The following is a 263,483-nucleotide window of genomic DNA, read 5'->3' on the forward strand; positions in this document are numbered from 1 at the left end:
GGGGCAGGAACCTCCCATGAGGCCGAGGCGCAGCAGCCACTGGGGCGAGGGGAGCCCAGCGGCGTCTGGAGGCCGTGCAAAAAAGGCGCTTCCAGCAGGAGGGACCACCCTGCCCAAGATGGGCCGAATCAGGGGAGAGCTGAGGAAGGACTACCCCATGCAGCGACTCAGGGCTCTGGTGACTTCGTTAGAGCACCCAGATCTAATGAACACCTGTGAAAGAGGCAGCGCCTCCGGGAAGCCGAGAGCGGGTAGCTGCCCAGGCTTCGGAGATGCCCCCAAACCACCCAACCTCAGATCAGAAAAACTTCCTGACTTCATCATCAGCTTTGAAACAACTTTATTAGAAGGCTGTTTTAAATGACAACTTCCAATTATTTCTTAATTTGCTTTTTGACAAATTCCAGTTATAACTATATATATTTATATATAACAGTAATTTTTGCATTGATCTTTGCATCCTATTTAAACTTTCCTCATCAGACCATTCTGTTGCAATGCAGGTGCAGCTGGTAAGGTGCCAGCTGACCAGCAGCACTGAATGAGGGCAGGAGGGCTGGGAGGGTGGGAGCCCGCTTCACAGATGGGGGTGGGGAGCTGGCCCCTCTCTCCTCCAGCCCCCCTCCCCCTCACTATAAATTCACAGTGAGAGGTACCACACCACCCTGTCATTCAAAAGGGGTGAAATAAAGAAATCCTCCCAGTCCAGGAAATGATTAGGACTTATTTCCAACATTGTTGAGGTTTCTCCTACTCTCCCCCCATACCCCAATCAAACTGGGAGATCCCAAGATTTCCTGGGGCCAAGCCCATCCCACTGCCAAAGGACCCGCCTCTCCATGGTCAGGGGCCGCCCCCTTCTCGCCTCTCTTCTGTCTCCAGTGCCGAGAGGAATTTCTTTGGACAGACATGACGTTGGTGTGGGCAGCAGGAAGGGTCCCTTCCACGACTCCCACCTCTCCTCTCCCCATCCCCACCAGGCGGTGTTGGGAAGGTACAATCAACCATGAACATAAATATGAATAAAAAATGAACTTGGAAATGACAGGCTATTAATTAAACAAATCTATAAAAATAGTTAGGACATAACTCTGTTCAAATAAATACAAAATAAATAGGCTCAAGCAGTGTGATACGTTGCATCAGTGGAATGTGAGGCTGGTCCCACTTGCCCCAGCTGGGATTGGACAGAAATCCCCAGGGGCGTCAGAAACAGACTTTAATGCTGTCAGCCAAACTGCCCCCTACCTTTGCCTCTCCTCCAGAAGCATGGAACTTGCACATTTGTCCAGCTCGTCTTTCTGAACAAAACCCTTTTCCCAACGAGATGTAATTAAGGCCTTCAACACCTTTTCCTTCTCTCACCAGGGCACGTGAGCACGGGCAGAAACTCTGCCCTCCGCCCTAAAACCTCATCCTCCACTGCCCTTGTGCCACGGAGTGGGGACAGTGAGTGTGGTTGAGCTGGTGCCAGTCCTGATAGAGTCTGGGGCCAGCTCAGAGCACCATGGGGCCCCAAGCAGGGCACAGAGGCCCTCTGGGCTCCAGGACCCAGCACCAGCCTTCCGTGAAGCCATGCACCCTGAGGCCAGGCAGCCTGCACCCCGCATGCGCAGGCACATCCAAGTGCCCATCTGTTGGTGAGCTCAGAGGCCACAGCAGGGCTCAGGTGAGGGGAGTGCAAAAGCTACACCCCTTCTTCTTCCCTGCACCACCAAGGCGGCATCAAGGCTGGAGGTTGGGCACTTGGATTTGTGAGGCCACACGGAATCCCCTTTCACCACACACTAAGGGGAGAGAAATGAGGTGGGGCGGGGAGCAGGCTGGGAGTCCTCCTCCTCCCATAACAAATCAGCAGAGAGGAAGGAAGCAGAGCACAGGGCAGATGCTCCGCAGGCCAGGGGCAGTGGCCTGCAGGATGAGATGAAAGAGCTAAGCTGGCCTCCAAGCTTGCTATTTGGCAGGCACTGCAGGAAACGTCCTGTCCCTACAGGCGTGAACCTGGGTTCTGCTGACCACTGGATCCTGAGGAATGCCCACAGGTCTTCCCCGGGACAGACACAAAGGTCGGCTGGGGTCAGCAGGACCAGCCTCATGGGCCTGCAGCCCTCCCCAGCCTCCCTTGCGGGTGTGTCCAGGGTTTTCACAGCATGGCTGAAGTCATCTTAGTGTTGGCACATTCACAGAATGAGATGGCTACACATCCCGGGGCTGCAGCCCGGGATCAGCGAGTCTGCTGGAGGGGGCGGGGGGGCTGCCCTCCCTCCCGTCACCGCGACTGCACGCCCAGGGTGATCTTCAGGTTCTCGTACACCACGTAGCTTATGCTCACGGCTGGGATCACCTTCATGAAGTTGGGGGCCAGCCCCCGATACAGCCCGAAGGCCCCCTCAGTCCGCAGGATCTGTCTGAAGAGGCTGCTCATGGTCACCTCCGGAGCACCCTCGATGGAGGCTGCACGAGAGGCCACAGTCAGATGCCTTCTGTCTGCACCTCCCGGCCTCCCAAACTGACCAGGAGATGGCCCCTGGGGACTGGCCCAGGACCCTACTTACCTTGTGCCTGCATCCGGGTCCTGACCAAGGCCAGGGGGTAGCTGGCCAGCTGGCCACAGGTACTGGATATGGTGCCACAGGCCAGGAGCACAAACACACCGGGGTCTGCGCTGTTCACAGCATAGCGCTGCAGCCAGGCATTCTTGAGCGTCTGGACGGGGGAACAGGTGGGGAGTGAGTGCCAGGAAGAGCTGGTGAGGCAGGAAGACTAGGGGAAAGGGGGGCAGTTACTGGATCCACACCAGAGGCATTTCTTGGTCACATGGGATCTGCAAGGCCACTGTAACCTGATTGCTTGGCTTGGGTCTTGATGACCTTTTGGCCAGCCTACCCTTTGTTTCTGCTGTCACTGGGGATTCCTGGATAGGATAAGCAGTGGGGGAGAGCACCCCCTTTCCCCCAGGAAACTTCTGTGGTCTGGGGTCTACTGGGGGCCTGTGAGCCCTGGGGACCATCATGCTCTGAGGATCTGCCTGCTGAGCGCCTGGGGGTGCAGAACCTGGGGGCCAGGCTCACAGGAACCGTGCTGGGGACTGCCAGGGGCAGGCAGGGTGACAGGAGACCCTTACAATAAACAGATGAGTCTGGAAGGAAAAGCAGTCTCTGGTGCTGGTTCTTGTTCTATCCATCCCTGGTGGTCCATCAGGGAGAGGGACAATGGGTGGGGGCGTGGGGAGGAGAGGGTTTCTGAATCTATCCTGCTCATCCCAGGGACCTGAGCCCTCAGGGACCTCACCTCATAGACAGCTAGGTCGATGCCGGCATAGGGGATGATCCCCAGCATGTTGGGGACATAGCCTTTGTAGAAGGCGGCCACCCCCTCTCTGGCCAGGATCCTCCTGGCACAGTCCAGCATGCCCGAATACTGGCCTGTCTTCCGCAGGGCCATCCGGGTCTTCAAAACCTGCAGATCAGGAGCAGCGCGCAGTGTGAGCACGGTGCACTCTTCACCCCAGTACCATGTGCACGGCCAGCCCCCAGGACCCAAGTGGCGCCTCACCTCCATCGGGTAGATGCTGCTCTGGGCAATGGCCCCTGCCAAGGACCCTGCCACAAGCCTCTCGTGAATCCTCAGAGTCTCCTGGTCACTACCAACAAGACGCTTGATCTGGAACAGAAAGCGAACTGATACACCCAGAGCCCAGAGCACCTGCTCCAGCCCCGCCCCTCCTTGTGGAGTCTGTTGGTTTCAGTTGAGGCCTGGTGTCCCTGGCACATTTTACTCTGCCCACAAATGGAAGGAGCCAACTTAAAGTGGAACTGGCGTAAGAGCCGGGGTCACACCTAGGCCTCCTGCCTCCCCCTGGTGTCCCTTGGGTATAATGACTGGCTCTAGGTTTCAGGGACCTCAGTCTAGAGGAAGCTCCGGAAGCAGCTGCCGATTGGGGATTCTCTGGGGAGCTGGATCCTCACCTGCTCATACGCCATGAATTTGATGGCCGACTCGGGGGCAATTTTGAGGACATTGATGCCGTTGCCCCGCCAGAGTGATTTGGTCCCTCCCTCTCGAATCATCTGTGTGAATCCACCAACAATGCACATGTTGTTGCTGCGGGAGGCATGGACCTGAGGAGGGGAAAACAGTCAGATACCGCCCGGCGGGGCCCCCAGGACTGCCACCGTCCAGCAAAGGGCCTCTTCACACTGCCCAGCAAATGGAGGGTGGCGGGAAGGCTCTTCCCTCTCTGTAGTTTGAAGACTAACCCAGCACCGCAACAACCAAAAGTGGCTAACTGGGGTTCCATTAGATTTCACTGTGCATCTGCTGTGTGCCAACAGTGTACTAAACACCTTTACAAGAATACTTATAAAATCTTTAAAAAATTGAGCATTTTATTATGGAAAATTTTCAAACATATACAAAAGTAGAGAAAATTATGCCATGAGCCTCCATGAACCCATCCTCAGCTTTCGTAAAACGGCCAATCTATGTCCTCGCTGGCCCACCTCTACTGGGTTACTTTAAAGCACATCCTAGGCATTTCACCTAAGGACTGCTTTTAATCTCAATATTCCTAGGAATTCTGTTCAGAAAACAGACTAATAAGGCATTGTCCAAGCGCCTTCCTTTCATGGAGGAAAGCAGGCACTGGGAGGCAAAGACTTGCCAAGGTCACATGCAAGGGGCCGAGCCCGTGGCGCACTTGGGAGGGTGCGGCGCTGGGAGCGCGGCGCTCCCGCCGCTGGTTCGGATCCTATATAGGAATGGCCGGTGCACTCACTGGCTGAGTGCCGGTCACGAAAAAGACAAAAAAAAAAAAAAAAAAAAAAAGGAAGGTCACATGCAGGGAGGGAGGGGCTGGGTGACTCCTGGGGCAGAGTCTAGGCCCAGAGCTCTTCTCCCTGAACCACGTGTAAGACACAGGGAGTTCACATGCATCCACGCAAACCCAGGGAGGCCCAGTAGGGCAGAGGGGCAAGGAAAGGATGATGTCTTTTCTCAGCAGGACTCCTGGCATAGAAAGTGCTCTAAGAAAGCAAGGGAACAAGGGTGACTGGACATCAAAGTCCAGCAGGGCATCCTCATGAAGGTCAGTGTTGCAATTCTGCCCCTGACATCAGTTGAGCTTATCTCTGCCCTGTAGATGTGGCTTTCCGTGCCAGGCCAAGGTAATGGTGCCATTTCCACTGGCATCTGGGACAGGTGAGGATCTGCTTGCCTCACCCACCATAGGGTGCCCCACATAAGATTTGCTTAAGTAAATCAGCTCCTGCCACACCCCTCATCTCTCTGGCTTCACCTGTCCACGTTAAGCCCCTGTAATGTGATGCCTGGCTTAAATGCCTTGGGTAAAATTAGCTCAGCCATGTGCATGAGGTCACCTAGGGTGGATGGAACTCTCTCCTTATCTGAGCAATCATTCCAATCTGATTTACTGGGCTAGAAAAGACTGGGCCCAAGGCAAGGCCCCAGCCATGAGAGAGGGAAACCAACCAACCAGTGAAGCCCAAGGTGAAAATCAGTCGGTTTGGGGCCTCTTCTCCTGCATACCTGCATGAGCACCTTGAGTCTGTCCAGGGGGGCTGTGCAGGTTCTGGATACGGCCCCTGCCCCTCCTCCTGCCACAAGGTGTCTCCACCACATCCCCGTCTGCCGCTCCTCCACTGTGAACTCATCAGGGACTGTCAGATTCTCACCCACATCAAAGATCTATGAAGAAGACAGTAAAGATAAAACAAGCCCTCCTCAGGATATTCACAGCAAAGCGGCTGCCAGACTGGCGTCATCGCCCACCTTCCACCCTGCAGGATGGCTCCATCCTAAGGGGCCCCGTGCACGGGCGAATGCCGAGGATTCTGGGCAGGAAGCTGCCTGGGGCCCTTCCCCTCCACTCTGTGAAGTGGAAAAGCTCTCAACCCTGTTTTTGGCCTTGGAGAGGCCCAGGTATAAGTGGTGAGTGAGCACAGCTGGAAGAAGCCAGTTACAAAACTACTCGGACAGTCCTTTCAAATGCTGCCAGTGGCTCCTGCAAGAACAGCTTACAAGGCATTTCAGGGAGGATCGCTGGCTGGCTGTACTGAAAGGATCAAGTCAGGGGTAAAAATCCTTCTGAAATCTGATGTGTAACCAGATCATGCTGGCGGAATGTTATGCAAGGCCTCAACAAATATGATGGCTGTGCTGCCTGCGTGCCAGTCTCTCTCTGGGTGGCATCTAGGCCAGTCAGAGCCAGCTCTGCTCAGACCCCAGGGGCTGTCCACTTAATTTCACTCAACAAGCTGCGGCCTGGCACCGCAGGAGACAGAGGAGGAGCACCTCTGGCTTCTCCTCCCGGAGTGGACAGTCCAGGCTGGATAAGACTGCACATCAGGGGCTCAGCAAGGACCAGGAGAAAGGGACAAACCAAACATGAAGGGGCTCACTGGCAGGGAGGTCAACATAGACCTGTATTTCTGAATGTGGAACCGCAGCTGACGGGGGTGAAAGAGCAGCATGTGTGTGGCCATGGGGACATCCTCTTTTGCCACAGAGAGAAACAGCACCAAGAAATAGGGTAGTGGGGGACTCCTAACAGCTCTACATCTGTGGTCTGCATAGAGTAGCCACTAGCCCCCAGGAAGGACCACACTGGCTTTGGGTGAACAGGAAGCATTAAGGGGAAGGGATATTTGAAATGGACCGTGAGGAACAGGTAGCATATAGGGACAGGAGGGCACACTGGCAGAGGGACCTTGTGTCCAGGGAACATCGGGCCACTCAGGTTGGCCAGCGAGTGAGAAATGGAGGGAGCATGTGACAGCTCTGCTGGGCCGGCCGAGGAGGGGACAGACTTGCTATTGAGGAGGTAGCCAGGAACCCCCAGCCCTACTCCTGGCATGGGGATGCCAGATGCTGGGTGAAGGGGACCCTGTGAAGGGATGAGGGAGGAAGCGTGTTCAGGACGGGGATGTGGGCCTCACCGTGGAATGTTTCCAGTAGAGGATGATCTCGGGGATGTTCTCCACGGGATGCAGAAGGTGGTAGTCTCGCCACTCATTCCAGTCAATGGTCATCGTGCCATTTTTATCCATGCTGCAAGACAGAGGCACGGTCACCCACGTGCACACACACCCCATCCACCAGCTGCACTTCCCACCTCCAGGTGAGCCCAGGGCAGGTGACCTGGCCATCAAGGAAACACAGAAGCTGCCTCTGCCCACAACGGGAATGGGCAAAGTGGCTCCACACCCCACCTTCCACAAAAATGCAAATATAATGGCCTGCAAGAACCCCGCTCTAATCAGGCACAGATGTTGAGGAGGGAGGCAGTCACAGGGCGACACGAATACTTACTAGGTGACAGGGCCCCAGAAGTGGCCCGTTCGTATTCTGACAGACAGACAGAGGAGGATGCAGAGGAGAAAGGAGAAACAACACAAATAAGTGCTCTGAGCAGGTGCTAGTGAAGCAGACACACCAGAACATGGGGCACAGCGCGGCACAAGGACGGCCCCAGGGACTGAGGCCAGAGGCTGCTGTCCCTGAGACCCAGCCAGTCTTTGGGCTCAGCCAGGAAGAGAGCAGCTCCTAGGGCTATTCCATCCTATTTCCCAGCAGTCACCCCCCACCAGCAAGCTGTCTTTTGGAGCGGCACATCTGACTACAGTGTTAAGAGCAAGTTACCAGCCTGGGGGGAAAAATTCACCTCAAAATGAGGGCCGTGGAGAGCCCCTTCTCCCTTCCTGACCCTGGAGGGGGTGTTCGTTGCTGGCCTTTCACCTACTTGAAATCCCCCCAGCTAGTCTTTTTCTCTACATGGGCCACTGGTGAACGGGCATGATACCAGGTGATTTGTGGTTCTTCCAACATGAGGGGCCTAATACCTGGGGAGATGCGGGCCACTGGGCAGGTAACTTATTCATCCTTTCAACCCACGAGAGGGCCAAGTTCCGAGGAACGGGGTCAGTAGGGTGAAGGGCACCACAGTCAGTCCGACAGGATTTCTTCTGTCACACTTTCGTTAAACCAAACACAGAGGCTGGCTAAGTGCTCACCTCTTGAGGATCTTTTCTGCCTGATGTTCAGATATCTTGACTCCCAGATCCCGCAGGGACTGCACGATCTCCTGAGCATCGATCCGTCCTGCCACAACACAGGCCATGAGTAGGAGCGGGCACCTGGGGCTGGGGGGTTGAGGAAGCTCTGGGCAACACTCACCATCATTCTTTTTGTCTAGACTCTTAAACACCAGCCTCAGCTTCTTCTCATGATCTTGGAGATAATGGACGAACTCTTCAAAGTCGAGCTGCCCATCGAGGTCCTTGTCTCCAGCTTGTACGATTTTCTAGAAAACAAAAGTGAGGTTTTGTGTTTTAGCTCATGCACCAGCCATTCCGTGTGCCTTGTGTGGCCCCTTCCCCAGGAAACAGCTGTGCTAATCCATGAACGCAGGGGGGCCTGATGAGCTAAGACACTTCTGTCCTACTCCCAAAGCCTCCATGTCAATTTAGCCCCACGCCAAAGCCACCGCTTGGATCCCCGAGTACTGCCTGGCACCAAAGCAACTTGCTTCCCTCACAAGCAAAGAGGAGAAAGGAGCCCCTGGGAGGAGCCCTTCAGATAGGGCAAACGGGGTGGCTCAGCGCTTGCACATTCCATGTGTGCTGGAGACTGGCTTGGTGCACAGCCAGGGTCAGCTGCTTGCTCCACTGCTGCGCTGTCCCTGGACAGACCTCAGCCCCATGTGCTCCCCGCCGAGATGTGGGGATGGCTTTGGAAGCCAGATTCCATCAGAAACTCTGCAGCTTGCTCTTTTTATCCCTAAAAGTAGCACTGGCCCATGAATGATTCGGTGGCCAGGGTGAAGGTAGAGGCAGAGCACTCTGGAGGCTGGAGGAGGGGTAGGAGCCAAGGGCGACTATTCTTGTGCATGTGCTTGAAGGCACTGCCAGTTCCTGATCTCAGGGAAGCCAGATGATATAACCAACTCGAGCTCTCTGAACCAGGCATGGGAAATGAGGGCAGCTCTGAGTAATAGGTTAGTGACCTAAGAAGGCCTTATGAGACCCTGTTCCTTGGCCATGAGGTTCCAAAACTCTGCACCTCCCCTTAGGAGGTGATCTTTGCTTAGCACTGTAATTGGTTTTGGATGCTCAGCAACTGGAATTTCTCCACAAAAGAGCCAACACTTCCTGCGCACTTAGCATGTGCCACAGGTCACGCTAAATGCTTTTCCTCTAGCAACCCACTGAATCCTCTCAGACAGCTCCAAGAGGTAGGTACTATCACTCCCCCCATTTTGCAGAGAAGAAAACAGGAGTTCAGAGAAGCTAAGTATTCATGCAAGGTCACACAGCTAGGGAAGTGGTGGGCGGGATTCAAGCCGGGCCTGTTGGACTCCTGAGCCACCTCCCTACAGATCCTGCTGCCTCCCTAAAGGTTAATCTCAAGAATATGGAGACAACTGTGAGTCACTCCAACTCAGCATCACTCTGAATCTAGAACCCAAAACTAGAACTGAGAATCTACTGAGGAAAATGGTTACAGGCCTCCTGTGATCCCCGATTCTCTCACCAGGAAATCCATTCCCTTTCTACAAAGCAACCTGGGCCTCAGAGTCTCTCAAGCCATTTGGGGGTGGGAAATTGATGGACCATGGGCATATCGTGCTCTCAAAGGATTCCAGTCGCGGTCTCTCAGACTATACCCTGAACCACTTGAGAGCTCTTTGTGACTCCTCAGCTACTAAAGGCACTGGGAGGAGGGAGGCCTGGACAGATACCCTGTGACCTGACATGATCAGAAGAATAACACGTGGGGTGTGGCTGGAATGTGGGACAGATGCTGGCACATATTTTTTCTGCTATCTGAGGTTATGTTAAATTCCTGCAGACATTTGCACCAGCCAATAGTGATACAATAAGGTGATCACTCCAGATTTCTGACAGGAGTGGAAATAGAGTCTACACGCCACTTAGGGAGGAGGCGGACATTATGCACAGAGCTCTTTGATACCCATTTCCTGTCACCGAGGCGATCCATGCACCTTTTTGGGGCGGGTGCTGTGATACAGACAAGCCAAGGATGTACTCATTGCAGCCGATTTCAAAATATTCTCAAAGTGCTTGCTTCACTAGGCCTACTTTCTGTCTCCTTCCTAGGATATGCAAATCACCCTTCAGTGCACACGGTCTGACCTCCACTGCCATCATGAGCACTGGGGACAGCACAGAATCCCTGCTACCTTCCCACTCCACAGGGACGACTGAGGGTCTAGAAGGTGGGAAGGTCCCCTCCTTTCCCACCCAGGACACACTGCTGCCAGCTCCAGCCTCACCAGGCATGCTCAGCTCTACTTTGCAGCAATGATCCTAGCTCCTGGGCCCCCAAAGAGAAGCCTCTTGGTCTTTCCCTCCTACGTGCTCCTGGCCTCTGTCCTCCCACCTCAGAGAAACAGCCCCATGGAGCCGGACTGCCCCCAGGCCTCCTGGCCCTGTATTTCTCAGGAAACCCCCACTTAGCAAAAGGAGATTACTTTCCAAGATCTATCTCCCACAAGTGCCTTTTCTAGAATTCCAGCCTTCCTTGGAGATCACATGAAAACCAGTCATTCCCATGACGTAGACCTTTTGCCGGTTACAGCCATAAGACAGCTGGGAAAAAACCTCCCACATTTCAGAAATTCTTTTCTCCTGGAAGGGGACCCTCTGACATCACTCAATGCCTGCTGTCCCTCCCTTCCCATGGTCACCCATACAGACCTGCTTCCACTGGCGGTAGGTGGAGAACTCCTGGGAGGGGATAAAGACACTGAGCTTGAAGATGGACTTCAGCTCGGCGGGAAGCCCCTTGGACTCAAAGTACTGGAACTCGGTCTGGGCCTCTCCGATGAGTGGCATATACAGGCACAGGCAGAGCATGCTGACGGGCGCTGCTCAGCTGCCACTGGAGCAGGTTCTGGCAGCGTCAAGAATGGAAATGCTGCCTGGCCTGGAACTGTGCGCAAGATATGCTGGGCCTCAGCTGTCATTGGCTGCTTAAGCCGTGCCTTTTTACTTAATTGAAAAAGAAACACACCCACTGTTAAGTCCTGCCAGCAGCCAACGAGCATAGACCCTGGACTAGAAGGCGGCACCAGATTGCTCAAGGGGAGAGGTGCAAAGATCAGGACTGACGTCATCTGCTCCCTGCAGTTAACTCTTCGGGGAAGGAGTTCTGTCCTGCGTCGGTACCGCTCTGCCCCGTATTGGTACCATGCCCAAACAAACCTTCACCCACTGGCTGCCAGCCCCTCCAAATAAACAAACAGCCTACAGCCTGTTTTCATACAAGGTCCTCAAATACAATACAGCGTCACACACTACAAAGGTTTTCTCCCCTTAGTAAATCATTCCCAACAGGAAAAGCAGTGGATGTACAGAGAATGAATCAATGCCTGCTGGAAAGGAGCCCAGTTTAATGGTGACGGTGGGACTCTGAGAGCTGGGTCCCCAGCTACTCAGGAAAGTGGACCCCACCATGGGCCTGTTCGTCCCGCTGGGGAGCTGCCCCAGCTGGCTGAGCCTGGATGTGGCTGGTTTGGCCACGACTGGCCTCCCAGGATTGGTCTGGCTGGCTCCTGCTCCAGAGGACCCTGAGCCCTCCACAGCCCACGTGTATCTAGCTCATTGAAACTTCTCCCAGGCCACTCTGCAATGTGAACACCTAGGGACCAACCTATTTCCCTGTAGGCTTCATCTGGGGATCCCAGAAGCACCAAGGAGCTGCCATGATGGAGGTGGGAGAGGACACTATCGAGTCTAAAGGTCTCTATGCCAAGGGACTCCTGAGATGCATCCATTGGGTCGGCCAGGCCTCACAGGGGACCCAGTCTTCAAAGCCCACTTCCGCTCAGACACTTAAAAGCTCAGGGAAGTTGTAGCTCTCTAGCCCAGAACTTTGCTATTCAATACAGAAGCTTTTGTTTTTGTTTTTGTTTTTTATCTTAAACTACTTTAAATTAAATGAAACTAAAAACTCAGTTCCTCAGTCATATGGCCACACTGCAAGTACTCGATAGCCAGACGCAGTCACTGGGCATGCCAAGATCACAGGCACCTCTACTGTGCAACACAGCTCTAAACAACCCTTTTGGGTGAGCACGAACGAGAGGAAATCTCAGGTCCTGGGAAGATGTGATCATTACTTGAGGATGACCCTCTCCAGGCCAGCCTGCATTCTCTCCACCTCTTTCCTCCCCACAGATCCGTGCTGTGGAGGAAGAGACCATGTCACCAAGATGAGAACCAGATCCATCTCCCACTTGTTCCTTCTATAGTGAACCACTTCCTAATATAGACTACATCTTCTCACTGCCGGCATGGATAAAAATGGATGGCTGTCATTTGGGGTCAACAAAATTAAAAGGACATCTTAATTCACTAAAAAGCTTTTTGTTAAGAACTTGTAAAGAGGATTTTAGAATGAGATATTGATACTTATGTACAACAGCATGAAACACAGATTACAAGTGATATGACATGTTGGCCCTTCTAAAGGGATCTGATGGTGAGTGTGTAAAAAAAGGTCTTGGACTACCACTGCAGGCAGATCCGATGAGGCAGCTCTGGATAATCCAGGCAGATTCCTGTTGAGCCACCTCATGATACTCAGCTGCCTCTTAAGCTGCCCAATCCAGAATGTTCTGCTTTGGAGCTATTTTTTTGTTGTTGTTTTTTAAAAAGATGACCGGTAAGGGGATCACGACCCGTGACTTGGTGTTGTCAGCACCACACTCCCCCAAGCAAGCCAACCAGCCATCCCTATAAAGGGATCCGAACCTGTGGCCCTGGTGCCATCAGCACCACTCTCCCAAGTGAGCCATGGGCCGGCCCTTTGGAGCTATTTTAACACACATCTTATCTCTAGTATTAGGGTCTTTGAAGGCAGAAGACTATTGCTTCAAACCTTTGTACTTCCTTGCCTGAAACTAACGTCTTGCCTTGATCATAAAAGGTGCTTCCTGAGCAGCTTCTAAATGAGTGAATCAGTTCGGCCACCCTCTAAGACCCCAACACACAGACAAGACACAGACGACCCCAAGACACATTTATACATAAAAGCTAAATCTTAAAATGCTGGTCTCCCTTTGTTAAATGATTCATGTTTGCTTCTGAAACTAAATTAAGTTACAGAGATCTGCTGAAGTATCTCATTTTAGTTATGGCTGAAGTCATTCCAATAAAAAATATCAAATATATATATATAAATATACTTTTAAAGATGACCGGTAAGGGGGTCTTAACCCTTGACTTGGTGTTGTCAGCACCATACTCTCCCAAGTGAGCCATGGGCCAGCCCCTAAAAATATCAAATATTTTGACAGAGGAAATAAGTCGTTCAATTGGAGATATTTCTTTCTTTCTTTCTTTTTTTTTTTTAAAAGATAACTGGTAAGGGGATCTTAACCCTTGACTTGGTGTTATCAGCACCATGCTCTCCCAAGTGAGCTAACCGGCCATCCCTATATGGGATCCGAACCCATGGCCTTGGTGTTATCAGCACCACACTCTCCCGAGTGAGCCACGGGCCGGCCCGAGATGTTCACTTCTTAATAAAATATTTTTCAGAGAATTTTGGTTAACATAACTGTACCATTGAGTTTTATATGTTTATAAAACAAATCTGGGAAGAGATTTGAAAACAATATCAAGTAAAAATGAAAACTATATTCTATATTACAAGGAGACATTATTAAAATATTATCAAATAAGTGCAATTGTTTTCTAGAAAATAAAAAGGTTATAATCTCCTTGATTATAACAAAGTTTGTAACTCCATACAGACCAGCAGTATTGTGGGGTCAGGAAATGTTCTGCATGTGCTTGTCAAGACATTATTTTACAATGCTAACATCAACTCTATTTCAATATTAGTTTTATTTTTTTTTTAATTTTTATTTATTTATTTATTTATTTTTGTCTTTTTCGTGACCAGCACTCAGCCAGTGAGTGCACTGGCCATTCCTATATGGGATCCGAACCCGCGGTGGGAGAGTCGCCACGCTCCCAGCGCAGCACTCTCCCAAGTGCGCCACGGGCTCGGCCCTCAATATTAGTTTTAAAAAAAGGTTTCTAACTTATTTTTATTTTGCTACTGTGATTTTTTTTTTTTTTTTTCTTTTTTAAACCCAGTCAGATTTAGCAAGGGTGGTGGGTAGTGGCTGACCAGGTAACTCAGTCACAGCATGGTGTTATAACACCAAGGCCAAGGGTTTGGATCCCTGTACTGGCCAGCTGCCAAATAAATAAATAAACTAATCTATTGGGTTTCATGGATAATTCAGAAGTCCATTTTCACACAGAAACTGGGAATTCTTTGCAAATGAACCAATCTCTAGGTGCCTAGTGTCTAAGGCAATTATTCTGTCCCTGGAATTGTAGGCTGTGGGGCCCAGAGGGGCCTGGGAGTATCCCCTTAATCTGAGTTGAGCAAACAGGCCTAGAGAAATGACCCAGTTTGCCCAAGTCCCAAAGCCTATTGGTGGAGGGCTGAGCATTGCACCTGGGGTTGGGCTCTTGTTACAACATCCACTTAAAACAGCACTCAAAACCAACACTGACAAAAGGAGATTCTAGAATTCAGTTCCCAAAGAATATCTAATCCTGACACTGAGAATTACAGTAAGCAATGCCTCAGATTGCAAGGTGGCAGGCATGCTGGAAAAGTGTAACTTGAGCAAGTGTAGTCTTAGCTAAAAACAACAAAAACCTGTCTCTTTGTCACAGCTTCTGAAATACAGTAAGGAAGAAATACGGCAGGCCTCCTGTTTCATTCCTGACAACGACACCAGCTCACGGCTAAGATCTGGGCATAATGTGCTGCCTTGTACACGATTCTTCTCTGCTCTTTGTATTTATTCTAATTTTGTGACATAGTTCTGTTTCCTCTTCTCCAATGTCCATTCCTACAACTAGTATTCAGAAACAATGACAGCACCGCTCGGTCCCTTAGAATTTAGTGGCATCAGATTTCATTTAATCTGTAAAGTACCTCTCTCAAGCACTTCTCACCTGCAAATCTGCCAGTGCCACCATAAGCTTTCCTCATCCTACCACTCTGTCACGTGCCAAAAAAACCAGGTGTTTCCTGTAAGAGCCAGAATACCGCGAGTAAGAACAGGATAGGTACAGTGGCTTTGGGAGTGGAGGATTACACCAGAAAGTATCTCCCCATCCTCTGCAATGACTCAGACCAAGCCAGAAATATGAATATGTTTAGGAGCCTCCCAGCATCCGGCTCTACAAGCCCCACCCACCCTTAAGGCTCTCAAACCTCATTGGCTTCTGTGGCTGCAGTGTCATTTGATGATCAGGTTGTCGTGACAGCCTAGTATAGCCAGTTTCCAATGAAACCTGCCTATACTTGGCAATTACACAGACAATGACCAAAATTCTCTGAGCTTCTGAGAAGACAGCCCCTCAGGATTTGAAAGCTTGAATGCCACTGAGGGCACCTCCCACTCCAGAGTAATGGCTTTCTTCTCCAACTACAGATTAACTGAAAGACAAAGATAGAGGGGAAAACTGGGACAGTTCCTAGAATAAAAGCTTGCAGCAACCCGACTCACTAGTAGAAATATTTAAACAGGGGAAGGGAAAGTAAAACAAAGTAGTGCTTCTGGGACACTGGGAAGCCTGAGGACCAACATGAACTTCTCTGTACGGTTTCCAAAATATTCTAGAGGCTTCTTCCTGAGAGAAATGGCCAGGCCAGGCCCGATCAACCCTAAACACCTTCAGAGCACATGCGCCAGTAAAGGACACATGCTGCGTAAATGCTCCTACTATTCCAATTCTTTGCTTATCTGCTTTAAGAGAATCTACGCTGCCCAGATACGCTTTCTTTCTTGCTTCAAACCAACCCAGCTGCTCCGTCTCCCTCCTGGGGCTCCCCTTACACGCAGCCAGCTGATCCACCTCACTTTTGGGAAACAGAGCTAGCAAAAGATGTGGGTCTCTGGATTCTGCAGGCCAAGAACTGAGCTGTTCCAAACAGAAAGTCCTACCTCTAGGCAACCCCTGGGGGGACAGCTGGCAAAGGGTGCCGGTGTGAGGCAGGGAAATGGAGCAGTTAATTATTACAGTCAAAAATAGATGATTTTAAAAGGCAACCAGCTAATCCAGGCCACAAGGCAAACAGGTCTGTAGATAAAAGTTCCTCACAAAAGCTAGCACCACCACCATTTCTGATCTTGCCTAAAACCATCAAAAGGTAGAAAGTGACACCCTTTTGAAGCACATTAAGCACGCACATCTCAGGCATAACACAGATTGTGAGACCCCGATGAGTGGAAAGAGCCCTTCACAGGCTAAGGACTCTCCTCAATGCCCACACGACTGCAAAAGTTGTTGCATCCAAAGTCCCTCTCTATTAGCAAAGGCAAAATGAACATTTATTTCTTAAATGTAGTAATTCAATTCAACAAACATTTTTGGGTATCTACAATGTGCCAAACATAGGACAGAATCCCCTTCCCTACTCTGATCGATTTTCTCCTGAGGAAGGAGAAAAGAGAAAAGCTCAGGAGGGAACAAGGTCACTCCTACCACAGGCAGGAGAAATCTCAGCCACACACAATTTCCTTTCTACTCCAGACCACTCACTCAATCCCATTAAAAACTGTGTTCTTAAGGGAAAGCAAGGCAGTGCAGGGCAAAATTCCAGACAGATTTGGGGATAAATCTCAGTTCTACCTCTCCTTAATTGTTTAACCCTAAGCAATCAAGGCAAATTATTTAACCTTTCTGTACTTCAGTTTCCTTATCTGTGAAATGGGGGTACTGCCACTTACCTTGGCTCTGGTGAGGACCTGGTGCTATAACCCCTCGTCGAGGATCGGGAGGGATGGAAGGCCCTGGCACTCGGCAGACCTGCAGTGGCCATGGTCATTCCCAGAGGGACACCTGCCTCTGCACCTTGTGACTCCAGCCGCTCCTCGGACCCAGCCCCAGCCCTCCGCTCTCTTCCTCCCAGACCCAAAGGTAAGGCAGGTCTGACCAAGGCAAGGGGAGTGTGACCTTCACGATGACCTCTAAAGACTTGCTGCCCCAGCTCCAGGCAATTGGGTTCATCTTTCAAGGCATGCTCGCTTGCCCTTTTGGCTTCGTCCTCCCTGCGTTGTTCAGATCAGCTAAGACACAGTCTAATAGTTTGTCCCTTACTTTGAAATGGCTTTCTGCAGCCAAACTGACAAATCCTAAGGCAAATCTACTGAATCCAACATTTCTCCTCTCAATGGCCATACCAAGGTGATCATGATGAGCCATAAAGCTTTTACAGTGGCCACAGAAAGATTCTGAATTGAATCTATGAGCCTCTTCATTGCCTAACACTTCTTCCTGACCCCCAATACCAAACTGATTTTTTAAATAAGTCCTCCCTTTCTTCCCACACCCCAGGTTTTTTCAGGAAAATGACATCAGACCAGCCCCTAAACTGGGAGGTCCTCCTGAGGTTGCATTACCTTAGGAAACTGCTCTGCTGGTCCAACCACCAGCAATATGGTGGGTCTCTTTTCCGTGGCCTCAGCCCTTCCGTCCTGTTTCCCCAAAAAGCTTGGCATCTGGTCTCCCCGAGCAGAAGCTTGGGTGCCTCTGACTTCATGATCGTTCCCCTCTCTGGAGCCTTGGCACCCAGCCCTGGGGAAAAAGCTAGACAGAAAATGCCACAGCATCTGCAACATCTTCGTCCAAACGGTGCCGATGGTTGACTGTTCACTTCTGAGGGACGTGACCACAATACCAAGGGTCTCTGGCTACACGGCTGCTTGGAAGACTAGCCTGGGGAGTTCTCAGGCTGGAAGCTTTGCATGCAGGGGCTGTTTCCTGCTTTTTCAAATTTGCTAGCACTGCTGTCGTGCCTGGCCTGAGAAGCAGCTCACTCTAAGGGAGCCTCTCCGGATGCTGGCAATAAAGAGAGAGGAGCTGGAGCATCCTCAATAAAAACTCACTTCTGCAGGTGGATGGTGATCAGATGTTTGACTTTTTTTAAGAAAAGGAAAAAGCAACAGCCAAACAGACCTCTCCCGGAGGCAGAAGCAACTTGGAGCTCTCGGTTATTCAGCAGTCCTCGCTCTTCACCCAAGCCCAGGACCCGAGCATCCAGTCTGCATTCTCACTGCAGCAGGACCCGGCCAATCACCTCTGCCGACACTACCAAGTTCATTATCCCAACCAGCACCAGCCCTCCAATCGCAGGCGGCTGATTTCCTGCATGCAGCCCAGCAATTCTGCGGGGAGGTGCAGATGCAGGCTCCAGATGAGGCTCTTCTTACAGAATCCACTCTGAGCTGGCTCATCAGCAGGAGCAACTAACTACTCACCACCTGGGTTGCTTCTGGGATGCCATTCACCTTTAAGTTTAACATGATCAAGAGTCCTGGGCAACATTTTCTAAGGCATCTAGCAACACTTTCCCTTGTTTCATCATCCAGTTTTCTCCTACCTGTGCATAATATAAGGCACACCATATCACAGCTACTTCTTCTCTGTATCTCCCTCTAGCTGATGAGCTGCTTGAGGGCAGGAACCGAGTCCCAGACCCTCCTGCCCCTAGCACCCAGAACCAGGCACAGATTAAGTCTGTAGACTGAACTGAGTAAATGATGATGAATAAAAAGGAATGAATGTTTGGTCATTTGTTTCTTAGTTTACCAGCAGATAAATGCAGTGACCAACTACTGTCAACCCTCACAGAGGTGACCCTTTGATATGGTGTTCATAACCATTATTTTTAAAATTCAAGCATGAAAAGAGTTGGTAAACTCTGCTGGGGAGAGGTGGGGACACATACACCCTCATACACTGCCATGAGGGTGAAAATCAGTACAGACTCTCTGAACAGCAACTTAGTCCTTAGGCACAGCTACCAATGCTTCAAAAGCATGACCCCTTTGACACAACAATTCTACTTTCAGGAATTTATCCTGTAGATATATTTGCACATGTGGTAAATCATATGTATATAAAATGAGAATTTTTTTGCAGCCTCATTTATAACAGTACAAGTCTGAAAACACCTTAAAGTCTTTTAAAAGGGGAATGGGTACTTAAATGATGGTATCCCATAAAATGGTATGCTATGCAACTGTTAAAAATAATAAGACAGCTCTAATAGTATACCTACTATTATAGAACGACCTGAAAATAATTTGTTAAATGAAAAAAGCAAGGCGCAGAAGAAAAGGACTAGAGAGGGCTAGCCCGTGGCTCACTTGGGAGAGTGTGGTGCTGATAACACCAGGGCCACGGGTTTGGATCCCTATGTAGGGATGGCCAGTTGGCTCACTTGGGAGAGCATGGTGCTGACAACACCGTCAGGGGTTAAGATCCCCTTACCGGTCATCTAATTTAAAAAAAAAAGAAAGAAAAAAGAAAAAGGAAGAAAGGGACTAGCATGCTGCCATTTATTTCTGATATTTTATACATGAAGATGACCTCTGGATAGATACTAAAACTGAAGAGAGGGTTGCACTTGGAGGTTTGAGGGGAGAAAGGCAGGTGGGAGATTTATTTTCACTACATATTCTCTTATACCTTGTGAAACTGAACCATGAGCATGTATGGCCCAGGAATAGACATACACATGTTAATAAAACAATTATTTAAAAAGAAGACACGGGCCGGCCCAGTGGCTCACTCGGGTGAGTGCGGTTCTGGTAGTGCTGAGGCCGCGGGTTCGGATCCTATATGGGGATGGCCGGTGCGCTCACTGGCTGAGCGTGGTGCAGACAACACCGTGCTGAGGGTTGCAATCCCCTTACCGGTCAGAAAAAAAAAAAAAAAAAAAAAAAAAAAGAAAAGAAAAAGAAGACACAAAGGGCTAGCCAGTTAGCTCAGTTGGTTAGAGTGGAGTGTTGTAACACCAAGGTCAAGGGTTCAGATCCCCTTACTGGCCAGCCAACAAAAACAACGAAAAAAGAAGACACGAGAAGAGAAAGCAAGACGGCTGAGATAATGCTTCCTAATGCTTGCTGTGACAGCTGAAGGAGCCTACATGAGCTGCTCTCTAACTGGATACACAGAACAAACTTATCTGGCAGCAGTTCTGTGTGCTGATTAAATGTAGGGTCTTTGGAGCCAGGCTTCAGGTTCAAATCCTGGCTATGGCATACTAGCTGTCTGAGCTTGGTTAAGTTGCTTTTGCCCTCTGTGCTTCAATATACTTAAATGGGGACAGTAACAATTGTTTTGTTACTTCTTAGAGTTGGTTAAAGACTAACTTATATAATATATAAAGCTCTTAGTAGTACATGGAGCACTCAATAACTATTAGCTATTTTATTATCATTATCTAGAAAATGATTGTGAGTTCATGCAACTAAGTGCTTTAATGTTAAAGAGCCAGTCCAGTGCCAAAACCCCTAAGTAAATAAGTATCCTTTAATAAATAATCCTTTAATGAAAATGAATCCTGTTTTTAGACACTGAAAATCTCATCAATAGTTGATTGAACGAGTAGACAGAAAATCAGTAAGGACACAGAAAACTTGAACACTATCAACCACCCTGACCTAAATGACATGTGTAAAACCCTCCATTGAGCAATAACAGAACACACATTCTTTTCAAGTGCACTCAGAACATATTCTGGCCCATAAAACAAGTCTCAATAACTTTAAAAGGATTCAGCTCATGAAAGTATGTTTTTTGACCACAGTGGAATTAAATTAGAAATCAATAATAGAATGATATCTGAAAAATACCTAAATATTTGGAAACACAATTCTAAAGAATCCATGTGTCAAAGAAGAAATCAAAAGGGAAATTAGAAAGGATTCTGAATGGTGAGAAAATGCAATATATCCAAATCTGAGGAATGTAGCCAGAGCTATCTAGAAGGAAATACCTATGTTAGAAAAGAATGGTCTCAAATCAGTGACCTAAGCTTCCACCTTAAGAGATCAGAAAAGAACAAATTAAAGCCAAAGTAAGCAGAAGGAAGGAAATAATAAACTAGGTGAGGGAAGAGACCACACCTTATTTATCCTAAAATCTCCCTTGCTCAGCCCCTAAGACAAGGATCTATGGAAATGTGTTCAATTACATATCTTGCCAATATTTTTATTTTATTTTGCGGCTGGCCTCTGCAGGGATTGAACCCTGGACCTTGGTGTTACCAGCACCATGCTCTAATCAACTGAGCTAACCAGCCGGCCTATTTTAAAACACTTTCTTATGTGTTTGATTTCCTCGTAGGTTAATACAATACATTCCTTTCCTTAAACCACAGCATCACCTAAACCAGCAGTATCTGGTAGACCTTTAGTTTCTTTTGGGTTACATGCCAATTATTACAATACAATCCTAATCACATCTAGCTTCCTTAGGCATAAGGGACCACCCATATCCAGGAACAGAGCTGGCAAGTGTAATCCTCCTGTACTTGTAGCTTATAAACATCAACAGAACCGGTTAAGATGAAGCTAATCACCTACTGAAGTAACCTACTCTTCTAAGAATCTAGAAAATAGAGACTTGATGGATAAAAGTGTGTCACGGGATATCTGGTATGTTTAGAGAAAATTCTAATGGACCTCTAGTGGGAAGCAGTCAGTCAAGCAACTGGCACTTTACTTATTCCAAACTATCCTGATGAATTGCCCAGGGTATAAAAGCCCCTGGAGCATCACACAGAAAGACAACTGGAGATTCCTGAGGGAGTCTTATAACAACACAGAGTCACCTCCCCCTATGACCAATTCCACGACAATCTCACAGTCTCATCGTCTACCTGTTTAACTACCTACCACCCATCTTAGAATTATTATTAACATTCAGAAGAGATGTTGTCAGAGGGAAGACTCTTAACAGTTTTCATTAAATGAAAAATGAAGCCATTTGACAGGCATTATTTGACAGAAAGCCAGACTGAATGGGCCAATTGATTTGATAATGAGGACTGTCTCTGCCAATTAGGTTATACAGAGGGACTTTTCCGTAAATTGAATGAGTCAAATTCGCAGCTCTAAGGTTTTGATCAAAACCAAAAACAACAAACAAAAATGTTCAAAGCAGATGTACACAATGTGCAAGGGGGATACATGGTTTTTTTTTTTTTTTTTTGTCGTTTTTTTCGTGACCGGCACTCAGCCAGTGAGTGCACTGGTCATCCTTATATAGGATCCGAACCCGCGGCGGGAGCGTCGCCGCGCTCCCAGCGCAGCACTCTACCGAGTGCGCCACGGGCCCGGCCCGGATACATGGTTTTTAAAATTCTTTTAGGGTGGTACAGGTGGCTTTCAAAAGAGTTTGAAGACTTTCTTTTATAAGCTGATATATGGTAGTGACTTGCTATTTCAGAGACACAACTGAAGCAGGTGAATACTTATCAGTTTCCACTGAAATGAATCAACCGGCTGATTTAAATGCTCAGCTTCTGTGTGCTGCCCTGTGCCACCCTACGGGTACTGGAGTTTCCGGATAAGGCAGGACTATCACACACCCTTCTGCCCGTGACTCAGCCCACAATTAGAGAATGAAGAGGCACCTGGCACTCGCCTCACTTGGCACCAATGAAACTAAAGTCTAGAGGGGCCGGCCCCATGGCTCGCTCGGGAGAGTGCGGCACTGGGAGCGCCAAGGCCACGGGTTCGGATCCTATATAGGGATGGCCGGTGCACTCACTGGCTGAGCGCAGTGTGGGAGACATCAAGCCAAGGGTTGCGATCCCCTTATCAGTCACAGAAAAAAAAAAACCCCAAAAAACTAAGGTCTTGAAAATGGCAAAACCACAGTGAAGAAAAAGGTAAAACCCCCTAATCTATTTCCATTTTAGGAAGTAAAACCGGAAAAATCTTGCATTGGCAAAAACTCTGTCACTGAGGAAGAGAAAGAGAAATCTACAGAGCACACTCAGTCTCTTGGATGGCTTATGTTTATGCCTGGCAAAAAGCCAGTCCCCACTGAGATCCCAAGTTCAAGGTGAATGCCTCGTAACAAAGATGTCTTTTTCTTTTCTCTAAAAGAAAGTTAGAGGTGTACAAAATTAATCCAATTTTAAGTGTAAGATTTTGAGATGCATCAGGTAAACTGAAATTCTGCAGAAGCAAGAGTCTGCATAGAAATATGGCATAATTTCTTTTCTTTTTCTGCTCTTAAAAGAGCATGGGCCGGTTAGCTCAGCTTAGTTGGTTAGAGCATGGTGCTGATAACACCAAGGTCCAGGGTTTGATCCTGGTACTGGCTAGCTGACTGAAAAAAAGAAAAGCATGATTCTCCTTCAGATAGATGTGTGCCAAGTGTAAGGAGGAGAGGGTTAATAAAGTACTGAGGCCAATCACCTAAAATGAAAAATTTCTCATGCAATCCAACTTTGGTCAGTGGGAGCCACTCACTTCATACATGTTGAGCCTACTTGTTACAGTCTCTTCTTTTTTTTTTTTTTTTTGTCTTTTTGTGACCGGTAAGGGGATCGCAACCCTTGGTGTGGTGTCTCCCGCACTGCGCTCAGCCAGTGAGCGCATCGTCCATTCCTATATAGGATCCGAACCCGCGGCGGGAGCGCCGCTGCGCTCCCAAGCGCTGCACTCTCCCGAGCGCCACGGGGGCCGGGCCCACAGTCTCTTAATCCTAACCCTCTCCTTTCCTTCTCCCATGTGAAAAGGCAAAACAGCTAACTTATTATCAAAGCAACACTAAAGGTTTTCAGTTTCTTAAAACTGATTTCAGGACAGCACTCTAAAACTGAGATTGTCTGAATCAGTGCAAACTTACCTCTCACCAGCTGCTTGCCCTGCCTTGTGCAAGGGCCCCAGGGAGGAGAGAGGACAGGGGTGTGAAGCCCACCCAGCAGCTGCCTTCACCAGAACACAGCTGTGCAGGGTATGAGGGTGGTTGGGAGAATTCTGTGTAAGAATAACTGGATTAAAAACAAACAAACAAACAAACATAAAAACTGACTTAAACCAAGCCAGCTCTTCAAAACAATTCAGAAAATAAATTCTTTAGCCATAGAACTATCTACCCTCAGATCCCATTTTTTCTTCTATAGGTTAGAAAGGAAGAGACTCGAAGAGACTGGAGCAAACAAAAAAATGCACCCAAGATGTGAACGAAAAAATGAAAAAAATTAACTGTATCAGGCTGGCCGGTTAGCTCACTCGGTTAGAGCCTGGTGCTTATAACACTAAGGTCAAAGGTCTGGATCCTGGCCAGCCACCAAAAAAAAAAAAAAAGGATCCCAAAGCCTTTGTAGGACCCTGGACAAGTCTTTAATCTCTCTGGCCTGCAAAACACAGGGACTGAACTGGACAAACCTTGAAAACATTACAGTTCCAACATTCTAGGGATTCAAACTTAATCTAAAGGCATTAATCGAAAGCAACAACAGGGTTTTAGGCATGTGGGATGGGGAAATGGCCAACAAGGTGGATTAAGGGCACTGTAGCTGGTTTTAACCACCAGGACTATACAATTGCGTCACAACTACAGACAAGAATTTAGCGGACAGTTTGTCTTTATTCTTGGTGATCTAAACTACTCTCTCCCCACTTTTTTTTTTCCCCCTATTATTGGCATTTCAGTGGTTTTTGAGAGTTTTCTCACACAATGAAGGCAGTTTTCTTTGTGTTTTAGTAAGAAAAGTCACATTAGACTCCAGCAAAGGGGAAGGGAGGACTGAGGAGAGGCATGAGGCCGGGGCTTGACGGGTCAACGTGGAAAACTTCAGACACCAGTAGGAGCAGAGACAGCTGCCATTTCCAGTGTCCCCATGACCTTGCCGAAACTGAGCCATGACTCACCTCCTTTTCAAGCTTCCTGGAAAACCGAGCCAAGAGGTGAAAGCAGATAAGAAGCTCACTATGCCCTGCCTTTGCTATTCATTTATTTACTTTTTTTTTTTTTTTTTTTGTCATTTTTGTGACCGGCACTCAGTGAGTGCACCGGTCATTCCCATACAGGATCCGAACACGCAGCGGGAGCGTCGCCGCGCTCCCAGCGCCGCACGCTACCAAGTGCGCCACGGGCTCGGCCCTTCATTTATTTACTTTAAAGGAAGATGCATCATTAAGACAACTTCTTCTTAGGTATTGTGTTGGGTCACTTATATACCATATTTAGGACACGATACCTATGGTTTTAGTTACTGCTTCCTGAGCACCCTCAGGGGCCTTAAAATGCTGTGCTGGAGTTATGCACAGATACATCAGTCACAAACTGTACAAATTAATGTTGTAGAGTTTTCAGGGCAAATTAAGTATCTACAGCCACGGAAGGAAGGAGGCAGTGTGCGTTAAGCTAAATCGGGCAGAGTCAAAATCTGGGTTTTGGTATAGCTTGAGTATCCCTTATCCAAAATGCTTGGGACCAGAAGTGTTTCAGATTTTACATTTTTTCTGATTTTGGAATATTTGCAGACTACATATCAGTTGAGCATCCCTAATCCAAAAATCTAAAATCAAAAATGTGAGCTGGCCAGTTAGTTCAGTTGGTTAGAGCATGGTGCTGATAACACCAAGGTCCAGGGTTCCCTGTACTAACCAGCAGCCAAAAAAAAAAAAAAGAGCTCTAATGAGAATTTCCTCTGAGCATCATGTCCATGTCCAAAAAGTTTCAGATTTTGGAGCATTTCGGCTTTCAGATTAGGGATGCTCAACCGGTACTGGATTAGCCTTCAAACAACTCAACCTCTGAGCCTCAGTTCCACTTCCATAAAATAATGCTGACTTAGTGAGATAATCTCAACCCAACTTCAAGTTTTCATTTTTACAATTTCAACGTCAACTGTGAGCTGGCTGGTTAGCTCATTTGGTTAGATAGCAGCTTTGTAACACCAAGGCAAGGTTGAGGGTTCAGTTCCTCGTACCAGCCAAATTTTAAAAAAAAGCCAACTCTGTATTTGAGGAAAGACCACCCACGGCTTATACGACAGGCAACAGGCTTGCAAGATCAGTGAGGCTCATTTCTGTGCAGGCAAACATGTGGGCCAAAGACAACTTTGTGTGTAGAATGACTCTATTACTTTATCAACTTTTTAGGTTTTTTTTTTCTTGTTTTAATCTTCCCAATGTCCACAGGGCCCAGGCTTCCCACAACCTACATCCCCACTCCAAAATCACCAGAGGTCTCCGATCTAGGTTGTTGATGGGAGACTGTGCCCTCCCTGCACGCCACACACCCCTTCTTTATCACCAACGTCCCCAGCCTCTGCTCTCCCCTGCCTTCCACTTCTCATCTGAGCAAACTGGGGGACAAATGTAGATGATTCTGACCAATGGTGGGCATTTTACTTTCAGAGAAACAATGGAGGAAAGGTCACCTGGCAGCGAACACCTATATGTCAGACACTGTACTAGGCTTTTTATTATATAGTTTATCTAATTTAATCCATACAACCACCATATAAAGCAGGTATTCGTACTGCCATGTTTCTGATAAGGAGATGAGTCTTGGAGAAGGTGAGTCATTTGCTCAAGGTCGCAGAGCTGGCCAGCAAGTGGCAGAAACATTTGAACCCAGGTCGCTTATCATACAAATCACATGGTTTTTAAAGCATACAATTCAATGATTTTCAGTATCTTCACAGATATGTGTAGCCATTGCCACAGTCAATTTGAGAACATTTTCATCACCTCAAAAAGAAACTCCATCCCCCTTTGTTATCACCTTCCTATCTGTTCACCTCCCAGCCCCCCTTCCCTGCCTAACTCTGTCTATAGATTTCCCTGTTCTGGACTCTCATATAAATGGGTCATATAATGCACAGTCCTTTGTGACTGGCTTCTTTTGAGCAAAGTCTGCACTATGAACTCCCATGGAATACTGCCTCTGCTGCAGGTACCATGAGAGGTGTGGCCGGCATGTCATGCTTTTGGCAGCAGAAGAGATTATAGAAAGACAGAGGTTTTCAAATACTTAGAGGACCCTTGGATCACTTTTCAGTATTGCTCCTGAGGTATGCTTGGGGCAAATGGGTGGCAGACACAAGAAGACAGATTTCAGTCTGACATAACAAAGAACTAGGAATGACGGTGATTACGTCAACAATGGATTGGGCTGGATGACATTCTATGAAGAATGCCACATGAGGAAAGACCCCAACCTTGGGTGGAAGGCTGACTAATGACCCTTCCAAGACTAAATTGTATAGTTCTGCCAAATTCACATTAGTATCATAAGAAATAGTCAAAAATAAAAAGTCTGTGCACACTTAGTCTAATGAGACTGGTCCAATATATGTACAGTTTCTTTTTTTTGGTGGCTGGCCAGTACGGGGATCTGAACCCTTGACCTTGGTGATACCAGCACCACACTCTCCCAAATGAGCTAAGCTACCAGCCCTATATGTACAGTTTTGTTCGCTGAACTCAGCTGGACTGGAAATGAATACCAGCAATATATTTGTTTTCCTCATTCCCCTGTGATTTCTAAGAGACCAACAATGACTCTTTGAACATCAAAGGAATTCATCCAACTGAAGCTCCAGATCAGACGGACTCTGGTATATTCTTATTTATTACTTGGTCTTAGGATCAGGATACCTGATACCACCTTTCCAAATATCAACTCATTTAAAAAAATATCTTCCAGCTGACTTCATGATAATGACTTTGATCCAGGAACCCATCTTGCAACAATATAACACAATCAGTTTAATATATGAACTCAATTCACTGTGCAAATAGCATTTTTCTTTTCCTAGTTGGCCATTATATTATAACAAATAACGTCTATCCCCTTCTATGAAAAAAGGCCCTTTCTCTTGTAGACTATCTTATATAAGTCTGGATATTTTGGTAAACATCCTCCCCCACAAATGGCCAGACATACATTTATTTCTTTTTGGCAGCTAGCCAGTACAAGGATCAAACCCTGGACCTTGGTTTTATCAGCATCACATTCTAACCAACTGAGCTAACCGGTCAGCCCTGGCCAGACATTTAAAAGGTATAGAGTTCAACAGTACTGTCTGGTTAAGCAATACCAACGTGACATTAATTGCTCAGGTCAAGGAGAGAAACAGGGCAGGATGAATTCTTCTTCTTGGACAGGGTAAACTCTGGATAATTTTGAAATTTATACTTTGGGAATAAAAGCTGTGGCTCTAAATGGATATCTCCTCCTCTTTTTCAAGTTCTCCCCAAAGCCCAGGTTTGGAACTCTCTTCACATTCCTCAGAAACAACTGGCAGAGTTAGAGAGGAGCAGGAACCAGATGGTTCCAATTCCTTTTCCAGTCCAAGTCCCTAACAAATGATTTGTGAGGTTGTTTCATCATCTTTTTGAACCTCTGTTCCTTCCCCTGTAAAATGGGGTAAAATCATTTTACCTCCTTGCCTACTTTACAAAGTTGTTGTGGGGCTCAAACTAGATGGTGTGCATGCCAGCCTCTAAATCAGCAAACTCAATCCTCACCTGCATTCAACCAGCCCCTTCAGAGAGCCCAAAGCCTCAGCTAAGCAGACAACTGTTTACATGTAACGCAGCCTGCCTTCTTCCTCTAATTTGCTGCCTGAGTTCTAACCTATGTTTTAAATTTGTTTTAAGACCAAGATTTTGTTTGGTCACATGAAAATGCCTTAAATAGGCAATGCTATAATTAGCTCTGGCTGAATCTCAACTCCCAAAGTCACTACTGTTGTCGTCATCTTTTTTCTTTCTTTAATAAGCCCTTCCCTCTTTTGTCCCAGTACCATTTTCTTGCTCACATGCCCTTTAGAAAGAAAATCTCCCTGGCTGGCTGCCATGGGTTTCTCTGCCCAGTTCCATTTTAAATAATTTTTCTCTGAGCATCCCCGTCTCTTCTGAAACAAAGGCAGATGGCAAAACCTACAGAAAACTTGACCCTGGCTGTTATAAGCTAGCAAGAAGCTTTGCGGAGTCACATGGCCTAGGTGATCCAGTGACAAGCACTCACGGCTGATTCCTGTGCAAACCCTAGCATCTCAGACTGGTTTCATAGGGGTCATATGAAGTAGTTTCCAAAGTCTGACGTATTTTTCAACACTTACTCCCATGGCAGATGACACATTTTGAACCAAAGGGTCCCCAAGTTCTATTTTGGCTCCAGCTAGTTCTGCAAAACTGCAGCAGCACTCCTTTTTCTGTAGGCAGCTAATACTGATGCGAATTCAACAGGAAGTGGTACGGGGATACACGAAGCAGGGTGTCTTCCTGTTGCCCAGTTATTTACAAAAACACAAAATTTCTCTTTATACTTCAAACATGCCCTACAGGACTAACTTGTGCTCCTTGACAGGTAATGAATTAATAAAATGAATCATTTCCAATCTCTCTCAAGGCTGTATAACAATTTAACTTGTTCAAAAGCTGGAAGAGTTGAAGAAATAGAGTCCATACTAAACCCATACACCAAAAGAATAAAAAAGAATTGTTTCATATCATAGAACTTAGATTAGTCACAGAGTCAAAGATTTTAGAGCCCGGGCTAGGCTCCCTTTGGTTAATAAAAAAGGTTTTCTTTCAGCACTGTAAAGAAAAATGATCACTTTCTCCTTATTTGCCCTTAGAAATTCACTACCAAAAAAATGGATTAGGATCAATATCAGATGTGCCATGACTTGCGAGCACACTGTGACTCCTCACAAAGCATGGTGTAAACATTTAATACACTCCTGCAGCCAGATGTCCTCAATGTGCCTGGCAGCACATGCCAAGTGGGTAGTTTCATGAAAGCAGAAAGGTTCACCTGGGCTCACACCTCCCTGAACCCTGAGGCACAGATCCTCTGAGTTACCCATCCTACCTTTTAAAGTCACTTCTTCCTCAGATATGTACAGGAAAATCTCCTGTTCACAACACTATTTTGTGTAAAACTGACTTAAAAAATATTAAAAAAAAAAAAAAAAACTTGTCTCTAAATCTCTTGGACTTTACGGCCGGCCCGTGGCTTACTCGGGAGAGTGTGTTGCTGATAACAACCACGGGTTCAGATCCCTATATAGGGATGGCTAGTTAGCTCACTTGGGAGAGCGTGGTGCTAACAACACCAAAGGTTAAGATCCCCTTACCGATCATCTTTAAAAAAAATAAATAAATAAAAATAAATAAATCTCTTGGACTTCATCCCATGATTCTATGTTGCATAGTGTTACCCTTGGTTTTCCTAGGGTGATCCTAAGTAGGTTAAATACCTAGGATGTTGATCCAAGAAATCTTGGACATGAGTTAAAAACTCCTTACATACACCCACCCAACCAACAAATTGGTTTAATTCACTGGCATTTTACCAGATTTTTTTCAAACTTGGCTATGAGATTCTCCAATTGTATGTACAAATGGACCAAACAAAACTTAGAAGAGAAACAGGTTACTAGATAAAGTACTTGGTAGACCTACTTAAGGTTGTAAATCAGGCTAAGGCACAATAAATGAAATACTTGGGAAAGGGTAGCTACAGTTACAAAGTCAAACTGAAAAACAAACCAAAACCATGAGAGACAGAAGGGGGAAGAAACAGCCACTACTCTAAGCTTCATATACAGAAAGGACAGCACTTCTTCTGGCAGGCCAAGAGAGAGGTGGCCATTTCTCTGCCCCTCCTCTCCCCCAACCTTGGCCAAGAGCCCACGCCAGGACAATTGCCCCTCCTAGGTGTAACACTTTCACTTTTAGAAAGAATTTCCCCCCAGATTCTTTCACTCTATCCACACTCCAACCCTGCAAGGGATCGTGACCCCATTTTCTGGATAAGCACAGCAACAGGGATGAGCTTAAACCGTGAGAACTGTGAGCCCTCACCACCCACCTCCACACAGATCTGCCTGAAACCCCAGTTCCCATTTTTGTTCGACTCCCACATGCTTGAGAAGAACCAGATCAGGGCCCACGGGTGGCATGGAAACGAGAGGAAAAATGGGGTGGGGGTGGGGGGCGGGGAAGGATGCTGCTGGAGATGGATGGATGAAACCATTAATAGGGGGTGAGCATCAAACTTGGCCTTGAGGTCAGGAGATGACAAAGGCACATTCCTGATACTTGGCCTTTTACTTTGGGGAAAGCCCGGGCAGGACGGGGCTTTTCGCCCACCTGGAGGCCCAGAGGGTGCCCACCTGTGCCCACAATTTAAGCCTTTCTCCCTAGCCCAAGCACTCACAGAAGTCAGGAAGGAGCCCCACTCCCACCAGGGCATAATTGGGCTGTCCATCTGTCACTCAGGGGACACTATCCTCTCAAAACTAGGGGTCCTGCCCAGCCCAAAGAGCTATCCACCAGGGCCCGCCAAGCTCCAAGGGACTTCCCGAGAAGCCGGGACGTCCGGGACCTGTCATCCGGACCTCCAGGGGGCTTCCTCCCGCCCGCGCGGACGGCGCGCGCCGCCTACCCGGAGCTCGCCTTCGGTGCGGTGCAGTCCCAGACGCCGCAGACCCACGGCCAGGTCGTTGACACACAGGCCACCGTCGCGGTTGACGTCGAGAGTCTGGAAGAGGCTCCACAGGCGCAGCCGGTGGTCCGGGCCCCCGCAGACGGCGCCGCCGCACGGGTCCTCCACAGACGCCGGCGACGAGGCTGACGACGAGGCGGCGGCGGCGGCGGCGTCCGGCGGCGGGGAAGCCAAGCAGCGGCACAACACACTGCTCACCATCGGGCGCGAGGCGGAGGTGCCGGGCGGCGGAGCCAGGCGGGGGCGGGAGCGGCGAGCCGGCAGAGACCGCGCGGAAGGAACGCCGGTGTCTTCCGACAGCGAGCGCGGGCAGCGAAGAGCCGGCAAGCTGGAGGGAGGGGCCGCTTCCGGGAGCCCCGCCCCGCCGCGTGCCGCCTCGCTGGCCACGCCCCCAGGCGCGCCGCCGGCCAGTCACAGGCCCGCACGGCCGCACAGTCGGGGAGGGGCGAGGGGCGGAGCCTTCCGGAGAACTGCCCACACCGCCCAGTACTACACGGATCAATGGAGAGGGCAGGGCCACCCCGCTCAGCCTGGGGCCGATTTAAACTGAGGGAGGCGGGGATTGGCTGAGCCGGGCCAGAGAGGGTAAACCACGCAGTGATAGGCAGGAGTCACGTGATTGGCAGGAGGAAGGTCCTGTGTCCAACTTCCATTGAGAAACGCAGTTTAGACTGCCAGATCGTAAGGGTGGAAGGAGCAGTAGTGTACGGAGAGATCGTAGCTTCTGGTGGGAAATAGGACTTCTGGAAGAGCAATTGTGAACTGCAGTTGCAAGGCAGAGTTTGGGCCCATGGGTGGAATTAGAAATTAAGTGGCCAGCGGTTCAAGGCTGAAAGCACAAATTATTCTTAGAAGGCGGTTTTGGTAGTCTAATTCCCTAAACCATCAATTAAGTAGATGAATTTAAGGGCGTGAAAGTCGTAATACTGATAATTGAACGACAGGATGATTTTCCAATGAAAGTGAATAAAGGCTAGGTGGGCGGAGCGCTCTGGAGCGACAGACACTCCTTTAGACCAATGAACAGGCTAATGTCCGTAAATAGGCGTGCTCTTTAGCTGAGCGACAGATCGAAGGAGCCAGTGATCGACGTGATGTTTGAGCCGCGGCGAACCGGGAGGGCGGATTCCCCTGGAGAAGCGCTAGGAGGCGGGAAGAGGGAAAGTGGGCGGATCTCCGCACACCCCGGCGGAAGAGGCAGATTCAGGAAGCCATTACGCAGCTGGCTGGCAGCGGCCGGACCGGTCGGGGCTGGGCCCTACGCACTTTGCGTAGCGAGGGGGGTTACCAAAGGCCTGGTGCTTGGCCTTGAGCAAGCCCAGCCTATCCCCTATAGGGGGTTGGGTGAGGGGTGAGGCTCAGGAAGAAGAGAAGGGGAATTGGGGCGGTTGATGGGATTATAATTTCTTTAAAAGGAGGGGAGGTGAGATGCCATGGCTGTCCCAGCCAAGAAGAGGAAGATGAACTTCTCTGAGCGGGAGGTGGAGATCATCGTGGAGGAGCTGGAGCTCAAGAAGCACCTGCTGGTGAACCACTTCAACGCCGGAGTCCCTCTGGCTGCCAAGAGCGCGGCCTGGCAAGGCATCCTGAGAAGGGTCAACGCCGTGGCCACCTGCCGCAGGGAGCTGCCCGAGGTCAAGAAGAAGTGGTCGGACCTCAAGACCGAGGTCCGTCGCAAGGTTGCCCAGGTCCGGGCTGCCGTGGAGGGTGGCGAGGCCCCGGGGCCCACTGAGGAGGATGGAACCGGTGGGTCTGCGATAGGTGGTGGCAGCGGCAGCGGTGGCCCAGCTGTAGCTCCTGTGCTGCTGACCCCCATGCAGCAACGCATCTGCAACCTGCTAGGTGAGGCCACCATCATCAGCCTGCCCACTGCCACAGAGATCCACCCCGTGACCCTCGGACCTACGGCCACTGCAGCCGCAGCCACGGTCACCCTGACACAGAGTGAGTGACCTCTCCTGCCCAGTCAGCTTGCATAAATGGGAAGGGCCAACAAGCGATGGGGCGGCCTGGGGAAGGTTGGCTGCCAAGGGTCAAAGGTCAGATGGGGGTCTTGGAAGACCATGAGGCCTTCCAAGAGCTCTCCAGACAGAAGTAATCTTGTTCTCTTTGGGACTTCTGATGCGCTGGATAGCTCTCTGCTGTGTTCTCCCACCATTTCTGTCCATGACTTAACTCCACTTACTAAACTGCGTGGTCCTTGAAGACAGAGACCATGTCTGTATCCCCACAGAGCCTGGCACATAGTAGACAGCCAGGACATATTTGTTGAATGAATAGATGGGAATAATGATAATGCCCAAGTGAGACATCGATTCTGGACTAAGATAGTCTGTGTTTTCTGTGCACCGAACATTCATCAGGCACTGCTCAGGAACCTCATGGCTCCTGGTGTTAGTTCATTCATTCATTCATTATCAAACATTAGCACTTACTCTGTGCTAAACCCTGTGCTGGGCACTGGAATTACCAAGGTGTCTAAAATACAAGCCAGTTATATTCTTTTTTTTTTTTAAAGATAACTCATTTTTTATTTGATTTTTATTTATTTATTTATTTTTTGCCTTTCTTGTGACCGGCACTCAGCCAGGCCGGTCCTATATAGGATCCGAACCCGCGGCGGGAGCGTCCCGTGCTCCCAGCGCCGCACTCTCCCGAGTGCGCCACGGGCTCGGCCCTAAGCCAGTTATATTCTAGTAGGACAGGTAAGACACATATATGACTAGCTTCAATATCAGTTGGAAAAACCTAAGGACTCAGAAGGGGAAGGGGGCTTCATGGTGGGACTGGGGACGCACAGTTGATGTTGGCATGGAAAGGTGGAGAAGATTGACTTCTCCCACACACATGGAGGCCCAGCAGCCCACCTAGGATTCCTTCCAAGGTTCTTAGCTATGAATGACAACAGAACTGACTTTGGTTGGATTTTTTAATTTAGTTAAGGGTTTATGCCAATGACTATTAACTCTGCTTGTTTGTGATGGGCTGTGAAGTGCATAAATCAGTGGTTCTAAGTGGGGCTTGGGGGAACAGGTGTAGGTGTAGGTGCCGAGTGCCATCTCCCTCCAGTGTCGTACTTCTTAAGTATATATTGAGGTGGGAAAAGCAGAACAAACAGTGGTCTAAATCAGATACTGTTCTGGAACAGGAAGGACCGTTTAGTTATCCCCTTGACCAAGGTGATCAAAGAGATGGAGACATTTGTCAGGCATTTTAGCTGCAGTCACCCCATTCCCACCTCCTTTTCTGCTTGGCTCCAAGGAACATGGAAGTCAAGAAAATGTGAATGGTAAAGAGCCACAAACAATGTTTACATTGTGTAATGATAAAATTTTTAAAAAAGGAAAATATCAAGGGAGGTAGGACTAGTGTGGCTGCAAAGTGCTTATGTAGAGTCCACCCAAGAAGCCTGCTGTGTGGGTGGTTATGAGTACACTGGGCTCTGGTGTTGTGGAGACCTGGGTTTGCTTCCTGGCCCTGTTGAATGAGCTCTGTGACCTTAGGCAAGCCACTGCATCTTTCTGAGTCTGTTTCCTCCTCTCTAAAAATGAAGATGATATGACAGTACCTACCTCGTGGTGTCATTATCAGGATTCATCTATCTAATGAGTGCAAAGTGCCTAGCACATAGTAGGTGCTCTAAAATCTTCGTTAGTATTTTTATTAATATCTTTGCTTTCCCAGATCTGGGGCTGACCCTTTGGTTACCAAGTAGATTAAGATTCAGAACCCTTTAGATTCTAGATTTATACATAAACAGCTATAAAACCAGGGGAGGCCTAAATTCCCCTTTATCTCCTTCCAGGGCAGGGCTTAGTGGCCTCCTCCCCACCCCACATGGCCAGCCTCATTCATTCATGAAAGTGACCTGCCTTGGCCTTTGCTCTTTCTTCCCTGCAGTCCCCACAGAGACCACCTATCACACGCTGGAGGAGGGAGTGGTGGAGTACTGCACGGCTGAGGCCCCCCCACCCCTGCCAACCGAGGCCCCTGTGGAGATGATGGCCCAGCCCACAGACACCTCGGTCAAGCCACAGGCGCTCAAGAGCCGCATCGCCCTGAACTCCGCCAAGCTGATACAGGAGCAGCGGGTCACTAATCTGCATGTGAAGGAGATCGCTCAGCACCTGGAACAGCAGAATGACCTGCTGCAGATGATCCGCCGCTCACAGGAGGTGCAGGCCTGTGCCCAGGAGCGCCAGGCCCAGGCCATGGAGGGCACCCAGGCAGCCCTGAGTGTCCTCATCCAGGTTCTCCGGCCCATGATCAAAGATTTCCGCCGCTACCTGCAGAGCAACACACCCACCCCAGCCCCCACCTCTGACCCTGGACAGGTGGCCCAAAATGGGCAGCCAGACAGCATCATCCAGTGAGGGCAGGAGTCAAGCCAACCTTCTGCCATGATTGGATGAAACCTCTATGGTCTTGTAAGTGGGTTCTGTGATTGGCCTTAGGCCGACCAAGTGGACAGCTCCCGCTTTGATAGACATTTAGGGGTCCACTGTTTCTGAGAAATGGAGACTGGGAAGAGGAACTTGTTGGGGTCCTGGGACCCAAACTCTCTTACTCTCACCACTTGAGCTGCCATGTTAAGATCCGGAAGATTGGTTAAGTGGGGGTCGTGTGTACTAGTGACAGGACACATGTAATCATGAGCTGGGGCTTGTGATATGACCCAGACTCTGGAAGGAACTGTAATGAACAACGGGCTCTCACTGGGGCCATCTCACGGCCCGGGATCTGTAGTGAGTTTTCCACCCCAGGTGCCAACCTTTTGAGTAAGAGAACATCAGCACAGTAAGGCAATAATGTCTTCCTCCTTTGAGAGGCAGTGGGATGAGCCTGGGGACGAAGCCCCACCCTTTTCTCCTTCTTGCTGTGCTTCTGCTCTTGGGGGACCCTCATTATTGCTGTGCTCTCCACCCCACCCCAGGCACAGCAGGGGCCCTTGTTAGTGCCCTGAGATGCCTCTGCAATAAACCCAGTATGCAGCCAACCTGGCTCAGGAATGCTCTGTGTGGTGAGGATGGTTTGGTCACTCTCTGGGCTTCCACAGCATCTCTGGGCAGTCCTTTGGTGGTTTGCCCCTAGAGCTTTGGACTCCGGTCAGGCTTTGGGTGCTGTTAATTTTAGAGAAAGCAAACCAGTGTGGAAGCTTGTCCCACTGCAGTGGGCCTAAGGTGACCTGTTGGCTTTTTCCAGAAGGCTTGCTTCAAGCCAGGTGTAGTTATTCTGTATGCGAACCCCTCCAGGAAAGGCCTCCTGCTTAGAGTCACACCCTGGACTCTTCTTGCCGCATTATTTAGTGCCTCGGATTCTTGTGAGACTTCCTCTGACTGGCTAAGTAAATCTGAAGCCATGATTGACCCTGAATGTATGAGGTGGGAGAGGCAAAGCTGGCCGAAGAAGTGGGACCCTTTGAATTCTGTGCTGGGGAAGAGCGGACAGAGCCTTGGAGTACTGAAGGAGGTGCTCTTCCCTGTTCTGTCTTTACGTGTTCTCCCCTGGGACGTTTGTAGGGATTTTACCCAGATGGTATTTGTCTGTTTCATTTCAGACTTGCCATGATGACCGAGGCTCTTGCATCTGTTCAGATCGTTTCCCAAGTTTGCCGTTTTATTGCCGGTGCCTTGGCCACATGTGACCGATGGTTACAACTCGAGGCTCCAGAACTCAGCAAACAAGTGAAGATGCTGCCCTTCTGGCATGTACATTAAAAATTGCTGAGCTCCACTACTGCGATCACAGGAAGATGCCCCCGAAGCTGGTGGGGAAGTGACCACCATACCATCAACATCTTGGTGGAGGAGGCATGTGCACGGTGCCAGCCTCAGATAGGTGGGGAGGGATCAGGCCCAGCAGGGGAGTTGGGTGGTGGAAGGAAAGCAGCAGCCTCTGGCAGCTTGGGCATCCTCACTGTGGAGCCCAAAGGCCCCAGCAGGTAGCTGCAGGGACTCCCTAAGGATTTGCAACTTGGTTTGGTTTGATTTCTCTCTGGGGTTGGAAATCTGAGGCAATATTGTGTCTGTTCCATTTGGTTATAAAGAGGAAGCTGGATCACTTAAACTGACTAGTTCTTACTAGGTCATAATTTTAAATTAAAGAAATATCACTTTTTTATACACACATTTCTGTGTCTTTATTGGTTACATGCAGAAGGAGAGGGGTCTGGCAAGCTGTGGCCCACAGACCAAATCTGGCCCCCTACCTATTTTTATAAATAAAATTTTATTGCAACACAGCCACCCCCATTCATTTATGAATCTATGGCTGTGTGTTGTGCTGTAGTAGCAGAGTTGAGTAGTTGTAACAGACATCTGGCCCACAAAACCAAAAGTATTTACTCTTTGGCCCTTTACAGAAAGAGTCTGCCTATTACTGGTTTAGGGCAGTGTTTCATACTCTGCGTGAGAATGTGAGAATGACCGGGCCTCACCCAAAACCTAGAATAGACTCCTGGAGGAAGAATACTAAGAATGCATTGTAAACAAGCTCTCTGAGTGATTCTAATACTTCCTAAAGGTTAAGAACTTTGGCTCAGAGACTTAAACTCAGCTGGAATGGAGATCCTGCCCCAGGGAGAGCTCGTTCTCAAGAGTTTCTTCTGAACAGTTGAGAAGCCAAGCAGTGATACTCATTTAAATAATTGGCCTGCCTTCTGAAGGGTTCTCAGCCTTCTTGGACATAGTTATCACTCTCACCAGTATTTAGTAATAATTAAAACTGACAATTATTGAACTCCCACTCTGTCTAGGCTTTATAAGCATTATTTCATTGACTCCTTGCAACAGACCCAGGAAGTCGGTGCTAATATTGTTCTCAGTTTGCAGATGAGGACACTGAGGACCAGAGAGGTTAAACAATTTGCCTAAGGTCACACAGCCACCTTATTCCCCAGGGAGAACCATGCTCTTAGCTACTGTTCTTTTTTTTGCGGCACTCAGCCAGTGAGTGCACCAGTCAGTCCTATATAGGATCCGAACCCGCGGCGGGAGCGTCGCCGCGCTGCCAGCGCAGCACTCTACCAAGTGCGCCACGGGCTCGGCCCTTAGCTACTGTTCTTAACTCTTAACTACTCTGATCTCGCTGTCAGTGAAATTTGATGTCACCTAATGTTGATTTGAGCCTGACCTTGGAGAGTTTCAAAGTCAAACAAGGCCTAGAGGCAGCTAGTGATAGTGTTGTCTTTGGCACTTGAAATGCTGTGACCTCTGCTATTCATTACAGGCTTGGGATTTATTCATATTAAAAGGGAAGAGAGGATGGTTTAACAGGATTAAGCCCATTGCACCTTGATGGTGCTGGTGAAGAAATGTCACTTGTAGTGGGATGATTTATTGGGATCCTTCTTGAAGCGTGGAGTTTTACGTGAAGGAATTCTCCAAATCACTGAAGCTTTCTACTTTGTGTACTGGAACTTGTTACATTTTAAGCCACTTTGACAGAAACCTTTTAAAAAGGTATGCTTTTAAACTGTATTATACCCAGCTGTACTTTCTTCAATAGGGTTTTCCTAGCAGGCCCAAGAGGCAGTGCTGCCTGTCAACATAAGAAAGAAATGGAGGCAGAAATATACGAGTCTATAAACAATGAGTGTATTTGGGCCGAGGTTGAGGACTGCAGACTGGGAAACAGAAATCCAGGTTGCTTTGGATATGTGCTCCACCTGGCAGTAGTTGTAATCAGATTTTTCATTTTCATTTATTTATTTATTTATTTATTTTTCTGTAATCAGATTTTTCAAGGGAGAGAAGGAGAAGTTAGGGGAGCACTTCCAAAAGTTATTTGCCAAGAATTTACATTGGTTCACTAAAATAACATGAAGGGGCTGACCATTTAGTTCAGTTGATTAGAATGCAGTGTTATAACACCAAGGTCAAGGATTCAGATCCCCATAGCGGACAGCTGCCACACACACAAAAATAATAAAAATTTAAAAAGAGTAACACGAGGGCCGGCCTGTGGCTCCCTTGGAAGAGTGTGGTGCTGATAACACCAAGGCCAAGGGTTCGGATCCCTATATAGGGATGGCCGGTTAGCTCACGTGGGAGAGCGTGGTGCTGACAACACCAAGTCAAGGGTTAAGATCCCCTTACCGGTCGTCTTTAAAAAAAAAAGAAAGAAAAAAGAATAACATGGGCTACTCATTGGCTATACATTGCTCTTTGCATCATAAATTCCAGGAACATTGCAACAAGAAAGAGTCAGGGTCACATTGTAGACATTAGTGACAATAATTGGGTAATCTAGTGGTGCCAGCTAATCTGGAAACTACCACTAGAATGTGCTTTTTAGAAATTATCTCATAAAGGACCAGCCCGTGGCTCACTTGGGAGAGTGTGGTGCTGATAACACCACGGCCACGGGTTTGGATCCCTATATAGGGATGGCTGATTGGCTCACTTGGGAGAGCGTGGTGCTGACAACACCAAGTCAAGGGTTAAGATCCCCTTACTGGTCATCTTTCAAAAAAAAAAAAAAGAAATTATCCCAGAAAAGGGTGAGGGAGACGTGACCAACATGCTCATCTGTCTGTGGGCTAGATAAGTATAATAGACTGACATTTCTTAAATTGTTCTGAGCTACTTTCTTTCTCACGCCTCATAGAAAGCACCTGGGCTCACAAGTCAGATGTTGGACTTGAGGTCCAGCTCCACCACGTATTCACTCTGTCCCTTAACCTTTGAGGGTCTCAATTTCATCAGTTCTAAAGCTGGCGGATGACAAATAATAGCACCTACTTGATAGGGGTGTTCTGAGGATTCGTGGGAATAGTAGGTACCATTTATTGAGCACTTACTATTTCTAGACACTTTAAAGCCCCACATGTATGAACTCGTTTCATGAGATCATGTATGTAAAACACTTAGTATGTGCCTAGGATGTAAAATACTGACTGCTGTCATCATCATTACAGTGTCCAAAGTGATACTCCAAAGTGGTAAATATTGGGTCTTTTCTTGATGTCACAATGGAGGCTTTTTGTGGTTTGAACCAGGTTACAAAAGATGTGACCCTGGAGCTAGAGGGTGGCGGGGGTACAGGGGCCAAGTAGGATGAACTCAAGGCCAATATGGGGAAGAGCTCAGTGCCAGGAGGCTCTGGCGGCATGTGCCCCGAAACAGGCAGATTTTGCAAGTTGTCAAGCGCCGAGCTCCAGGTGTCCCAGTAGTCCATTAAGACAACAAGCTGAAACCAAAGTATGTCAAGCCTGTAATCGCTGACTGCAATAGTATAAGCAAGAGGAGCAAAGGCCAACTGCCCCAATGTTTCATATTTTCCCCACATGGCAGCCCCAGGTGAGAGACAGATGTATCTGTTCAGATGTATTGCAGATGGCAACATCATCTCCTGCTGAGGAAACCCTCAGGAAGAAAAGGCTCCTGCTGTTTTATGGACTTGGGGGGTGGTGCAGAGGGGACAAGAGGGGGAAGGGCTAGCAGTGAGAAAGTACTGAGAGTAAGGTGTCTTCAAGATTCCCCCATTCCTGCCAGGAGGTCCTGGCAGAGGCACCTGGGAAAGGATTCGGTTGAGGGCTCCCAATAAAGAAGCTTCTGCATGGCAGCCCTTGGGCTGGGCCTGCAGGTATGTGTAAGAGCTTGGCCAACCAAGGGCCTCGCTCCTTGCTGCAGCTTGCTGGCTGTGCACCAAGTCTGGTTATGGGAGGGCAGCTCCATCCCCCCCCCCCCCACTGATGCCTGTGAGATAAAGCCTTTGCAATTGCCTGTGGCTGGGCCTGAGAGATCCCGCACAGGTTTGTGGCCAGGAGCTGGACTGCTCACGAGGAAGTAATGGGTCTTTAGACTCAGCCTGTCCTTTACTTATTGGCTGTGCCCTGGGATGGGATTATTTCATTTCTCCAGGCCTTGGCTTCCTCATCTAAAAATCCTTCTCCAACGAGGTTGTTGTGAGAAGTTAACAAGTGCTTATAGAATGCTTAACACAGTGCTTGGCACATAGCAGGTGCTCAGTAACAGTAGCTTTTTGCTTCAGTTCTCTTTTGCTGTGTGATAAACCTCCCCAAAACTTAGTGGATTAAAACAAAGATAATTTATTAGCTTGTGATTTTGCAGTTTGAGAAGGCCTCGAAGGGAAGAGCTTGTCTCTGTTTCTGAGTGTCAGCTGCAGAGGCTCATCTGGGGCTGGGGGACCCACTTTCAAGGTGGCCCACTCACATGTCTTGTTCAGAAATCTCCCTGAAGAGATTTCATGACCCTTGGAGAAATTCTAAACAATCAGTTCAGGCCCTTGGAGGGTGGGAAGTAGTAGCTACCAGGAGGAACAGGAAGAGACAAACACAGCCCTTTAGGTTAGAGATGATGAAGTACGTATGGGTGTTTGCAGAGGGGGATGTGGCTCTCAGAATGTCCTGTCCAGTGACCGAGGACTCCAGGCTGTGCCGGAATGTGCTGGTTCTCCGCCAGCCCCAGGCCATCACCATCTCTGCCCTGCCTCTTCCCCTGGCCAACTCCCGGGCAGCCTTCAGAGCTCAGCTTGGATGTCAGGCTCTCAAGAAGCCTTTTCCAAGCACCCCCATGCCCCCCAGCTCAGGCTGGCCGTCCCCTGCTGCCCACTCTCATGGCTCCCAGTACATCTTCTCTCTAACTCTCCTCCCACGTGGAGTTGCTTGTTTTCCAACTGATTCCCTCACTGGGAGCCCTTTGCCTCCAGGGACCTCTCTGCCTTGTCCTCCGTTGTAGCCCAACTCTGCAAGAGGCACCTCCATGTCCAGCTGCCCAAGCTGCACACCTGGGTGACATCCTTGACCCATCCCACTGTCTCACCCCTCACCTCCAATCGTTAAGACGACCTCCATCCCTCCACTCCTTCCACACCTTCCTCCCCCTACTCCAATCCCCTGTTCTCTCTCACCCGTGTTACCCACAGCAGCCTCCTCATTGGCCTCCCTGCCTCCAGACCCTTCTGAGGAGGGTCTTCAGAAGCAACTCTAACCAGGCTGCTCCCTGTTCCATCCCTTCGATGACTTCCCTTAATGGGAGCTACAGAGGCCCCTCGTGCTCGGACGCTTGCTTCCCACCTGCACTCCGCATTCCAGCCACGCTGAAGGTTTACTTCCTTTACGAGGCCAGGAGCTTTTCCTAGCCTCCAAGCCCTGGCCTTTGCTGTTCCTCTTGCTCAAAACAACTTTCTTCCTCATCGTCTTCCTAACTCCTATTCATCCTTCACATCCAGTTTGGGCATCACTTCCTCCAGGGAGCCCTCTCGGGTCACACCCTGTATTTCCTTGCTCACATGTTTGTTGCAACCTTGGCATGATTTACATTTGGGGGCTGGGTCATTCTTCATGGTGGGGGGTTGTCCTGTGCATTACAGGATGTTGAGCAGCGTCTCTGGTCTTTTCCCACTAGATGCCAGTAGCACCCCCCCTCTCCAGTTGTGACAATCAGAAGTGTACCGATACATTGCCAAATGTCCCCTGGGGGGGCAAAATCATGCCGGTTAAAAACAACTGTCCTACTGTGACGACATCTGCCTTATTCACAGGTACTTTTCAAGTACACAGCGCAGTCCCTGACTGATATTTTAATACACTTTTTATTGTAGTGTGGATTGAATGAACGCTGACATCATTCCTGTAAGACGGTTTGCGTTTTCCCTCTTCCCTAGGAAGAGACCAAAGCCAAGACTCGCCAGATGGCATGTGGTTTGTAAGTGGCAGAGCTGGGAGTCCACGCCAGGTGTGCCTGGCTGCGTGGCCTCCTCTTCGTGAGTCAGCCTCCCATGAGAGCGTGCATATGAATCAGTCTCCTGGAGCTGTGGCCTGGACCCTAGACCTGTGACAGGTGCATCAAGAGCCACACCCTGTGTGACCCTGCCCCACCTGAGTGCTGTGACCTTGGGCAAGTCCTACCTCCCCTCCCCATTGAGCTGCGAGTTTCCTTCCTGTGCAGCTCCTGCCTCTGAGGGCTGATAAAAGGATTCAGCACCATCAGTGAAGGATGTAAACCATGTGAGGGGCTGCAAGCAAGTGAGGAGGAGGAGCCCCAAGTCCCACCCAGGGCCTGGCCTTGGAAGGTAATGGATGTGGAGAAATGAAGAGGGCAGGAAGGGGCCAGCTGGGGACACTCATGGAACAGTTCTCCAAGGTTCCTCGATAATCCCAGGGTCATAAACTCAATTGCCTGCAGCCTATGGCCATGCTGATAACGATCCCTTGGCTCAGTGTCCCCTGCCTGCCCCTGCAGGAGACCTGACAGAGGCAGAACTTGACTGCCAGGAATGTGGGCCTGTCCCACCTGTTCCTTCTCACAGAAGAAGCCAGAATTCCAGGTTTTAATGTGAAATCTCCCAATTTAAAGGTATCGACTACTAAGTATTTCTAAACATCCTGCGAGGCAAACAAAACACACCTGTGGGCTGGATTAACCCTTGAAAGGGCATTTGCACATTCCACATTTAGCCCTTTGGGGACCAGTGTGTAGCCCTGGGAAGGAGACAGAGAGAGGCAGTGGAAGCAGAGGCTGGCAGGCAGGAAACCTGGGCGCCAGACTCCTTATTCTCTTGTACCACACTCTCCCCATCAATGCAGAGGGGTTGGCCATCGTAGCTGGAATGGTCCCTAGAAAGGATGCCACCCTCCTTTGGCCTGATTCACTGAAGCGGACCTAGGCTGGGCTCTTTGCTTTGTTCTCAGCTGAGTCAGTGTTGATACTGTCAGCGATACTCACAGGCCACTCACCTGTCAAGAATCAAGCACGACTGTTCAATCAAGGAGGACTGGCCGCCACAGGGGACCCCGCTGAGGCAAGGCCAAGGTAGGCCTCCAACAAAGTTCAGGTGGGAGGTTGGGTCAAAAGGCCTCCCTGATCTCTTCTGGCTGTCACCCTCCTCTCATGGTAGCAGGTCCTCAGAGAAAAACCCTGACTTAAACCATTCCTTCTATCAGGAGAGGTCTTGGTGACATGGAGTAGAGGAGTAGAAGGATTCCACTACAACAGTGCTTCTCCAACTTTGGTGTGCATTGCAATTACCTGGAACCAGTTTAAAATGCAGATTCCTGGGCCCTACACATGAAAGCTGTTATATCTGTGAAAACATCAGCACAATTAAGACAAAGAGAATTGTCATAAAAAGCTCCACCACCTCAAGTTTCTTCTTTTTTTTTTTTAAAAAAAAGATGACTGGTAAGGGGATCTTAACCCTTGACTTGGTGTTGTCAGCACCACGCTCTCCCAAGTGAGCCATGGGCTGGCCCTACCCCCAGGTTTCTTGTTGCCCCTTTATGACCATCCCTCCTTCCCCACTCCCTCCATAAACAAGCACTGGTCTGCTTACTGCCCCTATAGATTAGTTTGCATTTTCCAGAATCTTACATAAATGAAATCATGCAACGTGCACTCTTTCTTTGCCTGGCTTTTTTTCACTTAGCCTAATTATTTTGAGGTGCATCTATGTTGTTATGGGTATCAATAGTTTATTCCTTTATTGCTGAATAGAATATACCATGATTGGTTTATCTATTCAGTCACATATTAATGGATATTTTAGTTGTTTCAAATACTGAACTGTCACAAATAAAGCTGCTATATACCTTGGTATAGGAACACATGCTTTTCTTACTCTTGGATAAATACCTGGGAGTGGAATGTCTAAATCATATGGTTGGTGTATGCTTAACTTTTTAAGAAACTGCCAAACTGTTTCCAAAGTGGTTGTATCATTTTGCATTCTCTCCAACAGCATATGAGAGTCACAGTGACCCCACATCCTTGCCAACATTTGGAGTGGTCAGTCTCCTTTATTTTGGCCATTTCTAGTTGAAATGAAGTAATATCTCACTGTGATTTTAATTTGCATTTTCCTAAAATTAATGGTGTGAAGCATCTTTTTATGTGCTTATTTGCCATCTGTATATCTTCTCTGATGAAGTGTCTAATCTATTTAAATTGTTTTGTTCTTATTAAGTGTTAAGAATTCTTTTTATATTTAAAGATTTTTTTTTTGGTGTCTGGCTGGTAATTTTTCCCCCCCTATATAAAGATGACCAGTAAGGGGATCTTAACTCTTGACTTGGTGTTGTCAGCACCACACTCTCCCAAGTGAGCCACGGGCCATCCCTATATAGGGATCCGAACCCGTGGCTTTGGTGTTATCAGCACCACATTCTCCCAAGGGAGCCACACGCCGGCCCTTGGCTGGTAATTTTTATTTATTTATTTATTTGTAATAAAAATATTTATTGAAATAATTGTAAATCCACATGCAGTTGGAAGGAATAATACAGAGAGATTCCTTGTACATCAGTAATGTAAACTTCTATGTTAAGAAAATAGAAAAGGAAGAGAAAACTAAACCAAAAGCAAATATAAGTAGGAAATAACAAAGATTACAACAGAAATACATGAAGTAGGGATTTAAAAAATAATAGAAGGGCTGGCCTGTGGCTCACTTGGGAGAGCGTGGTGCTGACAACACCAAGTCAAGGGTTAAGATCCCCTTACAGGTCATCTTTTAAAAAAAATTAAAAAATAAAAATAAAAAACAATAGAGAATATCAACAAAACCAAAAGTTATTCTTTAAAAAGATCTACAAAATTTGCAAACCTTTATCTAGATTGACTAAGAAAAAAAAGAGAGAAGACTGAAATTACTAAAACCAGAAATAAGGCAGGGCATTATCACATTGTCATTACAGTTTTTTGTGGTGATAAGATTTAGCTTCGGGCCAGCCCGTGGCTCACTCAGGAGAGTGCGGTGTTGATAACACCAAGGCCACGGGTTCGGATCCTATATAGGGATGGCCGGTTAGCTCACTGGCTGAGCGTGGTGCTGACAACACCAAGCCAAAGGTTGAGATTCCCTTACCAGTCATCTTTAAAAAAAAAAAAAGATTTAGCTTCTTTCTCTTTCTTGTTTGCATTTTTGTTCTACCAGTGTGTTTTGTTCTTTCTTGTGTATTCGTGGTAGTGATTATCGTTTTTCGGATTCCAGATACTGGGCTTTGTTGAGGATTTCTTGTAGGGCTGGTCATGTGGTGGTGAACTCCCACAGTTTTTGTTTGTCCGGAGAACACACTATTTTTCCCTCATTTCTGAAAGATAGACTTCCTGGGTATAGTATTCTTGATTGGTAGGTTTTTTTCTTTTAGTATTTTGAATATATCATCCCATTTTCTTCTGGCCTGTAGAGTTTCTGTTGAGAAATCTGCTGTTAGTTTGATAGGGACTCCCTTATAGGTGACTTGATGCTTTTCTTTTGCTTCTTTCAAGATTCTCTCTTTGTCTTTGAGCTTTGCCAGTTTGATTATAATGTGTCCTGGAGAGGATCTTTTGGGGATGAATCTATTTGGGGATCTTTGAGCCTCCTGGTTCTGAAGGTCTGTGTCTCTCCCTATACCCGGGAAGTTTTCCATTATTATTTTGTTGAATAGGTTTTCCATGTCTTTTCTTTTCTCCTCCCCTTCTGAAACACCCATGATTTGTTTGTGTGCTTAAAGTTGCCTCCTAGTTCTCTTAGATTTTCTTCATTTTTTAAAATCCTTTTTTCCTTTTTTTGTCCAGCTGGGTCATTTTGAAAAGACTATCTTGAAGATCAGATATTCTTTCTTCAGCTTGTTCTAGCCTGCTGCTTAAGCTGTTGGTTGTGTTTTTCATTTCACTGAGTGAATCTTTCAGTTCCATGAGTTCTGCTATATTCTTTTTTTTTTAAAAAAAAGTTGACCGGTAAGGGGATCTTAACCCTTGAGTTGGTGTTGTCAGCACCACGCTCTCCCAAGTGAGCCAACCAGCCATCCCTATATAGGGATCCGAACCCGTGGCCTTGGTGTTATCAGCACCACACTCTTCCAAGTGAGCCATGGGCCAGCCCTGTGCTACATTCTTTTTTAAGGTATTAATCTCTTTGTACATTTTCTCCTTCATATCCTGGATTTTTTTTTCTCATTTCATTATGTTGTCTAACTGAGTCTTCTTGTAGTCTCAGTGAGTTTCCTTAAGATTTTTGTTTGGAGTTCCTTTTCAGTTATTTCAAGGTTTTCTGGCTCTATAGGGTCTGGTATTTGAGAAGTACTGTATACTTTTGGTGGTGTCATATTTTCTTGGGTTTTCATATTTCTAGTATTTCTAGATTGATGTCTGGTCATTTGGTAGAGCAGTCGCTTCTTTTATTACTCTAGACGGGGCTTTGAGGAGAGAGATGTCCTGTTCTTTTTCTGGTCTCTTCTGGTGACTCTTCTTATGTCACTGCAGTTGAGTGTCTGGTGGGCTGCCTGCATGGTGGCTGTGGCTACTTCTGTGGTGTCAAGCTGCTTTTGTGGCAGCTGTGGCTGTGGTGGTGGCTTTGATGGGCGACCCATGTGGAGGTGTATTTGGTGTGCTCCTTGCCTGTTTCCAGGGAGTGATGCTGCCCTTGGTTTCTGCCTGGGGCCCCGGGCATGCTGTTTCTTGCCTGCTTCCAGGTAGAGGGGGCTGCTCTCGGTTCCTACCTAGGACCCCAGGTGTGCTTTGTTTCTTGCCTCAGTAATTCTTTTTATATCTAGACACAAGCCATCTGTCAGATATGTTTTTGCACATATTTTCACCCAGGCTGTGCTGACCTTTCCATTTTCCTAACAAACTCCACAGTTTAGTACACACTGATCTGGGAACCTCTCTCAGTGACAAAGTGCAGATGAAAACAGCAATGAGAAGGGCTGACCTATCAGACAGGCAATGAGGGAAAAAGGGCTCCTGGGCATTATTGGTGATGGAGGGTGGGGGGAACACTCCTCACACCCTATTAAAAGGAGTTTATCTTTTTCTTTTTTTTTTTTCTTTTTTAAAGATGACCGGTCAGGGGATCTTAACCCTTGACTTGGTGGTGTCAGCACCATGCTCAGCCAGTGAGCAAACCGGTCATCCCTATATGGGATCCGAACCTGCGGCCTTGGTGTTATCAGCACCACACTCTCCCAAGTGAGCCACGGGCCGGCCCATATTAAAAGGAGTTTAAATGGGTGCAAAATCCAAGGTGGACTAATAAAAAAAATCTTTAAATGTGGGTTCTTTTGAGTCAGCAAGTTCAGTTCTAGACATTTTTCCTTGAAAAATAAACACGTAAGAACAGTAAGTGGTCCGTCCCAGGATCTTTGGTCCTGGGCTTGCACTGAGGGGAGGAGGCCACAGACACACTTGGCTGGCTGTCCTTGGGATCTTGGTACCATGCCCTATGTGGCTTGGAGCCCTTTTGCCATCAAGCATGGGTGGAAGGCTCAGAGGAACTTGACTGGAATTCAACCCGTCCCCAGTGTGGATGGAGGAAGGTGTAGTGCAGGTCTCACCTTACTGCATCAGCAGTTAAGGTCCACTCTGAGCCTTGCCTGGCCTTGGGAGGGCTCCAATATTCAGTCTCTAACCAGCCGCTGCCAGTGCAACTGGGAACGAGGAACACAGGCTGACACAGCTTCCTGGGACCTAAGAAGGGACAACCCTTTGCTCTCCAAACACCAGTAGTTTCCCTGGGACTCAGGAAGGGGCCTTGGCCAGGGCCCATCCAGGTCTCTAGAGCTGGGTGTAAGAGGGCAGCTAGGAGCTTGGAGACCTGGGTTCTAGATTAGCCCCTGCCCTGCCGTGCCACTTAGGGCAAGTCCCTGCCCTTCCTTTCCCCCAGTTTCCTCAGCTGGACAGTGAAGGAGGTGAATCAGAGAGTCAGTCCTCTCTGGTCCATCCAGTGGGGATTGGAAGCACTGGTGCTGGAACTAACCAGACCTGAGTCCCATTTCTATCTCCATCACTTTCTGTGACTTGGCATGCCTTTACCTCAATGTAAAGCCCTGCAATGGTTCCCCAGTGTATTTTGGGAAAAGGCTCTGTCTGATCTTCCCCTTCAACCTCTCCAGCTCCAGTTCCTGCCACGGTTCCCATCATTTATCAAACTCTAGCGACACTGGCGCCTTTCAGTGCAGGGCAACCCCTAAGCTCCTGCTCCACCCCCAGGGCCTTTCCAGATGCTCCTGCCTCTGCCTTGCATGTTCTTCTAGCTCTCTCCCTGGCTAGTTCCTGCTCATTCATTGCAGCTCAGATGATACTTCCTCAGGGTAGCCTCCCCCCCACCCCCGTTGCTCCTGCCACCGACCCCTCTCATAGCACGACCTTCATCATTAAACAATTATGTCTGTGTGATCATTTGTTGGATGTCTGTCTCTCCCAGGGCCCTGTGAACTCCCTGAGGTCAGGGATGAGTCAGTCTTGCTTGGTGCTGTGTCTCCTGTCCCTTGTGTGGTCCTGACGTAGAGTAAGGACCTAGTACTTTTGTTGAACAAGGGAGTGCTAACACCATATTTCATCTATCCTAAGATGTGCTCTCCTGCAGCATCTCTGAAATCAGGATGTATTTTACGATTGTAGTGACCAGGTAGCAACTGTGACATATTTGTTAATGCCTGTGTGTGTATCAAAATTTGCAGCTTGGAAGGAATGCGGCGACAATAGTGGCGTGCTCTGAAGGAAGGCTGCATCATCTGTGCTCTTGATGACATGGAGGACAATATTGTCTGGAAAAACACAGACTTCAATGACTCTAAAAGTGATCCAGAAAGTCAGAATCTTCATGTGTAGAAGTTTTAGAAATACCTTCCCTAAATTATTTTGATCACAGTTACCTTTTTATGTATGTGCAATCATGATATATGATAAAAAATTTTATTTCATACTTATCTTCAGTAATTTTGAAATAAAATTTCTAAGTATAAGGAAGTGCTGTGTCATATTTTAATTGGTATTTTTTTTTCTTTATCAGTGGCACAAAAATGAGTACTGTATCTTTCAGCTGAAGGCCTGTTAGATTTGATTCAATACTGTAATGTACTTCCTGCCTTAAGGGGTTTTAGTGCAGATCCAGGGAGAGGCCCATGCAGGGCGCGGAGCTCTGGCTTGGGCATACTGAGGCGCTATGTAAATAGACGCCTTCCTAGCCAGGAGTTTCTGGAATCTGGGGCTTGGAGAAGCCATGCGGCATGTTGTTCTCAATATGTCCTATAGGTGGTGCTAGATAACCACAGTGAGGCGCAGCCCTGGGCACAGCCCGGAGATTTCCAGGCTGGAGGGTGGGGACTGGTGAGGCTGCAGGGAGATCTCAGGAGTGTTCAGCCCTTGCAGGGAGCAGCCTCTTTCTTCACCCCAGGGAGAGGTTGTGTGTGGTTCGTCTAGCCGGTTTAGACCAGAGGTGGCTCTGGGTGTGGAGAGAGCCCTGCCCTGCCTGGCCAAGCTGTGTGATTCTGGGCCCCCTTCCTTTCCTGGGCGTCAGTCCTGGCACCATGCAGTGAGGGTATGGAAGCCTGCCCAACCTGAGCCCTGACAGTGAAGACTCTGAGGTGGCTGGAAGGCCTCTACCCGCCCTGCCCAGGAGGCAGCCAGGAGCCCTGTGACAGCCTTCTCCCTGTCTGATCTTGCTACCTCCTCCTGGGGTCTTGACATTTCCCTTACTCCTTGGATGGGGAAACTGAGGTCCAAAAAGATTAAGTGACTTTCCCAAGGCTACACAACTGTGAGTGGTTGGAGCCAGGAGAGAAAGCGGGATCTCCTTCCTCCTTCCACCATGTCCACATGACAGAAGGTGACAGCAAAGCAGAGCAAGAGAATTCTCCCCTGAAGAAGATGAGCTAAGAGAAGATCCTTGTTAAGATGAAAGATTAATCACATATGCCAGGGGCTGGCTGGTTAGCTCAGTTGGTTAAAGCAGGATGCTGGTAACACCGGGGTCCAGGGTTGGATCCCTCTACCATCCAACCACAAAAAAAAAAAAAAAAAATCACACATGCCTAATTTGTCTTTTACTAAAACTACAGGAAAGAGAATTTTTTTAAAAAGCTATTAATTTCTTAGGAAAACAGACAAAAAGCACAAGCCGTTTAAGAAAAAAATTGATAGACTCAAATTTTAAGACACTAGCTTTTCAAAAGCCATTGTTAAGGAGATGAATAGACAAGCCACAGACTGGGGAAAAATATTTGCCACATATATTTGTGACAAAGGACTTGTATCCGGAATACAGAACAACTTCTACAACTCAGTAAGACAAACAGCTCAATTTATTTTTTTAATTAATTAATTTTTTGGCAGCTGGCTAGTTCAGGGATCTGAACCCTTGACCTTGGTGTTATAACACTGCCCTCTAACCAAGACAGCTCAATTTATAAATGGGCAAAATATCTTGACTGTTAGTTTACAAAGAAAAAAAAAATGTAGAGCCAATAAGCCCATAAAAAAGATGCTTAACCTCATTAGTCATAAGAAAAGTACACATTAAAACCACAATGAGATACCACTACATGCCTACTAGAATGGCTAAAATTAAAGAGACTGATAATCCCAAGTGTTGATGAGGGTATGGAGCAACTGGAACTCTCATCTATTGCTTGTAGAAAAGTAAAATGGAACAACCACTGTACAAAATAATTTTGCAGTTCTCACAAAGTCAGCAAATCCACACCTAGGTGTTTACCCAAAAGGAATGAAAATAGGTGTCTACGTAAGGCCTTTGTTCAGAAATGTTCATAGCAGCTTTATTCATAGTAGGCAAAAACAACCCAAATGCCCATCAATAAGCAAATGGTTGGACAAATTGTCATGTGTCCATACCACAAGGGATGTCATAATGAAACACTACTCAGCAATGAGAAGAAATGAGTGATGGGGCCGGCCCATGGCTCACTTGGGAGAACCTGGTGCTGACAACACCAAGTCAAGGGTTAAGATCCCCTTACTGGTCATCTTTAAAAAAAAAAAGAAAAAGAAAAAGAAATGAATGATTGATATGCACAACAATACAGATGAATCTCAATGATGCTGAGTGAAAAGGAACCAGACAAAAAAAAGAGTATATACCGTGTGGTTCCATTCATATAAAATTCCAAAAAATGCAAATTAATCTGTCAAGACAGGAAGCAGACCAGTGGTTGCCTGATGGTGTCGGGGGTCAGGGAGGGCCAAAGGAAAGGATTGACAAGGACCATGAGAAACTCACGGGTGTCACATGTGTATTCATGATCTCAATTGTGATGGGTTCCTGGTTGGTCACATATGTCACAACTTATCAAACTGTACATGTTGAATAAGTGCTGCTTATTGTTCATCAATTATAGGTCAATAAAGCTGTAATAAAGAGCAATGATGAAGTTCAGGAAAAACAGAGTAAGAAAGGATATGCTGCACTCAGATGTGAATAATATTCACATAAGAAAAATCATGTAAATACTGGAGTGATTTTTTTTTTGATTGAGGTATAAAACACATACATAAAGAAGTGTACGAATCTGCAACGTGACTAGTGATCTAGCCTCAAGCTGTAACGTGACTTCTGCACTGGAGGATGGAGATCAGATGCAGACGGTGGAGGAGGGTGTCTTTTATCGTACTAGGTGGTTGGGAGATAGCGAAGGGCAGACAGGTAGACGGGGCAGGTGGTAGGTAATGGCTAAAACAAGTGTATCGAAAGATAGCAGATGTGCTTACAATTTAGAAATATGAGAGGTGTAAGCGCTAGAAAAAAACAGCTCCAAGAACCAAAAGTGGTTGCTTCTGGGGAGGTGGTGTGGGAGACAGTGGAGAGGTGGGCGGGAAATGGCTGTGTATTATCTGCCTTTAGTGCAAGTTAATTCCGCTCTCCCTGTATGTACCACATTTCATCAATTCTAATGTGCTCATTTATTCACATTTTAACGTCTTTAAAATCCGGATGCATCTTTCCACAATACTGGCACACCTGGCAACTATACAGGGCAGTGTTTTCTCTTGATGGTGAATGAGGGAGGGTGCATGTTACAATTGGCGGTGTCTTAGATTCATTGAAGGATGGCATTATTTTCATAAAATCAGAATAACTTTAAAGAAAAAAATAAGCTAATTGGAACAGCTGCCTTGTATTGAGCTCCCACTGTGGGTCAAGCACTGTAAATCTTCTCATTTAGTATTCTAAACTCCCTAGATTCTTATTCAACTTTTTGAGACCTAGGAAACAGGCTCAGAGAGGTCAAGTGACTTCCTTTTTTAAAAAATTTTTTTAAAATTTATTTTATTTATTGAATCAAAATCGATTATACATATTTTTGGGGTAGAACATTGAGATATGTTGACTAAATTAGTATTACTAGCATATACATTGTTACAAATCATAATTATTCTTTTTTTTTTAAAGATGACCGGTAAGGGGATCTTAACCCTTGACTTGGTGTTGTCAGCACCACGCTCAGCCAGTGAGCGAACCGGCCATCCCTATATAGGATCCGAACCCATGGCCTTGGTGTTATCAGCACCACACTCTCCCGAGTGAGCCATGAGCCAGCCTACAAATCATAATTATTCTTTATGCCCCTTGTCCAACCTCTCCCCTTCCCCCATTCCCTCCCCCTCCCCCCTCTAATTGCCCTAGGTTTCTTCTCTCCTTCTGAAAGAATAATGGTTACTCTGTTAACTTGTTGCCTAGATGATCTGTCCAATGCTGAGAGATGTGATTGGGTCCCCAAATATTATCACAGAGCAGATGCTTCTTCTGTCACTCTGAAATGGGTTTTGTGGAAAGAGACATCCTCTTCTTTGTCTCTGCTGGTGACTCTCCTTGTGTGAATGCACTCCAGTGGTTGGCGGACCATCTGCATGGTGGCTGTGGCATCTAGCCACTTTTGCAGCAGCCATGGTTATTGTGGTGGCTGTGGTGGGCCACCCACATGGAGGTGCTTTTTTTGGTATGCTCCTTGGCACTGGCAGTACACCTGGTTGTGGGGTGTGTTTGGTCCCCTTCTCCATGCCTCTGGTCCCTGGGCAGGCCCCAAGGTGCTGGTGCCATTTGCCTAGTTGTGGGAGAGGGGTCCAGTCCCCTTATCCCTGTCCTGGGTCCCTGGGCAGGCCCCAAGGTGCTGGAGCAGTGTGCCTGGTTGAGGGAGAGCAGTCTGGTCCCCTTCTCCATGCCCCGGGTCTCTGGTGGGAACCAAGGCGCTGGCGCCATGTGCCTGGTTGTGGGAGGAGAGTCTGGTCCCCTTCTCCATACCTCGGGTACCCAGGTGGGCCCCGAGGTGCTGGCGTTTTGTGCCTGGTGTGGGAAGAGGGTCCAGTCACTGGCTCCATACCTCAGATCACTGGGTGGGACCCGAGGCACTGGCACAGTGTCCCTGGTTGTGAGAGAGAGGTCTGGTCCCCTTCTCCATGCCCTGGGTCTCTGGGTGGGCTCCGAGGTGCTGGCATGTTGTACCTGGTTGTGCGAGAGAGGTCCAGTCCCCTTCTCCTTGCCTTGGGTCCCTGGGTGGGCCCTGAAGCTCTAGCATGGTGTGCCTGGTTGTGGGAGAGAGGACTGTTCCCCTTCTCCTTGCCCCAGTGCCCTGGGTGGGCTCCGAGGTGCTGGCATGTTGTGCCTGGTTGTGGGAGGGTGGTCTGGTCCCCTTCTCCATACCCCAGGTCCCTGGGTGGGCCCCAAGGCACTGGCTCAGTATGCCTGTTTGTGGGAGGGTGGTCCAGTCCCCTTCTCCATGACCTGGGTCCCTGGGTGGGGTGCAAGGTGCTGGCGTGGTGTGCCTGGTTGTGGGAGGGGGGTCCAGTCCCCTTTTCTATGCTTCAGTTCCCCAGGATGGTCCCGAGGCACTGGTGCAGTTTGCCTGAAGGTGGGAGTGGGGTCCAGTCCCCAGATCCAAGCCTCCAGTTCCCAGGCAGGCCCCAAGGTGCTGGTGGTGTGCCTGGGCTGGAACTAATTTTTGTCCTTTGCTTCTAACACAGGGGAACTTCCTGTGGGAACCAGTACTTGAGCTGTGTGGTTGTTTAAATTGCTACTTTGCTGCTGTTTCCCTAGGGAAGGCTTTTTGTGCAGCTCAGGGTTTAATGGTTGACCTTATAGGTACTTCTGGCTCTCCAGAGACCTGGTGGATCTGTGTTCTGCAGAATCTCTGATCTGGGCCTGAGTTTTTTCATCGAACTGCACCCCATGCATTTCTGCATTCCTGACAAGTCTCTTCTGAGTGGTCCTGCACTGATTGGGGGGCAGATCAACTGTCCTTGCTGTGTCCCTGTGTTCTCCTGGTGAGCACATCCCCTGCACCACCTGTGCTGCAAACACTTCCCATGGGAAGGGCCCTGCACCGGTCCCTTGCGATGACTCACTGGCCTCTGAGTGGCTCCCTTTTTTCAGTAGTTCTGGCTCCTCTCTCCTGCGTGGGCCCATGTGAACCCTATTAGTGGTCTTGCTGTCCTGGGGGCCGCTAAGGCCCTCTTCTCTCCTGCTGCCTCCAAGTAACTCCATCTGAAGGGCACAGCTGCAGCTTCTGCTGGCTCCTGCTCTATGTGCTCAGCAGCTCCAGCCTTAAAGCAGTCGTGGCCCAAAATGCTCAGAGCAGCTTTTTCTTTCTCCCATCGTAGTTTCTCCCACCTTTGTGAACTCCATAGGTCTCTCCTACTCTTCCACTGAGCTCCAGTGGCCCCGGCTTGGCTGATGTTACATTTTTATAGTTGTAAATTTGGTTGATTTGTGGGAGAGAGTGATGCTGTGGACCATCTATTCCACCATCTTCAACTTCATCCTTTGTATATTCAATTCTAACTCTGTCTTTGTCTCTCTTGTCCTCACTCAAATGCATTCCTTTTCTTGTCTTCTAATATCATCAGAGAGAGAGAGAGAGAGAGAGAGAGGAGAAGGAAGGAAGGAAGGAAGGAAGGAAGGAAGGAAGGAAGGAAGGAAAGAAGGAAGGAAGGAAGGCAAGTGACTTCCTTAATGTCACCCAGTCAGTAAATGATAGACAGGAGTCAAAAACCAGGGGCTGTGTGACTTCTAAGTGTGTAGCCTCTGTTTTGACTAGTGTGAAAGACCTGCATCTTGGATCGGCCTGTGGCTCACTTGGGAGAGTGTGGTACTGATAACACCAAGGCCACGGGTTCGGATCCTATGTAGCGATGGTTGGTTGGCTCACTGCTGAGCATGGTGCTGAAAACACCAAGCCAAGGGTTGAGATCCCCTTACCAGTTATCTTTTAAAAAAAATAATAAATAAATAAAATAAAATAAAATAAAAGACCTCCATCTATGATTGTAAGGTCCTTTGGTTGTAAGTTCCAGAGAGAAGGAACTGTTTGCTCAAAACCACACAGTGCGACTAAAGCCGAGTTGGGCCTAGACATGGGCCTTTAACACCTAATCCAGTGTCCTTTCCTTGAACCTGGACTCTTCTTTTCTGTCATCCTGACACTCAGGACACCACTGAGAGCGTGGATTGTAGCTCCTAAAAGCAGGTGATACTTGTGGGGCCCAGGCAAAGCCTGTGTGTTCTAGGAGGGCCAGCCAGAGCCCTTGCCTGTCCTGCTCCTCCTGTACCTGGTAGAGGCTCAGCGAACTTGTGCCACGTGAACACAGCTGTGAGTGCCTGGGTGATGCCTCCACAGGAGGAGCTGGGGCCACCACTGTCGGAGGAAATTGTGGGGAGGCTGGGGACCTGTCTAGAAGCCGTACTTGTTTTTTTTTTTTTTTTTTTGGCGGCTGGCCAGTACAGGGATTCGAACCCTTGACCTTGGTGTTATAAGGCTGTGCTTTAACCAGCCAGCCCTGGAAGCTGTACTTGTATAACAAGCTCACTCTTTTCACTTAATGGTCTGTTTGTTTGGGATGGCTGCAGCAGAGGGCTGCCAGTGGACGTTATGGTGGGCAGAAGGACATAGCCAGGACAGCCACTCTGTTGGCTGTGCCTCCTCTTTTTGGCAAAGAATTGCTCCCACCTCCCATCTCACCAGCTCTGTGCAGTAGGTTCTATTCAGAGGCCCAGAGAGGTCAAGTCACACATCCTCAGTCACACAGCCAGGAACCTGTCTGATGCCAGAGCCGATGTGCTAACCACTTACCAGCACTGCCTCTCCCATGATGTTCACGTGTGTCTGATGGTACATGTCAATTTGGAGCACCATCCCCTTAAAGGGAAGCCCACATCCTGTTTTTGTTTCTGCTTGAAAGATATGAATTTGCGATAACAGGACATCAGGAGCTAATCTCTCATATGAGGCCCTGCCTTCTCTTCCTTTCCCTCCCCTCTGCCCTGTCACAGAGCCCCAGCAGCCCCTGGCCTGCACGTGGCTGTAGCACTCACCCGCGTGTGGCATCTGTGGCATGCCACTCCTGTGTCTCGAGCCTCGTTTTCCTCTGCTGTCAAATGGGGGGAGGAATACAGCTCACCTCAGGGTGCTTGTGGGGGCTGGTGGGTGGGTGCGGGTTCCATGCTGGCCCCAGCCTGCTGGGGATCTAGGAGGAGGGTCTGGGAATCAAGTGACATGGCTGTGACTCCTGGTTCTGTCACTGATCAACTGTATGGCCTGAGGCAAGTCTCTGTCCCTCTCTGGACCTTAGTTTCCTCATCTGTGTGATGGGGGTGGTGGCCCTGCCCCACCTTTCATTTACCTGATCTGCTTCATGATCAACTTCACTCCTCAGCTTCGTTGACCCTCTCCTCCCATCGAAAAAGCACATCTAGAAAATTCCTACCAAGATGACTGTGTTCCTGACGGTGCTGAGAACACATGAGGGGCCCCGTGACCATCCTTCATCTGCTAAATGGGCACATTGGTTGTCTCTGCTTTGTTGGAGTGTGGTGAGAATTCAGGGAATTGCTGCTTGTAAATCACACGGTGGAGCTTGTCCAACAGAAATCCTCCCTGCCACAGGTGTGCCAAGGGAAGCCAGCAAGGAAGTCCTCTGCAGCAGGGGAAAAAAGGGGAAATCTCCATGTTCCATCAGTTACTGGCCTCCTAGATAGCCCCAGTGATCCTGACTCCTGGTGTGCGAGGGACGGGGAAGCCCCTCCCTCACTGTGCTAGAGTTGGTCTGAGCAACCAAAGGCAAAGTGGTTTTTCATTTCTGAAACTAGGTTATAGAAAACTGCAGCTTCCATCATGAACTCTCTCGGTACTCACTCTGGGGGATGTGGCTGTCACATCTTGGGGACACTCAGCAAAGAATCGATGCCTATCACAGTCATGGGAGTGAGCTTGGGAGCAGATTCCCAGCCCCCTGGAAGACTGTAGCCCCAGCCATGATTTGATGGCCACCTCAGTAGAGACCCTGAGCCAGACCACTCAGCTTGGCCACTCCCAGAGTCCTGACCCTCAGAGTCTCTAAGATGAGAAACGTATGTTGTTCTAAACTGGTAAGTTTGGAGGCAGTTTATTACAGACTCCATTAAATACATGTGCTGTGGAATGCCAGACCAATATCAGAAAGAATGAGATAGATTCCTGTGCCCAAACATGGAAAGATTTCCAAGGTATGCTGCTAAATGAAAGGAAATCTTGCAGAATAATTTGTATAGTGTGATGCTTTTTGTATAAAAATGTTGTGATACATAGTAGAAAAATCTGGATGAATATATCCAAACTATTAACAGTGGTTATCTCTCATTGCAGAGGGAGGGAGGGATCTCAGGGGCCATCATTCATTTTGTGATGTTTAAACTTGTTATGATGCATGTATCTTCATTTGGTAAAGTGGTGGGAAAATAGGACAATTTTTAAAAGATTCCCCCAAGATGATTCTGGTGGAAAAACATAATAAATTGGTTTCATTTGCCAATAACACTGGACATCTCAATATTTAGCAGATGAGAAGTTATTTCTCACTCTCATGAAGTCCATGAGCAGCAGGAGGGTGGGTGGGCAGCACTTCACTCCTGAAGCCTTCCAGGGGTCCCTGCTGATGGTGGCTCTGCTCTCTTCACATGTCGCCTCCCAGGCAGCCCTGGGCAGAGACATCCAGCTGCCCAATGGGCCGGGCAAGAGGGGAGAGGATGAAGTGTGAGATGTTTCATGGGTTAAGTCTGGAAATGGTGTCCAGTCGTTTCTGCCCACATTCCACTGGCCAGCATAAAGTCACCCTCTGGGCATGGCTACTGTTGGATGACCCAGGACCACCGAGTTGACTCACTTTCATTGCTGCTCTCCTATCCCCAAGCCTCGGCCATAGGAACATTAGGGTAAGGCCCTCCCGCTGTCCCCAGAGGCTGCCGGCCACCCAGAGGAAGGAAGTGCTGATATCGCACATTCTAGAAGAGTTAACTCTTCTCAGAGGGCGGCCCAGCCTGTCCGGTACAGTTGGTGAATCACGAACACGGCCTTCTAGCCTGGTGCCCTTCCTGCCCGCCCCTCCCAGGGGCAGGGCCCATCACCTGGAGGGTTGTTTGAGAATGGACTCTGGGTCACCCTGGAATTGTTTGCAAACTGCCCTGTGAATCTGCGTGTGTCTGCAAGCTGGCGGCGCCAGACTCACCAAGGTGGAGAAGCGTGGTGACTGCTGTTCCCTGCCAGCACGGGTGCTGTGCTGAGGGCCCGCCGCCCTGCGGGAGCATGTGGGACCCTCCCAGCAACTCTCTGAGGAGGCCCCAGATGGGGAAACAGACTCAGAGAGGTGACATCAGTAACGCAAGATCACACAGCTCTTGGGGGTAAGGGTGGGAGGAGAGTGCAAGCTGGTCTGCCTGACTCCAAAACCGGTGTTCCTAATCCTCACTCCTCATTCATTCATTCATCCATTCAGCAAGTGTTTACTGACCCCCTACAATGGGCCAGGATCTGTGCTGTGGATATAGCAGTGAGCAAACCCCAAACTGACCAAGTCCTTTCCCTTACAGAGCTTCTGTTCAGGGGCAAGAAACAGAATAATAATAATAATAACAACAAATAAATATGCAGATCACTTACAACCTGCCAGGCATAGGCCAGGCATTTATATGTTCTCTAATTCTCCCAACAGTCCTGTGACACAGTGTATTACTGTTATGCCTGCCTCACAGATGGGGAAGCTGAGACCCAAAGAGGCCAGATAACGTGTTAGTTTGCAGTAGAGGCAGGATTCGAACCGGCTTCCAAGGCTCTTAACCACCACACTCAACCACCTGTCGGACTAACTACAAAAACAAAAAACACATGAATAAACAAGATAATTTCAATTAGTGATCCAGGCTATGAAGAAAACAAAGTAGGGAGATGTGACTGGGAGTGCCAGGGACACAGGAGGAGATGGGCGATCAGAACCAGCTTCTGGGCCAGCCTGTGGCTCACTTGGGAGAGTGTGGTGCTGATAACACCAAGTCAAGGGTTAAGATCCCCTTACTGGTCATCTTTAAAAAAAAAAAAAAGAAGAACCAGTTTCTCCCAGTTGGTGAGATTTGAACTGAGGCTTGAATGATAAGGAGCCAGCAGCCGTGGGAAGATGTGGGGAAAGACATACCAGGCAGTGAACGCAGGACATGCAAATGCCCTGAGGCAGATGTGGGCAGAGCCGGGGAGCCCGGTGTGATCAGGGTCTAGAACACTAAGGGGAGTGGAAACACAGAAAGTGAGAAAGGAGTGTTGGTGGGAGATACCCTGAAGACCTTGCAAGCCACAGCAAGGGTTTTCTTAAATTTTTTTTTAAAGATGACTGGTAAGGGGATCTCAACCTGTGGCTTGGTGTTGTCAGCACCACGCTCAGCCAGTGAGCTAACCGGCCATCCCTATATAGGATCCGAACCCGTGGCCTTGGTGTTATCAGCACCACACTCTCCCGAGTGAGCCACGGGCCGGCCCTCACTGCAAGGGTTTTGGATGCGACTTGAATAACAGGGAGACACCATTGGAGGACTTAAGCAGGTGAGTGATGATTTTCAAACTGTGGTCCCTGAGTTCTCTTCTGAGAATTTTCAAGTTTTGAATTTTTATTTCAATAATCTTGTAAAATTACCAGCCTCTATGCCGGACCATGTGGAGGCCAACACCCTAGAGCCTGGCCTGTGTTAGCATTTCTGCTCATATCTGAGCCAAATAGGGCTATCAAAGGCTTCAGGCCAACCAGAAAATGACCAAAAAGAGAGGGGAACTGTATTAGTTATCTATTGCTGCAAACATATTACCCCCCATAAGGTAGCAGCTTAAAACAACAGACATTTATTTCACCATTTTGGTGGGTCAGGAATCCAGGTGCAGCTTAGCTGGGTCCTTTGGTTTCAGGTCTCTTAGAAAATCGCAGTCAAGGTATCAGCAGAGGCAGGAGGCTCATCCCAAGGCTCAGGTGGGAGGATTAGCTTCCGTGCTCCTGCACCTGGTGGTTGTCAGGATTCTGCTCCTCATGGCCTGTAGGACTAAGGGTCTTAGTGCCTTGACGGCTGTTGGCCGAGGCCTCACTCAGTTCCTTGCCACGTGGGCCTCTCCATAGGACAGTTCATCACAAGGCAGGTGGCCTCAAGCAACAAAGGAAGAGAGGGCCAGTGAGTCTGAAGCCAGAGTCTTTTGTAACCTGATCTCAGAAGTGACATCTCATCCCTTTTTTTCTTAATCAACTTTTTATTTTGGCATCATGTTAGATTTACAGAAAAGTTGCAAAGATAACTCAGAGTTCTTTCATAGCCCTCACCCAGTTTCCCCAACATTATCATCTTGATATACCATGGAACATTGGTCAAAAGAATCCAAATTGGTACATTACTTTTTTTTTTTTTGGCAGCTGGCCAGTTTGGGATCTGAACTCCGTACATCGCTATTAACTAACCTCAGCCTTTATTCAGATGTCACCCATTTTCACACTAATGTCCTTTTTTCTGTTGCAGGATCCAGTCCGGGATACCACATTGCATTTTTCCTATCTGGTCTGTGACAGTTTCCTACTCTTTCCTCAGACTCTCTCAGTCTTTCTCAAGTCATAACCCTGAGTCTTGAGGAGTACTGGTCCAGCATTTTGTAGAATGTCCTTTGATTTGTGTTTGTCTTTGTTTTCTCATGGTTAGCTTGGGTTATGGATTTGGGGGAAGAATGCCACAGAGGTGAGCGACGTTTCCGCCACATCACATTATTAGGAGGTACTTGATATCCATGTGACATCAGTGGTATTAACCTTTGTCACTTGGTTAACGTGGCGCCTGCCATTTCCTTCACCATAAAGTCATGTTTTTCCCTTTTCTATGCTCTAGTCTTTGGAAGGGAGTCACTAAGTCTAGCCCATACTCAAGGGGTGGGGAATTAAACTCCACCTCTCGGTGAGAGTGTCATAAATGGTTTGGAATTCATCTGCAGGGATGATTTGGCTCTTCTCTCCCATTTGTCCATTTACTTAATTATTTACTTATATCAGATGGAACTCACGTATATTTATTTTATACTTTGAGCTCTAATCCAACACGACATTATTTATATTGCTCACATTATTCTGTCTTTGGCCACTGGGAGCTGCCGGTCCCTTTGACACGCCCATGTCCTTTTGGTTTTTGAGCACTTCCTTGCTTTCTGGCACCACAAGATGCTCCAAGCTCATCTTGTATTTTCCCTGACTTCGCCTTAGAATCAGCCATTTCTGGAAAGAGCTCTGATTACTTTTATTTGAGAATGGTATTTAGAAACCGAAATCTGGGTGCTGGGTTGATTTATTGCTACTAAAGTGTCACTGCTTCCAGGTGTCACTGCTCTCAGCCATCCCATGACTTTTGCTATATTCTGTTAATTAGAAGCTGGTCACTAGAGGGCCAGCCCGTGGCTCACTTGGGAGAGTGCGGTGCTGATAACACCAAGGCCATGGTTTGGATCCCTATATAGGGATGGCCGGTTACCTCACGTGGGAGAGCATGGTGCTGATGACACCAACTCAAGGGTTAAGGTCCCCTTACTGGTCATCTTTAAAAAAAAAGAAGCAGCTGTTCACTAGACCCAGCCCACGCACAAGGGGAGTGGATTACTTGAAGGTATGAGTACCAGGAGGTGGGCATCCTCAGATGCCGTCTTGAAGGCTGTTTACCACAGTGGCTTAAACCACAATCGTGCACTTGTCAAGGTCAGAAACAACCCTCATGTGCTTCAGTGGGGAAGAGGAAGAATAGAGGCCACTGCGGACAGGAATGAGGAAGCTCTTTCCCCACTTGCTGTGGTTTAAATGTCCCTCCCAAGCTCATGTTGGAACTTAACACCCAAAATGTTGGTGGAAGGTGGGGACTTTAAGAGCTGATTGTATCACAGAAGACTGTACCCTTGTGAATGGATTCATCCATTCACAGCGTAATGAGTTGATGGTTTCATGGGTGGTCATGGGTGTCGTTCTGATGGCTTTATAAGGAGAGCAAGTGAAAAGGTCAGCTCTCTCTTGCTCATCCCACTCTCGCCATGTGACACCCTGGTCACCACAGGACCCAGTAGAGAGCTTCCACCCAGAGGAAGGCCTTCACTAGATGTTTCCCCTTACATTTTAAAATGTAAGAAATACATTTAAAAAAAAAGAAATTACCCAGTTTCAGGTATTCTGTTATAAGCAACAGAAACCTGACACGCAATGATCTTCAAGATCCTCTAAGGGGAAAGTGCACAGGGCAGAGCCATGGGTGTCGTATGAGACATTTTTTTTAGTGAGAGGGAAATACAGAATATATGTTTGTGTATGGATAAACTACCTCTGGAAGGAACACCAGAAGCTCATAACACTGATTTCTCAGGGAGAAGGGTGAGATGTGTGTATATAAATAGATATACAAAAAATATATAAATATATATATATGAAAGTGCTGTTGTGCTAAGCAAAGGACAAAAGCTGACCATCTTCCTGTGGTTTAGAAAGTGAAAAGTAGTGGGTAGTGGTCAGGCCAAAGCCCCCGGGGAGCGTGTGGGCTGAACTCAACATGGTGGGGGGGGCAACCTCATTTCTGCAAAACACTATCATCCATTTTGTGCAGCAGTTTGAACACTGTTGCTGTTGTAGTTTGATTTGTGTTCAGTTTGTGGCCGTGTGGCTAGTGCTCAAGAATGCAGGACTCAAGAGCCTGACTCTGTGTGTCCAAGTCCTAGCTCTGATACTTCCCAGGTGGTGACTGTGGGCAAACAAGTCACCTGAGCCTCAGTTTCCTCTTCTGTAAAATGGGCACAATAATAATCTCTACCTCATAGGTGGTTATGAGGACTTTGTGAGTTTATTCATATGAGGTGCACAGAGCAAGGGCTCAATAAATGTAAGTTAGTATCATTATCAAATTCATGCATATGTAGGGAACAGAATAATTGAAATAATCGCTGTCACTCCTGGGGCTCTGAGAGATTTTCCCCTTTAAAATGACGTTATTCAAGCTGGAAGGCTCCCATGGTGCCCATGGCTCATGCCCAGCCCAGTACCGTTCACTTGTGGACTGGCATTGTCTGCTCCCTCCCCGTTTTTCCTCCCTCCCCCAACCCAGACTGCAGTGTAAGCTCTGCAGGGAGGGAGGGTCTGTCCATCCCAGTATCCCTGTGTCCAACCTGGTGCCTGGCACAAGCAAGTGCTCAGTAAATGTTTGGTGAATACATGAATGCAGGCAGGCACGGATGAATGGGAAAGCCAGTGGCACACATATGACCACACGACTGTACCTACCCTTGGGTGACCAGGGAAGGTTTCCAGGACGATTTGTGGGGAAGTTGTGGTGAGGGGGTGTTTTAGGTAGAGGGGACAGTGTGTTGAAAGGCTCAGAGACCAGATGGCATTCTGTTCCTTTGGGGAACTAGAAGCAGGATAATCTGGGTGGAAGTCAGAAGGTGATGGTGGGAGGTGTCAAGGGTGGAGGGGGCAGGCAGGTGAGCAGGGCCCAGATTGCTTGACCATCACAAGGAGGTCAGACTTTGCCCTGAGCAGGAGGGGAGATAGGGTCTGGGATGGGGCATCAGAAGCTAGGCCAGGAGCAAAGGAATCTCCATTGAACTTGAACCCCTCTCCTGGGGCTGCATATTCACTATGCCGGCTGTGAGAGTCGCTTCAGGTTCTTAGGAGGATGGACACCAGACTGGATCGCAACACTCCATCCCCCTAGCCTGCTAGCGGGCTGATAAATCAGTACCATCTTCTGCAGGGCAACCTGACAGAAGCTGTGATAACCTTAAAATGTTCCTCACCTTCAATTCAGCAGTTTCTGTTCTCAGTGCTTTTCCTAAGATAATAGCTTTGGAACTTGTGAAAAGATTAGACTCCAGGGATGTTCATCAGAATGTGGCCTACAATGACAGAAAAATCAGAAACAGTCTAAAGGTCCAGGATTAGGGGAATGGAATGCTGTGCTCTCAAAGTCGTGCTGAAAAATTGTACCTAATGACACGCAGAGGTCTTCCCTGTACTTTATTTTTTAAAAAAATGTATGGCAGTCAGATACCCATAACAGCCAGCCGCCAAAAACAAAACAAAACAAAACATGTATTACAAAAATAATACATCTCACTTTTTGTTTTCCTGGTGGCTGGTTGGTACAGGGATCAAACTCTGGACCTTGGTGTTATCAGCACCACGCTCCAACAAATCGAGCTAACTGGCCAGCCCACTTTTAAAATATTCAAACCGTAAAGAAGCATATACAGTAAAAACAGAAAGGTTCCCTGCTGTGGATTGACTGTCTCCCCAAAACTCATCAGATCTTGACCTCCATTTTAACAGTGCTAAGAGGGTTGGAAATCTGATTATGGGATTTGAAAGGTGGGGCCTTTGAGAGGTGACTGGATCATGAAGACTGTGCCCTCATGAATGGATTTGATTCATTCCATGAATGGAATGAATGGATGATTGATGGCTTTATAAGGAGGGCAAGTGAGAAGGTCAGCTCTCTCTTGCTCAGCCCGTTCTCTCGTCACATGATGCCCTGAGTTGCCATAGAGAGTCACTACCAAGAAGAAGCTCTCATCAGATGTGTTCCCTGGACTTTGGACTTCCCAGCCTCTGAAACTGTAAGAAATAAATTTCATTTCTTTATAAATTACCCAGTTTCAGGTATTATGTTGTAAGCAACAGAAATGGACTGATACCTCTCCCTATACCTACTCATTTCTACTCCTGAAAGTTAACCACTGCTAGCAGTGATCCCATGGAAAACTATGCACTTGTTCAAAAGAATGAGTTGATTTGCATGAACATAAGAAGATGTTTATGATATGAGGGTAGTTCAAAAAGTTTGCGGAAAAATGGAATGAAAAGAGAATACAAATCTTTCCATGAACTTTTTGAAGACCCTTCGTATGTATATACTGGTTTTTATTTTTTATTGTTATTTATTTTTATTTTTTGGCAGCTGGCTAGTAGCAGGGATTGAACCCTGTACCTTAATGTTAGCACCATGCTCTACCCAACAGAGCTAACTGGCAGCCTTGTATATACTGTTAAGATTTTTAAAAGTTGCAGAAGTTGGGATTGTCTTTCAGACATATCAATGCATATGCAACACTATGAACACACATATGTGTATTATACGACATGCATGTAACATGCTACTTTATTAAGAACATGTATGGTGTCTTAATAAAATATAATCTTATTACATATGTTGTGCTAGATTGTTACTGTACTGCATCTTGCCTCTCAGCACCTGTGCCCTGGTGTAGGCCTTCTCATGCTGAATTTGGGCTTGTCTATATGACTAGCCTTGGCCAATGTGACATTAGTAAGCATGATGCAAGCAGAGGCTTGATAAAGGACGGCACTTTGAGGCAAGTCCTCTCGAAACACTCAGTCTTGGGATCCAACCACTTGCAGTCAGGAAGCTCAAGCTGGACTGCAAAGGATGAGTCCAGGGGGAGAGAGGCCCCAGGAGATGAGAGACTAAGGTGGAGGTTCCAGTCCCAGTCCAGCTCCCACCGAAGGCCACCGCCTGAGAGACCCACGCTGATGCAGCCGAGGAACTGGCCGGTTTCGGGATGGGTGTTACTCAGCAGCAGATAATTGAAGCGTGCACTGTTCTGCGACTTTTTTGATCTTAACAACACAGACAAGCTCTTTCCGTCTGCGGCCGCCGAGGCGAGAGGAGCCGCCTTCCTGTGCGCGCGCATCTGCAGTGGAAGGTCGTGCGGAACAGCGCCAGGTTCCTGATGGAAAGGAATGGGCGGACAGACCTACAGCACAGAGCCCGGCAACCCGACGGCCCCCACCGACCTCGGCTACAGCCGGCTGACTCATCGCAAGACTGTGGCCGTGGAGCCGGCAGCGACCGCAAAGGTGTCGTGGTGCTCATGAAACGGAGATCCGGCCGCGGAAGCCGGCTACCTCCTAGGCACGGGCCACCAGCAACGACAATGCGCGGGCCACACTCGGCAGCGTCGCGCACGTGATCCGCAAGAACAAGCACCGCCCTGATCTGCGCGTGGCCGCCACCCGCGGGGCCAGCAGCCTGCGACTGTGAAGAGGCAGCGGACCCGCCGCACCAAGAGCCCCTGAGCCCCTGCCCCCAATTCAGTGAAGAGTCCCCACCTTAAAACAACAGCAAAACCCACATACAGGCCGGGCCAGTTAGTTCAGCTGGTTGGAGCACGGTGTTACAACAACAAGGTCAAGGGCTCGGATCCCCATACCGCCCAGCTGCCAAATTAAAAAAAAAAAAAAAATGCGTGTGTCACTGACATCCTCCTGTTTTCATGTAGATCAGCTCACTCTTTTGAACGACTGCATAGCTTTCCATGGGATAAGCGAAGCATAATTTACTTACCCATTTCCTACTGATGGACATTAGGTGGCCTTGAATTCTTTGCTATGACAAGCAGTGCTATAGTAAATACCTTCTGGCTCCCACAAGCAGAATTGCTGGGTCAAAGGGTTCGCACTTAGAAAGTTTTCACGGATATTGCCACATCACCCTTCAAAATGGCCATACTGATCTACACTCCTGCCCGCAGTGGGCAAGTGGGCCTGGTGCACAGCCCTCGTCCACACCCACCTTGAAAAGCCATTTAAATAGCAACATTAGCCAGTGTGAGCGAGCGTGTGAAAGTGTGACAGAGTGGCCGGGAGAAGGTGGGGGCCAGACTCTGAGGAAGATCTGGGGCCCCGCCTGTCCGCCCTTGTTCCTTCCTCTTCTGCCTGGTCAGCTGTGCTCAGCACATCCTCTCGAAGGCGCTTCTCCAGCAGACCTGCCTCCCCCACAGGCCCAAGTTCCTCCAGCCTTGACCCCTACTCACGGTGACCCTCTACTCAGATGGGCCCCGGTCCCAACTCCCTCCTGCAAAGAGGGGCATCTTCCAGTTTCGCCTGGTGACTTTGGACAAACCTCTTATCTTCTCTGAGCCCATTTCTGCTTTTGAAAAAACGCAGATGAGAACATACCAACCTTTAGGCTCTGTTGTTTATTTCTTCAGTAAACAGTTATTTATTTACCTATCTATTCCTTCAGCAAACGTTTACCATCCTAGCCTCTTGGCCCCATGACCTGATGGGGGAGGCAGAGACCGACCAGGTAACCACACAGACAAATATCTGTCTGTCCTTGTATCTGGGGCTGCACCATCTGAATCCTAGTGCAAATACACAGGAATCTGATTTAGCCGGAGGGCAGGGCAGCTCCGTGGCCAGAGATGAGAGCAGAGGATGGAGGGGCTAAGTGGCTGGAGAGCAGGATAACTGCATTCTTGGTGGCTGGAACAGCTTCTGCAAAGGCCCTGAGATGGGATGGACAGGTCACATTCCTTTCTGCGACTGAAAGGAGCTGGGTGCAGAGAGTGATGGGGAGAGAGGTCTGAGATGCAGCCTGAGGGGTCAGCAGGGCCACACCATGCCAGTCCTTGTGGGTCATAGTGGGCACGTTGACTCAAACTAAGAGCACTGGGGAGCCATTGATGGGATGGTGAGGAGATGAGATGAAATGAGATACATGATATAACGTTCTTAATCCACGGTTAGTGCTCAATAAATGTTGATATCGTCGTCGTCGTCGTCGTCGTCGTCGTCGTCGTCGTCATCATCATCATCATCATCATCTTACTTTCTCTGCCCTCTTGGTGTCACATCAGAGAATTCCCTTTGATCCCAATAGGCCCTGACTAGCCTGGGCCAGCTGTGATCCTTGACCAGGAAGGACCCCAGAAACAGCACTACTGTTTTCAGGAAATGGAGTGCAAATCCAGAGAGCACTTGATCCCAAGGTCACCCAGAGAGGCAGTGACTCTGACTCCAGGCCCAGTGCTCTCTTACTCTATCCTTGTTGCTAAATTAAGTTCCCATCATCTCCCTGCCCTGCTTGAAACCCTCAGTGGCTCCCCACTGCCTCCAGAATGCTCTCGGCCTGGCATTCAAGGCCCCTGTTTGGGGTTATCCCTCTCTCCCCTGACATGAACCCACTGGAAGCCAAGAGCTCTGTTCAGTGTTCCCCAGAGGACAGAGGAAGGCTGCTGCCACAGTTGCTGGTGCTGTTCCCCACCAGGGGTCCCGGCAGTGGAAGCACTCCAATCCCTTCCCCAGGTGTCCTGCAGTGCGTGGTACCCGCCCATCCTCCCATAGTCATTCCCTATCGCTGCTGTAACAAATAACTATACTCTTAGTAGCTTCAAACAACACAAATTTATGATCTTACAGTTCTGGGGGATAGAAGTCTGAAATGGGTCTCACTGGGCTAAAATCAAGGTGTCAGCAGGGCTGGTTCTTTCTGGAGGCTCCAGAGGAGAATCCTTTTCCTTGCCTTTTCCAGTTCCTGGAGGCTGCCTGCATTCCTTGGCTGGTGGCCCCTTCCTCCATCTTTGAAGCCATAACCATGAGGGCTGAGTCCTCATGCTGCCGTCTCTCTGATCTTTCATCTGCCTCCCTCTTCCACACTGAAGGACCCTTGTGATCGCATTGGGGCCACCCAGATAATCGAGGATAGTCTCCCTGTTTTCAGGCCAGCTGATTAGTGCCCTTAATTCCATCTCCTACCTCAATTGCCCTTGGCCGTGTAAGCTGGCCTATGTACACACGGTCAGAGGACTGGGATGTGGACATCTCTGGGGGAGGCCATTATCCTGTGGACCACGGCCCCTCCTCTCTCACCAGAGTCTAAGCACCATCGCACGCAGGTGCCCTTCATAAGCAACCGCGAGGAAATGGGCGCTGCCCACACTCGTGGAGAGGAAACACAAGTTCCTAACGACACACCTTCAAGGGGTGTTTCCCAGTTTCTAAAGTGCTGTCACATACTTGGGGATTAGTATTATTCGTTCTACTCCACATCTGAGAAAACTGTGGTCAGATAGGTCAAGTGGCTGGGCCAAGGTCTCAGGGTGAGGAATGAATGTTGCTGAGCTCACACCAGACCCGGTGCCAGCTCCTCCCCTCCTTCCCCAATGCTGAAGCAGCCTCGGCCCCCCGCCCCCACCCCAGCCCGTCATGATTTTCCAAGGCTACTCCAAGTGAGTCCTGTGGCCAATTTGCCCTAATTTCTGGCTTCTTGCCAAAAGTCATGGGGTCACGCTTGAAAGACTTCCTCAAACCCTGCAAATCATCACTCTGGAGGTTTCTGCCTGAATTAGAAGCAGGAACTGTTTTCTATATGTTGCCAATGGGGCTGTGGTACATGCAGGTTTCCAGGGGAGCTATTAGTCAGTGTGTTTCAAAAGCCTTAAAAATATGCATCTTTTTTACCCATCGATGCCACATGAAGGACATAGACAAAAGTGGAGAAATGTAAATACAAGGTTGTGTATCACAGCATTATGTGGAACAGCAAAATATCCAAGCCACCCAAGAGGTCCATCAATAGGGTCTTCATTAAATAAAATGATGCATCCAATACTGTAGCACTGTGTAGTCATTAAAAATGGTAGTGTAGGGCCGAGCCCATGGCGCACTTGGTAGAGTGCTGCGCTGGGAGCGCGGCGACGCTCCCGCCGCAGGTTCGGATCCTATATAGGACTGACCAGTGCACTCACTGGCTGAGTGCCGGTCACGAAAAAAAAAAAAAAAAGAAATAGAAATCATACATATAGGAAATAAAACAATGCTTATAAAAAAAAAAAAAAAAAAAAAAAAAAAAAAAAAAAAAAAAAATGGTAGTGTAAGCTGGCCCGTTAGCTCAGTTGGTTAGAGCGTGGTGCTGAAAACACCAAGGGCAGGGGTTCGATCCCTGTACTGGCCAGCAAAAACAAACCAACAAACAAAAAGGTAGTGTAGATCTCCGTTTATTGATACACCAAGAAGAGCTTGAATAAGCACATGAAAAGACTCTCCACCCCATTTGTCACCAGGGAAATGAAAATGAAAGCCACAGTGGGATGCCACTACCCACCTATTAGAACAGCTAAAAAGAAAAAAGACTGGCCACACCAAACAAAAGAAAAAGACTGGCCACACCAAACATCGGCAAGGATGCAGAGTCACTAGAACTTGCATATGATGCTGGTGGGTGTCAAATGGTATAACCACTTTATTTATTTATTTATTTAAGAAATAGGAAATAGGAAATATAGTTTTTTTAAAAATTTTATTATGTCGATATGCATTGTGGCTGATTATTGTTGCCCATCACCAAAAGGAAATATAGTTTTATTTTATATTCAATTTGCACTTAACTGAAATGCCAAAGTTAAACTCTTCCATGTGAACTTCATGGTCTCATGAATATGAGGCAACAGCAAAAGACCAGTCACAAAAGCACGAAGAACACACCCCACATTAATGGAACTACACACAGCAAATGGTATAACCACTTTAGAAAACAGTTTGGTAGTTTCTTAAAAACCTAAATATATGCTTACCATTCAGTCATCCCACTCTGAGGTATTTACTCAAGAGAAATAATAGCATAGGTCCATACAAAAACTTGTATGAGGGTACTTCAAAAAGTTTATGGAAAGATTCATATTATGTTTTAATTCTATTTTTCCACAAAATTTTTGAAGTACCTTGTATATAAATGTTTGTAGCTGCTTTATTTGTAATGGTTCCAAACTGGAAATAACTCAAATGTCCCCCAACAGGTGAAGAGTAAACAAACTGTGGTACACCCTCACAATGGAATATTACTCAGCAACAAAAAGGAATGAACTATCAATACACATAACAACATGGGTGAATCTCAAAAATAATTATGCTAAGTGAAAGAAGCCAGAGGAAAAATATGTACAATTCCACTTACATGAAATTCTAGAAAATGCAAACAAATCACAGTGACAAAAAGCAGGATCAGTGGGTGCCAGGGAGGGGGTGTGCCAGGAGAGGCGGTGTGGCAGGAGGGATTACCAAGCAGCACAAATAATCTTTTGGGCCTTCACTATCTTGATTGTGGGGGTGGGTCCACAGGTGTGCACATATGTTGAAACTTGTGTACTTTAAATATGTGCAGTTTAAGGGCCGGCCCATGGCTCACTTGGGAGAGTGTGGTGCTGATAACACCAAGGCCATGGGTTTGGATCCCTATATAGGGATGGCCGGTTAGCTCACTTGGGAGAGAGTGGTGCTGACAACACCAAGTCAAGGGTTAAGATCCCCTTGCCGGTCATCTTTCAAAAAAAACCCAAACATATATATATATATATATACATGTGCAGTTTATTCCATGTCAATTGTGCCTCAATAAAGCTTTTTTCTTTTCTTTTTTTTTTAGAAAAGATGCCCTCTAACAACCACAATTACTTGAAGTTGATACGACAAGCAAACAGAAAGGACATTGTTGTGGGGGAGGGGGGGAGGGAGAAGGGAGGGAGGTTTTGGTGATGGGGAGCAATAATCAGCCACAATGTATATCGACAAAATAAAATTAAAAAAAAAAAGAAAGAAAGAAAAGATGCCCTCTGGCTACATTGCTAAAAAAAAAAAAAAAAAAAAAAGTAGTTTCCAATGGTATGTACAGCTTGATTTCCTTTCTGGAAAAAAAAAGTGTTTGTGTGTGTGTTTTCTGGGTGATGGGATCGGTGGTGAAGTAAGCTTTTTTCTCTCAACTTTTCTGCATTTACGTACTGCTTTTTAAAAACAACACATCTGCATTTATATTTATAATGAACAAAGCAATTTCCATTTTGCAAGAGGAAAACAAAACAAATGTCCTAAGCACGAGCTGAGCCCCGCTGACCTCACAAAGGCTCCTCTCCTGGGGCCTGTCCCGTCCAGCCGGAGACGGGAGTTGACACAGACTCCAGGGCTTCCTGTGCTGTGGCGGCTGAGCTCTTCCCAGGCCCGTAGAGGCCCCCAGGGCAGTGACGGAGCTGCCGTGCAGATGCTTCCCGGAAGGCTCTGGGTCAGCCTCAGCTGGACCAGTAAATCACCCGCTGCAACAGGGGCTGAAGTGTTTCCTCTGTAGGGGCAGGGCCAGTGTGGCGGGAAACTTATGCACTCTGGATGAGAGTGGGCAGCCCTCTCACGCTTAGCTTTAAGGGGGCAGGGAATTTATTATATGGAGAAAGGGATGGCTGGTGGAAATGGGTACAGCCCAGCTTCCCAGGGACTGAAACAGAGACCTGGAAAACCAGTAGGACCCTCTAGAGTTCTTAGTGCTGAGGACTATCTGCTTCATTCTCTGCTTCTCTGGGCATGTGGCTTCCCCTGGAGGGTAGTTTATGTGCCAGCAAAGACTAGTTCTGAGTCCAAACTCCCAAGATAGAATCTGATTGGCTCATCCTGGGTCTGGTGGCACCCAATCAGCCAATGGGGTGGGGCCAAGTATACTAAGGTGCCATCTAAGAAGTTCTCAGGAGGCTTTCAGAGAAGGGGCAGGCGTGGGCTGGTTGGTTCCCTGAAGGCTGTCCACTATACTCTGCAAACAGAGAAAATCTGACTGGGTGGTTAAGCCCGCAGACAACACGGTGCCTCCCTATGTGGCATCTGTCCTAAGAGGCCCAAATATAGAAAGCCAGCCTGGCCCAAGCCCCCTCCTGTGGAGTGGTTCCCCATCCAGGTTCTGTGCCATAGCACGTCTGGTGACAGCTGCTGAGACACCTGCCACAGGGCAGCAAAGCTCTGTCCCAACAGGGTGAAGGCAAAAGTCCTCAGAGGAATCTGAGCTAGATTACGTGGGGAAAGCCAGGCTCCTGTCAGCAGGAGCAGGAGTGGAAAGACATTCACAGAGCACAGAGCCAAGTCAGAACAATGTGAACAGTGGCGCAGGCGCCAGCTTCTGAGGGGCTTGTTGTCACTGTCATCAGAGCTACAATCCCACGGCTGAAGCACTGACATGACAACAGCCAGGACAAAAAGCATTCTTGGGACATACTAAGCAATTCCCGTGCAGGAGGATGCTGCGTAGGCAACCACCAGTGCCTGCTACAGGGGGAACCTTGGAGAACTCCAACTAACCACTAGCATTTAACGCCAACATTAGCACTGATCCAGCACCTTCTAAGCCCAGGCACCTGTTCCAAACCCCTCACATATATTCACTCATGTAACCCTCCTAACAACCCTAACAATCAAATAGGTACTATTATCCCCATTTTACAGATGGGAAAACTAAGGTGCAAAAAGATTCAATACCTTGCCCTAGTTGACAGAGGGAGGATTCTAACCTGGGCCACCTGGCTCTGACATCATGGTCATGTCCACAGAGCCCCCTGGCACCGACATGTGCCTGATCCTCTTCCAGACACTAGGATACAGGCCAAGGCACAGATCCTACACTGATGCTGAGGTCAAAAGAGTGATGAAAAGTGACGAGGAGCAGGCCAGGCAAAGCGGTAGAGGTAGGTGTGTAGCAGGAAGAGGTTCAGGTGAGAGGGAACAGCATGTACAGCGTGCCCCAGATTATGTAAGTGCTTTGCCGTAAGTCACCCGGGTCATGGTGACAGGATATGACAAGGACCCTGCCCTGGCCTCCAGGTGCTGACTGCTCTGTCGCTGACCCTGCCCCACCTCCCTAACAGCAATCACAGTTGAATGCCCTCAGCTCTCTTTGAGGTGGCACCAAGACAAACCCGTGGATGTGTCCTGGAGACGTTTGCTACCAAGTGGCCTGGAAGGACATTAATCACTTTAGTGCCTGGTTTTCAGGAGTCATGGTGATTCAGGGAAAAGGCTGCTTGCTGGGAGGGAATTTGTCCAGCCCAGCTACCCGTGTGTGGAGATCAGAGGCCACTGGGGCACCGCTCACTTAGAAGGGAGGCCCAATGGATTATGCAGAGCAGCTCTGGCCTCTCTCCAAGGGTTTATTTTGGACATTCCTGGCTTTTCTCAATGAGTTAAAAGGCAAACACTGGGGTTTTTGAGAAGTGCCTCTGCCTTAACCGCCTGATAAATCCTGACAAGAACAGTCAATTTCTGGACACCAATGGCAACAGCAGGGCTGTCACCATGAGAGGCTGGACGACACTCATGGTCAGGCAGTGCTGGGCAGGGCAAGACAACAGTTAGCCTCAAATTGGCCAGCTAAGCAAAGACAGCAACGTGATGAAGAGGGGAGGGAATGGCCCTCTCCTACCCTCAGTGCAGAGCTGGCTCCACCCTCCTGCAGGGAACATTAAAAAATGCTTTTGCCCTTTGACCCAGAGGTTCTACTTCTTGAAATTACCTGGAGACCATCCCACCAGCACGTAGGGGGCATTTACAAGGGTGCTTGCTGGAATGTGGCTGGAAATAGTAACAAACTGCAAACACCCCAAACATATCCTGATGGAACTGGCTAAGTCCGGGGTGGATATCCTCAACACAAGGGACTGTGAAGAGAATGTTCTGACAAGGAGCAGCCTCTAAGAGTCACTGGCAGGTAAAACAAAACAAAACAACGTGGATCATACTATCTGATTTTTGTTTTTTTAAATACAACAAAAAATTATTTGCATTTCTATACACTACAAACTAACCATCTGAAAAGGAAATTACAAAAACAATTACATTTACAATAGTATCAAAAATGAGTAAAATACTTAGAAATTAACTTAACCAAGGTGGTGAAAGACTATAGTATGAAAACTATAAAGCACTGGTGAAGGAAATTAAAGACATAAATAAACAGAAATATCCCATGTTTATGGATTGGAAGACACTACTAAGATGTCTATGCTACCCAAAGAAATCTACAGATTCAATGCAATCCCTATTAAATCCCAATAATGTTTTTTGCAGAAATAGAAAAATCCATCCTAAAATTCATGTGGTATCTCAAGAGACCCTTAATAGCCAAAACAATCTAGAAAAGGAAGAACTAAGCTGGAGGACTCACAGTTCCTGATTTTGAAACTTATTACAAAGCTGCAGTAATCAAAACAGCATGGTACTGGCATAAAGGCAGATGTATAGACCAGTGGAATAGAATATAGAGAGCCCAGAAATAAACTGATGCATATAAGGTTAAATGACTTTTGACAAGGGTACCAAGATAATTCCATGGAAAAACTACAGTCTTTTCAACAAACGGTGCTGCAGAAGAATGAAGTTGGACTCTTACCTAACACCTATACAAAAATTAACTCAAAATGGATCAAAGACTTAAATGTAAGACCTTAAGACTACAGGGCAAAAGCTTATGACATTGGATTTGGCAATGATTTCTTGGTTATAACACTAAAGGCACAGGCAACAAAAGGAAATTAGACAAATTGGTCTTCATGAAAATTAAAAATTTTGTTCATCCAAAGACATTATCAATAGAGTAAACTGGCAACCCACAGGATGGTAGAAGATATTTGCAAATCATATATCTGATAAGGAACTATTATACAGAATGTCTAGAGAACTCCTATAACTCAGCAACAAAACACAAATGACCTGATTAAAAGGCAGGCAAAGACATCAGTCAGCCACCAAAAAAAAAAAAAAAAAAAGAGGACTTGAATAGACAGTTCTCCAAAGATGCTCAACATTAGTGATAATTAGGGAAGTGCAAATCAAAACTACAATGAATGAGACACCACCTCACACTCACTAGGATGGCTGATATAAAAAAATAAAATAAGGGCCGGCCCGTGGCGCACTCGGGAGAGTGTGGCGCTTGGGTGCGCGGCGACGCTCCCACGGCGGGTTCGGATCCTATATAGGAATGGCCAGTGCACTCACTGGCTGAGCGCGGTGCAGGCGACACCAAGCCAAGGGTTGCGATCCCCTTACCGCTCACAAAAAGACAAATAAATAAATAAATAAATAAATAAATAAAATAACAAATGTTGCCAAGGATGTAAAGAAGTGGAACCCTTGTACTCCATTGGTAGGAATGTAAAATGGTGACGCCACTGTGGAAAACAGCATGGCGGTTCCTCAAAAAACTAAAAATAGAATTACCATATGTTCCAGTGATTCTGCGTCTGGGTATATATTCAAAAGAATTTAAAGCAGGGTCTCCAAGAGATACACCCAGTTCATAGCCATACTATTCACAATAGCTAAAAAGTGAAAGCAACCTGACTGTCCATCAATGGATGGATAAGCCAAACGCAGTGTATACAAACAAAGGAATATATTCAGCCTTAAAAAAGATGGAAATTCTGACACATGGTAACATGGATGAACACTGAAGATATTATGTTTAGTGAAATAAGCCAGTCACAGAAGGACAAATACTGTTTGAGTCCACTTACATGGGTACTTAGGGTGTCAAAATCATAGAGACAGGAAGTTGAATGGTGGTTGCCAGGGGCTGGGTGGGGGGAATGTGGAGTGAGTGTTTCATGCATACAGAGTTTCAGGTCCACGTGATGAAAAAAGCTATAGAGAGCAATCGTGATGATGGTTGCACAATATTATGAATGCATTTAATACCACTGAACTATGAGTATACATGTAAAAATGGTTAAGATGTAAATTTTATGTTATAATTTACCACTCTAAAAAAAAAATTGGTGGAAAAGAGATAATATTACTGCAAGCTTTGGAAAAAAGCATCTGAAAGAGTCTATACCACTTTTTTAACAGGTTATCTTTGGGGAGGGGCAGTCATTATGGGGGACTTTTACTTTTAAAACTTTCACTTTCTATAGTATAAAATTGTGTGATGCTTGAATTTTATAATGATGAGCATGTGCTTTTGAGACCTTTCTTCTTTGTAATGTATTTACTGCTATAAATCTCCCTTTTAGTACCACTTTAGCTGAATCCCATAACTTTCAGTATGTTCTGTTGTCATCTTTTGTTTGTCTCAAGATCTCTCCTAATTTCCCTAGTCATTCGATTTCTTCTTTGACCCATTGGTTGTTTGAGTGTGCACTTTTTTTTTTTTTTGGCGGCTGGCCTTTGCAAGGAACTGAACCCTTGACCTTGTTAAGAGTATATGTTGTTTAATTTCACATATTTGTGAGTTTTCCAGTTTTCTTTCTGCTATTAATTCCTAGTTTCATTCCATTGTGGAGCACGCACTATCTTTGAAACTAGAAAAGCAGTGATTAAAAAAGAATGTCTTGATAGCATGGTAAGGAGTTTAGGCTCAGTGTTGTCTGGATTTGAAGTCAGTTCCATTGTTTGCTGTCCAGGTGGCCCTGGGCCTCTCTGTGCCTCAGTTTCCTCACCTGTGAAGTGGGACATACCTCATGGAATTGCTGTGAGGATTAAAAAAGTGTATATGCAAGGCCGGCCCGTGGCTCACTCGGTAGAGTGCGGTGCTGATAACACCAAGGCCACGGGTTCGGATCCTATATAGGGATGGCCGGTTTGCTCACTGGCTGAGCGTGGTGCTGACAACACCAAGCCAAGGGTTGAGATCCCCTTACCGGTCATCTTTAAAAAAAAAAAAAAAAAAAGTGTATATGCAGAAACCCTCAGATCAATGCCTGGGGTGCATACTAAGCTTTTATTTTTTTATTTTATTTTATTTTATTTATTTATTTTTTTTTTAAATTTTATTTTGTCGATATACATTGTAGCTGATTAATGCTCCCCATCACCAAAACCTCCCTCCCTTCTCCCTCCCCCCCTCCCCCCCAACCATGTCCTTTCTGTTTGTTTGTTGTATCAACTTCAAATAATTGTGGTTGTTATATCTTCTCCCCCCCCCCCGGTTTGTGTGTGTATGTGTGTATGTGTGTGTGAATTTATATATTAATTTTTAGCTCCCTCCAATAAGTGAGAACATGTGGTATTTCTCTTTCTGTGCCTGACTTGTTTCACTTAATATAATTCTCTCGAGGTCCATCCATGTTGTTGCAAATGGCAGTATTTCATTCGTTTTTATAGCTGAGTAGTATTCCATTGTGTAGATGTACCACATTTTCCGTATCCACTCATCTGATGATGGGCATTTGGGCTGGTTCCAACTCTTGGCTATTGTAAAGAGTGCTGCGATGAACATTGGGGAACAGGTATACCTTCGACTTGATGATTTCCATTCCTCTGGGTATATTCCCAACAGTGGGATGGCTGGGTCGTATGGTAGATCTATTTGCAATTGTTTAAGGAACCTCCATACCATTTTCCATAGAGGCTGCACCATTTTGCAGTCCCACCAACAATGTATGAGAGTTCCTTTTTCTCCGCAGCCTCGCCAGCATTTATCGTTCAGCATACTAAGCTTTTAGTACAGTGTTGGCTGTGATGACGGTGAGGGAAGGGGGCAGCGGTATCTGTGCGGTCTGGGGAATAATTCTGCTGAGCCCGGTGTGGCAGTCACAAGCCCCTATGACTGAGCTCTCTGTCTCGCAGGAGTTCAAGGGCTCCTGACTCCTGATTTAACACTTACCCCCGGAAAGATTGTGTCAGTAGGGTTTGGTTGTTCACTCATTTGCTCATTCATTCAACAATTACCCACTGACCCTGTTATGTGCCAAGTCCTGGGTTGGGGGCAGACATAACCTCGCTGTGCCTTTATTCCCTTATTTGTAAAATGTGGATAATGATGGTACCAGGAAAAGGCTGCTGGTGGCATTTGAGGAGATCTTAGTAGCAGTTATCCCAGGGCATGGCTCCCAAGGTGAGGTCAATACACAGAAGCTGGTGTTGTTTAGAGAAAGAATCGGGAGCATCAAGACCTTTTTTAAGGCCAATCCCCTAGCGGGAGATGTCAGCACCACTCTGCCTGTGGGCTGCATCACTGAAGTGTTGACTGTTCACCACCCCCCAACAAAACCTTAGGATCTGTTGTTCACTTTTATAAACCTAGTGCTTACAACAGTGCCTGGCACATGGTGGGCACTCAGTTTTTGTTTTAGTTTGACAGGTACTATTCTAAGCACTTTACAAATATCCACTCATTCACTATTCATAACCACCTTGTGAAATAGGTAATATGATTATTTGCATTTTAGAGATCAGGAAATGGAGGCACAGCGAGGTTAAGTAACTTGCCCAAAGTCGCACAGCCAAGAAGTGGCAGAGCCAGAATTTGAATTCTGGGTGCCACTTGTTGAATGAAGGAAGAAAGGAAAAGACGAGGCACAGGGTCTTGGGTCGCTAAGTCTGAAAGGCAGAATCAGAGAGCAGGGTTCTTAGCAAGCATCAACCGCACCCACTCCTCCGTGGTTCCACAAGTGGGACCTGAGGTATGGGAGGGTAGGACTCCAAGGCTAAACAGGAGATTTAAAAAATCCAGGGTTTCTAGATCCCAGCCCAGTGATCCCCAGCAGTCAGGAGTTTGGAATGTATGGGGAAAATTCAACAGTGTTAAGTTCCCTACTCTTACTGTAAAGAGGTTCTTGATGAGTAGAAAAGGCAGGTTACAAAACATAGTATGATGTTAAAAGCCAACATTTGACGAGCACTTCCTGTTACCGGGTAATACATGAAGCCCTTTACGTACGTTACTACATCCTCAAATCCTCAAAAGAATTCTGAGGTTGGTATGGCCACTAAACCCACTTTATGGTTGAAAAAATTGTCACCCAAGCAACTGGCTCCAAGTCCCAGAGCTAACAGGTAGAGGACGCTAGGACACACCCTGGTCAGATCTCTAGTCCCTGCTGCTCCCCTTGTCCCCCACTGTCCCCACTGTCCCCATGCCTCACCACTAAATGCCACCACTGATGCTTTTCATTTAAACACAATAGCTGACAGTAACACCAGGGACTGTGTCTAAGAATTCAGAAAATAAGCAGAGCTCAGCAATGGCTAAAGGGCTGTGTGCATGCAGGTATCTAAGAGGACAGGGAGGTGACCTGGGAACACCTCTTCTTGTTAAACACAGCCTTGATCACTGGGCGAAAGGTGCTGGACTCCTTCCAGGTTATGTAAGCTCCATGCCAGCCTTCCGGCTTCTGGCCTGCTGGGTGGGAGGTTTGAGAAGGTCCAGAAGACAAAGTCTAGGCTCAGGAGGTCTCCTTTGAGGTAGCCTAGCATACGGTCAGGCTGCCCAAGAGAGGCCTCAGTCCTCTTCCCTTCCCTCTTGTTGGGGCCAGCTGGGCCCAAGAACCACTTCCCAGAAGTAAGACTTCAGCTTGCCGTTTGGGAAGTTACTCTGGTCCCCTTCATAGCTTTGGTTTGGCCCTGCACAGCAGGAATTCAACCAGACTTTATTTCCTCAGTGGCTCTGTGCCATGTACTTTTCCCTCATAATTTATGTAACTGTGCAAAGAAGTTGTCATTATCTCCATTTTACAGGTGAGGACAGACACCGAAGGTGAAAGAGGTTAATGACTTGCTTGAAGCGAGAGGGCCAAGGAATGGGAGGACTGCAATTTGAACCCAGGTCATTTTAGGTAGAAGAAAGGCCCTGGGAACTGTGCGCTCATAAAGTATTTTGAGACCCAGGTGGCAAGTAGAGAAGGGAAAGATGAGTGGGCTAAATTCCTGAGTCCTCTGTCGAGGCAAAGGCCATGTGGGGAGCTGGCCTGGAATAATCACATTACCCTCCCTCTAATGCCTTCCATGGCTCCCATTACCTTTAGGCTAAGGCACATCATTAACATGGCCTACGGAACCCTCTGGTGGGATTGGGCCTGCCTACCTTCCTTAGCCTTGCCCACACCCCTCACAGATCTTGCGATTGCTCTCCTGCCATGGGCCAGCTCAGACTGTTCTCTTCACCAACTCCCCTCTCTCCTGGCTGACTTATACCCATTTGCCAGGCTTGGGCTTACATGACACTTCCTCAGGGAAGCCTGCCCTGATCACTCACACAAGGTCAGGCCCCCTCTGTGTTCCCACTGCTCCCTGAACTCCTGCCCCCCAACCCCAAACCAGGTGTATCACAGCTTGGGCCACCTCTGTGTGCCTTTCACTGCAGTCCTTGTTGGTGGGATGGTGGGATAAACACCTGTGAATGAAAAATGAATGAATGAGGTGAATGGATTGAGTACTTAGGCAGACCTTGGAAGGCTGGGGTAGGAGGCAGCCACCGGGCAAGGACAGGAAGGCTGCCGGGCTGACCTGCAATTGCATGAATGGCACTTATACGAAGGCAGGGCTGGCTCTTAGAGGCAGGGACACAGGCTGAGGAGTTTGGACTTTGCCCTGTCAGTGATTTTCAGTGTTAGGCTGAAGGCATGGTGGCACTGAAGCCCTGGTTTAAGAAGATAAAGCTGGGCTCAAAGTTGAAGGGAGAGACAGGCAGCCCTGGGGAAATCCACCCATGGGTCTCTGGACACACCACAAATGGGGAAAACACACTGTCATGTTTCAACCTGGGAATCTGACCTGATTTTGCAGTGTTGGGTAAGGTATTAGGCATTAGCCTTCACACTCACTCACCAATCAAATTTATCCAACAGCTCCAAGAGGCAGGGACCACTGTGGGCCCCACTGAACAGGTATGGAAACTGAGGCTCAGAGCAGTGGAGTGACCTGGCCCAAGTCACACAGGGATTCTCCATCCCCTGCCTAATTACAACTCTCAGCTACACCTGCACGTCCAGTATGGTAGTCGTTAGCCATGTTGACTATTTGAATTTTAAATATGAATTAAATACAATTTAAAACTCGGTTCTTCAGTCACACTAGCCACATTTCAAGTGCTCAATTGCCATATGTGGCTAGTGGTCACCACATTGCACAGTGCAGATATGGAACATTACTACTACTGGAGAAAGTTCTATTGTACAATGCTGGTCTAGACCACAGGGGTGGAAAACTCCCCGAGACCATTTAATTCAATGCTTGTAAAAAACAGATAGGAAAAGAAAGGACTGGAACTGGTTCAAATTCATACAGTGAGTCAGTGGCAGAGGTGGAAGTCAAAACCTGGGTTCCTGACTCCCATTTCAGTGCTCTCTCCATTGAAATAGATTGACTTCTAGCTCTGAGCTGTGGCTTGGTATGGGGCTTCTGTGAGGCGAAAAGACATCGTAAACAAAGTCTAAAGATAATTGATTAAGTGGAAGCAATACTTTAACATATACGAGTATAGCAGAGGTTGATATCCACAATATATAATAAGCTACCACAAATAAATAACAAAAGATGAATATCCCAATTAAAAAACGGACAAGGAATATGGACAGGTGATTTATAGAAGAAGAAATTAAAATATCTTAAAAATATGAAAAGATGGGCCGGCCCGTGGCTCACTCGGGAGAGTGTGGTGCTGATAACACCAGGGCCACGGGTTCGGATCCCATATAGGGATGGCGGGTTAGCTCACTGGATGAGCGTGGTGCTGACAACACCAAGTCAAGGGTTAAGATCCCCTTACTGGTCATCTTTAAAAAAAAAAAAAATACGAGAATATGCTCATGAAAGAGATGCAGGCACTATAGTACATGTGTGTGTGTGTGTATATATATATATATATGTATCTTTTTTTTCTGGTCAAACAGATTGATAAAGATGGAGAAAGTGTGTGAATGGGTGCTTTCTTACACTGTTGGTGGGAATATAGATGTGCCCTACTTTTCTGGAAGGCAGTTTTGCAGCAGCTCTCAACAGTAAATATGCAAATATCTTTTGACTCAGTAATCCCTGGGTTGGAATCCAGGGCCCCTGACTCCATATCTCGTGTTCTGAACCATGACTACCCTCCATGAGTGATGGTCAGGCTTTGTTTAGAAAGGGCAGAGCTGGCTGATCAGTGGGGAGACTTGTGGACTTGGCTGTGGGAGGCTCACGCAGGATGTATGACCACGGGCGAGTTCTTTGGAGCCTTTATCTTCTTGTGTGACTGGCTCAGATATTAGCAAGGAGCCCAGCACAAATCAATATGCCCTTGGTCAGCTGCTTTGTTGGCACGGCTGCCGCTCCTGTTCTGTAAATAATTGGAGCCCAGTCACCGATGAATCAGCACTGACCGCCCTTGGCAAGCAGGGCTGGAAAGGCAGTTTGGCGTGGCATGGCTGTGTGAAACAGCCTCGATGCTGGGGGTCAGGTGACAGAGAGGGCGGGCCAGCTGGGTCATTGCCCTCAGGATGATTTCGGCAAGTGATATTCCCTACTCCTACCTCAGTTTCCCCTTTCTTTCTTCCCTTTCTCTTTCTTTCCTTCTTCCCTCCCTTCTCTTCTCCTTTCCTCCATCCCTTCCTTCCAATGAATGCCAAGTATGCACCAGGTATTGTGCTGGGTCCTTGAGAGACAGAAAACAGAAGGCCAAGCCCTCATTTTCTCTGCACACAGATGTTCAGTAACACGGGGGCACAGAGTGGGGAGTGGGCATTGTACCTGATTGGGGTGGGGGGTAGAATGGGGTGGGAGGCGATACTTGAGCTAAAGCTAGACATTGAATAGGTCTCACCAGGTGGGCAGGGGGTGAGCCCGGGACTTTTGGGCAGCAGGGCTGCAGGGGCCCAAGGGAGGTCTGTAGGGAGGGGCTGAGCAGTTGCTTCCAGAAGGACCTGAAAGCCAGGCTAAGAACCTTGGATTTTATCCAGAGGGTAATAGAGAAGCATGGAGGGACTTTTGTTTACAATATCTTCATAATTATATACTGTTAAATTATAAAACAATTCATCCTATTATAAAAATAAAACAATACCCAAGAATATTCATTAAAATAAATATTACCTCCAAATCTTCTCCTCTAGTAACAGTTTTGGGTGTATCCTTCAAGATTATTTTCTCTTTTTTTTTTTGTGGCTACCCAATAAAGAGATCTGAACACTTGACCTTGGTGTTATTAGCAAAACATCAGATGAAATCTCTGGCCAGGGAAGGGTTAAGTCCAGTGAGACAACATATCTTAAAACCATTTAGAACATTAAGAAGAATTTCACAAGGTTACAGTTGTTTTGATCCTCTCTACAATGTAACTGGGAAACAGAAGAGTCTCAGCTTTGGATTATTTTCTCTTTCTTTTTTTTTTTTGTGGCTACCCAATAAAGAGATCCAAACCCTTGACCTTGGTGTTATTAGCACCATGCTTTAACTAAGTGAGCTAACCAGCCAGCCCTCAAGATTTTCTATGCATGCATAAACATATCCACTTTTGTTCACAAAAAAAAGCTCATCCTTTATGTACCATGCTGTGGTTCGCTTTGCACAGGAGGGCGGCCGTCTCCCACCTCAGCACACACACATCTCCAGCTTCCTCAACAGCTGCTTTCCCTGGATGACACCTCCCTTCACTGGACAAATACTTATTGAACCCTCATGTGTACCAGGGGCTGTTCTGGGTGCTGAGCATGGAGCAGGGAACAAAACACAGTCCTTGCTTTCAAGGCCTCCCTCTTCTGACTGCCAGTCATTAGGCTGTTCCCAATATTTTCCTATAACATATAACAGTACATGTATCTTTGCACACATCTGTGAGTATTACTATTGGGTAATTTATGTTAAAAGGAATTGTGCACATTTGATTTTGATAATTCAACATTGGTAATATTGAGGACTTTTTAGGCAGGGGATGATATAATTAAATTTACAGCCATCCCTCCATCCACTCATGCATTCATCCTTGAACCTGTGCATCCATCCCTCCATCCACCCATCAATGCATGCATCCACCATGTGTACATGTAACCATCTATGCATCCACTCATGCAGTCCTTTGACAATCATTTACAGAGCATCTGTCACATAAGAGGCCCGGAACTGGACATGAGGACACCATAGGTGAGGTATCTGACACTGTGAAGCTCCTGCTGTAATGGGAGCTAAGTCATACATCATCACAAGAGTTTGTCCAGGACCAGATAGGGTAAGGATTCTCTAAGGTTCTTCCACTTTCTCCAGTAGTGATTTTATTCTGGAGGCTGCTGTCACACTAAATTCCTTCATTCCCCTCAACTCCTTCCTCTCACCTAATCCAGTGCTTATGCTCCTTTACTTCCCAACTTCAAGAATCTCATGGCGTTCAATAAAACTCTAAATACTGAGGATATTCAAAAGGCTCTGAGTCCTTCCTGGGCTCTTTAGCCTTGACCATGACTTTGAATAACTACTATTATGGCTCAGCAAGTGCTGTCAGCACTTTCTCTGAAATGTGTTCATTCTCTTCTCATTGCTCTGTCTCCACCCTGGTCTGAGCCACCAGAGTCTCCTGCTGGGATGGCTATAATAGCTTCTCACCTGTCTGCCAGCTTCCGTTCTTGCCCTGGACAATCAATTCATTCTCCACACAGCAGCCAGAAGGAGCTTTTAAAAACATATTTTGGATCTTGTCACTCCCCTGCTCACATCCTCCAATAGCTTCCCTTGGGCTTAGAATATAATCTAAACTCCTCTTGGCCCACAGGTGCCCATGTGAGCAGGACCCTGCCTTTGCCCATTGCCTCTCTCTGCCCCCTCTACTCACTCCCTTCCAGGCACACAGGCTCCCCCCAAAATGCCAGCTCATACCTCTGCCCCCACAGCTTCCTGTGCCTGGGACCCTCTTACTATTTAGGTCTTGGCTGAGATGACACATCATAGAGGCATTCCTTGAACACTCATCTGAATCAGGACCCCGACCCAACCATTCTCTCTCACATTTCCCTGGGTTTCCTTCTCCACACCACCTGTCTGAAATTATCTTGTGTGGTATTCTGTTCCTTATATATTTGGTCAGGACCTCGGGTAGGTGAAACAGGCCATGCTTGGGAATTTGGGAGGCAGCGGGCAGGAGAAGCGTGGAAGTGCAAGCCTGGAGCTCCCCGTTGACCACTCACTCGTACCCCTATGTCCCTTCAGGCCTAAGCCTTTTGCAGGCACACCCTCTTGAAGTCCTCACAACATTCTGGAAAGGCTGATATTCTTATTCCCATTTTATTTTTTTATTTTTTATTTTTTTAAAAGATGACTGGTAAAGGGATCTTAACCCTTGACTTGGTGTTGTCAGCACCACGTTCTCCCAAGTGAGCAAACCGGCATCCCTATATAGGGATCTGAACCCGTGGCCTTGGTGTTATCAGCACCACACTCTCCCAAGTGAACCACAGGCCGGCCCTCTTATTCCCATTTTATAGATGAAGAAACTGTGGCTCAGAGAGATGCAAAAGTTTAGGATGTATCCTTCAAAATTCCTTTCAACACATGCAAAACTACACCTATAGTCTGTGCAACAGGTGGTCAGTGGTGTGTCAGCTGGATTTCCAACTCAGCTCTGTTGACTCCAGGGCAAGTAGTCTTAGCTATACCATATCAAACCACTTCCTCATTTGGAGACCCTGAGCCTCAGTGTCCCAATCCAAGGACACTGCCAATATGCAGCAGAGCAGGATTCTAACTCGGACTTGTCTCACCACAAATCTAGCATCCTGTCCTGCCACCACGCTCTCTCCCTTCCCCAAGCATCATCTGGGAAACGAGGGAAGAAAACTTCCGGGATCCTCAGCCTACAGGCTTCAGAGAGATAAATACCCCACCCGAGCTAACCCTGGCAGTTAGGCCCAGCCTGCTTCCTGTTGGAGTGGCCTGAGGTTACTCATGGTCACAGTGAGGAGCCAGCCAGGTCTAGGGATGTCCTTGGCTGGCTCCCTGCTCCGAAATCCCCTCCTGGGGTCAGGTAGCCACAGGCTCTTCCCTTGTGGAGCAGGCCCAGCCAGGACTAGTGAGGAGAACACTCCCCACACTGTGGGCAGCACAGCTTAGCACTCTTCCAGCTGTGCTCCAGGGTCAAGACCCTGGTCAAGTGATTTAAACTCTATAAGCCTCAACTCCTCTGTCTGTAAAAGGGGCTACATAGCAGTACTGGGAGCTGCTATTATCATTTTTCTCCAATCTGCTCGTGTTTTCTAAATTATAGGACAAACGGGAGAGAAGCACAGATTCCCACCCACGTTATGGTTGGAGAGCGGGAAGAAATCAGAAACAGAATCTTAAGTCATATGTCAAGACTTAAATCAACCCCAAGTCCAGTGGAATCTGCTTCTGAAATGCCTCTCAGACTCATCCTTTCATCTGTCCCCAGTGCTGAGGTCTTGCCTTCGTCATCTCTTGCCTGAGTGGCCACAACAGGCCCCTTACCCGCCCATTTCCCATCTTCTCCCGTCCACATTACCTGCAAGCAGTTTATGACAAAAGCAAATCTGACCAGGTTATTCTTTAGCTCAAAACATGTTGGTGGCTCCCTCCTTACTCTCGTCTACAAGACTCTGCAAGATCCAGCCCTTTCTCTTGCCCCTCTCTCAAATGGCCACAATGCAGAGGGAAGGTGCCTGAAACTTTCTGTGGGCACCATGCTCTCTGGCCACCAGGACTCTGGCAGCAACCTCTACCTGGACCCTGCCTAACACAGGCATGCCTCCTGAGGAGGGGGCTTGGTCACTTTGTCCAAGAAGCCTTCTGAGTCCCCTTCTCCCCCCACATGCCAGGTGCCTCCTTTGAGCTCCTGCAATCCTTTGTATGTCTCCTATTTATTACAGCTCTTACCCACCAGATGTGTCGCTGCCTATGGTCCTGTCTGCTTCTCCACCTGGTCTTGAGCTTGGAGCGGTTGCAGAGGGTAAGCCCACCAAGCTCCCCTCTAGGTCTCCGCCTGGCTCAGAGCAGATGGCCCCTAAACATTTGGGGACTGGATGAATGAACTACCATATGCCGAGGGCCTGGAAGGTAATGGGCTCCCGAAGTGGGCTCTGCCCCTAGAGCAGTTACTCTAGTCAATGAGACCAGCCATAACTAGGCAAGAAACTAACGACAACAAAGGTTTAGATAACAGGTTGGAACGATCCAAGTTGGGTCACGAGGCTGCGTGGTGAACTGCTCCAAGTCGCCCCCTTAGGGAGGCCTTCGCAGACACTGCTCTCCTCAGTGCTGAGGAGAACTAGAAGATTCAGAGGCTTAAGACCTGCTTGGTTCTTGGGCCATTCTCTGGGTGTCAGTTTTCTGAGAAATGGGACTCATTACCTTCCCGGCCTGATTTAGTGTTCAACGAACCCCAGTCTGGTCAGACTCTGGAAGACCATTCCAGCCATAGTTTTCATAGTGTTTCTCCTCGTCATTGTTTCTTTTCTTCTGCTCGCGCTCTCCACCCTGCCCCGCCATCCCCGGCTCCCGCCCCACGACCTCCCATTGCCGTCTCAGGGCCCCTTTCCCTTCCCCCCGTTCGGCCCTGGCGGAGAAGGCGGGCCCTGCCACACGGTACACCAATCCGAGCACGGGGCACCGCCTCCGCCTCCCGCGGGTCCCGCCCCACGCCGCCATCTGCCAATCGCACTCCACGCTCGCCCCGCCGAGCGGCCCAATCGCGGGCGGGCTGGGCCGCCGGCGCCCCGCCCCTGCCGCGCTCAACGGCGGCTCCACGGGCGGCCGCGCGGGGTCCAGCATTCTCGGAGCGGCGCCGCGCAGCGTCGGGCTGAGGCGGCTGTGTAGGAGGCGCAGCCGGCGGCGCTGCTGCTTGCAGGGTGTGGGGTAGAGGCGGCGGGCGAGGCGGAGGCCACCGGCCGGGCCGGAGGGCGCCTCAGCTCCGCCGGGTCCCGCAGCGCGGGTCCCAAGATCGAGGAGGAGGCGGCGCCCCGCTGCCCGGGTTGGGCCCGGTGCCTGCCCGGAGGAGGCCCGCAGCTGGGCGTTCCGTCCCGCAGCGTCCCCGACGCGCCTCCCGGAGGGGCGCCCTCTGCCTCCCCGGCCTCACCTGCGCAGGCCGCCTGCCACCCAGGTGCGGGGGCGTGTGCGCGCCGAGGGCCCTCCCCGGCCGCCAGCGGGGCGGGGGCGGTGCCGCTCTCCGCCCGGCCTCACCCGTCCGCCCTCCGCCGTCAGTCTCACCGGTTCGCCCGTCCGCTGCGCCCGGCCGCGCGGCGTGAGCTCCCCCGAGACCGCGGCTCGGGATGCCGCCCGTCTGCGCGGCCGCCCGCGCGCCGCCCGCCACCCGTGCCCCCGCCTCCTGGGCCATGTCCCTCTGTTTACATGCCAGTGCAGCCCCCAGCCGCTCCGAGCCCCTCCGAGCCCCAGCTCCCCGAGGGTGAAGCCAGCGGGCCCGCGAACTGGACTGGTTGCTCAGACCTGGGGTTTCGGACTCATCCCCGCCTGCTCCGCCGCCTCTGCCACCATCTGGGCGGGATCCGGCTCTGGTGTTTTGAGGAGGGGGTGTGTGCAGGGAAAGAAATCCTGGGGATTTCTGCCCGTTCTCCCCTTTATTTTGGCCTTCCGGGCTTCAGACTCAGGGAACTCGCTCATGGCTTTCTTGATGAAGAAGAAGAAATTCAAATTCCAAACCACTTTCACCCTGGAGGAGCTGACTGCGGTCCCCTTCGTGAACGGGGTCCTCTTCTGCAAGGTCCGGCTGCTGGATGGCGGGGATTTTGTCAGCTTGTCGTCCAGGTAGGAGCTGGGGCAGATACGCCTGCAGGGGAGAGGGGTGGTGAGCGAGATCTAGCCACTTGGCAAGTGTGGAAGTACCCCTTGGGGCAGGGAGAGTTGGGGGATTATGTGTATCTGGGGCAGGTTTGCACAAGACAGGACTGGGTCTGAGGAAGCTGGCAGGGTGCCAGGCACCCTTCTGCAGGTGACAGACCTGGGAGTCTATTCTTTCAGCCCCCTCTAGGGCCCTGTACACAGCCTGCAGTAGGCCCATTTTGCAGGCTTGCATGTTAGCGTCCAGCGGGATTTGTGCCTTGAAGGAGTGAGTAGGGGAGGGGTGTTCCAGGCCACCTTGCACCCCAGCTGGCCACTTGGGCTGTCAAATGATTTAGAGCCTGGGCCAGCCACAGGTTATCTGGCACTCCCCAGCAGCTGGGAATGCCTGGTCCCAGGCATACCTCCGTCTGGCTGGAGGGAGGTGGCTGGATTTTGGCCTACCCAGCCCCCTCTGAATGACTGTCCCCTTCTGGCTGGAGCTGTGCTGCTTTGCATTGCAAATGCCCTTGTGGAGGCGGCTGCTGCCCTCTCTGAAAGCAGCTCCCTTGAGTTTGGTTTTGTGTTCATCCCCATCCTGGCAGGTCCAGCTGCCCAGCTTATTGCTGAGTGCAGCTGAGTTCCTACGCTGCCCCTCAACTGACTGTGCCCACCTGAGGTCACGAAGTCCTGGCCTGTCTGGACAGACACTTGGAGTCCTATAGATGGGGGTTCAAGTCCCAATCTGTTACTTTCTGGGCCTCTGTTTCCTCTTCTGGAGAGTGGGCCTAATACTTGTCTGTCTGTCAGAGTTGTGCAGAAATTTCAGTAGATAGAATGCAGTGCAGGGCCTGGCCCAGCACCTGGGGCACACTGCTTTCCTCACCTCCTCTGCTCTTTGCTCCTCAGACCTCCTTGTGGGTCCAGTTAGCCAGATCTGCCTCACTGTTCCGAGATGGGGTGTGTGTTACAGATAGAGAAACTGAGACTCAGAAAGGGAAAGTAAGTGGCTTTCCAGGGATCTCACAGAAGGCAGTTGTCAGCTGAATGCCCTGTTTGGAGACCTGTTGGATGAATCAGGAGCTCGAATGTTCTGTTGGGAAGAGCGGAAGGGAAGGGAGCTGTGTGGCCTAACCCAGATTTAGGACTCTCTGGTGTAGACAGGGTGGGGTGCCTGTTCTTTGTACTGGCTCCTTGTTCTGCTGGGAGCTGCTTATCTGAGGAATTTAGACAAGGGCTGCCCCTTGCAGTGGGGGTGGTGGCCATCCTCAGTTGCCTGGGAAGCCTGTGATCCCATGGACATCCACACAGTGGCCCAAGGTTTCAGAGAGAGTATTGTGCTCAGTGCTAGGGCTTGGAGTCAGTCACTCACTGGCTGGATGACTTTGGGCAAGTTACCTGACCTCTCTGATTGCAAGAACCAGCAATTATGGGTGGTTGCGTTCCCTGTTTTACTAACACCTCTCTCTTAACCCCTTGGCTATGTCATGGAGCAGAGGTGGAGGTGGGGTCCTGTAGGATTATTATCATCTTACAGAGGTGGAAACTGAGGCTCAGAGAGGAAGTGACATGCCTGGGTTAATATAGTGGAAGCTAGATTCAAACTCAGGATGTGCTTTTAACCACTCCCCTCTTGTGCCTCTGAGCCTCAGTTTCCTCTTCTGTGTGATGGGGAAGTCATACCCCCGCGCCCCCCCACAGAGTTGTGAGGTGCAATGGATAATGTATGTACCATGTCTGGCCTAGGCAAATTGCTGCAGCAGTTATAATTACTATGGGCAGAGGGGCCAGGTTCCAGCCCCTCCCAGGTCTGGGGGTGATGGATAGAGTCAGCATGGGGCCTCCATGTGAGCTGGGGATGGGGACAGTCTTAGATTCCACTGAAGAATTGATAATGAGGTCTTGCCTGGCCTCCCAGGCTCTGGAGCCACTGCCCCCCTACCTATTAGCTTTTCCATTGCCCTAAACCTGCCCCCATACCCGGGAAAGTCTGGAAAGTTCCAGGTCTTAACTCACAGGGTCTGGATTTCACCTCTGCTTTCCCTTCTTCCCTCCTGGCCAGGGGCCTCGGATTTCCCGAACCCAGCCAAATCCAAACAGCCTTTCCCAGTCCTCGTCCTGGATGAAACATGAGTGGGGCTGAAGAGGGAGGAACTGACGTTGAATCCCCCAAGATTGGTCACTCAATGGGTGCTGGGTAGTTGTTTGCTGCCAGGCAGGTGTAGCTGGAGAGAGTGGACAGTGACATTGGGGCCTGAGGCCCGTTTAGAGCTGCTTTGGCTTTTGCTGGGCTTTTGCCCAGGAGGTGGGATTCCTGGGTTCCTACTCCCTCCACCCCCACCCCGCCCACACTGGTCTGCAGCCTGCGAGCCCTGCCTCACAGCCCACCCCTCCAGATAGCCAAGGCCCCATTGTTTTCAAGTTGGGGAAGGGCTTGGGATGACTGGACCTTATTAGATCCTGGGCCCAGATCTAGTAGTACATTCCCCCCAACTTCTGGGACCCCTGAGGTGGCCCAGAGACCTGGTGGTGGCAGCATGGGCGGTGCCAGAGTTCAGCAGGCCCGAGGTCCCACCCCTGCATTGCCCGCTTTCCTAGCTGGAGTGTTTCTGTGTGTTGGGTGCCTTGGCAACAGCCGGGAACACAGCTTGCCTGACCCAATTTGAGCAGGTAGAGCAGGTGGTATATTGGGCTGTTCCTCAGCCTCATCCTTCTGAAGCCTCCTTACAAACGTAATCCTCACAGCTACCATATTCTGAGTGCCCTGCTGTGTGCCAGACACTGTGCAGAGTATTTCACAAAAGGTATTTCCATTAATCCTCTTGGCCATCTGTAGAGACACCGAGGCCAGAAATATGAAGCCATGAACCAGAGGTCATCTAGGTGGTAAATGGCAATTGGGGAAATCACACTTTTATCATTATGGTTTGAACCACATTTGATTGTGCACTTACCATATGCCGGGGACTTGCTGAGCACCTCAAATGCATGGTCAGTTGAATCCCCACAACACCCCATGAGCTAATGGTGTTATCCCCACTTACGGGTGAGGAAACGGGTCAGGAGAGCTGAAATGACTGAGCCTGTGTCACTCAGCTAGGGAGTAGCAGAGATATGATTTGAATTTGGGCAGGTCCAGCTCTAAAGCCCTGTCTTGCCTTGGTTGCAGTGGGTTAGAAGCTGCTACACACCCATGTGACACCCTAGACCTTTGAAAAAGTTTCCTTTCAGTGGACAGAGTGGTACAGGAAAGTTCAGAGGTGGGTAGTTTGGAGGCACTGAACTAGGTCTTGTGAGGTCCAAGGAGAAAGGTTTCCAGGACCATAAAGTGGGGGTGGAGCTGAAGTCACTGCCATGGATTAGGGGTCAGGCACAGGCTGGCACTGAGCACGGTGAGCATTCGCTAAGGCCCCTGCCAGAGGCCTCCTAGGCAGATGCATCCAAATAGCATCTGGGAGGTTTTCCTAGGGGTCCTGGGAGGGATGCGGAGGCCCCAGCCAAGTCTGGTGAGTTGGGAAGCAGCCAACCTGTCCAAGGCAGCCTTCACGCAGGAAGAATCCCAAACATTCCGAGAGGTCTCTGCTCCCATCTGGCACCAGTCCTGTGGCCTGCCCCATGCACATGGCTGGTGATACCCGGGGAAAGGAACACAAGGGAGGCACTGACTTATAGCAAATCTTCTCTGGAGGAGACAGGCAGAAATCATCTCCTTAGCCAATGGATGGAGAAACTGAGGCCCAGGGCAAAGAAATGACTCGCCAGGGCCACTTTATAGGATGAGTGAATGGCACAGCCAGGCAGACTCTGGTCTGACCCTCACCTCTGTCCCCTGTGCCTCATCAGTATCCTTCTTTGCACAAAGGAGGCAGGCTGGGCCAGAAGGAGAGGAGGGGTCCCTCCAGGGGCTCCTCCTGCTCTGTACTTGGGTGCCAGGCTATCCAAGAAGCAGACTGTCGCTTGGAGAGACCCCCTCCCCTTTGCCTTTTCTTCTCTGGCAGCTTTGAATCCGCAGTTGGCTTTCAGAGGGATTTTTTGGGGGGGCAACCTGTTGAAAGAGCTCACGGCTGCTCACCACACAGTTACTGCCTGCCTTCTGTGAGCACGGCCTTGTGCTGGCTGGGATGGGAGTCCTTGGAGGGATGTTTAGGATTCTTTGAGCATGAAGAAGGCCTTGGATGGGTTAGCTCTGTAGCTGGAGGCCCTGTGCCCAGGCCGGGTCCCTGGGGAGGCCAGGCCACTTGGTCTTTCCTCACACACGCCACACTCTTGGCCAGAGCTTCTACGTCCTCAGTCCCTTGCTCTTCCTCCTTGGAAAAGGCTATGGATGGCACTTGAATCCACCTCCCTGCCAGGCCTGCTCTCAGGCACATCTTGGTGTGGAGCTCCAGGAGGGCTAGGTGGAGATAGACACATAGTCTGTCCCTTGGGGCCAAGGGAAGCAGGGTCATGGAGGTGCAGAGTGACCCCCGAGATGGGCAGGGCATCCACTTTCCTTCACAGAGCAGGGGCTCTGGAGACTGAGAATGCTAGGAGGAAGGTGGTGGCTGACAGGTTCCTGTCCTCATCCTGCTTTCACTGAGCACCCCTTGGTCCTGGGCTTCCAGTTGGGTGAGGGGCAGTGTGCCCAGAGGGCATCATGGAAACTTCAAAGCCAGGCAGATCTGGGGTGGGTTTCTTGGATCCTGTTAGACTCCAGCAGACCAACTGGGGAGGCATTTCTGTTCAAGCATCTGTCCATTCATTTGACAGGCACTGATTGAGGACCTGCCCCAGGCTGGACACGGTCCTTGCTCTCACGGAGCTCACTATTTCATGATGGGGAACATCATCGCAATAAGGAGGGTTTCCCCGAGGAAGTGACCCTTCATGGGATCCTTGAAAGCCAAGGGGCCTTGAAGAAGTTGGACTAGAAGAAGGTTGGGAAGAGCTTTTGGAGTAGAGGCCCCTTGCCAGAAGGCACTTGCTGCCCGTGGTCCAAGGCAAGGGGCTGGTGTGGTGGGGGCATGGGGAGGGGTAGGGAAGGGCTGGAGAAAGTGGAGATGGAGGATGGCCAGGCTGGACTGCTGCTGGCTTTGGGAGTCCTGTCAAGGGGCAGGGGAGTGAAGTGGCCTGGGTTGATGGCTAGGATGATGGCTCTTGGCTGCCAGGTGCAGAAGATACAAGGGGGCCTGACCCGTGCCCTCCGAAGGATCGTTGGAGGCACCTGGGCAGGCAGTGCTAGCCTGGCCCGGCTTGGTAGTGGCAGGCAGCAGCAGAGGAGTGGACTGGAAAGAAGATTAGTAGACAGAGTGGGCAGGTAGGTTTCCTCATCCCGAAGGCCTGGCATCATGCCTAGTGCTTAACAGATACTGGAAGATGGACGTTCAGAGGGTGCACAGTGGCCAAAGTGAGCCAGGGTTTTGTTGAACCCCTGCAGTACTCCAGTAGTTTTTGATCACATAAAAATCTGGCCTTTCCGTTTCTGTCAAGTTGGAAGATCCAACAACAGTGCCACATGGCAGTGTTTGGCTCAAGGGGCTCTGCAGCTGACTCTCCACGTGGGCTGCCTGCTCGAGGCTCCTCCCGACCCCACTGCATGCCCCCTTGGATCCCCCAGTGTGCTCTGCCTCCTTTATTTTACTCGAGCCAGCGTGGTTCCTGGGGTCCCCTTGGAAGGTCTTCCATGTGCAGGCTGGGGGTATAAGCTGGCAGAGCAGCCTGTGGAGAGAAGTCCTGCTGGCAGCAGAAGTGGGCAGGGCCTGGCTAGGTGGCCTCAGAGGCCAGCTGGGCAGCAAGGCTGTGGCACAGGGCCAGTGAGGTCAGACTGTGCTGCTGGTGGCCTTGGTGAGGCCTGAAGCTGCCTCGCCTGTGCCTGGCTGTGGTGTCTACTCTTGGATCTGGCCTTTGCAGCCAGCTGGCCACACTGTTGGCAGGTGTCACCCTGGCAGCGCCTGCCTGCCAGCCTGGCAGCAGCCCTGACCTGAGGTGATCTGGTTCCATGGAGCCAAGGCTATTCCCCAAGGCCTGCTCCTTGCTTCAGGCTCTGTCCTGGGAGCTGCTCTGGCTACAGGTTTCTTCTCAGCGACCATAGCAAGTACCAGTGGGTCATGCTTGTCTGGGGGTGGCTGGGAGGCCCTGAGTAACTTTGAACCCTGCTTGGTCAGTACCTGGAAGTCCTGTCTTGCATTTAGGGGCCGTGCCTGGCCATTGAGATGGCTCTTGGCATGTCATCTCATGGGCTTCAGGACCCTAGGGACTCAGTATGTGGAGTCCAGTGACTGTCATGTAGTGACCTTACGGTCACCTGTCTGGTGCTGGGGATGGACAGTAATATCTGTGGCAAGCAGTTTAGATTTATTGTCATCTCACCAGGGAGCCACAGAAAGGTTTAAGCAAGGTAGAGACACCAGATTTGCTTAGAAAGAGACCTGGACTAACATAGGGTGTGTCACTCTTCATTATCCACCCTCCCTGGCAAGTGCTTTGGATTGTGGGCACACCAGACCTGCCCACAGAGCCTGAGATGTGCTCTGTGACCTGTCAGCCACCCTTTGGGCCTGCTGGCTCCCTGTGAGGTCAGATTGCTATTGGGGACTCAGTGAGGCCTGAAGCTGCCCAGCCTGTGCCTGGCCCTGGTGTTTGCATTGGGCTGTGGTTGCAAACATTTGGTCTTTGCCTTGAGCCTCTTTTGACACTGAGGGCTCAGAAGAGCTCTGGCATGCTGGCCTGGACCTTCCTGCTCCCCCCGTCCAGATGTCACTGGGAGCGGCCAGCCCACAGCCCCTCCAGCCAGTTGGTTTAGGTGGTTGGGAGGAAGGAGGTTTGCCTGTTTGGTTTTTGCCAGGCCCAGGGGAGATGTTCTCATCCTGCCTCTGCCACTCATTGCTTATGTGACCTTGGGCAAGGGACTTTGCCCCCAAGTCTCAGTGACTCACACTGTGGAGTGGGACTGCTCGTGCTGCTTCGCAGTGTTCTCAGGAGGACACGGTGAGATGATGCCCGTCAAACATCCGACTTGGCTCCTGGCACATGGTGGACACATTGTATATGCTGCAGTCTGTCCTCTTGTCCTGGGCTGAGTCATGGTGGTGGGCTAAATGGCACCCCTCAATTGCCCCTCCATGGCATCTGGCACTCCTGTGGTCTGGACTGACTGGGTGCTGCCAGGAGAGGGTGCTTCCTGCCCAGGGCTTGCTCTCTTCCCTCCACAAGGGTGGGAGCAGGCAAGGAACACACCTAGTGTCTGAACTCAGGGTCCACATGCTTTTTTGCATCTGTTGGCTTGAACCTGCCCTGCAGGGATTGTGTGGCTCTGAGCTGGTGAGAGCTGGATTGCTCCTCTGGGCTTGGGGAGGCTTCTGCCACAGGAAGGGGCCTCTGCCCAGTCAGCTCTGGGACCCGTTCTGGTAGACAGAAGATGGTTCTGCCCAGATGAAGAGAGCACTGGCTGCCAGACTGCTGGTGGGCAGTGTCCGGGTGAGAGAGCCTGGACCCTTCAGCAGGTGGAGGCCCCAGCTACTCCTGGCCCTCAGCATGGCGTGCACTGCTCCTTGACCTCGTGGTTTCTGTGCCTTTGCTCCTGCACTTGCTGCTTCCTCCAGCTCCTTTTCTCCGCTGCTCCACTCATGGAACTCCTGCTCAGCCCAAGAGACACCTCCTCCAGGAAGCCTTCCCTGGCCTCTTTTGGCCTCGTGCACCTGCTGGATGCCCTCAACTCAAGGCACTGCAATCCCTGTTCATGTGTCTAGCTCCTTCCCAAGACTACGGGCCCTTTGTGGGCAGAAGTGGCCTCTGTTGCATTGTTGCCTCTTAGTCCTGAGCTTCCTGCTGTGGGTTGGTGCTGCCCCGGGGCTGTGACTTCTCTCTCCTGGCCCTGAACCAGTGTGGGTGCTGGTGCTGGACTGCTTGGTGGCCACCCCCAGCTGCTGGACCCAGCCCTCCCCACCCCCATGTCTGAGGTATCAGTCCGTGTCAGGAGCAGCCCTCACTCGCATACCGAGCAGCTGGGCCTCATCACGGACTCAGAGGCTGCAATAGAGAGGCAGCTGGGGACACCAATGGCTTGGGTTGGGTGGACTCCTTTATGGGGGTAGGGATGTTCATAGCAGGCTGGGGAGGAGGTAGGGGACGGGGCCTGACTCTGAGTCCTGCAGTTGGACCTTGGCAGCTGCTTGATTGTTCTGTGATCAAGGCCAAGGCCTCCTCCTGTCAGCCTCAGCTTCCTCCTCCATCAAACATGGGGTGCTCTAAGGTGGGGGCAGGAAGACTACCTGAGATTAAGGCTACCTACTCAGCACAGGGCCAGGCCCCTGGCAGCTAAAAACAGACTAAACCTGCTGAGAGAGGAGGTGTGCAGCCTGGTGCTTGGGGAGGGCGGAAGTCTGGGTCCTCTTTGCACGCAAGGCCTCTCACCTCCCACCACTTCCTCTCTTGGCAACCGACCAACCGGACTCTGCAGACAAGAGGGGACAGCACACCTGCGGTTCCCCACTCCCCCCAGTCACTTCCTGACAATTTCCCGGGCACCTTGTGTGTGTGGGGCCCCGAGCTGGGTCTTGGGGACACAGCCCCCACCATCCTGGGTCCCCTTCTGTGGGAGAGGCTCACAAATGCAATGAGTGCTATGGCAACCGGCCCTGAGGAAGTGATGCTGGGCTTGGGGGTGGGGAATGAGTAGGGTTAGCAGGTGGGAGAAGGGTGAGAGTGCTGAGCAGGGAAGAACCAGTGGCCTGGTGGGAGCTTGAAGTGGTGGCAAGCCACTGGGAGGGGCTTGGACTGTATACTGAGAGGTGGGAGCCACAGAAGGTGTGAATCAGAGGGGGCTTGTGTGGCAGAACCACTAAGGGCAGTGATGGGATGGCCACTCGGGGCAGGTGATTGTCAGCTGAGAAGGGCGGCTTCCCACCTCTGTCATCAGGCAGTGATTCAAAACAAAACTCGAGGCAGCCTTTGCAGTGGTGAGAGTGGACAAGCTGCTGTGCTCGCAGGGCCCTGTCTCACGAACATAAAACACCGAGGGAGGGAAGCCAGAGACGAGTGGATGATGCCCCTTATGGGAAGTCAAAACCATTCTGATACAAGGCAGGGAGGTATTGTCTCTGTCGGGGTGGGGGTCATGTCTGGAAGGGGCTTCTGGGGGCTGGTTTTATGGGTATGTACTCTCTGAGTACCAGCGAGCTCTGCACATCTCTGTGCGAGAAACAAGCCTCAAGACGCCCCACATCTTTGGGTCGTGCTGGGTGGATGCCAAAGTCCTGTAGACAAAAGTGAGGCACTTTTTTGGGTGTCTGAATGAGGTCCTTGGGGCTTTTCCTGGGTCTTTCTTGCTGGGCAGTGCCCTGAGAAGCATTGCTGCTCTTTATGAGGCAATAACTCATCTTGTCAGCTGCAAACAATCTTCTCTGGCTGGAGATTTTCCTCCTGCTTCTTGCAAACCCCAGCAGGGGTTGCACTTCTGAGGGAGGAAGGGCTCCTGAGGCTGCCCGACCACTGTGTCTCTGAGCCTTGCCTTCCACGTCTGTCCATGAAGTGGGGTAATAAACTCTCCTTGGTGCTTGAATGGAATGGGTTAACACCTTTTATGTACCCAGCATGGTGCTCAGTGTGGACTACATGCTGAGAAGCTGGCAGTGGTTGGTATTAATCCAGGGCAATTATTAGAGGGGACCCAGGGCTGGGAGCAGAAAGGAAAGGTCCATGTTCCTCCCTCTCTCCCTTTAATTGTTTTTCTTCTCTCTTCCTGTGGTTCACCCATTCAGCAAACATTTGTGATTAAAGCCAGACCACTGCCCAGGCCAAGGCAGTTGTGGTCCCTGCCTGGGGCCCAGAGCCAAGGGTGTCCATTAGACACATCCATCTCTCAGAGAAGTTCTGAGCACAGTGGATGAGGGGAGCCATCACAACTCTGCTCTGTGGCCCTGAACCCTCTCTCTGGGGGTGGGCCTTTGACTGACTGTGATTGTGCTCTTCCTGAAATGCCAAGAGAAGGTCTGACGCTGGGCTGCAGCTGCTCCTAAGGGTTTTGTGGTGGCTAAAGAGGAATCACGTTGCAGCTGGATGTGGGCAAGGATGGCCCTCTTGGGTGCAGGCAAGACCGAGGCCTAGACTTGTTTGGGTGTATCCCCGTGTTCCACTCAGGCCTGGCTTGTAGTAAGTGCTTGGGAAATGTGTGTGGAGCAAGTGAATGTGCCTCTGGGAACTCTGCTCTCTGGGAGATGGGAGCCTTGCTCCGTTTTCACCGTTCTTAAGACCCAGGCCCAGAAGAAGAATCCTGCAGTGTGTAGGGGGATGGGCTTGGATAGAGAGTGGGGGTTCAGAGGACAGAGGCATTCCTGTGACTCTAGTCCAGCCATTCTAGGAGCCAGGCCTTGGGCATGGAGAACCCTCCTTCCTCTCTTCCCCTTCCTCCTCGGGTGAATCAAACACCACCTAGAAGTGAGTCAGCCAGATGTGGCTTGGGCATACTTAGGCCACCTGCTGGCCTACCTCCTTGGATATCCCTGCCAGGATGTCCCAGCCAGGTTCAAGGCCTGGGGAAATGTCCTGATCCATGGTCCTGGGTTGGGGAAGGGGTACTGGGTCAGGGGCTTTGCATGCCTGGTATCCTATTAGACCATCTACCTCAGAGGGGAACTCAAGGTCCCTTTCTGCAATTACTTTTGAAGGTCTAGTCCCTGTCCACTGTTCAATGTGGGTGCCCACTCTGTGCCAGGCCCTGTAGCAACCCATGAGACAGGGACAGGGTGGTGACTGAGGCCCAAAGAGGTCCACTGTCCAGTGGGTGGCAGAGGCTGGGCTTGAACCCTGATCTCTCTGCCTCCCATGCCTTGTGAGCAGACCTGCTGGGAGTATGGTGCGGGAAGGGAAGTGCCCTGAGCAGAGCCAGCCCCGCAGCTCTGTATTTGCTACAGTTTTGGGTCCTGGAGAGGGGAAATTACTACCACAGCTCAGCGTGTTGCCCATTGTGTCTTCTTGCTTTGAATTCCTGGGGCCTCTAGCCTGGCCCAGCCCTGACATGGGGACCCAGCTTGAAGTTCTGGGGTCAGACAGCCATGGGTTCAGACCACAGCCTTCTCTGAGCAGGAGACATTGGCAGATTACTTCCCCACTGTGAACCTTGTTTCCTTGCCTGTGACATGAGGATGATAGTATCCACCTCCTAGGGTTGGGCTGTGGATTCTGGGAGGTCAAGCAGGGAGAGCTCCTGGCTTACCACCTGACATGTAGCAAGTCCTCGGGAGGTGGGAAACTGGTCTTAGGAACTCTTGCAGGGCCTGCCTGCTGGGAAACATTTTCCCACTTCTCCCTCTGACCCTGGGTTGACCTAATTTAGTTCCTGACACCAGTGGGTCTTGACCCAGAGCCACATCCCACTGACACCACACTTTGACCCAGTGACCATTCTTCCCTTTGTTTCCAAGCCACCTCTTCCCTGGTATTGAGATTTACGGTGATGGGTCAACCCACAAATCACAGGGTCCAGGGTGACCAGCATGACAGATACTCATGCGGATGCCACAGTCCCCTGAGAATGGCTGTGCTGTCTTGGCAGATTTCCCAGGGATCCTGCAGGATGGGGGTAGGGTGAGGTGTGGGTCAGTTTCCTCGTCTATGAAGTGGAAGCAGGAAGTTAATGCTTGAGAAGCACCCGGCATATGGGAGGGTTCCTGGGAAACAGGAGCCAGGCTGGGCTGCACTGCGTGGTGGGGGCACCTTTGCCCAGGTACATGGGGTTGGACCAGCACTTGGTCAGAGCCAGCAGTTTACTTTGGATCCTTTCAATGGCCTACTCTTTTGGGCTATTAGAGCAAGAGGGAGTGAACCAGGCATCAGTTGAGAATCACATTCATGGGGCATTTGCCTAGGCAATAGCTTGAGGCTCTGGGTGCAGAAGGCAGAGTGGGGCAGCCACTTGCCTGTGTCTGTGAAATAGGGATGCTGGCACTTGCCTGTGTGGGGTTTTTGAAGATCAATCTCAAGGTTACTTGGCTGGTGAGCAGCAGGATTCAAACCCAGGTGTGTCTGACTCCAGAGTCCTTACTCCTAACCCTGACCCTTCCTTGGCAAGCCTGAGTGACCTGGCCGGCCCCCACCCTGTTTCTGTCTTGAAGTTTCCAAAGCCCCAGTGTGCCATCCACTCTGTGCTTGTTTGGGTCACTTGCTAATGCCATTCTTCACTCCCAGCCTGCTCACCCATCCCGAGATGCTCTTAGGGCTCTTGTTGGCAGGGGAGCAAGGAAGGCATCTTGGGGCTGCTGGGTGGCTCCTCTCAGTACTCCAGTGTCGGACACAGAGTGGCTTGGCTTCTAGGAACTTCTTGCTGCCTCATCGTGGGAGGAGGTGCTGGTATGCCAGAGCTGTAACGAGCTGCTTCCCCTGCACGTGGCCCTGAACTCCTGGCAGGAGCCAGACGCTGCTAGGCTGCCACGTTGGCTCTTCCGCCCTGCAGCCCCTGGACGGGTGCCTTGGCTGGTCCCTGGGGCAGGCCCCTCCCCAGGCAGCTATACTCTCTTCTCTTCGGGGAAGCACAGGCAGATGTTGTCGATTTAAATTGTTTCCTTATTAGATTCCTGCTCTCCTGGCCTGGGCTGGGTTTCATCAGCCGGGAACCTTGATTGCATCACTGGGCTGCTTGCTCCTGCAGGAACCTGGACGAGGACTGGAAGATTAGGCTGCAGAGTGGGCATGGCTGAGGAGGGGCAGGCTGGAAGGCAGGGGGACAAACTTACGAGATGGAGCCTTGTTCTGGTCACCTCTTGTTATAGGGGCTGAATAGGATGAATTAGAAACCAGCTGTCTCAGGAACCCAGGAGCACAGTGGGGCTGGGAGGTCCCAGGGTTCCCAGATGGGTCTCACAGCTCTGCTGACTCTTAGCTTGAAGCTCCCTGCATCAAAGTCCCCTGGGAGCTTGTTTAAAATACCCTTCCTAGGCCTGCAGCAGTTCTCAATCAGGGTGACTTGGCAATGTCTGGAGACATTTTTGGCAGTCACACCTGGGGTTGTGCTGCTGGCAGGAGGCTGCTAAATAGCCTCCAATGCACCGGACAGCCCCAGAGAGAAACCCTGTCTTGCTGGGTCTGTAGTTCTGGCACATCCTACTGGGAGTCTTCCTTTGTGACATGCTAGTGGGTAGTTTTATGCTGTTGGAGTCTGAGAACCCCTGTCCTACTGGGATCCATGCCCCTCTCTTTGCTTGTGGATTGAGCACCCATTCCCTGCCAGGCCAGGGCTCTGTGCTGGGCGTGCAGTGGTGATGTGGCATATGTACTGACGAGTAGTTGCAACTGGAAAGGTGAAGTGCGGGGGTAGATTGAGGCCACACTGCAGCTCTGTGCCATGGCCCGTCACAGGGCCTGGGCTGTCCCACTAATCCCCGGGGCTCCCTTTTCCTGACTTTCTGTTCCCATGATGGTTGCCATCTTGATGTCCACCTTTGCTCTCCAAGGACAGGTCCTGATGGTCCCACTTGGTAGGACCATCCACAGTAGAGACCCTGTGGGACCCTGTGGGACCCTTGTGGTCCCATCACAGTAGGGACCCTGTGGGCCTGGCAGCCTGTGGCCAGGAGGTGGCTCCCACAGCATTAACCCTTGTTACCCGTGTGATTGAGACCCAGGGTTGCCAAGGCTCTGGGATCTTGTTGTACTTCCTGGGCAGTGATGCAGGCCCAGGCCTGGGCCAGGTGTGGGATGTGGCAGCCAGCTGACCTTGGGGAACCATGGAGCCCAGACTCTGGGGTGGCTTTTGCTGGGACCTCCCAATTTCACTATCTGAGAGGCCGAGGATGGCGGCTCACTTCAGCACGGCCCGCACCTTTCACAACCTCTGAGGCCTCTTCAGTGGTCTTCAGATGCTGGGAGCCTGGGGGACAGTGTTCCCCTCCTCTAAGGTGTCCATTTACCTTGCTGCTTTTGAGGGGAACAGACGTGGAGAAAGGGTGAAGGTGTGCCCTTGATGGCAGGTCCCCTCAGGTCAGCATCCAGCCCTGTTGTTCTGTGACTTTTGGCCTGTCCCACCCCTCTCTAGACCTCGGTTTCATCTGTGAGATGGGAATGATAATGGCCTACATCTCATAGGACTATGGGAGAATTCAGTTGGTCATGAGTATGAAACATGTGTCCTGCAGAATGAGCTCAATGAATAGAGCTGTTTTCACTGTTGATTAATTAAAGATGAGCCCAAGGGGCCAGGGAGTGTGTTCCAGAGCAGGCCCCTCAGGGGGAACAGAGTGAAGGTCCCGCTCTGTGCCACCTCTGTCCTGGGCTCTGGGGAAACAGTGGTGATACGGAGGAGATGTGGTCCCCATCTGCACAGGTTCCTGATGGTGGCTGCCTGCCTGAGACATAGTAAGGAAGATGCTAGGAAGACATGGCCACACAGACACCACTTTGGCAGAATTCTTTGCATCTCCCCTCTGGCTGAGTGGAGGAGAAAGGAGCTCTGGCACCGCAGGGTCATCCTGACAGCCCTGTGCCATGAGCAGATCATCCTTTTACAGACAGAAGTTGAGGCTTACTGAGATGGGGCTTCCCCAGTCCCTTGAGCAGCCCCATCCCGCTCCTGGCCATCTCTCAGCTCTTTCTGGGAGCCACCTCCTTCCTCTGGGTCTTCTTTGTGCTGTTCCCACTGGCTGTACATCCCTCTTCCCAAATCTTCACTCAGTTGACCTCAGCCTCAAGGTCCCAGCTCTGACTCCAGCCCCCTGCTGTGTTCATTGCTCTTGTACTCCCTTCTACTGGAAGCAGTTGTCATTTTCTGTGTGTCTGTCTCCCTCACCCAGCTGGCGGCTCCACCAGGAGGTTTGCTCACATCGTGCCGCACACCCTGAGCTGTTGCCCACAGTAGGTCTTTCAGGAGGCATCGTGGAGGCCCCGGTTGGGATTTAGGTCCAGGTCCCTGTGTCTCCCCACATTGCCCAGTGTGGCTGTCTGGGGCAGACCAGAGGATGAGCAGGTCACTGGGCTGGCCCTCCTGGGGCTGGGAGAGCTCCAGGGGAGTCCTGCTGGGCTGAGGACACCAGCCTGGTTGGGGAGCTCGGTTCTATTTCAGGACAACACAAAAGTAACTTTATTTTGCTACTGTGATGGCCGCAGCGCCTGTGGTGGGTGGAGGGCTTGCCCTGCCTTGCTGGGATTGGCACATCTAATTGTATATCTTAAAGCTAAAAATGAAACCCGGTCTCTGTAATTACCTGTCCATGGCAGCGGGGAGCTGGGAAACACACCCTGAAACCCTGGGCTGGGCAGGGCTGCTGGTGTCATCTCTTTCCCGGGGCACCCAGTCACCCGCTGGGTGACCCCACTTGTCAGTGCCTTAGGAGGGCAGGGTGGGCCCAAACCTTGAATCAAGTAGATGGGGGGGGTTTTTTTCCAATCTCTTTTGCTTATAACCAGCCCTCCAAACCTCAAACCCTTTTCTCATTTTTCAATTTGAATTTCAATTATGAAAACAGCTCTTGGGGGCCGAGTCCGTGGCGCACTCGGGAGAGTGCCACGCTGGGAGCACAGCGACGCTCCCGCCGCGGGTTCGGATCCTATATAGGAATGGCCAGTGCACCCAGTGGCTGAGTGCTGGTCACGGAAAAAGACAAAAAAAAAAAAAAAAAAAGAAAACAGCTCTTGGACAGAAACAAAGTGGCCCTGGTAGCCTGTCCCCCCACCTTAGTCAGACCTTCTCTGAGCTCCCCACTTCCTCTGGTCACTGTCCCCTTAACACCAGTGTGAGTACCCACGTGGCCAGGGAGCCTGGAGTTCAGGGTTCTGGGCCTCCTGGTTTAAAACCATCTCCTCCTCTGGGTCTTGGTTTTGTTGTTTTTAAAGTTCAGTTCTCTAGCCCAGTCATGAGCCACCTTAGCAGGCAAGCAGGGTGGGTGCACAGTCTTATGTTTTCATAATAAACATCTTATTTGTAATTTTTCTTTATAGCTGCTCATTTGTTTTACTTTTTTCATACTTTCCCACTTTCCAAGAGAGATGGCTCACTCGTCCCTGGTCACTGGGGACATACATTGGGCACTGCTGTGTAGGCCCATCGCACCCTGGCAGGACCAGTCCCTGCCCTTCAGTGCCCACAGGCTATTGAGGTCATAGCTGACATCAGGTGGCACTCAGCTTTCAGGATCTGCGACACTCTCAGGGGTCCTGCAGTGCTGGGATGGGCCTCTGCTATGCCTGGGGGTCCCCAGCTCCCTTGTGGCCACTCTCCGCCTCGCTCCCTCTGCTGCAGCCACACTGGCCTCCTGCTCCTTCTCACACATGTCAGACACATTCCCACCTCGGAGTCTTTGCACTTGCTGTCTTTTATGCCTGGACAGCTCTTCCCCCAGCTGTCTGTGTGGCTGGCCATCTTTCTTCCCTCATGCCCCCTCGCCTGGGCACTGCCTACCTCCTTCCCTGGTTCCTATTCCTCCGTGGCACTTACCACCACCTGGCATGCATTTGCGTAGTTTTGTCTGCCTCCTACCCACTGCTGGAGTATAAGCCCCGTGAAGGCAGGGATTTGTCTGCTTTGTTTACTGCTTGTGTCCCTAGGGCCTTCAGCAGTTCCTGGCACATGGTGGGTTCTCAATAAAAGATTTTGAGTGAATCAAGTCCCTGAGATTTCCTCCAGCCTGACCTGGCCAGCTCCCACCTTGGGCTCATGGCCACCTGCTTTGCACCCCCATTCTTACAAGCATCCCTCACCCCTCCCCTTAGTGTTCATCTCCCCTCATTAGCCCGGCCCTGTGCCTGGGACCTCATGCCACCTTCCTGAGGGTGCCCAGCTCCCTCTCTCTAGAGGGGCCCTGGGCTGCAGGGCTAAGTCCTGGCTATGACACAGGCTGCGGACACAAATGGGCCTGGAGTCAAGACTGGCTCTGCTGCTCTGTGACTTTGGGTGAGTTACTCAGTGTTTCTGAGCCTCACTTTACTTATCTATGCAGTGGGCTGGGATAACAGCCACCTTTTAGTGTTGCAGAGTCCTGGGTGTCACACAGTAGGTCCTCAGGATGTGGCCGCTGCTGTGGTGTTTATTTCACCCTTGCTGTGACCTCCTGGGGTGGGCCAGGGCGAGGCTGCTAGCTTCTTCCCGTGGGAGTGGTGGCATCTAATAGGTCATTGTTTACAGACCTGTGGAAACAGGAGGAAGGCCCAGTGCGGATCCCATGAGCCCTGCCGGCTCACCTTCCTGCAGAGGGAGGGAACGTGCCTGTTACCTGAGCCTGGGAGGGCTTCACATGGCTTTCTCTGGCCTGGCCCTGGAACCACAAATGGGCCTCAGGCTTCCTGGCCAGGAGTTCCCACGGCAGACTCTCAAAGGGGAAGGGAGAAAGCCTACAATTCCCTATCAACTTTTGTTCCCAGACACTAATCCTAATTCCTCCGGGTGTTTCAACATGCCCAGAACAATGAGCTTCCTCCTCACGTTTCCAGCAGCTACTTCCAGTTTCTAGGTAGATGGGGGGTAAAGAGTCTGAGGGTCCACATGGGAGCTCTTGCCATTTCCCAGCTTTCCCTCCTTTCAAGCTTGTGCCTCTGGTTGTCCGGGAAGCATCACTGTTCTCTTTGCCCTTTCACCCACCTCCTCCGTGGCTGCCACAATCCATGAGGGCAAGACAGAGCTGCCATCAGAATAAGATCCAGAGTCCCCACCACCTTTGAGGCCTGGCAGGACCTACCCCCCTGCTCCCTTGCTGATCCCACCTCTTCTGTCCTCTCCCCACCTCTTCTTCAGCCACTGGCCTCGTACTGTTTTTCCATTTGCCAAGCATGTCTCTACCGCAGGGCCTTTGCACTTGCTGCTCACTCACCTGGATGGTTCTTATCTCAGTCTGATCAGCCCCCATCCTCACTTCACTCAAAGCCTGAAGTAGCAGCCCCCACCTTCTCAGTTCTACCCAGCACACCGACTCACTTTCCCTGCTCTGTGTTCTCCATTTTCCTATTTATGTCACGTACCATGTTTTTTTTTTTGGGGGGGGGTAACAGTTTTATTGAGATATAATTCACATATCACACAATTTACCCATTTAAAGTGTACTATTCATTTGGTTTTAGTATATTTACAGAGTTGTACAACCATCACCACAAACAATTTTAGAACATTTTCATCACCCCAAAAAGAACCCATACCCATTAGCAGTCACTTCCTATGTTCCTCCAATTCTCCCACCCCCTGGCAGCCACCAATCCGTTTCTATGGATTTGCCTACAATGGGCATTTCATATAAAGTAAATTATATACTATGTAGTCCTTTATGGCTGGTTTCTTTCATTTAGTGTGACGTTTTCAAGGTTAATGCACATTGTAGCATGTATAAGAGCTTCATTTCTTTTTGTTGCCAAGTAATATTCCTTTATATGGGCAGACCATATTTTTATTTATCCATTCAAAATGTCCAAATTGATGGATGTTTGGGTTGCTTTCTCTTTTTGGCTATTATGAATAATGCTGCTGTGTACATTTGTGTACAAGTTTTTGTGCGAACATGTTTCATTTCTTTTGGGTATCTATCTAGGAGTAGAATTGCTGGGTTATATAGTAACTCTATGTTTAACCTTTTGAGGAATTGCCAGATTGTTTTCCAATGTGGCTGCACCATTTTACATTCCTTCCAGCAGTGCGTGAGGGTTTCAGTCTCTCCACATCCTCACCAAAACTTGTTGTTATATGTGTTTTGATTCTAGCAATCTTTAGTGGTTGAGAAGTGGTTCTAGTTTTGATTGGCATTTCCCTGAAAGTTAATGATGTTGGGCATTATCTTGTGTGCTTGTTAGCCATTCGTGTATCTTCTTTGGAGAAAGAAGATCCATGCCCATTTTTTAATTGGGTTGTCTTTTTATTATTGAGTTGTTTTATTTTTTATTTCATTTTATTTTAAATTTTTAAATTTTTATTGAATCGTAATTGGTTATACATATTTTGGGGGCTCAACATTGACATATGTTGATCAAATCAATATTACTAGCATATATATTGTTACTAATTGTACTTATTCTTTATGCCCCTTGTCCAGTCTCCTCCATCCCCCTCTTCCTCCTGTCTCCCACATCTGATAACTCTAGATTTCCTCTCTCCATCTGAAAGAGTAAAGGTTACTCTGTTGATTTGTTGCCTAGATGATCTGTCCAATGCTGAGAGGTGTGTTCAGGTCCCCCAATGTTATTGTAGAGCAGATGCTTCTTCTGTCACTCTAGAATGAGCTTTGTGGAAAGAGACATCCTCTTCTTTTCTTTGGTCTCTGCTGGTGACTCTCCTTGTGTCAGTGCACTCCAGTGGCTGGCGAACCATCTGCACGGTGGTTGTGGTGTCTAGCCACTTTCGCAGCAGCTGTGGTTATTGTGGTGGCTGTGGTAGGTCACCCACATAGAGGTGATGTTTTTGGCATGCTCCTTACCTAGTTGGTGGTGGTGATGTGCCTGGTTGTGGGCGGTGTGCCTGGTTGTGTCTTTTTATTATTAAGTTGTAAGTGCTCTTTGTATATTCTAGATACAAGTCCTTTATCTCATATATATATATATATATATATATATATATATATATATATATATATATATATATACACACTTTTTTTTTAAAGATGACCCTTAAGGGAATCTCAACCCTTGACTTGGTGTTGTCAGCACCACTCTCAGCCAGTGAGCGAACCGGCCATCCCTATATAGGAATCCAAACCTGTGGCCTTGGTGTTGTCAGCACCACACTCTCCCGAGTGAGCCACGGGCCAGCCTTTCTTTATCATATATATGATTTGCAAATATTTTTCTTCATTCTGTGGGTTGTCTTTTCACTTTCTTGATGGTGTCCTTTGGGCACAAAGGTTTTTAATTTTGATGATGTTCAATATATCTATATTTTTCTTTTGTCACTTGATTTGTACTTTTGTTGTCAAATCTAGGAAACTGTTGCCTAATCCAAGATCATGTCCACTTACCCTGTGCTTTCTTCTAAGTGTTTTATAGTTTTAGCTCTTACACTTAGTTCTTTGATCCATTTCAAGTTGGTTTTTGTATATGGTGTGAGATAAGGACCCCACTTCACTCTTTTTTGCATGTGGTTATCTAGTTGTCCCAGCAACATTTGTTAAAAAGACTATTCTTTCCCCTTCTGAATTATTTTGGCACCTGTGTCAAAAATCAGTTGACCATAAATGTGAAGATTTATTTCTAGATTCCTGATTCTGTACCATTGATCTGTGTGTCTGTCCTTATGCTGGAACTACATTTTCTTGATTATGGTAGCTTTGTAGAAGTTTTGAAGTCAAGAAGTGTGAATCTTTCAATTATGTTCTACTTTTTCAAGATTGTGCTGACTATTCTGGTCCCTTGGATTTCCACGTAAAGTTTAGAATCAGCTTGTCAAATTTCTGCAAAGAAGCTGGCTTGGGATTTTGATTATGTTGCGTTTTTAGAATCATTTTGGAGTATTATCTTACCAATGTTATCATCTTACTAGTCCATGAACATGGAATGTTTTTCTATTTATTTAGATCTTTAATTTCTTTCAACAATGTTTTATAGTTTTCCAGAACACGTATTTTGTACTACTTTTGTTAAATTTATTCGTATGTATTTTTTTCTTTTTGATGGTATTGTAAATGGAATTGTTTTCTTATTTCATTGTGTATGTCCACCTGTATATAGAAAGAATTGATTTTTGTGTATTGATCTTGAATCCTATAACATTACTGAACTCATGTATTAGTTATAATAGTTTTTTACTGGATTCCTTAGGATTTTCTACCTTCAAGATGAAGTCATCTGCCAGTGGAGATAGTTTTAGTTGTTTCATCCTCATTTCTCTCCTCTCACCTAGTTTCAGCTGGTTACTGCTGTGGTCACAGTGCATAGAACAGGGCCTGACACACGGCTGGTGCTCAGTTGTTTGAATGAATGAATGAATAAGTGGAGCTGGCATGACTAGAGTCAGGTGATGCCCCCAGCCCAGGGCCCCCACTCCTTCTGTGGCACCTGCTTCCATGGGGTTTGGTACTCTCCCTTCCTCCCTCTCATCTCTAGCCCTGACCTTTTCTGTTTGTCCCACCTTGGGCTGCAGGAGGTTGCTGGAACTCACCCTTCGAACAATGTTTGAGTGTCCTGGTGATCAAATCTCCCTAGATCCCCAGTACCTTGATCAGGCAAGATACGTCTCTCTGAGCCCTCAACAGTCAAAGGCCAGTCGCTTTGTGGGGCTCATCTCACTGAATGCTCCCAAGTACCCATGTGGGAGATGTGTTGTGCCCACTTCACTGATGAGGATGGAGAGGTCGAGTCCTAGCCCCAGTGAGTGTGAGGGCTGTAGCTCAGGTCTGCCTGACCCAAGTCCTGTTGCCCCTTGTCATATCCCTGGCAGGAGCACAGCATAAGCCTTGGTCACATCCTCAAAGCCTTGCTGATCCAGGAGGGGGTTGCCTGGAGGCGACTCCTCATAGATGGTGAGGCCTGGGGGCTTTCATTGGCCACGTTCATGCTGTTCCCACTCCCTGGAACTGTTTTCCCTACCTCACTATTCCCCACTCTTCATTCAGGCCTGAGCTTTAATGTCACCTCCCTGCAGCTGGTCACCTTCCCTGACTCCCTCTTCTCCCATCCTGTGACACTGAGTCATCACTGGGTGAGTGCAGTCCGCTGCAGTGGCTCCCTGCCTAGCACATGCTTGGCACCCAGATTCTGCAGTGGGTGCCTCAGGGACATAGCTCTGCTGGCCCCACCACCCCCCATCTGTTCCGCCTGCCAGGCTTTCCCGGGGTCCATGGCCCATGAGTCAGGGTGATAGTTGAGTGCCCAGACTCTGAAGTCAGCCAGTCCTGGGTTCAGATTGTGCTTTGTCTGGCAGTAGGGATGTGATCTTGCAAGAAGAGGGGGTGGCTTTCTCTTGGAGCCTCTGCCTTCAGCTGGGGGTGGCACAGAGACCACCTTACGAGGCTGTTGTGAGAAGCAAACAGGCTGATGTTCGGGAGGTGCTTGAATGTGGCCCTCCTCACCCTCTACCCTCAGGCCCCATCTGGCAGTTAACCCATACTCCTTGGGTCACCAGGGCATAGAGAGGTCACTTCCTCAGCTGTCCACTTGGCTGGTCCGGTTAGGTGGGATGAGCTGGAGATAATGCCTCTCACACCACCCCCTCCCTTCCGTGGCCCCCCCTTCCTGAGCACCAGTTCTGCCGGGCGGGTGTGGTGAGGAGCTGCTGCAGGGGTGCGGAGCTCAGAGGGGCCATCTGTGCCGCATGCTGCTGCCGCCTCCAGATGCTGCCGAGGCCCCACAGTAGCAGGAGAGGCTTGGATGAACCGCTCCCACTCACTCCCAGGTGTAAGCACTTCCCTGTGAAAGGGGTGCTGAATTTTTCAGTGTGATCATGCTCCGAGGCCCAGGAGGAACTTGTGGTGTGAGGGGCCAGAAGGTCAGACCCTCAGTTAGTGAAGCTGAGGGCCCTGAGTTGCTGTCTCAGCACCCAGAGCCAGGCTGCTTAGGCTAAATCCCTGTTCTGCTCTTGCTAGTGGTGGGCATTGGACAGGGGTTCCAGCCACCAGGGCTCCCTCCCAGTTTCCTTAAATGTGGAATTGGGCTGATGGCAGTAGCTGCCCCAGACAGTGGTTGGAAAGGTTTGGCATGATCACCTGTCTCCAGCACTTGGAGCGGGCTCCAATGACTGCTGGCTTTTGTGACATTCTTTGAACAGTACCTAGCACACAGGGGAAGTGCTATATGAGTATTAGCTATTATTATTGTGACTGTTCTCGTTAGTGGTGAAGAAGGGGACTGTGGAGTCAAGCAGAACCAGGCTTAGGGCCCAGCCCAGTTGTTTACGGGCTGGGTGACATTGGACAGTTTACCTAGCTTCGTTCTCTTCATCTGTAAAATGAGCAGTCCAGCCTGGGGAGGCTGCTGTGAGGGTCACATGAGCTTGCCAATGGGAGCCTGGCTGGGGGCAGGCAGTGGCACCAAAAGGAGCCACACAAGGTCACAGAGTAAGGTCATGGGAGGTCAGCTGTTTAGTAAGCTCCCTGGGGAAGGCGGCACTGCCCCAGCCTGACTCACCCTGCGTTGTGTTTTATCATTTTTTTGGTTACATTTTTCTGTGTGTTTTTTATAACAATTACACAAGCATATTCTTATGAAAATACAGTTACTTTGTGATACAAAGTAAAGAGTGAGAGCTCCCTTCCCCCTCACTCCCACCTCGTGGGTCTCCTGGCACTGACCTGTGTGCACGTGCTCACCTGTCCTGTGTGGCCTGCAGGGAGGAGGTGCAGGAGAACTGTGTGCGATGGCAGAAGAAGTTCACCTTCGTGTGTAAGATGAGCGCCAACCCGGCCACGGGCCTGCTGGACCCCTGTATCTTCCGCGTGTCTGTGCGTAAGGTGAGGCTGGGAATATTTATATGAAAATACCAGAATTTTTATATAAAATTTATAGAAAATGAAAATAGATTAGTGCTTGCCAGAAGTAGATGGACTCACAGAATGGGACTGACTGTTAATGGATGTGGGGTTTCCTTCTGTGGTGATGAAAATGTTTAGAATTTAGATATTGATGATGGTTGCACAACTCTGAATATACTAAAAATGACTGAATTCTATACTTTATTTATTTATTTTTTTCAAAGATGACCAGTGAGGGGATCTTAACCCTTGGCTTGGTGTTGTCAGCACCACGCTCAGCCAGTGAGCTAACCAGCCATCCCTATATAGGATCCGAACCCGTAGCCTTAGTGTTATCAGCACCGCACTCTCCCGAGTGAGCCATGGGCCAGCCCTGAATTCTATACTTTAAAAGGGCGAATTTTATAATAAATAGGGCCAGGCTGGGGGTGGGCATGGGATCCCAGGTCTGGTGGCTTCGGGCCCCTCCCCTGACTTGTCCCCCTAAGAAAAAATGGGAGGGAGTCACTGTCCCGTTTTCTTCACCTTCCCTGCCACTCAGGTTTGGGGGGATTTGGGGAGATGCATGAGGTTCTGGGAATTCCCCAATCACTCTGCTGCTTGTGTCTCCCTCCCTGTGCAGGAGCTGAAAGGTGGGAAGGCTTATTCCAAGGTAAGAGGGGCTGGGTAAAGGGGTGGGGGGATGGGATGGGGTGGCATGCAACAGGCATGTGAGTAGCTTCCAGAAGGACTTCCAGCTCCCTCTCTGCCTGTATTAGTCTGTTTCTGTTGCTTATAGCAAAATACATGGAACTGAGTATCTTATAAAGAAAATGAAATGTATTGCTTACAGTTTCAGAGGCTAGGAAATCCAAAGTCCGGGGAACACATCTGGTGAAGGCTTTCTTTGGCAGTGTATCACATTGTGAAAATGGTGGAGCAGAGAGAGCGCAGAGAGTAACCTCATTCACTCTCTTTTTAGAGCCCTCAGAACCACGCCCCTGACCACCATTATTAATCATTCACTACTACATGGTCCTACAGTCTAATCACCTCTTTAAGGCCCCACCTTTCAATTACCATGATAGGATTTCCCACCCTCTTAATAGTCACAGTGGGACTAAGTTTCTAATACATAAAACTTGGGGTACACAGTTCAAACTTCAGTGAGTTTTGGGGGACATAATTCAGTCCACTACACTGGCCAAGCAGGAGGCACTCAGCCCTCTAGAGATATGTTACTTTTTGGAAAACTCTCCATTGATAGTCTTTGCACTTAATATAGAAGCAGCACATACTTGTTGCAATGCAAATGGCACAGAAGTTTGTAGAATGAAAGTGCTGGTTTCCGTCTCTTTTCCCCTCTCCAAGCCTCCTCTCGTGGCCCCACCCACTGGGATTGGTTAGGATCTTCCCAGACTTTTTAAGAAAAAAAACAAATTATGAAATATACTTACAGAGGAGTGAATAAAGAAACATACACGTATGGTTTAGAGAAATGTAATATGAGTACCTTCTGTGTGTACTTGTGTACATGAAAACGTGATTTAAAAAAATATACCAATACACAGATTTGCAGCTTGGTTTTTTACCTACCCAGTACATCATGTCATCACAAATTTCCATGTGCTTTCTAAGGACAGCAGCGTCCCATTGCGTGGCTGGTGATGGTTGATTCAGCCAGTCCCTGTTGGTGGACATCTGTGTTGCTGCCAGGTTTTCACTGCACCCGCAGACAGTTCAGCCCCACATAGTAAAACCTTTTCTACTGCGAGAAGATGGCTCTGGCTTTGAATAAGCCTGCACTGCCCTCAGTCCTTCTTCTCTGTGGGGGACCTGCATGGCTCCTGGGATGCTAGCCCTGCAGCAGGAGGGTGGGCTCCAGCAGTCACCGTCCAGGAGGGGAAATGCCTTTGCCTCACCTCTTGCCCTTCGTGGAAGGCCAGAGGGAGGTGCTGTGTAGGGTGCAGCCCTTCCACTAACCAGCACTCAGGAGCGCAGCAGGCTGGGCTGTGCACTCTGCCCTGGCCCGGGGCACTGACATCCCTGTCCAGCAGCATAGGGCAGGCTGTGGAGGGTGCTGTCAGAGAGGAAATTTGTCCTGTTGATTCACATGGGTGAGGACAGCCACCCAACCAGGAGAGAAACTACGAGTAACAGCCGGGAGTGTCTTGCCTTCACCTACAAACATTTATTGGGCACCTAGCATGTGACAGGTGTTGCCAGGCCCTTCCTTCTGTTCTGTCATTGAACTTCCACCATGGGCTTTACTCCCATTATACAGAGGAGGAAACTGAGGCCTAGAGAAGTGGCAGGATGTGGTGCTGAGCAGGCCTAGCTTCAGTCCTGCCTCTGATGTTTAAGCTGTGTGGCTTTGGGCAAGTCTCTTCCCCTCCCTGAACTTAGTTTCCTTGTGGGTAAAATGGGGGTCACTGTGTGAGTCAGTGGTTGGGATCCTAACCCACTTCCCTGATTCTGGAGCAGATGCCTTAAACACTGCAGTAGAAACTTGTACACAGCAGGCACTCAGTAAACATTCCTTATTACTCTGGTTGTCCCCCAGGTCCCCGAGCCTGGTAACCCCTCACCTCAACCTCAGTTTCCCCTCCAGGTCTGGAGACTTGGCTTCCATCTAAGGGGATTCTTAGCCTATGCCCTCTTCTTGCACTTTTCTCCACTCCCCTTGCTGCTCTCCTCAACTCAGCATCAGCTGGAGTTCCCAGGGCTGACCCTGGACTCTGCTCACCAGACCCCACTCTGGCCTCCACCAGGGGGACTACCTGGGGGTTCCTGCCCACACTGCTGAGTGTCCCTTCCCCTCTCCTCCTGGACCCCCCCTGTGGGGGCGTTCCATTACCCCAACCTGCCACCAAGTTCCCATGGGCCTTCCCTCCTCCCCTGCCTGCTCACTGGCAGCTCCCGACAGCACAGCCTTGTTTTCCAGGGAACAATGTATCTGTGTCACAGACAACAATGTCCTTTCATCTCTGGCGCGCTGGCCCCAGTGCACACTGGGACGCAGCACAAAGGGCGCTTTGTGTGGCTCAGGGATGTGAGCTCCTGGCTTTGCCACGTCCTTGCCGCCAACCCGGAGCCTCTGTCCTTGGGTCCCAGTTATGCAACAGTCAATTGGGCTATGAGTGGTCCCAGGGGCTTTGCATGTCCCCCATCCCTGCTCCTTTGCCAAGTTAACCCTTCCAGTGCGTCTGCCAGCCATGAGCCCACGCTCCCTGCAGCCTCCCACACACTCCTCCTCCCCTCCCAGCTGGGCTTTGCTGACCTGAACCTGGCTGAGTTCGCTGGCTCAGGCTCCACGGTACGCTGCTGCCTGCTGGAGGGATATGACACGAAGAACACCCGCCAGGACAACTCCATCCTCAAGGTACAGGGCCCTGCTGCCTCTTCTGCCCCCACCCCTCGGCTCCTCATCAGAGGTCCCTGGAGGGCTCTTACCAGGACAGGCAGTGAGAGACTTTGGGAAGATGTGGACCCCGGGGTCAGAAAACCATTCTCAGAGGCCCAGCTTGGTTGCTGGCTTTGGTTTCCCCACCCATAGTCAGGGTAGACCCTAATGGTCTCTGTAAGGGTGTGACAAGCACTTCCTGAGTGGTGGGCATGGTGCTGAGTGCTTTCCATCTCTTATCTCATGACCCCTGGCAACAGCCCTGTGGGGTGGGGTATCCAATATTAGTCCCACTTTTGCACAGAGGGGAGTCGAGGCAGAAGTTGTCATTTGCCTGGGGTCACAAACAGAGCTGACCCTTGACCCCCCCAGCTATTTGACTCTGTGGCCAGCTCCTGACCATAGTCCCACATGACATGAGGCAGCCTGGCTGCCTGTGGAGCATCAGTAAGTAGAAGAACCTGCCATCCTGGACCTTTGCACGCCATGGGCTCTGTGGGCCCCAGGCAGCTGCCTCTTGAGAACAGAGATGTCTGGGTGTCCGCCACCAGCATCTCTTTCTTCCTCTGTCTCCACACCCTTCTACCCAGCTGAGGAAACAGGCTTGCCCTGACACAGCCTCTGCAGAGCTGGGTAGGAGGTGGTGGGCAAGGGCTCTGCGGCCTCCTAGACCCTTTGCAGAGGGAACTGCAGGCACCAGCAAATTGTCCAAGCAGATTGATGGGGGGGCTGGGGCCTTTTGGTTCCCCCTCCCCAAGTGGCCTTGTGCACACTGAGGCCAGATCCAGGGGCCTGCAGATCAGGTGGCCTTGAGTTCGAGGCCAGCTCCCCCACGACCTGTCCACAGGGACCTGTGTAATCATTTCCTCTCTCTGAGCCTCAGTTCTTTAGTCTACAACTTGGGGCTATGACCTGCTTTGTAGACTGCTATTGTGGCCAACTGAAATAATCCATAAAAAGCCTTAACTCAGTGGTCACCGTTTTTGTCAGTGGTGATCCTGGGATCTGAGCACCTCTGTCCCACCCTGCCACCCTCTCCCTATCGCTCCATCTCATCCCCAATTTTGGGACCCAAACCTTGCCATGTTTCAGCTGTTGCCAGAATCTTTGCCCACGTGGATGTTCAGTTTCTGAAGGCTTCCTGCTTTGCTTTGTTCATCAGTCTTTCACCAAGCCCCGCCCACTGTGGTGTACTCTGAGCACACCCACACCCTCCTGCCCACTGTATTGAGCTCTGTGCCCTTCACACAAACTGACCACTCAGGATGAGGAGTGACCGCGTGGTCCCCACCCTGGAGGAACTCACAGCCTATAGTCGTAATTTTAAAACAGTGGTGGCTTACTTGTGCTCCATACTCACTGTGCCAGGTGCCAAGCTAGGCGAAGGCCTCTTCAGACTGCCTCCTCTCCCCACTGCCCCAGGCAGGACTTAGGCTCCTTTCCACCCCCCACGGGAGGAGATGGTGCCTCAGCGAGGCTAAGTGGCTTCTCCAGGGCCCCCAGCCATGGGGGGGCAAAGATGGGATTAGAGTCCTAGCTCTCCTGGGGACTGAGCCATGCCTGGGGGTTGTGGGTGGCATAGCTTGGCTGATTTCTCCCCCTTCCCATAGGTAACCATTGGTATGTTTCTGCTCTCTGGAGACCCCTGCTTCAAGACGTGAGTGCTGGCACAGGCCACCGGAGGGGAGGGGGCACTGGGACTCTTCCTTCCTCCAGACTCCTGGGCCCCCCATCTTCCTCTGATCCTGAGGTGGGGTACCCTAGTCACACCCCTCTGTCTTCCCAAGGCCACCGTCCACTGCCAAGTCCATCTCCATCCCGGGCCAGGATTCCTCCCTGCAGCTGACGTGTAAGGGGGGCGGGACCAGCAGCAGTGGCAGCAGCAGCACCAACTCCCTCACGGGATCCCGGCCCCACAAGGCCAGGCCTACCATTCTCAGCTCAGGTACGTTCCCGAGATGGCTTTTACCTCCACTGCACATCCAGGCCCCAAGGAAGACGCTTGCTGGGAGGAGGGAGGAGGTGGAATGACATTTGCATCTGTTCAGGCTTCCATTCATCTGATGTGGTCCAAGCACCTCGTGTGTGGCCGCCCTGCTGGGCCCCGAGATCACAGCAGTGCCCTGCACCAAGATCAACATGGTGTCCCCACCCTCATGGCCCTCCAGTGTAGCAGGAGAGACAGGTGTTAGTCAAACCGTTAATAAACCACATGCACGTCCACCTACAGATGCAACCAGAAGTGGGGAGACAGGCGCCGGGGGCGGGTCCATCTGGGCCAGGGCAGGCTTCCCTGGGGAGGTGGTGTCTGAGAGTCCAGAGTGTGGGTGCGATGGACCTGGCAGAGGGACTTGTTGGGAGCTCTTGCTCTCCCACTTGCTGTGTGACTGGGACCAGCCATTTCGCCTCTCTGAGCCTCTGTTCTCTGGAGAATGTGATTGGTAATGGTTACACCACCTTGGGCTGCTTTGGGGATCAACTAAGCGAAGTGCTGTCTGCCTCCCTGGCACATAGTAGATACTCAGCAGGCATTACGTTTTTATTATCGTTATTGCTAATGTTGTTAGGAAAAATGAGAAGGAGTCTGAGTCCCCAGAGGAGACAACTTGGCAATTGGGAGGAAGTGGTGCTGCCAGGAGAGGAGGCTGTGGCCTGCCCCTGTGCGTTCGCTGGGGCCCCAGCCAATTCCTAGCGCTGTGCAGGGTGAAGCTGGTCCCTAAAGCTAGGAGCTGCGGACTGCCCCCAAGCTGATTTGTGAGCACGGTGGCATGTGGCGGCCCTAATTTGTGCCACGAGAGCAGTTAGAGAGGACACCAGCCTCCAGCGGCTCAGCAGGTTCTTGCTGGGTGATTCTGCCCCTAGGGGCGGACTGGGGTCAGTGAGGGACCTCTGGCCTCAAGGGCCCAGCTTTCCTCCACTCCCATTTTTCCTGCAGACCCAGCCAGGTGCAACCCAGAGCAGCAAACTGGGGTTCTTGCCTGCCTTAGCCTGGGGTCTGCACGAGGGATGGGAGTTTTCCAGCACGCTTGCTCTCTCTGGCTTCAGAGTGGGGGTCCCCAGAGGAGAGGTCTGTCAGGGTACCAGGTCACCCCAGCACAAATGGTGGCTTTGTGCAAAGTAGAAGAAGCATCTCACCTCTCTCAGGCAGATGGGATTTGAGCACCCACTTGCCCCTGTAGCTGGTCCCCCCTACCCCCTCCACATGCAGTGGACCTGTTGGGGCCTTGAAAAGCCATGTGGCTTTGGGTGAACACACAGGCAGGCCTGGGGTCTGCTTGTGTCCTGGGTGTGCTCATCTCTGAAGAGGGCACAGACACATCCTTCCTTTCTCTGTTGGCCAGGAGGGCTGGTGGGTGGGTGGGTCCTGGCTGGTTCCCTTGAGCCCCCTGCTGGGGAGTGCCAGGAAAATTTGTTTTGAAGTTGGGCTTACAGGTGACTTGGGACAGGGCTGTTGGCCCGTCCCTTGGGCCTGGCCTGCTCCCTTCCCACACCCCACTTCCCCTCACCCTGTTGGCTGCACTCCAGCTAAGGTGACTCAGACTCATTCCAGCCTCTGTGCCTGTGCTTATGCTGGAACACCCTTCCCCTGATGCCTCATCTATGCCCCCCATGCATCCTGATGGCCTTGGCATTAAGGCCATCTCCTTGGAGGGGGCTTCCCTGATCCCCAGACCCCATATGTGCTGCTCCGTGCTCTGAACCACTCCCCGTGGGTGTGGGTAATTGTGGCTTAGTTTTTGTTCAGCTTTCTTCCTTCTCGTTGGCCTGTGGCGCACGCCCACACCAGGTCCCACCCCATATCTGTGGAAGGAACACACCTGGGTTCAGATGTTGACCTGTGGCTTGGGGCAGGTCACTGCTCCTCTGAACCTCAGTTTTTCAGTTTGTTGGATGGAAATACACAGTCCTTCTCCCAATCGGAGGCTCAGGGAGGGGACAGTGTGAAGGGCGAGGGTGGGCACCATGGGGTAACCCCTATCCTCTGGCCCTCCCTACCTTCCAGGGCTGCCAGAGGAGCCAGACCAGAACCTGTCTAGCCCCGAGGAGGTGTTCCATTCCGGCCACTCCCGCAACTCCAGCTATGCCAGCCAGCAGTCCAGGATCTCTGGTGAGTGTGGTCATGTGGCCCTGCCCCCATGGTGGCCTCCTACATTCCTGGAACACCCTCCTCCCCCTCCCCTGCTCCCCGTGATGACATCCCTTGGCTCCCACCCCCAGGCTACAGCACAGAGCACTCACGCTCCTCCAGCCTGTCGGACTTGACACACCGCCGTAACACATCCACCAGCAGCAGCGCCTCTGGTGGCCTCAGCATGACCGTGGAGGGCCCCGAGGGTAGCGAACGGGAGCACCGGCTCACGGAGAAGCCTCCGCGGCCGCCCAGGCCCCTGCACCTGTCAGACCGCTCGTTTCGGTAGGTCTCACTGCTCAGTGCTCCCTGGAGAGCAGATACCGCCCCAGTAGCTCCCTCGACCTATGCTTCTTTACCTATAATATACACAGGGACAGTGGGGCCTCTGCCTCAGAGAATTGGATGGTGACAATTTAACCAGCTGATGGTCATACAGGGAGCAGCTCAGCGCCTGGCATGGAGCAGGAGCTCAGTTGATAGTTGCTGTTTGCAGTTTTGTGTATCGACAAGAGCACGTTCTGTGGTCCTGACAGAGCTGGGGTAGAGCCTTAGATCCACCACTTACACGCTGTGTGGCCTTAGGCAGGTTACTTAACCTCTCAGTGCCTCTGTGTCCTCAGAACATGCCCAGAATCTTCTAGTGCTGTGGGTGCTCACTGTCATTACTGTCCTTATTTTGTTGTTGTGCCTGTTACTCCCCTGACTGCTATGAATCGGCCTCACCCCTACCCAGGCGGAAGAAGGACTCAATGGAGAGCCACCCGACCTGGGTGGATGACACACGGATCGATGCGGACGACATTGTGGAGAAGATTGTGCAGAGCCAGGACTTCACAGACGGCAGCAGCGCTGAGGGTGAGCTGCCCGCTCCAGGTGGCAGGGACGATGCCACCGCCTCTGGGTGCTGCCCCGCCCCTGCTCAGCCTCTGTCCTCCCTTTGTCCCCACAGACAGCAACCTCCGGCTGTTCGTGAGCCGTGATGGTTCCACCACGCTGAGTGGCATCCAGCTGGCCAACAGGTAGGGGGTGAAGGCTCAGGGGAGGGGTTGCCAGGGCGGCTGTAGCACATGGTGGTGAGAGCAAAGTCTTTGCAGCCCACTCAGCTGGCTGTGAATGCCAGCTCATCACCACAGTGTGACCTTGGGCCAGTCAAGTCTCTACGAACCTCAGTTTTCCCATCTGTCAAATGGTGTGGACAACGTCCACCTCACCTGGAAACCTGGGACAGTGAGAGCACCAACAGGCCTGGGCTTGTTCCCAGAGTCACCTGTGAAAGTGCCTGGCACAGCACTTGGCACACAGCAGGGGCTTAATACATGTTTATTTTGGGCTCTGCTGTCCATCTCCTTCCTCCTGAGTCTGGGAACCCCTAAAAAAAAGGTGGTGATGACACATTTATTTATTAAACAAATATTTATTTAGCTTTTTTTTTTTTTTTTTTTTTGGTGGCTGGCCAGTACGGGGATCCAAACCCTTGACCTTGGTGTTACAGGTTGTGCTCTAACCAACTGAGCTAACCAGCCATCCCCTTGAATAAATATTTATTGAGCACCAGCTGTGCTGGGCACTGAGCTTGGTGCCAGGATACATTGTGAATATGTGTGAACACCCACATGATGTTCGCAGATGGTGGGGTGGCAGGATCAAACTTCTACAGGAACTTGGCAGTTTATAGGTGCCCTCTCACGGGCATTCATTCAGAGCATGTTGACTGTGTGCCTGGTGCACTACATCCTTATGGCTCACCCAGTGAATGAATGAGCGAATGAATGAGTGAAGGAGCTTCCCACATGCAGGGCTGTGCAGAATGCTTTTCCCCATGTTCCTGTGGGCAAGGTGGGAAAATGCCCATTTACCATCTAGCTCCAGAGTGGAAGAGACAAGGCTGGTGGCGCTGCTCTGCTGACCCCTTCTGGCTAGGCTCAAAATTGCAGCCGCCATCTCAGCAAACCTCCGGAGCTGCTCTGGGTGGGTTGGGCAAGAAGAAAACAGAGGGGGGCTCCTTGGAGGTTTGTAAACACCTCTCCATAGCCCCCTTTGGAAATGAGAAAACTGGTGTTCAGGGGAGGGAAGAAACCAATCTGGTCGGCAGCAAGATATAGTAGAGCTGTATGCCAAGCTTCAAATATCCACAACCCCATGGATGGGGCCTGGCCTTGGCAGGGAGAAGAGCTGGTCAGGCTCCCTGACTTTCTACTGCTCTCTTGGCACATGTCACAGTCCCTCTGAGCCTCACTCCTCATGCGCAGTCCCTCCCTGCCAGGGTTACTAGGAGGATACGGCTGGCACTCCTGAGTGTGTAAGCTGACTGTGCCAGCTCTGTGGTCCCCATAGACTCTGATACTTAACTGTCTGTGTCACCCTGAGTAAGTGATGTAACATCTCTGAGCCTCAATTTTTAGCCGCTCTGCAGAACAGGGCTGGTAAACAGTGCCTGCTTATGAAGCACTTCTGCAGGCCTGGCCCAGGAGAGCGCTAGGTAAATGGAGCATCATGGGGGACAAACTGACCTGTCTCTCCCCTGCAGGGTCTCCTCTGGGGTCTACGAGCCAGTCGTGATTGAAAGCCATTGAGGAGCAGGTGTCCGGGCTGGAGAAGGGCCCTGCCTTCTTGAGCATCCATCCAGACCCGCATCATTCCACAAGGAACCTTCCCCTTCAGATTTCCATCCGTGCCGCATCTCATCCATGCCTCCTCCATGCACTCCAGGCCACACCTGTCCCCAGAGCATCATTCCACTGTCCTTCCATCTGTGCTGGGACCCTCCTGGCCTGCCAGGCCCAGGCACCACTGTGAATATTTTCCTCTGAACCACTAGTGGGCAGGACGGCCGGGCCCATGTGGTAGGTGGGAAAGACAGAGCCGGCCAGAACTGCACCTGCTGGAGACTGACCTGGCCCCCTTGGGCAAGGACATGCAGCAGCTCCTAGAAATGTGGGGATGCTTATATCCAAGGGGCTTGTCCCCCTGTGTCACCACTCACTCCAGGAGCACAGGCTTTGGTCATGCCCTGGCAAGGCCTTGCTCCATTGTCCCTTTGCCCTCGGGGGGCCAGACCACCCCCAGAATCCTGCCACCTGTGACACTCTGACTGCTTAGTGCTTCAGTTGTCCTTTGCCTGTGTTCTGGGGGACCTGCTGGCAGCCTCCTCCTGGAGCCAAGACCTCAGACCCCATCCACATTCCAGATCAGACCCCCACCTCCCTCAGCGAATGTTCTCCTGCTGCCCTGGCAGCCTGCATTTTGCACATGCTTGTCCCCAGCACAGTCCCTACTGGCCCCTCACCTCCCCCCACCAACCTCTTCCCAAGGACTCCTGGATGCTGCCTGCTGTGCAGTCAGAGGCCCAGGGTCTAGCAGCCCGGCTGGAACGTGGTGCTGCTTCTCCTCCCTCTGGTTAGCTCCAGCTCAGGCCCAGGCTCTGTGCTGAGAAAGGTCTGAGTGCCAGTAGTGCCCTCTGCCCAGGGCTGGGTCCTGAGCAGCTGGTTTTCCTATAGGAAGGTTGGGGGCTAGGCTGGGCTAGGCTGGGCAGGGCAAACAAAGCCCCCTTCTCTGCCCTCAGATCAGCTGGCCCAGGCTGGGGCTGATACTGGAGAGGTGGGTGGGGTGTGACTTAGCAGCCCGAGCTGGCTTCCTGGCCAGAAAAGCCCAACCCTCTTCTGGAAGCACCCCGCCTTCTGGGCAGGGGAGAGGTGGGGTTCTCTAAGGGGTATGCTTTCCCAGCGGGGAGCAGTCTGGTCCTGCACCCCACCCCTGTCCCTCACTAAAGCCCCTACTCTGAGCACTTTCCCCCCGGTTCTTGTAACTTGCTTGAAGGTGGGTTCTGGCCACCAGCCAGTCCCTGGACAAACTCCTCTGCTCTTTTAAATTTTACTCATTTTGTGTAAACACAGCAGGCTGGCGTTTACTTAGCTATTCTCTTTTCTTTCTTTCCTCCCTCCCTTCTTGTTTTCTTTCTTTTTTTTTTTTGGAATTCTAGTTCAATATTTCCTCCTCCCCCAGGTGAGGGGAGGTGCTTCTCTGTCTGCCTCCCCCCCCCCACCCGCTGGCTGGGTCCCAGCAGGGCGGGGGACCTAGCTGGGGGCAGAATGCTGGTTCTCTCTGGGAGTAGGGCAGGTGTCCTCCCCAGGCTGGGAGGGTTCCTTGCCCAGTTCCCTGTCTGCCCCATCTGGCAAGAGTTGGGGTTCTTGGTCTTAGAACTCCCTAACATTCGGACCAGAGCATTTCTAAAGATTTTTTTTTTTTCTTTTTTGAGCAGCTGGCCGGTATGGGGAACCAAACTCTTGACCTTGGTGTTACAAGACAGTGCTCTAACTAACTGAGCTAACCGGCCAGCCTGTTGTTGTTTTAATTACCTAACTCTTAGAAAATGAATGTTAGAAGACGCCTGCCAAGGCAGGACAGAGCATTTGCTCTGGCTGGAGAAGGCTCTGGTGAGCTCTGAGTCCCTTTCTGCCCTGCAGATACCTGCACTTTAAAAGGGAGTTGGCCGCACTGTCTTCAGATGAGTGACTCCCCAGAAGATGGGGGGGGGGTGCTGTCCTTCCCTACTGTGTCTGCGTGACCTCACCCAGACCAGTGGGGAGGTTCATTCAGGGTGTATTTTGGGTCCAATTCAAAGTTCTAGGGCTTCAGGCACAAAACAGATGGCATTGGTGCTGTTGGGGACACTCCCCCTAACCAGGAACCCCAGCCCCACCCAAGCCAAGGTCTGAGTTTGACAGTCACCCCAGAAGGAGACAGAGCTTGCCACATCCTTCCACACCAGGCCCTGGGCCAGGGTAGTAGGATTGAGAATTTGGCCACAACCAAATTAACACTGGCTGGAGCCAGAGGCCTGGAGCCCTGGCCTCATCCCCATGTGGGAGCCCTTTCTTCAGCCCTCTGGTCCCTTCAAGCTCAGTGAATTCCCACCAGGTGTCCACAGCTCCTGGACTTCAAATTCTATATATAGATAGAGAGAATTTATTAGAGATATTTTTGGAAAGGAATTGGTCTATGCAATGCCAGTTTGGAATCTTCTTGAAAGACAGTTTAACGTTTCTATTAGGAGATTTAAAGAAAATAAAGGTCTACAATATTTTTAAAGTTTCCTCCCCTCTCCCCCCCTTCACCCCACAAACTGACCACATGACATGATCTGCCAGGATGGAGAATGTCCACGTTTTCCTCTGTTTTTAGGAAGGTGATTGAGAAGATGGGGGAGGGGAGGTCTTTGTTTTTCAGTTCCCCTCCTTTCTAACAGTGTTGCCATCACCACTCCTGGTTCAGTGGGCTGTATTTGTATCTGTGTCCCAGCTTCTGTTGTAGAAAATAACACTGTAAGGGGAAATCAGCCTAGTGTCAGTGTCTTGGTTTGGGGGAAAAAATTAAATGTTGTAGTTTTTCTTTTGCTGTTTTGTTTTTTTTAAAACCTTGTTACTTTACTATGTTGGTTTTTAACCTTGTTACTTTAGCACATCGACTTTGGGTCAAAGACAGCATCAGAAGGAAGCCAGGTGTGTAAGTGACTTTCCAGAGGTGGGAAAGATGTAGGTGCCCAGGGTTCTCCAAGTGCTGGCTGCAGTCACATTATTGCCACCTTTATTATCCCAGATTTCTGGGGAGAAAACTGAGGCCCAGAAGGGCAGTTACTTGCCAGTCTCATACCTAGTAAGTGGCATTTGTGACCTCAGAGCCCAAGTTCTAACCACTGCTGTGTGGACCTCCCCACAGTCAGGTGGTCTCTAAAAAGTATGCCCAAGGACGGATAACTCTCTGGGCCTCAGTTTCCTTGCTGCAAAAGGGCTTGGGGATCAAATGAGAACACATGTGTACAGCCGGACCTGCAGGAGGTGTTGAGTGGGCTTCCAGTCTCTCTAAAGCCCCAGGCTCATCCTGGGCCCTTCACCACTGTTCCTGACTGTCCCAAGTCACACAGGAGCTCAGTGGCTTAGCAAGCTCTAGAAAAGGCAAGTCACTCTGGGTCTTTAATGAGCTCAGAGGTGTCAGGAAGCTTCAGTGGTTTAGGCCAGGCCAGAAGGAACCAGGTCACCAGGACTGTCTCTGTCCCCAGAACAGTATTATCCCCACCCTGTCCCAGGGCTTACCCCTTTAAACCCTTAAGGCTGATTCTCAGTCCCTTCTGCTTTCGGCACACTGGGAGGGAAAAGTGGGCTCCCAGCCAGAAAGTTGGTCCTGTCAGCTTGGGGGAGAGGGGGAGGGGGCAACCCCCAGAGTCAGAGATGGGCTCAGGGAGATAAATGCTGCCAGAGGGAGCAAACCATGCCAGGCTCAGACTGCATCTCTCGTCGAACCTGCCAAGTGGAGCCTGCAGGCCACATCCACATAGCCTCTCCAGGAGGCCTGGAGTCCTCAGATGCTGTACTCTGTAGCATTCCAGGTTCTAAAACAAATCACTGAGTCTTAAAGCTGATTGGTTGACTCAAAGCTCCTACTTCGTGCCAAGCCCCATTCTGGGTGCTGAGGATACAGCAGTGACCACAGACCCTGCCCTCAGGGAAAGCACAGTCATGTGGGCCAGGTCAACAAGTAAATCAGCTAATTAAAATGCAGTGATAAGCGTCGTAATGGAGATACACTTGGGGCTGTGGAGCACAGAGGAGGGAGTCCCTGCCTCCAGGTGCAAAGGTGGCTTCCCTGGGGTGGGTGAGAAGCAGCCAGCCCCAAGAGCTGTGGGAAGACAGTTCCAGGCCCCAGAGCTGAAGAAGCATCAAAGATGATCTGACTCAACCTCCCCCATGGGAGGTTGGGAAGGGCCCATCATCTGATGGGAAGGGCCCATAAGATCAGTCGGAAACCTCTCTGGGCGGCTACGACACCCAGGGCCCTAGAGACAGACGGAAGGGAGGAGGGAAGCCAGGCGAGGTTAAAGGGTTGCTCCTGCTGATCGAAACCCTTCCCATCCCTGTGGGCTCAGGTCAGTCCCTCCTCCCATGCCAGACCAGCATTCTCTGCACCCTTCTCCCCAACAGACAAGTAAGGGCCTCGGGCCCAGAAAGTGGAGCCCTTGCATTCCGGCATCGGTTTCACCCTGACTCGGATTGTGATCTGCCCCTCTTTGAGTCTCACTGTTCCCCGTCTGATAGATGGGACTTCCGATCCCCCATCCCCATACCGCTCTGGCTTTAGGTCTCTGGGATGTTTAGGGATGGGCTTTTTAGTGGAGCTGGGTGGGTCCGACAGAACCGTGGCCACGAAGGCCAGGCAGTCTTGGTGCCCTATTCCCTCGGGAGACGCGGGGAACAACGTACCCACAATGCCCTTAAGAACTATATTTCCCGACATGCAAAGGGTAGGCGGTGCCTGTCGGTCTCGGGCAACGTGGTCCTGGGACGGCCTGGGGACTACGACTCCCAACGTACCCCGCGGCCCAACGCCAGAAGGGCCCGGATCCGGAACCGGATGTAGTTTTCTGCTCCGGTGGCGGAGCGCAGAGATGGTGAGGTTGGGACCGAGTGCTGGGGGTAGGAGGTCCCTGGAGGTGGGGTCCCGGGTCTGCTCAGGAGCTGGGGCTTGGGCACTCGGAACCGGGATTGCTCTCCCGCCCGTCCACTGTACGGGTGAAGATTCCGAGGCCCGGCACTCCCTCCCAGCTTAGGAATTGATACCTAGTCAGCCCTCTATAACATCTGTTCAATGAATGGGAAGCTTAGAGCGTAATCAGGCTGCGACGCCCGTCTTCCATTAGTGCACCTAAACGGAGAGTCACTTCGTCAGCTGAGCCCTCCCTTTTCTCCAGGCCACGGGGACAGACCAGGTGGTGGGACTCGGCCTCGTCGCAGTTAGCCTGATCATCTTCACCTACTACACCGCCTGGGTGATTCTCTTGGTATGTCTGTCTCCCCTGCCCTGGGCTCACCATCCCCCATCCTTGAATCTTGAAGCCGACCGCTAACACCATTTAAGCAGCTACTGTATGCCAGGCGCGGGGCTAGGTGCTTTACCTGCGACACCTCATGGGATCTTTAGAACAGCACTATAAGGAGGATGCCAGTGGCGTCGCAATTTATAAATGAGAAAGTTGAGGTTCAGGGAGAAGGATCTGGCCCAAGGTCGCATTCTTAACCGCTACACTCTGAAGCCCTGTTCCCACTTTGCTTTGCCTTTGAAGGGAGTTCTGGTCCTTCTGGTTAGGCGGCTGGCCCCTGGGCATGGCGAGCACCACTGGATTTTGTGAGAACCTTTAGGATTCTTTTTTTTTTTTCTTATGGTAAAATTTGTTGGTTATTGCTTAAGAAGTGCAGTGTGTTGGAAGGCAAAATCTTGCAGAACTTTGTGTCCTTTGGAGAAAGATGTTAGTAAAAAAGACCTGGGAGCCTGTGTTGGGAATCACTCAAGAATTCCTCATGTACCTTTTTGGGCTTTGAGTGCCTCAGGCAGGTCTGTTGTCTTGTGTTCACTGCCAGGTCCCCAGCACCAACCTAGGGCAGGCACCAAGCAAGTCCCCTGTCAACAACTAATAACTAAATGAATGAAAGAAACACTCCACAGCACCCTAATGCCATCATCTTAAGGAAAAGCAAATGCTATCCCAATGCTCTGAATGGGCTCAGCACCTTAGATGGAGGAGGAGGAATGTTTGGGCTTGGGGGCTAGGCTAGGCAAGCAATGCTCACCAGAACTCTGCCTCGATGTCAGCCATTCATCGACAAACAGCATGTCATCCACAAATATTTCCTACCCCGAGCCTATGCTGTCGCCATCCCACTGGCCGCGGGCCTCCTGCTGCTCCTGTTCGTGGGTAAGTCATCACCCCGCCCCACCCTGACCCTGGGCAGAAGGGTCCTCACCACCCTCTCCCACCCCTGAACATGCCTCCACACTTCAGCATTTGCTGTGTATCTACTTGAGGGTCCTTGATCCCAACTCTCCCCTGGGGTATTCCCATCCATCCTTCAAGTCAGTAACCCCTCTGGTCTTCCTGATGCCTCAGGCTTTTGGACTCTAATGGCATGTTTCCCTTTTTCCTGCCCCCACTCCCCATTATCACTCTGCTCATACCTCAATCCCCTTTCACCGTGGCTCATCATCTCTGCACCTGTCTCTCATAGCTTCCAAGGGAAGGGGGCTGTATCTTCATCATTACTGTGTCCTCAGCACCCAGCACAGGCTGTGGCACTGAGTTGGTGCTCAAGAAGGTAGTTTGGAGTCAACAATCAGATGATAAGGGCGAAGATGGGTGGGTGGGCAGATAAGGATGTTGAGTGGGCAGGTCGTGGGTAGGTAGGTAGGTAGGTAGGTGGAGAGGTGGTTGGCTGGGTGCGCAGATGGATAGATAGGTGGATCTTGTTCCCTGTGGAATCTGAAATACCAAATGCAGTATCTGCCTGTAGTAGGCACCCAGTTAGTGTTTGTTGAATGAATGTGAGTGGATGTGTGGCTTGCTGAATGACTAGGGAGAAGAGCAGGTGGCCTGGAGGGTGGTTGGGTGGGTGCACGGCCCTGCAAGTGGGTTAGACTGCTCTTCCCTGGCCTCCCAGCAGCCCTGAGCCTGGATCTCACCTGGTCTTTTTGGTCTGTATATTCCAGGGTTGTTCATCACCTACGTAATGCTGAAAAACCAGAGGGTGACCAAGAAGACTCAGTGAAGGCCCAGTGGGGATGAGGCTGCTGGCCCCTTCTCTGCATCCCCTCCAGGGCAGGGACCAAGGGTGGGAACCTGCAGGACCAGTCCAGGCATTGTGGCCCCCTCTACCCTGGCTGCCCTGCAGACATCCCTGTGGGCAGGAGCTCTTCAGGACTCAGCCCTGTCTGGCCGGAGCCCCCCTCCTCCCCTCCTTACCTTTCCAGAAGCCAGAAGGGAGGAGTGCCTGGAAGCTTCCCTCTCAGCCCTTCCAGCTACGGGCCTGAAAAGTGCTGGTCCTCCCCACTTCACTTTCAGCCTCCTTGTCACTGTTTCTTCTGGGTTCTGCCCTCTTTCCTGTTTCCCTCCAGTCACATGCTGATGTTGGCCTTAGCAGGTTCTGAGGTGGCATGTGACCTCCTCCCACAAGTCCTGCTCCTCCATGAAGACAGCTTTCCTGAGTCTGACACAGCCCCAGATCCCACAAGGACTTCTGGACCTGGAAAGCCGAGGGGAAGGATAGATGGACCCTAGGACCACCCCGGGGTCTCAGAGCACGTTAGGGCAGCCGCAGTGGGCCCCCAGACTGACTGCTCCTTATGGAGGCCAAGTTCTCTGGTCCCAGGGCTGGCCTGTTTGTGAGAGCTCAAAAATAAACGTTGATTGTGTGTTTGTCTCTGTGCCATTCTTGACAAGAGCAGCTGTACTGGAGGGGGCTTGAGGGTGCCCCTGCATTGGTCTCAGGTCAGGAGACCCTGGTTTGTGCAGTGAGAGTACCTCAGGTGCCTCTTCTGTGCTGTCCCTGTGCTGGACACTAAGGATAAAGTGGGACTGGGACAGATATGGTTCTGGCCCAGTGGAGCTCATAGCTGGGGAGTTGGTGGAGGCCCTGGCATACCTCTGTCAGCCCTGCCTCCCCTATGCCAGCTTGGCCAGGATGTACCAGTATTACAGTAGGGACCCTCGGGCAACTCCCCTAAAAGCCCAAGCCTGTTGTCCATCTTTTGCACCCAGCAGACCAACTTGGTGTGGCCTGAGCAGTGAGGGCTGCTACTGAGTCAGAGCAGGGCTGATTCTGTTGTGTTCGGGTTGGCTGATCTGGCACAGGCCCCTGCTTGGCTAGCAATCCCAAAGTGCCCTGGTGGGCAACCAACTCCCATTCTCCACAGCACCCAGTGTAACCACTGCCCCCTCAAACCTTGGATGTTCACTCTTCCTCCAGGTAGCAGAAGTGACTCCCTCATCATAGAGAAAAGAGGGGCCAACTGCAGACACACCCACCCTGCTCTCACCTGCTGCATCCCCCCTCTGCCCTCCAGTCCAGGCAGAGCTGCCCACCGGGGCTTTGGGTCCCCTCCCCCCACTGGGGGAGCCTCATTTCCTGAATATGCTCCAGGCTCCCACTTACGGGACCCTCTGTCAACCCAGTCTTCCCTCCAGGTATATCCCTCTCTCTGCTCTTCACTCCAGCCACTCTGACCTTCCACTTCCCGGGACTCCCCGAGGCCCTTTGTGCACCGTACTCGCATTGGTTTGTGGGCACCAGATTGTACCAGGCACTGAGCCAGGAAACGAGACCCACGTGGTTCCTGCCCTTGTGGCCCTCCCATTCTAAGGGGCAGATGCGATGAACAAATAATGGACAAGACAATCTCTGACGGTGTCAAGGGTAATGAAGAAAGGAAAGGTGATGTGATCAAGGGGGGAGGGGCGCTAGTTAGAGCCAGTCAGGGTGACAAGAAGGAATACAGCAAGTGAAAGTCTGGGGGGATAGCCAATGCCCAAGTCCTGAGGTGAGAGTTCGGTGGCTAAGGGACAGCGGGGGCCCTTGTGGCTGGGGGGTGGGAGAGTGATTTGAGGTGGGCCTGGAGGGTGGGCAGACGGGGCCTGGGGCCATAACAAGGGCTTTGGGTTTCGTTCCATTGCCATGGGAAGCCACTGGAGGCTTCAAGCATGAGTGACATCATCCGATTTATGCTTTTAAAAGATCACGCCGGCAGCTGCGTCCCACCTCACTCACCATTAAATCCCCAGGGCCTAGCAAAGCTTCTGGCCCAAAACGGTGTTCAAAATACATGTGTTGAATGAATGGATGCTCCTGCCTTTCTGTGTGACCTGGAGATGGTCACTTCTCTTTCTGGATCCTAGTTTCCGAACCCGAAAGACAGTCGGTGGGAATTTCACGCCAGAGTGCGAGGACGGGACAGGATTTCGGTTACTCGCCTCCCCAGGCGGCCCTGAGACCCGAGTTCCCCTCCCCGGGGAGGAAGATGAGGGGTCCTCCGTCCCGGGACCCCGACCAACGCGGGGCGGCGCCGCCCGCCTGGACCGCGGTCCGGAGGATGCTGCAGGCGCGGGGGCGGGGCCCGCAGGCCTTGGGCAGCGCCCCCCGCGCGGATTGGGTGCAGCCGCGACCGGCGCCGCGCGATTGGTCGGTCGCGAGGCAGGGGCGGGGCCTGGTTCCTGCAGCCGGGCCCCTGGGGTGGCGGACACGGCCAGAGCCCGGGAAGCCGCCTCGGGGGCGATGGCTGCGCCGAGCCCGGGGCCCCGCGAGGTAGGTGCGGACCCCAGACAGGACACGAGAGGGAAGGGTTGGTGGGCAATGGCCGGGCTTCCCTCCCGCGAGCGCCGCGGACACGCCCCCATCCACGCCAGGGAGGGGCCCTGCGCTCGGCTAGGGCCAGGACACGCCCCACACGGGGTCGCAAATATGAAGGGGGGCGGGGCGGTCTGGCGGGTGTCCCCTGGAGATTTCCTCAGTTTCCTCGTAGGGAAAATGGAGATGATAAGAAAAGCTCCTTCTTCGTAGGGCTGTTAGGAGCTCAAGTTCTCAGCCAGTGCTGGGCACATGGATGCCCACTCCTAGTGGGCCACCTGGTATGATCTCAGCATCGTGCGGCCCTTCCACGCTGGCCTGGAGGAACGCAGCACAGGCGAGTGATGCTGAAATCGTCGGCATCACTATTTATCCTACTGTGAAGGGTTCCTGTGCACGGAGCTCAAACTCAACACCAACAGTAGTTAATATCTGCCAGGAAGGAGTTGTTACAGTTTCATGTTACAGATGAGAAAATGAGGAACAGAAAGATTAGGTGACTTACCTAAGGTCACACAGCTGGGGAGAGACAGTCTCTGGCCAGGTTTGACTGCAGAACACATGCTCTACCTACTGATAATTATAACCATTTGCTGTTTGAATGCTGATTGCATGCCACGTGGTGTGTGGCCCCTCCCAGCATCTGGTGAGGTGAGTACCAGCCTTATCCCTATTTAACAGCTGAGGAAACTGAGGAAGAGAGAAATGAGGGGAAGGCTCACGGTAGTGGAAGTGGGACTTGAACCTAGGCCTTTCCCCTCTGAGATGCTGCCGCGTACTGTTTGCTTCCTGTGCCTCCTCCCACCAGGTCCTGGCTCCCTCCCCAGAGGCTGGACACAGAGCAACCACCTCGAGCTCCAGACGCCGTGGCCTCCTCTGGCGTCTACGGGACAAGCAGTCTCGGCTGGGCCTGTTTGAGATAGGCCCGGGTCATGAGCTTCATGGGATGATGTGTATGATGCAGGCAGGGCTGTGGGCTGCCACCCAGGTCTCCATGGATCACCCGCCCACGGTGAGTAGCCAGTCTGTCCCATGCATCACCAGAACACCCATGGCAGGACCAGGCTGGTGCCTGGGAGGAAGGGACATTCTGGGTGGAGGCTGGAAATCCCAGAGTGCTGGGGGTGTGAGGAACCCCCGACTCAGGTGATTGCTGTGTGACTGTAGGTGGGCCTCTACCTGTCTGGGCCTCAGTGCCCCCATCTGTATAATGGGTGGGAGGGATTGTACTCTGTGGTTTCTGAGGCTCTCCCAGCTCTGCCAGGTTTATGGTTGAGAAAAGACCCCACCCCCACCCTGCCAGCCTAGCCCAACCTCCCCGGAGCTCAGGCTGGGGACAGGCTGGCTCAGCAGAAAGGGTCGCCCAATTGCAAGCTCAGCAGCTGGGCAGGCCTGGGTGAGCATGTGTGTTGTTTGTGTGTGCGTACATGTGCGCAGCGTGACCACATCCCACAAGCCAAGTACTGGCACAGGGATCTGGAGGTCCAGGGAGAGTGTAGGGGCCTGAGGGAATCCTCTAAACCACAACCTGACCTCATAATCTGCTGAAAATCTTTCATGGCACCCCAGTACTCAGCATGGCCCCAAGGTCCAGCTGGCTCCAAGGGCCAACTGTCCAGCCTCCTTCACGCTTCATCCCTCCCTTACTGGCTTTAGCCACTTGGGCCTTCCTTCCCTCGCTGATGGCCACCAATGCTGTTTCCACTGCTATGAGCACCCTGCTTCTCCTCTCCACTGCCCTTCAGATTTCAGCTTAGAGATCACCTCTGTCAGGAAACCTTGTCAGATCCTGCCCCTCCCTGACTCTGTCAGGCAGTCCCTTGGCTTCAGGGACATCGCTTGTATTGGGATGAAATCTGGCTTCAGTAGGCCAACGTGTGTGTCTGGGGGCATGTGCCAGGCTTAAACTCAGAGCCTGGTTCTGGGGACCCAGTGGGGGATGAGACACACCCAGGCCCTGCCTCAGGTCACTGTCATCCTCACTCCAGTCCCGGGAGGGCTGCAGCCCATCTGCGCAACTCAGGCACAAGTCAGAAACAAGTCAGGTCCCTGTCTGCTGAAGGAATCAAATTGGCAGAAGGGGCAAGGCCAGGTGCAGGACACTTGGAGATCCTGCGGCAAGTACTGGGAGACTGAGACTCGCCCTGGACCCTTTTCCTCTTCCTGCAGGGGCCACCCACCCAGGAGGATTTCTCTGAGGTCCTGACCCAGGTCCATGAGGTAGGAAGCCAAGACCCCTGTGTGGGAGGGGCGTGTCCTGGGCTTTGCTCTCTCCTCCAGAGTTGCCTCCTCTGTGCAGTGGGAGTGATTGGCTTGCTGCAGCCTTGCAGGAAGGGGGTGGTCACCCTGAACCTCCTGCACCAGGGCCAACTGCACAGGCCTGGGCCCACGCGGACACTTGCTTCCCCACAGGGCTTTGAGCTGGGCACTCTGGCCGGCCCAGCCTTTGCCCGACTGCGCCGCTCTCTGGGACTGGCCGAGGAGGACTATCAGGCTGCATTGGGTCCCGGTGACCCCTATCTTCAATTCCTGAGCACCTCCAAGAGCAAAGCCAGCTTCTTCCTGTCGTGAGTTTATGGCAGGGTGGGGCAGGGGACCGGGTGGTGCCCCCGGGTCAGGGGAAGGCATTCTGAGTGGTGGTGGTGGTGCGGACCCTTGGAGAGAGAAACAGAGTGGCCATGGTCAGGGATGGTAAGAGGCAGATGGAGGTCGGGGGGAGGGGAGAATAGACTAAGGGCTAGGGCCGGAAGCAAGAGGGGCGATGGCGAGGCTGCCAGCCGAGACTCAAGACGCGGCAGAGAGATGCACGTGCCCAGGCAGAGGCAGGGGACCCGGTGGGAGCCCATCCAGCCAGGCCTGGGCAGTGACCTCTCCCTCCCACCCCCTAGCCACGACCAGCGCTTCTTCCTGAAGACCCAGCGGCGCCGGGAGGTGCGGACGCTGCTCGCCCACCTGCCCCGCTACGTGCAGCACCTGCAGCGGCACCCGCACTCGCTGCTAGCGCGGTTGCTGGGTACGGGGGCTGGGGGCGGGGTTCGGTGGGGGGCGGGTCCTAAACGTCAACGTACCGGGGGGCGGGCCTGGGGCGGGGCCTAAAGGGGCGGACTTGGGATGAGACGATCCCGAGGGAGGGTGTGTGGGCGGGGCCGCACCTAGGGGCGGGGCATCACTGGGGCTGTGAGGACCCGAGCGGAGGGAGCGGTCTGGGGGCGGAGCCTGGGGGGCGGGCTCCGGATGCCGCAGATCTGGAGAAGAAGGCGTGGCCTGGAGCTGGGACTGGGGCGGATGGGCCTAGGGCTGTGGAGTTTGGGGGCCCTCACCTGCAGCCCTGTCCCCTTCCAGGAGTGCACAGTCTGCGGGTGGCCAGGGGAAAGAAGGTGGGTGAGGCCGAGGCGAGGTGGCTGGGCGGAAGGGGCGGCTAGAGGGTGAGATCGTGGCTTCTCTCACTCCTCGTCCCTGTCCCCAGAAATACTTCATCATCATGCAGAGCGTCTTCTATCCCGCCGGCCGCATCTCCGAGAGGTGAGTCGGCCGGGAGCAGACCTCAGAGGCCCGACCCCGCCCGGAACGTGCCACCCGAAGCGTCCACACTCACTAGATAGACGGCGACACGGAGGCACAGGCAGAAGGGGAGTTCCCAAGAACGGGTGGGTCGGAGACGACGACACCCAGCACGTCTCGAGCACTCAGACGCGGTGGGCGCTATGCTGACCCTTTGCATCTAGTGTCTTCTTTACTCCCCGAACACACCGAGGGGTAGGTGTTGTCGTCCTACATAAGAAACCGAGGAAGGGAAAGGCCACACAGCCGACGTGTGATATCAGGGATTCAGGCGCAGCCCCTCTGTCTGCACTCAGCCCTCTGGCTTCCTGCCCTGGCTGTCCCCACGGTCCCCATTAGCGCTCCTCCCCAGAGCCATCGTCTGCCCTCGTGTCCCCCTGGTGCTGCCGTCTAGTGTTGGATCCGTGTGTCTGCGACATCTCCAGGGATGACAAAGTGCCGAAAGGCAAGCGCAGGGAAGGCTAAAGACTGTGCTGGGCTTCCAAAAGCTGAATTTGAATCTCTGCTCTGCTCCCAATTTGCTGGGTAGGCCGGGCAAGTTAGAGAGCCTCAGTTTCTCCATCTCTAACGTGGGGACGGTAACAGAGCCGGCTTGTGCTGAGGAGTAGAGAGGTAATGAGTTTAGTGCATACACGAACAGTCACCCGGTGGAAGCTCTGGCTTCCACGTATTACCTTGTGAGATTCCCTGTGTGTCTCAACTGCAGGTAAAGCTGAATTCTGTCACCCCACCTCCCAGGTATGACATTAAGGGCTGCGAGGTGAGCCGCTGGGTGGATCCGGCCCCTGAGGGCAGCCCTCTCGTCCTGGTGCTGAAGGACCTCAACTTTCAGGACAAGACCATCGACCTGGGTGAGCCACAGAGGCGGACACTGCCTGCTCTTCCTCCATTCCCTGGCACTAGCCGCTGCCCGAGTCCTTAAGAGCCCAGGTTCTGGAGTCAGGCAGAGCAGGGTTCAAATCCCAGCTCCACGACTTAACCAGCTAGGTGTCCAAGGCCAAGTACAGATGAGTTTTCTTATTTGTGAAATAGGGGCAGTAATGATCCTGCCCTCCTGGGGCAGAAGCGTGTGGAGCAACGTGGCTGGCACACGGTGAATGCTCAGGTGGGCACTGATGCTCCGGCAGGGCCCCAGAGGAGCTGGTTCCTCTGCCAGGTGGAACTGGACACCGCCTTCCTCCGGGAGCTCAACGTGCTGGATTACAGCCTCCTGATGGCTTTCCAGAGGCTCCACGAGGATGAGAGGGGCCAGGACAGCAGCCTCATCTTCCGCATGGCCAGGTGAGCCCCCCCCCCCCCACGGCAAGAACGAGCTGGTGAGAAGGTGGGGAAGACGGAGGTGGAGGTGTGGGAGTGCCTTCCCTGGGTGGGGAGCAGCACAGGCAAAAGCTCCAAGTCTGGAAAGTGTGTGTGTGTACGTGCGTGTGGAGGGTGCAGGGCTGGAGAAGCACGGCTGGTGGAAGCAGCGGGCACAGGTGGATCACAGCTGGGGACAGAACAGACAAGGTCCAGCTGGACAAGGGCTTTGGTGCTCATTTGAAGAGTGTGCCCATTTTGCAGCAGGGGATGTGGAGCTATTGAAGGCTTCAGAGCAGTAGAAAGATTTATTTAATTTTCACCTTAGAAAGAGCCCTTGCCCCTTAGCCCAGTCATTCGAATTCCAGGACCCTGAGGTCATCACCACGGGCACCATCATCATGCTACCCTCACCTTTGTAGCAGTAACTCTCCCTCATGGCATGCTGACCATGGGCTTCACTGAGACGGTGGGCTCGTTCCCATTTTAGAGATGTGAAAACTGAAGCTCAGAGAGGAGAAGTGAAGTTGCAGAGTGAATTCCAAGGACTCATGTTAGTACTCGGTTAGTTACTTGGATTTCAATTCTCCGAGTCCCACCTCTGGATAAACAGAATTACATAGGGGTTAAGACAGGCACTTTAAGAACCAAAGCCCAGTGATCTGGTGGGTGGACAAGGGAAGTGAACAGTGATGTCCCCTCATCCAGCTCCTGCATTCCTGCCACTTGGAGGAAGACTTTGAGATGTGTGAGGCTTGGGCAGAATCCAGGGTAATGGCTCCCCAGACAGCCTGTGGCTGGATGAGCACATCCTGCCCGGGTGGTGGAATTCCTACCACGGGGCACAGCCCCCCACGTCTGCCCACCCAAGCTAAGTCAGCTTCTCCCTTGCCCTCTACCCGCAGCTGGTGCTTCAGTCACGGCTGCCATTCAGCCAGTAATTCCTGTTTTTCACATAATGGTTGTTGTGATATTAAGATATTTTCATGCTGGCTGTCTCAACCCCACCCCGACCCAGTTCCCAGCCCCTCACTCAGAACCCCACCGCATCCCTGCCTCACACCTCCCCGTCATCCCGGTTAATAACCCTGGCACCGCCGAGGGTGACATCGCCCTGCCGGGCTCTGAGACCTCTGGGTTCTGATTGGTCGGCACCTCGGCGGGGCTTGTCTTTTATTGGCTCATTTACTCCCAAGGAAATGACTGGACAGGACAGTAATAAAGCTTGGCGACCCTCGCAGGACAAAGTTAGGCATTTGAACCTACTTCTGCTGGGACTGGGGTCCAGTCAAAGGCATCTTCTGATTTGGAATGCATTTTGAGGCAAAAACACACACACCAGCTGCAAACAAAATGGATTTGTTCACAAAGCTTTAGCTCTGCGACCCTGGGACTTCCAGGGTTGGATGATCCCGAACAGAAATTTCGGAAATACTCAAAGGACTTCCCCAAAGTCATGTGACAATGAGTCTGTGTGACCCAAATGCTCTGCGAGTGTTACCCAATAGAAGTATCATGTAAGTCACATGTGTAAATTTAAAATTTTCTGTTAGTATCATTTAAAAAAGAAGAAACAGGTGAGATTAATTTCAACAATATATGGGCCGGCCCGTGGCTCACTTGGGAGAGTGTGGTGCTGATAACACCAAGGCCACGGGTTCGGATCCCTATATAGGGATGGCCGGTTAGCTCACTTGGGAGAGCCTGGTGCTGAGGACACCAAAGCCACGGGTTAAGATCCCCTGACCGGTCATCTTTAAAAAAACAAATAAAAAACACCCCCAAAACAAAACAATATAATTTACTCAATAATCCAAAATTTGATCATTTCATCTAATCAACATAAATATTGATGAGATATTTACATTATTTTTCACACTATCTGGAAATTCAGTATGTGTTTTCCGCGTGCAGCACATCTCAAGCGGGACTGGCCGCATTTCCTATGTTCAGTGGCCACGCGTGGCTACGTCCTGGACAGTGCAGACCCAGACCGTCACCTCCACCTCACTCAGCCTCCGCGGTCACCCGGCTTCACAGACGAGGCATAACAGCAGGCGTGGGAGGAGCGGCTGAGCAGGCGGGTCAGCCTGCTGGGCTCCCTGGAGGAGGCGGCAATCTCACCCTCCTGTCGGCCCCCAGGTCTGTGCAAGGGGCACAGAGCCCGGAGGACCCGGGAGCCCAGAACCGCCGGCTGCTGCCCGATGTCCCCAACGCGCTACACATCCTGGACGGGCCGGAGCAGCGCTATTTCCTGGGCGTCGTGGATCTCGCCACGGTCTACGGGCTCAGCAAGCGGCTGGAGTACCTGTGGAAGACACTGCGGTACCCGGGCCGGACCTTCTCCACGGTCAGCCCGGCTCGTTATGCCCGGCGCCTTTGCCAGTGGGTGGAGGCGCACACCGAGTGACCGGCGCCCGGCCCCACTCTCCGCATCTGGACAATGGGCACTCCGGTTCCCGCCGGGCCGGGCAGCTCGCCTGCTGTTCCTCCTGATGGCCACCTGAGGGCAGCATTCCCTAGCTAATGCCATAACGACGCAGCTGCGTTTCATGGTGCTGCTGTGCCGGGCATTGTGCCAAGGGCTCCCCTACATTATTAACTCATTTAATCCTCAAAAAATGCTATTATTCTCTCTTTACAGACCATGAAATGGAGGCTCAGGGGGTGAAGGGCTAAGCAAGATCATTCAACAATAAATGCAGGGACCAGGACTCGACCATGCCTTTTGGACTCTGGAGCCTGTATTCTTAACCACCAGCTCCTGCAGCCCTGTCCTCATGCTCTGGGGAAGGGGGGAGGCTGAAGGCTCCAGCCCCTTGTCGTCCGGATGGGGAAACTGAGGACCAGAGACTTTAAGGGGCTTATGCACGGGTAAGTGTCGAGGTCAGCCATGAGAACCCAGGCCTCCTTCTCAAGCAGGGCCTCCCTCTGGGACGTCCTCCTTGCTTCTGCCCCTCTAGGGATGCAGGTGGGAGAAGGCAGGGTAATGGGGAGCTTTCTGGAGCCCCAGAAGGCATTCTGATGGGCTTCACTACTGATCTCAAGTGAGCTCTGCCCACCTCTGGGAGTCACTTTTCTCATCTGTGAACTGGGGGCAAGGGTCAGTTGTCAGACCAAGGGTCCCGCCTGCATAGCCCCTGACTGCTCCTTCTCCCTCCTCCAGGAAACTCCAGCCCAGCCTCTGACCCCAGCCCCATCTGACCATGCCTCAGTGGACCTTTCCTCCAGAGCTGCTCTAGGACCTAGCTGTGGGACCAGAGCAAGGTGCTAAACCTCTCTGTGCCTCAGTGGTCTCATCTATAAAATGGAAAGGATGAAAACGGACCTCATTAACTCATTAAATATTTATTGAGCACCTGCCATGTGACTGGCCCTCTGCTGGGTGATGGGGACCTGGCGACCTGGGGATGGAGCAAGATGCATAAGTTCTGCCTTCATAGAACTCACAGTCTGGGACAAAAGCAACCTGGCGTGACAAAACTTGGTGGGGAAGCACAGGGTCATGGAGCTGGGGGGAAGGGCCCCCATCTAATTATTTGACAGATGGTATAGGGAGCGGAGCTCTAGCTTCTAAAGTGAAACCAGAAGAGTCAGACGTGTCCCTGGGAGGGTCCCAGGCCAAGGGCACAGTCAAGGCCTGGGGTGAGAGAAGACTGGCATTTGAGAAAAAGAAAACATTTCAGAGTGGAAGGGGACAGTGTGAACCAAGAGCTGACCCCCAGAACTGGGCAACTCTGGACCTTGGGAAGCCACTCAGCTACTCTGAACACTGCCATTTACTGGCCTGTCAGATATCGCCAAAAAAAGCCCGCTGGCCGAAGGGGAGAGCTTAGGCTGCAGGGCTGGAGCATGGGTGCCTGGATATATTCTAAAACACTGACATCACTGCTAGTTGTCTGGGTGACTTTGAGTGATTACTCAACCTCTCTGAGCTGCCATGGGCCACAGGGAATTTGTTGTTCTTGCTTAGCAGGAAGTTGAGACAGAGCACGGTAGGCACTTCACCTGGGAGGTGGGCGAGCAGGGAAACCCTGGGCTGGCTTGGCGTCGTGGCGGGAACGGGGCCCGGCTCCACCTCTCCTCAGGCTCTGGATCCCACGGGGCTGAGTCAGAGTCCAGAGTCCTGCCCTCACATAGGGATGACTCAGCCCGCTCCCCTTTCAGGTCTCTGGCAATGTGCCAAGGCAGAGCCTGAGGCTGGAAAGGGAAGTGACTTGTCCAAGACCTCATGGGACTCAGGACTCCCAGCTCTCGTCACTTGGTAACTCAGCAGACATTATCTGGCACCTAGCGTGTGCCGGGCACTGTGCAGGTGCTGGGGGTGCCTCTGGGAGCAGGACTGGTCTGACCGCTCACGCAGAGCTTAGATTCTCACGGGCAGTGGACCACAGACAAGGAAACCAGTTAATTTAACCAGGGTCATCTCACAGTGTGACAAATACCATAAAAAAATGAATTGAGTTGAGACAAGAGGGCTTGGGGTGCAGTGTTGGACAGGGTGGTTGGCAGGACCTTTCTGAGGAGGTGATGTTTGAGCTGAATGACCGGGAGCCAGCCATGTGACTAGAGCAGTCCAGGTAGAGGATACAGCGAGTGCAAATGTCCTGACGTAGGAATGAGCTCAGTGTGACTGAGGGTCAGAGGGTGGCCCAGGTGGGTGGAGGGTGACCGAGAAGGAAGTAGGAATTTTTTTTTTTTTTTTTTTTTTAAAGATGACCGGTAAGGGGCTCTTAACCCTTGGCTTTGTGTTGTCAGAACCACGCTCAGCCAGTGAGCTAAGGGGCCATCCCTATATAGGATCCAAACCCATGACCTTGGTGTTTTCAGCACTGCACTCTCCCGAGTGAGCCACGGGCCGGCCCTGGGAAGTAGGAATTTATAACACACAGGGTCTTGTAGGCTGGGGTAAGGAGAGTGGGTTTTCGCTAAAATCAAACCGAAGAATTTCATCTGGGGCTGTGGGACTTCCTGTCTCAGTTCCACTGTGAACTTCTGATCCTCATCTGCCCTGGCAGCCCGGGGCCATTTGGACATGCCCCTGTCTCTGTGTGGCCCTAGCAAGGAGAGAGCTGCCTACCCAGGGAAGGAGTCATTACTTCACCAGCCATTATGGGGGACGGGGAACTTCTCATTGTGACCTTGGGGTGGGTCTATTAGGAGAGACACTTCAAGGAGGAGGACTTGGGGGAGGCCAGAAGAGCTCTGGCTCTGGCAACCCACTGTGTGCCTTTCCTTGTGTGAGTGAGGGGCTGCACAGAGTGAATGAACTTGTGCCCAGGCTGGGGTGGGAGGGACAAAGAGAGCTCATGCTCAAAGGAGGCTCCTGGGGGCAGGGCCACTTCAGCAGCCCTCCTCCCTGCACTCTGGACAGGGTAGGGAAAGGCATGGGCCTAGAACACCAGGCTCTGGGGACTTGGCTTTGAACCCGGAGCAAGGTAGACTTGGAAGGTTGCTGAGCTGGGGACGCATACCTTGGCATCCTGCTCATACCCAAGCCTCTGAGAAAAAGAAAAATGGAGTTTGAAATGGGGGCCAGAGCAGGAGTCCAGGCTGGTTCCCAGGCCAGGGCCCTGCAGAGGGAGGTAGGTGTGGCTAGGATGGTTAGATGAGCTTTCCCACCAATGCAACATTTTGTGAAAAAAGATCTTAGACGATAAGTGCGCTCTCCAACTCACCCAGGCCCACTTCCTCTATTGCCCTGAAGTCACCCCTTCAACCCTTTCTGCTACCAGCCCAGCCCCTGAAGGCATCTGTGTTCGAGATCTCCAAGGGGACCCCATCTGAACCTTCAAATGGGACACATTTCAGCATCTGCTGAGGCCCTAGATTGCATTGACATGGGTCTGGAGGACACTCCATGGAGGGAGCCTTGGGGAGGTAAGAGTAGGTGGTCGCAGCCCTGGCTCTGGAGTGAAACTGCCTAGGGTTCGCATCCTGGCTCTGCCCTGAGCTGCCCCTGCACCATCTCACCGGGAGGTAGGTGCTGTTATTATCCCCATTTACGAGGAGAAAAACTGAGGCTCGGGTGAAGGTCACACGGACGTAATCATAATGAGATAATTACATTAAAAAACCACTCGTTCATCGTTATTTATCTTCCAGTCCAATTTAGGTGGGCGTCCAGGATTTTACTTACTAAATCTGGCAACACTACCAGCTTGAAACCCGGCGCTGCCTGACCCGAGGCCCCCGCTTAATTTCCCCATCCACCCCCAGTCTCAGAAATGGAGAAACTCAAGTCCAAATGGCCAGGCAGTCACTGCACGGTGGCTCCGACACCCTCTAGGTCTCCTTCCACTGCGGCCCGTCCACCCCCACCCCAGGCAGAAGCATGGCAGACACGCGGGAGGACGGAAAAAACCAGATGCCGGAGCTCAGAGTCCGCCCCGGCCGCTGGGGCCCGGGGGCCTCGCCGCCAGCCACGTACTTCCAGCCCGGTCCGCGCGCAGACCCCGCCCCAGGTCGCGCAGGCGACGCTCGTGGGCCCCGCCCCGGCCGCGCAGGCCCCGCCCCCGGCGCGTAAGTCTCCGCCCCGTCCTCTCAGGCCCCGCCCCCGCCCCGGCAGCGCTGTTTCGGCTTGCAGCCTCCAGAAGCTGCGGGCACAGCGCTGTCTCCGCCCCGGTGCTCCGGCTTCCATCCCCATCAGCCCGGCCTGTGGGCCATGGAGCTCCGAGCAGCGGATCGTGAGCCTCCGGCGCGCCCCAACCTGCCCGCACGGTGAGCGCCCGGCCGGGGGAGGGGGCGATGGAATCTGGAAGGGAAGTGAAAACCCCACGTCCTGATCGCCCCAGGCCTTTCCGTTCGCCCCGTGGGTAGGGAGGGAGGATGGATGGGGTGGAAATCCGGGCTCCTACCTCCTGGCTCTATCTGCCCGAGACCCGATGGGCGACCTTGAGCCGAGGGCGCCCCCTCTCTGCCTCTCCTTTCCCATCTGCATAATGGGGATTGGGTTGGCCGGCGGGATCCCTTAGGATGGGGACACTGCTGTCCCATGTTTGGAGACTTTAAGGCGTTTGATTCCTGGGAGCCATCTGCCTTGACCCTGGCCTGTACCTTCCCCTGCCTCAATTTCCCTGATAGCCTGGGACCCCGTCTGCCTTATTTCCTACCGGCTCTGAGTTTCTGGGTCTCAGCAGGTGCCTGGCTCCTACCCCTTCTCATCCCGAGCCCTGGAGACAGCAGCGCCTGGACTGCTGAGGGACTGCGACAGCATGAAGGCTCCAGTAAGTGGTGGAAGGAGGGGTCACAGGGGACTTGGAGGTAACTTCTGGCAGAGCAGCCTCAGCAGCCTCTCCCACCCCACAACTCTCACTTCTGACCCCACTGCTCCTGAACAGAAAAGGGCAGACTGGTCTCAAAATCCAGCCCTGCTCTTGCAGGCTGTGTGGCCCCAGACCAGTGACATCCCCTCTCTGGTTTCAGTGACTTGTTCTCCTCCCCTGTAAAATGGAGATAGTAGTACTACGGGGTCACCCACGTGAGCCTACCTGAGAGTGGGACATGGTGTGAAAATTCAGCTCAATTGCTCTTGTCTTTATTCAGGAGCCCCTGGTTATGGGAGAGAGGACTGGATGTTGGGGGGAGTTAACCTCGACTGCCTGAGTCATGGTCTCTGGGTTTCTGGTCCCTTGTGGGCAGGGGGCTAGGTGCCAGGCAGAGCCTGGGGCCTCAGGGGCTGAAAGCTCTCCCCCGCACAGCTGGCCACACAGAGGAGATTTATTTTTAGAAGCTGATTTGGCTTGTGGGCAGAAAAGGGTGGGCCTCTGGCAGGATGTGCCTGGTTGGTGGGGTGGGGGCTGCTTTCCCACCTCTGATTTTCAAAGAGCACCAGCCAGGTACTAGGTGGTTTCTGAGAGGTGGCCTAGGCACCTGTGCCTTGGGCCTAGAAAACTGGAGCCCAGAGAGATACAGGTGGTGACCCAGGTGGCCCAACACCCAGTGACAGACTACCCTGTCCCTCACCAGACAGCCCCTCCTGGAAGGCTTGGAGGAGGCATTCACTAAGTCTGCCAGCAGAGCCAGCCTCAGGCTGGGCTCCTGCCAAAGGGCCAGAAGAGTTTCCTGGTTCAAATGGCCTTTGGCACATGATTTCTGGAGATGGGAGCCTCTGGGCAGCAGCTTTTCAATTATTGAAAACATTTCTTGAATGATGTTTCCTCCAAATCACCTTCCACCACCTGGCTACTGATTCAGATCATGATCATCAGCCTAGGGGACAGCCACTGAGTCAGCTGGGGGTGGGGATGGAGGCGGGGCCATACTGGGCACATTGGTCCGTGGACTGAAGGGGCTGGAAGCCCTTCTGCCGTGTCACTCTCCCATCCTCGTGTGCACAATACTCTACAGTATACAGAACACTTTCACCACCGTTCTTACTGTAAGTAAGTGAATGGGGGCATTATCGGCCCCCATTTGTAGAGGAGGAAACAGTCCCAGAGATGGAGAGTCATACCCAGGGCCACAGAGGACGCCCAGGCTTCTGGTTAAGCATAGGGGCTCTGCAGCCTGGATAGAAGGCCTTGCCCTGCTGCCTGCTTGCGATGTAGCCTTGACCTACACACTCATCCCAAGTTGATTTCCTTATCTAGAATATGGGGATAGAGCCATCTCCAGGGCTTTGTGTGCCCAGAGCCTGGCAGCCCTGGATAAAGCCTCGTTACTGGAGACTGTGGATTCTGCTGCTATTCTAGAAGCTGCTGAAGTGGGGTCTAGATGCAGGAGGGTGAGCTGCGGCCCCCTGCAGAGGCTTCTGGGAGTCTCACTCCTACATGCACACCCCCCATGACTGTTGTCTCACTCAGGGTCGCCTCCTGCTCATCATCCTGTGCTCCTTGGTCTTCTCTGCTGTCTATGCCCTCTTGTGCTGCTGGGCCTGCCCGCCCCTCTGCCTGGCAACCTGCCTGGACCACCGCCACCCTATCCGCTCCGAGCCCACCGTGCCAGGGCCCCTGCACTTCAGTGGATACAGCAGCGTGCCAGATGGGAAGGTGAGTCAGCCAGGCAACTTGTTGGGGGCAAGGCTGCCAGGGTGCCCCCCAACCCTAAGTGGGTAGCGAGAACTGGGCTTGTGCCAGGCCAACCTGGATCCTGAGCTCAGCCTCTCTGCTCACCAGCTGTGTGATCTGGGCCAGTCACTTCACCTCTCTGAACCCCAGGTTCTAGGAGGACACAGATTTTATTATTAAGAAATATTGCCTGGCTGCTGTCAGCTGGGTGCTGGCGATACGAAGGTGTCTTCCAACCTGGAGTTCCCAGTCCAGTAGGTGAGACAGACATAGTCATAGCAGTGTGTGACATGTGCATTCTGTGCCTCTTTAGATTTATGTGTCTACACACACAAGCTGTTCAGCGAGCATGTTCTTGGCACCTTAGTGTGTCTGACCTTTGTGTGCTGATGGTGCTGAGATTAGAGAGATGACATATAAAACTTATGTTCAATCCCAGAGCTCTCCCTTTCATCAGGGAGATAGGAACACGGAGGCCCACGGGTAACACGGCAGCCATAGCCCCTACCCCATGGTGCCTACCTCCTCACTCTTGCTCTGCCTGGCCAGGTGCAGAACACTTTACATCCCTGGTCCTATTTCAGTGGCCCTATGTGGTAAGTTTGTTATCCAGTGAGTGCGGCAAAGACATCCATGTCGATGCCCTGTGTAGAGGCTCCCAGTTCTGAGTTGCATGGCTCTCTGAGAGTTGCTGAGGGCGCTGCTCAGGAATCCTGCCCTGGAGGAGATGCATTTCTGGACTTTGTCGCTCTGAGTCGCAGCTGCCTCCTCCTCTGTAAAAGGCAATCTTGCAGTTCCCACCTCTGTAGGGTCACCATGAAGATGCAGCTGGATGGTTCGTGGACAATGTGCCCAACAGGTGCTGTGCAAATATTTGATGAAGAAACAAAAACTACTGGGGGGCTCGAACTCTCATGCCCCACAGGAATGGCCAGGTGGGACAGATGTCGGGTTGGGCTGGGTGGACACCATCCCATCTGCCATGGTGGTGGCCAGTGTTCATTTCAGACACACAGAGCCTCACAGGGACATGGGCCCAAGGAGGCCAGATCTTCTGGGGTTTTTTCTTAAAGAGAAGCAGAAAATCCAGATTTTTTTTTGATAGTCAAATGGGCCAATTTTTATAAATTAAGACTTAACGAAAACATTTCAAGACCTTGTGAGGGACAAACAGAGTATTTCCTGGGGCTGGTGATGACCTTGGATCAGAACAGAGCCCCCGTTGTGAGGAGAGGCCCAAACTGCGGGCAGAATAAGGAAGTCTTGTTCTTTATTGCTGGGGTGTGAAAAATGGGCTTATGAGTTCCTGAATCAATATTATGTCACATATAAAATGTCCCTGAGTGGGATATGACAGTGTGTCTTTTATTGGCTGGAATTAATGTCCCTGCATCCTTTACCTGCCTCTGTAAACCTGAGTTCCCGCAGGAGGGCATGGCAGTGTGGCATAGAAAACAAGGATCTGGGAGCCCTGATCCCTGACCCCCAGTGAATATTTTCAGGCATGTTGCTCAGCTTCTGCCTGTGCCCTAGGTCCGTGCCAAGCATTTTCAATCAGCTTTATTGAGGTGTAATTTACATGCAATAAAATTCACCAGTTTTAAGTGTACATTTCAGTAAGTTTGGACAAATGTACATGATTGTGTAACAACCACAACCATCATAATATAGAACTTGTATATCACCCTCCGAAGTTCTCTCAGGCCCTTTTGCAGCCCTTTCTGGGCTGATTTTAAGAAGTTTTGATAGAGGATGACTGGCTTTCATGTGAGAAAATAAATAGGGCAGGGACTTTCCCACTGTGGAGAACGCCCGCTGTACACTGTCTCTGGGCTTCTCAGCAGCCTGTCCTTCTGGCTCTTTTAAACTCCTAATTTGTGTCCCACCAGCTCTTTATTTTCTCCAGACATTTTCATCGAATCTTCACAGCAGGTGAAGTACATGCTGTTTTCATGCCCATTTTACAGATGTGGGAAGTGAGGCTCCCAGAGGCAAAGTGACTTGCCTAAGGCCACATGGCTAGGAAGGGGCAGAGCCAGGATTCAGGCTCAAACCAGAGATTCCCAAGTGGTGGGCACTGAAGACCCTGGTTTTACTTATAAACTGGGCAAAATGTGGGTGGGGTTGGCAGAGGCGAGAGAGTGGCCTGAGAATGGTTTTTTTTTTTTTTTTTTTAAAGATGACCGGTAAGGGGATCTTAACCCTTGACTCGGTGTTGTCAGCACCACGCTCTCCCAAGTGAGCGAATCGGCCATCCCTATATAGGGATCCAAACCCGTGGCCTTGGTGTTATCAGCACCACATTCTCCCGAGTGAGCCACGGCCTGGCCCCTGAGAATGGTTTTGAAGAGGTGGGGCTCATGTTTACTTAGCAAATACTTACATGACACCCAATCTGTGCCAGCCACTGGTCTAAGTGTTTTGTAAATATTTGTAACCTAATAAGGGACCCGTGATAGGGGGACTGTTAGGGCCTCAGGGATAGCAGCAGGGGCCAGGTCCACAAATATAGCTGGGAGGAAGCCTGGGGCTCTGAATGTAGAATCTTAGCTCTGAACCTTGAGACCTTGGGAAGGTCACCCCACCTACCCCGCCTGGAAAATGGGTCAGTAACAGTCTTTGGAGCTGCTACAGCAATCAGGCAAGGTCAGTGGGTGTTCCTGGGGGGAGCAGCAGGTGGGTGGAAGCTGTGTGTCCACGCCCCCTCTCTTTTTCTCTCTGTCCCCCCTGCAGCCGCTGGTGCGTGAGCAGTGCCACAGCTGTGCCGTGGTGTCTAGCTCTGGCCAGATGCTGGGCTCGGGCCTGGGTGCCCAGATTGACGGGGCTGAGTGTGTGCTACGCATGAACCAGGCGCCCACCGTGGGCTTTGAGGCGGACGTGGGCCAGCGCAGCACCCTGCGCGTGATCTCACACACGAGTGTGCCGCTGCTACTGCGCAACTACTCACACTATTTCCAGCAGGCCCGTGACACACTGTACGTGGTGTGGGGCCAGGGCAAGCACATGGACCGGGCGCTGGGCGGTCGCACCTACCGTATGCTGCTGCAGCTCACGAGGATGTATCCGGGCCTGCAGGTGTACACCTTCACCGAGCGCATGATGGCCTACTGCGACCAGGTCTTCCAGGACGAGACGGGCAAGAACCGGTGAGCAGTGGGGAGCCTGCTTTCTCAAGGAGACTCTTGTCTATCAGGGATCTGCTCCAGCAGGCCCTGGGGGTCAGCAGAGCTCAAGGCAGACACTGTCCTGCCCTCTGCTGGGGGACAGGAGGTAGAGGAACAGTCAGCCATTGGGTTTGCACAGATCTAGAATCCCAAAGGGTGGTGGGGGACATTGGGCCTTGTGAGCACATGATGTGGCAGCATTGAGCAATGTGTGGAGGTGTTAGGGAGCCCTTCTTGTTACACCTCTTTTCCCTGTGTAACAGACACGAAGAAAAGAATTACGTGAATACTCAAGCACTTTGTATGCATTGAGAACCAGAAGGACTGCACTTCAGTAATTTCCTCATTATGAGCGGCAAAACTGAATGTGTCAGCCGCTTTCAAAGTTAGCCTCTCCCTTTTATTGCAAAGACAAGGAAGTTTTACAAGAAAATTCAGCTGATTTAACCATTACAAAGACACAAGGATATCGGCAGAATTATGGCTAACAAATGGAAAAATAGTAACATCATCGAAATAAGCAAAGTGACATTCCATAATGCAGTTTGCAAAAGGTTAAGTGGATCCACCAACAGAAGCTTGTTCTAAGCAAATACTGAGTTTTCCTGCAGCAGTTTCCTCAGTATTTTATATATAACAATCGATAGGTTAACCAAGGACATCTGTCCTTGAGCCAGCAACTTTGCTGTGTTACAATTTTATATCCACAACAGAGACTTTAGCCTGAGGAAAGTTTCCCGTCTTTTGCAAATTAACATTTCTATATGTAGTTTTAAGAACTTAGACTAAACCTGAAACTGCAGGGCTTTGGAAACTAGGCCCTGTGAAATACATTTGCTTTATAAATGTCAGTGTACTCCACACCTTCCCTCTGGTGCTCTGAGATCTGAATTGATCTCTGACATTCCTTTCAGACAATAAAACTATCAGTTAACGGTAATTACAGCCCTCTTCATACACCGGGCATTGGGATAGGCACTCTGCATTCCAGATCTTGTTTTATCTTACACCGAAAAGTACACTCCTAACTCCTGCGGGCCCCTGCCCTGCTCCCTGCGCCAGGGGGTAGGACTGGTGGCCTCCCCTGTTTCAGCCAAAAACTTGGGCTTTGCCCTTGACAGCCCTCACTCCATCACTTGCCACATACGATAGCTCTTGGATTTCGTTTCATGCCCCTAGTTGCCACCCTGATCTATGCCACCATCCCCTCCTGCCCTTGCTGCAGCTCCTTGCTGGTGTCCCTGCTGCCCCCTTGCCCCTGCAGTGTGAACTCCTCCAGCCACCCCAGTGAATTCAGTCCCGTCAGTCACCTGCCCTCAGCCCTCCAGCAGCTTTGCACCACATGGTGAATAAAATCCAGACTGCCCACTGCGTCCCCTCCCCTGGCCTGCAAGCCCTGGACAATCTAGCCTCTGCCTGCATCTGTGACCTTGTCTTCCTTCTCTCACTGCACTCCAGCCATACTGGCCGTCCACACTTGTTCCCACCTTCAGGCTTTTGTATATGCCATTCCCTCTGCCAGGAATGTTCTACCAAATCTTCCCATGACTGGCTCTTTCTTGCCCTCAAGTCTGAATGAAATGTCACCTCCTCAGGGAAGCCCTCCCTTACCACCACATCTATAGGACCTGCCCTGACATGTGTTTACCCTTTGTTTCCTTGTCTTTGCAGCAGGTGTCGCCCTCTGATATCAACGTGTTTAGATATTTGTCTCCTAGTGCCCCTTCCCTTGAATGTTAGCAATAGGCACAGCAGGTTCTGGGCCTGCAGAAGGCCCGGGAGGTGCTCAGTTTGAAGGCATGAACCAGCCCATACCCCTTCTGTAGAGGTCGAGGTGGGTGGCCCTCAGCTGGGAGTGTACCCATTGCTGCTTCCTGGAGAGGGCTGAGGCCCAGAGGGGCTGGGCTAACACCCTTCCCTCCCCATAAGCTCCTATAGTTATCCTCATTTCACAGGTGGGTCACTGAAGCTCAGAGATTAATGCACAACTTGATGCACCACAGCAGAGTCAGGTTCAAAGGAAAAACTATTTGACTCCAGACAACCCCCCCCACTTTTAACCACTGCGCTCTGACGCCTCCTGCTGTCTCCCCAGGCCTGGTCCCTTAAGTGAGGAGAGGAAGTGGCCAGGGCCCCAACAGCCATCACCGGGTGGTTTGCTCAAGCCCTGTGGAGCAGCTTGGGTGGGGAGGAGTTGAACAGACCTGGGTTTGCGTCCAGTTCCACCTCTTGCCCACAGCTGGCCTTGGGCTGGCTCAGTCCACCCAAGCCTTACCTAGGGCCCCCTCTCTAGAGGTCAAGGAGAGTGGCCCTGGCCTGGTGCCCTGAGAGAGCTGAGGCCTGGGCTGCCTGCATGGTGTCAGGGAGGGCCTGGCTGACAGTGTTCCCAACCTGCCCACCCCCACCCCCAGGAGGCAATCGGGCTCTTTTCTCAGCACGGGCTGGTTCACCATGATCCTTGCCCTGGAGCTATGTGAAGAGATCGTGGTCTATGGAATGGTCAGTGACAGCTACTGCAGGTCAGTCCGGGCAGGCCCTGGGCAGGAGGGAGGACGCGAAGCACCGTGGGCCCCTTGCCCAGGCCTTAAGCCAGTGGATTTGGGAGCTGAGGGTACACGGTGTGTGGTCTCACGGTGGGTGGCGGAAGCACAGACACCCCTTGGTCACCACTGGGCCTTGGGAAAGAGCTCAGCCTCCGGAAGAGCACTACATGTAGGTGTGGCCTCAGGCCGGGTCACCTCTCAGAGCCTCCATGTCCTCATGTGTAAAATAGAGAAAAGAATCACCCCTTCCTCAGAAGGTTGTTGAAACATTTAGGGAGACAATAAGCTATAAAAGTGCTTAGTCAGGGATAATACACACATATATATCAGTGATATATTCCATACATTTATTTTTTATATTGTTTCAACATTATAACGTCAAGTTCAGATAATGGTTATGGAATTATTTTGTAACATTATTATATTATAATACTATAATATTCCAATATTATTGTAACTCATGAGTTCAGAAAAGTTTCCACGGTTTCACCCTTGGTTCTCTTTGGAACTTATTCATGGAGCCCGTGGGTGAAATGGCGGGAGCCCTTGTGCACCTGCCATGGCCCTGGCCAGACTGCTGGCCCTGGCAGAGCCGGGGCTCGAGCTCTGGCCTTTGAGATCCACAGGCTGCCTGCCTCTCCCCATCTGTCCAGGTGTGGGTCTCCATGGGCCGGTAGAGCCTGGTGAGGGGTGGTGGTGGCAGGTGGCAGGGTCTGGTCCTCCACGCCTGTCCCACAGCAGCTCTGTTCCCCCCCCACAGGGAGGAGCGCCCCCCCTCGGTGCCTTACCACTACTTCGAGAAGGGCCGGCTGGACGAGTGTCAGATGTACCTGGCGCACGAGCGGGCGCCCCGCAGCGCCCACCGCTTCATCACCGAGAAGGCCATTTTCTCCCGCTGGGCCAAGAAGAGGCCCATCGTGTTCGCCCACCCGTCCTGGACGACCGAGTAGCCCCTGTCGCCTGACCAGCTACCCTACTTTCTTCAGGCCTCCGTCCCACCCCAGGCTACCACACTCCACCAAAAACATTTTATTTATGGATCCTGCCTCCTGCCACATGCAGGTGGACCTAAGGTTCCTTCCTTCCCTGCCCTGGGGATACTCGGAGCCTTCTTTGGCCTCACGGCTTGAGGGGGAGCAGAGGGACGTCCCTCATCTCCACCCCCCGCTCCCTGAGTACTCCACGTCACTCTGGGGTCCATCCCACCTCCAGGGCTGCCAAGTGGCCTTTGTCCCTGGGGCTGATGGCCCCCACTCACCAGCATCATGACCTTGTGCCAGTCCTGGCCCTTCCTCCACGTCCAGCTGCCTTTGGTGCCACACTTCCCGGGCCAGTGGCCGTGGTTGGGGCAGCTGAGGGCCTGGGCTCTGGTGGGTGAAGGGCCCTTTGAGCTGTGACTGCCAGGGCCATCTCAGGAGCATACGGGTAAATGAGTGTTTTCTGGACACTGTCTCTAGCGTGCTCATGTGTCTGGGGTGGGGATAGGGGCCTCTCTCCCTGTCACAATCCCATAACCTGTTGATTTGAGGGCAGGCCAACCCCAGCCACCTGGTTGGTGGGCATTTCATCTGTCTCCCACCAGGCTAGGGCTCCTTGAGGGTCTGGGCCCTTGGCTGCTCGGGCCCAGGAAACTGATGCCAAGTCAGGGGCTTGTTTGGCACCCCCCGCTGTGCACCCAGTGGGAGGAGAGCCAGGGCCCAGGAGCAAATGACTCGGTGGGAAGGAAGTTTCTCCACTCCCTGTTACTTCCCTGGTCCATAGGTCAAATTCCAAACACTTTGCCTGTTAATTTCCCTATTAATTTGGGGGTTGGTCCCTCTGCAAGATAGGAAGGCAGATGGCAGCCCCGGGTAGGTACGTGAGGGGGCAGAACCACCAGCGCATCCTTAACGAAGCTGTGCAGCCACCCTGGGAGAGGGGCTTGTGTTAACCCACTTCACAGATAGAGCGAGGCCACCCTGGCTAAGCTGGGTGCAATCCCAGGTCTGCCCCCGGGGCTGGAGAGAGCCCACAAGGACTGTGTCTCCTCTCTCCACCCCCTCCTTCCTGCATTTGGAGACTGGGAAACTCACAGAGGGCCAGCTGGGATGGAGCCCTGGGTTCCAGCACCTAGCTCCAGGGGTCTGGGCCTGCTTCATGGCTGAGTGGCCTGTGCTTAATGCTCTGCCGCCACTGACATGAAATTCTTTTTTATTTTTTTAAATTTTGGCAGCTGGCCAGTATAGGGATTGAACCCCAGACCTTGCTGTTATCAGCTCCACGCTCTAACCAACTGAGCTGACTGGCCAGCCTGGGAAATTCTCAATATACATTTTTTTAACAAGGGGCCTCACATTTTTGTTTTGCATCGGACCCCAGAAATGATGTAGGCTGTCATGTCAGGGGGCTCTGGGTGGCCTAGCGCACTCTCACTCCCATCCCCAGCCTTCTCAGGAGAGTCTGGATCCTGGCACCCGGCCCACAGCACTGCCTGTGTGTTCTGCCTCCCCCTCCCCAGTGCCAGGCAGGTCCAGAAGGCTCTGCAAGTGTGGCAGGAGGGAAGAGAGCCTTGAGCTGGGGACACAGGGGCGGGCTGGCAGCCAAACCGCATCTACTGGCTTGGCAGTGACCAGGGTTCTTGAGCAGATGTTGGGCTGAGGTAAGGGTGGGATGTCACATGGCAGGTGCAGGGGATTTCCAGGCGCAGAGGGAGGGGTCCTAGAGTCAGACCTGGCCTCATTCTGGCTCCACTTCCTGCTGTGGGACCCTGGCAGAGTAATGCCCCTCTCTGGGCCTCAGTTTCCTCATCTATAAAAGGTATTAAAATTGTTCCTACCTCATGGATTGTATGAATTCAGACATTGAACTGTCCCTGGGACTTAGGACATAGTCGGCACTTGCTACATGTGACCATCATTTGAAATGGGGTTGTCCTCCTCACCTGGCCCTGCCCTGCCTTGCTGGTGACAGATAGGCAGGAGGCTCTCCTGCCCCATCCAGTTGACTCCCTGCTCATCCTGGGTGTCCGAGGCCCAGGGCCTGCTGGTCCTGATGGTTCCGATTTGAACTCAACTCAGCCCCTCCTAGGAGGCTGCCTCCTCTTCCTCCTCCATACCCTGAGAAATGCTGACCCAGCCCTTGGGCCCAGAACAGAGGCTGCTCTGTCCTGGCCCTGCCCCTGGGTGGGGTGTTTATTGTTGGGTTGGTTCAAATAGTGTCTTTCTGGGGAGGTGACCTGGAGATCCACCAGCCACTTCCTCCAGATAGTTGAAGATGACCCCCAATGGATCTGGTGGCTTGGTCCGGGTGTGCTGAAGGCTCTCCCAACAAGGAAACTGAGGACTTTCCTTTGCCACGTTGGCCCCTGTGGCTGCTGCGAGGTGAGTGGGGTAGGAGCCTCCCCCAGCCCTGAGGAGTGGGGGGCACCTGGACGTGCAGCCCCCTTTTCAGCCTCTGTTCTTTGGCCCTCCGTAGACTTGTTGGGGACCCACCCTGCTTCCTCCTGAGCCCGGAGGGGAAGGAAGCCAGGTGAGCCTCACCGCTGGGAGGTGTCCTAAGCGGCTGCATCCTCAGAGGGGCATTGAGGCCAGCCAGGAGCTCACACTCAGACCTCATCAATCAGGTGAGGAAAGGAACGTCAGGCCTTTCGGGGACTGGTGGGCACTGGTGTCCAGTGTTGCCTGGGCCAGTCTGACCACTGTGCCTCTGCCAGGAGCCCAGGTCTTGGCAACATGTGCTTATGGGGCAGCTTCCGTGTGCAGGTTTCCACATGCCAGCTGCTCTCAATGGCCTCTCCTCCCCAGAGGTCCCTCCCTCGGCTCTTTCTCTGCCCAGAGGAAGAAAGGCAGGAGTCCCCAGGCCTGGCTCCCAGCCAGTCCTGCCCAGGACCCTCTGGGGACTCTTGGTCATGTCCTGTCCTGTCTCTGGGCACGTTGGTTTTGGTTTCTGTAAATTGGGAGCTGGGGGTGGAGATGGGGAAGTTCACCTCCTTATGGCTCTTTCCAGAACACCGTGGAAGGAAAAATCATAATAGCAAAAAGAAGTTCGCTAAGGGGCAAGAAGGCAGGGGGGACACTTACCCCTGGGGCAAGAAAGACTGAAACAGAGGCGATCTCTCCCACACTATGGGGTAGGAGCTGGGGGGGAAGGCCACCAGGCTTGGGCACAATCAGCCATCCGTGAACATCCTGGTGTGGGCTGGCCAGGCTCTCATAGGCCTGGGGCATCCACATAGAAGAGTTCTGTGCTTATTAAACAGCCAGGCCTCGTGGAGTCCCAGCTCTACCACCTGTGTGTTCTCTGAACCTCGGTTTCTTCCTCTGGAATGTGGGGTAACAGTAGTATCCATCTCCTAGATAATTTTAAGGATTCAACAAGGTGTGTTTGCAAAGTGCTTAACACAAGAGTGAGCATCCAACAAACAGGAGCTGCTCTTTTTCCTCTTGTTATTATCCTTACTGAGGTGGTGGTTATTATACTTGCAGCCCAGGAGGGGAGGCCAGCCCCTAAAGCAGAGCCTCCTGGAGTGAGCCTGGGCCCAGAGACATGGCAGGCCTGAGGGGGGAGCTCTAGGTCCGGCTTTGATCCAGAGCTGGGCTGAAGCACCCTCTCACTTCCGGGGTCCGGTCACTGTCCTGGGTTAGGGAATAGGGTTGGGGACAGGATGCCCCCACCCCTGGTGCAGTCTCCAACCCCCTGAGTGACCTCAGGCTAGGTACTCCTTTCCTCTGAGTCCCCAGCAGTCAAATTCATCAGGCTTCCCGCCTGACTGCCTTGCACCCTGCCCCTACTTGGTGATGGTGGTTTTCCGTCCTGTGGCCGCGGGGCGGGGTCAGGTGGCTAAAGGAGGCCCGGGGGTGGGGATGGGGCTGAAGCTCAGGAAGCAGGTGGAGGTGGACACCATGGGGACAAGAAGCCTAACATTCACCCTTGCGGGTCACCCCCCTCCCCTGCCTGATGAGCGGTGCCTTTATGGCCTGAAGGCTGTACCTTGGGGGGCTGCTGACTTTTGATTTAATGAAAAGCAAAGCATTATTAACTTACCAAATTAATACAGTGCTAGACGTTTATAAAGAGAAAAGGGAAGGTAGCACCCACCCCTCCTGCCCCACCTCCAATTCTCCAGGGGAAACTACTGTATCCCAAGTGGATTCTTCCAGACACCTTTTGTGTATATACTTGCAAACATTATGCACAGATAATAGTATTAAAAAAAAAAAAGAATCATGCTATATATGGAGTTCATTTTTAGAAATTAAACATATGTTTTCAAATATAAAAATATCATGTGACCATTATCTTAAACTTCCTGGAAAATAATTAAGCCAAAAGGTTAGCTCAGTTGCTTAGAGTGTGGGGCTGGTAACACCAAGGTCCAGGGTTCTGTCCCTGTACAGGCCAGCTGCCAACAAAAACCAGAAAAAAAGAGCAACCACAAATCCCATCATTCCAAAAATAACCAGTGTTAACACTTCAGTCACTATGATGGGCAAAATGTATCCCCTTATTTTCATTCGTTTTATCTTTCCTCCTTTTTTGACACCTTTCTTTTAAATATTGTGATACACACAAATGACTGTATGTATCATATTTGTAAGTTGTGAAGCTTAATAATATCAGTCCCCACTTAAAGCCCCGACCATTACTGTAACTTGCACAGCCCTACTTTCCTCCCCCAGGGACATAACTGTGTTCCTTTTACTTTTAAAATTTTAATCAGTATGACAGGCAAAATCTCTCTCCTGTCCCTGGCTGTGAGAGGTGGCTGCTGCCTGCCCTATGCTTAAACAATACATTGTATAATTTTATTCTCTTCCTCGACCCGCCTTTTTCACTCTTCTGTCTCTAAGAGTCATCCATGTAATTGTATTCATTCATTTCCCCTGCTGTATAACATTCCATAGTGCGAATGTTCCATGGTGTAAAAAAATTCCATTCTCCTGTTGATGGATATTTGGGCTGTTTCCAGTTCCCTATTATTTTAAGCCATGCCGCTTATGAACTTTGTTGAGTACATCTGCAGGAATTTTTCCAGGGTATACATACTGAGGTGTGGAATGCAAATTTTCACAACTTTGTTTTCCAAAATGATTATACAAGATGCAGTTCTTAGGGCTGGCCCGTGGCTCACTCGGGAGAATGCGGTGCTGATAACACTCAGGCCACGGGTTCGGATCCCATATGGGGATGGCCAGTTAGCTCACTGGGTGAGCGTGGTGCTGACAACACCAAGTCAAGGGTTAAGATCCCCTCACCGGTCATCTTTAAAAAAAAAAAAAAAAAGATGCAGTTCTTAACTCGTTTTCTTCATGGAAGTGTCCTGTGCACCGTGTGCCTCACGCGTCCACTGCGCACCGTCATCCTTCCTGCTCGGTGTCCACTGTGACCTGCACCCTTCGTCCCAACAGCCTCTCAGTGCGCTTCGGCAGGCCGTGCCTTTATTTATTTTTCACTCTTGCATAAAATGTCACGAATACCCGGGTGATTATAAGGAGTAACATTTTAAATCTTTCCAACCCACTCTGAGGTTGATCTTCCTGTTTTCACGGGAAAGTAAGGTACCAAGGCCGCACAGCTAGTAGACGGCAGAGCGGGACTTGAATCCACGGACGAGCACGGAGCTCTGGGCAAGCAGCTGGAGACCCTAGGTGGGGAGGCCCAGGGAGAAACTCAGCTTAGTCCGAGCGCAGTGTGCTCCGGGACTCAGTTTCCCTATCCGGGATCTTGGTGGCAACAGCGGGACAGAAGTAGGCCTGACCCCCACTACAGGGCTTCGAAAGGCTGCTGTTATCTTCGTTATCACTACGGCTGCCCAGCGGGGTAACCGATGCGCTCCCGCGTCCGGGGGACCCGGCTGGTCCCCGCTCTCCCTTCCCCGCAGCGCCGCCCGGGGGCGGAGCCACCCGCGGCCCCCGAGGCTCCGCCCGCCTCCCAGGCCTGGGCCGGGTGCCGGAGCGGCGGCGCTAGGACCCGGCGGGCCGGGGCTGCGGCGGGGCCTGGGCGGCCTGAGGAGCGCGGACCCCGGCTCTCGGCTCCCGGCGCCATGTGAGGGGGCTCGGGGGCCGCGGGGGGCCGGGCGCTCCCCGGCGGAGGTGAGCGGGCGCCACGCGGGGGCGGGTAGCGGGAGGCGCGCGCCGCCTGCGCCCAGGGTGGGGGCATCGCCAACCGCTGAGGATGGGCATCGATGCGGGGGTCCCCGGGGCCCCCCTAGACCCACTCCCTCTTGGTAACCGTGCCCCGAGATCCCCATCCTCGTGCCCAAGGACTGTCGTGGGGTTCGCTGGGCCTCCTGCCGCTGACTACCCCGTCAGAGCTCGGGGACCCCGCCGCGGTCCTGCCTCTCTCCTCCTCCCAGCTGGGGTCGGGGCTCCCTACGCCCGGAGTGCGGAGTTGGGGAGGGGGTCGGCGCGAGGGGGCGCAGAGGTGAGTCCCTCCAGGTGGACCCACGGGCTCGCGCCCCTCATCATCTCGGGATTAGGACCCCCCTCCCCCTTCTCCCTGGAGCCCTCCTCCCACGCGGCTCGTGGGGCGTCCCGACCCTGCGGGAGGGTTCCCCAGGCTGGGAGAAGCAAAGCCCCCACACAGAAGGCAGGGTGTGCCCCCCACACGCTCGGCTCACGCTTCGGCCCGCTTGCACGTCCAGCCTTGGGGCTGAGTCCACGCTCCTGGGCCAGCGCTCTGGGCTGCCCCCACCCTGGCCTGAGCAAGACGCTCCCTAACAGGCCTGCTCCCCGGTAACGGGCCAGGTGCTGGGCGCACGCACACGGTGGCCTCAGCCCCGGTCCAGCGGAAGGGGATCCCCCTGGAAGTCCCTGTCAGGCTCAGCCCTGGGCTGCTTCCTGTAAACAAGCCTGTAAACAAGGCTCCCCAAGCCGGCTCTGGGCGGTTCTGCAAGGCACTTTGCCTCCCTGAACCTCAGTCTCCTCATCTGTGAAATGGGGAATAAGAGCTCCTACCATGCAGCGTTGCCAGGAGGATTCAGTGAGTGGGCGATGCTTAGCACGGCTCCCGCACACGTTCCTAGATATTAGGGAAAGTGGCTGGGTTGGGGGCAGGGGAGGAGATGCGATTCACGGGCAAACTCGCGGAGGGGCGGGCCTTGAACAACGAGTAGCCGCTAGACTCACAGCTGCTGGCATTGACCGAGCACTTTCAAGGCCTGTGCGCCCCTTGCCACATCTGCTTGAATCCTTCCAACAACCCTGTGAGTTACCTCCTCTTATTATTCCCATTCCACAGATGAGGAAACTGAGGCTCAGAGAGGTCACATGGCTTGCTCGAGGCCCCCCAGCCAGTAAGTGGTGGAACCGGGATTCGCACTGGCACCTGACATGCTGTACTGACCATGGCCTTCTCAGAGCAGGATTGTGACGGGGCTGACCATGGGGACGGTGGTCCTGGCTGAGGGCACTGCTCAGGCAAAGGTGGGAAAGTTGAGGGTGGGCTTGGGAACTGGAGTGCTCAAGTGTGTGGAGCATGGGGCATCCGCAGGAAGGGGCGTAACACGGAGGCGGCTGGAGCCGTGAGCGCCTTGATGCCCAAGGCGTCAGGGCTGATGGGGCGACGCTGGGGTTCGGGACTCCTGTCTTTTACCCTCACGACCTGCGAGTCCAAGGACAAGCCGCCCCTCCCTTATGATGAGCCTCAGTTTCCTGATCTGTACCGCAGCGACTGGGCCCGATGAGAGTCCGGGGCCTCCGTGGCTGGCGGTGAGGGACGGGCCCTGCAGAAACCCGAAACCCGGCGTGGGAAGAGGGGCTCCTGCGGGCAGGGGGCGGGGTTGGGTAGTGGGCGGAGCCAGGAGCCAACCAATCGGGAGCGGTGTTGTGTGGACAGCGTTTGGCCCGAGGTTCTCTGGCTATTCCTGGTGGCGGTGCAGGAGTAAACAGCCGCTAGGTCAGGGGGCGGATATAGTGGCAGGAGCTGAGAGGCCCCTGGAGGAGGGGACGGAGCTGACCAGCCCACTAAGCTGAAGGTAGGCTGGACACAAGTGCTCATTCTCTTTACAGATGGAGAAATTGAAGTCTGGAGAGGAGCTGCGTCCTGGGGAGGTGGGATGGGGAGCAGCTGGGGAGTGAGGCGCAGAGTCGGGCTGGTCCCCTCACGGCCGACCCGGCCGAGGCCTCTGGGGCTCGGGCAGGAAGGAAGGCTGCCCAAGGCTGCATTGTCTCCCAGCGGCCCGCCACCCACCTTCTGGGAGTGGGGCTGTGATCACAGCTGTTTGACAGATGAGGAGTCTGAGCCTTGGCAGGGACTGCGGAGCGAGAACTAGAACAGGGCCTCTCAAACTTGAGTCTATGCCCTTTAACCCCCCAAATCTTACTTGTTAATCAATTAATTCACTCAGCGATACTCCTGCACCTGCCACCACTGTGTCTGTGGAGGCACAGTGTGGGCTGGGTCCCCAGGGAGCTCTCAGCCTGGAGGGAGGTGAGGAACCAGGGAAGTTTCTGGTCCACCCCAGCCTTGCAGGATGAGTGGGAGTCAGGAGGATGCAGGAGGGAGGGTGTTCCGAGCAGAGGGGCATGACCACCAAGGCAGCTAGAGCAGAGGCATTGGGGACCTACACGAAGTGTTGCTCTATTCTGAGGCCACAGGGACTCAAGGCAGGTTTAGAGCAGGGTGTGAATAGGGCTCTTGCTGGGAGGGGGCAGGTCCCCCAGCAGAGGGGCCAGCTTTAGGCCTGCCAGCTTCCTGGGTGTGGGAAGGCCCCTGCTCAGGGAGGAGATTGGGCAGGGAGAGAGGCAGGGTTCTGCCTCTACCAGACTGTTTCCTGCCCTTTCTGGGCTTCAGTGTCTCCAAAACAGATATGGCCTTAAAGGTCTGGGTGCATAAGAGAGGTGGCAGGGGATAGAGAGGGTACAGCCTTTGACCGGCTGGACCCAGGGGAGGGGGCCCAGGCTATAACCCTTTCTGGTGGCTTGCAGGTGTGACCCCATATCCCCACCCCCAAGGCCGCCTGTAGGACGCCGGCTCCTACCCCTCAGCAGACACCGGAGAGAGATGAGTAGCAACAAAGTAAGTCCCTCTTCATTTCTCATCCTCATTGGAGCCTCTTCCTTCCCTCTGTGACATGGGCTCCTTTGGACCTGCCACAGACGCAGTCCACCGTGAGTCTCTCTTCCCCACCAAGGAGTGGCTGATGCCTGGGAGGTCCTGGTTTGAGCCCTGCTTCAGCCACTGATGTGCTGAGTGGCCTTGTGCAAGCTCCTGCCTCTCTCTGGGCCCAGGCTCATCTCTGTCTTCTTAGTCTTGACTGCCCTATCTGTGGTAAAGGACTGCCCTATCTGAGAAGGTGACTGTGGTGTGCTGTGCAGGAGATGGGGGTGGGAAGGTGAAGGTGGCCCAGAGGCTGGGGGAGGGGGCAGTGGTCAGAGCATCACCCTAAGGATGGCAGGATTCACCATCATTGATGCATTCATTCATTCATGCTTTCCTGAGCATCTACTATGTGCCTGGCTCTAGGAGTCACTGCAGCCTTGGCAGAGCCCGAGGTTTGGAGGTGGGGTAGGGTGGTGTTAGTTAAGGTCTATTGGGGAGAGAGGAACCACACAGTAGTTTGAATAGGGAAAGTTTAATGCAAAGAATTATCAACTATAATAGGGCATTAGAGTAATGAGGGATTGGAACTCAAAGGAATATAAGAATAGCAGATGTTAGGGTCACCCCAGTCCCCCACCAAGGGTTGAGAACTAGGCCTTGCTTGGAGAGGGTATGGTGACCCACTGGATGGCTTCAATACAAAAACTGCTCCAGGGAGAGGAAGCTGCTGGCTTCTGGGTGCAGCAGGCAGTTGAGTGCACTGCGGAAGCTGGACTTTGGAGAAGCTGGGATCACAGTGAGCCTGAAGGCAGGTGCTTGAGGAAGCTGCTGAGTGCTGCTGGCCTCTGGGCACTGGAGAAGATTCCTGTGCTGGAGAAGCCATGTGCACTGCAAGACCTACCTAGCAAACCCACCAGAGCCAAGAAGCAAATGCTTCTCCTCCTGTAAAGTCTCTTCAGCTCCCTCTACTTTCTAAGCTTAATATGCAGCCAGCTGGCAAGGAAAAATATTTAAAGGGCCCAGATCCATTTTCACACAGCAAGCAACAAGGATGAACTTGGAGCTGAGAGGCTCCAAGTTATTGATAACTTATAGAGCGTTACTGTTAGGGAAAGACCCGGACTCTGTCACTCAGATGTCTCACCTATCTCCAGGCATCCTCTTAGCTGCAGCTGGAGGGAATACTGACACTCACATCCAATTCAGTCCAGCAAACCCTCCCTGAGAACCTTCTGTGTTCCAGGGCCTGCCCTGGGATTTAGGATACAGTGGGTGTGAGGCTGACCCAGCCCCAGCCCTCAGCGATCATGGTCTAATTGTGGGGGATGGCAGTTTGAATGCAATGTGATCAGTGATGTGACAGGGGGAGTCCAGAGGGTTGGAGGAGGCCTTCCTGGAGAAGGTAGTGTCTGAACATGTCTGAAATGAAGAGCAAGAGCAGCTAGGCGTGGTGGGTGGCAAGGAGGTGGGGCACCGAGCTTGCAGGGTGGCTGGCCCTCACTGGCCTCTCCTCTCTCCAGGAGCAGCGGTCAGCAGTGTTCGTGATCCTCTTTGCCCTCATCACCATCCTCATCCTCTACAGCTCCAACAGTGCCAATGAAGTCTTCCACTACGGCTCCCTGCGGGGGCACATCCACCGGCCCGTCAACCTCAAGAAGTGGGGCATCACTGATGGCTACGTCCCCATTCTCGGCAACAAGGTAGAGCGACCACTTTGGGGAGCTCCTTGGGAGCTGCCTGGTAGCTGATCCTCTCCACTGCCCACCATCGCTGCCCTCTCTTCCTCCACCTCTCCTCTCCACCACCCCCATCCATCCTAGAGGAAAGGGTGGACCCCAAGAGTCAAGGCCCTGGCCTCCAGTGACTTCAGCCCTTTGTTTGCTGTGCGACCTTAGATAAGTGCCCTGCCTCTCTCCTCTCCAAGGTCCCACCCTCAGTGCTAATATCCTACTGTCTTCTGAGTCAGAATTCCTTCAGAAACATGTCTCTGGTTTTCACTGATCTCTGTCTCTGCTGGGGATAGGGAGCAGGACACTGGGGTACGTGACAACACAAAAGCAGGAATAATAATGGCTGCCCTTTGTCAAGTGCCTGCTGTGGCCAGCCACTGGGACCCTCAGTAGTCCTCAGACAGATCTGTGTGTGAGGTCAGCATTATTATTTCCCTTGAAGAGATGGGGTAGCCAGGGCTCAGGGAAGTGAAGTCACTTATCCAAGGCCACACAGCAGGTGGAGGGGACAGGGTACTTTCCCAACCCATGCTGAGTTGCAGCTGCATAGATAGAGAAGCCAAAAGTTATTTCTGGGGACTTCTGCTTGCCTTGGGTAGCCATGAAATTCATGCTGTATTTCTGAGGTTCACCCTGTAGTACCTCTCTCTCCTCCGTCACTGACCCTTCTTTTGTTTTTTTTTTAAAGATGACTGGTAAGGGGATCTTAACCCTTGGCTTGGTGTTGTTAGCACCACGCTCACCCAGTGAGCTAACCAGCCATCCCTATATGGGATCCGAACCCGTGGCCTTGGTGTTAGCACCACACTCTCCCAAGTGAGCCACGGGCCGGCCCCCTAAATTTTCTTTAGGGCCTCAGGACACACCCTCACTGGGAAAGGGCCCATCAGCAGGTGTTTAGATACAGAAGGACCTGAGTCTTTCTCTACCCTAAGAACCCTTGAAAAAGGAATAAAAAGGTAGACCAGGGAACAAGTGGGACAGTTTGAGTATGAGTGATGTGGAGGGGAAGGAGGCAGAGCCTGGCTTGTAGCTGCTTCCAGCCTAATAAAGGAAGCCAGAAAATTAGAGCTCAGGAAAGTTGGGAAAACCCTCAGCTGAGGTACATGGGACATGTTGCTGGATCTTAGGGTAAGGGCTCAGGGAAGGCTGCCTGGGGGAGGTGACATTTGAGCTTAGCCTTGAAGAACTAACAGAAATTCCATCGGCAGAAAATAGACTCCAGAGAGCATGTGATTCCAGCCTGTTCATTTCACCCATGGGGACACGGAGGCCCAGAGTGGCTTTCACACCCTTCCTTAATAACGAGGAGGTATCTTGTTGTGGGTGGTGTGGAAATGTCATGGGTGCGTCCAGGGAGATGTCCTTTGGGGAGCTGAGGCCGAGGCTGGGGATCTGTGGTCACATAGACCTGGGTTCAGATCCTGGCCCTGCACTTTTCTGCTGTGTGGCCCACTGTTCTCCTGCTTGTTAACTGTGCCCCAACTGAGTGGCCTTCTCCTGGTCCTCAACACTCCATCTTGATTCCCACCGCAGAGTCTCTGTGCTTGCTATTCCTCCTGCCTTGAATGCTTTTCCCTTGGTGGCTCCTTCTCATCCTTCAGGTCTCAACTCAGAGAGGCTTCCCCGGATGACCTTTCTAAAGCAGCCTCCGCTCCCATCACTCTTGAGCACCTGTCCCTGTTTTATTTTTTTCCTAGCATGTATTACTTATGGTCACTCTCTGTCTCCCCATCTGTAAGCTTTTTGAGGGTGGGAGGTGGGTCTCTTTTGCTCATTGCTCTGTCCCCAGTACTTGGCCATTAGCCAGCTTGCTATAAATATTTGGTGCATGTTGAATGAATGGGCTTCAGTTTCCCTGTCTTTAAAATGGACCTAATAATTCCTCGCTCCTGGAAGCCTGGATGTATGGAGCACAGGGCCTGGCACAGGGTGGCCATGATAGTGTTGACTTTCCTTGCCCTCCAGACGCTGCCCTCCCGGTGCCACCAGTGTGTGATTGTCACCAGCTCCAGCCACCTGCTGGGCACCAAGCTGGGCCCCGAGATCGAGCGGGCCGAGTGCACGATCCGCATGAACGATGCGCCCACCACGGGCTACTCAGCAGATGTGGGCAACAAGACCACCTTCCGTGTGGTGGCCCATTCCAGTGTATTCCGTGTGCTGCGGAGGCCCCAGGAGTTTGTCAACCGAACCCCCGAAACTGTGTTCATCTTTTGGGGCCCCCCAAGCAAGATGCAAAAGCCCCAGGGCAGCCTTGTGCGTGTCATCCAACGGGCAGGCCTGGTGTTCCCCAACATGGAGGCCTATGCCCTCTCTCCCACCCGCATGCGCCAATTTGACGACCTCTTCCGGGGTGAGACAGGCAAGGACAGGTACCAGCTGCCCACCTGCCCCCTCTGGCCAGTCCCGTGCTCCCCCTCAGCATGCTCCGCCCAGAGGGCCTGTTGCTCCCAGCATGCACTGCTCTGAGGGTGTGGTAGCTGCTTGCTACCCTCTGGTCAGGTTTCCTAGGAAGGTTTTCATCATGTCCAGCTGTTAACAGGGGTCATTCCAACTTGCTCTGCATGGCCTCATCTCCCCAGGAGGGCTTCTTCCTGGTATGCATTGCTTTGAGGGAACAAGGGCTCCCAGCATGCTCTGCTCTAAGGTCACACCGTCATTAGCATTTTTCTAGGAGAGCTCCCCACAGCAAACCTAATGTGAAGTCTCGACTATTCCCAGCATGCCTTGCTTTAAGCACACAGTTGCTCCCAGCATACTCTATTCTAAGGCTACATCATTCCCAGCATGCCCTGCTCTGACTAATTTGCCTAGAAAAGCTAGGCCAGTATTGTCCAATGTAAATATAATGCGAGCCACGTACGTAATTAAAATGTTTATAGTAGCCACACTAAAAAGTATAAAAAGAAACAGATGCAGTTAACTTCAATATATTTTATTTAACCAATATGTTCAACATACAGCTCCTGTACATATTTTGTTAGATTTATGCCTAAATATTTAAAAATTTTTGGAGCTCTTACAAATAGTATTAACAAAATTTTTTTGTTTCCCAATTGTTCATTGCTAGTATGTAGAAATACGATTGATCTTTGTGCATTGACCTTGTATCCTATAACCCTGCTAAAGTCACTTATTGGTTCTAGAAGATTTTTGTAGATTCTTAGGGACTTCCTATGCAGGTAATCATGTTGTATGCAAATGAGGACAATTTTCTTTCTTCTTTCCAATCTGTATGTGTCTTAATTCTTTTTCTTGCCTTATTGCACTGGTGACAATTTTCAGTACAATGTTGGAAGTGGTGAGAATGGACTTCCTTGCCTTAATCCTAGTCTTAGGTGAGAAAACTAAGACTTTCTTGGTCTTCGTTTTTTGTCACTGAATATGATGCACTCTGTTGATTTTTTTGTAGCTTCCTCTTGTCAGGGTGAGAAAGTTCCCTTCTCTTAGTAGTTTGCTGAGCATTTTTATTACCAGATATTGATTTTTTTTTCTTGTGGCTGGTCAGTATGGGGATCCAAACAGATGTTGAATTATATCAAATGTTTTTCTGCAGCAATTGATATAATCATGTGGTTTTTCTTAAGACTATTAATATGGTGGGTTATACTGACTGATTTTTTAATATTGATTCAGCCTTGCATTTCTGGAATAAACCCCACTTGGTTTTGGTGTATTTTTATATATTGCTGGATATGATTTGCTAATATTTTGTTAAGATTTTTGTGTGTCTCTGTTCATTAGAGATATTGGTCTGTAGTTTTGGTTGTACTGTCTTTGCCTGGTTTTGGTATCAGGGTCATGCTGGCCTCAGACAGTGAATTGAGAAATGTTCCCTATTGTATTTCCTAGAAGAGATTGTGTAGAATTGGTGTTATTTCTCTTTAAATGTTTGGTGGAATTTGCCAGTGAAACTATCTGGACATGGAGAGTTCTTTTCAGAAGGTTTTTAGCTATGAATTCAATTTCTTTAATAGTTACAGGATGTTCGGGTTATCTGTTTCATCTTGGATGAATTTTGGTAGCTTGTGGGTTTAAGAGATTGGTCCATTTCATCTAAGTTGTCAAATTTATGTATATAGTTGTTTGTGGAAACTTCTTATTATTCTTTTAATGTCTACAGGGCCTATGGTGATTTCCCCTCTTTTATTCCTGATCTTGGTAATTTGTGTGTTCTCTCTTTTTTTCTTTGTCAGTCTTGCTAGGGGTATATATATGTTTTTTAATCTTTTCAAAGAATCACCGTCCACCAAGTATATGCAAAACATTTTCAGTTCAACATGTAATCAATATCGAAAAATTATCAGTGGCATATTCTACATTTTTCATATCATCTAAGAAATCTAGTGTGTATTTGCACTTACAGCACATGCCAACCACATGTCGAGGGCTCAGTAACCACACGTGGCTAGTGGCCGATGTAGTGGAAGCACAGCTCTAGGGTCTTGGCTACTCTTCCATGCCTTGCTGTGAACTGCAGTCACTCCAGCATGACCTTCTCTGATTAGTCTTTCCGTAGGAGTTTGTTCCTAGCGTGCGCACAGCTGCTTTTAGCATGCTCTGTGGTCATGGTCACTCCCAGTTTGCCCAGCTGTGGCCAGTCTCCCCAGGAGTTTATTCTCAGCATGCCCAGTTCCCACTCTTTCCCTCAAGGGAGCTCACTCCACACCCCTCATCTCTGCTAGGACAAACCTTCTATGAGCATGCCATGCTCCCACAGTGGGGCTGGACAGGGGGTTACTGAAGTGGGGGTGGGGCCCCAGTGGGTGGGTGTGAGGAGTTCCTGGAAACTCCTGTGGGGTGACCATTCCTCCCTGCCTGCTCCCACCCCTGTCTGCATGCCCCTTCACCATGACCGCTCTCTGCCTCCAGGGAAAAGTCCCATTCGTGGCTGAGCACAGGCTGGTTTACCATGGTGATTGCGGTGGAGTTGTGTGACCACGTGCACGTCTATGGCATGGTTCCCCCCGGCCACTGCAGGTGAGCACTCCTAGCCAGTGCCCTCCCTGGACAATGTCCAGCCACTGGCCATGGGATGGAGCTGGGGGGCCTGGAAACCTTAGCTGGGGTAATTTCCAGGGCCTTTATTGTGGTATTCAAACTGCTCAGCAGAGATCTACGCTCCTTGGAGCTACTGCAGGGGCCTCCACCCCAACCTCAGCCAGAGTTTGTTCATTAACAATTTTTATAATTATATGAAAAGCCCTCAGGTGACAGCTGTACTTTACTGAGTGGTGACCCTGGACCAAGCATGGCTACATTTACTGCCTCATTACTCCTCACAGTGACCCTGAGGGATAGGTACTGTCATTCTCCCCATTTCATAAATGAGAAAAACTGAGCAGGATGTTTTGTGAGTGGCCTAAGGTCCCACAAACAGTAGGAGGTGGGGTCAGGCTCCAGAGCTCACAGCCCTTACCACTACCCTTCACTGCTTCCCTACTGGAGAAAAGAAAAGGTTCCACTACATTAACAAAAAAAATCAAGGTTACAAATCTATTTCACTCTATGCCCAATTTACATATGGGGAAACTGAGGCCCAGGGATGGGAAGGGATTCCCCCCATTGAGATCCTATAGCAGGTGAGGGGCTGAAGGAGCAAGGACCCTGCCAGTGCCCACCTGCCCTGACGACCCCCATCTGCTCTGACCCAGTCAGCGGCCCCACCTGCAGCGCATGCCCTACCACTACTATGAGCCGAAGGGGCCAGATGAGTGTGCCACCTACATCCAGAACGAGCACAGCCACAAGGGCAACCACCACCGCTTCATCACCGAGAAGAGGGTCTTCTCGTCCTGGGCCCAGCTGTATGGCATCACCTTCTCCCACCCCTCTTGGACCTAGGCCATCCTGCCTGTGGGACCTCAGGAGGGACGCAGAAGTGGCTCTTTGCCCAGCCACTGGACCATGGGCCATCTTCTGGCCAATCAAGGCTGGCTGGCATGTCTCCCAGCCAATCAGGGCCTTGATGAAGGTGTATTCTCCAGCCTATCAGGGCCTGGGGGCATCTCTCGGCCAATCAGGGATTTGGGATTCTATGTGGTTAATCAGCGGTGTCAGGGTCTGAGCATAGTCAATCAGGGTATAGGGGTATTTCTGAGTCAATCTGAGGCTAAGGACATGTCCTTTCCCATGAGGCCTTGGTTCAGAGCCCCAGGAATGGACCCCAAATTACTCCCTACTTGGCTGGGACAGTGGGGTCCTGTCCCAGGAAGCTGGGAACTCTGTGTAGCTCCCTCAATTCCCAGCATCAGAAAGCGAGATTGTATCGATAGGAGCTGTGCAAAGGTCAGCAGGAGAATGTGTGGGGTTGTGGAAGTTGTGGGGGTTGTGGGGGTGGCCCAGAGGTGGGAGGCTGGCATCCAGGTCTTAGCCCTGCCTTGAGTGACTTTGAACAAACCCCTCCCCCTCTCTGGGCACCTTCTGCCCAGGTCAGGTTTTAATGTGGTGTCTTCGATCCTTTCCCACCTACCCCACTGACCACCCTTGGCTCTGTTCTCCCTAAGACTGAATCCCCCCAGCCACTATCCTATGCTGGAAGGCTCAGCTCCCTTGGGGGTCTGGGGTGCTCTCCCCCACCTCCTTCTGGAAAACTAGGGTATTTCTGCGCAAATGCCCCCAGAGTTGGGGGACTCTGACAGGAGTGGAACAGACAGCTATTTTCTCAGCCCCTCATCCTAGCTGCCATTATCTTGGCTCTTAAAGGGCCAGGCTTCCTTTTCTACTACCCAGCAGTGAGGTTTTCCACCTGTTAGAGGGGACTTCAAGGCCGAGGAAGGGGGGTGCCCCTGCCACACTGGGGTTTCATGCAGCCATTTTGTCTGGAGCCGCTGGGGATTTCTGGGGCGCTCCCGGAGCCGTGTGGCCTGGGTTCTGTCCCTTCACTCTACATCAGGCACTTTATTAAAGCTGGGCCTTAGTGGGGTGTGTTCGGGAGCCTAGAGGGAAGGGCTTCCGGAGGAGGCTGTGGAGGGGGAGGGATCGGGTGGAGGAGGCCAGCAGCGAGCCATTGCACATTGGGTTGATGGGGGGTGGGGCGGTGACGCTCCAGACTTGGTTTTGTAATGATTTGTACAGGAATAAACACACCTAAGCTCTGGCCTCATGTTCTGTGTTTCCTGGTTGGAGCTCGGCCCTCTGTGGCTGCGCACTGCGGGCATCCTCAGGTCCGAGCCCACGCCCTCTGGGCTCACAGAAGCCGGCAGCGCTGGGCTTTTGCAGCTGGCCAGTGAGTCATGCATTTTGCAGTTTGGGCCAAGACCTGCCAGTTCTGGGGGTGGGGGGTGCGCAGTCAAGCCCCCCTGGCTCTTCCTGCCCCTGCCTCTCCCCACCTGTGTGACCTTGGACAAGTCACTTCACCTCTGAGAGCCCCAGTTCCCTCAAGGGAACTCCCCCAAGGAGCCCAGGTTCTAGGGAGGAGAGGGGCCCCATGATGAGCTCTGGGAAGGATTCCTGCAGAAGTTGGGGGAGTTCCTGGCAGGGAGAGCAGAAGGGGTGTGGGGGTGCAGGGGAAAGATATCCCATCACAGAAAGCGCCTGCAGAGAAGCTGGTGGGAGAAGGCCAGAGCGGATGAGCAAGAGCCAGGGGCGGCAGGCCTGGGGGAGGGGTCAGCTCTAGGGCTTGGGGCCCTGAAGGGCAGGGAACCCAAATTCCCTGCCTGGCCCAACAGGAGGGTCTGGGGGGGCTACAGCCCCAGCAGGCTGTGGGGAGAGGTGCACTGCCTTTGCTGCTAGCCTCTCAGTAAGAGGGCTGTTTATTCCAGGTTGGCAGGAAGCAGGGGTCTGTGACTCGGAGATTACAACCTGTTTGGGCAGATAAAGTGCCCTTGGGAGCGAGGCCTAACAAAGGGTGACTGTGTGAGACAAGGGCAAGCGGCCTGCCAGGGTCTCCCAGGGGAGACGGGGATGGGAAAGCAAGTGTTCCCTGGGCACTGGGCCAGTGGGACGGTGGCCAGCGGGGCTGGGAGGCAAGGATGGCACCTTGCACTTGTCTCTTAATTCACGCTATCAGCCAGCAGCCGCGTTCCATGCACTGCGTTAGGTACAACTGATAGGGCAGGGGGACCTGAATGAAAGCCTGGTGTTGACACCCACAGCCTGCTGAGGTGTGGTGGGGGGCGCAGCTCTGAGGTCACAGCTAGAGGGAGCATTGAGGCCAGAGGGCAAAAGGCCATGCGTGCAGCCAGAGGGTGGCAAAGCCTTGATCCTTCTTGCTCAGAGAAGTCAAGCGGGACAGCTGCAGGATGGGCAGGAGGCTGCGGGCCCAGCCAGATGCAGCAATGGTGGGTGGGGGTGTTCTGGAGGGGAAGGGCCTCCTTGCAGAGTCATCACAAGGGAAGCCTAAAGCCCTGCCTGGGAAGGGGGATATGAGGATAGGGCACGTTTCCCACCCTGTGCAAAGGCTTCTGGGAATGTGGGCCCAGGCAGAGGTTTCCAGGTAGACTTTATCCCAGAATGTCGTGGCTCTTCTGCCTGCCTGCTGGTGGGCATGAAGGGGAGGCGGGTAGGAGGGCATCCAGAGGGGGCAGGTTGCTGGGGGGCGACCCTGGGGAAGTTCAGTTTAACATCAGGAAGTGAGACTCTGATGGCTGATGCTGAGGGCAGGAGCACAGGGCCTAGTCCCCAAACCCTCAAACTCCTTCAGGTGGGACCCAACAGAGACTGGTCTGCTCCCCACCTCTTCCTGGGCCTCTTTGCTCTGGAAACATCTCCTCAGTCGGCATTCAAGGCCCTCCTGCACCTGCACGTGCCTCTGTACCCCTCTCCCAGTTCCCCAGTGATACCTCAGGACTTCCTCATCTCTCTGGGAAGGGCACTACCTATTTCCTGGGGGTGGGGGATCTCCTACTGTGTCTCCCACCAGCTGCAAACCCAGGGAGTGGCAGCTGTTTCCTGTCATCCAGCTGTTTCCTTCGGATGCTCAGCAGCTCCACCAGCCTCACCAGCAGGCCCACTTGGGGCAGCCCCGAGCTCCCAGCCCTGACCTCCCTGCATGCTGACCCGTGGATCCAGCTGCAAACCTCTGAGTGAGGCAGCCCCAGAATTACCCTCCCACGCTAGCTCATTTTCAAGTCTTAGAATTTAGCCAAAATATTTTTAAGTTTTTTAAAAAATTGGTTTCATTTTTATATGTTTATGTTTTTAGGTATTTTTTGTTATAAAATAACTTAAACCATACAAATGATATAGGGTAGAAAGCGAGGGGGTCACTCAGTGCTACTCCTTGTTAACACAGTCTAGAGTATAACCTTCCAGATTTTTCCTCCATGCAATTTTTCCTTTCCTTCCCTCCCTCCCTCCCTTCCTCCTTCCCTCTTTTCTTCCTTCCCTCCATCCTTTGTCCTTCCTTCCCTTCCTCCCTCCAACCCTCCCTCCCTCTCTCCCTTTTTTTTCTTTCTTTAGGTTACTGCTGGAAAGTAAAACCTGAAACTTTAATATCCCAGCATTGGTAGAAAATACATAGGTCACGTGCAAATAAAATAATTAAAACAGGTACTTAAAACTTTTTTATTTAAAAAAATTATTTATCTTATTTTAGAAATTGTGGTTAAAAAAAAAAACCACAAACTTCAAATTTATCATCTTAACCATTTTCACACTGTTGTGCAACAGATCTCCAGAAAGTTTTCGTCTTGCGGGTCTGAAACCCTCTACCTAACAGGCAACTCCCCTTTCCCTCCTCCCCCTGGTCCTTGGCAGCCACCGTTCTGCTTTCTGTTTCCATGAGTTTGAGGACTTTAGGTACCTCATACATGGAATCATACAGTATTTTTGTGTTTTTGTGACAGGCTTATTTCATTTACCATAATGTCCTCAAGTCTTATCCATGTCAAAATTGTTTTATACATGGAGTAGTGGATGCATGTCTTATGTAAAAGCAGAAAAGCTTGGGGAAGGCTTCAAGTAAGGAGTGATGTCTCACTCCCAGCCAGGGGGCCTGCCCTCCCGGTTCCTCCTTCATCAGCTCTAAGATGTTATCAACTTGATTGTAAGACATTACTTTAACTTTGCAGAGCTAAAATGCAAAAAGAAAAAAAGGAATAGATTTCACACTCACGCATGCACATGCACACACCTGCATGTTTAGAGGTGTTTTTATGCAGGTGGGATCAGACCGGTGCAATTGGGCTTTTTGCTTATTTCTCCCCAATGCTATGCGTGTCTGGGACCTCTTGCTTCACCAGCCACAAAGAACTTTTTTTTTTTTTTATCTCACACAGACCCAGCAGCAGAGTCACCAGTTTCCTATCCATCGTGCTTGTGCCACCATCCGAGTTGGCCCCTGCTGGCACTAGAAAATCTTCCTGTAAGAATTTTGTGCCCACATGTGTTTCCTTGAAATGGATTTCTAAAAGTAGAAGGGTGCACACCCACGACATTTTTTGAGAGGGCCTTTCAAACAGCTTCTAATGCTGAACCTCTGACCTACCGTTCCTACCCTCCTACAGATGGGGGAACTAGGGTCCCAAGAAGGAAGGATTTGTCTGACCTCACAGGTGGCAGGCTGGGACCAGATCCAGGCCTCTTGGCATCCTGGCTGCTGGTGTTGCTAAGGCACTACTACCACCTGAGGCGGTCTCACTCTCCTGGTAATCTCACTCTCTTGCTCACCTTCCATGGCTCCCTAGTGCCTACAAGACAAATTCCAAATTCAATCCACCCAATTGTCTGGGGCTGCTGACTTCAGGGTTGTGATGTGGTCTGTTGGTCAAGTGCGTGAGTTCTGAAGCTGGATGGTCCTGAACTCCTGTCCTCACCCTGCTACATTATTGAGCACCTAATACTATGCGTCAGCCTCCCTGCAAAATGCTGGATAAACACATCGCTTTCTCCCAAGGAACCTCAGGCAAGCTATTTTATGCACCAGCCTCACATTCCTCTTCTGTGTTTAAGGATTCACAGACATGGTTGGAATCCACTGCTCCGCCTAGTGCCTGGCACACAGTGAGTACTCATTAATGGGCATAAACTATTCTTTTTGTAGGATTGTCAGGCCCCCATCTGGGTACTCAGAGTGTTAGGAATGTCCCACACCCTAGCGTGCACTCACTGGGAGCTGCCTGGCAGCTCCATGGCGGCAGGGCTGGTATTTATAGTCTTCTACTCAACCACCAGCCTGGAGATGGGTACTTGGGGGGACTTTGGGGTCCTGGGGAGTTTCAGTAGCAGAGGAGCTTGCAGGGCCCCTCCCAACAGGGTAGGAGCTGTCCCAGGTAGGTCGTGGGCCAGGGCCTCTGGGCAGGGTCTGAAGAAGGGCCGGGGGACTGTGGCCAGCAAAGCCCCAGAGTCCATGCCTTGGACCCCATCCCTCCCTGGTCTGGCCACTCTCTGCCACCAATGTACTGTAGGATCTTGTGCAAAGAATCTCTCCTCTCTGGGCCTCAGTTTCCCCAGCCGTCATATGGGAAGCTAGGTCTTATCCTCCTAGGGTGATGTGGGCAGAGTGGAGGTAACAGAGGAAAGGAAAACCACTGGCAAACCTGGGGGTGCACAGTGGGGGTGCCAGCCTTGCGCCGGCTTCCCATCAGGGCTCTGCTCAGTCCAGTCCCTCCTCCTTTCCTGGTCCGCGCTCCCTCCTCCTCCCCTGCCGTCTCCCAGCACTGGCTCCCGGCATGCTGTGCGCTGACAGCCTTATAAATAGTCGCTTTTGTGGGGCGGCTGGTGGCGAGGACCGGCAGGGCACGCACCGGCCGGCGCCCACCCACATCCTCCCCCAGGTCAGTGTGTGTCCGCGTGTGTCTGTGGGGGGTCTCTGCGGGGAGTGGGGAAGTGGGGAAGTGTCCCCTGGGAGGCCAGCCCGGGCGTGTTTGTGTCAGGCTCTCCTTGGGTTTTGGGTGTTTGTACCTGTTGTTATCTGTGTGTATTTGTGTGTCCATGTTCCCCAGGCTCTGGGTATTCGTGCACACTGCGTCTGCCTTTGTGGATCCCTCTGCGTGTGTGTGTGTGTGTGTGAGGGGTGTGTGTGTGTGTGTGTGTGTGTGTGTGTGTGTGTGTGTGTGTGTGTGTGTGTGTGGTGCAGCCCCTCCCAGCCTCCTGGTCACTCTCCCTTTTTCCCGCCGACACTCCTGGGGCTCCAGGTCCCTGTCCTTGGCACGTCCCCACTGGGGCCCAGGGAGGGGGGACTGTTGCCTGGTTCCCTGCCCCAGAGGACTTGGACAGGAGCAGCCTGTGTGCACGGAGGGGCTCCCTGTCATGTCAAGTCGAGTATTAGGGGGACCGGAAGCCCTCTGGATGCTCCGTCCCTGTCCCAGTCTCCTGCCTGGGCTGGGGCTGGGGCTCTGTGAGAGTCTTGGGGCCGGCACCTGAGGCCTTTCTGTAGCACTTCTCAGCTGCCCACCCAGTACTCTTCAGCAGCAGTGGGACAGGCCCAGGGAGGGACACTGGCTGCCCAAGGTCACACAGCTGAGTGACGGAGTTGGGGTTTGAACCCTAGTCAGTTGCCAACCACTGGGAAGGCTGCTTTGGGGTCGGGAGCTGGGAGATCTGGGCCCTCCCCTGGTCTTGCCTTGTGATTGGGGTTGTCACTGTCCCTCTGGGCCTCAGCTCCCCAGGCCTCTTAGCAGACCACCCAGTCATGTTAGGAGTCTCTGGGGCCCTGAACCAGAGGCCTTATAAGGCCTGGTGCTGAGCCGGTAATCCAACTCCGTCTTGGACCCCTGTGAAGCCTCCTCACAACCCAAGTTATTTTGGACCAAGGAAGTGGCAGGTGCCAGCAGGACGGAGGGGCTTAGGTTACCAGGAGGGGGCGGGGCTGAGGCCACTCTCATGGCTTTGCTGTGGCTGTCCCTGGCCCGGGGATGTTCCTCCACCCCTGGGCAGCTCCTACCCCTCCTTTAGCACACTCAGCAGAAAAAGAGGGTATAACTCATGTCTCACAAGCATCAGGGACCGTCAGCAAAGCTGTTTAAGGTCCTACTAGATGCCAGGCACAGAGCTGCCAGAAATGTAGACCCAAGTTTGACCCCAGCCAGACCCTTGAGCTAAGTTGTCCCTCTCTCCAAGCGTCAAGTCCTTCTCCAGATGGCAGTGAGGATGGAATGAGGCTCCCCAGCTCTGTGCTCAGGCTGTGCCAGGGCTGGTTGGGTGGGGGCACAGGCCTGTGGTGTAGCAGAGAGGCCCAATACAGTGTGGGTGTGTGATGCTGGGGAAGATTCAGAGAAGGCACCTGCTGGTGTGGGAGTGGAGGGCAGAATCCCGGAAGGCTTCCTGGAGGAGGTGACATCGAGCTGAGGCCCAAACGATAGCACGCTGGGAAAGGCATTTGGGCACTGGGTACAACATTCCCCAAGGCCTGGAGGGGGGACATCTCAAGGTGGGTGAGGGAGCTCCAGGCAGTTCCAGTGGCAGCTGATAAGGCTTCAGAGGGTGGCTAGGGCCAGATGTCCAGGACCTGCCAGCTGTATTAAGGGGCCCAGGCTTTGTCTTGGGAGCCGAGGGGGCCACTCATGGAAGGTTGTAAGCAGGTAAGTGACATAGCCTGATGTCAGAGAAAATCCTGCAGATTGCCTGGTAGGGTATGGAGGCAGGTGGTCCATGTGGTGGCGCGGGCAGTGGCCCGGGCCCCCTGCTTGGAACTAGGAAGTGGTGGTGAGGAGATAGATGGGTGAGAGGTTCAGGAGCAGCAGAGCTGGGCCGGCCCGTGGCTCACTCGGGAGAGTGCGGTGCTGATAACACCAAGGCCCCGGGTTCGGATCCCATATATGGATGGCCGGTTCGCTCACTGGCTGAGCATGGTGCTGACAACACCAAGTCAAGGGTTAAGATCCCCTTACCGGTCATCTTTTAAAAAAAAAAAAAGGAGCAGCAGGGCTGGGAGGTGGGCTTTCGGGCCAGAGGTGCGGGGAGGGGGGAGAAGAGCGTTCATGTCATGCTGACTCGGGCCTCTGGCTGGGCACGGAGCTGGGGATGCAGGAAGGGCTATTTGGAGTCTGCGGGGTCTGTGGGGCCTCCGGCCTGTCGAGGGGGTGTGGATATCTGAGGCTAGGGAGAGAAGCCTGGGCTGGCCGCACAGGGCCGGGGAGCCTGAAGCCAAGATTGAAGGGCAGAGTAGGGGTCCCAGGGAGAGGTGAGGGGGTGCTGGCTGAGGGTGGAGGGTCAAGACAAGAGTGGTTGTGATGGTGGATGGTAGCTGGTGGCCATGGGGAGGGCTGTTGGGGGCCGTGAAGTGGAAGCCAAAGTGTACAGAGAGACTGGTGGGGAGGGGAGGTTGGGGAGGCTGGAAGGGGTACTTGGAGGCACAAGGTGGGGTGGCAGGAGTGGGGCTGAGGTCCTGAAGCAATGTCCTCAGGGGGCTGAAGGGCAGGGACCATGTGCAAAGGGTGGGAGATGGGCCAGCACAGGGGCAAGAGCCTTGGACCCCCTCACTTTGAAAACTGTAAAGGGCTGTGTCCAGTGAGTGGCCCCCACAGATTCCTCCACTCTGGGCCTCTGTGTCCCTTAGAGCATCCACGTCCAAACCCGTCCCAGACACGTGTAGCTCCGAAGCTCCATCCTCCTCCTGGCAGCTTCCTCTTTTCCTCCGGCCCTGGGGAGCGTTGTCAAGGCGTCTGGGCAGACGCTGGACCCGCGCCCTGTGTTCTGGGACTAGCGAGGGAGCAGCTCGGCAGCTCCCGTCCTAGCCCTTAATGCCCCTCAGCGCTGCTCTCGCCTTCCTTGAGCCTCCAGCAGGACCTGAGGTGGACAGGAGGGGGTGACTGCCTTTCTGTGACAGGTGAGGCCAGAGAAGAAAGGTGACTTCCCCAAGGTCACCCAGCCTCCTTCCCTCCGCGGCCCCCTCTGCCCTCAGATTGCGATTGCCTGTCGGGGCCTGGCACACACCGGGCGGCCTTGGGTGTTGCTTGGCAGAAGCTGAGTCAGGGTGGGGAGGAGGATCCCCTCAGCCCCGTCACCTGTGCCCTTGTCTTGCAGAGTGCTGACTCGGCTCCCGGGACCCCAGCAGGATGGAAGGTATGGGCTCCTCTTTTCTTGCTCGTTGCCTGGCCTCAATGTTCCCATCTGTTAAGGGGGTGCACCCTGGGGGAGACACCCCAGGAGGGGTTGGAGGAGGCTCTGGGGCTGCCAGAGTGGGCCTGTCTGGGAGCCTCCAGCATGCTCCTCTGGCCTCTCATGGGATGTGTCAGCTCCAAGATAAATTTTAGAAGTGATGAGGCCTCCCTGAGGCTTCTGAGGGCCCCAGAAATTTCCTATGCTGGGATTTATAGAGCTGAGTCCCTGCCTCTTTCTGGAGAGGGTGGGTGCTGGAGAGGGGAGGCCCACCCTGAGGAGAGGCCCCAAGTATGCAAATGCCAAGCCTAATGAGTGTGAGGTCAGCTCTTGCCCTGCTCTGGGACTCAGTTTCCCTGACATCTCGGGGGAGTGGGCCGTGAGGAGGACTTGGGCCCTTCTAGCTCCTATGAGCTGGGACCTAGAAGGAGACATGGGGTGGGCAGAGAGCCCAGAACAGCCCTCCTGCGGCTCCTGGCAGCACCTCTTGTCCCATCTCTGGCGCTGTGCCTTGGCCTGGGCAGCTCTTAAAGGAGCTGCTGCTGCTACCTGATGCCAGTGGTCACCCTCCCACTCCTGAGCTCCCAGCATCAGCTGCCACAGGGCTGTGGCCTCCCCCACCCCCAGGCTTGTGACCTTCACCCAGGGATGGGATCCGAAGGAGAAGTTATTCTTTTGCCAGCTCCTCCAGCCTCATGGCTGGGAGGGCCCCTGGGAGCTACCAAGGCCCCCTCTTCACTGGGGCAGGGACAGGGGACCAGAGAGGCACAGGCACTTCTTTCCTCAGGTCGCACAGCAAGGTGGGGGATAGCATGGGCCTCTGTTTCCCTGAGAAGAGGAGAAGCCCAGGAAGCGCAGGGAGGGAGTCCTGAGCTCCTGCTTCAGTTGTGACACCCCTTGAGCAGTTCCTCCCCCACCCCCATCCCCACCCCCACCCAAACCTCAGTTTCCCTCTGCCCAGGGGGGCTGTGGTCTTGCCGAGTTCTGAGGGCCAGTGAGGCAGAGGTTGGAATGTGAGCTTGCCTCCCTGCCCGGGCGAGAGTTCCACGTGCCCACTGCAGCCCTCCTCCCTGGCAACCGTCTCCCGGCAACACGTGTTGTGGTTGCCAACTCCACATTAACACTGCCAGGGAAGGCGGGCCATGGGCAGGGCCAGGGCTGGGACGGGAAGAGCAGGGACCATGGGCTGCTGCTCAAGTGACCCCCGCAGTGAGGAAGACAAGAAGGCCAAAGGTGACCACCCCTGGGGTCAAGCCCCCCACAGGGAGGCGCCGTGAGGGCTGGCATCCCATCCCCCAGGCCTTTGCCTGGGCTGGTCCTTCTGTCTGGAACGCCCTCCCCTCCATGACCTCTCCCAGTCTCTGAGCTGCCACTCATATCACGGCTCACTAGGGGCTGTGACTTGTCTGCCTCCCTGACAGGAGTGCGAGCTGTGTCTGTCCCTCTGCCTGGGGAGCTGTGTCTGTCCCTCTGCCTGGGGCCCAGCACAGGCCTGGGACTCCAGAGGTGCCTCTGGCTATTTGTCGAGTGAGTAACTGAGCCCTGCTCCCATTTTCTCTCCCACAGAGAAGCTGAAGAAAACCAAGATCATCTTTGTGGTGGGTGAGTCACAGGCAGGCGGGTGGGGTGGCAGGGAGGGTCTCTGCAGGTGCTGGCAGGAGCCTGGGCTGGGGGCTGCATCCTGGGCTCTGTGCCTCCCTCGCTGGGGGACCCTGGCAACCCTCATTCCTCCTGGGGCTCCATTTCCTGGTGTTTCTGAATGGGTGGGCACTTGCAGGTGGGCCTGGCTCGGGGAAGGGCACCCAGTGTGAGAAGATTGTGCAGAAGTACGGCTACACCCACCTCTCCACCGGGGACCTCCTGCGGGCCGAGGTTGGGTCGGGCTCAGCCAGGGGCAAAATGCTGTCGGAAATCATGGAGAAGGGGCAGCTGGTGCCACTGGTGAGTGGGCCCTGGCGGGGTGGGGGCAGGGGATAACGGTAGCCCTGGGTGGACGCCAGCCAGCAAAGCCACGGCACCCTGGAGAGGCAGATCATGACACTCACTGGCTCTGAACCGTCCTGTGGCTCTCCATTGCCTTTGCAGAAAGTTCCATCCAGAAGCTCCCAAGACCCTGCAGGACCCTGCCCTGCCTCCCACCCTCCCCCCTGCTCTGTCCTCCGGCCACCCTGACCCTTCTGTCCTCTCAAACTAGCCACACTCCTTACTGCCTGGAAAATTCTTTCCTCCTCAGCCTTCAGACTTCCCAGATTTGGGCTAATTTTATACTCTGTAATAGCAGAGGAGTATATAGTTCTTTGCCCATTCGACCTATGTCACACTTGGAAATGGATAAATCAAGTGTGTAATTGTCTGTCCCCTCACCAGACCGGGAGCTTCCTGAGGGCAGGGAAGGTGTGATTAGTTTGCCACTAGGTCCAAAAGGGCCAGAATAGGACCTGGCTGGGAGGAAGGGCTCAGGAAATATTGTGGTGTGAATGAATCATTCATTCAGTCAAGATCTTCGCAATGCAGAGAAGGCTCCCTGGAGACAGGGGGCTTGTTCGGGACATTTGTGTTAGAGGGGAGAAGGCATTTCAGGCAGCGGGACCAGCACAAGCAGAGGCCTAGAGAAGGAAAGGGGAAGAGACTCACAGCCCCCTCCTCCTCTGCTGCGCCCCCAGGAGACGGTGTTGGACATGCTCCGCGATGCCATGGTGGCCAAAGTAGATACTTCCAAAGGCTTCCTGATTGACGGCTACCCACGGGAGGTGCAGCAGGGTGAGGAGTTTGAGCGGCGGGTAAGTTTGAGTGCAGAGCTGAGGGTCCACCTCGGGAGCAGCTCAGAGAGAGGCTGGCGGGTGAGGAGGGAAACCTGGAGGACTTCCTGGAGGGGAAGGTATAGAAGAAGGGAGAGCACTAGGCTGGGAGTTCACAGACCTGGGCTCAGGTTCCAGCTCAGCCCCTTGAGACCTTGAGCCAGTCATTGTGCCCCTCTAAACCTGTTTCCTTATCTGCAAAATGGGGGGAGACAGGTGCGCCCTTCGAGTATGGGATTGGCACCCCATAAGCATGCAGTCAGAGGGACAGGGAACAGCACTGGCAGGGCTGGAAGGGTAAAGCCGGCATGGGTCCAGCAGGGGTGATGTTGGGGAGGGAAGTACAGACATGGCCGGAGGCTCGAAGGCCAGGAAGGTGCATCCAGTCCCCTCCAAGGGCCATAGGAGTCTGACTGGAAAGAGCAGGCCTTGAGGACGATGGTGTTGAGCTTCCTAGAATAGGTGCCCATCAGGGACATCTCTCCCACACAAGCACACACACAGGCACACATACATGTGCACGAGGCGCACAAGTGCGCATGCATGAGGCCACAGGCATTTGCACATGCACATGCATGTGCCTACACGTGCCCAGACACATGGCAATGTCCATGATGAGCACCCATGCACACGCATGTATACGGCTGCAGCACACATATACACAGGGATGCACACACGCACATATTTACACCAGCACCTGTGGTGTACAAGGCCATACTGGGGAAACAGGTGGTGCCGCGAGTGCCTAGGAGGGAGAAGTTGGCAAGAGTAGGTGTGGGGCTAACCAGGCATCCTGGTGCGCTGGGAACAGAACCAGACCCCCGTCCCCACTCCCCATGTCTGTGGGGCCATCTTTGGGCTTTCATGGCTTCAAGCCTCATCCAAGGGTAGGAGACTGTATTTCTTGATCTCTAAGTGGCTGAAAGACCTCAAGAAATGTCTGCCCTACTCTGAGCCTCAGTTTATCTATCTGTGAAATGGGGATTGGCTGGCTTCCTTCAGACCCCAGACCCTGGACCCTGTGGTTAGATGCCAGAAAGCACAGAAAGGTGGGCCGGCCCGTGGCTCACTTGGGAGAGTGTGGTGCTGATAACACCAAGGCCACGGGTTCGGATCCTATATAGGGATGGCCAGTTAGCTCACTTGGGAGAGCGTGGTGCTGACAACACCAAGTCAAGGGTTAAGATCCCTTTACTGTTCATCTTTTTTTTTAAAAAAAGAAAGCACAGAAAGGTGTCCAGTCCTGGCCCACACATACCAGCTGTGTGACCTCACCTGTGGCCCTCAGGGCCACATCTAGTAAAAGAGGTTAATGAAGGTCCCTATCACTCCTGGGCTGTTGTGGGCACTACTGAGGGCAGTAGGCCCAGCACAGAGCCTGGCCCTGTGGTGACCTCCAGGAGTCCGGGCAGCTGGTCTTCTTGGCTCTGGACACCAGGGGGCACCAGGGCTTCACCAAAGGAGGAAGGGTGGGCGTCGAGATATGGCTGACTCACCCTGGTTAAGGGGACCAGAACTTTCCTGCCAGCGGGCAGTGCTCAGCACCAACTCCCCAGGCTCAATGCCCATTGTCCCGACTGGGAAACTGAGGCCAACAACCAGAATCTCAGCCAGAGACTCCCAGCTCTGAGACTTAGCTGGTCTTCACAGATTTACCATCTCTATCTGGGATGTATAAAGAAACTACTGTACATAGCCCTGGGGACTCAGATGAACCAGAGACTCTGAGTCTGTGTCCTGGAGGAGCTCAGCAGCTGATGGATGATGGAGAGGTGGTGGCCTTGGAGCTGGGTCCAGGCCCAGCCATTGCCACACATGGTCCTCTGTAAGATAGGAGCACCTGGCAGATTGTTGGGGTCATTGGATGCAGGGGCTGCCTTCCCTGAAGGCAGCCAATGCTGTCATCCTGAATCCTTAACCATCCAGGAGGTAGGGATGTGTGTTAGGATGGGTACTGCCACCAAGGAAACTGAAGCTCAGTGAAGACAAGTGGTGTGACCTCGGGCTAAACAGGGACAGAAGTAAGCCTGGATGGAGTCCAGGTCAGCCTGACGCCAGAAGTCAGGCTTCTACTTGCCAAGCCCCTCCCTAGAGGCAGCACTCTGGGGCCTTGATGGGGGTCTGGTGACAGCTGCACAGAGGCCCTTGGGGACTGACCCAGGCAGCTAGGAAGTGGGAGGCAGAGCTTTGAAGGCCCCGAGAAAGCCCTGGCCTGATCCTCAGGCTGTAGGAGCCATGGGTGGCTCTGCTCCTCTTAACCAGCTGCCCTTTCCCTAGCTCTGGTGAGAGATCTGGAGCCCCTCCTCACGCAGGGCTATGCCAGGCCTGGGGACCTGGCGGTGACTGAGAGGCAGGGCCCCTGTTCTTGGGTCTCATGGTCGGGCAGGAGAAGTGCTGCCGTCTCTGGTTCAGTGTGGAGGCCAGCCTGGGCAGGGGTGCCACGGAGGGGCACTGGTGGCCTTATTTCTTCTCACCCTTCCAAGTCACCCCCATGGATGACACATGTGTTCCAATGACAGTGACATTGCTCAGAGCTCCCCAGAACTCAGCAGCCCTCCCCCTTCCCGTGTCCCTTTGTCAAGTTCTTATCCAGCCCTGAAGGTATGAGACAGATGCCTCCCCGCCCGCAGGCGTCCCTGGCCTGGCTGGGGAGAGGGACGTTAAATAAATAACCTTGTGAGACATGTTCAAGGGAGAAATAAAGGGGGCTGGGAGAGCATGTCACGGGGGCGCGGGGGATGGGGGGCATCCAGGAAGACTGTCCTGAGGGCACGCGGTTCTAGCTGAAAGCTGAAGGAGGGTGCTTGGTATTGGGTGGGTGGGTTAGCATGAGGTTTGAGGGAAGGGTTCCTAGCGGAGGGAACAGCACGTGAGAGCCTGGAACAGAGAGTCAGCATGGCTGAAGTAAGAAGACCAGGAAAGGGCGGGGAGGGCAGAGGCTGACCGTGCAGGCCTCTAGGTCTGGTAAGAACTTTGGGCTTTCTTTTGAGGGCACTAGGGAGCCATGGAAGAGGTTTGAGCAGGAGAGTGGCAGGAAAGATTGACCTTTAGGAAGGTCCCTCAGGCTGCCTTGGGGAAGGGATTGAAGGTCTCAGTAGGTCTCAAATGGGGCCTCAGAGGTAGGAAGATGGGAGAAGGCCCTGGGGCAGGATAAGGGTCTCCGTCACATGGTGCCCGCCCGCAGATTGGACAGCCCACACTGCTGCTGTATGTGGACGCAGGCCCCGAGACCATGACCCGGCGGCTCCTGAAGCGTGGAGAGACCAGCGGGCGTGTGGATGACAATGAGGAGACCATCAAGAAACGGCTGGACACCTACTACAAGGCCACAGAGCCTGTCATCGCCTTCTATGAGAAACGGGGCATTGTTCGCAAGGTGTGCCTCCCGCGGGCCCCAGGGAAGCCCCAGGACACCTGAGTTCTTTCCTGGCTAGACCTCAACTCACTGTGCGACTTCAGGCCAGACCCCTTCTGGGCCTTGGTTTCCCCGCCAGTTCAATGAGGGGATTCCCGCAGGCCTGGCCTCTGGGGTAGGTCAGTCTCCCACCTCAGCAGGGCCCAGCCAGCCCTCCCCGGCGTCTCAGCCCTCACAGCCCATCTCCCCACAGGTCAATGCTGAAGGCTCCGTGGACAGTGTCTTCTCCCAGGTCTGCACCCACCTGGACGCCCTGAAGTAGCAATGCTGGAGCCCCTTCTCCAGCTCAAAGCCCTGCCCCACCCCTGTCCTGACTCGAGGCCGCCCTGGCCTGAGCCCAGCGCCTCCACCCTGCCTGGCTGAGCACAGACAGAGGAAGCCACTTTATCCTGTTTTCATGGACAGCCGAGCACTAAAGGAATTTCCAAGGACACTTGGTTTTACTCCTTTTCTTTGCTTCCCTTGGAGTTGATTCATGTGATCTTGCCCACCCAGCCTGAGTCCCAGCCCTCACCCTCCTGTTCCTCTTGGGGCCCCTCGGCCCACTGCAGCTAGCTGCTAGCTCTGGTGGGACACCCAGGGCCCTTCCTCACACGGGGCATGCCCAAGCCAGTCAGGGTCCTTGCTCCTGGGGTCTCTTGCTCAGGCAGAGCAGGGCCCCCGCCTGGACTCCTCTGCCTCCTTGCTGTGCGGCCTTGGCCCTGATCCCTCATCACTCTGTGTTTTCTGTGCCTAACCCTCACCGGGCCTGGGCTGCACAGGCAGAGAGGTCGTGGGCCCTGTGGGGCTGCCAGGGCAGTGGGGCAGCACTCACTATCCAGCCAAGTGGGAGGTGACTTGGCTTCCTTGGTACAAGAAGCTCTGAGGGTCTGAAAAGGACATCACCGTTGAATGGGTGGAGGAGGGGTCATGGCATTGAGAGTGAATGGGGGGCATAATCAGGGGTGCCTTCCTGAGGAGGTGAGACCTGGGGCACCTTCCCCCATGTGGTCCTGGACAGGTCACAGCCTGCCCAGTCTAAGCCATTTCCAATTCTAAAATAGGCTCAGTGCCCCCCGCCCCAGCCCCCAAGGCTAGGATGAGAACACGCCAAGCAAGTTGTCAGTTGCCGTGGCCATGGGAGTCGGAGACCAGAGCAGCCCGGCCGGTGTGTGCAGGCCTGAGATGTCTTGGGGATGCCCCGGAACCCCCCTGGGGAGAACCACCTTTCCTGTTCTGTTCTCTCTCACTCTTTGACCTTGTCACGGAGAAAGACTCAATTTGGTGCTCACGTGTCCTTAACACTGTTTTGGCCCTAGCTGGGCTCCCTTTAAAGCAAAGAGAGCTGTCAGCAGGGCCACCCCTGCCTGGATTGAAATCCTTCTGTTGGGGATTGACTGTGTTCTCGTTGTGTGTCCCCTTCTCTTTATGGCAAGTGGGGCTGGTTTTCCATTCACATTGGTTATTCAAAGTTTCTTTTAAAATAAACGTATTTAAGTTATAAAAGGTGAGTCTATTGAAAGAAGAACATGAAATAAATAAATGGTGGTCTGGGGAGGTAGGAGAAGGCAGGTATCGTGCAGGGTGAGCCAGCGGCGTGGGTGGGGTTGGGGGCCGAGGCTGCCACAGTGGGTCCTCTGTTCCCTGAGTGGGCCTGGGGCATGCAGGGAAGCAGCAAGCTCAGGAGCCACAGGTCACTGTGACCTCCCACCTCTGGGTGTTGCATCTGTCACACTGGGTTCACACAGGCATGCTCATCACACTCACACACCCCTTCTGTCTCAGGGTCAGCGTGAGGATGAGTGGAAAACATGCCAAAGATGATAAAGCGCGAGAAAAGTCCACCTACGAAAATTATCACCATTATCTTTATTTTTTATTATAGCTTCATTAATTCAGTTGAGTCCCAGTTTATAAAAACCTATGCTGACCCGAATTATCAAACTCTTCACCAGAGAATCACTTTTTCACTTAAACATATTCTATCATCTGTCTGTCTTGATACAGATATTCTCTTTGCTGAAAACTTGAAAGCACAAAAAGTTTAACAGCTCCAGTAATGCCTTCCCGCCCTTGCCACCATAAACCTTCCTTTGAGAGTTTCCCTCGTGCACACTTGCTCGTTCAGCAAGCATTTCCAGAGCACCTACCATGTTGGCAAGACAGAGACTCATAAGTCCCTGGCGCACTATAATGTGGCTCCTAGCACAAGGGAGACCCACAGAATTCCATCAGACCTACTCCACCAAGACCAGTTCTGGGAGGCTAAGTGCAGAGATCTCAGAGGGGACCTAGCAGCAGGAGGTTCCTTGAACCAGAGCTCTGGAGCAGGGCCTTGAACATACCTAGGGTTTCACCGAGAGACAGAGGGCATGGGAGGGCAGAGGGAATAGTTCTGCAGAGCCACAGACGTGGGGAGGACCTGTTAGGTGTGGGGAGAGCTGTAATGCAGTTAGATGGGGTGCAGTAGCAACAGACAAGCCTGTCAGGTGGTAGGGACCAGACTCCCAGGTCCTTGAATGCCGACCCAAGTATCTGGCTTTTCTCTTAAGGGCAATGGGAGGCTCAGAAAGAGGTGGGGGTTTTTTGTTTGTTTTATTTTTAGTAAAAAATTTCATACAAACTAAAAACTGGAGGAAAAATATAATGAATGCCCATATACCCATTACCAACATTTAGCAATTGTTAACATTTTCCCATACTTCCTTCATTGTTTTACTTTTGCCAAAGTATTTTAATATAAATTACAGATATGAAAAAAAGTTAATCCCTAGAGTATGCCTCTAAAAAATAGGGACATTTTCCTAAATAGCCACAACTCAGAGTTTCAACGACATGAAATTAACACTACTACCGTAATAAGTAACACTCGGGCCAGCCCGTGGCTCACTTGGGAGAGTGCGGTGCCGATAACACCAGGCCACGGGTTTGGATCCCTACATAGGTTAAAAAAAAAAGAAAAAAAGTTAATACTCAGTCCATGTGTAATTTTCTCCAATTGTCCCCAAAATGTGTCTTATGGTTGGTTGGTTAAAATCAGAATGCAATCCAAGACCACACATTGCATTTGGTTGTGATGTTTGTTCAAATCTCTTTTATTCTAGGACAGTTCTCCCACTCTTTTTGTGACATTAGGCTGTGAAGAGACCCGCTGTCCGGCAGAAAATTCCTTCTTTCAGAATCATGTGTTGCTTCCTCCTGGTATCATTTAACTAGCTCCTTCATCCTTTGAAGTTCCTGGAAACTGGAACTTCCAGGCTCTACAGGTTCAGGCTAAGCCTTTGGGGGCAAGAATCCCCAACAGGTAAGGCTCCTGAAGGGTTGTAAAGCCAAGCCAGAAGGTCCAATCTGCAGCTTCCAGCTTCAGTGTCTGAACATCTCTAGGGTCTTCTGATACAGCAGCTCTAGGTCGGGGGTGGTGCCCAGGCTGCTGGTCCTGCTGGCCACACTGTGAGTCAGGGAGACCCTGCTCTGTGGAGGAAGGATAGAGGGGCCCAGATGAAGGCAGGACCTGGGGAGGGGTGGGGAGGAGGGGGCCTCTCTAGGGTCAGTATGTGCTCATTCCCCCTGGTGGCCTGCAAGGTGGGTGTGGCACTGGGTCCAAGAAGGTCGATGCTGTCACTCTCTTCTTGACTTGAAGGACACTCCAGATACTAGCTTGTTCCAAGGTGCTGGGACATTCTAACCAGCCAGCAAGGTTAGGGCCTCTATAACCCGGCTTCTCACAGCGAGAGTGCTCCTGGGTGGGCCCCGCTGGGATGGTGGCCTCAGATACCCCCCTGGACTGTGTCCTTATTTCTTGGCCTCGGGGGCCCTGAGGACCTGGGCTGGAGGCACTGAAGTGGGAGAGGAAGGAAGTGGGGAGCAGGGGAGGCCAAGCCTGTTGCCTCCCAGCCGCGAGAGGGGCCTCGAGTAAACAGGAAGGCCTGGCGGCTCCACGGTGGGGGGGCTTTGGTGAGGTGGGGACCAGGAGCACTACTGGACACGTGCAGCCTGTGAACACAGGGCTCCCTCTCCGGGGAAGCGGGTCCAGAGGGGTGGTGTGGCTTGCCTCAGGTCAAAAGCATCAGGGCCACAGGGCTAGACCCTTGCCTGCCTCTCCTGCTTCCGCCACTTCCTGGGGTTCTAGCTCAAGGTCTCACTTGCGTTGCCCACCTTGGTTCATGGGGTGTTGGGTGAGTCCCTCCCCCTCTTGAACCTCAGTTTCCCTTTCCATGAGCCCAGAGCCCTTACAACTTGGCAGTTCTAGAATCCCAGCTCAGGGGCATCCTCTGCCTTCTAGTAGGTCCTCATGGGTTCTCTAGACCTCGGGAGCGGGTATCATCAGGAAGACCAACATCACCCAGGATTTGGAGGCAGCAGGTCCCAGCTCCCTTTCTTCAGGGGAAAGAGAGTGACTTTAGGAGACTCTGCTCTTCTAGAACAGAGCAGGTCCAGTGGGACCCTGACCCTCAGGACTACCCTGTATCCTTGGGGAGTCATTCCCTCTCTTCAGAAACCCTGTCCCTGAGCTCAGAATGCCCTCAACACCCACACCCTGGGGACGCAGAATCGTCACCTGTGAAACTTTGAGTCGTGTAGCCCAGTGGTTGGGCCCATTCATTTATTCCACAGGCATTTATTGAACACCTACCGTGGATCAGGCACTATTCCAAGTGATGGGAATTCAGCAGTGAATAAAGCAAAGCCTTTGCCCTCCTAGAACTTCTGTTCTAGAGAGAGAGACAGACAAAATAAACACGCATATGTCAGATGGTGCTACGTGTCCCAGGGGCCAATTGCTGGTGGGGGTGGTAGGGAGGTCTGTTTTAAATGCTATTGATCGATGGTCAGGGAAGGCCTTACTGACCACGTGATGTTTGATCAGAGACTTAAAAGATGAGGGCACAAGCCCCATGGCTACCTGGGGAGACGGTGTTTCAGGGAGCAGGAAGAGCAAGTGCAAAGGCCCTGGGGTGGTTGGATGGGAGTGACCGAGGGGCTGAAGAGCAGGAGGTGAGGTTGAGGAGAGGCAGAGGGAACCTCATTGGCTTGAGGGGTGCTGGCTTTTACTCTGAATGGGATGGTTGCCAGTGGAGGGTGCCGAGCAGAGCAGGGGTGGAATTTGACTTGGCTTCCACAGGCTGCCTTGACGGTGTGGAGAAAGGCTTGGGGTGAGGGTGGAAGCAAGGAGGACACGGGGTGACTGCAGTATTCCCAGAGGGCAGTGGCTGTGGGCGGTGAGAAGTAGCCAATGCCTGCAAATTAGTAGCATTTGCCTGCAAATGCTGAATTTGAGGCAAATCGCTGAATTAATTTGAGGCAGGACCTGATGAGATTTGCTGTGGCTTAGATAAGGGATGTAAGAGAGAGTCAAGGTTGACCTCAAGGCTTGCACAGTGAGAGGAGGTCAAGGTCTGAGATGGAGAGACCAAGGCAGGAGCAGATTGCAGAGAAAGAATAGTGCCCAGAGGGCCGGCCCGTGGCTCACTCGGGAGAGTGCGGTGCTGATAACACCAAGGCCACGGGTTCCGATCCCCTATATAGGGATGGCTGGTTTGCTCACTGGCTGAGCGTGGTGCTGACAACACCAAGTCAAGGGTTAAGATCCCCTTACCGGTCATCTTTAAAAAAAAAAAAAAAAAAAAAAAGAATAGCACCCAGGTTTGGACATGTGAAGTTTGAGATGCCCGTCAGACAGCCAGGGCCTGAAGCTCGGGAGAGCTCTGGCTGGAGAGAGGAGTTGGGAGTCACCAGTCACAGGTGATAGTTAAAGCTCTGTGTCTGGATGAGGTCACCTGGAACAGCACTTGTCTGTTACCGTGGGCAAGGATCCCCGGGGATCTTGAGAAAATGTAGGTCCTGATCCAGCAGGTCTGCGCAGGGCCTGAGAGTCTGAATTTTGAACAAGCTCCCAGAAGATAGTAAGACCACACTTTGAATAGCAAGGGTCTAAGGTATTGTATTTTATGGCCAAAGCCCATTGGGAGACGGGATCAACAGAGGGGCTTGTGAGCAGTAGTGAAAGAAAACAGAACCCCAGAGATGCCGTGGGAGGCATTGCAATGCTAAGGAGATAGGCAGGTTCACAAAGCGTTTATTCCTATTATCTGAGCCTGAGTTTCAGGGTCTGTGCTGGGACATGACATCAGGGTCACAAAGGTTTGAGAAAACCTGACTTGGGAATGAGGGTAAATAGAGAAGGGAAGGGACCCAAGGATAAGCCCGGAGGGGGGGGGCGGGGAGGAAAGAGGAGACAGATAAGGCGACCAGGGAGGGGGGAGGAAAACCAGCATAGAATGTTCTGGAAGCCAAGGGAAGAAGACAAGCCTGGATTTGAATTACCCTCAGCCTCTCCCCAGCCCTGCTGCCTTGACCACCTGAGCCTCAGTTTCCTCCATTGTAAAATGGGGACATGATAGTCTTGGCCCCTTAAGGTGGCTGTTAAGTGGCACTGGACACCAGGGACAGGTAAGCTCGTGGATGGTGGAGCGATTCTGATTCTTGTCCAGCACTTTGAACTCCTCCAGGCCAGCAGGATGCCCTCCCATTGTGCAGATAAAGAAACTGAGGCCCAGAAAGTAGAAAGGTCTTGGGCTGACCTGTGGCTCACTCGGCTGAGTGCGACGCTGGGAGCGCAGCAGCACTGGGAGCGCCGAGGCCGAGGCCACGGGTTCGGATCCTATATAGGGATGGCCGGTGTGCTCACTGGCTGAGCACGATGCAGATGACACCAAGCCAAGGGTTATGATCCCTTTACCGGTCACAAAAAAAAAAAAAAAAAAAAAAGGAAAGTAGAAAGGTCTTGCCCGAGGCCACCTGGTCAGGGCAGGGCAGAGCCTAGGTACCCTGACTCCCAGCCCAGTGCTCTCTCTTTCCTCTGCCCATGTGGGTCTGACCCTGTTGTTATCAATAGCCCCTGGCTCCAGGCCGGTACAGGAGACGAACAGCCGCCTGGAGGGGTCCCTGGGGGCCGCCTAAAATTCCTTTGGTGGCCGGTGGCCAGGGTAGACGTGCTCCATCCCTTCCTGCAGCCCTGGCCTTCCCGGCCAGCCAGGAGGAGGAAGGCATGGAACGCGTGCATCTGCCCACTGTGGGGTCCAGGCACAGGGGCCTGGCCACCAGCCATGTGTCTCCCTGGCGTGTGGATAGGCGGCACCTGAAAACATCTGCATCAGTCAGAGCCCCAGCAGGAAGCAGATGGCACGCTCCAATGGGATCATTTGAGTTTGATGAAAGGCCTGTTTACACAGGTGTGGGCAGGGAATAGGGAAACCATGAGGGACAATGCAGAACCCCAGGGCTGGCAGCAGCACAGGCCATGACCACCCTTGCCTGCAGGGGTGAGGAGAGGAGCTGACTCCACAGGAAGGCTGGGCTGTGTGGAGAGGACCCGGACAGGGCTGTGGCCTGCAGTGGAGGAAGGCCACCAATACACAGTGACTCTGCAGGGCAGGAGCCAGAGGATGAATTCTCCTGCTTCCTCTCTCTGATCACTGCAGGGGTGGCTGGGGTGGGGAAGGTGGGTGTGTCCCACAGGATGCAGAATGCATCCGGGGGACCCAAGGTCTGTCCCTGTCTGTAAGGTGCATGACCATCAAGCTTCCTGGAGATAGGAGACCCCAGTCTAGGACCAGCCTCTTCTACTGGGAATGAGGAGCAAGGCTTGACAATCTGTGCCTCAGTTTCTCCGTGCCTTCATGATGCCTTCCCCTGCCTTACCTTCCAGGGTACCTCATGCTTTCAATGAATCTCTTTTCTTTTTTTTTTTTTTTAAAGATGACCAGTAAGGGGATCTTAACCCTTGATTTGGTGTTGTCAGCACCACATTTCCCCAAGTGAGCTAACCGGTCATCCCTGTATAGGGATCCGAACCTGTGGCCTTGGTGTTATCAGCAACACACTCTCCCGAGTGAGCCACGGGCTGGTCCCTTCAATGAATATATCTTAAGGGCCAAAAGTCCCAGGCTCTTGCTGGAGACACAGCAATACAGAGAACATCAAAGTCCCTGCCCTTGTGGGGACTCTAGTCGAGTGGAGAGACGCAGGCAGCATGATCCCACACCGGCTGGTCATGATGGGGAAGCTCTGGATGCTGCTGGAGCTGGAGGTGAGCTCCTCTCCACACCCCCAGGTGGCTCGGATTTTTTCTTTTTTCCATGAGGTCTCCGAGATCAGGGTTCCAGGCCCTCCCATAGCTACTGGTAGGTTTTTCTCTCCCTGGAAGTTCTTCTTTGTGTCCACCTATAGCCTCTCCTGCTTTCTAGAGACTCCACTGGGTCTTGTTTATAATGTGGGTGGGGACATATGGTGCAGTGTAGAGGGTAGTGGGAAGGAGGAAGACTGGGAAAGAGACTCCTATGGGGTCCCTGTTACTGCCCAGATGCCCCTGACACCCACCAAGGAGCAATCCTCCCTCCCCATGACTCCTTGCGATGCCTGTGCTCTCACTCCAAACTCAGCTCAGGTGAGGGTGGCAGGGAAGGAGCTGAGCTTGGAGCCAGGCAGTGGGGTTGCCCTTTTCTAGCTGAGGGTCACTTTAACCCCAGGGAGCCTTGGGTTCCTCCTCGGTAAGACGGGAGAGTAATGGTACCAACCTGGCGGGGTGGCTGTGAGGATTCAGAGCTGATAAGGTGAACGCCTAGGGCGGGCCCTGGTGCAAGAGAGAGTTCAGCCTCTGGGGCTTGATTAACTGTCCCTGGGGCACAGAACCTGGTCTGGAGCCTGGGGAACCCTCACAGCCACCTGCCATGCCCTGCTAAGCCACCATTAACCTCACAGTGCCCACCTCCCCATTTCAGCAGCTGCAGGAAAAGGCAGAGGAGCTGCCACCCTTGGTGGGGGCTTGCTGGGCAAGGACAGGTCTCCCTTGACCCCACCCCCATGCTTGGCAGGAACTGGCCAGGCAGTGAACCTTCCTCCAACTCCCACCCAAGGGGCCACACCCACCCAGGGTCATGGCCTGCTCTGGTCACTGGGGCAGGCCAGCAAGGGCTGGGAGGTATGCGGGGGCCAGACCTTGGAGCCCAGGCCAGCACCCTCCCTCTAGAGAGCCCCTCCAGGGCTCCAGCCTTCTCCTCCCTCCCTGGAGACTGACGTCTCCATCTGTGATCCAGGACAGTAGACAGAAGGCCCCTCTGGTCTCTCACCATGGGTCTTGCCAGCACACACAAAGCTTTGTCTTTTCAAAGCCCAACTCTGCCAGCGTCCTTTGGCTCAAGAACCCTCCACGACTCCCAGTGGCCCTTGGATAAAGTCCTGGCATTCAGGGCCCTCCCAGAGCAGGGCCTGAGCCTGCCTCTTGAGGCTTTCTTTTCCCACCTCAGCCTGTTTGTCCCACAGTGCTCCCACCACTTCCTACCTCTGTGCCTTTGCTCAGGCTGGGCCCCCTGCCTCCCAAGCCCTCCCCTTCCCATTCTTCTCCCCCCAACTGACCCAGTCTTTCAAAGGACAGGTCTGATTGCCACTCCCACCCCCCACCCCCAGGTGGCTTAGGCTCCCTTCCCTGAGCTCCCTTGAGCTGGCCTTAGGTGCTACCTGAGCCTAGCACCATGAGGGGCACCTAGCAGGTGCTTACTGCTTGCAGTATAAACATGGAATTGTCACCCAGGTCAGCGAACACTGATGGAGGCATGCCTCCTATATGCCAGGCCCAGGGTGCTGTAGTGCCCCAAGCTTTAGAAATCTCCCAACAGGCTGACACGGAAGGCACCATCATGCCCTGCTTTGCAAGTAAGGTGACTGAGCGTGGAGGGGCCAGCCCCTGGTCTCACAGATCAGAGAAAGCAGAACAGAATCTGAACCCAGGCCATCTGACTTTAGGAATGCCATGAAAGGCTGTCCCTCTTTCATTTGGGGCTGTCTTTTGTCCCTGAAGGATTTTCCACCCGTGGAGGGGGTACACACAAAGTGTGTGGCCCCAGGCAGTCCTCTGCCCTCTCTGGGCCCGGAGACCCCAGCCCCACTTGCCTTGTATGCCAATTTGGGAGTGTTCCTTCCTTCTCATGGGCCTCAGTTTCCCTGCCTGTAAGACAGGGAACAGCAGCCTTGTGTTGTGCTTATGTAAGGCAGCTTTGGTGCCTGCAAGCGCATCAGGTCTCTGTTTCCTTGCCTGCAAAATGGGGACACTGAGTTCATGGAGTTGTGAGTTCCACATGAACTGCTTTCATCAGGGCCTGACCCCTGAAAGGTCCCCTCGTGGGCTGTCAGCGTGATTGTTTTCTTCTGGGGAGCTGCCAGATGCACCCCTACCCACCAGCCTTGGAGAGGTGGGATGGAGGGTGGGATGCATGGGGAGACGAGCCTGAAGCCTGGGCCCTCCCACCCCACTGCCTCCCCCTATCCCGGGGGCCCCCCACCCAGCGACAAAGCCCGTGGCACTTCCTCTCCCCGCCTGGCAGGCAGCCTGGCCCGGCCCCTTCTCTAAGGAAGCGCATTTCCTGCCTCCCTGGGCCGGGCTGGATGAGCCAGGAGCTCCCCGCTGCTGAAGGTCAGACCCCAGCCTCCATCTGCGTCCACAGGCCAGGACCAGTGCCGGTGCAGCTGCTGCTGTCCCCAGGAGCCCAGCACCCCCTCCCCGCCCATCCATCAGCCAGCGGTCCCCCGCCTGGCCCTGCGTCCCTGTGCCCCTGTGCCCACTTCCCACTTCTCCTGACCCCTCGGCCGCCACCCCAGAAGGCTGGAGCAGGGACGCCGTTGCTCCAGCTGCCTGCTCCCTTCGGGTCCCCGCGTGAGCCCACGCCGGCCTTGGTGCCCACCCGCAGCCCTGCCCCTGGACACCGGATAAGTCCCAGCGCACAGAATCCCGGGTGGACAGCATGGACCGTGGCATGCTCGCCTTGGCCGCAGCCCTGCTGTTGGCCGTCTGCAGCCTCAGCCCCACAAGTAGGTGCCCAGGGACCTGGGGTGGGGAGACTTGGCCCCCAGGGTGCAAACCAGGCCCCCAGTGTTCCCAGCCTCCTCCCTGTGTCCTGAGCTCATATTCAGTGGAGCCAATGTGGGGGCTTTGGAGGGTGACTGATCATCTCAGTTCTTTGGGGACTGAGGGGTTTCACCAGACTCAGAACTTTTAGTGTTAAAAGTCTCAGGCAAACCGGGAGGGGTTATTTACCTTAACCCTGGCTTCTGGCCTCTGCCCCCCACCCCGGCTATGTCCAGTTTCTCCCCAGGAAGCCCAGGTCCCAGAGTGCTGTGCAGTCCCAGGGAGTTCCCTACCCTCTCTGGGCCTTGAGTTTTCCATCTGAGGAGTGTGGAGGAAGGAGGACCCGTGACCTGAGTTCAGAACATGGGTTCTGGGTTCAAATCTCACCATGTTACTTCCTCGAGGTGTGATCTTGGAGAACCGCCTTTGGGACTCTGAGCAAGGTGGGAATGGCACCAGAACTTCCCAGGGCTGCTGGGAAGATGGGGCTGAGCTAACACTTGCAGAGAGAGCTCCGGGGCAGGCTGCTCCTGGTTGTTTCTGTGTTGTTGTTGCTGTGGTTTCATTAGCTTTAAATTCCTCCACCCTCACCTTGCTCAGGGCTGTTGAGTGGCTCCCAGGACCTTTTGAACAGGATGAGACTACGGCTCTCTGCCCCAGCCTGTATCCCCCTTTTCTCCTCCCTAGAAGGGTGCAGGTTGGGGGTGCAGGCCCAGGCTAGGGGTTCTGTGGGGGCTCCTCAGCCTGTGGGTCCCTGCTGAGCTCTGCCCCTCAGCTACCTCGAGCCACTGGCCATCCCTGAGGATACCCCTTCACCACCTGAGCATCCAGAGGCTTCCTAGAGGAGTGGTGGCAGGAGAGAGCCATGAGTGTGGGGAGGAACGAGAAGGGGACAGCAGCAGCCACAGCCACTCCCTCCACCCCGTCACCTCACGCGCCCCACAGCATATTAACCTCCCTAATCCTTGGTCTCTAAAGCTCTTTTACCACCACCTCGTTGGCAGAGAGTAAACTGAGTCTGAGAGGAATGAAGTGACTTAGCAGGGGTTTGACCCCAGGCCTGTGGCTCCTCAGAGCATTTGCTCCCAAGCACGTGTGATACAGCAACCCCTCTTGATGTGGCTCACGATCACCCTGCAAAACAGCAGCCATTATCAGCCCCATTTTACAGGATAGAAAATGGAGGCTCTGACCTGCCAAGTTCACCCAGCTAAGACAGACACTCCCTGAGCTCCAAGATCTGCTTCCAGGGCTTTGAGCCTTCCTCCCATTTCCTTTCATCTCATTTCCTCTTGGTCGTTAGAGAAACATCCATGCAGACAGTTAGGGCCTGGTTTTATAGGATCCCAGGCAGTGGCGTACTGATAAATAACCAAGCATGGGTGAGAGGACCTGATTTGTAGCTTTGTCGATTTCCATGGTGTAAATATTCCCACACGGCTGACTTCAAGCTACCAACTCACACATGCGGAGTTGGAAGCCAAGCACACTGTTATCTGGTGTTTCCACCACACATAGACGTAGATAACCTTAAGAGCATAGAGAACAGTAAATGGAGTAAAATAACTAGGAAGGAATGAGTTTTGATATTTATTACCTTTTAAAAATATATAACTTATTTAATTGTAAGTTTGTATAATTTAATTTTTAATAATAGCCATGTTTAACAACCAGTTCAAAAAACTCTTGGAAATTTATCAATCTGCTCCTGTGAGCAGGTGGGAGCTGTCCCGGCACCCCAGTGATCACAGGCTCAAGGGCATTACTCAGCCCCCAGCAACTCATTTACCCAATTCATGGGAAACTGAGGCCCACGGAGGGCAGACGAGGATCAGGGCCAGGGTGTGGAGCCCAGATTTCCACACTGGGGGTGGGAGTGACCCAGGCACCCTCATTCAGCCTGCAAGGGTTGAAAATGGGTCCAAAAACGGTCTTCTGGAAGCACAACTCAGCAAAATCTCTTAAAACTGTAACTTTTTGCCCCCACAACTCAACCTGCCGAAGTCAGCCCTATAGTTACTTGCCTAAAACACTGTAAAGATGTATGGTCCGTAGGTACCTGCAACAAAAACCCAGTGGCTGGAAACCACCTAAACATCCATCACAGATGCCACATTAAATACATTTTTATGCAATGAAATATCATGCAGAGATTACCAAGAAAAAGGCAGTTGTATATGTATACGAGGGTACTTCCAAAAGTTCATAGAAAGATTTGTATTACTTTTAATTTTAGTTTTCCACAAACTTTTAAAAGTACTCTCATTCTACTGTGGACAGATGTCTGGGATACCCTGTTAGTTGTCCAAACGATTCCATGTCTGTATTCATAAAATGATAATAATGCATGATATATGCGTAGAGAAAATTCTGGAAGGATGTGCACCAATGTTAATTTCTCCAGCATGGTGTTCTCTCTAGGGGACTTTCATTTTTCTAAGACACATTTTTCTGTCCTGTTGGAACTGGTTTTTTAAGAACAAGCATGTAGAGATTTTTAAAAAGGAATTTAACCACAGATTTGCCTCAGCCAGCCTTCAAAAAACAAAAATTCATAGATAAGGGGGAAATTACCTGACGACTCCTGTATTAATATCGGCACAGTTAGCATGTGGGCAAATTGCTAGCTAGCTTTTGTCTAGCTTTTTAAGGTAATTTTAATCTAGGTTGATCAACATGTACGAGTCTTGTGTACCCTGCTTGTATCCCAGAAGGTTTACATGTGGTGATGTGGACCACATCCTGTTGCAGTTCTGGAATTTTCTGTCCCTTAAATGTGCCATCATTCGCCTAGTGACTCCCTTACTGTTGAATATTTAGGTGGTTTCCCCTTTTGTTCTAATTATAAATACCACCTCGATGCATGCTTTTGGTACATGCACCTTTTCCTGTATTTTGGATTATTTTATTTGCATAGCGTCCCAGAAGCAAGGTTGCTGGGGCTCCTGGCCCATGCTGGGTGGCTGGAACTGAAGAGTGTTTCTAAATTGGGGATGATTGTTTGCTGGAGGATGGGTCTCAGGCCTGATTTGGAGTCCCCATGCTGCTGGGCCACCTGTGTGAGGGTCTAGGACTCACTGGAGGGGGGCTAGTGACAGGACAGAGACCACAAATATCCATCTCTGCTAGGCTGCATTTCTGGTGCAGCTTTCCATTTGCCAGGAGAATAAAGAGGTTGGAGTAGGAGCACTGTGAGCAAGGAAAGGGTAGATCCCTGGGGACAGTGGGGACATAATTATTAAGGTTCTCCCTGGCCTCAGACAGATAGATGGTGACACTAAAACCTAGAGGGACAAAGGGACTTGCTCGTAGTCACAGACTGGTCAGTGCTGGGCCCTCTGAGGACAGGCCTGTCCATTTGCTCAAGGGCCTGAGGGGAGATCTGGGCGAGAAGGAGGTGACCACCTCTCCTGTGTCCTCAGTGGGTCGGGCAGTGTGCCAGCTCCTTGCCTCTATGCCCAGTTTACAGATGAGAACATCAAGGCCTGGGCACGGGAGACTTGGAGAGGTGATTGCCGTGGCTCTGGGCCCCCCACCCCCTAGCTCCGGCCCAGGCTTTGGGATATCAGCCCTGGAGGCAGAAGAGGACCCTCATCCAGGCTTCAACACCTAAGAGATGATTATGACATTTATTCAGCGCTTCCTGTATGCCAGACACTGCTCTAGGCATGTTGCGTGTATTATCAGACTTAACCATCGCAAAAGCCCTAGGAAATAGACACTCCTGTAACTCTCATTTTACAGAGGAGGAGACTGGAGCACAGGCAGGTGAAAGAATTTGCCCGACTAACACAGCCCAGAAATGAGCAGCTGGGGCTTGAGCCCTGGGGCCTAACCACTGCACCGTACTGCCACAGGGGACATGATGACCTTTTGCCTGATCGCACTCTGGGCAATCTGCCCCTTCCACTGCCCCCAGAATGGCCCTCCCACCTAGAGTGCAACCCCTGGAACCCTGCCTCTACTCTTGGTAAGCCCCATGAATGCCCTGTCCTCTCTTTCTGACTTCATCCCCAGATGGAACCTCAGAATGTCAGACGCCCAAAGGAACTTGGAGTATGTCCTATCCATACCTCTCTCCTCCCCATCCAGTACAAATGGGGAAACTGAGTCCCAGAATGGTGAGGGACTTGATGCAGGTCATCCAGCAGGTTAGAGGCAGACCTGAAAATCCAATCCTGCAAATGCACGCTCAAGCCTTCTCTGAGCCTTGGGCTGAGTGATTGGGACACAGGATGGTCTGGACTCTCTGTTGTGGAAAAACGCATTTTCTGCTGAGAGTGCGGACACACAGACAAATGAAAAAATGACACACCTGGGCATATGTGGTTGTGGAAAGACATCCAGTTACTGATGCACCTAAGAAAGGAAGAATAGTTTCCAATGAGATTTTCACCACAGAGTTTTGGAGGATGAATAGGATTTGGCCAGGTGGTCAAATAAAGGATGACCATTGGTCTGGGAAAGGGCATGGCAGACACGGGGAGCAAGGTATGTTTGGGGGAAGAGCCCACATCTCCCCACTGACTGGGCATAAGTAATTGTGACCGCACCATACTGCAGCTGTCAGTTCCTGAGCAACGCCCACTCATCAGGAGCTGCTTTAGAGCTGTGCCTGTGTCATTTTACCAACACGCTCACCAACTTGATCAGGAAAGTATGAGGATTATCATCATCCCCATTTTGCAGATAATAATACTGAGGCATAGGAAGGAAGCTGGAAGGTGGCAGAATCAGGCTGAAACTTTGGCATCTGTCAGATCCCTGCACTTTTTTTTATTAGCATATTCATTATTACAAATCATACCTATTCTTTATGCCTCTCATCCAATCTCCTCCCTGCCCCTTCCCGTCTCCCTCTTCCCCTCCGCCTCCCCGCTCTAATAACCACAGATTTGTTCCCTCCATCTGATAGATTAATTGTTCCTCTGTTGGTTGTTGCCTAGACGATCTGTCCAGAGCTGAGACAGGTGTGATCAAGTCCTCTCCTATTATCACAAATCAGATGCTTCTTCTATTACTCTTGAGTGGTGTGCTTGTGGAGGGAGAGGACCTCTTCTTTTTTTTTTTATTGGTCTCCGTTTGTGCCTCTCCTTGTGTCAGTGCAGTTGAGAGTCTGGCGTGCCATCTGCATGGTGGCTGTGACTGCTGCTATAGAGACTAGCTGCTGTTGTGGCAGCCATGGCAATTGTGGTGGCTCTGGTGGGCTACCCACGTGGAAATGGTGTTTTTAGTGTGCTCTGTACCTGGTTGCGACTGGGTTCAGTTTCTGCCAGCTCCATATCTCAAGACCTTGGTGGGGCCCCAGGAGATCCCTGCACTTTTAACTCTACTTTAGGTTGCAGTGTGTGAACTTGACCCTGCCAGCACTGGGGAGCTGTGGGAGAGACAGAAGCAAAGGAGCATGAAGTCCTTGCTGGGAGCTGGGGAGTGGGTGGGCTGGAAGCTGGGAATGTAAAGAGTAAAGGGTTGTCTGGTGACTGAAGAAGAGGGGGCAGACTTTTCAGCAGAAAAGACCCTTGTCGGGCCGGCCTGTGGCTCACTCGGGAGAGTGTGGTGCTGGGAGCGCCAAGGCTGCGGGTTTGGATCCTATATAGGGATGGCCAGTGCACTCACTGGCTGAGCGTGGTGCTGACAACACCAAGTCAAGGGTTAAAATCCCCTTACTGGTCATCTTTTAAAAAAAAAAAAGAAAAGAAAAAGAAAAGACCCTTGTCAAAAAGTATCTGCCCTCATATTATGAAATAACATTCACAGCTACTGTGTCCAGAGCACCTGCAGGGTACCAGTCACTGATCCAGGTTACCTCCTCAAACTGACACACAGCTGCGAAGTGTGTGCTGGCTGCTAGAGCTCGGCCATCTGGGTTCAAATGCAGGACCTGGGCCTGGCCGGTTAGCTCACTCGGTAGAGTGTAACGACGATAACATCAAGGTCAAGGGTTCGAATTCCCATACCAGCTAGCTGCCAAAAAAGCAACAAAAAAAGCCAAATGCAGACCCCACTTAGTAGCTGGGTAACCTCCGGCAAATCCTTTAACCTGCCTAATCTTCAGTTTCCTCGTGTGTCAAATGGATGTAACCACAGCACGCACCTCATAGGCAAACTGTGAGGATCAACTGAGTTAACTCGTGTAAAGCCCCAAAACAGTACCTCGGCTCTCAGTGAGCGCGACGGAAGCATCTACTGTGATTACTGCTGGTCTGCAAATGGGGAAACCGAGGCTCAGAGAGGTTAGGCTTTTGCTCAAGGTGACCAGCTTCTAAGAGGCAGAGCTGGAATTTGACATAGGCCTCTGGCTCCAGAGCCGCTTCTCTTGACCACTATCCGCTCTGGCGTCCATGGTGCTGGGGTTAGCCGTCTGGAAAGTCCTGGAGGTTGCTGTGCTCCTGGGAGAGGAAGGAGGAGGAGGGAATAGTGGTGGGGAGGTGGCTCCTGGGCCTCTCCCTCAGGGGCCCCAGTCACCCAGGGTCCCAGTGGCGCCTCCTCCAGCCGGGGTCCCGGGAGGCCCAGGCGTTTCCCTTGGTGCCAGGGGATTGTTTTCAGCTTGGTCTGGGCCCGCCTCAGGCTCCGGGAGACGGGCCCAGGCGTCATGCTCCCTCCTGTCTCCTCATTCTCGTCTGCAGGGGTGGGGGCGGCCAGGATTCGAAAAGGCCCCAAAATAAATGGACCTCTTATCTGATCTCCCAGCCTGGCCTGTTATCTGATCATTACATAATGGCCAGGCCTGGGACCTCTCCCGCTGGCTGACGGCATGGAGGAGGTGGCCCTGGGCAGCCCCAGCAATCCAGCAAATCCGGGAGGAACTGGGGTTCCTGGAAGTCTGGGGAGGGGGCAGGGAAAGTCCAAAGGGAAGAAGGGAGGCGCTGCACTAATTTGTAGGCTAGACTCTGGGTGGTGTGAGGAGAGGTGGGTCTGAGGCCTGGCCTGGTCAGCCATGTGCTATGTAACTTTGGCATATCCCTCCTCTCTGGGCCTCAGTCTCCCCATCCGTATAGGAGGGGCTTGGACTAGGTAACAGCCAAGGAGCCTGTACTCACTGATAGGGAAAGGGAGAGTCGGGGAGATCTGGGGGACAGGTGGATCAGGAAGGGATGAGACAGTAGGAGATGGCCCTGGACTTTGAGCCTAATGGGGTGATGGAGACCTCAGTGACCTCCCTCCCAGACGATCCTTACCTGGAGGCTGCCCCATCCCACCACTTCACCCCACCTCTTAGTCAATTCTTCTACAGTAAGTGAAGTCAGTAAAATAATTATAATAAAAAGAGCTGCCATATGCCCGTCTCATGGAGTCCTCCCAACAACCTCTATAAATTGTGTGGGTTCTATTCTTATTGTCATTTACAGACCAGGAAACCGAAGCCCCAGGTGGTGAAATCGCTCACCACAGCCACATAGCTAGTAGGCCTTGGGCCTGAGATTCTAACCCAGGTGGGGCCTTGCTTTCAATTCAAATGTCACATTGCCCAGGCACTCTGGAGTCCCTGGCACACTCAGGATAGGGCCGGAGCAAGGACCTATCAGACCTGGGTGGTGGCCACATGTCCTTGTTCTGATCTTCTCCTTCCCAGGATGGAGAGAGGGGTGGCCGTCCTACAGCCTGCTCTGACCTCTGGGGGGCCTGAGTCTGGTGAGCTGTGGAAAGGTGGGGAAGGAGGCTGGCTTAGCTGCAGACAGCCCCCCTCCTCTGAGCTGGCGTCAGCTGGACGTGAGGCCAGTCCCTCCGCGCCCCTCTTTGATCTCCAAGAAAACAGGAAGTGAGCGCGACAAGATGGAGACACAAACTTCCAAACAGTCTCCCCTTCTCCGTCCTCCTTCCCTCCTCCGGAGCCCCCCTTCCCGGCACATTCCTCAGGACGGACGAGGTGTAGGGGCCTCATTTCCTCTTCCTCCTCGGCTGGGTCAGGGTGAAATTCCATTCCCTTCCCTCAGGACCTGCGTTTCCGGGCGGCCCGGTGGCGGGCTCTGCGGCCTACTCCGGCAGCCTCGCACCAGACCTGGGCCGCCCTCCTGGCTCCTCTCATCCCTCAGACTGTTCCTCCCGCTGCCTCCTCCTCGAGGCCCAGGAGCCAAAGCTTTGTCTCCCGGGCTCAGCTCCTTCCTTCCTTTGGAGGGAACCGGCCCTGAGGCTTGGGCTCGCGTGCAGGCCTGGCCACACAGTTAAGGCTGCCAGGTGTAGCAAATAAAAATAGCAGATGGTCACTTCAATTTAAATTTCAGATAAACAATGAAATTTTTGGAGTATAAGTATGTCCTCTATGTGGAAAATTTATTCATCGTTTTTCTGAAATTCGAATTTAACTAGATGTTCTGTCTTTTACCTGTCAACCCTACACCTAGTAGCACTGTGACTTTGGGCAAGAAGAGACTTTTCCTTTTTTTTTTTTTTTTTTTTTAAAGGGATGACCAGTAAGGGGATCTTAACCTTTGACTTGGTGTTGTCAGCACCACACTCACCCAGTGAGCCAACCGGCCATCCCTACATAGGGATCCGAACCTGCGGCCTTGGTGTTATCAGCACCACACTCTCCTGAGTGAGCCACGGGCCAGCCCTAGACTTTTCCTTTCCGAGCCTCAGTTTCCTCATCATGGATGGACACAAGGCCATCCACCTCATAGGGTAGCCATGAAGATGCATAAAGCCCTTAGCCTGTACCAGGTACCTAGTAGGCACTGGGAGGGTGAGGGTAATTGTCCTCACCTTATTCTTATCTTGTTCTTTTTCTGGCTGTGTTTCCCCAACAGGTGTTGCAGAAACCATCCATTGTGACCTTCAGCCTGTGGACCCCAAGAGGGGCGAGGTGACATATACCACCAGCCAGGTCTCTGAGGGCTGTGTGGCTCAGGTCCCCGATGCTGTCCTCGAAGTCCACGTCCTCTTCCTGAAGTTTCCAAATGTGAGTACCCCATGGCTAGGTTGGGTGGGGACCCAATGAGATGAGGGGTGCCTTCCTTGTGGCTGTCCCTGGGGTGGTGGCAGAGTCCCCACCAGGGACCCTGACAAGAGAGTAATGTGGACTTCTCACAGGCCCCATAAGGGGTGGCATTTCTGGGAGCAGGGACTGGGTGCTACCCAGGTAGGTTTGGCCAGCGACTGAGTGGGGAAGAGCCAGGGGGTGGGGTGGACCAGGTGAGCTGTTGCTTATGCACCTGCGATGACAAGGACCTCACGGCTTCTCAGAGGAGGCAGCTCCATTCCAGGCAGCCCAGACTTTGAGAAAGTGCTTCCCTCAGTTCAGCCTGAATCTTCCTCCCTGGAATGTCCCCCATGAAACATCTGTGACTCCACTAGGCAGCTTCTCAGCGATCCAAAGCCAGCAATGCCAGCCTCAGAATATTCTCTTCAAGAGAGCCCACCTGAGAGGCCCACCAGCAGTCTGTCTGATAAGTCTGTCACTCTTGATAATAATAATATGTTCATTAAGCACTTACCATGTCCTAGGCACTGTGCTAGGGCCCATGATGTGCCAGGAATTAGCATCTCATATGTATTAAGCCTCCCGAGGGCCCAACTGCCAGAGTTGGTTATTACCCCCACTTCTCAGAGGAGGAAGCTGAGGCCAGCCTAGAGAGGTGGAGCCCAAGACCAGAGTTCACACCAGATCCCCAGGGACTCCAGAGTCAGGCTGTCACCTAGCTCCCCAGTGGATCTGAGTGTTCAGGAGGTGTCCAGCCTACTTGGGCTAGAGGCCACACCTGGTTGATGTGGCCTTAGGTCCTGATAGCAATTTAGTGGTGTCAGCTCAGGGTAAACTTATGGCCAGGCTGCCCCCAAAACTGTTAAGCTCCCCTGTGTTTGTGGGTGATAAGAAGGTGCCCAGACCACCAATATCAGGGGGACTGCTCCCCACCACCCTGCTCGCCTTGAGGACTGTGGGCTTTGATAATCCCCAAACCACAGATAGTGCCAAACACACTTCATGTGGTTTTCATAGCCATTGTCATTTTTTTCAAATTTGGTAATGATATGGAAAATTAGATTACCCTCTGTAAGTTCATTTTGTTTGTTCTGATGTTCAGGTCCTTGTACCTCTTCTGGGTGGCTGCGATCCCATGACACTAATCACTCAACAGCAGGCCAGGGTCAGAGAAAGGCCCCCAGCCAAGTGTCCAGATCTATGAGAGACAGGTGTGTAGACAGCCAGCCAGGACCCAGTGCTTGGTGCATTCTCAAGGAGCACAGGGCAGGGGCTCCCCAGCTGCCATGGGATTAGGCAGGGCTTCCCGGAGAAAGCAACGACATGAAGGACAGCCAAGAGCTCACCGAGTGAGACAGGTTGAGGCGTAGAACAGAGGACAGAGTGAATGCAGAGGCAGAGGGAGCGGACGGCAGAGGTGGAAAGGTCCCATTGCCTTATTAAGGAGTTGTTCTTTATCCTGTGGCAATGACAGTCATCGGAGGGGTTTTAGGGGCATGGTGGGTGCCGCTGGAACTCATGTCATATTCCAAGGTCCTAGAGTTTATGACAACAGAATCTCCCTGTCACTGTCTGCCTCTTCCAGAGAATTCAACCCATTGAACATCCAAATTTTCTTTTTTTTAAAGATGACCGGTAAGGGGATCTTAACCCTTGACTTGGTGTTGTCAGCACCACGCTCAACCAGTGAGCTAACCGGCCATCCCTATATGTTATCCGAACCCGTGGCCTTGGTGTTATCAGCACTGCACTCTCCTGAGTGAGCCACAGGCTGGCCCCGAGCATCCAAATTTTTATTTGAGGAGCCGGGCTGCAAGGGCTGTTAGTTTGAGGAGGTGGTGGAAAGAACTGGGATCTGGGAGACCCAGGGTCCAGTCCTGGATCTGTCACTGGCCAGCACCTTGTGTGCAGAGGATCCTCCTCCCCACCCCAATAGACACAACTTTGTTGGGTTCAAGGGCTCACCTAAGAATCGTGGAGTAGCAGAAACTGGCTCAGGGCCTGGCATATTCCAAATAACTATTGAATGTATGAATAAATGAATGCATGAACGAATGAGTGCACTGCTGTGTGACCTAGATGCAGGTGTTAAGAACACAGGTTCTGGAGACAGACAGCCCTCCAATTGAACTCTGGCTCCACCACTTACAGCTGCAGTGCCTTGGGCCACAGCTCCAAGTCTTGGTTTTCCCAAGGGAGACCTGGAGCTGACCACACTGCCTACCTCACAGGTGATTGTGACGATCCAGTGGGGTGGTGCAGGCAAAATACTGAGCTCAGGGCCTGTGCAAACTGGCTGCTCCACGCATGGGAGCTGCAGTTACTGTTATTATTCCTTCTCCTCTCGGCTCCATTTCTCACCTGTAAACACCCTCATTTTGCTGGACATGTTACAGTTTACAGAACATCTTCACATCCGTTGACTAATCTGAACCTCAAATGTTATTGGTACAGGGTCAATGAAGCAGGGGCCATGAAATTATTTTCAGAGGGGCTGACTGAGGTCCAGCCTCACAGAGTTGGGCCTCCACCGGCTGCTCCTGGCCTCCCTGCCCCGAGGGTTGGGCCCATGATCCACCAGATTCTAATGCTATAACCACTGACAAACCTGCAGTTTCCCCTGGAGACACCTTTCTCCTCAGGCATCCCCCAAGAATGGCGTCCACGGCCCAACGGTCCCCCTCCGGCAGCCCTCGCCAGGTGCCTGCCCTGTGCCCAGCCTGCATTGAGCATTGCTGATGCAGAGAGAAAGTGGAGGTGGAGGTGGCATGAGCAGTCTTGGTACTGAGTGATGGAATTGGCAAGGGGAGAGGGTACAGCAAGCTGTGGGTGACGGGAGGACGAGGACTGAATGTGGAGGAAAGGGGCATTAGGGAAATGCTCTGCGTCTAGCCAAAAGTGGGGTCAAGGGCATTCCAGGCAGAGAGCACTGCATGTGTAAAGGCCCAGAGGCAAGAAACATAGTAGGGCAGCGGTAGTGGGGGTGGCAGCTGTCTCAGCAGTGAGCACGATCCCTCCCAACCTATGGCTACCTTCTTCAGTCCCTGGCATAGAGAAACAGCCTTCCCATCCATCCCTACGTGGCCTCAGAATCCTCAGATTTCCTGTGGGTGGGCAGCAGATGAGCGGTGGCGGCCAAGAACTCAGTGTGCGTGTGTGTGTGTGTGTGTGTGTGTGTGTGTGTGTGTGTGTGTGTGTGTGTGTGTGTGTGTGTGTGTGTGTGGTGGGGAGATCTGCAGACGGTCAAAGGGACTGCTAGGCAGGGGCTCTATCTCGCTGGGTCCCCAAAGGGCAGGCCGGAGCCTGGATTCCGGGAGGGGTCCCAGGGTCACATCCTGACCCTCGGAGACAGGAAACCCGCCTGGTGTCTCAGCGATTCCCGTCAGGCTGACTGTGCTGATCTGCTGTCCTCCTAACAAACCCCCGGCAGCCAGGTCGGGGCAGAGCTGGGTCAACCGCTGATTCAACCCACTCCTGGGCGAGCTCAGAGGGAGCCAAAGATGCCCCACCCACCCCTCAGCAGACAGAACCCGCCAGGCCCCAGCACTGACTCACTCCTGGCCAGAGGGGCAGGCAAGGCCTCTCAAGTGGAGAGAGACAGCCCAGAGGCACCCCAGGGTACCCTCAGACCATCCTGGGAAGCTGAGGCCCAGCCCTGGACCCCAAAATTAATGGCCTCTTTCTGGCCCTCTTCCAATTGCATCCCTCCCCCAGGGTGGGGAATCTATGGGGCCAAAGGACGTGCATACCTGGAATCTGCACCCCTCCCCTCTAGACCATGCTGTGTGGACCCGGACCCCAGAATTCCTTGCCCAAATGGGCCGAGCCTCCCCCAGGGCTGCATGGAACTCTTTCTTGTTCCATCCTCTAGAGGACACACTGCATGGCTGGAGTGAGCTCCCTTAGACCTGAAGAGTGGTTGAGCCAGGTATGGGAGATTGGGTGGGACATGGCAGAGCTTGAGCATCTGATCTGGGCTGTCTGCATATGGACACATGAGCACCCTTGCTGCGTTGGCAGAATCGGAATGAATAGAAGGAGGGCAGGGGATGCCATTTATATTTTTGTCCCAGGCCTTGCAAATATTAGGAGCAGGCTTGATGAAGGGGCACGGATAGAAGTCAGACAAGCTGGGCAGGGATCGTTCCTGCTCTCTCACTGCTACGTGCCCAGGGTCCAGAGTCAGCCCTGGAATAAATACCTGGTGGATGGATGAATGGATAATGGAATGAAGGCAGGCAAGGAGGGAGGGAGGGAGGAAAGGAGGTAGGAAGGGGACAAGGTATGTGCATATACCATCCTGGAGGGTTGGTGGTGTCACTTGCTGTTTATGTCTGGTCCTTTGTCTTTTTTTTTTTTTTTTTAAAGATGACCAGTAAGGGGATCTTAACCCTTGACTTGGTGTTGTCAGCACCATGCTCTCCCAAGTGAGCTAACCGGCCATCTTTATATAGGGATCTGAACCCGTGGCCTTGGTGTTATCAGCACCGCACTCTCCTGAGTGAGCCATGGGCTGGCCCCTATGTCTGGTCCTTTGGAGGTGTTAGTTTTTTTTTTTTTTTTTTTTTTTTTTTTTTAAAAGATGACCGGTAAGGGGATCTTAACCCTTAACTTGGTGTTGTCAGCACCACGCTCACCCAGTGAGCGAACCGGCCATCCGTATATGGGATCCGAACCCGGGGCCTTGGTGTTATCAGCACCGCACTCTCCCGAGTGAGCCACGGGCCGGCCCTGGAGGTGTTAGTTTTGTTCTCTGCCAAGCTCCTGAGGACAGAGTTGTGCCTTCTCCTGTCCCCCTTTGGGAGCATGAAATCCCCAGGCTGGGCCCAGTGCTGGCCTCTCACGTGGGCAATGAGTTGGGGAAGGGAGGAGGACTTGGGCTGACCACCAGAAGGGCTGGAGGGATCAGGGCCTCCCTTAGCTGAAAGAAGTAGCATATCTCTCCGGGGATTCTGGAAGCCCACTCTGTGGCCACTTGGCTGGAGACAAGACTCCCAGACTGCAAATGCTTGGACATCCAGAAGACAGGTTGGAATCCAGGGGCCACACAATTCTAGAACATCGCTGAGTCCAACTCCTCCCTGCACAGATGGGGGGACTGAGGCCCAGAGAAGAGATGCCACAGTGCCGCATGGCTGGGGCACGTCTCAGTTCCTGCTAACTCCTGCCCAACTCTAACACTACCCCCTCAGCCCCTAATCCATGGCGCTCCTCTGGATGAGTGAGCAAGGAGGGAGTCAGAGGGAATGAAAGCCAAGCGACTACCGTGTATTTAGCCGGCACTGGACAACTCACTTTGCAAGCAGAACAGCACTGAATCCTCAGGAGTCTATGAATTGGGAGTGTTGTTTAGCCAATTTTCTAGATCAGGAAACTGAGGCCCAGAGAGGAATAGTGACCATCGATGGTCACAGGCTACTGATGGAGCCCGCATTTGAATTCAGGCCAGTCTGGCTTTGACCTCTTCCCTGCCACGCTGCTTGTCTGTACCATTTGGGTCTGCTGGGGTGGACAGAGGGAAGGCTGGCTCCAATCTGGCCGCCTCCGGTCTGGCCCTAGGAGGGTGGGGGCTGCAGGCAGCCCCGAGGCTCCACTCCTAGAAGAATTGCTGGAAGCGACTTTCTATAAGTGGCTACTGTTGCTCAGGCCTCCTCACCGAAATCTCCCCTTCCCGCCACCAACCACTGGGCCGACAATGGCATCTGGGGACACTGGTACAAAAATAGAAACTCAGTCTCCCGCCCACCCGCTCAGGGAAGGTGCTGGGGCAGGCCCAGGCTGGCAGGGCTGGGGGTCAGGGGCTGGCACGTCTGCCCACCTCAGCTACGCTTCCAGAATTTCCAGGATTTCATCCGGAAGGGAGCTTGGGGTTGGGACAAGGCAGTCCCCTTTCTTTGCCTGGGGCTGTGGGTGCCTGGAGGGAAGAGGGAAGTCAGCGTGCGTGCGTGTGAGTGGCGTGTGAGTGGCTTTGTTGGTGAGTCAGGGCTGTGGGGATGGAAATGTTTGCTGTGGAAACCCTGACTAGGTTTTTCTGGTAACCGGCTAGCCTTCAGCTAGGACCAGGAGCTCAGAGACCCCAAGAGCCTCGGAGTTTCCAAACTGTTCACTTGCTGCGTGACCCTGGCCAGTGACTGCCCTTCTTTGGGCCTCAGTCCCCACCCCCACTCCCAGCAGCCCCCAACTCTATAGGGAGGGACTTGGTGACAACCAAGTGGTGGGTTTGGCTTGCGAGCTCTAGGAGAAGAACTGAATGTGTGTGGTGACAAACCTCCCCACCCCCTCACCCTCAGCATGACTGGGCCCTGACCTCCACTTCCCTTTTCTCACTTCCTTTATCTGCAGACCCACCTGGTAGTGGTTCCCGACCCTATCTTAGCCCCATTTCACAGATGAGAAAACTGAGGTGCAGAGGAACAGGGGCAGTTGTAGAGCAGCAACAGGAATGGGTGATCCCGGGGCTCTTCCTCCCAGCTCAGGGCCTGCTCCCAGCTGCTCTCAGCCTGTGGGTGTCCACTGAGGGGTGGGGGATGTATTTCCTTGTCCTCCGGCCTGTGGCCTCCTGATTGCGATGGACTAAACTATGGGGCCTATCTATTCACCGTGTGTGGACTTGAAGTTCTCTCTCTGGGTGGGGACAAACAGATGGGGCTGGACAGTGATGAAGTATGAGGCAGTCTGTGACAGAGGTGGGGTTGAGTGGGAGGACATGGTCCAGGTGAGCTGCCCAGAGGTCCAGGGCAGGGCTCCACTCTAGCACCAGAGTCATGTGCACTGGCCTCCGACTTTAACACTCACCAGCAGGCCCCTCGGCAGCTTCCCTCCCTGAGCCTCTATTTCTGCATCTGTAAAATAAGAGAATAGTTGTCCTTGCTTCAGTCAGATAGAACATGCAACATGCTCAGCACAGAGCCAAGCATGGATTAAGCTGAACCAGGAGGAATTACTGATATTCAATTGTTTTTTGAAGAGTTTTTACTGAGGAAAAATCCAGCCATTTAACATGTACGGTTGAGTGGTTTGGCTACATACACAATGTTGTGCAACTGTGTTCAGTTGTTTGAGTGAACAGTACACACGAAATCAGGGCAAGGAGGCTGGTGCAGGGCCATTCTCAATGATGTGGGCAGATCGGCTGTGCCCAGCCCGATCCCCACACCACTGAGGTGTCACTTTGCTCTGGTTAATTTCAAGTAGTGATCACAATCCTGGAAGAGAATGTCAGCTCTGACATTTAGATAGCCGTTTCATGTTTTATCAAAATATAGCATTAAATCCAGCATTTAATTTTTAAAGTGTTTACAATGAATAAAAAAACTGATGAAACAAGATATTTTCAAACCCAGAAGTTATAAACCCATTAGAAAATATTCATCAAAAATATGAACTTATACAAACATGAATTTGAAACATATCATTTCTACTATAAATTAGCATAAAAAGAATTATTTTAAAATAACCAACCTACATAGCACACTAATATGAAAAAAATTATTTTTGAAACATTGCAAATGAAATAATATTTGCTCTTTTTTGTTTTAAAGAGCAAACTTACAAACAAAGGGTGATTATGGTGTCATTACTGAGTAACGGAAATATTTCTGGGCAGATTTTTCCAGCAGCTGAAATGCTGTCTCTGGCTTTGTGACATCATTTGGGGAAATGACACGTTGATGATTAGAAGCTAAATCCAAAAACTTTCCACTTGGTTTCGTCTTGAAATCGTCTTCTTTTTGATTGCTTTGAGGAGACTGTGGGGGTCAGATTTTAGACTCCTAGCTTTTTTTTTTTTTTTTTTTTTTTTTTGACCGGTAAGGGGATCTCAACCCTTGACTTGGTGTTGTCAGCACCACGCTCAGCCAGTGAGCAAACCGGCCATCCCTATATAGGATCCGAACCCGTGGCCTTGGTGTTATCAGCACTGCACTCTACCGAGTGAGCCACAGGCCGGCCTGACTCCTAGCTTTTGTTTGAGAGCTGGAGTCTGTGTTTCAGTGAAGTGTTTCCATCTGTCTTTGTCCTGAGTCGGTGGGGCTTCTGGGGCATTTACCTGTCTCAGTCTCAGTACTCACCTGTTCACACTCCACCCGCTGGTTCAGAAAGTCTCTGAGCAGAGCAGAGGTCATTCTTCCAATAGAAGCTTTGCCCCATGAATCGCTGTGTTCTTTTCCTTCTTGGAATAAGGTGTAGAAAAATGTGGCAGGGGAGTTTAGTGGTTGAGAGTAGAGACCTGCCCAGGTCCAAATCCCAGCCTCCTACTTATTTGCTGGGTGATCGTGAACAAATGATTTTACCTCTCTGTGCCTTGGTTTCCTCATCATGTGTAAAGCCCTTAGAACAGGCTTGGCACATAGTAAGCCCTATATAAGTGTTATTATTATTGTTGTTGTTATGAAAACATTCTAAACACATATACCATTGATCAATTAAAATTTTTAATGCAGTGGGCATATTGCAAGACATAAATGATTTCAGCTTTACATTCTTATACCAAAATAATGGTATAAGTATATAAATATACCAACAAAAATACCAGCATTTTAATAGTTTAAAATAGCAAAGCCAACAGGAATATGTACTGCGAACTGGAGCAATTGTGAGTGCCTTAAGTGGGCTGGAAGCAGAGTTGTCACCCAGGGACAGCTGAAGAGGGAGTAGGCATGATGGGGGAGGGGTCACTGCCCCCACACACAGGGTACTGTCTAAGCCACATAGATGGGTGTAGGCCCAGTACACAGCAGGCACTCAATAGAAACAAACCTTGATTGACTGTTGGATGAAGTTTAGGCTCATCCCAAATTTTTTTCTCTCTTTGGATTTGATGACACCAATCACCTTCATTTGTTCAGCATGTATTTTCTTTTTTTTTTTTTTCTTTTTTGTGACCGGTAAGAGGATCGCAATCCTTGGCTTGGTGTCGCCCACACGGCTCTCAGCCAGTGAGCGCACCGGCCATCCCTATATAGGATCCGAACCCGCGGCGGGAGCGCTGCTGCACTTCCAGCGCCGCACTCTCCCGAGTGAGCCACGGGGTCGGCCCAGCATGTATTTTCTGAGGAGGTGCTGAGGGCCAGATACTGCTCTGGACACTGGGTGACGAGGATGGACAAGCCAGGCAAGACAGTGGAGTGGAAGCCACATAAACACATCATCACCATGATCTGGGTGGCACAACCGGTGCAAGTCTGACTGGTCTGTGTGTGTCTCTCCCCAGCTCCCATCCCAGGAGTTCTCACAACTGGAGCTGACTCTCCAGGCATCCAAACACAATGGCACCTGGCCCCGAGAGGCGCTTCTGGTCCTCAGTGTGAACAATAATGTCTTCCTGCAGCTCCACACCCTGGGAATCCCACTCTACTTGGCCCACGTGAGTGCATTATCTCTGACCCCAGGCTGAGGCACTGGCCATGGGAGGCCCCTGCTGTCCAGCACTGTGGGTCAGGGTCTCCCACCCCAGTGGCCCTGCTGCTTTTCATTCTGACATTATTTGCCTGGGTTCTGCCGAAGAGAGCCCAGAGAGCAGCAGGACCTGGGGTAGAGTCCAGACCGGGAGGTGGGAGTCGGGAACTCTGATCTTTTGCACAGCCTCAGTTTGCCCATCTGTCCACTGGGACGATTGGACTCAATGATATTCCAATTGATATATCAATTGATATTCAGGAAGAAAAGTTTTCAAGACATATATTTGAAAATATTTAAGTACAGAGGAAAGGTGCCGGGAGGAAACCTAACAATGTGGTAACAGTGGTTATGGCTGGGAAATAGGATTGAGAGACATTTATTTCGTTCTTTACACTTTGCTGTATTTACCAGAGTTGCTCTAATTGACATGGCCTACACTGGAGAAAAGTTATTTTGAAAAAACTGAAGTTTTAAGTGTTAAACATCCACCATAGAGAGGAGGTCAGCTGGCTGGCAGCCACAGCCAGGGGGCTCAGGGCAGGAGGAGGTGGGGTGGCCTGTCCCACTGCCCCCTCCACATGGAAGGCCCTGGGAGGTGCCCCCAGATGTGAGCAGCTGTTGTTTACAGCAGAGAAAACAGAGGGAGAGAGGAGAGAGCCAGAGCCTAGGGGGAGAGTAAAGATAACAAGAGAGAGGCACAGAAACTTGGAAACCCCAAAGCGGGCGGGTCTGTTGTGGGAGGGACAGACCGACAGAGGGGCAGAGGCGACGGGGAGAGGAGACAGTCCCGGGGCCGGGGCTGGCTGGGAGGCAGGCGGGAGGCAGAGGGAGAAGCTGAGGATGGGAAGCAGGGCTGAAGAACCCAGACGGGCGACAGAGACAGCACAGAGACAGACGACGAGCCGGCACGGAAAGTCCCCGGAGGGAGGGAGCGGGCCAAATGCAGCAGGAGGGCGGCGACGCGGAGGTCGAGGCCCGGGAGGGCGGCGCCTCCCACGGCCCCTCCCCACGCACCCCTCCCGCTGCCCGGCGGGCCCGGGGTGACGCGGGAACACGACACGCGCCCGCGGGCCGGAAGGTCGCAGCAGCCGCCGCCGCCGCCACCGGCTTCGGCCTCGGCCGCGCCTTCCTCGCGGGCTAAGAATACCCAGGGGACAGGGGAGGGGGCGTCGGAGCCGGGACGCGGGCCTGGAGGCCACCGAAGGGGACAAAGAGGCGCGGGCGCGGCACGGGTCTCGGTGCCAGACCCAGCGCCAAGCCACGGACAAACGGCGAGCCCTTTAATCCTCACTATATCCCCATTTTACAGACGACCCCCCCCCCATTTTTAAATCACTGGCCTAGCCCTTCCCACCATGGGGGCTGCGTTCCTCATCCCAGGCACTGATAGCTGATCGCTTTGCCCCTTGTTCAATTCCTGCAGAGAAGGTATCTGGCTTTGTCCTAGGTGAACCGTTCTGTGGTGTCTTGCCTACTGTCACTGCCACAGTCCTCCTTAAGATCTAACCTAAAGCCCTTATGTTGCTGCTGTTGCTTCAGTCCAATGCCCTTGGCTTTGGAGACAGAACACAAAGGAACTTTGAGTTGGTGGCCCCAACAGCTGCCTCTGAATCACTCCTCTCCAGGGCACCTCCTCCAGGAAGTCTTCCCTGTTTCCTTGCCCCAGCCCACCAGGGTCTCTCCTGAGGCATGGGCAATGGAGGCAGTGAGGCGTGGAAACCACCCAGATTCCCCATTCCTGTCCAACGGGGGGACCTGTCTTGCTCCTTTGTTTCTTATTAAATAATACCCTCTGTCTTCTCTTGCCTCAAATAACCTGATGCATGTTTAGTTTAGGGACAGCAAGATCCCCCAGGCCTCTGGTCTTTAATTCATCCATTTCTTCATCCATTTCTTTCCTTCCTCCCTTCCTTCCTCCCTTCCCATGTGCAGGGAGCACCCACAAGGGCCATGTGTCAGGGTGAAGCTGGCGTGCCAGGATCTCCAGTGCTGGGCCCAGCACAGTCAGACAAATATTTCTCAGTGCCTACTATGTGTCAAGCACTGAGCAGAGATGTGCAAGGCAGACCCTCAGAGAGTAGAGGGAGACAGACAGTGACTACATGATGCCATTAAATGTGGATTGAATGAGTACAGATATGGAGAGGTGGGTGGGTGACGGGTGTACAGGGGGGTAAACAAGGATGTGTGTCTTTCTAGCCCCCCAGGTGTGAAAGAGGGGTGGGGCAGATCTGGCTGGGAGGCTCTGGGCTGAATGCATCCTCAGCCCTGGTCTCTTCTCAGCCAATGGGCTGACTCCCCAAATTACTTCCTGACCTCCCACATGGGACAAAGGGGACTCAGAACCAGAAACAGCACTCCGAGCCTCCATGTGTCACCCTAGAACCCGTTGGTCATCTTCCAAGAGTCCCCAGGAGTGAACACCACACAGCTACCACCCTTTACTACCAAGAGCCAGATCCTCGAGTGGGCAGCAACGAAGGGCCCCATCGCTTCTGCTGCTGAGCTGGACAATCCCCGCAGCATCCTCCTCCGTCTGGGCCAAGGTCAGCTTCCTCGGCAGCCTCTCTGGGCTCATAACTCACCTCTGGAGGAATCTGAGCTCCTCTGGCCCATTCCTCAGAATCTAGCACTAACGTTCCAAGAGAGGATTTGATTTGCCTCAGGTCACACACAGCAAGACAGTGCTCTCTTGGGACAGTGACTTCTCCTTCCCCAAATATCAGATTGAACTATGTGCTTTTTTGACCTTAAAGAACAGCACTTTCATTTTTTTTTTTTTTTTTAAAGATGACCGGTAAGGGGATCTTAACCCTTGACTTGGTGTTGGGAGCACCACGCTCAGCCAGTGAGCGAACCGGCCATCCATATATGGGATCTGAACCTGGGGCCTTGGTGTTATCAGCACCGCACTCTCCCGAGTGAGCCACGGGCCGGCCCAAGCACTTTCATATTTTATATTGTGCATCTACTATGTGCTCAGACCTATGCTAGGCAGTTGAGGACTCTGTGGGGACAGATCAGGCTCTGCCCAGCTGGAACTGATGTCGTGATGATGGGATGACAATAAACATGTACACAGATACAAAACTCTAATCTCAGGTCATGGTAAATGCTGTAAGAAAGATTGAAATGGGAGGGCTGGCCGGTTAGCTCAATCGGGAAAGCTTGGCGCTGGGAACATGAAAGTCACGGGTTCAGATCCCCTTACCGGCCACAGAGAATGGGGTGTTGAGAATGGGGTGTTGTGCTGGGTAGTGCTGGGCTGCATCTCTAACTTGTGCCATGGGCTCATCCCTTCTATTAACCCTGTGTTGACAGATGAGGAAACAGAGGACCGGGGACTTGCCCAGGGTCACTCGGCAGGTAATTGGTGGAGGAGACATTTGAACCCAGGTCCTTTGATGCCCTCCCCCCCCTTTGCGGCTCCATTCTGCCCGTCCTACACCACTGTCTCCGGCTGAGAGGAGGGGCTCTGTGTCAGGTGCAGGGCCGTTCAGGAGGTGACTGAGGTGCGCTTGTCTCCGCAGCCCCGAGGTCATCGTCCTTTTGCATGCCGAAAGACGGCCAGGACATGGGCCGCACTCTCGAATGGCAAAGTGCCCCGGCCTCGGTCCGGGGCTGCCGCTTGGAAGGCGTGGCCGGCCACAAGGAGGCGCACATCCTCAGGGTCCTGCCGGGCCCCTCCGCCGGGTAAGGGTGTCCGCCCCCACCCTGCCAGGCCCCGCCCCCTCCTTAAGCCCCGCCCCGGCCAGGTAAGACACAGTGAACTCCGTGATGGGCCCCAAACTCGCCCTAGTCCCACCCCCATCTCTTAGGCTCACACCTGGCCAGTTAAGGGCGCAGTCGCTGTCCCCCGACGCCAGGCCCCGTCCAGGCCTGGCCTTGCCCAGCCCCGCAGCCCCGCCCGCGCTGATGCGGCTGTCTGTCTCACAGCAAGCCCCAGACCGTCACGGTGAAGGTGGAACTGAGCTGCGAGTCTGGGCATCTCGACGCCGTCCTCATCCTTCAGGGTCCACCCTACGTGTCCTGGCTCATCGATGCCAATCACACCATGCAGATCTGGGTGAGCCTTGCACTGCTCCCCAAACAGAAACCAGACTCCCAGCCTCTGCCCTTCAGACCTTCACCTAGAGGCCACCTCCTCCAGGAAGCCTTCCCTGATCCACTAACCCAGCCCACAGCCCACGGGGTCAGGGAAGGTTCCAAGAGAGGTGAAGTTGGGTTCAACCCCAAGCTGAGGCTGAAGGAGGAACAGGAGCCAGTAGGTGCCGGGGAAGGTGACCAGGCAGAGGAAACAGCAGGAGCAGAGGAGACAGCAGGACCAGGGCCTGACGCAGCTCTGGCTGGCCTGCAGTGCACCTGCCTGTAGCTATAGCTCCCTGTTCTTCCTCTCTCCCTGCCATTAGACCACTGGAGAATATTCCTTCAAGATCTTTCCAGAAAAGAGCATGCTTGGCTTCGTGCTCCCAGATACACCAGAAGGCCTGCTGGGGGAGGCCCGGATGCTCAACGCCAGTGTCATAGCGTCCTTTGTGGAGCTCCCTCTGGCCAGTGTCGTCTCCCTGCGGGTCCCCGGCTGTGGTGAGCACCAGCCCCCTTCCCTTGCCCCTCTCCTCCCTTGTCCTCCCTTGGATCAGATTCCACACCATTGTCAGTGAAGCATCACTGTGTGAGCTTAGGCAAGTTACATAACCTCTCTGAGCCTCATTTTTCTCATCTACAAACTGGGGGCAATGAGAGTAGCCAGCCATAGAAGAGCTTAGTGCCAGTTCATGGTGAGCACTCAGTGACTGCCTGACCCGCCTCTGCTACCCCGCAGGAAGTGGGCTGCAGACCTCACCCGCACCGGTCCAGACCACCCCTCCCAAGGACAGCTGCAGCCCGGAGCTGCTCATGTCCCTGATCCAGCCGAAGTGCACCAATGACGCCATGACTCTGGTACTCAAGAAAGATCACCTTGAGGTAAGGGAACGCCTACTCGGGTTAACATGGGTAGCTGGTCCCTTCACTAGCCCAAGAATCTTGAGGTCCTAGCGCAGGCACAGTAACAAGTCACATCCCTCTGCAAGTCTCGGTTTTCCCACTTGTAGAATGGGGTTGATAATGGTACCTACCATGTGGTGAGAATTGAATGAGGTCTGACAGGTCCAGCCTATGGCACAGTCATGTGCTGGGCATAGTAAGTGCTCAGTAAATAGCACTATTTACAGATAGTCGCTATTATTCATCCTAGATGCTGGTTGAGCTGGGTGGTTATTTAACAGAATATCTGCACAATGTGATCTCTGCCTGATTGATGAACAAATATATTATAAAAACAACACATGCTTTTAAAAAATACATGGAAAATTCAAAAAGAAGAAAATCTTAATCTCCCCACCCAAAGACAATGTCTGCCAACATTTTGATGTGTTTCTTTATGGAGTGTTTTTTATATTGGTGTATTCTTTTTTTTAAAAAAAAGATGATCAATAAAGGGATCTTAACCCTTGACTTGATGTTGTCATCACCATGCTCTCCCAAGTGAGCCAACCGGCCATCCCTATACAGGGATCTGAACCTGTGGCCTTGGTGTTATCAGCACCACACTCTCCAAAGTGAACCATGGGCCGGCCCTATATTGGTGTATTCTTAATGAATGCTTTGTTTCCTGCTATCTCTTTTAACATATTTTAAGAACTTTTTTTTTTAAAGATGACCGGTAAGGGGATCTTAACCCTTGACTTGGTGTTGTCAGCACCACGCTCTCCCACGTGAGCTAACCAGCCATCCCTATATAGGATCCGAACCCGTGGCCTTGGTGTTATCAGCACCACACTCTCCCGAGTGAGCCACGGGCCGGCCCCACATATTTTAAGAACTTTGACATCTGTACCTAATATCATGTTTAATAAGCACATATTATTCCATCTTATTGACATGCCATAATCAACTCCTCCTTCCTTGTTAGACATTTAGGTTGTTTCCAATTCTGTAATATTAGAAATATGCAAAAAATGTCATTGTGCATGAAATTTTTATTTTTATAGGATTATTTTCTCAGGGTAGATTTCCATATTAGTGGGATTACTGGGTCAAAATGAGTGAAGTTTTTATACAAGTTGCCAACCCCCTTTCCAAAGATGAATTTTTGCTGCTGATCTGTGAGAGCACTTTGACCACTTCTCTCTCTGCAGAATTAAAAACAACAACAAAAACCTTTGCCATTTGGGAGGTGGAACATGGTGTTTCATTCTTGTCTTAATTTATAATTCTTTGATTAGTAGTGAGCATGGGCGTGGCTCCATGTGAATGATGATAACCTAAGTCTCTTTATCATGGGGTTCATTGATGACTTTTATAAGCATTTCACACAAAGAAAAATGTTGGCCCTTTGTCCATCATTTCCCCTGATTTGTTGTAGTTCTTTAAATTTCAGCTACTGTGCTTTTTTTTTTTTTTTTTTTGTCTTTTTCGTGACGGGCACTCAGCCAGTGAGTGCACCGGCCATTCCCATATAGGATCCGAACCCGCAGCGGGAGCGTTGCCGCGCTCCCAGCGCCACACTCTCCCGAGTGCACCACGGGCTCGGCCCCAGCTACTGTGTTTTTTAACTTTCTGGACATTTAAAAAATTGGGCCATCCTAGCTGCCCATCTTCCCCTTCATGATTATTCATGGCCTTTCTGAGGCAGGAAATCTCTCCACCAGGGCTTTAATAAGTCATCCGTGTTATCTCAGGGATATTTAGAATGACCTTGAACTCTGTGCTCAAGTCCACATGGAAGTTTTTCTGGGTATGGGGTATATGGGCCTGGATGAAGCCCTGCCTGTCCATGCCTGCCTGCCCCTCCTCCCCTGCCTCTGCCTGGCCCGGCAGGTGGCTAGAAGGAGGAGGAGGTGGTGCAGTGACCGGCGGTGACTGGTGTCCCAAGGCAGTGGCACTCCCTGATTCTGCATCTTGTTGACAGACTTTGCAGAGCTCTCAACTTTCTGCCCAAATACTTAAAAACTGCTTTCCTGCTGAAAATAAAAATAATTTGCGTTAGGTGAATTGTTCAGACAATAGTGTTCAGAAGACAGAAAAACACCTTGTCAAAGGCGAAGGGAAATGGGACACTCACACATGGCTGGTGGGAGTTTAGTTCCAGACACAATTCATCAGAGAGCAATTTGATGGCAGCTATTCTAATTTGCCATTCAAATTTACCTTGTGGGCTGGCCGGGTAACTCAGCTGGTTAGTGTGGTGCTGAGAACACCCATGTCCGGAGTTCAATCCCCATACTAGCCAGCCACAGAAAAGAAAAAAAAAACTTAACTTGTAAATTTTGTCCTGTGACCCAGCATTTCTACCACCCTAAAGAAACTATTGCCTGTTGCAAAAGGCTGGTCCCTGTCACATTATTCGTAAGAGAGGAAACTTAGGAACCTAAATATCCATCAGTAGGGTCCTGAACAAGTAAATTATAATCCATCAATCTTTGGAACATTATGTGCAGTTATAAAAACTGTGGTAAATTTATAAATATAGACACAGAAAGATGTATATAATTTATTGTTGGGTGAGAAACTAAGCTGCATCATAAAGGACAGTATGATGCCATTTGTTAAAAATACACATACAAGGGCAGGCCCTGTGGCTCACTCGGGAGAGTGCTGCACTGGTAGCGCCGAGGCCGCGGGTTCGGATCCTGTATAGGGATGGCCCGTGCGCTCGCTGGCTGAGTGTGGTGCAGACAACACCATGCCAAGGGTTGCAATCCCCTTACCAGTCAGAAAAATAAAAATAAAAATAAAAATACACATACAAAAAATCACACAAATCTGCACATTTTCTCTAAGTACATACTTCTGTGCAGAAGAAAACACAAAGAAAAGGTTCTGAACAGATTCACCCCAAACATGGAGCACTCTGCCCTCTCATTGACTTATGAAATGTGGTCAGTGTGCAGAATTTGAATTCCAGGCCCATGTGTCTCTGGATCTTCCCCAGAGCCATTTCTATTCAGTGGGCTGATGTCTGCTGACGTGGCCCTGGGCAGCTGGGGGCAGTAGTGGTCAGGGGTGCTGTCCTAGAATAGTGGATGTGAGCTAGGTGGACTCACATGGGACCACCACAGCCCACTCTTCTCTAAGACTCTGAGATTCTCTGATCCTAAGGGTAAGACTGAGAAATTCTAAGGTTTGATTCTTCCAGGACGGGTTGGCAAGCTCTGGCTGGCTGCCTGTTTTTCAGAACAAAGTTTTATTGGCACACAGTCACATCCATCCGCTTACGTATTATCCAGGGCTACTTGCAGGTTATGGCAGAGTTGGGTAATTACAGCAGAGACCATATAGCCTGCAAGGCCTAAAATATTGAAAATCTGGCCCTTTATAGGAAAAGTTTGCCCACCCCAGGTATGAGATTGGATCATGCTGGTAGGGTCTGCATGCCCCTGGGGCTGTGAGCAATGATTGTATGTGAAACTTGAATGAATGGAATAGTACTGTATTTATTTTAACATATATAGAAGAAAAACAGTAAGTAGCAAATCAAATTTATGATGTCACAGATATTATTGCTTAGGACAAGGCTAAGTACAAAAGTGAGCAAGTACAAGAAAAATATTAAGTCTGAAATGGTATCAGATGATGAGATCTAACAAAATGAAGAGGGGAGTAGAGGAATGGCTGTGATTTGGGACCCCTGGGTCATGGGCAGTCCTTGGTGCTGGGGTGTGACAGACAGGCCCCAGGGACCGTGCCTCCTGATGGTGCCCCCTCCTCCGACCCAGGCTCTGAAGTGCATCATCACGGGTCTGACCTTCTGGGACCCCAGCTGCCAGGCTGAGGACAGCAATGACCAGTTTGTCTTGCGCAGCACCTACTCCAGCTGTGGCATGGAAGAGACAGGAAATATGATCAGCAATGAGGTGAGGGCCAGGGCCCAATAGGTGTCATGACCAGCTTACTTGGTGCCTCCCTGGGAGCCTCCCTGATCCTCCAGGCTGAGGAGGGAGAGTGGGGTGTGGCGCCCAGTAGGAACACAAGACAAGCTTGGCCATTGGTTAGCCCAGTCTCCCTATCCATAAAATGGGTGAGTTGGTGGGATATTCTCTGGGGTCCTTTCTGGCTCTAACCAGCAACTTGGCTCTGTCCTGCAGGTGGTCGTCAATTTCCTGTCGAGCTCATCACCACAGCGGGTGAGATGGATGGTCACCGTGCTAACCCACCTGGTACAGGGTTGGCTGCCTGGGCCGGAGCCCCTTCCTGGCCTGGGAGGGAGCAGGCCTCAGGAAACTCGGGCCCTGATCCTGGCAAGCCACATCTCCGGCATGCCTCAGTCTCCCCTTCTGTACAACGGGAGCAGTACCATTGAGGGTTTCGCTCTCGGCCTCTTAAGTCAGAGGGTTTTAGCACATTTTGGCTGTATGGCTTTAAGCAAATCACTGAAGCTTTCTGGGCCCAAAGGTGATCATCAGTAAACTGTGGCATAAGAAAGGACCGCCCCAGAAGGGTTGCTTATGAGCAGTCTCTGAGATGTGACATGGAAAGCATTGCACACAAGCTGGCACAGACTGCGTTCTTGATAAATATTAGGTTTTTTTTAAGAGGATGAGAATCAGGCAACTCCTCTGGGCCATGGCTCCTGTTCCCACCCCCACCCCCCACACCTTCCTGGCTGGTGCTGCCCAGAGTGACCAAGTCCCCCTCCCGTCCTCCCACAGAAAAAGGTGCACTGTGTCAACACGGAAAGCCTCTCCTTCCAGCTGGGCCTCTACCTCAGCCCGCACTTCCTCCAGGCCTCCAGCACCATGGAGCTGGGCCAGCAGGGTTTTGTGCAGGTACTGGGCTGCCCCTCACCCCTCAGGCCTCCCAGCTCCTGGACTTATGCGCCTCTCCTTCGACCGTCCTACAGACCAGATGAGAATTGAACTTACTTCCTGGAGGAAGGAGGGAGCCAGCCTAGGTGCACGGAAAGGGACAGATAGAGAAGGCATTACTCGTGGGCACTGATAGGAATGTCACCTTCTCCTGATTTGCTGCAGGCAGGCCCATCCCTTTCCTTCCACCATTAGGATTCAGGGGTGGGAACTCTTCCTTCTAGCTTATTTCAAGAGAACAGGTAGTGGGGAGGGTTAAGAGTAACTACCCATGCCTCGTCCCTCTTACCTGCCCATTCAGGTGAGCGTGTCCCCCTCAGTCCCTGAGCTCCTGCTCCAGCTAGACAGCTGCCACCTGGATTTGGGGCCTGAGGCGGACATCGTGGAACTCATCCAGGGACAGGCAGCCAAGGGCAGCTGTGTGAGCCTGCTGTCCCCAAGCCCTAATGGTGACCTGCGCTTCAGCTTCCTCCTCCGTGTCCATATGGTGCCCACACCCACAGTTGGCACCCTCAGCTGCACCATAGCCCTGCGTGGCAAGACCTGGTCCCAGGTGAGTGGGGCCTGAGCCAGGCCCAGTTTCAGAGGTGGCTTCCAGGTCTGGGGTTTGCAGGTAGGGCCGTGGCAGCCTAGGGGGATGTGGGACAGCTGGCATGGGGCAGAGCCATAGTCAGGCATGTGGCTTGACAGTATGGCTGCCAGGGGCACTCTTTCTGCCACCTGACAACTGTTTGATGGAATTGCTGTGTCTGGGGCATTGGTAGGATATACAGCTGTAACTATCCACCCGTCCACTCATTCTTCCACTTATTCACCTGTCCATCCATCCATCCATCCACCTGCCCACCCAGTCATCCATCCATCAATCAATACTTCCCCCCTCGCACCCAGTCATTCATCCACCCACCCACCCACCCATCCATGTAGTATGATCACCAATGTAATCTCAATGAACAGGAGACCTCAGGGAGGGGGGTTAAGACAAAGGACACAAAATCCTGATTGTCTGCATTTGCTGGTCCAACACCACCATCTAGTAACTCTCCATTCTCAGGCACTTGGTCCTGGATGCACCCACAGTCACCCCAAGGCCCTTGCACACAGAAAGGTCTCCAGAAATAAACACATCTCTGGTTGGTTGAAACTAGGGAAGCCTTCGGGGCCACCCCTAAGGGGCCTCCCTTCCAGCTGCAGTGAGCCTGGGCCTCTGGGCCGACCTGGCTCATCTCCCCAAGGCGCTAACAGTGATAATGGAGGCAGGGCACTCCCACAGCACTCCTGGGCACCAGGGACTTCCAGGCTCACAGGAAATGTTCCACCAGCAGCTGGGGGCTGTCCACCCAATGCTCTTCCACACCACAGGACTCCCAGGACTTGCCCAAAGACACCTGCTAGAAAGTGGTGGAGATGGGACTCAAAGCCAAGGCTCCGGGGTGGGCTGTGTGACAAGCCAGGGTGGCAGAGCCAGGAAATAAGCCTGGAAGCTGCCTCCCACAGGCTGTGCCACACCCACTCTCTTCCTTCCCCAGGAAGTGCACAGGACTGTCTCCATGCACCTGAACATCATCAGCCCCGACCTGTCTGGTGAGCTCCCTCTGGGTCTCTCTGGGGTTTGCTCCAGTGACTGAGGTCTGAGTGGGGCACAATGGACAGCCTGGAGGTGGGGGCCTGGGCACATGGCAGGGGGGATCCCAGAGAAGGCAGCCATGGGGTGAGGGGCAGGAGAAGGGCTTCCCAGAGCCCCAGCAGTGTAGAGTAGGACCCATGGCTGCATCTTAGATGAGACTCTTTGAGACAGGATTCCAGGCCTGTATTCCCTGTCACCTCTCCTCTCCATCCCCATGGCTGCTGGTTGAACTTCCTGAGGGCTGGGGCCTCCTGGATGGGACAAAGGCACCTTGGGGGTGGTACTGATCTTGTCTTCCCTGAGGCTCCCGTTGTGGAGGATGCCCCTTCAGCCCAGCACCCTCCAGCCTCTTTAGTAGTTTCCCCTGGGCTGAGGCCCCCACCAGGCAGAAGTGACAATGGAGCACAGGCAGGGATGGGGGTGGGGGCACTCACCACTCACCCATGCAGGCCACAACGGAGCCCCCAATCCCAGCCCAGGACGAAGAAAGCAGGGCTAATAGCCCCATTGCACAGATGGCAAGTCAGAGGCCTGAGGGAGGCTGCCTGGCCCAAAATCACACAGGAGATGGGAGAGTGGGAGGAATGAGGCTTGGGACAACCCAAGAGCAGAGCTGAAGAGCCGTTGGAGGTGCTCTGGCCCATCCTCTACTTGGTGTAGGGCTCAGGAGGGGCAGGGGCTGACCTGAGGTCACACAGTGGGGCGGGGCAGGCTCTGGACTCCTGGGCCCCTCTCACTCTTTGCTCACATTATACCTCCATTTCCCCGGAAAATGCACCTCCGTCAGCCTTGGAAGGCAGAGGCATTGCCCAAAGGCCTGGCTGGGCCCTCTGGGCGATGCTCACAGCAACCACAGCTTAGTGCCAGGCATAGGTGTGATGAGTCCATTTGCAAGACGGGGAGACTGAGGTTCAGAGAAGTCAGGGTCAGTGGTTGAATGGGAATGGCATCAACACCCGTGCTCTTGGCAGCACAACAGGGCGGGGGCCGGGCCGGGCAAGGCAGTGGCGTTGACCGCATGGTGCCCACAGGTTGCACAGGCAAAGGCCTCGTCCTGCCCGCTGTGCTGGGCATCACCTTCGGTGCCTTCCTCATCGGGGCCCTGCTCACCGCTGCGCTCTGGTACATCTACTCGCACACGCGTGAGTATCCCGGGCCCCCTCCACTGCCACCTGGGGGAGCCCAGTGAAGCCTCTGAGGAAGTGGGGAGCCCTGGCGGGGCCCTGACCTCCCCCCCGCCCCTGCTCCCAGGTCCCCCTGGCAAGCAGGAGCCCATGGTGGCAGTGGCTGCCCCGGCCTCCTCGGAGAGCAGCAGCACCAACCACAGCATTGGGAGCACCCAGAGCACCCCCTGCTCCACCAGTAGCATGGCATAGCACCTGGCCCAGAGCCCTGGGGGCCACCCCACCAGCCCTCACCCAGTGGGAGAGACTGAGCAGCCACCAGCTGGAAACCACTGGCTGTGAACTCATCCCAGGACCCAGCCCCTCCACTTGAACGATGGAGCATGCTCTCTGCACCCACTACCCCGCCTGCCTCTCAGAGGCCTGCTGCCAGTGGGGGCACCAGTTTGGAACACCGTGGAGACCCCCACCCCAGTCCACATTCTCCTCATCTCTTCTAACCCAGTGGGTCTGGGATATGGCTGACCAGGACCATGAAGAGAAGGACCGCTGCCCTGTATGTCCACATCGTTGTAGAGACCCAAGGCCCTGTCATTTGAACCCGGATCCAGTACTGTTGACCTGGCTTGGGCAAGGGGGAGAACTCGAAACAGACCCAGCCCACCCAGCCCACCCAGGCTGACAGCACCTCCTCCATAGGAAGAGGGCCCAGCCCAGAGCCACCTGGATCTGGTCCCAGCAGCCCCCACACCCGGACTAGCACAACTTTGGTGGGGGTGACAGTAGTCTAAGGGTGCTCAGCCTGGGAGCTCAAAGGATGGCAAAAACCATGGGGGTGGGAGAGCCTAGCTCCTCCCTGCAACTGCCACTTGGAGACCCCCCACCCAGCCCATGGGGCAGCAGCAGATGGGGAGTGGCTGAGCTGCTTATTCTGGGTCCACCCCTGTATATTCACCACCAATAAATCAGACCACGAAACCAGGGCTGGGCTGGGCTGAGAGAAAGGGAGGGACATCTAAAATGGGGGAGGGGAGGGGGGATTGGGGGTGCAGAACAGGGCTGCTCTTGTCCCCACTGGGCTGGCCCGAGGCAGGTGTGGCATCCTGAACAGTGGCAGGCGGCCAGGGCACAGCAGGTTTGGATGAAACCAGTCCCCCTCTGCCACTCTCTTGCTGGACAGCACATGCTAGGGCTGGAGGCTGTGAGAAATCAAACACTAGGAGCCCTGTTTCTGAACACAGGTCCTCGACAGCCCTGAGTTCAAATCCTAGACCTGCCATGGGCAGGTCCCATACCAACCATACCTCCCCTCATCTGTAAAATAGGCAAAATCTCTTTCACAAGGTCTCTGCGAGGAGGTCTGTGAAGCAGTGCCTGGCATGTGATCAACAGACATCAATCAGTCCTGTCTTCTCATGTCACAGACAGGCCACCTGAGGCTCAGAGGGAGGAAGGGATTGGTCTCAGGGCATACAGCCCAGGCTCCCTCTACACAATCCAGTTCCTTCACCATGTGCAGCCCCCATCCCCCTATTGTCTGTTGAGGAAGCTGGAGGTCAAGAATCAGTCAAAGGTTTTGCCATTTCTTTAAAAAAAAAAGAGTTTAAGGCTTTAATTCACTCCAGCCACCTTCTGTCCCCAGGGTGTCCCAGGCAGGGGCTTTTCCTTTCCCAGAAGGCATTAGGAGGAGGAAATCTCTTGCCCGGCACCCAGCAGGACCCTAGGCCTGGCCAGGCAGCTCACACAATAAGCTGGGCCTGAGCCAGGAGGCAGGAAGGTGGGAGGGGAGCTGGGTTGGGCCGCTAGCCCTGCTACAACAGTGAGACCTGGGAAGCCTCCTGGCTGTCTTGGCTGGGAAGAAGAGGCCAAGGCACAGAGCCTCAAAGGTAGAGGACGTCCTCTCTCAGCCTCTCTATTCCGTCGCCCACAGCCTGGGTCCCTGAGCCAGTCTAGACAGAATCAGGAAAGCAGAAAACAAAAAGCACCCAGTATATATATATGAGTTCATGGAGAGAATGCAGGGCAGGTATGGGAGGCTCCCACATCCAACCCCACCACCTTGGCTACTGAGACAGGGAAGGCTCCAGCAGCTTCAGGACACCACCCACCAAGTGCAGGCTGCCCGTAACCAGCACGTGGATGGCAGCAGCCTCATGGAGTACATTGGCCCCGCTGCTTGCCACAGGGTGGGCAAAGAGGTCCCTTGGGGAACTGGGTGGCTGAAAGATAGGGTCCCGGCCTTGGCTGATCCACTGCAAGGCATAGGAGATGCAGCTGAAGACCAGGGAGCTGGCGCTGCAGGGGTGGGGTGGGTGGAGCTCTAGCAGCAGGGATGCAGGACCCCCAGGCTCTGGACTAGGGGTGCCCCAGAGGTCTGGGCTGGACTCTTCCTCATGCAGGCAGTTCCAGTGCTGCTGGTGTTCAAGGCAGCGCAGCAGCACCTGATCCAGCGTCACTGTGAAGTTCTGCTGGTCTGCAGGGCACAGAGACAGGCATGTCAGTGAAGGGGACAGGGTGTGGGACAAGGGGGTGGAGAAAGGAGCAGGGGCACCTAGAGCACCTGCTTAGCACTGGGCCCTTCACATCCATCATGTCAACAGACTCTGCTAGGGGTCCTCACAGTGGACACTATGAGGAAATTGAAGCCCAAAGAGGTTTAGTGACTTGCCCAAGGTCATGAGAGGCAGAGCCAGGCAGTCCAGCTCCAAAGCTTTTGCCTGCAAAGCACAATTTCCCTACCCTGCGCTCACTGTCTTCAGCTGTAAAATGGGTCTCCAGCTGGTGTACCTCACCAGGTGGGCATAAGTATTTCCTGGGGAAGATGATTAAAAACGAAGATTCCAGAACTCTCCCCAGACAGTCTGATGTGAAGCCCAGGGATCTTTATTTTTTACAACACTATTTTAAACTTTTAAAAAACATGAAGCACAGTAAAATATACATTTTACATGGCAACCTAGGACTCACATAGTTACATATATGCCTTGAACAGAATCTTCACAAAACAGTACCTACCCTTACTTTGTGCAAAGCAACTGATAATTTTTAGAATAAAATATGCTGGTTGAGATCCACTAAATTGATTTCAACAAACATCAATGGGCTATAACCTGCATTTTGAAAAATATTCTCCCCAACAATTCTTCAGTATTGCAGCTACATGGTACAAAATTCAAAATGTACCAAAGGGTATTTGTACAACAAAACAAATCTATCTCTGACCCCATACCTCCACTGTCACCAACAGAGCAGTCCACCTTGGGTCCTCAGCCCCCTGTCCACCCCCAGGGACCATGCCTGTCACCTCTCACCTGCATTGCTTGTGGATGACACCTCTGTCAGGTTGGGGCAGAACACAGCATAATCAAACTGGCAGGGCTGAAGGCCAAGGGGAAAGACTTGGTGTCAGACCCCTGAGAGGATGCCCCCCCAACTTTCACGTGGCCCCCCTGAGCCCACCTCTCTGAAGATGCTGTCTCCACCACCACCAGCTGCACTGGAGTGATACTGCATGAACCCAGCCTTGCAGCTTCAGTCTCCTGCCCCCATCTACCTCAATATGTCCTGCCTGGCCTGTGGCCTGAGCAGTAAAGGCACAACCTACTGCACAGATGAGAGCAGAGGCTTGGAAGGGGGGTACTTGCTTACGGTCACGCAGCTAGTAAGCAGGCCCCAGATCCAGGCTGGGGAAAGCTTCTGTCTGCACAAATGGGAAAGGTTCTGGATAGAAAGAGCCTCAGCCTCCTGGTCTGTGAAATGAGGGACGATCCCCATAAGCTATTTCAGCCCTGACAGCCTAGGGCAGCCTCAGTTTCCCCAAGCAGAGAAAGGCCTCTACATGCTTTATAGCTCAATGCCTTCTTAAACCAAACTTGAGAAGCAGGTACGCTTAGTAGCAACCCCATTTTACAGAGAGAAAAACTGAGGAGCAGGGAAATACCATCTCATGTCCAGGGTCATATGCTAGTGGTTAAAGGGGCATGACAAGTGAGTCTAGGGCTACTGCACCTTTAACCACTACATGGCCTTCCCTTTAACCAGCTGCTTGAGTCTGACCACACAGGAGAATGAGGGCAATGACCTATGACTAGACTTATCCAAGAGCCCAACAGTCTTAGGTTTAATCCTCAGTACAATTCAGAGGGGAGGGGTTGGCCCCATTTCACAGTTGAGGAAACTGAGGCACCCGCCGGGGATCACACAGCCAGAACCAGGGCTTCCGGACTGCCTGCCTGCCACCCATCCCCAAGTCGGCCCCTCACCTGCAGCAGCTTCAGCAGGGCCGCAGGGTCCCGGTCCCCGGTGGAGTTGAAGAGCAAGACACGCACCTCAGGCCCACTGCGACAGGGGCAGGAACAGGGTCTGAGAGCGGCGCCTCCCGCCCCTCCTTCGCGGGACCCCCGCCTCCTTCCTTATGGTCCCGCCCCAGAGCTTCTCCAAGACCCCGCCCCTCTAAGCTGGACCCCCGCCTCCTTCACCGCAGCTCCGCCCCAGAGCTTCCCAAGACCCCGCCCCTCCAAGCGGGCCCCGCCCCGGACCCCGCCCCTGCCCAGCACTCACGCGCTCGGCCTCTTGCGGGCCTGCAGCGCCTGGCGAAACCAGCACACGCAGGCCTGCACGCTGCTCGTGGTGTGCGCGCCGTCCAGGTACCAGGTGAGGGGCCCGCGCCGCAGCACCTGCGTCCGGCCCAGCCACTCCGTGTTCCGAAGCCCTGGGGGACAGAGGCAAGGCAGTCCTCCAGCGGCCACCAGGAAGAAGCCCTCCAGGATCCTCTCCTACCCCAGTCCGCAACTCTGCACATACTGCTTGGCTCTCCCCGCAGACTGCGCCCTCTGAGCGCTCTGAGGATCTGATCAGCCCAAGAGCCTCTTACTAGCGCCAGTCACTACGTTCAGCTCTTCCACTGCTTCATCTGGTGGAATCTTCCAGGCAACGCTGAGAGGGGTCTGCTATATTATTCCCGTTTGACTGCCGGAGAGCCCTTAGCTCACAGAGCAAGTGAGTTCTGGGGCCAGGATGTGGTGGAGATCTGCCTGGCTCCAGGACTGTCTATTAACCCCTGACACCGGGCCCCGCACACAGTGGGCACACTGGAACCATTTGCCAAAGAGGTTTAACAGCATGAGCACCTACTCTGTGCTGAGAGCTTTGGAGGAGGCAAGAGATGACAGCATCACCAGCCTCTAGAACCTCATGGTCTGATGATGATGACAACAGTGAGAGCAGTTGCCACCAGCTGGGCACTTTATCCCACAGCCGCAACGCTCTAGGCTTAGCACTTTAGTGGTGTCACCTCACTGAATCCTCACAACAGCCAATGGCAGTGAGTCCTATCATCATCTCATCTGGCAAATAAGGAAACTGAGGCTCAGCAAGTATTCATGAACTCAAGGTCATGGAGGTTTATTGACTTCAGAGTCCTTCCTCTTAGGCACAGCCTCAAACTGCCCCCACCTCCCAAACAGGAAACTAAAAGAAACACCTGAAGGGACACAAACACACGTGGTGGTGGTCCTGGTGGGCAGGAAGGTCCAACTCACCGTGCCGCATGTGGGACGTAGGCTGGAACACCGGTGCCAGGGGCAGCTGCCACAGGAAGTTTTGCCTGGATGCCTTCAGCTCCCCAGTGTCTGTGGGTGTGTGAGACCAAGTGTGCTCAGGACGCTCCAAGGCAGTCTCCACATGTGCCCACCCATCTGCCTGCCCACCCACCCTGGTGGTCCTGCTGCTGCAGCCAGCAGTGGGCCAGCTGCAAGGCCAAGGCGGCATTGGACCGCTGGTGCTCTCCCTCCAGGCCCAAGGTCAGCGGTGGCCCCCCTTCCTCCAGGGCTTCCAGTGGCGGGCACAGGTAGAGAGGACACTGTGGAGAGACAGGCAGCAGCTGTCGGCAGAGCTGCTGCCAGCACCTTGGCCTGGGGGCCCTCCCTGATCCTGTTATCCTTCCCATCTCTCCCTACCGACCAGACTCACCAAGCCCCACTCCCAGAACTGAGCTGCATACCAGCTCGACAAGCAGCTGGCCCAGCTCCCCCACCGCACAGATGAGCAAACTGAGGCCCCAAAGGAGAAAGTGCCTCCCGGGTCAGGAGAGACACACCCACACACCCTCTGCCACCTCCCCTTTCCTATCAGACTCACTGAGATCTCCTGGGCTCGGTCTCTCAGCACTGCCAGGGGACCTTCAGGCTGGAGCACAGTAAAGGCTGGGACACCATGCTGTGGGAGAGTGAGACAGAGGCTGCCTAGGGCCCTCCACCCTCCCATCTCCAGCACCCACTTCCCTGGGTCTGGTGTGCCACGCAGCATCTTGTCCCTCATGTTTCAAACGGGAGAATGAGGCCAAAGAGGGTGTTCAACTTGCTTCAGTCACATAGTGGAGCCAGGACGAGAACCCAGACTCTGCTGATGCCCCGGACCTCACCCTGAGTCAGGACATACGTGACCCTGCCTGGACCCACTTCCCTGAGCCTTGAGGGCCAGGCCCAGGCTTCTGTGTACCTCCCCTCCCCAATCTGCCTGGTCACCTTAAAAATGCCCCCTTTCTGCCACGCGATCTTCTCCACTGTGTCCCCCAGAAGGCTGGTGTGGTCGATGCCAAGAGAGGAGACTCCACACACCACAGGCCTCCTGCAGAAGATGAAAGGGCCATGAGACCCCTGTCCTGAGCCACCAGACAGTAGATGAGGTCTGGGCTCCTGGTCACCACTCCTCTCCCCAAGCAGCCACCCTCACCTGATAATGTTGGTGCAGTCATAAGCCCCGCCGATACCCACTTCCACCACCGCCAGGTCCACCTGCAGAAGACCAGAGGGCATGGCAGTGGGTATGGGGGTGCCCAGATGCCACATGGGGGCAGGAAGCCCCCGTCTGCTGAGGTTCCCATCCCCAAGGTCTCAGATACAGGGTTCTGGGGAGTGGCCACACACCTTCTCTTCGAGGAAGACGTGGAAGGCCATGAGCGTGAGGAAGCGGAAGTAGGCAGGCATGGAGACACAGCTGCCATCCTGTGGCACAGGAACACGTCAGGACCCAGAGCCCCCACAGCCCATGCTCTGGGGAGACGGGGTCCTGGGACATGCAGCACCTCTGGGTCCATCCACCCACTCCAGCACCCCCACCCTGCGCACCCTCCAGCTCCCCTGCATGGGGCACCTTGGTCTCCTCCAGCCGGTGGTAGAGGCGCCAGAAGTGCTTGGTGAAGAGCTCAGGGCTGATGGGCTGCCCGTTGATGCGGATCCGCTCACGCACCTGCACCAGGTGGGGAGAGCTGCCGGGAGACCTAGGGTCATCAGGACTCTCTTTGTGAGCCCCCCAGCCTTCCCTGGCCCTACAGTCAGACTTCTCTTTGGGAAACACAAATCTGATCATGTCACTCCCCTGCTGTGGTGCCCTGATGCCCTCAAGAGAGTTCCCACTCCTCATCATGTGGGCCCTGCAGGAGCTGATGCCACTGGACCTCTCCCAGTGGTTGGAGCCACTGGGCTCCAACGGCTCCTGTGCTTTCCCCATCACACACTAATCAATCAGTGCCCCCCCACCCCCATCTCAAGGACAAGGCCCCATCTGCTGTGTTCAAGCTGCATCCCTAGGCTGGACCACAAGGCCACGTGAGCCCAAGTTGAAGGTTAGGGTTTTTATCCAAAAAATTATTTTAGAAGACAGATTGGTGTCATGTTTGAATTCTCAAAGACTCTCTTGTATTATGAGTCCTTTTCTCCATTTCTTTATTTTGAACAAAGAACTGTTTAGGGAAAACATATTGACCTGAAATGACCTTAATCAGCTAATTTCAGATCTTTACAGAGGTAGCCTGATGAAACTGGTAAAATAAAAAGAAGCAAAAATCTTAAATACCTCAACCACAAGGAACAAATCCGGAGGAAATAACCATTGGATTAATTCCACTCCTTTCCTGGTGGTTGGCTTAGCAGAGCCACGTACAGCACAATGAAGATGACCCACATTCTACCTGGCCACCCTCTCCTGTGAATCCAGCTGTCTGCAGGCAAAGGCACAGCTGAGGCTGGTAGAGCAGAAGGGCTCCTGCTGCCACCCACTTCAGAAGGCCTGAATATGGCCGTCATCACTACCCTATCATTTAAGCCAGGCTTTCTGCTCCTTACTGCCAAAACATCCTAATTGAGAAATATTTCTATGTGATCTTAAAAATTGTATATGGCCAAGGTCGAGGGTTCAGATCCCTGTACTGGCCAACTAACAAAAACAAATTTTTTTAATTTAAAAAAATAATAGAAATTGTATATGGAATTTCAGTTAGTAAAAAGACATCTGACTATTCCAGCTATATATTTAGTTTATGCATTCAAGTTGCTGCTCCTTCCCCAAATTTTTTTTGTTATGAAAATTAAGGGTTGCCATAAACTTGGGCCAATGGTAAGTACTATTTCAATATTTGTTGAGTGAATAAACACTGGGAAGAGAGACATGCAGCTAACTTCCTGGGGGTGACCCCAGCCCTGAAGTGCAGGCTGGTTCCACAGCCCCGCAGAGAGCTAGGACATACCACGTCCCTCCGAAACTCAGTACCTAAAGAATCCCGTCTTCAGGCCATAGCTTCGGAGGATACACTCAGTGAAGGCACAGGTGGAGCCCTTGAAAGAAAAAGTATTGTCTGGGCAGGCCCCACTCCACCAGCCTACTAAGTAGACACCATACCCCTGGCTCCTGCCCCTCACCTTCCCCTTGGTCCCAGTGACATGGATGATGTTCAGCCGGTCCAAGTCCTCCACCTGGAACAGATAGACAAGATCTGCAGCTTGTCCTCAGCTACAGGACCCACAGACTGATGGGGGTGGGGAGTGATCACAGGCCCTCCCTACTTTACCTGCAGCCCACTCCATGCCAGGTACTGCCTCATGGTTTCCAGCTGTGTCTGAGGGTCACCCCGTTGGCGCTTCGCCTTCTCCAAGTAGCTGGCATTGGTCTGCAGGGTATTGAGCATGCGCACCGCATCCTGGCAACCACAGTCCCCAGGTAGCAGGATAAAGGTTAATTAAGGGTCCATAGGGACAGAGGCATACAGCACACCTGTGGCCAACCCAGGGCGCTAGGCCTGCTGTGCCAGGCCTGTTGCCCCAGCCTACAGGATAAGCAATAGAAGTGGCATCTTTCCAGCTTTGCCAAAGATGGCAGCCTGGGGCAATTCAGCCTCACCTAGGGTGTGTCAAGAAAAGAAAGTGGCATGACTAACAGGGCTAGCCTTGCTTCCTGATTGGCCTCCCCAGGCTTCACCCTCTGGGCCTTTGCCCTCATTCCCTCGATGGAATCCACCGCTATGTTGGGACCCTACAGAAGAGGTGGGGCCAAAATTACAGAAGGCTGGAGTCTTAGATTCTGGAATTCTGGGCTGGCTGGTTAGCTTGGTAGAGTGTGGCCTTATAACACTAAGGTCAAGAATTCGGTTCCCAAACCGGCCAGCCACCAAAAAAAAAAAAAAAAAAAAAAAAGAATTTGGGAATTCCCTGGGGTTTCCACCTTTTGACAGAGAAGAACTGCTAGAAACAACCAGATGGGAATGAGGAGGAGGCTCAGAGGAAGGAAGTATGTCGTCAGGGTCACGTAGCCAGGAAGGCAGTAGATACAGCCTTGGGAGGGTCCACACTGAGGGCAGGAGTACGGTGCTGCTTATTTCCTCTCAGGCCTCAGATCACACGTTTCTTGTCCTCAGGTCCTCTAAGCTGGTTGGAGGCCCCACCCTGGTCAAACTGGTGCCACCCGCCTGACTTGCATCAAGTTCTGGCATCTGACAACTGGCCCCTGGCATAGCCCCAGCAGAAATTTTCAGTTTTCCGTATTCTTTGGCCTCCCACTGACCCTGATTCCTGCCCACCCCCCATTTCCGGTCACTTGGATCCCCAATCTTCTGAATCCTGGAGACTCCAGTCCCACATCTAAACTCCTGACTTTCCTTTTTTTTTTTTTTATAGAGTTTTGTTTTGTTTTTTCATACTCCTGATTTTTCAAGTCTTAACTCCTGAATTCCTTCCTTCCCCTCTTCCCCCGTCCCACTGCAGGTTTGGACTCCGAGGTCACTGCATCTCCAGAATCCCAGCTGAGCTTCTGGTCCTCTCAGTCCTATCACCAGTGCCCCTTCCCACCACCTAACCCCAGACACTAAAGCCTCAGAATTCCCAGATCCAGAGGCTCGGGCCCAATTTCCTGGTCCCTGTCCCTGCCCGCCGAGTCCCCCAGTCTCAGGATCCTGGTCTCCCTTCCCTGGCGGAGCCCGGATGCTGTGCTGCTCCGGCCCGGCCCACGTGTCATCGCACCACCTCCCGCCGGCCCGCGGGTACCTGATACTCCATGCCGGGTTCCTGCGGCGCGGGCCACACGCTCAACCCCCGCCGCGCCGTGACCCCGGTCGCTGAGCTGCGCGCGGAAACCGCTGCCAGAGACAGAGCCGCGCGCAGGTGGCTGCGCGCCGGCGACATGGCCCCCACGCTCCCGGAGGTGCGACAAGCCCCGGCTGTAGGCGCCTTGCCCCGCCCCGCCTCGCCCGCCCCGCCCACACCCGCTCCCCGTCCTCCGCCAATCAGCGCCGCCCAGGGCCCTCGCGCACCAATAAGAATGCAGCGCCTTCCGCGCGGCCATCCTGGTGCGGGGCGGGAGCCCGGGCCCAGCACTTCACCCATGTTTATGAGGGGCGCGCTCCCGGGGGCTTGCGATCCCCTTGAGGGACACGCATTCCTTTCGTCACCATCCTCGCAAGGACCCGGCCGCACGTCCCCTAATAGCCAGTTCCAGTCCGAAGCCCTCAGCCTCTGCTCCAGAAGGCAGCTTCGAGCCGGGATAGAGTGACAGAGCTGGCAGACACCTTGTGGAGGCCACCGAATCCTGGCCCCGAAATGTCCTGACCCGACGCGGGGACCGCAGGCAGTGGGGATGCGGCCTCTGCCTTCAAGAATCTGACAGTCAAAGCCCAGGTCAAAGGTGATTTGCATTTCACATTTTCATACATATCGCCACATTGTCCTCCAGAGGGGACAGTTTCCCCGCTTCCAGCAAGGCAGGAGCCAGCTGTTTCCTACTGTTAGCTAACTTTGATCCTTGCCAATCAGATGGGTGGAAAAACGGATTTCGGGGTGGTTATCACTTGCATATTTATTTTATTGTGAAGGAGACTGAGCAGTTTTTCTTATATCTAAAAGCCGTTTATATTTCCTTTGCAGTCCACTCGCGTCCTTTGTATAACTGCTTTTGTTCCAAAAGCCACAGATGTTCATGGAAGGAAATAGAGAAAAGGAGAAAATCAAAGGCACCTTCATCACGCACCTGGAGAGAGAACCACTTGTGGCTTTTTGGTGCCACTGTGAAGGCACTCTGTTTTCTCTCCCCAGGAAGAACAATAGAAACAGAGCCATTGTCTGGAAAGAAAAGAAAACAAGGGAGCAGGGCACCTGCAAGTGGGCCAGTGTGCACCACATGAGACAGATCTGCAGGTGTGTGCAGAGGGGTGAGCCAGGGGCTGAGGTGGAAGGCAGTGAAGAATTCTGCTTTAACCCCACCCTCCCAAAGCAAAAAGGATGATGCCCGTTCACTCATTCAGTTGGTGAGAAATTGTCCCTGTGCCAGACTCTGGGCTGGATGCTGGGGACACTATGGGGAACAGAAGACAAGGTTCTGCTCGTGCAGTGCCCAGTCCAGGTGGCGAGAGAGTACTAAAGAAGGAAATTCACAGAGGAATACACATGTTTGCAAACTCCGATGGCAGCTACCCTTATTAGAGGGCACCCACTGTAGAGGCAGAAGGGAAGGCCCAGAGAGGGACAGAGACAGCATGGGGTCACACAGTAGATCAGTAAAGGCACCGTGTTGGGCCCCAGGTGGGAAGATAGTCCTTCTAAACTCAGATCTGTTTGAGTTACTGTCCTCTCTCCCACCCCATCGTGCCCTCAGTATTAACAAAACCCACAAGGCCACTGTGGCCTGGCCCCTGCCCACCTCCTAACTCAGCCACCACTACAGGGCACAGTCTGCCAGCTGGCAAGGACTTCGGGAATTGGCCTTGACCTCTCCCACCACCTAGCTTCTGCTTATGACATTTTCACCCTTCCCCCCTTTACTTGTTTTCTTTGCTTTTTTGAGTGGGTTGTTTTTGCTAACATTTATTAAACCCTTATCCCTGTATTTGGCATCCACAATCTCTTTCCATCCTCATGAAAACTGCATGAACTAGAGATCATCCCTGTTTTACAGACAGAAATATGGAGGCTCAGAAAGCTTCAACTCACTCAGGGTGGCACATCTGGTACAAGGCAAAGCCAAGATTTGTTTTGTTGTGTTTTTTTTTTTTTTTTTTGGCGGCTGCCCAATACAGGGATCGAACTCTGGACCTTGGTGTTAGCAGTACGCTTTAACTAACTGAGCTACCTGGCCAGCTCAAGAGCCAAGATTTGAACCCAGATTTGCTGACTCTAACATCTGCACCTGCCCTTCACCACCACCTGTCTAGTCACCCTGGCTCTCTTTGCTGTCAATACACTGTGTGATGCTGGGCAAGTCACTTCCCCTCTCTGATCCTGTCTGACCCTCAGTCTCCTCCATAATAGGATGAGGATTGAACAGATCTCTTTCCCAGCTCCTATCTTCCGAGGTTATCAAGGTGGGTCACAATGAGGATAAGTCTCCAAAGGCTACCAACCTCCACAGAGCCTGGCTTAGAGGGTCCAGCTGCCCCTTCCCCACCCCCATCCAGGGTTCTGTAGAGACAACTGAGTTTCAAGTTCACTGGCAGGTTTGGGCAGAAGCCTACCAGGATCAATTGAACAATTTGTTTCTGCAAGTCAAATTCTTCATGGTTTAGCCACAAATACGGGTTTTTGGTATCATAAATGCTACCCATCAGCCAACTATTGGTTATTTGGAAATTGTCGTGGACCATTCTGCCCAAGTGTTGCTGCCAGTTTTGCAATGCAGAGTTCATTCTGCTTCTACCATTTACTCCAATTCATGGGCTGCATATCATAACATTCAGCCTCTTTTTGTTTCCAACATGCTCCGGTTAACCAAAACAATCCCAACTCCCGTTTCGTGTCACCTCTTGGCATGCACACCCGAAACACCCAGTCCTTTTGGAACAAGTATAAAGCAAAGTGCAAGACCGTGAAAAGAGTTCTTCGTGATATGGTGGGTTCATGTTTGGCTAAATTTATGTGGAACCATCGATTTAGAAATAATACCTTAACTTCCCTTTTACGGCATATAGCAGAACAATTTCCTGTTAACTAATATGTTTTCACTTTTGATTTCAGTATGTTTTAGTACAAGTATCCAGGGACATATTCTTCAATTGAATACATCTGAGAGACAAATTGTTCTTTTGATCCCTCCCCCACCTCCAAATATTTAGATACACCCACTGACCTATCAAGAAACACTTTTTTTTTTTGGTTGGGGGAGAAACATTTTTCTGTAAATGGGGGCGGGGTGGGGAGAAAGAAAAGTTGTTCTTTGACAGAGAATTCCACATCCTCTCCTAATTCCACAGCCTCTCCTAATCCTCGGCCTTACTCTGGCTAGTAAAGCATAATGGGTTTTGTTTTGGGGGAGAGCAATCAGGCCTTAAAAATGGGCCTCCCTTTGACCCCGCAATTCCACTTCTAAAAAATGACCCCGAGGAAACAATCGGTAATGTGTTCAGAAACCCACGGGCTGTTTATTGTCCTCCATGTGGTGGGGCAGGTGACACAGTGATGACGCCCTCCTTTCTGAAACCCTTTCTTTGGACTTCCCGACACCTCTCTCTGCTGGCTGCACCTCCTCCCACCGTCTTCTCACTGCAGGGCCCACACCTCTCTTGCCAAGCTGGGCGCCTGCTGTCCTGGATCTGTAATAACACCCGTCTTCCAAATGTCCCTCTTTGCTGAGCTACGGACATGAGCATCCGGTGGCTTCCTGACATCTCCCCCCAGATGTCCACAGGTGTCTTAAACTGGCCACATCCATGACACATGCTCTCTCGAAACCTGCTCCACCTCAGGACTTCCCCTCTTGGAAAACAGCTCTGCCATCTACCCAGCTGCTCCAATCTAAGGCCACGCCTCACCCTGGGTTTTTCTCTCCCTCACACCCAAACCCTACCCATCCCCAAGTCTGTCCACCCTACCCGCTAGCCTCTCCAGAATGCATCCCTTCCCTCCAGGCCACAACTTGGTCTGGGCCACCATTGCTGGTCTGCCCTACAGTCCTCCTGACCCCTAGCCATTCTCCATCATTTTGAAAGCAAATCAGATCTTGCCTCTCTCTTGCTTAAGATCCCCCAGTGGATTCCCACTGCACTTAGGATGAAATCCAAACTTTTCATCTTTCTATTGCTTACTGTCACCCCCAGCCCAGTGGGCCTTCTCTCTGATCCTCAAACATGCCAAGCTCACACCCACTTCTGCTAAAGTCCACACTCAGTGAGCACTTAGCACTAAAGGTATTCATGTAGTCCTACCACAGCCTTAGGAGTGTTATGATTATCCTCAATGGATGGGCAAACTGAGGCACAGAGAGGTTACTCAACTAGCCAAAGGTCACACAGAGTGAATGCGAGACAGAGCCTCAAGGCCTTTGCACGGGTTGTTCCTTCAGCCAGGAACGCTTTCTCCCAAAAGTTCACATCACTACTCCTAATTGTTCTAGAACTCTGACCAAATGTCACCTTCTCACCACATTCTTTTCATGAACATCCACCCTTTTGTACCTTTTGAATTTTAAATCGTGATTGTATTCACATTTCAAAATAAATGCTTTTTAAAAAATGAGTGTTATGAATCAAGATATAAAGACTGTTAAGGGAGCAGCCTGTGATGAGATAGTATGGACAGTGGGATCCCTTTTTGTTAAAATAATATAATTTTGAAAACAGCCTGGAAGTTATTCCCTAAATGCTGACTGTGATTGGCTCTGGTGGTGAGACTAGAGGTTACTTTTATCTTCCTTTTGCTTATTTGTATTTTATCATTTTTCCCCTGGGAACATGCATAATTGGGAAAAAGAACTAACTGGTCCCTACAACACTGGGTGGCCAGACCTCAGAGCTCTTCTTGATCAACCCTCTTGTTCAGCAGTTGGGGACACGGAGGCCCAGCAAGGGGCCACACCTGAGCTGGAACCAGGTTGGCTCCCTGGACTCTGGGTGTTCTTGGGGTCCCTACTCATGGCCAAGAAGGGCCCTCAGAGGGCACCGGGCATGTGGTGAGGGCCTCATGGTGGGCTAGGCCACAGACCGGCTGGCTTAAGTCCTGCCACCTCCCCAAGGGACTTGAATGCTCTTTGGCTAGCCAAGGCCTAGGCCTTCTCTGTTCAAACCTGAGAACAGCTGTCTTACCAATTTTCAGAGGGAAAAAATGTCGACTGTTTTCCCAATTTATTTCACCTTCCAAGCATGGATTTTCTTAGGCACCTGCTCCTTGGAGTAGAAGGTTTACCGTGCCTCCTCCTTGCTGGTATTGAGCTGAGCCCTGGAAAGGAGGGGCTGGCATCATCACCCCCACTTTACAGGTGAGGAAACTGAGGACCAGAGAGGAATCATCTGCTAAGGTCACCAGCTAGCAAGGGACAGAGCAAGGATTCAGCTCAAACCCAGGTCCATTTGATTTCGGTGGCTAATGATTTAGCCTTCTCTGATCCCTGGCAAGTGTTTTTGTTTTTTGGTGGCAGGCAGCTATGGGGATCTGAACCCTTGACCTTGATGTTATCAACACCATGCTCTTAACCAATTGAACTAAACAGCCAGCCATCTCTGGCTAGTGTTTTTAATTTTAACTTTGCTTTTTCTCTTTTTTTGGCAGCTAGCCAGTAAGGGGAAACCCTGACCTTGGTGTTTACCACCACCACACTCTAACAACTGAGCTAATTGGCCAGCCCTATTTTCTTCCATAATAGTCGATGTGAGTTCTTTCTAGACATCGGCACGGCCCTAAGACTTTTACATGCATCTTGTCTCATTTCATCCTCACACCCTCCCCGTGAGGAAGGTTGCTGCCTAGATGCGTTTCTTCGGGGAGGCAACAGGGACCTAATAGGGGCAGAGGCTTAATTGTTTACAGGAGTCTGTAACACCAGGCCCTAGACTCCACCCCCAGGCCATTCCTGGATTCTGCCCCCACTTGGCCTGTGTCCTGTGAGGTGACTGAGGTTGTTAGGTCTGCAAGGCTCTGGCCTTGAGCTGGCTCTCACTTCAGAGGGAGGCCCACAGCCAGCGAGGAACCCCAGGAAAGGCCAATGCTCCCTAGCCCCTGGGGGGTGCCCTCCGTTGTCTCTCCCCTGGTGAGGGGAGGCAGAGGCCTGGCTCCAAAAGTGACCCACCATGTGCCCCCAGGCAAGTCCCCTCATCTCTCTGGGGTCCTAGTCTCTAAGGTGAGGGGGCCTGGGAAAACTTGAGGGGGTCACTGAGCCCAAACCCTGGCCATCTGAGGCCAGCCCTCCTCTGCTGCCAGGGAGAAGTCTTGTCCATCCGGAGGGCCTGGGAATGCTGGGTGAGCCACAGCCCTGTAGTTCCCAGCCAGGGTTCCAGGCTGCTGTCCTGGGAGGGAGGGACGCACTGTCGTGCAGTCCTCATTCTACACAGGAGGAAACCGAGGCTTGTGAGCAAAGCGGCTTATCTGGTGTCTGTCAGGACGTGAATCCAGATCTCCTCTCTGGGACTCCTGCAGCCTGGCCCGGGACTCAATCCCCAGCTCTTGTAGGTCTCCACCCAAGTGGGGCTGGAAATCCAGGGAGTGGCCCTGCAGCTTCCCTGCTGGCCGGCCTCGGCCGGGCTCCTCACCTCATTGAGCCCCATTTCTTCTGTAACATGGGGTCACAGTTACCTCAGAGGGCTGTGATGAGGCTGAATGAAAAGGTCCTGGGCCCAGAGCACCGAGCAAGGACCCCACCAGTGAACTGAGTTCAGAAATCTCCAAACTCAGAATTACCACATGTTCTCATTCATATATGGACGCTAAAAAAGTTGATCTTGTGGAAGTAAAGAGTAGAATAGTGGTTACTAGAGACTAGTAAGGTGGGGGGTAGAGAGTGGGGAGAGGGCGGTCAGTGGATACAAAAGTGTAGAGGGATAGGAAGAATAAGGTCTATAGTTTTACAGCAATGTAGGAAGACTACAGTCAACAACAAATTACTGTATTACTGCAAGTAGCTAATTGAGAGGATTTTGAGTGTTGCCAATACAAAGAGGTGACAAGTGTTTGAGGTGATGGCTATGCTAAATACCCTGATATGATTATTGCAATGTACATGTACCCAAATATCATATTGGTTTTTGGGGATTTTTTGGTGGCTGGCCAGTATGGGGATCCAAACCCAAATATCATATTGTCCTCCATAAATATATACAATTATGATGGGTCAATTAAGAAAAAAAAAATTTTTTTTTTTAATTTCTGGAGACAGAAGTAGATTAGAAGTTACCAGAAACTGGGGGAAGGGATATTGAGAAGTCATTGCTCAATGGGTACAGAGTTTATGTTTGAGATGCCAAAAAAGTTTTGGAAATAGAAGCATTATGAATGTAATTAATTCCATGCTATTGTAATGTTTTAAAATGCTTAAAATGGTAATCCTTATGTTATACATATTTTACAATTTTAAAACAAATAAAAAAAAAAAAAGAAATCTCCAAACTCCTCTTAATCTCCCCTTCCAGAGCTATAAAATGAAGCTAATAATGGTCCCTGCCTCCTGGGGCACAGCCTCCTCCAGAGACTCCTTCTCAAGAGCTTCCCCACCCCACAGTAAGCGGGGGTGTCTGTGCTATGAGGCCAGTGGGATCCCTTGAGCAATCCCAGCTCATGGATGACAAGGCCTCTCCCTTGGGACCTGAAAATGTGGAATTTTCACTGCTGATGGCCTTTGAATCCCTGAAGGATGTTTATAACCATTGTACAAAAGAAAGAAACAGACTTAGCAAGGGGAGGCCACCTGCCTGAGGTCCTGGTTTCTCCTACCTGGAAGGAGGCAGTTTTAGCTGAGAAAGGACGCCCGGATGGGCCCTGCTGCTCCATGGTCACTTCCCACCAGAATTTCTCAGCCACTGGCCAGCAGGTAGCCAGGGACCTTGCACCTTTCATACCTCTGGCTAGGGCACAGAGAGATGCACAGGTGTGGGTCTCTCTGCCAATCTCTGCCAGGGGTTCAGTTGGGGCTGTGAGCCTGCCTGGGCCAGAAAGGGGAGGACGAGTTGGAGAGATTCCCAAGACCTCCCCCACCCTGATGGGACTGGAGGCAGAAGTTCCTCCCTCTCCAGGCTGCAGAGAGAAAGGTTTTACCTGATAGGTTTCTGCCCTCATCCTGGGATCAGTCCAGGGACCTCTTGGCCTCCCAGGCAGGATTCCGGAGTGTAGTACTAGTCAGAATCTCCCCAAGAGTTAAATAACAACCAGGTGGAGGTTAAAGGTGATCAGGTAGTGGGGAGCAGGCAGCCTTCCAGACCTTGTGGCTGGGCTTGCCGTAGAGGTGGGGCTGGCTTCATCTGTCCTCTTCCAGCCCTTCCTGTCACAGCACACCTCCCCTTACAGTTAAGGTCTGTTTTGCTGGGATCCTGGGGGAAGGTCAGGGGCAGGGGCAGGACACAGGGTCCAGCATGGGCACAGGGTGCCCTTGACCTCAATAGTCCAAGTTTGCTGGAGGAAGAGGCTTTGTTTCACCAAATTATTTTGTCAAAAAAAAAACCAGGACACAGAACCTAGTCCCCGGCCTGCAGTGACATTGAGAGCACGTCCAGACTGATAAAGGCGTATCCTGCTTACACAGCCTCTTCAGTCATTAGTTTATTCCTTCCCTGTGTCCTGTATCTGAGACACTCATTTGTGCCAGGCACTATCTAGGTGCTGGGAACATGGTAAAACCCCCACAAGGCCCTGCCCTCTGGAGCTTTTATTCCAGGCCACACACCTCCTCCCACATATGGGGACTGAACCCACGTCACACCAGGGCTTGAGGCCGAAGCAGGACAAGAACCGACACATGCCTGGCCAGTCCTGACTCCTCCTCAGGGTGGACTTTAGGGAAGAGAGCAGTGGAGGTGCACTTGGAGCCAGCAGCTCTAGGATTTAAGGCATGCTTTGGTTGTTTTAAAATATGGTTTAGGGGCTGGCCAGTTAGCTCAGTTGGCTAGAGCGTGGTGTTATAACACCCAAGGTTAAGGGTTCAGATCGCTGTACCAGCCAGCCACCAAAAATAAACCCCCCCAAAACACAAAGATCTAAAAACTAAATAAAATATGGCTTAATTACATGAGTAAAAATACTAAGGAAAGGGCCGAGCCCGTGGCGCACTTGGTAGAGTGCGGCGCTGGGAGCGCTGCGACGCTCCCGCCGCGGGTTCGGATCCTATATAGGATTGGCCAGTGCACTCACTGGCTGAGTGCCGGTCACGAAAAGGACAAAAAAAAAAAAAAAAAAAAAAAAATACTAAGGAAATATATGAGAAAACACAAAGCATAAAGGACAGAACCACCCACTCTGCACAACGCTCCCTGAAGGCTTCCCAGCCCTTGGCCCTTGTGCCCACTCTCACCAGCACCCATCTACCATTCTTTGTGGGATTCCTGCTCCCATGTCTCGCTGACCCCCTTTTCCCCTTATTCCATTGTTTTCCATAGAACTTTGTATTAGTCCGTTTCTGTTGCTTATAACAAAATATCTGGAACTGGGTAATTTATAAAGAAACCATGCTTAATTTGAAGGCTGGAAAGTCCAAGATCCAGGGAACTCATCTGGTGAGGGTCTTCCTTGGTGGTGGCTTCAGTAATACATGGTATCACATTGTAAAAATGGCGGGGGCAGAGAGAGAGCTAACTTTCTCAGTGGGCTTCTTTTAAAGCCATCAGAACCACGCCCATAACCACCATTAATCTATCAACTTATTACCGATCCATTCACTAGGCATAGTCCTCACAATCCAATCACTGCTTCCAAGGCCCCACCTTTCAATTATTCCAATTACTATGATAGGATTTCCCACTCTCCCAACAGTCACAGTGGGGATTCAAGCTTCTAATATCCAAAACTTGGAGGACACAATTCAGTCCTTATCAGTAGCCAACAATTTTTTCTAATTTTCACTGGCCTTTTGTGAAGTCCTGATCCAGGTCAATTTCTGAAACCTAAGGGCAGTGCATGATAAGTTTTGCCAATTTCTTTCCCGGCCCTTCAAGAAGCCCCTACCTATTGACAAAACGTAGAGAATTTCCCTCAAACATGCCTGTCCCCAACTTCAGGCTCACAGGAAATGTGCCCACAGAACGTGCTGCTCCTGAAGTGTCCCAGCCCTAAACCCTCAAGTTCCTACCTTTGCACAAACTGTTCTCTCTCTACTGCCTGATCACCACCTTAATGCAAGCTGCTGCCACCTCCCTAAACCCCTGTGACCATTCAACTCCTCTGGTCACTTCCCCTCTGTGGTCTCCAAGCCCTCCTCCACCCAGCAGCCTGAGGGACCTTTGTGAGTTACAGATCTGATTGTCATTCCAGTGATTAAAAGCCTTCTGCAGCCCCCTGTGCTCCTGAGTCAAGTTTGAATGTGCCTACCGGCCACAGTAGGTGTGCCCCCCCCAGGGTCCTCACTGCAGACACAGATCAGAGCAGGCCCTTGCCAGTTCCCTCCAGGGGAACTGAGACCCTTTCCTCTGACACTGAGCAGAAATGAGCCACAGGGCATCATGGTACCTACCCTTTGGGGAGCATGACGGCAAGTGTTCCAGAAGGTACCCAGGATGAAAAAAAAACACAAAAACACAAAGTCTTGAGCAGTTACATAAGGGAACATGAACTGGGACAAAAAAAATCAAAACTTCCAGCAACTTGACAAGTCCCATGCCAACTGTCAGGTCCAACCTGTTGGCTGCAGGGTAAGAGCAGGAGGTCTGAACACAGAACAGAACACATAGACATTTACTGGGAAAAAAGTCAACTTTTAATTGTAACTGACCAAACTGCATCCAGGAATGTCTTTCAACTGAACAAAAGAAACACAATAAAATTTTACTGAAGAAACAGGGTTTTCACTGGCCCCAGTGCTTCTGAGGGTCAGGCTAAGAGCAGCCCATTCCTGGGGCCAGCTCTGTTCTCCACTCGTTTCTCATCCCAAGAGGAGGGTTGGAGGTGGGCGAGGGACCTGTCCCCTCCACCCATCATGCTGGGAGCTCTTAGAAAGTTACTGTGGGGTGAGCCTCTCCTTCCACCCCATTCATGTCCTAAGGTAAATGGAGACCCTCTGGACACCATCCAGAAAGCCAGGGAATGAGGCAAGACAGTCCCAGTGCCTTCATGGCCTTTCAGCCAATGGACATTTCACTCCAGTCCACTTGACTGGTTGTTCCCACTACCCGGGGTGAGGATTAAACAAAATATGCACTAGAGAAAAAACTTAAATGCCTCAGCATCTCCACAATGCAAGTCACACAGCAGAAGAAAACATAAAACAATAGCCCTAAAGAAAAGTGCCCACCCTCAGAAGACACGTTCAAACTCTGTCTGGTTGGTAGTGGTGGGATTTCGGCTCTGGTTGGTCGACTGCTGGGTAATCTGGCTGCCCTTCCGGCGTGGTGGCGCCAAGTACTCGAACATGGACGTCAGGTGGGTGGATAGCATGCCCTTGAGGTCCGAGGGCATGGGGTCGGACCAGAAGAAGTCATGGTTGAGAGCATCGTCACTGTCAATGCGCTGTGCAGGATCCAGCACCAGCAGCTTGTCGATGAGGTCCAGTGCGTAAGGGTCACGCACATAGGCCTTCAGCCTCTCCTTCACCTTCCGCTTCTGGCCCTTGACCAGCTCCAGCTTCTCAAACAGCTCATATTTGTCCACGTTTGGCCATACCTGGGAGGGAGGAGGCATTGAGAAAGAATGGGGTTTGGTCAGGGGTTGTGTGGCTTGTCCCTTGGTCCGGCACCTAAATGGACTCAAACAACTTCTATACTTGGATGCTCCCAGACCATCCTTGGAGGCAGAACTTAACCCCTCCAAGGTGAAAGCAGCAGTCGTCACCACTGTCACACACCAAGTGCCTAGGCCCTTTTACATGGATTGCCTAGAATATGTATGCCAATCCTGAGACAGACATATTTCTGTTTAAGAGGAAAGAAACCCAGTACTGACTCAAATGCCTTGCCCGAGGCTGCAAAACTAAGTCCTCATAGTCGAGACTTGAACACAGCCTAAGCAACTCTAAAGAGCAGGCCCTGTCCCTCCTCCACCAGCGTTCTCCTCAGAAAGGAGCTTTCCCTCTATTCCACACCCCATTCCTCCTCCACCAAGGAGACTCGGATCTCTGCACTCTGTGGGGACCAGGAGCCTGGGCAGCTTGGCCACATACCTCTGGGGTGATGGAGCCACAGAGCTGGCTGATGAGGGCAAGCTGGTGCTGCTCTGTGTTGCCCTGCATGATAGGGCTCCGGGTCCACATCTCTGCCATGATGCACCCTGCACCCCATAGGTCAATGGGGGGGCCGTAGTCCCGCTCCCCTGGGAAGAAGAGCACACCAGGAGGGCCCTTTGAGTCCGAGGGCCTCTTGAGACTCAATGCCCCATGGCCAGCGACTCAAGAAGCCCTGGCAGTGGGGGGTTATGGCCGGGTAGGTGTCTGGTCCCTGCCTCCCTCTGCCAACTCGGTAGTCCTCACCGAGCAACAGCTCCGGGGGCCGGTACCAGAGTGTCACCACACGGTTGGTATACCGGTTGGGCTGGCTGTTCTTGGCTAGGCTGAAGGCCCGGGCCAGCCCAAAGTCTGCCAGCTTTAGGACTCCATCACGGGTGATGAGCACATTAGCAGCCTTCATGTCCCTGTGCAGGATCTGCAGAAAAGACAAGAATGGGAGCTCAGGGGCCGACCCCGTGGCGCACTCAGGAGAGTGTGGCGCTGGGAGCGCAGGAGCGCTCCCGCCACGGGTTCGGATCCTATATAAGGATGGCCAGTGCCCTCACTGGCTGAGCATGGTGCGGCCGGTCAGCCAGGTTCTGAAGGGTCCTCTAGCCACACCCACCCAGCAGTGGGAGCAAAAGCCAGCCCAAGCCTTGGTCTCTCCTCCCTACCTTGTTCCTGTGGATGTAGTAGAGACCGTTGAGCAGCATCTGCATTACCCTCTTGATCTCAGAGAGCGTGAACTTGACCAAGACATTGCTCAGCAGCCCAGCAAGGTCATGCTCGCAGAAGTCAAACACCAGGTATATACTGCCTTTGCAGCGATTATAGGGAGACGCTGAGGCAGGAAGAAAAAGTTAAAAAAGAAGCCCATACCCAACTCAATTTTTTTTTGGCAGCTGGCCAGTACAAGGATCAAACCCTGGACCTTGGTGTTTAACTCACTTTCCCACAACCCAGCTCCTCCACCCTCCAACCCACAGACCCTAGTGCCCTCCAGAGCATCCACATGTTCGTTCCTTCACTGGTAAACTATTTTCTGAGTGCTTCCTGCTGTGGCAGGTCCTGCGGAAGCATCAGCTACACCAAAAGAGGACCAGAAAAAGCAGTCACTATTGACTGCTGAATTGAGAGGAAGTATATCTGAGTTGAGAAGAGGCCATTTAAGTTGTCCAGTTCCGACTTTACTAACAAAATCTTACACTATAAACCTCGTTTTCTCATGAGAACCAAACGACTTACCTTTGGTTCGGCAAATCTCAATCAAGTTGACCACATTCTCGTGTTTTAGTAGCTGGAGGATCTTGATCTCCCGCAAGGCTGTAATGGGGAACTGGGTAGGAGGAAAAGGGAAAGTGCTGAAATGTGAGAGCACTACAGGGCAAGGGCGGCCCCGGGGCTTACATGAAGGATCACAGGTTGGGAGACAGAGTAAGACCACGGGCTCGAAAATCAGCTGTTTCAGATGCCTTATCTGTAAAATGGGCGTTAAAGTAATATGCACACCTCGAGGAGCTGATCTGAAACAATAAATTGAACACTTTACTATTAGTCATTAAGTGCTCCACAGTTTCGGTCTTCAAACTTTAGCTCTACACCTGTTAACAAAAATAATGTCTTAAAAAATGTCCTTGTTAAGAAACAGGTCTCTAGGAAACAGGACTAAAGCTAAGATGGTGTAGGGAAGCGACTGCTTCTTTTCAATACATTCCTTTGAGTATTAGCCACTTTTAAAAAACATATGCATGTGTGTTCGTTTTTTGTTTTTTATTTTTTGCATTAAACAAAATCAGACGTTAATAAGGAAAAAGGGTTTAAAGCCTTCCTAAGTTCGGGAGCCGAGCTGCACTCAATAATGCAAGCATGAGCTCCCCCTCCTGGCCCCAACCATATTAACCTAAGAATGAAACATCAAATGTTTCAGAACGTTTGGATTTAAAGATTTACGTTGGAGGCCAAATTCCTGCAATATGGAAATTTCCCGAACTACTACATACAGATTAAATCCCAACATGAGACTCCTAGAAGCAGCAGGGTGGAAACCCACCCCCGTGTTTAGGGCAGCTGGCAGGCTTGCCCATCCGACCTGTACTCACCCCCTCCTTCTCGTTTTCCATCAGCACCTTCTTCAAAGCCACCTTCTCACCGGTCTGGCGGTGCTTGGCCTTAAACACCTCCCTGTAGGCCAAGAGGGAGACCCAAGAGAGCTAGCTCATCAGGTTGTTTCCGCAGGGCCCGCCCCTCCCCCACTAGAGAAGGAGGGGCCGCAGGAAAGAAGAGATTCCGAGCGGGGCGGGGCGGGGCCGCGTACTCAGGGCACGCGCCTACCCCACCACGGGGTATCTTCAGTCTCCCTCCGAGTCTCTGCTTCCTTCCCTCAGCCCCTTCTCCTCCCTCAGGCGTCTCTCGTAGAGATACCACTCCCCTCACAGGCGCCTCTCTGCAAGCCCTCCCCGCCCCCCACCACAGGCCTCAGACTCCTCCCAGCCAGCCCGCTTCGTCAGGCCGGACCAGGCTGCGGCGCGGCCTAGCGAGACCAGAGGGCAAGCCCGGGGACCGGCTGCTTCCCGACCACCTAGCGCCGGGTCCCGGACGTCCAGACGTCGACCCTAATGGGTGCAGGCCCACAACTGTAGGCCCCTCAGGGCCCAGCCTTACCCGAAGGTGCCTTGGCCGATTTTGGCGAGCTTCTCGTATTTGGTCACTTCATCACAAAAGGGGCACTCTACCGAGTCGTACTGCTTTGCCATTGCCGCCTCCAGCGCGCTGCCGCCGCCCCCTGCCGCCGCCGCTGCTGCTGCTGTCGCCGCTCCCGCCCCGGGTCCCGCAGCCGCGTTCCAGGCCCCTCCACGGCCGCGCCACTTCCGCCTCCAAGGCCATTTCCGGCCTCGCGGCGCCGACCCCGCCTCTTCCGCCCGCCGCCCACCGCCAGGCCCCCTGGGACTTGTAGTTCCCGGGAGGCCAGGGGGAGCCGGGGCTGCAGAGGCGCCTCCGCCGCCGCCGCTGCCCCCGCCTCCGCCTCCGCCACCGCTGGCCGCGGCCCCGATCGGGGGCGCGGGGAGCCGGGGCGCCGGGGCTGGGGCTCGGGGCGGTGCGTCCCGCTGCATCGGCCCGGGCCGCCGCTGCTGCTGCTGAAGCTGCTGCCGCTCTGGCGCCCGATCCGGGGCCAGCCGCAGTGCCCTGCTCCTCCTCCTCCGACGGCGCCGCCTCCGCCGCGCTGCGCGGGGCGGCGGGCGGGGGGGGCAGCCCCCGACCGGCGGCCTGGGGGCTCCCTCGCCGGGCCCGGGCCCGGGGCGACCAGGCGAGGGGGCGAGACGGGAAGAGCCGACGAGGAGACGGCCCGAGAGCCCGGGAGGGGGCGCGTTATAAAGGGGGAGGTGCCCTGGCCTCGCCCTCCCCTCCCCCTCCGCCCGCCCCCTCCCGCCTCCCTCCCGCCCTACGCGGCCGCACCTGCCGCCGCCGAGGCCGCCGCCCGCTCGCTCGCTGTCAGCCGGCCGCCCTCGGCGCGTCACCGCCCGCGGCCCCTCCTCCGCCTTCGGAGGTGGGACCCGGCGCTCGACACCTGGCTGCGGGGCGCCCCGCCGCGTGCCTCAGTTTACCCCCACATGTCGGCTGCCGCAGGGAGCCGCTTCCTCCCCGGCTCGGTGTGTCCCCCCCACAGGCGAAGGCGGGAGGCGCCGAGGGAGCGGCCTCGGGCCCTGGGAGGAGGGAACGGCCCCCGCCGCCGCCGCCTCCCCCGGACGCCGCCACCCGCCGTTAACATGGCAACCGACGGCCGCCAGGGGGCGCGGCGACACTGGAGGCGGCGAGCGAGCAACGCCCGGGCCTTCTAGCCCTGGACCCCGGGATCCATGGGAGGGGTGAAGCCCACAGGACCCCTCCCCCGCCGAGCTGGTCGGGCCCAGCGTCAGTGATCGCAAAAATAGCTAACATTTACTTAGCGCCCCTCAGTGCTCGGGAAGTGTTGGGCGTTCCCTCTGAATCCTGAATCAACAGCCCCATAGTCAGGATCACTAACCCATTTTACAGAGAAGGACATTAAGGCTCGCAGAGGTGAGTTCATTTGCCCAAGGTCACACAGTGGCAAAGCTGAGACTCGAACCTGGTCTGTGTGAAGAGGATACCCATGGCTCACGCTATTTGCAGTCTGGCCAGGAGGATAGCAGTGATGCTGTTGGATGCTTTCTGTCTTTACACAGGCATCAAGCCCACCATTCACCCAAAGATCGCCCTCCCAAGTCCTGTACCCTCTGCCTCCTCCCCCATCCCACCCAAGTCTTCCTCAACATCTTCCTGGCTCCAGAAGCCTTCTGATTCTTTCTCCAGCTCTGCCCAATGACCAGCCCCCAGCAAAGCTGTCTCCTCTACCTCCTCTGCTCCTCTTCGATCTGTCCTCTCCTCTCCAGCCCTCTGAGGATGGATCCTCAGTCCCCCCAAGTCTGGTCTCTCCATCTGTCCCCCTCACAGCAGGGGCCAGGTCATTCTGAAGTGCAGTGTGTATGTATTGCCCCCCCACTGTCTTCAGGAAAAGCCTGAATGTGACATTTGAGGCTCTTTCCAGTTCACCTCCCCGGGCCAAGGCCATGGAAATAAATCTCCGCACTGTTTCTCCAAGCCTTCCTGCCTTCAGGGTCGTGCTCTGCTAATTCCACTCCCTGATACCCTCTCTACCTGCAAGTAGCCCTCAGGGAGTTGCTCCCCAGCTCTTAACCACTGCTCAGCCTTGAAGTCTCCTCCTAGGAGGGGGCAGGAGTGGCTTTAGTGACCTGAGTATCCCCGTTCTGGGGAAGGACCCTGCCAGGGAGTGTCTCAAGGATCAGGCTGAGGAACAGGGATCCTTCTCCTGAGGGCAGTGGAGTGATGTCAGGGAGTGATCTTCATGGGGACAATATTTATTAGAAGCAAGGAGGTCACTGGCTAAATCAGGGTGGAGACAGCAGAGAGGGAGAAAATAATAATGTAGTAATTACAATTAATTGAGGGAAAATAAATGGTCTGAGCCTCTCACTTAGCTTTACAGGAATTACGTCAATTCTCACTCAAACATAAGAGGTGGGCACTATTCACCTCCACTGTACACAGATAGATACTTAAACTCAGGGGTGACATCACTCAGCCAGGTTAAAACATCTGGCCAGTGGCCACACTGGTATTTGAACCAGGTCAGTCTGGCACAAACCCCACTTTACCGTGTCAGGGCCCTGGCCATCTGGGCTAGGGGCAGCGCTGGGGGCAGGACAGTGATGGGAGAGGTGAGAGGGACAGTGGCATGGGGGGATCTGCCAGGGGCTGGTGTGGCTTCCACTGTCAGACTCTCAGCCAGGCCCACTGCCTGTTTCCCACAAGCCCTGCCTAAGTCACGTCCTGTGGGTAGAGGCCCCAGCAGGGGTTCCGGTGGTGGTGTCACCTCCACATCACCATCCTGGCCTGAACCCCAACATCCGCCAGTTACTTCCCCTCAGGGCCTCGGGCCCTCAGCCCTCCCTGAGGGAGGAGAGAAGCAGGCAGAAGAGGGCAGAGCCCTTGGGAAGGCTGCCCAGGCCTGGGGCCCTGGGTCACCAAGGCTGGCAAAACCCAGGTGGAAATGAGAAGTGATTTCCCACTGACTTTGACTCTGTTTTGCTGGTTTGAGGGAAATGTTTGCTGCTTCCCATGGATTGGCTAAACTGGCAAGGCTGGGCACATGGCTGGTCCTCAGTAAATGTCTGCTAACTGACTGGTCAGGCCCTGAGAGAGCCTCTGGTCCTGCTGCCATTTAACAGTTAGGGAAACTGAGGCACTGAGTAGGAAAGGGAGCCACTGGACAGCTGTTTGACCCTGGCCTGGACCCTCTGTTTTCTTTCCCCACACAGGGACAGAGTAGGCGGCATATGGAGGGGAAGGAAAAGCCAGCTCATGGGGTGGGGGGCAGTTGCTCTTGGTTGTTGGAACATTGGAAGAGACAGGGCAGTGGCTGGATAGACCGGGGATACCGGAGAGAGAATGCACCTTAAAACCATGCAGTTTCTGCCGCACTAGCCAGCCACTGACTGTGTGCCTTGCCCCATGTGGACTTGCATTGCCCCTCTGAACCTTTACAGCACCTCTCTTAGGAGGCTGCTATCATTGGGCCCAAGTTACAGAAGAGGAAACCGAGGCTCCGAGTGGTGAAGTGGCCTGCCCAAGGCCACACAGCCGGGAAGCTATGGAGCTGGGATTCAAAGCCAGTCTCTGCTCCCAAAGCCCAGGGTCATTTGCCATCACCTTACACTGTCCCCAGTACCAGGCAACCAGGCCAACCAATGGGAAAGCATCTTTGAGCACCTACAGTATAGCCCCCATGTGCTAGGGGGTCAGTATGGATGAGTGAGGCCCATTTCTCTCTCAAGAAGCTTGAGGGTGTTTTGGAACATGCAAATAAAGACACAGTGCATAGAATACTTTTTTCTTTTTTTTTTTGTGGAAGGTGACTGGCTGGTACGGGGATCCAAACCTTTGACCTTGGTGTTATGAGCACCCACGTTCTCCCAAGTAAGCCACCAGCTAGCCCAGTGCTAATACCAATACTAATGAAACTCTCAGTATGAATATTTTATTTCAGTGCCATGAGATCATGTGAAGGATACTGTATTTGCTCCATTTTACTGATGGGAAAAGAGAGGCCCAGAAAGGGGACATGACTTGCCCAAGGTCATGCAGCTGGGGTCTGGTCTCAGGCCTGCTTGGACCCAGTGCCTTTGCACTATGAAGTTTAAGGCCTCCAATCCCTGATAGCACCCGTCTACTCCTTGAGTCTGTCTTTGCCTCCCCCTCCATAAGCCCCCTGTATTGGTCTATTTCTGTTGCTTAAAACGTAAAATCTGAAACTGGGAACTTTATAAAGAAATGAAATTTATTTCTTACAGTTTCAGAAGTTGGAAAGTCCAAGGTCTGGGGGCACATCTGGTGAGAGCCTATCTTCTGTAGTGAGGCAGAAGGTAGAAGGGTATCCCATGGGCTGAGCAAGAGCTAATCTGCTGGCTCACTCTTCTTATAACACCATGAGAACCACACCCATGCCTGCCCATTAAACCATCGACCCATTACTCCAAGAATGGATCAATCCACTCTAGGGCATGGTCCTTACAATCTAATCACCTCTTAAAGACCCCACTTTCCAATTACCGTAATAGGATTTCCCACCCTCTTAACACTGTTGCAGTGGGGATTAAGTTTCCAATACATCAACTTTTGGGGGACACATTTGACCCATATCGCTCACCATGCTGTTCCTGCTTGAGTCATAGACTGAGGAAGAGGGGTAAGGATGGGGGGACAGAAATCAGTGCAGGGTTCCTGAGGGCACTATAGCTCAAGCTGGCCCTGGAGGGACTCAAAGGAGGCAAAAGACTGAGCCGGCAGAGGGAAGAGCAGCATTGGGGTGCGGATCCTGCCCACGTGGAGGCCAAGGCAGCAAAGCACGGGGATGTTCAGGGATGAGGAATGTGGGCCAGCTGGGCTGGCCTCCAGTACAGGCTGAGGAGGGCCTGTGGGACAGCCACCGGCCAGCAGGTCCCCAGCCACACTCCCAACGGCCACTCCAGGCAGCACAAAGGGGGCTCTGAGCTCCGCCAAGCCACCACACTGAGCTCCATTCATTCTCCCAGGGATGCCGGCAATTGCCCTGGCACCCAGGCCAATGGCAGGACCGGCCCTAGTGCTGACAAGGCATCTCTGCCACAGCCACTGAGCCTCCCTGTGGCCTGGACTCCCAGGTCTCACGCCATCTGCCTGCCTGCTAGGGTTACCCTGGCTTGTGCCAGTCTGCCCCTTGCCTACACACCCGTCCCTCAGCCAGGGCTGAGGCCCTCAGTGTGCTGCATGGGCCAACATCTGCTTCTTTCACTCCCCCAACAACCCCAAGAAGTAGGGGCTGTTGTGACCCCATTTCACAGATAAGGAAAGCAAGGCTTAGAGAAACAAAGTATCTTGTGCAAGATCACACAGCAAGTCAGGAGCAGGCCCGGCACTGGCTGATACCACAACCTCAGCAGTTAGCCCAAGTCATGCTGGAACTGCGTCCTGGGAGAGATGCCAGGGGCCCTTCCTCTGCCTTCTACCAGGAAGACCCCCACCTCCTGCCAGGCTGCAGGCCCCCTCCTTCTTCTGGCAACAACCCAGAGATAGGAAGGGGCACCAGCCTGTGAGTTAGGACACCTGGTTGTCTGTCTGTTTAGTCTCTGCTCCTCTTTAGGCTCTATTTCCTCATCTGTCAAATGGGGACAGTACCAGGATTTGCCTCACAGGTCTGTCATAAGGATTCAAGTGGACAATCTGTGGAGGCTTCCAGCTTCATGACTGGCACATTGTCAGTGCCCAGTAGAAAGACCTGGGATTGGATACCCCTTTTCCAATAAAGTCCATGGCCCAGAACCCCCATCCTTTCATTTGAACTTTGAACACTGGTCCCATCCAGGCCTGTCTGTGAGCAGCAGCACCCGTGCCATGGTGTCATGGGCCATGTCCCTTTTCCTCTCTGGGCCTTGGGTTTCCCTTCACCTCATCAAGAAGGTTCAGCTAGGCCCTTTCCCTACCAAGGTCCATCATCTAGCTGCCAGGGGGTTGGGGAAGTCCGTGGGCTCTGCAGCTGGAAAAGCAGTTTCCAATTCCAAGTGACTTGACTTTTGGGGACGGTATTTTTACAGAAGCTGCATGAAGGACCCCATCTGACCACAGTCTCCTTCTCTCACACTCCAGTTGCCAGCCCGGGACCAGGATAAGAATGCCAAACCTCCACAAGCTGACTGCGTACCTCACACGTGTCCCTATTCCAGAAACTAGGTGACAGAGGCTTTACAGGTGGAAGAAACTTGTCGGCAGCACACAGAGCTGGGATTTGAAGGCCCTGGTCTTGTGGCCCCCCTAAGCCCCGCAGCTGCTGACACCCTCTGCAGGTGTCCAGGACTGCTCATGTAGGAGGTTGCATTTCCTCATCTCTGTCCTGCCCACGTGAAGGTACACACACACACACGCACATAGGAAGTTTGTAGGGTGGAAAAGCACCAGCCTGTGGGTTAAGGCATCTGGAAGGACAGGTGAGTTGTAACCCTGTCTGTGCCACTAACCTGCTGTGTGACCTGGGGAAATCCCACTGCCTCTCTGTGCCTTGATCTCCAATGGGTGCACAAGACCAAATTATCATGTGTCCCTGCTAGCTCGAAAAGCAGTGACCATGCCTTGGCAGGCACCGATTCTGTTCCAGCCTCTGCACCAAGCACTGGACCCTGTGAGGTGGGAAGTGCAAGCACCCCCTGCTCACAATGAGGAAACTGAGGTTCAAGGAGATGAGCTTCCTAGCCCAAGATCACACAGTGACAAAGTGGCCAGCCAAGAATTGAACTTGGGTGTGGGTGGCCTCAAGCCCACAGGCCTAGCCACAGTGCTGTCCTGTCCACTGCTGCCATTCCATTGCTCGGGTACTGAAGCTTAGAATAAACTGCTCTGCACAGAGGCCTGACTCCCCTCGCCTTCCCAGCCCTCTGGCCAAACCCCCCTGACAGCTGTTGGCAGGTTCCCAGCTGCCCCCAACCCGGTGGGCTCGGTTCCCAGAGCCTGCGGTTTGTTCCCCAGCCCTTCCAGGTCCCACGGGCTTGCGGTCTGCCCCCTGCCCCTGCTGCTGAGGCCAAGGAGGCGGCCCCCAGGGGCCAAGACTGGGGAGGCCCCAGCCCCCGCCCCCTGCGGAGAGGGTGGGGAGGGTGGGGCTGTGGGAGTTTCACTGGTTTAAAAATACACAGAGGAAGCGAGTGAGAGGGTGAGAGAAAGGGGAAGGGGAGGGGGGGCACCTCAACCCTGATGTCCAGAGCCTAAAGCGACCACTCGCCAGCTGGCCAAGGCCATTGCACGACTCACCAAGATGACGGAGGGGACCAGGAAGGCCAGCAAGAAGTTCAGTGAGTGCCGGGGACCATCGCAGTCCTCTGTCCCTCTGGCTGTCCGTCTCGGCCTCTCTCTGCATCTGTTTCATCACGTCTTGTTTCTGTTTCTCTTTCTGTCCATCTCTGTCTTCCTCCAGAGGTCCCCACTTCTGTGTTTCCATGTCGCCGTCTGTCCATCACTAGCCCCATGTCTCTCTCTCTGGCTCCCCATTTCTGTGCTCCTCTTGTCTCTGTGTCTTTACCCATCTCTTTGTCTCCATCTCTCCCCACTTCCTCTCAGTCTCCCCAGTCCCCTGCAACTCTGGCTATCTGTGACTTTCGCACAGTCCACCCCCTCCCCCTGGACCTGGGTCCACATGGGATCTCAAGTTGAGAGTTACTGAAGCTGGGAGGGATAGGGAGACATGGGATGCTGTCCCATGTTCCCACCAGCAGCGACACCCGGGTGGGGAAAGAGCCCAGAGCCACTGGAACTAGGCTCCTGGGTGAGGGGCCACACACACCCATTGGTCTGTTTCCCCAGGTTGGTCCCCGCCTGGTCGCAGTAAACTTCTACTATCTCCTGATTCCTTTGAGCCGACAGCACCGGGGTGGGGAGTGGGTGGTGCAGAGGGCAAAGACTGTGGCTGCATCCCACAGATGGAAATACTGAGGCCAGAGACTTGCCTGAGATCGCACGGGCTATAGAGCTGGGTTCGATCCCCATCCCTGGACTCTGGGCCTCGGTTTCCCATCCCCCTACTATCTCCAGACCCCCAGTGTCCAAGAGCCAAACTGTGGTGCTGAGAAAGGAGGCAGCGGACGTTCCTCCCTCTGGCCGCGGCTGCATTTTCCGCCCCATGGTCAGCCAGCTAAGAGCAAGCAGCCACACGTTCTGGCAGCTCCCATTTCCTGGGAGGCAGAGGCTGAGGCCAAGTAAGGGTGGGCAGGCCTGGGAAGCAGGCCCTGGAGCGCTGACCTGCAGTCCAGAGCCCTGGGCTTTCATCTGGGCTCAGCCATGGCCTTGCTGTGTGACCCTGGGCAAGTCCTTTGCCTTCCCTGGGCCTTGGTTTCCTCTCGTCAAATGGGGGCATCCTACCTATATTCCGGCGTGGGCGTGAGGACCTGAGGAGGTAGACGATGCTGAGGAAGTGGAAAATGCCAGGGTTTTTCCTTTTCCCCCCTCTGGAGGCCCTAGGGAAGTCAGATGGTGGTGGCTGCCAAGAGGGACAGTCCCACAGCTGGGGGCAGGAAGGAGGGAACTCACATGCACCCCTGCGGAAACGAGGAGATGGTATCAGCGAGCTCTGCACTCAGGAACGTGGGCTCAGCTAACAGGAAGGAGCAATCACAGACAGTGGACCCCCAGGCTCTCAGCACCCTCCTCATTTCACCCCCAACTGGCTGGAACACCCCCTGCCTGCCCTGACACACACAGGTGCAGCACGTGCACGTGCACACGCACCAACACACAGACACGCTTCACCTACCAGCAGTGCGACCTCAGACAATTCACTGTGCTGCTCTGAATCTTGATTTCCTCATCTGGAAAATGGGGGACTAAACTTGTGTGTCATTCAATGACTTGTGCTGAAGATTCACACGACATGTTTGACAAATGCAGAGGCATTTATTGTCATCATCCTCATCTTTGCTACTTCCTATTGAGGATGTTGTGTGTGCCAGGCACCGTGAGAGGCACGTTATTTACACGCTTTTATTCAATCCTTCCACTTTCCATAGGGGGTAGGTACTATGTTACTGATGTGGTGAATAAGGCTCAGAGAGGTCAAGTGACTTGCCTAAGGTCACACAGCTCAGAGTAGAAGAGAAGGGATTCAAGTCCAGGGCTCTGGATGCCAAAGCTTCCATGTTATACCACTTCTGGGAGTGTGATAACGATTCCAGGGTGTGTCGGTGAAGCCCTCACTGAGTGAAACTGTGGGTATTTTTATTGTTATTATTATTGCTGCTGGCATTGTCGTTAACTCCTTTTCCTCCCCTCCTCCCCCCGCCAGAGTTCTTCAAGTTCAAGGGCCTTGGAAGTCTCTCCAGTCTTCCTCGGTCCTTCACTCTGAGACGGTCCTCAGCCCCCATCAGTATCCGGTCTCATCTGAAGCCTGACTCCTTTGAGGCGACGCAGGATGACATGGGGACAGTTCCCAAGAGTCCTCCAGCCTATGCCCGCTCCAGTGAAATGTACAGCCACATGGGCACTATGCCTCGCTCCAGCACCAAGAGGGCTCGGGACAAAAAGGCTGCCCAGGAGACCCAGGAGGTAGGCCCTGAGTCCCACCTGGTTCCTCGAGGTCTTCCTGAACCCCCAGTCTTGGAGGCAGCTAAGGAGGTGGTGGTGGGGGCCAATGCCCCACTGGAAAACAGCCCAGCAGCAGGACCCAACCCTTCAGCAGTGGAGGTGAACCCTACACAAAAGCCTAAGGACTCTATGGCAGACATAGAGGAGGAGAGAGCTCCCCGGGATGTGCAACCAGAAAGGTAGGTGCCCACCAAGGGCAGGTGAGGGTGGCAATGCAGGGATGGTGTCTACAGCCTCCTGCCAGTACAGCCCAGGAGAGGACCCCCAACACACACATCTGAGTTAAAAAGAAAAAAACCTATGCATTAACCAAATGCTTACTATAGACCAGGCATTGTGCTAAACCTTTCACTTGTAATTAATTCTTAAAAGAAAACTGGCAAGGAGATAATGTTATTGTTTTTGTATGACAGATGAGGAAACTGAGATTCAGAGAGGGGTAGTCATCTGCCCCAGTCAGGCTGCACATCTTGCAATCACCAATCTATGATTTGAACTGAGACCCACCTGACTTCAAAGCACCAGGCAGCCTCTCGCATGCCCCCTCAGCTGCTCGTCGGGCCCTAAACCCAGTAACTGAATTCCTACCCTGGACCCCCTCACCTGAATCAGCAGCACCTTTAGTTCTGCTGGCCAACATCTCTCCTCCTGGTCTAGAAAACCACTTGTCAATTTAACTTGGTTGTAGAGTGAGTTGAGTTCATGCAAAAATACAAGAATTATTTTTATTAGGTTTCAAAATGAATGTTATCTCACAGAAAATTCTGCAAAAGATTCTATTAGCCCCATTTACAGGGGTCACACAGAGCTGTGATTTGAGCAGGGACTTGCCTGCCTCCAGTGGCTGCATGCTCATCCACCACATGGCACCCACCACCTTCTAAACCCTAGGGCTATGTACTTCATGTTCCTGGGAGACCCTTCAACCCTAACTGAAAGAGTCCTCAGCTTTTCAATCCTCAGAGCTTTTGTCTAAACCACACCAGTCAGATGGGCCTGTTGAAATAAGGGGAAAAAAAGCCAGCTAGGCAAAAGGAACTCTAGGGCTTCTTGAGTGGCTTTTCCCTGAAACACCAAGCACAGCCTCTGTGTGCTGAGCTGTGGTTGAGTCTAGACCCCTGTTCAGTGGGGAGCAGGACCTTGCAAAGCTGCA

General features: G+C 52.2%; 11 protein-coding genes, 1 non-coding gene and 1 pseudogene across 21 annotated transcripts; 10 read left to right on the top strand and 3 right to left on the bottom strand.

Moving 5' to 3' along the window:
- Positions 1 to 354: 354 nt before the first annotated feature.
- On the bottom strand, positions 355 to 10,985 carry SLC25A25 (solute carrier family 25 member 25). 3 transcript variants are annotated; one of them, XM_063082190.1, is made up of 11 exons: positions 10,737 to 10,985; positions 8,194 to 8,320; positions 8,031 to 8,118; positions 7,330 to 7,365; positions 6,957 to 7,068; positions 5,548 to 5,706; positions 3,969 to 4,121; positions 3,556 to 3,663; positions 3,292 to 3,459; positions 2,556 to 2,706; positions 355 to 2,454 (listed from the first exon to the last, which is right to left on the bottom strand). In XM_063082190.1, exons 1-11 carry the CDS (start codon positions 10,893 to 10,895, stop codon positions 2,270 to 2,272), a joined length of 1,446 nt encoding a protein of 481 aa, XP_062938260.1. In that variant the 5' UTR covers positions 10,896 to 10,985; the 3' UTR covers positions 355 to 2,269. The 3 variants fall into 3 exon arrangements, with proteins under 3 accessions (XP_062938260.1, XP_062938261.1, XP_062938259.1); XM_063082191.1 differs by lacking the exon at positions 7,330 to 7,365; XM_063082189.1 differs by lacking the exon at positions 7,330 to 7,365 and having other exon boundaries at positions 3,292 to 3,663.
- Positions 10,986 to 32,698: 21,713 nt separating this feature from the next.
- NAIF1 (nuclear apoptosis inducing factor 1) lies at positions 32,699 to 37,410 on the top strand. 3 transcript variants are annotated; one of them, XR_010022223.1, is made up of 3 exons: positions 32,699 to 33,302; positions 35,259 to 36,136; positions 36,916 to 37,410. XR_010022223.1 is itself a non-coding variant. In XM_063082397.1 (2 exons), exons 1-2 carry the CDS (start codon positions 32,792 to 32,794, stop codon positions 35,729 to 35,731), a joined length of 984 nt encoding a protein of 327 aa, XP_062938467.1. In that variant the 5' UTR covers positions 32,699 to 32,791; the 3' UTR covers positions 35,732 to 37,410. The 3 variants fall into 3 exon arrangements, 1 of the variants encoding a protein (XP_062938467.1); XR_010022224.1 differs by having other exon boundaries at positions 35,259 to 35,785; XM_063082397.1 differs by having other exon boundaries at positions 35,259 to 37,410.
- A 4,312-nt stretch (positions 37,411 to 41,722) lies between these two features.
- On the top strand, positions 41,723 to 67,439 carry LOC134365530 (large ribosomal subunit protein eL28-like; annotated as a pseudogene).
- Positions 67,440 to 71,061: 3,622 nt separating this feature from the next.
- TRNAF-GAA (transfer RNA phenylalanine (anticodon GAA)) lies at positions 71,062 to 71,135 on the top strand. The gene has a single exon. It is a non-coding gene; the product is annotated as a tRNA-Phe (tRNA).
- Positions 71,136 to 89,940: 18,805 nt separating this feature from the next.
- Positions 89,941 to 126,657, top strand: EEIG1 (estrogen-induced osteoclastogenesis regulator 1). Its single transcript, XM_063082144.1, has 11 exons — positions 89,941 to 90,436; positions 113,646 to 113,766; positions 114,410 to 114,439; positions 117,032 to 117,148; positions 118,780 to 118,826; positions 118,957 to 119,114; positions 121,173 to 121,277; positions 121,388 to 121,583; positions 122,035 to 122,156; positions 122,251 to 122,320; positions 123,829 to 126,657. The coding sequence occupies exons 1-11, from the start codon at positions 90,291 to 90,293 to the stop codon at positions 123,872 to 123,874; spliced, it is 1,158 nt and encodes a 385-aa protein (XP_062938214.1). The 5' UTR covers positions 89,941 to 90,290; the 3' UTR covers positions 123,875 to 126,657.
- Positions 126,658 to 128,693: 2,036 nt separating this feature from the next.
- Positions 128,694 to 131,538, top strand: DPM2 (dolichyl-phosphate mannosyltransferase subunit 2, regulatory). The gene is made up of 4 exons (XM_063082332.1): positions 128,694 to 128,742; positions 129,043 to 129,132; positions 129,942 to 130,044; positions 130,833 to 131,538. The coding sequence occupies exons 1-4, from the start codon at positions 128,740 to 128,742 to the stop codon at positions 130,889 to 130,891; spliced, it is 255 nt and encodes an 84-aa protein (XP_062938402.1). The 5' UTR covers positions 128,694 to 128,739; the 3' UTR covers positions 130,892 to 131,538.
- Positions 131,539 to 133,390: 1,852 nt separating this feature from the next.
- On the top strand, positions 133,391 to 140,729 carry PIP5KL1 (phosphatidylinositol-4-phosphate 5-kinase like 1). Its single transcript, XM_063082629.1, has 10 exons — positions 133,391 to 133,420; positions 134,271 to 134,474; positions 135,632 to 135,682; positions 135,875 to 136,029; positions 136,351 to 136,475; positions 136,805 to 136,839; positions 136,929 to 136,984; positions 137,762 to 137,874; positions 138,151 to 138,304; positions 140,462 to 140,729. The coding sequence occupies exons 1-10, from the start codon at positions 133,391 to 133,393 to the stop codon at positions 140,727 to 140,729; spliced, it is 1,191 nt and encodes a 396-aa protein (XP_062938699.1).
- A 4,158-nt stretch (positions 140,730 to 144,887) lies between these two features.
- On the top strand, positions 144,888 to 155,885 carry ST6GALNAC4 (ST6 N-acetylgalactosaminide alpha-2,6-sialyltransferase 4). 2 transcript variants are annotated; one of them, XM_063082084.1, is made up of 6 exons: positions 144,888 to 145,039; positions 145,456 to 145,545; positions 147,124 to 147,309; positions 150,061 to 150,473; positions 152,903 to 153,010; positions 153,795 to 155,885. In XM_063082084.1, the coding sequence occupies exons 2-6, from the start codon at positions 145,534 to 145,536 to the stop codon at positions 153,982 to 153,984; spliced, it is 909 nt and encodes a 302-aa protein (XP_062938154.1). In that variant the 5' UTR covers positions 144,888 to 145,039; positions 145,456 to 145,533; the 3' UTR covers positions 153,985 to 155,885. The 2 variants fall into 2 exon arrangements, with proteins under 2 accessions (XP_062938154.1, XP_062938153.1); XM_063082083.1 differs by having other exon boundaries at positions 145,459 to 145,545.
- Positions 155,886 to 159,969: 4,084 nt separating this feature from the next.
- On the top strand, positions 159,970 to 170,727 carry ST6GALNAC6 (ST6 N-acetylgalactosaminide alpha-2,6-sialyltransferase 6). Of its 3 annotated transcripts, XM_063081970.1 has the most exons (7): positions 159,970 to 160,104; positions 161,252 to 161,306; positions 162,940 to 163,030; positions 164,575 to 164,754; positions 166,753 to 167,159; positions 169,660 to 169,767; positions 170,442 to 170,727. In XM_063081970.1, the coding sequence occupies exons 2-7, from the start codon at positions 161,281 to 161,283 to the stop codon at positions 170,629 to 170,631; spliced, it is 1,002 nt and encodes a 333-aa protein (XP_062938040.1). In that variant the 5' UTR covers positions 159,970 to 160,104; positions 161,252 to 161,280; the 3' UTR covers positions 170,632 to 170,727. The 3 variants fall into 3 exon arrangements, with proteins under 3 accessions (XP_062938040.1, XP_062938042.1, XP_062938041.1); XM_063081972.1 differs by lacking the exon at positions 166,753 to 167,159 and having other exon boundaries at positions 170,446 to 170,533; XM_063081971.1 differs by lacking the exon at positions 166,753 to 167,159 and having other exon boundaries at positions 170,442 to 170,529.
- A 5,692-nt stretch (positions 170,728 to 176,419) lies between these two features.
- On the top strand, positions 176,420 to 186,413 carry AK1 (adenylate kinase 1). Of its 2 annotated transcripts, XM_063082162.1 has the most exons (8): positions 176,451 to 176,504; positions 179,452 to 179,497; positions 179,695 to 179,733; positions 181,336 to 181,371; positions 181,547 to 181,710; positions 182,433 to 182,549; positions 185,752 to 185,943; positions 186,176 to 186,413. In XM_063082162.1, exons 3-8 carry the CDS (start codon positions 179,727 to 179,729, stop codon positions 186,242 to 186,244), a joined length of 585 nt encoding a protein of 194 aa, XP_062938232.1. In that variant the 5' UTR covers positions 176,451 to 176,504; positions 179,452 to 179,497; positions 179,695 to 179,726; the 3' UTR covers positions 186,245 to 186,413. The 2 variants fall into 2 exon arrangements, with proteins under 2 accessions (XP_062938231.1, XP_062938232.1); XM_063082161.1 differs by lacking the exon at positions 179,452 to 179,497 and having other exon boundaries at positions 176,420 to 176,504.
- Positions 186,414 to 196,434: 10,021 nt separating this feature from the next.
- On the top strand, positions 196,435 to 228,755 carry ENG (endoglin). The gene is made up of 16 exons (XM_063082014.1): positions 196,435 to 196,824; positions 205,609 to 205,760; positions 214,993 to 215,145; positions 217,564 to 217,726; positions 218,502 to 218,546; positions 218,711 to 218,873; positions 219,117 to 219,246; positions 219,590 to 219,764; positions 220,003 to 220,145; positions 223,940 to 224,077; positions 224,309 to 224,347; positions 224,873 to 224,989; positions 225,330 to 225,581; positions 226,558 to 226,612; positions 227,687 to 227,797; positions 227,907 to 228,755. The coding sequence occupies exons 1-16, from the start codon at positions 196,758 to 196,760 to the stop codon at positions 228,029 to 228,031; spliced, it is 2,028 nt and encodes a 675-aa protein (XP_062938084.1). The 5' UTR covers positions 196,435 to 196,757; the 3' UTR covers positions 228,032 to 228,755.
- Positions 228,756 to 229,381: 626 nt separating this feature from the next.
- FPGS (folylpolyglutamate synthase) lies at positions 229,382 to 238,251 on the bottom strand. Of its 2 annotated transcripts, XM_063082168.1 has the most exons (15): positions 238,093 to 238,251; positions 236,625 to 236,753; positions 236,476 to 236,529; positions 236,327 to 236,391; positions 234,932 to 235,046; positions 234,706 to 234,783; positions 234,512 to 234,573; positions 234,304 to 234,406; positions 233,918 to 233,995; positions 233,492 to 233,639; positions 233,320 to 233,409; positions 232,340 to 232,490; positions 232,042 to 232,117; positions 231,091 to 231,157; positions 229,382 to 230,252 (listed from the first exon to the last, which is right to left on the bottom strand). In XM_063082168.1, the coding sequence occupies exons 1-15, from the start codon at positions 238,228 to 238,230 to the stop codon at positions 229,843 to 229,845; spliced, it is 1,764 nt and encodes a 587-aa protein (XP_062938238.1). In that variant the 5' UTR covers positions 238,231 to 238,251; the 3' UTR covers positions 229,382 to 229,842. The 2 variants fall into 2 exon arrangements, with proteins under 2 accessions (XP_062938238.1, XP_062938239.1); XM_063082169.1 differs by lacking the exon at positions 236,327 to 236,391 and having other exon boundaries at positions 234,932 to 235,027.
- Positions 238,252 to 248,687: 10,436 nt separating this feature from the next.
- Positions 248,688 to 253,355, bottom strand: CDK9 (cyclin dependent kinase 9). Its single transcript, XM_063082245.1, has 7 exons — positions 252,800 to 253,355; positions 252,238 to 252,319; positions 251,384 to 251,474; positions 250,813 to 250,979; positions 250,403 to 250,574; positions 250,097 to 250,245; positions 248,688 to 249,600 (listed from the first exon to the last, which is right to left on the bottom strand). Exons 1-7 carry the CDS (start codon positions 253,246 to 253,248, stop codon positions 249,235 to 249,237), a joined length of 1,476 nt encoding a protein of 491 aa, XP_062938315.1. The 5' UTR covers positions 253,249 to 253,355; the 3' UTR covers positions 248,688 to 249,234.
- Positions 253,356 to 263,483: the final 10,128 nt, after the last annotated feature.

This window comes from Cynocephalus volans, chromosome 17 (genome assembly GCF_027409185.1).
Source record: "Cynocephalus volans isolate mCynVol1 chromosome 17, mCynVol1.pri, whole genome shotgun sequence".
Taxonomy (NCBI): domain Eukaryota; kingdom Metazoa; phylum Chordata; class Mammalia; order Dermoptera; family Cynocephalidae; genus Cynocephalus; species Cynocephalus volans.

What these genes read in the sequence shown, in the direction of transcription:
- SLC25A25 (XM_063082189.1), bottom strand. Translation starts at nt 10,895, where the DNA reads ATGCTCTGCCTGTGCCTGTATATGCCACTCATCGGAGAGGCCCAGACC. An exon ending in AATTCATGGCGTATGAGCAG is followed by an intron (nt 3,664 to 3,968) that starts GTGAGGATCCAG and finishes TTTCTGTTCCAG; the next exon opens with ATCAAGCGTCTTGTTGGTAG. An exon ending in TCGACCTAGCTGTCTATGAG is followed by an intron (nt 2,707 to 3,291) that starts GTGAGGTCCCTG and finishes TCCCCCGTCCAG; the next exon opens with ACGCTCAAGAATGCCTGGCT.
- NAIF1 (XM_063082397.1), top strand. Translation starts at nt 32,792, where the DNA reads ATGGCTGTCCCAGCCAAGAAGAGGAAGATGAACTTCTCTGAGCGGGAG. An exon ending in CACGGTCACCCTGACACAGA is followed by an intron (nt 33,303 to 35,258) that starts GTGAGTGACCTC and finishes TCTTCCCTGCAG; the next exon opens with TCCCCACAGAGACCACCTAT.
- EEIG1 (XM_063082144.1), top strand. Translation starts at nt 90,291, where the DNA reads ATGGCTTTCTTGATGAAGAAGAAGAAATTCAAATTCCAAACCACTTTC. An exon ending in GTGGGAAGGCTTATTCCAAG is followed by an intron (nt 114,440 to 117,031) that starts GTAAGAGGGGCT and finishes CTCCCCTCCCAG; the next exon opens with CTGGGCTTTGCTGACCTGAA. An exon ending in GGAGACCCCTGCTTCAAGAC is followed by an intron (nt 118,827 to 118,956) that starts GTGAGTGCTGGC and finishes TGTCTTCCCAAG; the next exon opens with GCCACCGTCCACTGCCAAGT.
- DPM2 (XM_063082332.1), top strand. An exon ending in CCGCCTGGGTGATTCTCTTG is followed by an intron (nt 129,133 to 129,941) that starts GTATGTCTGTCT and finishes CCTCGATGTCAG; the next exon opens with CCATTCATCGACAAACAGCA. An exon ending in CCTGCTGCTCCTGTTCGTGG is followed by an intron (nt 130,045 to 130,832) that starts GTAAGTCATCAC and finishes TGTATATTCCAG; the next exon opens with GGTTGTTCATCACCTACGTA.
- PIP5KL1 (XM_063082629.1), top strand. Translation starts at nt 133,391, where the DNA reads ATGGCTGCGCCGAGCCCGGGGCCCCGCGAG. An exon ending in CGAGCCCGGGGCCCCGCGAG is followed by an intron (nt 133,421 to 134,270) that starts GTAGGTGCGGAC and finishes TCCTCCCACCAG; the next exon opens with GTCCTGGCTCCCTCCCCAGA. An exon ending in GCCGGCCGCATCTCCGAGAG is followed by an intron (nt 136,985 to 137,761) that starts GTGAGTCGGCCG and finishes CCCACCTCCCAG; the next exon opens with GTATGACATTAAGGGCTGCG.
- ST6GALNAC4 (XM_063082084.1), top strand. An exon ending in GCAGCGTGCCAGATGGGAAG is followed by an intron (nt 147,310 to 150,060) that starts GTGAGTCAGCCA and finishes TCCCCCCTGCAG; the next exon opens with CCGCTGGTGCGTGAGCAGTG. An exon ending in GTCAGTGACAGCTACTGCAG is followed by an intron (nt 153,011 to 153,794) that starts GTCAGTCCGGGC and finishes CCCCCCCCACAG; the next exon opens with GGAGGAGCGCCCCCCCTCGG.
- ST6GALNAC6 (XM_063081970.1), top strand. Translation starts at nt 161,281, where the DNA reads ATGGCTTGCTCGAGGCCCCCCAGCCA. An exon ending in TGCTCGAGGCCCCCCAGCCA is followed by an intron (nt 161,307 to 162,939) that starts GTAAGTGGTGGA and finishes GGTGGCTTGCAG; the next exon opens with GTGTGACCCCATATCCCCAC. An exon ending in TCCCCATTCTCGGCAACAAG is followed by an intron (nt 164,755 to 166,752) that starts GTAGAGCGACCA and finishes CTTGCCCTCCAG; the next exon opens with ACGCTGCCCTCCCGGTGCCA.
- AK1 (XM_063082161.1), top strand. An exon ending in AGGGGCAGCTGGTGCCACTG is followed by an intron (nt 181,711 to 182,432) that starts GTGAGTGGGCCC and finishes CTGCGCCCCCAG; the next exon opens with GAGACGGTGTTGGACATGCT. An exon ending in AACGGGGCATTGTTCGCAAG is followed by an intron (nt 185,944 to 186,175) that starts GTGTGCCTCCCG and finishes ATCTCCCCACAG; the next exon opens with GTCAATGCTGAAGGCTCCGT.
- ENG (XM_063082014.1), top strand. Translation starts at nt 196,758, where the DNA reads ATGGACCGTGGCATGCTCGCCTTGGCCGCAGCCCTGCTGTTGGCCGTC. An exon ending in CCTCCTCCGTCTGGGCCAAG is followed by an intron (nt 217,727 to 218,501) that starts GTCAGCTTCCTC and finishes CTGTGTTGACAG; the next exon opens with ATGAGGAAACAGAGGACCGG. An exon ending in TCAAGAAAGATCACCTTGAG is followed by an intron (nt 220,146 to 223,939) that starts GTAAGGGAACGC and finishes CCTCCGACCCAG; the next exon opens with GCTCTGAAGTGCATCATCAC.
- FPGS (XM_063082168.1), bottom strand. Translation starts at nt 238,230, where the DNA reads ATGTCGCCGGCGCGCAGCCACCTGCGCGCGGCTCTGTCTCTGGCAGCG. An exon ending in TGGCATGGAGTGGGCTGCAG is followed by an intron (nt 236,530 to 236,624) that starts GTAAAGTAGGGA and finishes TATCTGTTCCAG; the next exon opens with GTGGAGGACTTGGACCGGCT. An exon ending in GACTGCACCAACATTATCAG is followed by an intron (nt 234,407 to 234,511) that starts GTGAGGGTGGCT and finishes CATCTTCTGCAG; the next exon opens with GAGGCCTGTGGTGTGTGGAG.
- CDK9 (XM_063082245.1), bottom strand. Translation starts at nt 253,248, where the DNA reads ATGCAGCGGGACGCACCGCCCCGAGCCCCAGCCCCGGCGCCCCGGCTC. An exon ending in ACTACATCCACAGGAACAAG is followed by an intron (nt 250,575 to 250,812) that starts GTAGGGAGGAGA and finishes TCTTTTCTGCAG; the next exon opens with ATCCTGCACAGGGACATGAA. An exon ending in GTGGCTCCATCACCCCAGAG is followed by an intron (nt 249,601 to 250,096) that starts GTATGTGGCCAA and finishes CCTCCCTCCCAG; the next exon opens with GTATGGCCAAACGTGGACAA.